Here is a 284,807-nt window from a genome sequence, read left to right as displayed (position 1 = left end):
CATTGTGAGCCTGGTGCTGGTGATCATCTACTTGTACCTCACCCCGTGCCGCTGCCTGGGCTGCTGCAGGAAGCCAGCCCCGCTGAGCCCCCCGCAGGAGTGCAGCGCCCAGTCCTCCATCCTCAGCACCACTCCCCCCGCCACCGACGGGCCAAACCGCAAGGCCAGCGCCAACAAGCACGTTGTGTTCCTCGAGCCCATCAGGGAGACACAGAACGGCAAGATCCGCCTGGCCCTCGGCGAGGACTTCCCTGACCCCAAGCACCCCAAGGTCCTGCAGCTCAAGTCAGACTCAGAGTCCATCAGCTCTGTCTTTTCTGATACCCCCATTGTGTCCTAGTGGGAGAGAGCTGAGAGCAGAGCTGGGGCCTCCCAAGAGCTGGTCGCCTCCATTGCTGCTAGAACAGGATTATTGGGCATCCTGAGTTCCTGGCTTGACCACGACCCACAGGAGTGATTGACGTCACCCTCAACTGCTTCAGCCATGGGCTCCTGGTGGGTTTTGGGCCACAGGCACACTGGTGCCCAGCAGGAGCACCGTGTATAGTCCACTGGCAATGGCCTTGTTAGCACAAGGGTAACGCTGATGAACCAAACCCAGCATGCTGGACAAACACCCCTTCATTTGGGCACCCACCCTCCCCAGTGTGACACCAGGCCTGGGCGTCTGCCATGTCCCCAGGCACGAGATGCCCAACCTGACATCACTGCCACAGACCTCCCAGGCCAAGGAATAGCTGTGACAAGTGGGACATTGTCCTGGCTCATGCCAGGAATGGCGATGCCACCGTCCTCTCCCAGCACATGCCAGTCGCCATCAGCATGTCATGGCTGGGAGCAGGGGACTGTGACCCTGTCACAAACAGGGGGTGCACACTCCTCCCCAGACGTGGCCGTGCAGGAGGGATGGAGCTCAGCGCCCGCGCAGCCAAGCAAACCTCGCAAGCTTCTGCTTCCCGAGCAGCTGTAAATCGTCATGGCAGGATGAGGTGACGAGACACAGCGCCCCAGCCTGCATTGCTCAGATGTCCCTGTGCCACCAAGGACACCGAGGTCCCCGATGCACCACGCACTCCTCGCTGCTTCTCCTTGAGCGGACACGCGCTGCTCCAGCACAGCTATTTAGGCAGTAACCTAATCAGCCTATCGATAAATGTGAGTAATCCTCCCCTCTCCTGGGTCGTAATTCTCTAGTTCCATTGGAATAAAAATGCCTATTTTTTTAAGCTCACGCTGGGCTGAGTGTCTCCTTGCCCTTGCAGCAGTGTGCAGCTCACGGGCACAGCGGTGGGAGGCTGAGGTCTGAGGGAGCCCCAAATTCCTGCAGGCCCAGCACATGGAGCCAGGCAATCTGCACTGGACTGGCAACCTCTGCTCCCATCAAATGGCCTTCAGGTGGCTTAGCAAGGGGGTTAAATGTGCTGGTGAAAGAGAAGCATTCAGTGGTTTGTCCTTGGGAGGGCAGGTCCCCAAAATGATGCCCGGGAGCTGGGGAAGGAGCAGCATTGAGCGATATAAGGGCACATCCAGACCCCAAAAGGAACGAGCAGGGTTTAGATGCAGGGGAAAGGCACCTCTAGGGATGGGATTGGCACTGCCTTTGGCTCAGTCCTGGTGCTCCCTGCAGACAGAGCCTCCCACTCATTACACCTGCGCTGCCTTCCCTGGCACCCACCCTTGCCTCTTCCTTAAACAGGGAGTGGTTCTGCCCCCTCATAATGCCTGTCTGATCCACAGAGATAAGGGTATCCTATCTGCCAGTCACCAGTATCCCATCCACAGCTGGAGCAGGAGCATGTGGACATCACATGCAGCACAGCGGAGGTCAGGCCACCATGGGGACCAGGATTCTTCAGAGACCTGCAGCCCTGTCCCAATGTTTGAGTGCCCTGGCCCCAAGAGCTGCTGGCAGCCCTGTGACTGGTGGGAGGGGAAGAGCCCTGTGCCATCAGGACCACACTAGCGCACATCTTTCTCTGGCCAGAAAACAGGCAGCTTTTTTTCCCAGCAAAATCTCAACTTTGTGCCCAAATAGCTTGTCAATACCATCCCCCTCCCCAACCCAAGGAGGGGTGATGTTTGGGAGAGCTCTCCTGCCACAGCCCAGCCTCCCAGTGCCACTCCTGACAGTGACCTTGTGCAGCTCTGCCGCCCGTGCCCGCGGCTGGCGGAGGTGACGGATGCACAGCGACAGCCCCCCTGGCTGTGCCCCTGCTGCCCCACACCCACCACTGCTGGCCCTGTCACCTCGTGTTAGCACAGTGTCCTGACGGGCCCAGGACACTGTGTCAGCCACACTGGGACTGCCAGGGGGTGATGAGGTGGGTTGTGTTGGATACAGACAGGAGTGGCACCTTGAGGTGCTGCCATCACCCCTGGCTTCACACCCAGGCAGGGATCCCATGACAAGGAAGGTTTGGATTTGACCTGGGAATGTCTGGGAAAGAGAAGAGACCCAGCTGACTGCACCCAGGTCCAAGACAAGGGCACTGACCCGAGCATGGCCGGCATCTGGTGAGACAGTGCCAAGCCCGTGCCAGAGCATGTGCCACATCTAAGCACATCTTCCTCCAGAAGCAAAGATGAAGTGCTGCTCTGGCCCCAGCTGCTGGAGTGGGTGTTACCCACCCATTATCACCATCCTTGTCTATCTCCCCAAAAATATTCCCCTTTCCCACTGCCAACACCAGCTTCCCAGGCATTAGTGTTCCTGCAAATCTGCATCCTCATCTGAGGATGGCTGAAGACTGGGGGAAGCTCAGAGTATAAGATAAGCTCCCAGGGGTCTTTCCAGGGACATACCAGCCTGAAAAAGCCCAGGAGAGCTCTCCTAGGCTGGTTGCAATTCTCCTATCCCTGCAGGAAAGCTGAGGCTTGCTCTCCAGGGACTTGCTCTGAGATTTGTATCCATGCTGCCCTCAAGGGATCCCTCTGCCTTTATCCAGGAAAGTCCTGCTGCTGCTTTTCACATGTTCCTGATGCTCAGAAAGGATCCCACACCACACTGCTGATCCAATGAGCACTGGGAGGCAGTTGGAGCTGTTGAAGCAGTTCATTAAGCAGCCTGAAAGGCAGAACATTTCAGCAAGGAAAAACAGCCAGGAGCACAGCCTCTGGCAGGCAGGAGCTGGGAAACCTAATGGATGTTCACCAAGGAATACACTGTCCTCTCCTGGCTGCCATCTCCACCATTACACCCCTGGCTCCCTGCCAAACCCCCCTCCTGCTCCTTGATTCTGCAGGGCAAAGCAATGGGTCAGCACAGAGCTCATGGTCCTGGCACACAGGGACCTGTGCCAGCCACCTGTGAGTGGGGTAAGGACTAGCTTTGGGGAGCAGTGTCCTACACTGACTCCTGTCTCCTCTGGTACTTCACACCTCAGCCAGGACAAAGGGGATCCTGTCCTGTCCTGTCACCAAGGATAGGCACAGTGGGGCCCCTTTCCTCATGATGCTCACGGTTTCCAGAGAGCTCCAAGCAGCACAGCCTGGTGCTGGCCAGCACAGGCCTGCTCCTGCCTGCCAGCATGTGCCTGACAGCCCCAAGGGGCTGGGAGAGCCCAGCCCTGGCAGTCCCATCACTCAGGATGCAGCACTTGGAGCTGGCAGCTTGTAAAAACACTGACCACACTCCTTTTTTAACCATGAAATCTTGGCCAGAGCTAATAATTCTGTGCTCTTGCTCAGGCTCACCCTGATGTTACACATTGCAGAATTGCAGTACCACCCATTTCATGAGTTTTTAGAGCAAGGTACCAAGGACTCCTTTAGACTGTGTGGTCCATGAAATGTCTACTCCTGCCCCTCCTTCCACCACAGCTTGCTCACCAACACTGTTGAGGGAGCATTAGTTTTTAAGGGATCAGTAATTACAAAGCCTTATGGGAACTGTGCAAAAAACTGCCATGTCCATGGGACCAGCCAAGCCCCCAGGGTGCCAGCAGCACATGAGCACACAGGTGGGTGGCCAGGCTGTTTAGGAACCTGCAGACTGGGATCTTCTGATCTTTCCAGTGGAGGTGATCCCAAAACCATTCAGTAGCTGAGCAGTCTTTTTAGCCTTCCTCTCCCACCCAGTCTTGTGCCTCCTTATCTTTCTGCTCACCAGTATGTTACTTCTGCCCCAAAAACTCAGCCCATCTCTCTGCACCCATCTGTAGTTTGCAAAGGAGAGGAGTGTGGAGACCCAGACAAATATCCTGACATCACATCAGTCCAGTCTACTGGTACCACCATGCTCCCAGTGAGCACAGTGCATTTCCTTCTTCTCCATCCTTCATGTGAAGTCCCTGGGAGATGCATCTTGAAGGCTCTTTAGGACTTATCCTGTACAGGCTGGTTTGCTGGCTCCTTGCATGTACCCCAACCCTCTCCTCACCCTGACAGCATCCCCTCCCTGCCTCAGAGGGGAAGGAGGGAGCATGGGGGAAGCCCAAGGAGCAGAGCAGTGGCCTTGCCCTGACACAACACAGCTCATCTCCACTCTGGGATGGCCACTCACTTCCCACAAAGCCAGTCCTAATTACAGCATGCCCTCACACACAGGGGACCACAGCCTCACCTCTGGGCCACACCCCTTCCCCTGCCACTTGCTCTTGCCAGCATCCTGACACTAGCTCTGGCCAACACTGCTCCATTAGCTCATTCTGAAAGAGGCTTAATAGAAAATCTGGTCAATTATTTAGCAAGCAGACAGAGGAGGGATGATACTGCCTGAAGACAGCCAGGGTCTGTGGTGTGGATTCAGCCCAGCTCCTGGCTCAGCCTGGCAGATCCTGCCTCTCCTCTCCTCCTCAGTCATTAAGGCTGGCAGAGGGAGCAAAGGGACATCCCTGCCCTGGCCCTGGCAGCCCCAGGGCTGCCCAACAGCTCTCACACCTGAGGGCTTGGGAGCAGGCACTCACCTCGAGCAGCACCAGCCCATCCTGCCTGACCCAGCTAGGAAATGCACCTCTGCTCTCTCAAAAGCACAGCCTGCTCCATCCAGGCACTGATGGATCAACTGTCTCACCACAGCCTGGCCTGGGCAATGCTCCCTTTCCTTGTGCCTAATGGCTCTGCTTGATGCCAGCAGTCCACAGCAAGAGAACTCAATGCCTGGATGAGCATCCTGTGCTGGGAAAGGAGCAGCTGAGGCATCTCATTGCAGCCTGATAACACAACTGGATGAGTTGGCAGGGCCCTGGCTCTTAATTACTTACTTACCTCCCCACTGCAATGTTCTCATCCCATAAATGGGACTTCATCCCTTCACCACCAGATGAGCCCATTCCCTATGTCCCAGATGTTTGCAGGACCTTCCAACCTAGTGCCTGGCACAATGTCTGCTTGCTGGCTTAGAAGCAACCAGAAAAAACACAGCCAAGCCAAGGAAGTCACCCAAGGTCCTGTCCCTGTCCTTATTCTCTGGGGCATAACCTCCTCACAGGGAACCAGTCAGGGCCACCCCGTCCCTGGTAATTCCCACAGGGACATTGCTAATGTGCATATGTGGGTTGAAAAATCTCTCTGTTAATGATTTCTGTCAATCTGGGAGTTACCAAATGGGACCTGGAAGAGATTTCTACCAGCTTTCAGCCCAGGCAGAGTTCTTCTGGGAAAGGACAAAAACCTGTCCTATTATCCTGCTTGCTGCATGGAGAGAAAGGAAAAAGGAAAGCTGTCTACAGATGAATTCACATAAAGGGCCTGCTCTGGAGAGCCTGGTTACATACAGGACCCTTTAAATCACTTCAGTCATGGCAATCATCTCCCATGAGAGTGTAAAGACCTGAGGAAGGTTTGAATTCTCCTGTTCCATTCCTCTTACTCCTGCACCTGGAGAAAGATGCTTCCCATTGCTGTGCTCTGGGCCAGCCATCATTGACATGCACCATGTCTCTGGGTTTTGGGTGATTGTTACCCCAGCTGCACCTCTCACCTGAGCCCTTGATGAATAGAAAGGCAGCAGAAAAACCTCAGGTTTTTTGTTTTCTTCATCCCATCTCTGTTTGCCATTTGCAATGTGGCTGCACAGAGCAGAACTGCTCTGTCAGTGGGGTGCAACACCCAGCCCTCTATTCAGAGTGCTGCCAAGAGCATGGGGGCTCAGTTCTCCCTTCCCCATGACACTCTGCCTTTGATCTCTGCCTGGTCTCTGCTTCCCCTCTGCTCAGGCAGCATAGAGGGTCTCCACGCTGCCTGTCTCACTTCTTTTGTCTTGATTGACCTCAGTGGCTCCTCTGCAACATCTGCTTGCCTTTTATAGATCACTGTTGTATCAAACCTCAGGTTTAGTGCATGGCTTTGCAAAATCACACAGAATTTTGCTTTATGGATACTTTTCCCTGGGCCTCCTCCTGTTCCACCTTCTGCTTCTCCTGCTCATTAGATCCACCTTAAGGACACGATGCTTTTCACGCATCATTCCACTATTTTGCATTTATTTCTCCTTTTCAGTGCTCAGGGAAGAGACTACAAAGTCCTTGAACATCAGAGACTTGCCAGTTCCCTCGAGCACAGTGTCCCTGGTTTGTGATGGTGCAGCCCAAGGCACGAAGGATGCTGTTGGCACACAGGGGACAGTGCCACTTGGTGATGGCACCAGCTGCCTGGAATTCACAAGCCCAAAGCACAACAGGGTTTTTGGGGAAAGGACAGAGTGTGGAAGCTTTCTGTCTCTCCAGGATTCGCTGCAGGCTAGGAAGGATGTGACTGATATCCCACTACCATCTTCCCAGTGCTCTTTGGAGTTTGATAAACTGGTGGACAACCCTTCTCCTTCCCCATTTTGACCTGACCTGGGAGAGATTTTCAATGGAGAGACAGTCAGGGAAGGACTTCTCATCCTGGCATGCAGGGAACTGTTTTATCACCTCCCCCTTCTCTTCAGGAAGAAGTGTCTATTTGCAGCATCACAATTCCAATTAGTGACATTTTCCCTTTCCATGGAGCAAGGTTCTGAGGGCAAGCAAAATGCACCTCTGTTTACAGCCCAGAAAGGCCACTGATCAATGACCCTGTGTCCAGGTTTTGGCACTGTCACACTTGGGGCTGTGTGACTGGTGCAGGAGCCATGGGAGGCAGGTTATAATTAGATAGATTTGTGTAGATCTTTGAGTCCTTGAGAGAAGCTGAAAGACTGGCTGCAGGGCTGAGCTGCTCGGCCAGATGGGACTCTGCTCTCTGCAAAGCCAGACACTATTGTGTTCTTCAAACATGAAAACAAGCAGGATGTACAGCACACACAGAGGAGCTCCATTTCCTACAGCAGCCTACAGCAAACAAGTGACAAGGCGAGACACCTGCAAATGACACTGGGAGACAGCAAAGGCAGGGCTGCAGAGTGTCTGTGCAAGTCTATTTGCAGGACTCAGTACAAGCAGACACAGACATAAATGATCAGGTCAGCTGTGGCTTTGCCCAGCCACAACACTCCCCTAGTGTTGCCTCTCTGAATAACTGGCCACTGTTAAAATCAGCATCACCCAAGTGCCTGGAGAAGACTTGTCTCACCTTTGTGGCACACATGGGCAGCCAGCCAGCCAGCTCTGCACACATTGTGATGCCCTTCTAAGAGGTGTCCAGAGTGAAGGAGCTCCAATGAGCTCCCTTCCAGCCATCACTGTGTGCTGCAGCACTTGGTTGTGTCACCACATCAGCACAGCTGCATCACACACAGCACCCCAACTTTCAGCAACAGTTGTCCCGTCACATTGCCAGACCCCATCCCAAAGAGGAAGATGCACATGTGCTGTCAGTACAGCATTTCACAGCCATCTCTTACAAGGGTTTTCCATCACAGCCACCTCTCACAAAGGTTTTCCACCACAACAGGAAGGGGCTTTGCACCCAGCAGTAGCACTGGGATGTAGCTGCTACAGGAATGTGGCTCTTTGGGTTCTGCCTGCTCCACACTCATTAGCTTCACCTCACTTTAGTCTCCACACCCCATGGTGCTCCTGCAACACCTCCCATGGCCCCACTGCAGCACCCAGAGCAGTGCCACACACAGAGACCCAGAGCACAGCTCTGGAAGGCAAAAGCCACTCACCCCTGAGCATCAGTGTCCACCAGCAGCCGGACCAGTATCCCTGTGACAGCCACAAGGATTGGGTAATGGTCCACGCTCTCCAGCCCTATGGAAGCAAAAAACAAAGGTAAGAGCTTCTGCCACTGTGTGACAGGCAGAGCAGAGCAGGTCTGAGGTCTGATCCCATCCAGTTCTGCACTGATGCTGAGTGCAGCCTCCCTCCCTTCCCAAGGGCATGCTCCCAGCATGTTTCCAAGGAGAGACAGTGGGCTCACCTGGCAGACGGAGGTTGACCACTCTGTCAAACAAGTTCCTTTCAGCTGTCACACGGTTCAGCACCTGGTTCAAGAGCTGTGTAGGGAAAAGCAGAGAGGGTTTGTATTTTCTGGATGGGCCTTCCTGTGAGCAGCATCTGAAGAGCTTTGGGGCAGCATGTCCTTATAGTTTGGACTCAGTGCCTGAGAGCTGGTGGATGCACAGAGGAAGCTCACAGCACACATCTAGCTTGGCCCTGGCATGGAAGGAGTGGTAACACATCACAGTGCTTGTACCACACCAAAACCTCCCAGGAAAGTGTCAGTCTGAGGTCAAGATACTTGAATGTCAGCACCTTCCATCTAAATCTGAATTCCCACATGCAGAAGCCAAGCTACTTCTGCAGATAAAAGCTCCTGGCAAGCAGAAGCTGTAGTCCACAGGACAGCCAGGGCCTGTAAAGAGTGAGCTGACAGCCATGGACAAAAGCAGTGTCAACAGGGTGAAGCACAGTCCAGGTCCTGCCCTACCTGGAGCTGGCAGCAGAATGGACCTACCAGCTCTGAAACATGGGATGAGTGCAGAGAGCAATCTGCAGAGATGGAATCAACTGTGATGACACTTAATTAGCCACCATTAGCTCTCACCCAAACCCCCAGTGGGAGGAGTAGGGACTGCTCCAGGCTTGACACAACTGCTGCAAGCTGAGCACCATCTCTCAAATGCAGAAGCCCTCTTCTGCTGCCCTAATGCACAACAGCAGAACACTGCACCCCTCTGTGGGCCTGGTCAGTGCTGGGGCACAGCTTCATAACAGCACTAGGGAGCAAGAAAGAACCTGCAGCACCTCTCTCTCTGCTGCACATGCCCCAGCTTGCCTAAGCCATGTGCTGAGGGCCCCTCACTTTCCTCCTCACTCAGCTGAGCACTGCCCTCATGATTATGGTACCAGACCCTACTACCTCTTGCTTTGTTTCATCTGCTCAGAGCCCTGAGTACCAACCTTTGGGGTACTGCTAAGGTACAACTGACTGCTCCCCACCAATCCAGCTTGTACAAGGGCAGTCTACCCTCAGTGCTTTCCAGGATTGCTCATGCTTTAGAAAAGAAACTAATTAACTGGAGCCTAATGGGTGTTGTGAGTTGGAATGGGGCTGTCTCACTCACTGTGGCAGAAAAGTGGAGACATTTGGTACCACATTCTAGGACTGAGGGATAAAGCACCAAGACACTTGCCCAAACACTGGAGTGTGTGCCGTGTGAAACCAGCTACACTCTCCACAGCTCCTTACCTAGAAATACCACACTTTCTCTCCAGATTTCATGACACTGCTTGTCACAGGAGAATTCAGCATTTACTGGCCCCTCATAAGGAAGATTTAAGCAGCTGTCATAATCCTAGGTAGAAATCAGCTGTGACCAGAGCAGTTGCAAAGGAGGGGAGCAGTTCATATGCAGAGATTATAGGGAACACCACTTGTTCTGCAGCAGCTCTAAGTACTCCAGCACTTGCAACAGGAGCCCCCAGTACACCACACATGTGTAAGAGGGCAGAGGGGTCCCCATGTCCCTGCAGATGCTGCTCCCTCACACAGGATGGTACCTGGGCAAGCCTCCGAAGCAGCAGCTCCGACGACGGGCGGTTCCAGTCGAGGAAGATCTCTGGTGCCAGGGTGACAGTCATTTCCAGCACCCTGAGCAGGCTCACTGACAGGTCAAAGCAGGTGGCACACACCTTCAGCTGGCGGCTGTCCACAAAGTTCCTTTCCAGGCGCTCTGCTGCCTGCTGGATCTGCCAAGCAATGCACACAGCTTAGAAAGGAGCCCCTTGCCAAAAGGAGGGCTGCGACCCCCCAGCCCAGTGAGTTGTGCCTTGAGCCTTTCTGTGTGCAGACACAGCACCCATCGAGTGCTGCATCCCACACACCACAGGGGGTGCACACTCACCTCCTGAATCATGCCAATGAACTCAGAGAATGCCCAGTTCAGCTGGTTCAGGACGCTGTTGAGGAAGCTGGGGGCCAGGTCACGGTCGCTGCGGAGCAGGTCTGCCATGTGCTGCTGCAGCAGGGTGGAGGGACAGGGCTCTGAAACCAGACAGGGACAGCTTCAGTCAGCTCCCAAGGCAGCCATGAGTGAGGGGCAAGGGCAGACTGAGACTGGGAAATGTTGCCTTGTGCCTTACAGTAAGCAGAGATGGCAGGATGCTGGGAGCTGGCACAAGCACTATTCTGAGCAGTGATTGTGCCTGTTGGGCCTCCCAGCACTTCCCAATGCCAGCCTGAATTAGCCAGGGAAGAGCCCTCTGTGCTCACTGCTGCCCAGATGCACAGGAGCACTGCCCTGCAGCTCAGCATCCCTCTTGCTCAGCTCTGCAGTGGTCCATGGTCAGCTCAGCATTAATTGCTCCTGATACCAGTGTGGCAGCAGCTGCCTGGAGCAAGCACAGCCACCCTGGCCTCACGTGGCTGTCCCAGTCTGCCTGTGGCTGGGGAGGAAGGTACCCAGTAAATCTCACTCCTGAGAGGCTTCTGTATGGAGCTGAGACTGGTTCTGTCCTTAGCAGGCTCAGGCAGAGCTTCCCACTCTCCCCATTGGTTTAGCCCAAGCACAGACACATCCCCTTGGTTTTGCAGCATCTCATCTCTGGACTTCCTTATTATCAAGAGCAGAGATGAGGTCAGGGCCAGCAGCTGGGAAGCACAGTCAGGGTTGTATGGGACACCAACCCTCATGGATGGGTAAGGAAAAGAAGGCACAAATGGGACAGATGCTTCCCACCAGCAGAAGGACCCACTGTCAGCAAGAGGCTCACAAAACATCCAGCACTACAAGGGAAGGGTATTGGAGTTCAGCCCAAACTTGAAAAGAGAAACCTGAGCAGATTTACCAGCTCTAGGGAAAAAACCCAATCTAACTACATTTTTCTCTACTAGAAGCTATTAGAAATAGCAGGTGAAAACCCTGGCAGCACCAGGACTGCCATGCCCAAAGGAACAAGCTGTGCTGTGACTGCAGAAGCTCTCCAGGGTTGCAGCCTACTTGAAGGGCCAGTGTGGGCAAAGCAAACACAGGACAACTTCCATCACATCCCTAGGGATCAAGAAGCAAGGCATAACTACAGGCAGATTGCTAGCTAGGATTAGCAAAGCCAGGGAGGGATGACAGGAGACCATCATCTGAAATGGAAACAGGACAAATTGTTCTGTGAATACCCACTAGCAAGTGTAATGAACTTCTGTTATTATGGAGGACACTCACTGAAACACACAGTGCATAATCACCTCAAGCAGGCCAGTGCCCTGGCTTTGATCCTGCCTAAAAGCTCATTTTTGAGAGGGATTTAATCACAACAAATGTCTTTGATGTCCTACTCCCACCCACATGTACTTTCCCAGCCTTTGGCTACATGTGGCTCAGGGACTGGCCAAGACAGATGTCCTTTTTACATATTTATTGGTCCTCTGGGGATTTCTTGCCCAGTGTCCTCTGAAACTGTGTAAGCCTTTAGCATTAAACATGTCCCAGAGCAACGTTCCACAGTTCAGCTGCGTGTAGCAGGAGGAATTCGGATTGGAGCTAGCTGTGATTCCAGCCCTTCATGACAACATTTTAAATGGGATCAGCTCCAGCCAGTGCAGTTTCTCACACTGAAACTGTCCCATCTTTGTCCCTTTTGCCACCCCTCCCTGAAGCCCAATGTCTCTCCCAGGTTTTCTTTGGAGTGGTGGAATCAGAAGCACACGCAGCATCCAAACCACGAGCGTGTGGCAGCTTTGCACAAAGGCATAATGTGGTTTTGCTTTTGTTCTGGTTTGCTTGCCTCGTAATTCCTGTTGTGTAATTTGTTCCTTGGACTGAACATCAAGCTGCTCTTCTCTGAAAGATTACAATAGGTTGGCAGTTCAAGGATAACCCTCAGGAACTGGTCCTGAGGCACAAGTGGGGAAGCCCAGGAGTCAGTGCTGGGGCACACCTTGCCTTCACTGTCAGTGATGGATGAAGGGGCACAGCACACTCTTACTCCACCACCCTACACTCGGTGATGCTGAATTCTACCCATGTTTCTCTCCCACTCATTCAGAGTTGAAAGGTCTTTTTGCAGGGTGAAGTTTTTAGTGCCTTCTTTTCCCCAGCCTTCCTTTTTGTTAAAACTGCTGATGTATTAGTCCCTTTCCAGTCCTCAAGTACCCAAGCAGTTTTAGGCAGAGATCACCACTCCTCAAGAAAGAACTCTGCATGTTGTACTCCTGGTCTGTTGCCAAAGCCTCTTTTACTAACACTGCAAGTCAGGACAGATAGGATAAACTGCCCAGCCAAAGTCTACCTTATTTGAAGGCAGCTTTGGATTTTTGAAGGATGCTCCTATGCTTGTAATAACTTGCTTTATCCTGATTTTTAGCCAATGACTATTTCCTCAGTCTTTATTCAATGGGTGGTGTGATTCTGCAACTCTGGGTTCTTAAATGCTTTCCCTGGTGCTGGCAGACTGTGCCAGACTATAAGAGCATTAAAAACTGGTGCCTTTTGTCAAACCTCTCCACAGGTAAGTAGGTTTATTGAAACTATTATTTCCTTGGATTTTGTTGATCCCAAAAGGATTCTGAATCTAAAGATGCTGAGATCACTGCTACTCTTTGAAAGCACCATAAGGAACAAGCCCTGGAATACAGCACAAACAGCTTCATTCCTTGCACAACTTCCCAGATGAGGTAATTATTATTGGTCCAAAACCCAGTCCCAGTGCTGTGTCCATCTTTATTTGCAATATGTTCGCCTTTGCTGGGACATTCCCACCCACTGCAGTCACCACTGCCCTCCTGGACAGTGTCACATCCCTTATGTGCCACCGCAGGCAGGGATGCCATTTCACAGGGAGCCTGTGGATACTCAGTGATGGGGAAACCTTCTTGACCCTGGCACCAGTAAGTGCTTCATCAATGCTTCCAAATTTGTATACCTCCCTAATACAAAAGCCACTCAATCTTGGCTTAGCCTTTGTTGTGACAGATAAACATCAGTCATTAGAACAGAAATTGGCAGTTTTTCAAGGCTAGAAATTTTGATGTCAATACATTTAATGCAGGCAACAGAGCATGGAACCAAGGGGTTATAGATACATCCAATGTTTTCACAACAGAAACTTCCCTGCAAAAATATAAACAAAAAATAGAGGAAAAGAAAATCTAGGCAGAGGAAATAGTGAATTAGAACAGAGTTCTTTAAGAAGATTATAAGGGAGCCAGAAAGCCCAGTGGTCCAGCAAGCACCTGGGTTAAAAGGGTCACTGGGAGCATGATGAAGCAAAGATATAAGTTAAAATATAAGAGGTAAAGTGAGTGTAATCAAACATAGGCAATGGTAGGCAAAAGCAATGAGAAAAAGGGTAATAGGTGGAGAAGACATAAAAAACATCCTTGACTGACCACGGTAATGCAAACTCTTTTCAACTACAGGAAAAAAATATAGCAGAATTATTTAATAGAAATAGTAATGGCAGAAAGCCTCACAGTAGCAGAAGCCCATTATTAGAGAGAGTTAAAAATTAATAAAGCAGGCAAAGTGGAAGCCTTCAATAAGTGCTCCTACTAGATAATGGTAAAGAAGCAGGGTCATGTACTTTCATCACAGGAAGGTAATTATGTACTTTTATAGTTTGCTAATGACCCAGCAAGATTTATAACAGGGCTAATTGTGAGACCTCTCAGTCAGCAGCCTGAGGGGGTCTCTGGACACAGCAGCATTTACAGCAGAGCTTGAGCACAGAAGGAGAAAGCCCCAAATGGACCAGATTCAGAAACAAAGCAGCTCCACCCAACAGTAATCTGAGTTTTTGAAAGGCTCCAGATGTATCTGTGAGTCCCTGTCAGTGTACCCATTGGAGATGTGTTTAGAGAGGACCAAAGGGAAGGCTGCAGGGTGAGGCAGAGGGAAAGCAGGCAGCACTTGGGGGATGAGATATCCATAAGGTTGAGTGTAAGGCATCAGGATGGCCCAGGGCTCCTGGGACCTGTGTGTGCCTCCAAAGCAAAGCCCTGGCAAACTGCCTAAGGTGAGTTTTGGCTCCATGACCAGCACATCAGGGAAGGTTCCCACCTGCACGACACCAAAACCTCTGGGGCTGCTAAAAACATGGCAAGGGTGAACACCCCATAGCACTCACAGAAAAGCAAAACCCCTTCCTGAATAAGACAGAGGCCACATGATTTTCACCACTGAAAAGGACCAAGAAATGAGTTTACCCTGGTACACAAGTGCTTCTGAAGAATAAAATGTTGTACAGCACAAAAAGGCAGGGTAGCAGCAGTGGAAGACAGAAGGTGAGGTTAGGTAGGGGAAATGGTTTCAAACTGAGAAAGAGCAGATTGAGATTAGGTATCAGGAAAAATTCTTTACTGTGAGGGTGGTGAGGCCCTGGCACAGGTTGACCAGAGAAGTTATGGGCATCCCATCCCTGGAAGTGTGCAAAGCCAGGCTGGACGGGGCTTGGAATAACCTGGTCTAGTGGAAGGTGTCCCTGCTCATGGCAAGGGGCTAGAACGAGAATGAGCTTTAAGGGTCCTTCCAATCCAAACCATTCTATGACTCCCATCAGGAACCATAAGCTATGGATTTATCTCTGACGGTGAGCAATCACTACCAGAAGGGCTTGGACAGTTCAACTAGTTGATGCTTCTGGTGTTGTCAGATCAAAGTGGGATCTCCTCCTGACAGTCCTCTTCAGCTTAGGCAATTTGCTGGACTTGGGAAGGGGATGTGGGTGGACTCTCTGGCCTGTGTTGCACAACATCTCAGCTCGATGATCTCATGGTTCCACCTACCTTCCCTCCAGCTGATGGGTGCGTGGGCAGAAGGCCTGGGGCAGAGCAGCCTGTAATACAACCTGAAGCCACCCTGCTCTTGCTTTTCCAAGCCAGGCTGGGCCCAGCTTGGCATGGAGGCACTGCTGCTGCTCCCACTGTGCATGCCAGGACAGCACCTGGCCTTGCCTACAAGTCATGGTAAAAGCAAAACAAATCCCTGCAGCAGCCACTGAGCACAACTACCCCAGCTCTGAACACAGCCTCATCTGCTCTCAGGAGCCAAACTGAGGCAGAGCTCTGCTCGCATGAGAGCTACTCAGGGCCAGTGGAGCTGAAGAATAAGTCTGGGAACAAGTAGGGACACAGATGGCCTTTCTGAGCCTCTGTCCCCTCTGGCTAAGCCAGGCAGCACCCACTGCTCACCTTTGGCAAAGAGTGAGCAAAAGGAGCACAGGCAAAGGGCAGTGAAGGAGACCAGGTAGTCTGTGCTCTGGGTGTTTCATGGATGTTGTGAGGCAGCATGAGCAAACCTTCCCCACCTCTGCAGACTTCCAAGGAAGCATCCCAAAAGCAGGACAAGGCTGGAGCACCAGAGAGGAGGCATTTACCCACACTCTCTTCAGACTGGTCTGCAGCAGCAGACTCAGACAAACAGGGATTTCCTTAGCTCAGCAGTTTGTCCCATTGACTATGCCAGTGCTCAAATTGCAACAAGGTGAAGACTGATAGGTGTGAAAGGGATGGGAGGTCATCTCCTCCTCCTTCCCTGGGCAGCATCTCAAGGACACCTCTGAGTCCCCTGTCCCTCTTCAATTAAATCAGCACTCATTATTGATTTGGTTGTGCCTTAAAATAGCTCTCCCAAGGGTAAGTCCCCAGTAGCCAGCATGGCCCACTCTGGACTCAGACTGTGTGGAGCCACACGATGTGTGGAGCAAGGCCTCGACAGCTGAGGAACTCTGCTGCTGCCTCAGAGCTCCCCAGGATGGGTTGAGCTCAGTTACCACCCCACAGGACTGGTGACAGCCACTTGGTGGCTTGGTTGTGCAGTAGGAGTGTGAGGGGACAGCTGTGAGATCCCTCCTGCATGTGTGCCAGGGCTTCTGCACTATCCTCCAAGGATGAGAGCCCTCAAGCAGGGCTCTGATCCCAGAGATAGGTAACCTTGGTAAAACAGGTGCAAGAGCAGGTCCATGAGGCAGCCTCAGAGATTGACACATGGGCACAGCCCCACTGGCTTCTCCCAAGGATGGAACTGGGAGAAAACAACCACTTGTGAAGCTCTCTGCCTACAAAGAAGAGGCTCTCTAGGCAGAAGAGGGGAAGCAAGGAGCTCTCTAAAGCTACTCCACCAGACAAGAGAAGGTCACACAGCAAACTTACTCTGGAAACTAGCAACAGAGAGATCTCCTGGGCACCATGGGCAGGAGAGAGAAAAGAGAACAAGAGTGCTGTTAGAACAGACAGGCAGCTCCCTGGACAGGGCTCAGCATACACCTCCATGTGCCACCTGTCCTTCTGTCCCCCAACCCTGTGTAGCTCTCCAGGAACAAAGTCTGGCACAAAGCCTTTTCCACAGCAGAGAGGGATCACACAAGCCCAGAACCTGTGAGAGTAAAGCTGGGGACATGCTCTTCACCTCAAGAAAGCAACTTCTTCCCAGTGACAGTGCTGAGGGCTAAACTGCAGGGCCAAAGGCAGGACAGGCTCTGCCAGGCTCTGCAAGATGCCAGGACAAAATACTCCATGACTGCAAACTTACACAGTGCCCCATCTCCTTGGGCACCTGCTCACTCTTACAGGGCACCTGCTGCTTGGCAAACAAGCTCTTCCCCACAGCAGCTGTGCACATCACAGAGCTTTATCCCAGGCTAAAACTCTGGCAAGGATGCAGTCCTGGACCTCTCTCCTCTCCTCTGGAGGGCAGAACCCTTACTTATGATGGATCTAACTCACTATTTGGCATGCCCGAATCACCAGTAGAGAGGCTGGGGATGGCCAGGCTGTAAAAACCAGGCCTGGATATTTGGCCAGGAACCCCCTACTTTGGCAGCTATCCCAACAGCTGGCCTGGCCCATAGAGACAGCTGCTAAGGGAGAGGCTGGTGCTCCCTGAGCACCCATCACAGCCCTGAGTGCCCACCCCTGCCCCACTCACTCTGCAGGCTGGGGAGGCTGGCATCCTCAGGCTTGGTTTTCAGCAGGTGTGGGAGCCGTGTGTATCTGTACCCAAAGCCACAGCCCTGGCAAAAGAGGTAAGGAAAGATCTTAGAAGCTGAAAAACAGTTTTGCTGCTACTGGAAAGTGAAATGTTCAGTGTCCCAGCAGTCCCAGGTGCTGAGAGGGACAGGGATGCAGGATGCTCACCCGCCACAGCCTGACGAGGATCCAGTTGGTCTGTGCCCAGGGTCGCTGTTCATAGGGAGCCAGGAGGTTCTTCATCATGGAGATCCGCCTGCCAGACAGAGATCTGGGTCAGCCCACAGGCTTTGGGAACAGGAGGCTGAACAGGACACACAGTAGAACCCATGGAGCTGGGGCAGAGCAAAGCCACTGGTAAAAGGGTGACAGAAGATTCCCAAATCAACTCCATCACCCTGCTGGCAACTTGTGGACCCTCAGTGGTGCTTGGCAGCCCTTCTGCTCACTCACCCAGCCCTGCCACCACCCCAACCCTGCCCATCTCCCCAGAAACAGGCAGGGCAGCACTTACTGCTCTTCTGGGATCCTCTCTACAGCACTCAGCGAGTGGGGGTAGCAGACGTAGCTGGCCAACGCCTGCATCAGGGAGTCCCGGATGTCTGAGGAGGAATGAGAAGGGACTAGGCCAGGCACCCAAGGACACACAGCACACCAGGGAGCCCCAGGGGCTGGGAGGGACTGGCCTTCATGTAGAGGCATATTGTCCCTGCTCACACAGACAGCATGCTTAGGCTCAAGTAGCTAAGAAATGAATGTGATTCCTGCTCTTAAAAGGGTATCCTAGGTCACGTACCTACCCTGCAATAAGCAGGATAAGGACAGTGCCCAGCCTCCTTTTGAATGTGGAGGCATAAGCACTCAGCAGATTCAGCAGACAGATCCCAGCAGAAGTCTGGTGAGCCACTGGCAGTGGCACTGGCCAGACCTGTGACATTACTGCCCCAAAAGCAGAGAATGCAGCCTTACCTGTGCCCACAATCCTCGAGTCAGCAAAATGCTTGGCCAGGATGGCAGCGAGGCGCATAAGGGTCTCTTCATAGCCTGCAAGAGAAGGAGGCAGCAGAGTCATGGCAACAGCCTGAGGGGCAGCCCTGTGGTCCCACTGCTCCCATGGACCTGGCACAGCCTATGGAATGAATTTCAGTTAGCTATAGCTAACTGCAGCTTAGTTGTGTGTCTAGTTGTCAAAACAGAGAGCTAGGAAAGCACATTCACCTCCAGGAGAGCTGCTCATCTCAGTCTGCAAAGTCTGAAACAGTTATTCAGGGAAAGACAAAACCATGAAATCGAGCTGGATGGCAAGGGAGAAGAGCCTGGTGCAGAAAAGGCTGAGCAACACGAAGAACACCCTAGGTCTGTGTAGAAAAGCTATGTCCAGCCTGCATGCCCTGTAGAAATCTGCTACTGCTCAAGTCTGCTCTTGCCCAAACAAGAGCCCTTCAGCTATATCCTGCTGGTGGGAATAGAAGCTTTTCTTACCTTCATAGACTCTGGAAAGCAGAGTCTAGAACTATTAGAACTACCTAACTACTTAGACTATTTAACTCTTACAGCTACAAGCTCATCAAGGTCATTCAGCCAGAAAAACACAGAATATGCACAGACAGAATCTACCTAAACACAGACTCTTGGCATGCAGTGGGTAGTCATCTCCAGAGAAACATCTTCAAATCCCTGGGAATTTCAAAAGCAGTTCCAATTTCTGCACTTGTGGCACATCCTTTCCCTGAAAAAGATGCCCAACTACTGCTTCACCATAAGGACATGGATTGCTTTAATTTTTATCAGGCCAGAATCAGGAAGCTTCCCCCATCTGCTCACCTGGAAGCTCCTCCATGCTGTTGACAGGGCTGAAGTAGTTCTTGAGTGCACTGTAGCTGTTCATAGCCACGTTGAGGTAGAATTCTGGCATGAAAGCGAAAAGCGAGCCCGTCCTGTCGCCGTGCTCGATGGTGCGGATGCACACGCGCAGCAGCCAGTAGATATCCAACATCTTCTCCTGCTCAGAAAGAACACAATTCCCAGTCAGCTGACAGCTTCTCTTGGGGAAAACAACCACCAGCATCACACTCAGACCTCAGAAACATCCCCATATTGGAGATCTTGCTCAGACATCTCACTGCTCTCAGTGCAGTAACCAGATCTGTGCCATTTGGTCTTTCCATAAAACCACACAAGTGGCAGCTGGAAGAAACAATCAGAGATCTCAACACCAACCTTAAGCTCAGAGTATGACTCTCACCAATGTGATGGTTTTGCTCAGCAAGCCTTGAGACCCTCCAAGCACCACTCCTTACCAAGACATATGCAACCATACAGGCTTGGCAAACAAGCATGTGAGTTTTGATTTTCCAAGGACACTGCTGAAGAAAAGCAGGCACTGGCATTTTTCAGAAAGCTGCTGGAAAGAAAGCTGGCCTACTGTAAGGATTAAATGAGAACAGGCTGAAAGCTCACACCAACTCAGATCTTTGCAACAGGCAGCCACAGCCCTTCAGTTTCTGTGCCAGCCATTCAACCAGATTTACTGTCTTGAGGAATATCAGCCTCCTGTCACTCTAAACAAAAATCAGAAGGTCCTAAATTAAAAACGGGAAACTTAAGGTCATCTATGTAACTTTAAGCTATAAAAATGGCGCCACCAAAGCCATAAAAAGAGGAAATATTATTTCATATCCTGCAATGCCAAGAAATAGCATAAGCAATAGCTACTTGCATAAAAATAGATGGAGAAGGGTTACACTTCTAATTTAGGAAAAAATTAAAATAAGAGATGCAGATAAGACATTTCATTCCCTTAATGGCTTTTCTAAATTATGTTGTTACCACCTTTGGGAGGTTTTCGTGGGTTTAATCTGTAAATTAAGCTGAACTAGTGCAAATCAAGTAAGCTGACTATTAGACATCTTTTTCTCAACACTGTCCCACATCTCAGCCAAATTGTTATTTCCAAGATAAAAAGCAACGGTGCAGAACAACATTAAGGTTTAAAAAGCTGCTTTGGCTTTATTAAGGTTGAAAAAGCTGCATTTGACTTTAAGACTTGAAAACCTCAAACATTATTTCAGGCACTGCCAAGCTAGAAGAAAGCCTACACCAAGAGGATACAAAGATGTGATTAGCCAGTGAGACAGATAAATACAGTGTTGTAATAAAATAAGCTGTAATTCCCACGAGGATATTTTGAATGCAGAATGATGTGCTTTAAAACTTCAAGTGTTTTCAAGCAGCACTCCTTTTTGTCTAATTTTGAATCCCCCAGAATAAACCAGTGGCTAATTCCCTCGAGGCAGGAGCAGCCTCTGCTGTGCTGTGACACCTCAGCACAGAACAGGACTTGGCCCCTAGACAGATCCAGGCTCTTTCTCTCAACAGCAGCAGCTGTGATCACCCAGATGAGATCCTCCAGTGCACTCAATTCCCAGAGCTGCTGGAGCAGGGACTTGATATGACTGAAATGGAGCCCTGAAGGCACAGGCTCCTCAGTGTAGCCACATTCTGAAGGCTCACTGGGCACCTGGGGCACATTCCTGCTCTTCCTGCAGGCCATGCAGGCCAGGACAGCAGCACAAGCCACAGACAGGGAAGGCTGTAACCTTCACTCCCAGATGCTGCAGATTCATCAGAAAAGGTGACACTGCAGTCCTGGTTTAATATGACAATGGATCATCTAGAGACATGAATAGTGTTCCTGCATGGGCCAGCAGAGTGATACCTGCAGTGCACCCTGGTGATGCCACTCAGCCTTTCCAGAAGAGTCTGGGAAGAAAGGATTATTTTCTGGCAAGCACAGGCTCTGCTAATGCAGCTGGAGAGCTTCTGCCTTGCAATACTGCTTGGGAGGGAAGGAGGGGATGAGCAAAGAGCTCAGAAGTCAGGATCAGCCACTGAAGCTCTGCCAGATATATTCATAAGGACTCTTCTTCCCTTCCCTGTTTACTCGCTGGGACACACAAAAACCACAAAGAGAGACAGGGCAAGGCAATGGCAGTCGGGAAAAAAATCAGTAAAACTGCTTGTGAGAAAACAGACCAGAGCTTTTGCCCTGGAAAATGGTCAATTTGGAAGAAAATGGACAATCTGTGCAAATACCCACTGCATTAGTAAATGTGGAATAGACTCTCTGCATGGGAACCAAGTGAAAAAGGGGAGAACAACTGAACAAGAATCCCTTGACTGGGATCCCACAGATTCCAGGAAGAGCTGCAGTAGTGAGATCCCCCTGTGACACAGCACAGCTCAGGGAAATGGCTCACAGCAGCCTCTATCCTCTCATATGTCTTGAGAGCTGAATCTCCCTTTGATCTGCACCCTTTTGTCTGCAGTGCCCTAAGGGAAAGCCTACAGCACCATGCACAGCTCAGATCAGACTGGGGCACTGGGGAAGAGGAGAGGGACCCAGCCTAGAAAGGAGTCTCTGATACACAACAAGGGAAAAAGCAGCCCCAGAGATCCTCAACACTGCTTCAACACCAGGAAAATGACACCTGATATATGGTATGTGAGCCAAGCAGGAGAGATACAGAGGCTCACTGGTCTCCTTTCAGCTGCTCATGTTCTGCTCCTGCCCACCTTTGAATAAATTGTGACATTTATCCAAGCGAGGCGCCGGCTCAGGTGGTTGAGCTTCTCAGAGAAGACCTTCTGGCTCTTCAGCAGCTCCTCATGGATGTCTCTCCTCTGAAAAGAGTGCAGAGATGTGAGAGCAGATGTCACTGCCATTTATAGCATTCTTTTTCAGTGCTGGACAAACATTGCAAAAGCATATACCACCTTGGGGCTAGCTAGGGAGCACTGGCATGGGGGAAAGGGGTCAGCAGCCTTTCTGTGGAGGGAGTGGGAATCAGTGCTATAAAAAGCACTTATCAGTCTCAGCTGAAGCCCACAAGGCCTGATGCAGACGCTGGCAGCAGCACTTCACCCTGCCAGATACTGAGGCTCTGCTAGAGAAGGAAGCTGGGAATCCAGAGACACTTACCTTCTTTGGGCAGCGGCTGATTTTTTCCTCCGTGTCTTTCAGTGCCATGGCATATTCATTCACATCATCTGACACACCAACCATCTGAAAAGCAGCAGATTACAACAATAAATAAGGATTTTATTCTCCTAAACATACAAGCATGCAGCCAGGACCCCAATGGGGGCTGGCAGAAGCACAGGGCACACACAGGCATTAAATAAGCAGAAAACAGAGTTGGTGTAGAAGCATGGATGTCAGGGGAATGGATTCCTGCACAGCCAGCATATACCACTTACCTTCCCAAGCTGCTGGTGGACACTGAGGTTGTACATCATCACTATCCCATCCAGGACTTCCAGGAGGGAGTTCTCAGTGATGGGCTGGTCTGGCTCTTCTGGGGGTCTGCCCAGTGAGAGACCCTCATTTCCATGGGTGCCTTCAACTGCAATGCATTCCCAAGACAGGAAAGAAATTCTTAGCAAGGTATTTTGGCACCTCAGCTTCTGCCTGCTCCCCTCTGAAGCCAAAGCCCTGCTGTGCCTCTGTAACATGGAGCTTTTTCCCAGCCCATGGGATTCACTAGATACCACCAGATACTACACTACCACACTGTTCTCATCTTGCTGCCTGCATCAGGCTGACCTGTCAGATCTGTTCAGACTGACCCAAGTCATGCAAATTCCACTTCCTCAAGCCCTGTACATGCTTCAGAGGCCTGCCTAGTCCAGCCAAACTGCAACAGTGCTGCTGCTGCTGGCTGGTCTGTCTTCAGAGCAAGTATGGCTATAGCTGCCTTTGAACTGCCTTCCTGCAAAGTCTCGCTGCATTTGAAGGAACCAAGGCAGCATCTCCTTACACACAGAGGGTGACAGCATCACTAGTGTCATGTTCAGGATTGCAAAGGGGTCTTTTGGGTGCCCTGGCATGCCCTGGGAACAGGAAGGAGCAATGCTGGCAGTAAGGAGATTGCATTCCTCTGGGGAGCTGGAAGATGCCATTCTGGCAGGGCCCAGCTGGGCCATGCCAGCACACAGCAGTACTCACTGTCCTCCCTGGTGCGCTGCTCCACGCGCAGTGTGAGCACTTTGATCTTCTCCAGGGCGCCCAGGGGCCGCCGCGGGTTCATCAGGCTCACGGCTGCCGTGCTCAGGAAGCGGTTGGCTCGGCCCAGGGTGGGGGAGCTGAGCCAGGCAGGCCTGGCAAGAGCTCCTCCAATGGCCAGGGCAGCAGAGGGCCGCTGGGACTAGAAGGAAAGGAAGGGAGAAACAGTTCCAGCTGTGTTTGGCTGCCTGCTGTTCCTTCCTTGTCCCTGCAAGGATGCTGGTACAGATGCACAGTGGCCACTGGAAGATGAGCAGGCAGGGTAGCAAGTGGGTAAGTCCTTCTTCCAAGGGCACATGCCAGGCACAAACAGCAGTCTTGCACAGCAAGAAGCTGCTGTCTACAGTTGCCTTGCACCTTTCCAAATGCAAGCACCAAGACCTGCCATGGAGGGGAGGCAGCACATTCAGATCAATGGGTAGTGAAAGCAGGGTGCAGAAAATTTTGCTGCTCAAACTTAGTGCACCCAGGACCTTGTTGATCCCTAGTGACTCTCATGCTGTGCATCTGTTTAGCTGGATGTCCATGGACAGGTTACAGTCCTGGTCCAACCATGCCTTGCTGTAAAGCAAAGCCTTTCTAGCCAGAGGCTGAACTTGCTGTCCCAGCACCAGGGCCCCCACAGGTGAATAACACAACTCACCTGTGCTGCAGATGTTGCTGATTCCTCATCTTCATCAAGATCATCCATAGTCACTGCCTGCAGTTCTGCAGGGTCTATCAGGACGTTGGCTTTTGCAGCCAGGTCATCTGCACAGAGTACACCAAAGCAGCCATGAATGCAGGAGTCACTCTTCACTTACCATAAGGAAGGCTTATCCTCTTTCCTGCTTCTCAGGAGTAGAGAAGCAGCCAGAAAAGTTGGATGCCCTATCAGAACAAGGTCACCTGTCCCAAGCCTCCTTACACAGAACAGATCTGCCCTTAGGAAAAGAACAGAGACCAAGCAGCAGCAGGTGCTGCCCTCCCAGGACCCATTTCTGCTCCTGGTCCTACCAGCTACAAATAGAATAACTGAGGAACCAGAAGACAACCACCAGGGCCAAACTGGACTAGTGCAGGAATGGCAACTCTCTGCCTGAGACCATCTTTTAAGCATCCAGCTCTTTAATGCTGTCCCATGAGGTGTCCCTAAGTCACTAGGACTAAGACTCACACCCAGAGGAAGGCTATGATGATGGCTACACTGTATAAAGCATGAATAATGTGTTCTTTAGTCCATAGCTCTGTCTTCAAAGCTGGCCGGGATACCTTAGTAAGAAACCAGAGGAGATTACATGGTTCTCAAGCTAAGTAATCTAATTTTGAACAGCCAGGGATTAACACAAGACAGAGAAAATGGTCCTCATCTTGCAAAAACAGTGGGGAAGGAGAAGAGACATCCAAGCCAAAGGCAAGAGTCATATTAGCCAGAAACCAGAGACAAACCAAGTCCAAGGAAATGGGAAGAGGTTTCTACCCCTTGGAGGTTAGAAGGCTTTGGAAGCCTAGTGCTGGAGGAGTGTGCTGCACACAAACACACAGCTGCAGTATATACACAGGGCTGCTCCTCCCTGCCCAGAGAGGTGCATCAAATAAATCCTGGACATCCTCCACACCCAGCAGAGCCCAGCTGATGGTCAGTGCTTTGACAGTTCCCAGTGCTTGGCTGTGGTCAGCAAAAGCACCACACCAGAGGATATTCCCAGACTAATCCTTTCCTTCCAGCTGCTACATACCCAACTCAGGGATACAAACAGTAAACTGTTTACTTAAAAGATACTCTACCTAAGAGATGTGGTGTCTTCTTCAGAATAATTTGAATCTCATTAAAATTCAAGTCTCCTCTCCCTGAATTTAATCAAAATTCATTACTCACAGCTCCCTCCCTGGAATGTCTTGCATGAATTCCATCCAAGACCTGGATTCAGGTATTGGCAATCAGAGCACTTACCTTTCAGAGTCTTCTTAAGATGAGACAAAAGACCTCCAAGTCGCTGAAGGTCAAAATAATCCACCTTTCCATTATAGAAGAGTTGAGGAGGGACATAGGCCTCTGAAACAGAGGAGGAGATTTGGGTTTTTCCACAAGTCCCATGCACAGGATCCACAAAGTCATGTAAGAGCTCCTAAAGCAGACCCCAGGACCCACATTTAGGACTAAGATTTAGGGTCAACTTTTGTTGTAATAAAAGCACAAGCCATTAAAGCACAGGTGATTTCCACAATGGAGCAACCAATGGCCATCAACAAGACTGCCAGCACTTCCTCCCTCCAGCCACAGTCTCTGGGGTAAACAGGATCTTCAGAAAAATTGGCAGCTCTCCACCTGGCTACTCCACCTCTGCCACTTAGTCCCACAGGGGACAGTAAGGCACTTACTGAGTCCAGAGAAAAGGTCAGCCTGAAGTAAGAAAAAGGAGTGCCAATGGAGTCTAATGGTGGGAAAGCAACTGGCACTGATTTAGTTTCCCCTTAATTCCACGGTTTGGGAACTCCAAAATCAGAAAAATATCTTCAATGAAACTATGACTAAGGGATCATTGAGCTGCCCTTCCACAGACCCACAGTCAATAGTGGACTCTGCTCCAGGGTAGACAGAGGAACAGCAAACAGTACAGGTGTCCTTTTGCAAGTCTCAGATCTGGAAGTGAACTGGAATAGATCTGCACGCAGATCTAGAACTTCCCAGGGTGATGGAAGGCTCAAGCACTCAGTAGAGACATAAAATTTCCAACATCCTGGAAAGCACTGCCAAGAGGCAAACCTTGTCCTAGCCACAGAGCAGCCTGCAAAGCCTCTCCCCCAGGCCTCACCTTCACTGCTCAGGGCAGCTGGGGTCTTTGTTTTGTGGCCATCCCAGAAGTAGCGCAGGGCAGCGATGAGCCGGTGCAGGAAGCACACCATGTACTCTGGTGGGCACAACACAGCCAAGTTCTAAGGCAAGAGTGAGAGTCCAGCATCAGGGCAGGTATGAAGGTGCATCTCAGTCCAAAGGACTACATGGAGCAGGCAGAAACTTTCGTGTTCTCAGCCTTGCTAGCATCTCTAGCTTACAGCTCGGCAGAGAGCCCAGACTGATGGTGGGCAGCAGTTTTCCCTCCAGGAAGTCTTGGGACACCTCTGTCAGTGGTCTGACAGAGAACGAGGGATAACACACACTCCATCATGAAAGATGGGGCTGATGATGAAGACAGAGATGCAGGTGAAGAAAGGGTTTCCAACAATAGCAGATGCCTGCCTCCCAATGCTTCAGGCCATCAGCCTGACCCAGGGCCAGAGGAAAAGTCCTCACCCAGGCAGTGAGGAGGATACCAAAGTCAGCAGCCCCACTCCACAGCCACACTCCCTTATGGGCAATAGGAGGATATTCAGCTCCCACCTAAGACTTCCCAAGGACCACCTTCCCATAAATCACTGCACAGGACTTATCTAACTTGCCTGGTTTCTAGCCTCAGATCTCCCCCTCCTCACTCCCTGTCGTATCTAGACTTCAGTGGATCAACTGCAGGAAGCAACCTGGCCAGAGGGGCAGAGCTCCCAGCCTGCAGGTGCAGAGAGCCCTCAGGGTCAGGCTTGCAGGAAGCTTGGCCCTCTGACTTACCCCTCTATTGCTGGCGTTTTCCTGAAGAAATTTGCGGAATTTGTTTAGGAAGATGTATCTGGAGGCTTCCCCCTAGCAGAAGGAAAACCATGTGGTAAATCTAGGATTTACAAAGCACATCACACAAAGATAATGTCACAAAACACCCACAGAGCACTTACCCCTCCTCTGTCCTTGTTATTCAGCAGCAGCTTCAGAATCTGAACCTGGAGACCTTCTACCACTAAAAGGGGGACACACATCTGCCATCACAAAACAAGCACTGGAGAGCAATTACCCCTCTTAATCCCAACTGCAGCACCCTGTCCTCAGGAGAAAGGCTACCTCCCCAGCACAGAGAGCCCAGGAAGAATTAGTGACAGCAGAAAGATAATCCCACCATTGATAACTTCCTTCTCCACCTAGCAAGAAATTAATCCATAGCTAAAAAACAATGCATAGGTTTGCTTCTGTCCCATCATGGGGGGCTGCAGGTCTGTGCAATGGGGTCCCAGCACCCCTAATATGGCATCAGAAAAGAGCATAGCTAGCCCCACCTTTGCACCACAGCCTGTCCTGGCAGGAACATAGCTGTACTTCAGGCAGTGAATGGGATTTAGAAACATCTCCTGGTGCACAAAAGGTGTGGGGTCCTGGCAACTTCCCTCCTTCCTCACAAACCTTCAATGCGTTTCTTGAGTCGCTGGCAGCCTCTTTCATAAGCTCGACGCCTCAATCTCTCCTCAGCACTCTCCTCCTTCACCTCCTTACTCTCCTTGCCCTGGTTGGGGGACAGACACTGATTAGTAGGAGACCACTACACAGGGTATATATCTTGCCAGAAACTCACTTAAACAATGTGAAATGGAGAGCAAAAACTCCCTGAAGCAAAATGCCAGCGTGTGACTGCAGCTGGCAGCACAGCTAAAGAGATCTCTTTCAGCCTTGTAATGAATAACAGCAGATCTTTTGAGGACACCCCAGTCAATCATTACATACTGTAGGTTCCCTTCCAAATCTGTTGCCAAAGAAAACTGTCCTCCCTTCCTTGTCTGAGCATCACTCCTTAAACATACTCTCTAAAAAAGATCATAGGGGAATGGAAAAGCTCCAGTTCTCACACTGTAGGACCCACCAGTGCTAACACAGCTGGAAATAGGGGCCATCCAACTTCCTCAGCCAGAAAAAGATGCAAATGGCAAGTGACAACATTTCCTCAGCCTCCTCGGTGGAAGTGCCTGTACTCACCTCCTTGGTGAAGCGGTTTGGCCACCACGTGGTGGGAATGAGCTCCTGCAAACCTGCCTCCTCCACACGCAGAGGGCTCTTGATGTAGAAGAACACAACAGAACGGAGCACGTCAAAGCTGTGCTGGAGTTAAAGCAAGCACAGAAGCTACAATGGGAAAAGGTCCGGGGCATGTCTCCAGAGCTGCAGTGAGAGGCTCCTTTCCAAACTGCAAGACCCAAAGGTGTCTTCTCCCTGGAGAAGCCCTGCACAGCTATCACAGCAGTTCCCCAATACAGCTGGACTGCTCCAAAAGTGGTTTTGCTCTAGGGATATTAGAGATCAGTCATGTAGAAATGAGCTCCTCTCTGTTACTAGGATGTGAACTATACAATACTGCTCCCTTCCCTCAAAGCATTTGTAGGGAATGCTGTCAAGCAGAGGAGACCTGAGAAATGACCTCTCTAGACAGGATGGCTTCTGCCTCCCTGGACCTACAGGTCCTTGAAGTGTCTTTGGCTGCGTTATTGAGGGAAGGGAAAACTGAGACATGAGGAGACACAAAGGATACAGAACATTGCTGAGTAGGTATTTCCTAGATTTCTCATGCTTCAAGACTGCAATGGTGAGCCGGAGGTAGTGGATCTAGGAAAAAAAGGAGAAGCAAAAATGACTCCATCTGCAGAACATACAACTCTCCAACAGCTACAGTGTGACAAAAGTGCCATCTTTGGATCAAACAGCTACAGAATTCAAAACATCATGTACCTTTGGACAAGGGGGCATAACAGAAGCTGCCTAGGGACAGATTCCTGGGGATTCAGAAGTGCAAACTCACTTGTAATCCCAGGTCTGGGATGATGGGGGAGAACCTGTAAGCCCGCAGCAGGGACATCAGCAGCTGCTTGAGGCACTCATGCACTTCATACTCCTGAGAAAATAAGAAACACATTGAAGAATAACAGCAAGGAGTCAGGAACAGCCACAGGTCCCAGAGAGAGATCTTGGAAGGAAGCATTCATTATGAACTGAAAAAGCAGTTGCTCTGAACCCACAGTGTCCCTCTGACTCCAGAGGAGAGAGTCCAAGCAGAAGTTGGTGCCAGTGCTTTGCTACAGGGAAACAAGTTTCTGCAGAAAGTCCAACTCAAAAGTCACCTAAAAAACCCCAATGTCCCAGACCCTGTTTGTTGGGCAGTCACCAGTCCTGTTATTCCCTGACTCTGCCCAAGACACAGTGTTGGCAGAACCAACTCAGAAGACAAAGAAGTAAGTCTTGGGTGAATGTGATGAGGGAAGATCTGTTTGAATCCAACTCATAGCCAACCAACAGGATAAGAGCCAACTGTTCCCCAAACTGGACCCTACCAGAGGGTCCAGTTTCACTGCTAAGATGATGGGCCTGAAGGAGTCACAACGTTCTTCCATTAAACTTCTCATGGCAGCTGGCTGGGCCAGCGCCCACATCTGTTAACTGTTACCATAAAGGGCAGACTTGCAGTCTCCAAGCAGATCCCTGGCTGTGTAACCACCCAAGCAGCAGCAGCTTCCCAGCTGCCTCAAACACATGTCCCAGGAAGGAGTAAGCTCATCCAGCATGGATAGGAAGGGAAGTTGGAGAAGGCTTTTCCCCAGCAGTGCTGTAGATGGTGAGAGTGCACTGCACACTTCTACCCCAGCCACACACACACTCTGAACAATCTCCTCAGCACACGGCAGCACTTAAGACCTCCACAGTCAAATACACAATAGTAACAACCAGAAGACTATTCTCATTAGTTCCTTTAGCAGTAGGAGAAACTTAGAAATGCTTGGTTAACTCATTGACAGTGTCTGTGTGTGCAGCAGCAAGAGCCAGATGAGCTAAGTGAGAGAGTAGTCTACCACAAAGAAAAAAGAAGAGAAAGACACTGAACATTACCAGCATTTTGTAGGGAAGGCTCTTGTCTCCCTGGGATCCCCAGGGAGGAACCAGCACCCTAGCAACTCACCTCCATAAGAAGCCACATGAGATCCAGCAGCTGTTGAATAAGGGGATGGGCCTCCACTGCCCCTCCTCGCTCAAGGATGCTCAACAGGAAGGTCATGAGCACATCTTCCACCAGGTACACCTTGCACTGCAAAACAGAAAGCCAGGTCAACATTCCTCCATGGCACAGTCACTTTCCAGCAAAAGCTGGGGATTACCTTGCCTTGCAAGAGCAGTGACAAGCACTTCAGAACCTGGCAATGGGCAGGCAAAACTCACCATAAGAGGGGAGAAATAATTGAAGATGTGAGCTAATGTAATCAGCACTGTGGGTTCTCCCTGCAGCTGCCACATGGATGTGTCCTTCTCCACTAGCTTCCCCTCCTGCAATGACAAACCCAGAAAAACACATGGCTTGGATCCAACCCAACACACCTGTACACCAACTGAATGAACCACATGCCTGGAGCAGCCACTGTTGCTGTCCCATGCCTGACTGCACTAAAAACCTTAAACATGGTAATTTGGAATGACAAAGAAGCCAGGCCTATTCCTCTGGAAATCTGTAGTGCAGGTCCAGATGTCACTATCAACCACATGCAGGCACCTTGAAAATGTTTTTCTAAAAAAAGGCTCAAGTTTACATGATAATTTGTAAATGGGAGCACCTACAGGTGGACAGCTAGCAAAGCAGGCCTCCTTTCAAGCCAAGACCATAGCATATGGCACTCCCTATGCTTTGGGCATAAACAGATCATCCCTCATCCTTGTGGAAAACAGTGTTTCCAGCAAACAGTGACACAGCCAAAACAATCCTCAAGGAAGACCTGCCAGAATTTCATGGCATTACTGAACAGGACATCAGTAAAAAGCTTAGGATATGAACAAACTGATTTCAAGAGTGCAAAATCAAATCCAGCAGTTGTGAACCTAACAAACATTACTTCTTGAATACTGGCAATGAAACTTCATAGGATTGAAAACAACACAGCCCAGTATGTCTTAAATTAAGTCTTGGAACTATCAGGAAGCCCATTTTACAAGCCACAGAGCTCCAGAGACAGGCATGCCTCATGCAAGCATTTACTCTTGGGTGTATGCAAACACCTGAGTTGGCAGCATGTGCCAGGGAGAGCAGAACCACATTTCCCAGCATGGTGCCCCTCAGATCCACCCAGTGGTGCCAGCCTACCGTCACATCTATTCCAATATGGATCACATTCTTCAAGTAGCCCAACAGCTTCCGAGCCTTCACCAGGTCTGCCACAGGAGGATCCTGCAAGGGCCGGTAACCCTCCACTGGATAAGTAGGGAAGTGTCAAGGGAAAATGCAATCTGATCCTTTTGGGATTTCTTTTGTCTGTGCAAGGAAAAAACTCTGTCTGCTTTACCTTGTACCCAGTCCCAGTTCAAACCACAGTACTTTCTATATGGATGATAAGCCATAAGCTCTTATCTCCACTTCCTCAATACTGCAAGCAGAATGTATTTCACTTCTGCTTGGTGTGAAATACTTTTTTCATCAGAAAGACCAGCTGGAGCTCCCACTACAGCCATCAACAGGCACAGCCAGGATAGTTCTGACAGGAGCTTCAGGTTTCAGCATTCACACAGCAACAGGCAACACTAGTACCATGTCAAAGGTCCCATATGGCTGGGAGGTAAAAGAGACGAGTGACCAAAAGGATCAGCAGCACAGCAGCACAGCAGCATTAGGGTTTCCAAAACTGCAGAGTGAGAATTTTGCAGTATTTGAGTGTCTGGGAGCAGGCATCCCCCATTTGACTCTGATATGAGAGCAACTTTCATTTCATAAACTTGTGTTTGTGTCCTGGAGGTCTGCTTCATCTAAGGAGCTTTTGGCTCTTCTGTCCCTGACTCAGCTCTGCATACAAGTGCTGACAGCAGAAAGTGAACTGCAGTCAGGTGTGTATCTTCTACAGCCTCCAAAGCTGGTCTCAGGACAGGCTCTTTTCCCTTCAGACCTCCTCTCCCCACACCTAAAGGATATCGGAGTGGACGGCTTCCAAAATTAAAAGCAACGGACTCTTTGAAGGAGAGGCTGATGGCAGGGAAATAAGCCATTCCAGCACCCCTCGTGATGTTATCAAAGGCAGTTCCCAGAGATATGCCATTCCTGAAAGGAAAACCCACAAGGTTTTAGTCACAGCAGGAGGGGCCTGAGGTCAGATATCAACTTGCCAACACGGACACGCCAGTCAGTCATGCCTCTTGTCATTCATAACCTGGCAAATGTCACAGCTCTGCTGAGTAACAGCCACGGGAAGCACAGGGGAACTCCCATTTTCATATGAGCATGGGAAGGCACTGGAGTCTACACAACCTGCAGAGCCCACTCAGTTTCAAGGGCAACCCAAACTGTGAGATAACTAAAGCAGCAGGACATTTTAAAGCATGTGATTTTTTTGCCCCATCTATTTGATGTTGGTGGCAATCAAGGATAATGCTTTCAATCTACTCCTCCATAAAAGATGACATGGACCATCTAACAATTCTTAATTGCAACTGACTGGTTGCAGGCCAGGGCCAGAGAACAATTCTCATTGTCCATGGGAGCTAGAAACCAGAGATTTATCACCCTTTCCACAGCTCCTTGTGAATTTAAGACAGGCAAGGTCTACACTGACCACAAAAGGAATCAATTAAAGCCAAATATGGCATTAAGCATCACAAGAGATGCCCTTTCCTCCAAAATACTGGCAAACTTTACAAAGACTTTGTACTTTGAACATTTTCCTGCTAAATGTTTTCAACTGAACTGAACTAAACTGAACTGGAGACCCAACAACCCATTCAGATGGTTTCTGAACACAACAAGTAAAACAAAGGCTGGAACTACCAAGGAACATAAAGGGGAGAGAGCAGAAATAGGGCTCAGCAACTTGCTGAGCAGTGAGGAAACCTTTCTGTACCACACAGACATAAACAAAGTAGGGAATGGGGCAAAGATGCTTACAAGCAGAAAGCAATGGTGCCCTCATCAAGGTCTATCAGACAGCTGACGATGTCTCCTGCTGCCCAGGACTGCAGGAAAGAGAGAGAAGAGGTTAAACATATATTTCCAGCGTGTTCCCACACCACAATAAAGACTGCAACCCAACCAATCCCTTGTGATTCAGTGTTAAAGAAGAGAGAGTTCCTTCTCCCGGCAGCTCACAGCATTTCCAGGCACTTCTGGAAGCTGAACATAAAGCCCCTAACTGGGATCTTTTTCCCCTCTGGCACTAGGAATGTATATTTATCCCAACAATGCACCATGCTCTGATGTGCTACAGAGAACCAGAGCCTTCCAGGCACCAACAGCAGCACAATGCTGGGAATCAGTCTGCTGGGCACAGCACCCAGACAGCACATCCAGCACCCCTAAAGTACAGACAAGTGACAGCACACAGACTGAAGCAGGGAGAAAGGCTTGAGGGCACTTCACAAGACCCAGCAGAATCCAGTGAGCAGAAGGAGTCACCTGCTTTCTCCTCCTTCCTCTCCATCCCACTCCTGGAGACAGCTACTCACTTTGCCATAGTTCGTAGTGGTCACGTTCCACTTGCGCACCCTGTTTCCATCATAGGCATAGGAATCTGGCGTGTCCCCAACGCCTTCCTGCACCAAAGCATGAAAGAGGAGACTCAGAGCAGACCAGGCATAGAGGATTCTCATTGCAAGAGAACCTTTAAGGGGGAGAGCAGCAGGCAGGGAGAGCAGCTGACAGCACACATGCTCTGTCTGGGAAAAGTCCTCACTCTAGGGATCAATCCAGTGACTTGTGATTTTTTTGTTCAGTGAAATACACCACTCCTGACTTACCTTTGGGTCAGAAGAAGTGTACTGGCATCCAACATGGCATTCCCATTTCTACCAAAGCAGTTCCCCAGGATGCCCATCACTTCCCCTCTCACACATTGCAGTGACAAGTCAGTAAAATTGCAGCTGACATCCCTTTCCAGCACCAAACACCCCACTCTCTCCTGAGCAAAAAAAAGCCCTGTAGCACCAGCTGCTGAGGCACAACCCAAGGGACACAGGCTGCCAGCACAGCAGACACACACAATTTTTGGGGATGATACCAGCTGGAAGTCAACACATAGCAGTTCTGTGTGCAGCAAGAGCACAGTAACACACTCAGCACAGGCTTTCACACTGTGCCCCATTCTGTGGACACAGACCAGAGAGTCTTGTAAAGACACTTAACACAGCAGGCCTGGCATTTCCAGTGTATGTGTGTGGGGCATTTCTGTGTGAATGACAGCAGGGAACAGCACCAATGCAATGCTCCACACTGACCTAAAAATCAGTGGAGGAGCATCCCCCAGAGTTGCTACACTACCTCCTGATTAAATCTGCAGTTGAGAGTACACCAGCCAATCTGCATGAGTCCCTGGGAGGAGATGAGCACCTCATAAATCCATTTCCCTGAAAGAAAAAGAGATGCCACACAGTGAATTCTTGTCCTATGGCTGTTAGAGAATCTAAACCTGACACTGCTCCCACAGAAATGCATGTGGCACGCAAAGGAGGTTCAGGGCATCCCCAGGATTCCTCTCCCACCCCTCAACTCCAGCATAACACAATCCCCCATCCTTCTCATTCTCTGGGAAAGTTCAGTGAATGAACTGGGAAGGATGATGCTCAAGATCTGGAACATATTCAAGATTTCCTGAGCTCTCCAGTTGTCTAACTCCCCATACGCTCCTCCCAAGGTCTTTTCTCAAAGCAGCACTGGTTTATCTCCTTACCTTTATACACACACGTTGTGGCCCTGATGGACCCAAAGTTACTGTGGCCAATCACCTGGATCAACAAACAAAAGATACTTCAGCGTCAGGCAAAAATAGAGGCTTGTTCAGTCCTTCCCATTCCCTCTGTCCTAGCACTCAAAACCAAAACAAGCACTCAAACAAGCACTCAAAACTCAAAACCAAAGCAAGATGAAGAGCTATTCAAAGGACATTATAGGGACAAGAAGAGATATCTTCCCCACCCCAGCAGTTGCACTTGGAGACAACTGGCCCCAGGGAGTCACTCAGGTCCCTCCCACAGCTCATCTGTACTTGATAAACCCCAGTGAAGCACCCAGCATGGCAGCACTACAAAGGCAACACGTTGACAGAAAAATTCCCAGTGAATTGGCACAAAAGTGTATACAAATGTGATTATGATCTGGGAAACAAACAGGAATGCTGGACAAGTTAGAACAAAACTATAGAATCAAGGTGTCCAGACTAAAGGCCAGGATTGGCAGGTAACATGCTGCCTAGAAACTGAACTGTGTGAAATCCTGACTCTTGCAATCTTGGGACAGACCATGAAGAGGAAATGAAAGTGGGAACAAGGAATTCACAGACAACCCAGTCCAATCCATTCTGTGGGTCAATTCTAGGTACAGCCAAAGTAAACTACAGCAGGTGCTTAAAGGGAAAGGGAAGACCAGGGCAGCCTGATTTGTTAGAAGCTAAAAAGCAGGCATAGATTTAGGAGGGAATCACCTCAAGCAGGGAATGTGCCTGCTCAATAAAGGGATGAAAGGAGTACAGAAATTACTGAAGTAGGAAAGGGTTAAATTCCAGGGGACTCTTTCAGCTGACTTTTTGCATAGGGAACATCAGCTAAGAAGCAAGCAGGTAATTAGTGGAAACAAAGGAGAAAGGAAAACCTCAGCTTCAGGCTCTTTCTAGCCTCTTGAGACCAGAAGGAAGGAAGAGGCAGTTTGCTGGAGGGAGGGACAGGAAAGCTGGCTGTTTAGCCAAGTGAGCCCCTGGGCCAGGGTAATCCTTTCACTTCCTCACAGCCCCACTCAGACCTTGCTGAGACTTAGTGGTCCTGCTAGAGTTTTTCCCAGGAGAGCTCATTTCCTCCAGGATCCTGCAGCTTTCAGGGTAGACTCCATTTACACACACTACAAAGCCACTGACAAGGATCTACTACAAAGAAGAAACCAAGAAGCCTCAAGTGCTTTTAGTCCCACAAAACCATTTTCTGCTGTGTCCAGCAACACACTCACCCCAAGTAAATCATCATCGACCAGCAGGAGCCCCTCAAAGCCACTCGTGTGGTCCAACACCACAGTGGAGGGACCGAGCCGGCCCTCGGCTACCTGATCTGAAACAAGAGGTATAGAAAACATGTTGGGGAGACTTGTGCAGGATTTAACAGTTCACCTGCTGGGTGCTTCCAGCCAGACTGTGACAGCACCTGGATTCTGCTACAGGGGAGGAAGATTAAAACACTGTTGCCTATGTTAGACCCTGAGAAACTCAGAAAAGGAGAGAGATTTAACAAAATGCCTTCACAGTGACTCAGCTATGCAGCACTCAGGACACATTAAGTTTTCCACATCCATTGAAAATTTTACTTCGACAAAATTCGAAGGCTAAACTCTGTGCCAAATGTTTGGCCAACATATCACACTTTGATTGCAGCCAGCAAGAAAAATTTGCCTTTCTAGGAGGGGAGCCAGGCTGTATCTTGCCACATCCTGATTCATTCAGAGAAATGATGCTAGTAAGAACACAGGGTACAGCATGAGGCCCAAAGTGAATACCCAAAGTGGAGACTAGCATGTGAAACTTGTCAACAAGCCTCTGCATCTCCCACTGATAGGACTGCACACTCCTGGTCAAAGCAATGGATCTGCATATCATTATCAGTAAAATAACACCAACATTTGCCCCCAAACTCATTTCCAGACATTTTAGCCTGGCAATGTGCCTTCATCTGCAAACAAACCTGCTGCAGGGCTGGCTGATGAGCCCCTCACAGGGGGCTTAAAAAAGCATAAAAGCATAAAAGGATTTAAAGCATAATAAATTAGAGCACAGGGAGGCAGAACAGCAGTCACTCAGGGAAATGCCTTTCATGATACAACTTGTCCTTCCCAATTAAGCAGCACAAGCAAGAAGCACAAATTGCACAGGCAGTATCTCCTACCTCTGCTCTCCTCAGAGCCATTCTCCTCTGCCAGCAATCGCTCAAGGTGCTCCTGCAGGTTCTGGAATGTCAGGTGTTTCCTAGGGAATAAACACACAGGAGCTCTTAAAAAAGTTTTGTCTCCAATTTTTCAAGAGCTGCAGCCCAGACACATGTCCTGTGCTGAGACATGAACCATGAAGTTCTGTTGAGCTGTTTCATGTCATGAATCTAAGGAATTTGCTGCCTATCCTGAATGAATGAATGAAGGAAGGACCAAACACAGCACGACCAAGCCAGGTAGTTAACAAAGAATCTTACAGTCTTCAGTCTGCTCAGGAGTGTTTTGTGGCAGTAAGAAAATTGTGGCACAAGCAGCAAGAAACCAGCTGGACAACTACCAATAACTATGGACACAACTTTGCTGCAGTCAGCATCATACAAACATCGCCTAAGTCAGGATTTGTTTTTTCCCCAAAGTATTTTGCAAAACAAAAGAAGACATAGAACCACAGCAGCAGCTACAGCAGTTCAGACAAAGATCAGGCTAGTCCAGCACCTTCTCTCTGTGAAAACAGCTAAAACCATTTCGTTTTCATACTGAAAATTCTCTCATGTGTCCCCTTTGGGCCACTCTTCTAGAGAACTTACTGTCCTTCCTTGGTTCTCTCCTTTTAAGGACAGTTTACTTAGCTGATCCTTGCACAAGAGCCTCCTTTTATTGTGAGAACCACTAGTTGTTCCTATCCCAGTTTTCCATTTCCAACGCCATCTGGGAAACAACTTCTCACTTCTCCAGGACTAGGGATTTCCCTAAGACTGGTGACAGACAGTGTGTAAGCCTGATGAAGTTGCACAGAAGTGAAATCAAAGAATCAGTTTTGGTTGGCATGAGAAGGGTGGCTTCAGCAAAGCTGCTTAATCAGCACTGGCATGGAGGAGGAGCTCTGGAAGGAGAGTAGAAGAGCATGATACAGGCAGCAGTGAGCTCCCCTATGAAGAATTCAGGCCTCTGAAGGCAAGATGTCATACCATAAAAGTTGCTCTCATATGGCAAATGCTATTTCCAAGACCTCTTTGACTGCTACTGGGCTTTCTACCAAGTAGCCATGTCCAGGGAAAAAGGGTGAAAGGCAGGAAAAAAGAGAGAGAGACCAGTCCAACAAACTATCAGTTTGTGCATTCAAGTCATTAATCAGAAATCAGAAATATTGAAAATCAAAATGCTCAGGCAGATGGACTGTTCCAAGGCTTGCTGGCAGGAGAGCTTGTGGTAAAGTAACATGACCCACTTTGCCTCCCCCGTACCATCACCCTGGCTCACCAAGAGCCAGAGGGCCAAGAACTATTTATAGCAGCTCTGAGCTCACATTGGAGCTGGCAGTCCTAAGTATAGCCCTTGGAATGTGACCCCAGCCACGCTGCAGCACTGCCAACCAGCAGGAGCCACAGGCCTGCCTCACTCTGCCACACTCCTACCTGCCCTGAACCTGTCTGACTTGCCTCTGGCAAAAGAGATGCAAGAGGAATTCTCATCCAACACTACAGGTTTCTGGGATAAAAGGTAAAGTAGAACTGAAAATAAATAGTAAAAAGCAGTCACTAAACAGGAATTTTGTGTTTCTCTTCTTTTGGTGACTCCTAATAAAAGTACCAACAGTTCCACAGCCTAAAAAATGTATGGTATTGCCTGGGTCAGTGACAGCCTTACCTTTAGGTTACAACCTATACTACCTATTTTTAACTCCTGCACCTGAAACCCATGCATTTTGCACTTCATTAGAAGCAAAGGGGGAACATGAACAATCAGGTAAATGCCTAGTTATTTCAAAAATATTGCTCAGTGATGCTGTAAATGGGATTTTTAATGCAAAAAAGAAACCTTCCTCACAAGCCCTGCAGTTTGAAAAAGCCATTAAAAGAGCAGACCTCAGAGTTGTTTCTGTAACATGGAGCTGCTGTGCTTTTAACAAAGATCACTGTGTGGCACTAAAAGATCTTTTCTTTCACACAGTGCTGTTCATCTGGAGGTGGCATTGCTTGCCACCTGGGCAGTGAGGAGTCTGATACCTGTAAGCAGCTGCAGGCTGGTTCCCATCAGCACTGGTAAAGACTCGATGCAGATAATCATTCAGCAGCCTGCTGTTCACAATCCCTTGGGAAAAACAGAAAGGAAATAAGCTTAGAGAGTCCAGGTTAAACTCAAACAGGAATTTCAGGTACAAGCAACAAACTGATAACTATGGGTAAATTATGTTCATGTTTGCTGATGAACACAGTGGAAAATGCAGCTTCAAACAGTCATTCATCACCCTACTGTCCTCACTAGCAGAATCAGAGTCCAGCATTATTGTGCTTTGGTGCTTCTCCCCAAAAAAGGTTCTTTCCAATTTGAGCTGCTCTGCCATAGCAACTGGGAGCCTATAAATCACTCCACACAGGTGGAAGTACATCCTCAGGAATCCTGCTGAGCTATTTCCTGATAAAGTAACTCTAAAAGCTGAAAGTAGGAATCAAATTTTATTAAAATCTTAACACTACTGCAATTCCTGATGTCCTATTCATATTCAGGATGTCTCTTAACCACATAAAATATGCTGAGATGGAAAGGCTGCATGTGCAGTTCACCTCATGTAACCCAGAACCCTCTTTAATGATGTGTGCCTCACCTTCACTAAACAACCCTTAGTGTCCCACTGATGCAGCATTCCTTGTTTCTGAGTGCAACAGTGCCCTCAAATGCCAGATTTGTGGTCTCATAAGCACACTTGTGCTGGATTGGTGACGCCAAGAAAAAAAATAACAGACTGCCTGGCAGGTAGCAGAATTTCCCAAGAAAGGATTAATTTGAGAATTTGACAAGCTTTTCATCCTGGAAGCGGAACTGCCTAAATCAGAGGAGTCTCAAATCAGATGGCAGGAAGGCAACAAAACATTCTCCAGCCTTACGAGGCACGGCTGTGTGAAGAAGAAAAGGCTCTGTGACATGAGTTTCTGGAGTCTTTAGTACTGCAGGAATGTCCCATCCAAAATTTCATCTCACTTTGAGGATTAATTCAGTTTCAGCCCCACTACTCCTCACACTACCAAGGTAATTACAACTGGAAGGCAGCTGATCCTTGGATCCACAGTGCTCCTGTTTTCACAAGGCATATACAGGCCCCTACCTGTGACCTTGGACTTCTCTGGCTCAGTGCTCAGCCTGTAATTCTTCCTTGAGAAAGCAGTCCCAGAACCTCTCGACGTCATTCTTCACAGGCACCACTTCCAGAGCAGACATAAGATGGGCAGATGCCTAGAACAAAACCTTCTGGGGAGGATGCTGCCTTTGGACTTCTCCCTTTCTTGGAAGTTCATTTACCTGAATTAAACCACAGGGATAAGCCAAAAAACAGTCAAAAAAATGTCCTAATGACATTACACAAGAGCCCCAAACCAGCTAATTGCCAACCCTGCTCTCAGTTCCTGTTGTCCAGCAGCTCAAAACCTTCCCAAAGCAGACGAGCCACACTCCAGACAGCCACAAACCCCACTCCAAACAAAGGCACAGGCACAACCAAGCCAGAAACACCCATACACCAAGCCTGGGCCAGAAGCACTGACCCAGCACAGGGCCACAGTCACCACCACTGCCAAACACCGCTGAAACTGGGAACCGTGCCGCACTGCTGCTCATGTCCTGATAAACACTTCTGCCTTTCCCTCTCACTCTGTACTCTTTAGGACAGCAATATGTGCCTGGTTAATCTTCTGTTTAGCAGGTGTTTAGATTATTCCACTACCCAAAACAGAGAGGAAGAAGGAACGAGACAAATGCAGGTGGACTGGACTACAGTAGAATATCACTGACTACAAAGCGAAAGACTCAGCTGTCAGTCACAGAGACAAAAGCAGACACAGGTAATATACAATAGTGTTTACAAGTGAAAATCTATCACGAGACTACAGATTCAGGAGCCTTCCTGGTATCACTAGAATGTTATCAGAGCTGACATGTGCCAGGACAAAAAGAATACATTAGAGTGGCTAGTTCCATCCAACTTCCAAATGTTAAGTTATACCCCTCTCCAGCTTCCAACTGCCCCAACAGCCCTCACTGGAAGACTCTCCCTGGGAGTCCATCTGTCAAAGCATTTTGTGACACACAGAGCAACAGGAAGATGCAACAGGAGCAAAGGCTGCAGGAATTAAATGTTTGTTGGCAATCTCATGCAGAGCAAAAACTAAAGCAAACCCAAGAAAAATTAGTGACTCCAGAAAAGGAGTGCCAAGTGATACAAGTACCACAGCAACTCCAAATCACCTGAGCTTCAGCTAGACTTGGGCAAGGGTTTCCTAAAGCCCCTTTCCTCAGGACCACCCTAGCAGCCAGAAGTGGAGCAACACTGCCCAGCCTCTCTCCTGCAGCACTGCTGAGCAAAACAGCAGGAACAAAGCAAAAACCAGCCTGGATCAAAGGCCCTGAATGATGCGTCAGGAGCACAAAACAAGAGATAAAACAATAAAAGAGAAACACATCGTTTACTACTGAAGCAGAGCAGACAGCACAATGTGTACTATCCTAAAAGTACACTGACACATGACATGATTTCACCTCTGTCAGGACAAGTTAAAAACACCCCAGGGCAGTCAGGAGTGCCCATGGCTCCCCTAAAAAGAAGCCACTCTGGTACCCAGCACTGCTGAAACAGCCTGAATGCCCAAAGCAGAGCACACAGCATCACCACACTGGCACCATATGAGATGAAGGGCTGGCACTGCTGCAGTGCCAGGGTGTTTGCTCAGCTGGAGCAGATGCTGCTTCAACAGGTCTGAGAAAGGGCAGAGCAGGGGGACACACATCTGCCCCATGTGCAATTCACAGAAGCAAAGATGCCCTGCTCCGAGCCTGGCCCCGGGCTGAACTCCCTTCTCTTGGCAGAAGCAAGCAGCTTCCAGTAGCAGGGCAGAACACACAACACAGGAGCAGCCAGATCTGAGGCGGAGGCGACTGGAAGCAGGCAAGGAGGCCGGGAAGCCAGGCCGGCCAACACAACTTTGTCTGGCAGCTGCCGGCCAAGCCCTGAGACTCGCAGCAGGCAAAAGGAAACAGCACAGCCCGACATGGGTCACAAAACTGCCCTGCCTTCATCCCACGCGGGGTCCCCGTGTCCCCTAGCCTGCCGGCAGCCCCAGCCCACAACCACCGGGCAGCACCGCCCTGCTCACCCCCGGAACCGGCCCCAGAGCCGGGCTCACCCCGCAGCCGAGGCGGGCAGCACGCCCCGAGCCCAGCGGCGCCCGTAACCCAGAGACACCCCCCAAACCGGGCGGCACTCCCTGCGGCCACAGACACCCCAAACCCGGAAGGACCCTCCATGCCCACAAACAGCCCAAACCCGAGAAGCCCCTACACCTGCCTACAACCCGTGAGGCGCGGCAGCCGCCCCCCGATCGGGCGCCTCCCGCATATCCGGACGGCACTCCCCGAGCTGGCCGCGCCCCGAGCCCCCCGCAGCCCCGGCGGAGCCCCCGCGCTGCCGGGACCGGGCCCCGCGGCCGCCGCACTCACCGCCGGCCCGGCCGCGCCGCCGCTACGGCGACCCGCGAGGGCCATGGCGGGCGGGCGGGACGCGTTGCCGGGAGACGGGCGGGACTCTCTCGGCGCTCGGGCAGGGCCGGGCCGCGGTGCCCTGCCCTGGAGAAGGACAGGGGGCAGAGACCCCGCGGTGCTTGTGTGAACTTCTCTCGAGGAAACCGAGCAGCGTCAGGGCCGCTCGGCCGTGGAGCAGGGCAAGTGGCCGAGGCCAGCCCGCACGAGGGAGGCCAGGGCGGGTGCTGCTGACCCCCAGGGAGAACAACCCTCTGGCACAGACCCCGAACGCTGCCCTTGGGGAGACAGGAGGAGGAGGAAGCCGGCACAGGAGTGTGGAGCCTCTCAGTGTGCTTTGTTGTGCCTGTGGAGTGGGATCAGGGCCCGTACTGTGGGACTGTCCACAGCAGGCGCTGTGGCAGTGTCTGGGCTGGCTGTGGGGATTCTGAGTACAACACTGCAAGTGGGAGCAGTCCTGGATCCACATGGGCCCGGCAAGCATGGACTGGAGCATCTGACACATTCAAGATAGAAACACAGAGTCATAGAATTATTTGGGCTCTAAGGAACCTGAAAAACAATCTAATTCCACCTCCCTGCCATGGGCAGGGACACCTCCCATGAGATCAGGTTGCTCCAAGCCCCATCCAGTCTGGCCTTGAACACTTCCAGGGTTGGAACAGCCACAACTTCTCTGGGCATCCTGTGCCAGGCCTCACCACCCCACAGCTTGCTGGCACCCAACTCCAGCATCCCCAGCACCACAGCCAGCTACCATCAGGGTCCTCTTGTGCCTCCCCTGATCCAGAAAATGTCAGATGCTCCAGCAGGATCCAAGACTGCTCCAGGCTGCAGCATTAGGCCCAGAATTCACACAACCAGTCCAGATGCTGCTGTAGGACCTACCATGCACTGTCCCCCAGTGCTGTCCCTGAGCCCATTTCACCAGCACACTAAAGGGCATGGGGAGGCTCTCTCAGGCCTGACAAAAGTCTCTGGCCATAGGACCATTACACTGGGTCACTGGGAACAAAATGTTCTAAGTCCTGAAGTTTGACTTTGTGTGACTTCTTCTTGCTATGGAAATCCATGCCTCTTACAGCAGACTCATTGAAACGTAAAGGTTTCTGCCTGAGAAACAACTTTGCAGTCTTTCACTCTCTTACAGTATGGGGAATTCACAAAACCACATAATTCAGTCACTCTTTCTATCTTAACATGAGACACTAGGGCACAGTGGAGCTCTAGATTCACTGAACAATTCACTTCTGGAAAGCAACAGAATTTCTCCATTTCTGTCTCTGTTTACTCGTCTGCAAATATGACAACAATCTACTTGATAACAGTTCTTCAGCTCACATACAGCCTTCAGGTCAGGTGTGGAAAACAATCCACAATTCGCATATGCATTTGGTTATAGGATTGGTGGAGCTCAAGAAATAGCCTTTTCCTAGAAACACCCTTGGGAAAGCTCTTGAAGTTGGGAGATCTTCCTTCTAGTCACAAGTCTGGACCTACCCAAGACTTTGATGTACACTGCACCTATTATCTAACACATGGTCAAGAAACTGCCCTGGCTCTCCAGCTGGAGCCAGACTGAAGAATTTATCTGAAATAAACAGGGGATCCTGTATGGAAGAGGCCTGCACCAGCCTCTGGATTGCTGACCATTTACGTCTGCCAATGCTCCCAAGTCATCTCCTGAGCTTCCTCTCCTGTGAGGGAGAGATTCTGCAATATGCTAGGAAGCAGGTAGGGTAGGGGAGACTGCAACCTCTCACTGAGACACATTCTGGAAGGTCTGAGAGGATGTGTTGTGAAGGAAAAAACAAACAAACAATCAGAGGGAAGTGTAGAGCAGAGGTAATTTACCCTCAGAAACTTACTGGGCAGCCAAGGGGCTGAATCCTGGCATTCTTTAGCACCGGTCTGCAGCACAGGTTTTGATCCAGAGGCAGGAGCAGTCCCCAGGGGAATGCAGACCAGGCTATGGGCTCAGGTGGAGTGCCCAGGCAGCAGGAATGTTTCCTCAACCATCATCAGAGTCCGCTAGTGAATCTGCATGGACGTCTACCACACAACATCTCAGGTACAACCAGAATAGGAAAAATCAATATGAAATCCAGCCTTGATGAATTCAGGTCCGAAATGTAATTCAGGACCAGGATAAAAACCTGAACTGCCCAGAAGTCCCACAATACTGGTGTGTGACACTGCTGGGAGTGACTGCTTCTTTCAGATTAGAAAGTCCTTTAGAGTGTCCTCAGCCATCCTCTCTTACCAGCCACTTTCCAAGCCAAACTCTGGTGCTTGGGATTTTCTCACCAACCTTTCTGTATTTTGATTGGCTTTCCAAGGCCAGGCATAAATAACTCCATTAGCTAGATGCTGACAGAAATTATTCACTCAGGGAATAAGCACCTTGGCAACCTTGGATGCCATGGTCTGGTTGACATAGTGGTGATCAGTCACAGGCTGGACTCGGAGATCTTCAGAGGTCTGTTCCAACCTAAGTGATTCTGTGATATTGCGATGAGGTGTCCCTCAGGGAGAAAGAAGCCTTCAGTTGGTACTGCAGCAACCGCCCTGGGGAACGGGAGCCGGAGTCGCAGCTGCAGAACGAGGAACAGCAATCGGAGAATGGGGAACTGAGACTGGGGGTCCGGACCGCCTCAGCGCTCTGCCGTGCCGGGGCCGCCCCGCCCCGTCCCGCCCGCTGCTTCAGCCGCTTCCCGCGGGCCGCCCTTCCCTGTGCTCCCCTGGGCGCGGCCGCCCTCATGGCGCTGTGTCGAGGCGTGCTGGGCGTCTGTCTCCTCTGCCTGCCCCTGCTGCCGGCGGCCGGTGAGCGCGGGGAGGGGGGAAGGTGCGGGAGCGGCCAGCGGGGGGGCTCCGGCGTCGCTTTCGGAGGCGGCGATCGCATTCCCGGGGAGGCCCGGCCGAAGCCCCCGGTGGGGGCTCAGCTCCCTCAGTTCGGTCGCCCGTGCCGGGGCTGGGGCTGAGGAACACTTGGTTTTGGGGCTGTGGAACCGGGATGTTTGGGCCTAGGAACGCGTGATTTTGGGGGTTGTGGGACTGGGGTGTTGGGGTGGAGAGCGAGTGATTTTGGGGGTTATGGAACTGGGGTGTTAGGGCTGAGAAACGCGTGGTTTTGAGGGCTGTGGAACCGTGGTGTTGGGGTTGTGGAACGGGTTGTTTTGGGAGTTGTGGAGCCGGGGTGTTGGGGTGAGGGACGCGTGATTTTGGGGGCTGTGGGACCGGGGTGTTGGGGTGAGGGACGCGTGATTTTTGGGGCTATGGAGCCAGGGTGTTGGGGTGAGGGACGCGTGATTTTGGGGACACCTGGTCCCGGCGCGGGAGGTGCCCACACTCAAGCAGTGGTTTTGGCGCGGAATTCCCTCGTTTCGCCGAGGGAAAAGCGCTGCCGAAGTGTGCTGTGTTTGTGTTGAGCCGGGGTGCCGGCCAGCAGTGGCTGCGGGACCCCGCCTGATACGGGCTGCTGGTAAGTAAGGTAAGGCAATGATGTGCTAAAGTGGCTGCCGGTTATTCTTGAAGCATCCCATTGAGAACCTTCACCTTTTCACCCCCAACACAGTAAATTCTACCCTTTTACTGGAAGGTAATAGAAACACTGATATGTTAAGTGATGATATCACATAAACAGCACTACTTACGTAAGCTTGTTTGATGATTGAATTCACAGATCAAATGCTGTTATTGATAATTGGGTTTTTTTTTTTTCACCAGCCCAATCTGTTGCTATTTTGTTATTGTGCTTAGAGGATGGACCTTGTGTTCTTCCCCGACATCGTCGCATGGTTAGAAAGAGTGGATGTGATGACAGAACTTAGCTGGTGAGGTCTCAGAGAAGGAGAAGCGCTCTTTATATTTTATATGTCAGTGGTGTCACTTGATTAGAGAATTCAAATTCTGCACAAACCTATGCAGGAAAGTTGCTTGTGACATACAAGAAGACATTTGACTTGGTCACAGTAATCCAGGATCACAGTTTTCACAGTTTGGGGGCTGAGCTGAAATTCGTGTGGCTGAAACGGTCAGAGTTTTATCTGTAAGTACTTCAAGGTATGAGGACCAGAAAAAGGGTTCTTCAGGCTGATTCACCATGTAGGTGCTATAGCTGTAACTGTACTTACTGCTGTGGTTGGGGACTGGGTGGGAAGAGTTTGGCAGCTGTTAAAGGTTTTGTGTGGTACTGATGGTGTGAAATTATCAGGCTAATGCCCTGCAGGATAGGAGGAACCCCCCAGTAACTGGATTGTGTTGGGTTGGGTGTGGACTGTACCTGTTCTCAGGTGATTTAAATAATTATCCCACCAGAAGACCAGCTGGGTAAAAAAGTGCCATCAGTTGATGAACTGGAGAATTCAGTCAGTTTAGGAAGTCTTATGGACGGCACAGTTGATAGGGAAAGAGAGGAACAAAGTAGAGGCATCACATTCTTCTCCTTTGGTGTGCTCAGCTCAGCCATCTGAGAATTAGCATAGGCCTTTGGTTTTCCTTGTTATTGTGCTGCAGTAGTACAATTGTGAGATGAAGGTGGGAATTTTGTTGGTTGCCTTGCTATGTAATTTCACAAGGTATTTTGGAATTGGTTTAGCTACCTGTCATTTCCTTGCTAAGGATAGAGGAAGGAGGGAAGAGTCAGGTGGCATTAGGTGTCCGCAGAGGAAAGATTTGATCGACCATGTGTAAACATATGGAAAGCTCTAAAAAGTACTATGTTATGGGTACAGAATTCCCTTTGTTTCCAATGAATGAACCTTCATGTTTAAACCCCTAGAAGATTTGTTTTTCTTTTTGTCGTTGGGTGTGATGCCTAATTTTTTTCGTTTTTTGTATATTTTTCATGTATTTGTAATTTTATAGACTGTAAATACGAAGTTATAACTTCTAGTACTTTTCCTGTCCTCTCCCATAGTTTACTAAACCCTTACTAATACATTCTTGAAATTCTGTTTAGTCTTGCCTTTAGTCTAGCAAGGACATTTTGTTTTGCACTTTACATTTGACACAGTAAAATGTAGGACTAAGAAAGACTGAGGGAGGGCTCCAGGGCAGAACCCGAGGGAGAAATTACCTAACCAACTGTTCTTCTTACTGGACAATTTTTCATAGATATACTAATCAACCTTATAAGAATTGTAGAAATACTGTATCATGTATGCATATCACCATATTGTGCACCATTAAGGCTTTCAATTAAAGACTTGCATTTTATATTATCATTCTAACACTGGAAAGGTTTTGTGTTTTGTTCCAAGCAATAGATGAAATATTCAGGTATTTCTTGATGCCAGAGAGTGAACACTGAATTTTCAAATGTTAAAGTCAGTTTAAATACTGTCTTTGCCTCTTCCTATTTGCTTTATCTGAACAATTTACCTGAAGGAATTTGAGTTTTTTGGATGGAGTGTGGTTTAGGAGAATGTCTTATTAATGTGATATGTGATAGGAAGGAAAATGATGAATAGAAACCAGCTGACTGCAGCATTTGTCACTGAAAAATGAAGTGATACCCTTCTTGGGAAATACTTCTTGCTTAAACTTTGAGAAGTATTTTTATGCAACAGTTAAAAGCTTTTAATGTGCCATTCTTATGGTGCAGTTATTCAGGCTTGGAAGGGCAAAGGCAGAGAAAACAGCCAGTCTCTTAAGGTGTGTGTCAACCAATGCAATTCTGAAGAGTGGGGTGTTCCCTAGGGGAGCCATCCTGGTCCATGAACATCCCCATTGTATTACACTGTAGTTGCACCAGGTGATTCTGCAGTGGGAATGCTACTAGACTGATTTTGCTCCTAAGAATCTGTTATATGACATCTCTGTTTTCTGCAATGGATTATCAGAATTAGGATTTTCTATGAAGTAAACAAAGCAACAGGTAGAAACAATCAAGTCATGTGGAAATACAAACCTTCAGTGAATGCAGTGGTGTTGCATCTTTTCCATCAAGTCAAATCTCTAGGAAAATTTAACATTTTCTTCGAACTGATCTTAGGGCTTTTTTGGTATTTTTAACCTTTTTGGCAACTCATGTTGCTCTTTGAGTCTTTACAGTAATTTGGTAGCTACCCTCAGATATAGTGAAGAGGGTATCACCAACATCTTGTATTTTCATGCAGTTTAGTGCTTATGTCTGTATGAACATTTGGATAGAGGTGCTTGATGAAGGTGTGTGTGAGGAGTAGTTGTTTGCCTTTGCTATACACTAAAGGAAATTCTTGGTTTGTAAGACCTGACCCAAGTACTTTCAGCTTATTTCAATGTTAACCGATCTGGTCAGTATGAGAAAAGGACTTTGTATGATTTTCTTTAACTACTAACTATTGGTTTGTGACTCTTTTGCAGTTTTGGGTGAGGATTGTCCAGCATATACTGGTTATTTTGGCAAAGTACAACTTGCACAACCCTGTCCTGATTTCTGCTGTGGAACTTGTCTGAATCGATACTGCTGCTCTAATGTATTACTAAAATTTGATGAACAAAAACTCCAGTGCAATCAGCTTAATGAAAGGTATGAAGCAAACTGAATGTATACAACACATAAATCTGTCATCAAATGACAAAGACACACTGTTTAATGGGTAAATCTTCCTAAAGGACCTTTCTCCTTTATATCTCTAGCAGGCTCTATCAGGAATCAACATTAGTGCTTGTTACTTACTTGTGAAATGGGAAGAATAAGCTGGGTAAATTAATGCATGAGCTGATGTGTGTCTTCTTGATAGTTTTCTAATGCTTACACTCCATTTAATGTTTCTGAGGTTGTCTGACATAGAAGACCCTGCGAAAACTTTAATGAAGATCAGAGAGAAATTGAGGCATGTCCGTGAATCACAGTCCGACAGCTGGTTGGGATGAAGTTTTTTAATACGCTTTTTTCTACCTTGGTGGGAGGGCTTAAAGGCCTGATACTATATGCATTGATGCTTGTTAAAATTATTGTCACTGTCAGTATTACTATGTCATATGGAAAGTCCTTGTTATTGAAAGCTTAGCACTTTAGAATGCTGCAGGACACCAGATAGGCACCTGCTCCAGATGGAGAATGTTACCAAGTGAAAGGCATCCCAAAGGAGCAGAGAGGACACACTCTAAAAACATCTGTTGCTAAGTTTTAATCATAGCACAGAGCAGATAATGTGGAAAATTGCCAGGCTTGCTGTGAAGAATCAATGAGGCTGGTTGAGCAGAAACCTGAGCTGAGCCACTTGCTTATCTTGCACCTGGCACAGGCAGGGCTTAACCACTGAAGGATGTCTGTGGTGGAACACTGGCCTGAGCTCAGTGCTGTCTCTGTGCAGCACAGAAGAGCACCCACATCTCTGCAGGGAAGGCAAAAGGCAAACATCTCTCCTCTTTACCCAGGCATAAGAGGCCTTGTTCAAAGTACAGATGGGGTCCTTGGAGGCCATGGTGATGTGCAGTGGTAGTGTGGGAGCAAAGACTGTCAGATATCCTTTAGCCAGGTGGAATGTCACACTTCTGTTCTGCCTTTGGTTCAGTTTGACCAAAAGTAACAGAAACTCTCATAAAATTGGTGTTTGATTTTCTTCATGTAGAGGATGAGAATATGATCCCACTTTGTGGACAAATTGCTGTGCTTGCTCCTCTCTCCTCTTCACAGCAGGGATGCCTGTGTCAGCATACCTGGGTGAAACTAAGCTTAATTAATGGTGAAGGTGAGCTTAGTAAAAAGCTAAATTTATTTTTGTTGTTAATCACTGACTAACTTTAGTTACTTAGGGCTAATGCAGTAAATGCATTTATCCACAGCTGCTCCAAATCTATGTATGGTCTATTTGATTTTGGATTTTGCAAAACTTCTTGGAACAGTGCATCTGGCAAATGTCAATTACATACTTTTAGCACCACAGGCAGCAAAAATAATCTTTTTAGTGTACATTACCTTTCATAAGCACTTGAAACTTAGCTAGGTAACTTGAATAAGTCATAAATTCAATTTTTTGAGATGAATTGTCTTGTTACAGGATGCCTGACTCACAGATTTTTCAGGATCCTGATGATTTCTTTGATTCTCCTGGCCCCAGGTAAGCCATGCAAACTTTTAAAATGGGATTTGTATAGAGGTTCTTCATTGTGTAATTGGTTCATGTGGACTTGGCAGTGCTGGGGTAACAGTTGGACTCAGTGGTCTTAAAGGTCTTTTCCAACCTTAATTCCATGATTCTGTGGTGCTAGAATACAAAAATAGAAAAACTACTTTGTATATTAAGAGTGTGGAGCATTCAAAATCTGTGTACGTGTTGGAAGAAGGAGAGACATGAGGAAGAGGCTGGATGATGCTATTTAGACCGTAACAGGCTCAGTATATAATAATGTGTATCCTCCCTGCTGAACTGGACATTGAAGCATTAGCACAGAATGACAAACATTTGGGGTTGGAAGGGCTCTCTGGAGATCATCCCAATCCCCCTGCCAAGACAATTCCCCTGGAGCAGGTGACACAGGAATGTGTCCAGGTGTGACTTGAATGCCTCCAGGAAGGAGACTCCCCACACTCCCTGGGCAGCCTCTTTCAGTACTCTGCCATTCTTATCATAAAGAAGTTTTTCCTCATGATGAGGTGGAACATCCTCTGTTTTAGTTTATGGCTTTTACTCTGTGCTTTGTAGTCTTAGAAAATCCATAGTGGCACTGGAAGACTTTTTTTTTTTAAGTATCTCCTTGGTGTTCTAATCACAGAATGTTGCAGGGTTGCAGTGGATGTTAAGGATTATCTATTCCCAGCCTTCCTCTGCCACGGCCAGGGACATATGTCCCACTTACTGAAGGGCCATCCAGCCTGGCCTTGAACACGCCAGGAGCATCCACAGCTTCCATTGGCAACCTGTTTTAGGGTATCACCACTGTCACAGTAAAAACGTTCTTCCTAATATCCAACCTAAATTTCCTTTCTTTGAATTTGTACCCACCGCTCCCTGTCCTGTCACTCCAGTTCCTGACAAAGAGCCCCTCTGCAGTTCCCTGTAGCCCTTCAGGCACTGGGAGGTGCTGTGAGATGCCCACACAGCCTTCTCTTCTCCAGGCTGAGCAGCCCCAGCTCTCCCAGCCTGTCTCCTTTAGGGGAGGTGCCCCAGCCCCCTTATCACCACGCTGGCTTCCCCTGGCCTCCCTCCAGCGCTATCTGCCCTTAGGCTGGTGCCGCCCGAGCTGCAGTGCGCTGGCCGATGGTGTCTCGGCGCAGGTTCGGCCGCTCGGATGGCGGCGGCGCTGGGCTCCCCCTTAAGGGGCGGTGCGGGCGCCGTGACGTGCGCGGGGCCGGGCGGCGGGAGCGGGGCGAGCGGCGGCGGCGGCGAGCATGGAGTGAGCGCGGGGCTCGGGCTGCGGGACGGGACTGACAGCTGCGGGGGGAGCCCGCCCGCTGCCTGCGGGGCTGCGGAGGGCTCGGCATCGGCCAGCGGGGGCGGCGGGCGAGGGTCGGGGCCGTGCGCCCGCCGCGGCACAGCTGGGAGGAGCCCCTGCGCCGTGCGAGGCCAGGCACATCTTTTCCTGCGGGGGAGGAAGGAGCCGCGGTAAAGGCAGTAGGCACTGCCGTGCTGGTGTGAAGGGGGTACATGCATGTCTTGGAGTCTTGCTCTCTTCCACAAGGAGCAGGGTTTGATGTAACAAATAGCTTGGAGGAGGGATGCCCTTCTCAGCTACGCTGATCTTCTGTCTTCAGACATGTGGTTCCAGTATAGCAGATGTGAGCCTTATCTTGAAGTTAGGGCTTGGTCTTTGTAAATGACAGAAAAAAACATGTAGGAAAGAGCAGTTAAATTGTTTTAATTACCTTTGTTTTCAGCTATGGAATGTGTAAAAAGAGAACTGTGGATGTCTCAGCTCGAGAAGATGGGTGGCTTCCCTTTTCCTTTTCAGTGGCTTTGCATCTTTGAAAAATTGGTGCTGTGCAAAGGCCTAGACTTGACATCAAACTTACCTTCTTGTTAGAATTGTTTTTTTATTAGAAAGGTGGTAATTGCTCACAGGAATACTGTCCTTGAAAAGCTACCTGGATATGACTCTGGAGGAAACCCACATCTCAGAACTTTCCAAAATGACTTGTGACTGAGCTGTCCCATGTAGAGTGTTTCAGTACCGGGAATTGCAGTGAGTGGAACGGTGACTGTAGCCACCGGGACACCAAGTAGGTTTTTGTTTAGTTACAGGCAGTGCCCGGAGATTTTGTGTTGTATGCTGGGGTTTCTGTGTTTTCTTAAGCAGTAAGCTGTGTTCCTTCTGCAAGAGTTGTCCTGCTGCCTTGCCTGCAAGGTGTATTCCACCCTCTCTCTCCATGCCAATTGCTTTTAAAAGGCAGGTTTTGCCTTGTTTCTTGATGACTATGTTTGTTTTAATTCTTCACTGTGTAGAGAGAAGGGATGGTGTCAGTTGGAATATTTCTTTGTATCTCCAACAAGAGGCACATTCTCTTTGAACAGTCTGTAACATGACAGGAGGCAGCAAAGGGCAACTTCCTTTAGTGCCCTGTTCTTTCTAAGAAGTTGCAAATATTACCTTTGACACTGTCCTTGAGAGGAGGTGATGTTTCCTGGCATTATGGGTCAGAAAGTGTTTAGTTCCCCATTCTTGCATCAGGCTGATTTCTAGATCAGGTTACCACCCTGGCGCAGTGCTCACAAATCCTTTCTTTTGAAAAGAGCTTGTCCTTTCTGAGGGCTAGTTAAAAACTACCTGTGGACTTGCCACTGGACTCTGTGGTCTGGGTATTTCTTCTCCCTGCTTGGAATCCTGCCACAATTACACCCTAATTCTAAGGACAGAGTTAGGGTAGGGCCACTGGTGGAATGTTTGTTCTTTGTTGTCTTGCCTGGCTGAGCAATTTCTAGTTTGCTTGTCCTTTTGCTTTTTTGCTGTGTTTATTCTGAGGTCTTTTGCAGAAGTGCAAGCAAAGCAGCAGTTTTCAGTAAGTTTCTTTTTAGTATCATCTTCCAGTATTAATGTCTTTCAGTGTTTATATTGAGTAGAAGGTGCTGTTGAGGCAGGCATCCCTTTGGGACAATCCTTTTAAGTTTATCTCACATTGCAAGCAGTCCATACCCTGTAATCTTTGGACATTTTAAAGACAATAAATTGCACTCCATTGGGGTGTTTTAATAATGCACTTCTAAGTACTTGAAAGCTTTTTGCTTCCCAGAATGCTGCATTTGGAAGCAAATGTAAGCATTCTAGGAAAAGTATACAAGTCAGGGTTAGCTCAGATTCAAATATTTTACTTAGTTGATTCGTCCTTAAAGATCATGTGGAGCTCTTAGATCAGGGTGTAGGCATAGTTTTCATACTGCTGAACTTGATAAATTTGTCACAAATTTTCCTTGATCATAAGTGATTTCTCCAATTTCTGCTGCTAGTGAATGTGTTGTGGCAAGGGTTTACTACTGGAAGGTGTTTCAGGATTTTTTTACCCCCATTTTAAGTGGATTACTAAGCTTTTTCCTGCTGTACTCTAGTTTCAAAGATGGATTGTGAGCAGTAAGGTTAATTTAGTTGCTTTCCCCTTTTCATTCTGCCATACATAGTATTCTCATTTTAAAGAACTGTACAAAGAGAAGAGCACTGATTCACTGGGACAGAACTTGTTATTATTTTCATTGGTAATGTGATTACTTAGCCTTGGTATGCCAATTTTCCAGTAGTGACCCTTAGTGGAAAAGGAAATTAGATGACTCATATCCACAATTCAACTAATTGTGAAGTATTTGAGTGTTTAAGGAGGTGGAGCAATGCAGAACATCTGTATCAGAGTTACAGAAGAAAATAATGTAGTTGGGGCAGCTGATACCAGACTAATTGGAAACAAAACCTCACATTGTATGTGTACACAGTTAATTTGGCTCTGTTTCTGAATGAATTTCTGCCTGTACGTTACAGCAGATTGTGTAACAGGTACAGTAATGATTGAGGCAAGACTGTTCCTCCTTATGAGAAGGGAGAGGCAGAATGTCCATCTTCCTGGAAAGCTTTGGCCAGCAGAGACAGACAGACCAGGCTTGTTGGATAGGGATGTGCTCATTTGGGGTTTGGGCCATGTGTTGTCTTGTGGCTTCCTTGTCCTTTTGTGATATGGAGAAAATCCATGTTATTCTGCCTGCCTTTGTCTGAAATGTGGCATCTGCAATGGGCTGCTACAGGCTAACCTGGCAAAACCAGCCTATTTCTAACAGTGAAATATATGATTATCCTGATTTGCTTTGTCTGGTTTAGGTATTTTCAAGCCCATATTTTCCTCTACAAACAAGGTCAAAAATACTGTGATATTGAACTATGCCCCATTTCTCCTCCACTGCTCTCACTATCAGGGACTCCACTTTATTCCTCCTGGTGTATTTGGATACTCCAGGATCTGTAATAGGTTTTAGTGGTAAGAAAGTAAATAATGAAGATAATCACAGAATTGTTAGGATTTGAAGAAACCTCTGGAGATCATCTAGTCCAATCCACTTCCAAGGCAAGGTCACCTGCAGCAGGTTACACAGGAATGTGTCCAGATGAGTGTGAAATGTTTCTAGAGGGAAGACTCCATGAAAATTGGAAAAAAGCTTATAGAAATGTTAGCAGTCTCTGTTTAATGAGCAGAGGATTTCCTTTCCAGTGCTGGCCCTTGATGTTTTCTGTAAGGAATGAGTTAAACTGCATACAGCCTGTTCTGTGAGGCTGGTGTTCAGGCACAGGCTAATTCCTCCAAGGAATGTAAGCTGCTTGCCTGGAAACAACTGAGACTTGATTTGAAGCTACTTAAAAAAGTATTCTGTGCTTTTTACTAGCCTGAAAAGTAAACATCAGCTTGCTCAATTAGCAGTGATAACTTGCATTGCAGAGCATTTGGTTTTGTGTTCACAGTGTTTTTCAAGAAGCTTCTTGAAGGTGGCAGAGTTAAGAGTTGTGGTGTGTGCTGCTGTAGGCACTTGGGTTTCATTTCCTCTGAAACCAAGCAGGAAGGGGTAGAAAAAAGCTGCCCTGGTGCAAGAGGCAGATGTGCATGGCTGGGTTAGCGTGCTCTGCCAACCACAGAGGGCTGGTGTCAGCAGCAAACAAGACAATTTGGCCTGAGCCAACAAAGACACAGCAAGATTGATCACTTGGGTTTTGTTCAGGGGTTAATTTTCCTGTGGCTGTGTACTTCATTGACTGTAGGTACCTACCAGGGTAGTGTGTTCCCTCTAGCTGTGGGTTTTGCTGTGCCTCTGTGTAACTCTGAAAACAGAAATTTTTTACCATACAGGTTTGACTCTGGGGAGAGCTTGTGGAAGTGGTTGCAGGAAGGGTAACACTTCGAGAAGGATCTTATAGCCCAAGAAACAAAGATCCTTTAAAACTTCTTTAAAAGACCACAATGGCTATTTATTAGGATGTGTAAAAGTTTGAGCTTGTGAGTTCCAACTCTGCTTTTTCATATACTGCCATAAAAAAGCCATGGCCTGAGGTGTAGTTGGATATATTTGCCACAGATTGTGTTGGTAGATGTGTTATGGGAGGAGGAGAATACCCTAAATTGCCCAGCCTTTTCAAACTGCAGCTGTAGGGTCCTCTGTGAAGTGAACAAATTAGTTTAATTTCAGGAAGTTACCAGTTGGGTAGGGGATTAGCCTTTTTTGAATACAAAATCTTTGTTCCAAAACGTTTTATACCAATTCATTTTTGATGTGATACACCACTGTGCGTGATCTCTGGCTCTCAATTCCACTGATTAAAAAAAAAAAAAAAAAAAAAAAAAGTTTTTAAAATTTATTTAAGGTTGTGAAGGGAACTAGTCATCAAAGTTGCTTTTGTGACTCTTTTGGTGAAGCTCTTAATAAACAATGCCATTTAAAAGAAGTAGTGATTGGTCAGTGACCTCTGCTGCAGTGGTCTGTTCTCATTTGTACAGTGTTAGATTTTCCTTGATGATCCCTGTTGTGCTGGATGAGTAATATTCCAGAAGAGAAGGGGAATGTGGAGCAGGATGTCAGTTCATAGTAGTACAGGATAATTCATTTACGTAATTTAAACTTTGCTCCTGCCTGAACACAGTGCTTGGAAATTTTATATGTGTGATGATCTATGAGTAATGTGGGTAAAAAAAAGGTGTGTGTCCTATAAAAGCTGGGATTATAAGGCAGGTAAAACAGGTGGGTGTAATCTAGTCCAAACTTCCTTTTACTGCAGTTCCAGTGTGTTTGGCAAGACATACACCAGGTTTCAATTTGCCAGGGAAAAAATCCTTTATCTCTTTGGCCAAGTTAGTTTCAATTAGTTGTTAAATCTGCTTTCTAGAAATAGTATGGTATTGGCAGTAGCAAATTCATAATATTGCAGTTTTTGTGGGGAAATTTTTTGTGGCACTTAGTTGTTTTGGGTTTGTTTGGGTTTTTTTGTTTTTTTCATTTAAATTTATTCTGTTAATTCAGTTAACCATCTAAGAAAAATCTTTCCCATTGCCAAATTTGGATGTGGGGGTAACATCCTGTATCCTTGAAGTGGGTGGTGGGAAGGGAACTGACTCATGCTGTTTGCCTTAAATATCTGCAATCAATCTACATTCTTCTTTTGCCACTAAAGAAACATTTAAAATTTATTTACCACCTGCAGAAGCAAATGCCATTAATTGTGTTTAAGGACAGTTTATATGCTAGGGGTCCTATAAACTGAAAATTATCTGGGGGCCTGCATGAAGCTGGCAGTGTTAATTCTTGCACTGCTCATAAAAGACTTCAGTCCCTCTGGATGCAGCCTTGACTTTTCCTCTTGTTATGTGCATATTTTAATGCACCAGTTACTTATAGCAATTACTCAGTTGTCTACAAAGTGTACAATAATAGATTTCCTGGCAAACTTCACCGGAAAATTGTAATTTTAGTATGTATTTTGAAAGGATTTGTATAAATAGACTTAGTTAGTACAAGTGCACTCTTTATGTTCCAAGAAGAGATGCATGTATACATACTTCATAATAACCTGTTGGATCAGGGTGTCAGATGCCCGAGTAAAACCACGAACTGCAGGAAGTTCCCTCCCTGCCACTTTCTCATAAAGCTGTTTAAAAACATGTTGTGCTCAACATGTTATTTTAAAAATGGAGAACTAAAAAAAATAATGTAAATATATTATTAAAAGAAATGGTTAGCTTTATTTCCAGTAGGTCTTTGTATAAAATTAAAGTTTATTATTTTGGGCTTGAAGTAATCCACATCAGATTCCTATTTGAGCAAACACCTAAAGGCTCCATTCAGTACATATTTAGCAAACTTCTTCCCAAAGGATTCTTGCCTTCTCTTTTTCTGTAGCATTCTGACAGTTGCAGTATTTCTTGCTTCCCATGGCATTATTGTTGTTGTTTTAGGTTGTTTCTCATGTCAGACTTGGGTCCCTGGGCTGTGCTCAGCTGTGGGCTCTGGGGATGTAGTTCAGGGCTGTGCTTACTGCAGGTGAACAGAGGGGTTGTTTTGCTGGGGCTCCTGTTCCAAGCTCTCCTTTTGGGAGTACCCAGAAAGATTTATGGCAGGTAGTGCTGAGTTTTAGGGGTTTTCATTTAATCTGTGTCCCTGGCTGGAGCAGTTTGGAGGTAGTGATGGCTTGAGCTGGTGCTGTTCTGAGGGGTTAGTCAAAATAAAGTGAAACCCTTTCCATGACATTAAGGGACTGTATGTGGGCAGAACTCCTGGAGAGACACTCTGAAGTGCTAATTGAGTTAACATTTGTCTGAAGCACCAGACATCACAGTTCCAATCCACACTTCACTGCATTGCAGAGCATTTAAAGTGACTTTGCAGTTATTCAAACCTGCCAGTTTGATGAAACAACCAAGATTTTGTAAAACTGAAATCATGCTGCTCAGTGTGGGTTTCAGGCAGCCTGTTGCCTACCACAAGAATCATTTGGAAACTTCCTGGTTGTGTAGAGATCCTGTTTTGGAGAGGTGGCTAAGGCTGCACCAGCAATTACTGTGATTGCACCTGGTCTAGGAGGCTTAGCTGTGGTGTATATTTTGATTGTCTGCTTGTGCTCAAGCTCCTGGCTGTGCTAAAATAGGCTGGTCACTCTAGCAAGTGTTAAAATCAGGCTAATGTTTTCCTGTGAGTTTGCTTTCTAAGTAAAAATAAATAATTTTTGTTTCATCTTTAGGAAAGCGATTCTTACGTTTTGAATATTTATGCTAAAACATTAAACTGAGGAAGTGTGTTGTTAGTAAAGTTGTAAAACTAATCCCTTCTGAAAGGCTCTTGGGAATTCATATTGCTTTAAAAAAAAATTTTATTATTTTCCTACTAAATTTTAGAGGCAGTACGTGGCACTGTATGGCTGTGACTAAAATGTTAGTTAAGTATCTCTTTCTGTGGACTTGTTTGGTCATGTCCTACACCTGAGTCAGGGCAAACGTGGATATTTACCAATTTCTGGGAACTGGATCCTTTTCTGGAGAAGTAAGGAATGACGTGCATATGCTCAATTTTTTATTTTACTTTTAGGAATGGTCTAAATTATCTTTAAAGTCTTTCCAAACCATCCTGTATTGCAGCCATAACTCATTATTTGTAAATGTTTGTTTTTCAAAAGCAGCAGTGCTTTTCAAAAGAACCTCACCAGTGTGTTTCTCAAAGCATGGAACAAATCTCAGAATAGATTAAAAACTTGCACAATAAAAAGGCTGCTTAAACTAATTTTTCAAAACTAGGTGGCCTCATTGTTCATTTGGATATTTTTTGTTTTAAGACAAAATTTTTAGTGTGTCCTACTCAAAGGCATAGATGTGTGAAAACTTGTTTTGATTCAGCTTACAAACTGTCACTGACTTACAAGAAGTCAGTGAACTATAAGAACTATTAAGAAAAGTTAAAAATACATTCCTGAAATCAAAACTTTGATATTTGAAAATGCTTTAAATAAACTCTACATTTTTTTCCACTTGACTGTTCAAGATTGAGATCTCCAACATGAACAACTGCCTTGAGAATTAACTTCTACAAGTAGTATTATTTAGATCCTGGGCTTGGTTCTCACATTTTAATATATCCATTGCATTTTATTCAGTCGTGAAAGGGGTAAAATAGGCAAATAACTCCCTTTATCTGAGGTGATAGATATTTTGAATAATTAGACAGCTTTAAAGGTGAGTCTGTGAGACATTTTCATTACACATACACTGCAGTGCCTTCCAGAGGTGAGAAGATAAGGGCAGGAGAGAGGTGGTGGTAGGAAAGGGCAGGGTGTTATCTCTCCATTTTTACTGAATGGAGTAAATCTCTCCATGTTTGCTTTTCCCTATGTTTTATAAGAAGCTGCAGTTTGTCATTGCTGCAGTAAAACTGCAGTTAGGTTTGATTTTGGTTTTTATTAAATTGTTGGCAAAAGTTCATTTTTCTGTGAAGAGAAAGAAGCAGGAAATGTCAGTGAATGAGCTCAAGCTGTTTATAAATGTGTGCTTTATTTAGACTATGGTATATATAATGTGGGAGTCTGGGAACCTGAATTGTGACTGATGCCAGTAGAGCACTCTGAGCTGCTGCTGTGGCTGATTTCTGCATTCTGACGTTTGTTTGCAGAATGCAGGGGTCAGGTGTGCTTTCAGTTTTGGTTGGCTTTTGTTTTCTTGTGGTTAACCATTCAGGGGAAGAATCTGTAAGCAGCAATCCCTCACATTTATTCTTTTTTATTTATGTACAGTGCTAACAGTAATTAAATTGTCGTTTAATGTGAATATGATTTTTTTTCCCCAATATTTTAGAGCCCTTTAGTCAGATTCATCAGGTGGAAGCAAATAAATGAAGCAATTTTTGTGTAAGAAGGGAGTTAGCACACTGCAAGGGAGTCTTCATACAGTACCTGGAATGTCTTGTCTCCTGAAGGCTAAAAGGTTCACTGAGTAAAGTATGTTGAGCATCATTCTGACTTCACTTGACTATCATCTGTTAGTGGCAGCCTTCCTGCAGCTTTCCAAGTAGAGGGATATCACTTAAATGATCAAGAAGTGCTCAGGCCAGTACTCCTTGGACAGTAAAAAGACATTGTTACAGTAAGGTAGTGACTGGCCATGCAGAAATTCTGAAAGAGTATTGCTAGTTTTGATTGTCAATAAAAATAGTTTTAAATAAAAATCTTTAAGAACTCCAGTGTTGAAAGAGAATGTTGATGACATGAATTACAAGTTCACAGCATTTACTGTTTTTTCTGTAAATGTCTCCCTACTTAGTGCTGTTCCAAAACATCAGCCTGCATGAGCCCAAGCACTGGCAGGAAAATTATCTGCTGTGAAGTGGGTGATAAAAATGTCTGCCAGTAATCAGCTGTTACACTCCTTAAAGAACTGTGAGAAGAGCTGACTCTTCTCTGTAATTTTACTTGCTGGGTTGTCTCTGAAAGCTTATAATTTTGGTCTGCAGCAATCAGACAGTGTTTCAGTGGGTAGGACTGGATCACAGTGTTTGCATACAAACACAGAACTGCAGTGTGTACATCTGACACACCTGCACTTCAAACATGTGTCTCCATATTAACTCTCAAAAGATGGGTGCAAAATGTCCCTGTAGTGGTTGTGTCGATTTTTGCCAACGACAAATAGTGATCCAAATGCACAGGTGTGTCTAAAACTAGGTGAAAGTGAGGACGTGGTGTGTTGGTTTTTTTAGCTTTGCTTTTGTTGTGTTCCTTATTAGAGATGAGATAATCTGCTTCATTGAGCAGGAAACTTTATTAAAAATAACAAATGGAGCCCATGGTCATTGTTTTTATCTGTTGATGGCAACTTGGCTGCAGATGGGCTTGTGCCTGCCATCTCTCCTCATATCAGAAATTAATTCAGTCTGAAGGATAAGGGGGGCTGTACCAGTTTCCTTGCTGTACTCAGTCATTTACGATGAGTAAATATTTCCTCCGCTTTATCTCAAATTTTCTGGTATCTTCGATCCTGCCTTTGCTAAAGTTCTAAGAAGTTCATTGTCTGTACAAGTGAAGAATTTTAGTTGTCTTTGTTAGCCCTAATCTCTTTCCTTGACACAAGAATTTCCTTCTTACATAGTTCACTAGAAAAAAAATGGGTTTTTCCTTTACTGGGGAAAAAGCCTGAGGAAGAACCTAGAAGACTTTTATTTTGTCTCTGCTACTGTTGCTGGAGAATAACTGTGTATTATGGATGTGATGTTAACTTTCCTAGTGAGAGAGCTAATGCTTATGAAGATGAGAGAGCACTTAAAAGCTGGGTGCTTAGTAGTGCGTGCTTAGGGCAGCATCTCAAAAATCTTTTGTGCAAATAAATGGGGCAAAACACGCATGTGTTTCTCAACACATTATTTTCATCTTTACATCCTGTGGTTTTGGTGCAGTAATCCATTTATTTTCCTGGCAGTGTTTATGACATGGTTCCTGTGACTTCAGGAGGCTGCAGCAGTTCCTGCTTCCTGTTTTAGATGTAAATGCTCAGTTGCAGTGTGTATGGGCAATCCACAGTATCCCATTCAGTACTTGATGGTTGTATCCACAGTGTGCTGCATTTAGTCAGTGCTCAAGTCAAATACAGTTACAATTTCATAAAATCACTGTTTTGGAAGAGATTTGACTCAAACTTTTTCTTCTGGTTTTTGTCTAAACAGAGTAAAATTGATGCAGCCTCTCTTAAGGGGAAAGGATGCATTTTAAGTTGAGCCTTTTTTATTTGTCAGTGCTTGTGTTCAGTCAACGCTCAGTTTACTAAGGGTTAAATTGCTCTAGAAGACACTGAGGTAAGGTCTTTTAAATTTGGGCTAGGGCTAAAGCATTTTGCAATTATTTTTGTCACTGATTCTCAAATGTATTTTTCACATTTGGTGGGTGTTTGGTAGCCAAGTGAAAATTGCTGGATTCTATGGTGATGTGTAATTTTGTTTAAAGCTGTTAATAAGAAACTGAGCAGGGAAAAAAACAAAGAGAGCTCTGTAGCCAAAATCTCTGCCAACAGGCAAAAACAGGATAGATGCAAAAGCTGCTCTCCGGTCGTTATTTTAGAGCTGGTTGTTCGTTAGCAGTGACTTCCTGCAATTGTTCCCAAAACTGATGCATGGTGTATTTTTTAAAAAATAAGAGTGCTGGAGACTTAGGCTACTATGGAAGATGGGCTTTATTGATTTCAGACAGTAGGAAACAGAATTTCATTTAGCACTTTAAAGGCAATTGTCACTGGCTTTGCTGTGATACCTTTTCTCCCCTGTGTGGTAAACAGAACTTGTAAAGCTTCCACAGGTAACTTGTTTTGTCTGCCTCCATTATTTTGTGTTCATCACAGAAGTCAAAGCTGTTGTAATCTCTGGTCTTCCCATAATAAATTTGGGAGTTTCAGGCAGTGTTTCTATATCCCATAATGTAGCCTGGCATACTTGATGTTGCAGTAAAGTCAGAATTTCAGTTCTTCCTGGCTGTGTGAAACATGGATTCTAAAATACCTATTTACAGGTGCCAAGGAGCCTGCCAAGAATCTGTTCAGTGCTGAGATTGTCTTGAGTTTGGGACTGGGAGGTCTTGGGGAATGTGGGAAGAACTTGCTGTCACCCTGAAAACTGGGATGCTTCAATGTGGGCATGCTCTGAACCTGTGTGTTCACTAAAACAGCAACAATCACAGTCAGACTAAAATTAGAGGGACCAAAGACTCTGTCAGGGGTGGTTCAGCTTCCCCTGGCTTATCAGACCTGACCTCCTGCAGCACTGCTTTGCACAGTTATTTCTTAATCCAATGATTACTGAGAGACTGGAGGTGGAACAATGTGTTTGTGCAGGTTTGGTTAAGGAGTGACCCTTAGCAGTTCTGTTGGTTTCTCTCTTGCAGTTTTGGAGGCTTTATTGCCATTGGAGTTACTGTTTTTGCAGTGATTGTCATTAGTATTATTCTGTGCCTCACCTGTTCCTGTTGCTGTCTGTATAAAGCATGTCGAAGACCACGGCGTAAGTAGCTCTAGATTTATTTTCTTTTTTATGTCTTTGAAGAGGGTTTTTTTTTAATCCCTCCTGGTTAATTGTGTTTCTGTAAGAGGTGAAAATATTCTGCTCGGAAGTGGCAATACCTAAATATTAAAAATCAGCATTTAAGCCATTTCAGAATGTGAAGTTGCAGAGAGATGCTTTGGAATATTTTCTGAACATTTAGAAGTTCCCTTCCCTCCCACCATGTGAGGGGCTCTGGGAGTTGTCTGGGATTTTTGTTTAGGGACCACCAGCACTAACCATGTTCCTTTTCCTTGCCTGTAGCTGTGGTGACCACCACTGCCACCACGACAGTGGTTCACTCTGCCTATCCCCAGCAGCCAGCAGTGCCACCCAACTACCCAGCAGCTCCATATCAAGGCTACCAGCCCGTGGCTGTCCAGCCCCAGCCAGGGATGCCAGTGGCTCCATACCCTGCACAGTACCCTCCCCCTTACCCCATGCAGCCAGCAGGACCCCCAGCTTACCATGAAACTGTGGCAGGTAAGACAGCACCAAGTGCTTCTAAACAGCTAAAGGGACACTTGCTCTGGAGAAAATCTTGTGTTATTTACAGTTATTATTTTCTATGGCTGTGTTAATATAAATGTAAACAAATTATGTAAAACTCAGGTTATGGTGGGTGCTGTTATTCACCCTGGTGGAAATTTCCTTATCACTGTTTCTGTCTTAAGCTCTACCAGAGGAGGTGTGAGCTTGAGCTGTACTGGCAAAGTTTGGCAATGTGTGGGACTGTCAGCAAATCCTGTAGAACATTTTACTAATTCAGCTGACATTTAATATTAAAATCAAAGCCAATTAACATATATATGTATACATGAGTTGAATGTTTCCACATTCCCTTTCTAATCTAGTATTTGCTAGCTCTGTTCTGTAAGAGCATGTAGTGACAGGACAAGGGGGAATGGATTCAAATTTCAAACTAAAAGACAGCAAGCTTACATAATTAGGAAAAGTTATTAGGGAAAAATAATGTTTTCTGTGAGGTTTGTGAGGCTCTGGCACAAGCTGGTCAGAGAAGCTATTGACACATCTCTAGAAGTGACCAAGGCCAGTTTGGATGGAGCTCTGAACAACCTGGTCTCATGGAAGATGTCCCTGCTCATGACAAAGGGATTGGAAGGAGAAGTCTATTGACAAATTGCAGTTAGAATTATCAGGACCTTTTTTCTTCAGCTGTCCTTTTTTCACAGCATTGTTTTCATGCAGCCTTATTGTTGCAATGACTAATTCCCACTTCTGGTGGTAATGTTCTCTGAACAATTGGCTACAGACTGCTCAGAGGGGCCAAAACTAGACTGTTACTTGTAGGATCTTCAAGCCCTCTTACAAACCTCACTCTTCATCCTTTTAAGTAACAAAGCATAGTCCTGACTAGTAGATAAATGCCCTTAGAAAGTAACTTCCAGGACAACTCAAATATAAAATAGCTTTTCATGGTGTGAAAGATTTGCAAACTGTTAGAAATTTTACAAATGTGCAAACCAGCCCCACATGTGAAAACACTGACTTGGCAGGACTATTGACTCTATTTTTCTGTTATAAATGCCAAAGAAGCTGTGGGTTTTACAGGATTATGCCAAAGTGCTTTGGCTCCATCTTTTTCGTATGAGGAAGCCAATAAATTAGTCATTTCACTTCTCTCTGGCCTCTCAGGCTGTTGCTGGTTTGTTAGTTTTTAAAACAGTTGTTCTGTTTTTTTTTCTGGGAACATACCAAAGCACTTTCCATGTTGGCAGCTGAAAATACCTCACAGTGAGAGTTCTTTTCTTCATTTCTCCTTCCTGTTAAGCAAGGAGCAGGATGTTAATTAGGTCACATGCCAGGGGAGAATACCTACTCTGCCACACAGGAGCCAAACCCACTCACTTTACAAGATCAGCAGAAGATAACCACACTTGCACTTTCCAGGGATCTGATCAGGTGCTACTTGAACAAACTTGTGCTGTTTGACAGAGGTGAAAATGAAGATGCCACTTGAAAACAGCTTTTCTCAGAATAGTAGAAAATGAAGATCTCTTCCAAGGGATACACATCTGGTATATAAGTCAGACTCTTTCAGGTCCTCAGTAGTGGTGGGATATTTTTTCCCTTTTATTTTAATTTCTTAATTAATTTTTTGACACTTAGCAAGAAGGCATTTTCCCTGAGGGAATCCTAAGATGACTTCTCCAATCTTTTTTTTATTTTGGCCAGTGTTTTTTTCTCAGCACACTATCAGGTATATCCACTTGTATGTGCACTCCCAACTTCCACTGGCTCTTTTGAGCCAAATCTGTTCCTTTTTTTTTTTTTTTAGACTAGGTTCTCCCCTGAAGGCTACTTATGTACACTCGCATCAAGAAGCCCCAAAGCCAACAAGAACAAAGGTTTTTGTAATCTTACTTCTGAAGTGCAGATGTTTTATGAGTGAGCAAAGCTGTTTTCAAGTCCAGTTAAGATACTGGCTAAGTTGAACCCCTTAACTGTGTGCTCAAAACAGAAATTGCCATTTTATATGTAGAATTCAGAATGTACATTTTACAAATCTGTTTTTTTCTTGTGTTTTTCCTTTGCAGCTGGTGCTGGAGCCCCTTACCCCACCCAGCCCCCTTACAACCCTGCTTACATGGATCCTCAGAAGCCCACCTATTGAAAAGCTCTTCTACCATGCTTCTGCATACAAAAATTGTCAAAACATAACTTGTTCTGTTTACACCATGCACCTGTACTATATTTTTCTGGAAGACATCAATCTTTTGTCTGAGAGTGAAAAATCAATTCAGTAATTTTTTTTAATGCTCCAAGGATGGAGTATTTTTTTGCAGAAGTTAATTTATACCTCAAGCAAATACAGAAAGAGGTTTTGCTCTAGATACAGTTGGAGAAGCGTGAAGGAGTATTTCAGAAGTACAGAACCACAATACCATTTGCTGTGCAATAATTTTGAGAGGAATGGTCTAATATGAGCATTGTCAAATACCCAAAGCTGTAGCAGTCTTTTGCACAGTATTAAAATGTAAAATCTTAACCTCTAAGAAACTACCTGATACATGTTATGTAAGTTCTGCCTGTTCTGAAGCTTATATTGCTAGGTAAGCTATCATTTGATACATTTCATTTACCATTTAAAAGGGAATTTTCCTTTCTTGCATCACATTTACTTTTGGTAAGGGGTAGTAAACCATGTTTAATTGCCTTTGAGCTAGTTCTAAGTAGCATGAGTTGGTTATTTTCTTGTTTTCTGTCCCAATTTTAAGTTTTATAAACTGTGCCTCCACTGGGTGTTATAGCTAGAAATTAGCTTTCTGCCACTTAATGGACCAAATAGATCAAAAGCTGAAACCATGAAAATTCTTCATAAAAATTATTGGATGATTATTTCTTGTTCAGATAGTATTAGACAAGCTTAATTCAGCCATCTGTTGTTGATGAGTTTGTAATTAAAATCAGCCCCTTAATCACACGTTAAGCAGAGGTACCTTGGCAGCATTCAGTCCTGCCTCATCACAGAGAAGAAATTTATTTTACAGGAGAGATGGAATATCAGCAGAACATTGGGATTTTCAAATGCTCAGGGTTTTTCCACGGTCTTGAGTGGGAACTGTAGATGTCAGGAGTCTAAGAATTACAGACCTTTATAAATCCAGGCTGTATTGGAGTAAAAGTTTGCTGGGTGAGGGGCCACAGTGGGCATTAAACTTCCCTTGTGTCTTCAACATTCCCATAAAGCTGAGCAGAGAATGAGAAGTCAGGGTAAGGAAGGATTTGGTCACAACCAGGCAGTATATTTTTAAGAAGGTAATGCTGTCAGTCAGAAACATTTTGAGATATCCTTATGACTATTAACACTGCTGGGGCTTTAGGCTCTATGAGTCTCTCAAACAAATAAGGTGTTGTTTTTTTTTTTCCACTGTCCTCAACAGTTCTGTCTTTTCTGACATTGAAATGCAATTTGTTGTTAATCCTCACAGAACAATATATAGTTATTTGCATGTATCACTGTGACATAATCAGTGAAATAATTTTAACATATCTTTTACACTGATTTTATTTTTTTAGAGAGGCTATTGAGCCATTTGTCCTGTGATTCTACATTTGGGGTATATTGTTTAGTGGCATTGTTTTATGACACAGTGGATGGAAATTGCTGCTGTCAAAGGCAGTCTTGTTCCTCTTCCTGACTTTGAGTCTATTTCTGCATTATTCTGATTCTTTTTTAAAGGAAGTTTTCAGGGCATTTCAGAAGGAACTTGTTGAAAGCTTTTACATTGGAGTTCATGACCACCTGTGCCCTCTGTTACACCTCTTAGTGTGGAAGTTAATAGCATGAAAAGGTGCCAAGAGGCACTTACAGAGCAGGTGTTCATATATCCTATGTCTGTGTGTTCCTCCTCTTTCCTGCCTTGTCAACTGAGAAATTGGGCAAAATTTCATTATACTGTCAGGTGTTACATAGGCTGAACCAAAAAAGCATGGTGTCTGCTGTATGGAGGAGGAAGTGTTGCATTATAAATCAGAATGTTTCTGTGGGAGGGCACTGAGTTAACTGTAGAAATAAATCCCTTGCTACAGATCCTAACTATTCACGGAGAGGACAGAGACTGTTCCAGCACTTTTGTTAGCCTGGGTAGAGCCAGGCCAGGGAGAGCACAGCTACAGCATCCAGTGTGAGGCTTCCTGAGGTTATTACTGTGCCCTGCTCTTCCTGTCCCCCACCTGGTGTGACAAAGGGAGCAGCTTAGGGCAGTCACTGTGTCATCTTTGGGTTATGAGAGAGAAATCTGAAGTTTCATGGCAGGATGGCTCAGTCCTCATCCCTGAAGAGATGGGAAGGAAGTAAGGTGCCAGCAGGAACAGACATTCCCAGGTATCAAGTTTTGAGGTGGAAGTTGTACAGACCAAGCGGATGGTCCTGAATTGTCACTGCTGTGTGTGGTGGTTGGAGATAAAGGGTAGGGTTAGGGAGCCTGAAAATGGACACCTTTCCTTCAGTGGGCATTTCCAAATTACAGCTATGTACTAGTGAAGAGATCAGTCACTATTACTAATTCAGCTACAAAACTTACTGAAAGAAGGTGAAAGAAGGTCCAGTTTACAGTTAATCAGATTGTAATTAATTTAACGTTAGTGCATTAATCATCATTAACAGTGAGATGTAGGACCAAATTTTATTTGGTTCTTGCCCTGCAGCCTTGTTGAAGCTTGTTTTCAAATACTGAAGAGAATGGGATGGTTGCAGAAAAGATGGAGATGATCTTTAAGTTTTCAGTTTAAGCACTGCTGATGTGTCAGTCCCAGTATCTGTTGCCTTCATGTCACACTTGTTCTCCACAGTGATGTAGGGAGGGAGCTAAGACTTTAAATGTTGATATCTTATTTTTTTTAATTCTGTAAGTGCCTTTGTTTCAGAAATGTTTTGTGAAATTAAAGACAGTAGAATATTGAATTTACTAGATAATCATTGTTGCTTTTGTTACATACTGTAACCTCGCTTTGTATGTTGTTTGTAGGTTAAACATAAGTATTCAAACCAAATAGCATAAAGTCTATGCACCTTTGTAATAAATGCAGTGTTTGAAGTACATTCTTTCAACTTGATTTTCTTACCCTCATTTTGAGTTTTATTTAGGGGTGTATCTGCAAACCTGTATTTTCCTTCATGTGTTTGACAGCTTGTGTTACTGAGTGTACTTCAGGTCACCTTGTGTCACGAATATCACTTTTGGTGGTGGAGTCTGAAGCCTAACCAAAATTAAAGGTCACACAATAAAGCAAGGACAATACAATGTAAACTCCTGAATGATCCTCTGATAGGCTGCTCCCAAGCAAGTCCAAAAGAATTTGATTCTAAGAAAGTCTGTAATTTCATTAAAAATATCTTCTCAACCTGTTTAGACGTGTGTGTTGAGTATTGTGCTTCATTCATCAACTTGACCAATTCAGTATGAGGTAAGTGATAGTTTCTACTGTCTGAAAATGTTTTGGTGAAATGTTTGTGTATTTTATAGTTTTGATAAAAATGCTTTAGGAAGGTTGTATTCACATCCATGACTCATGAGTCTTTCACTTAAAAATATTTTCTTTGAGCAGGTCAGGAATACTCTATATGACACCACACAGCAATGAATTGGTGTTTAATGTTATCAGCATTGTCACCTTGAATTGCCAGCTATGTTCTAATGTAGCATTTAAAAGAAAAAGGGAGAAACAAGGAAATTAAAACCACTAGCACCCAATCAAAACCTCCTAATAATTGGGTAGTTTTGTAGTGTTGCTTCTTGAATTTGTTGGAGTCTCAGCTGCAAGCTGATGTGTTGGAGGTGCAATATAAGTCACTTCCACTTTAATTTCACATTTTCTCTTATTTGACTGGGGGCAGCAGAGAAAATGCATGCTCCTAAAAACCTAAATCTAGAAAATATGTAATTAATGTTTGGGCTAGAAATGACACCAGGAATTTGCAGTTCTTCGTGATGATTTTGTTGGCACTGCTTTTTAGTTCATCTGTTTCTCTTTTCCCATGACTTCTAGCAGGTGCACCTGTGCAGTATGGCTGAGTTTGAGAAGTGACAGTGGAAAGCTCTTTGCCTTCCCCTATCTGCATACAGGGCTAAGGAGCAGAACCTGGGTTTTGATTAAAACCTGCAGATTCCCTTAAGAAGCACATAGGGTTTCAAAGGTACCTTCAACCTTTATTGCATTAAATGATCATAATAGTAGAGCAAACTGCAGAAGTGAGAAGTTGAGAGCCCAGTGTTGGGTGAGGAATATTGCTGGTTATGTTTCCATCATGTTTAATCAGCAGGTGTCTATGGTAGTGTGAATTTTTCCAGAACAAAACTCAGCATGCATTTAAAACTCACGGCGGGGTTGTGTGGGAATAGCTGGACACACAGGAGGGAAAAACTTCAGCAATTATTTCCAAACAAGCAATTCTTGCCTGTTTTACTTTTTCCAAGAATGAAAACTCAGTATTATATCTCAGCACATGTAATAACTTGCCAGATTTTGCTTTAGCTAGTGGTTTGGGCCTGTTTTTTTTCACTCTGGTTATCTCACCTAGTTGTTTTTGCAGCCTGAAACACAGGAACCTGGTCAGATTTACAGCTTTTCAGTGAGCCATATAGGAGGGAAAAAACATGTTTGGGTTAAACATCTTCAAGGTGAGAGAAAGGTGAAGAAATTGTTACTTTATACTTTCAAGAGCTCAGGCTTCTGCACTGATGGAGTTGTGTCCTCTGCAAAAGCAGCCCCTTCTCAGGGCCAGTTACCCATTATAAAACAACCTCTGATATCCCATTTCCCTTACTGCAGTCAAAATAACTTTCAAATCAGCTGCTTCAGCCTTTTCATTCTAACACTTCTTGCTCCTGCAAGAAGGGATTTGTGGTTCACTCTGATAGTACCTTGCCCCTGGAATCAGGTAGTATGTAATTTACAGACTGCTGGACAGGGGTTGTAGCTCAGCTGTGCTGTAAAGAAGGTTCAATAGCAAAACAAATTGTTCATTCTCAGAACACCAGTCTACAACATGATTATTCCATAGATTAAAACATTGCTGTTTGTGTTGTCTCTGTTAGGACACTACAGGCATTGGTTATTACGTTCTGATCATATATAAAAATCAAGTGGCTATTTCCTCTGGATACTTCCAAAAGCAGGTTAGCCTTTGAACAGTTATTGCACTGACAAGCTTTAGGACTGAGTTTTCAAATTAGTCCATGCTCAGTGCTGGCCATCACACTTCAGGCTGTGAAGGTGTTGGTCCTTGCTCTTGGAAGCACTTTGATAAACTTCAGCCATAGTGGGTTTGCAGATCTTTGTAGAGATTACAGATCACCTTATCAGTCTGCTCAATTACAATCCACAATGTACATTTTGTAACAATTTACACTGGAAGTTTGCATTTGCTGTTACATTCACAGGAGATAACAGAGTCCCTTGGGGCATTTGACCCTAATTGTGTAACCATTTGGTCACCATAGCCTTAAATAATAATGCAGACTATAATAAAGACATCCAGTGATTAGGATGACTTTGTTCTAGTTGTTTGGCACAGGCTTTTAAGCAGTAGCTCACTCGTGGGATTAATAGGAACAAAACCAACTCAGTTCAGGGATGTTGTATGCTACAGAATGAGGTATTAAGTATTTGCTATCTTCACCTTTGTCAGCTTAGTTTAAAAATATAGGATTTTGAGGCCTGACATGACACAAAGCAGTTGTTTAGCTTCTCTGTGGGAGTTTCAGTTGGGGGCAGGATGAGCTCCCAACCTCACCAAGTCAGTGATTCTGCAAGGTGTAGAATTGAGTAAGGTTTCATTGAGCAGGAAAAAGCAGCTCTGGTGAGCTCAGCTTTCAGCCAAGGGGAAACCCTGGTTGCCATCCCCACAGGCAAGGAAGCAGATGGGTGGCTGCTGCTGAGGAATGTCAGAATCGTGTAGAACACGCCTAGTGGCTTTCCTTTGTTCAGTACTTCATTGTTCAATCTTGTGCCTGTGCTTGATGCCAGAGTAAATTGCTTTTCTCAATTAATATGGAGGTATATCTTATCTGTAGCATGGTGGGGAAATGCAAACTGGGTGTGGTAAAGCTGCTATGGTGGGAATTCTTCAGGGATTCCTACATGATTGGATCTTTTTAATCCTGAGAAAAGTTCCAGGAGAAAGTAAAAAGGGAAGAACTGCTGAAGGTCAACACAATTTTAAAATGATCCTGACAAGGTTGGTCACTGTAAATGTCTTAAATAATTATGGTGGTTCTGTAAGTATATTTCTTTCTGCCTTTTCTCTTTAGGAGTACACCCTCATTTTTCCTTAGGAATATGAGCAGACAGTGCCTTCAATTCTAAAAGTTGTGGTTTAATTTCACAATAACATGATGTTATTGTGATTCCTGCCAGCCAAACTGTAGGGGTTTGGATCTGTGTGGAGCCTGGGCTGTACTAAAGTCCAGAGTTGGGAGAAAACTCAATGAGAATGTAAATGTACATGTTTGGGTGTTGTCTATTAGAGGGGGTGGATGGGGAGGGATGAAGAGCCAGGAGGGAACAGTTAGTTTTCCTACCAGTTTTTTCCAGATAACTCTTCTGTTTATATAAAGTTTAGCAATAATCTGCTTCTCCCTTTTTCCAAGTTGCCATGCTCACACCCTTTAGATGAAGCCAGGAGTTTTGTTTTTTTAAAACAACTCTTAACAGTTTGGCCTGTTCACTCAAATGGGTTAAATGTCTCTTTTCTCTCTCTAAACTCAAATTGTTTAGAGAAATTAAATGGTGAGAACAGTTGAAAAGTGATAGCAGATCACTGCTTTTTGGGATATCTGAGGTACTGTGACTCATATCTTTGCTAGGACAGCTCTAAGCTTGCCCCTCACAGCAGGCTCACAGCCAGATACTGCTTTACCACAGCTCCTGCTCACTGGGCTGCTCCTAAGGAATTATCTTAATGTTTATTTTAGTTTTGAGGAAGGAAAGAGATTTTACATGCACTTTCCAGCTCTTCTGTCTAATCCTAAAGACCAGGAAATGTTGTTTGGTGGTTGCTTTTGTTTTTGTTTTTTTAGGGTTGCTTTGTTTATTTGCATATTTATTTATTTTACATGGACAAGTCACATGTTTTTTGTCACATCAACATCTGCAGCTTGTCTTGTCTGGGACCTGGTGACAGTCCAGGGTTGTGACCATGCAAGCACACACAGACTTAGAAGGCTTTGCTGCTTTGTGCCTGTGCATCCTTCCTTGGTGCATTTCAACAGGAACATGGCAGTTTTCCAGATACTACAAGGGACTTGAAACCTGTTACTGAGAAGAGCAGTTGGCAGCTTGTGTTTCACTGAAATGACCTGGCCCTGCCTGGTGCAGCTGCTGCTCAGAGAGGAGGAGGCTGAGCCCAGGCTGGGGGGAGGAAGGAGCTTTGGCCCTTGGGAGATGCTGGATTATTATCCCAGTTCTTCCTGCATAGGCATTTCTAGGAAAGTTCTCTTCCAAAGCAAGAGCCAAGCCAGGAGCTTGCTGAGCACACTGGAGTGGGCTCTGCTGCAGGGCAGGTCCCAGCCTTTTTGGGCATGCCCAGAGGACAGAATGTCTCCCAATTTTTCAAAGGCTTCCTTCTCACTCTCGTGCAGTCTCTTGTCCTCCTGGTTCCTGGATCCAGGCTCGTTCTTTACCAAGTCCCTGTTGAGAATGGAAAAGAGCTCTCCCATCTAAAAGCACACACCTGTGAGCTCACTTTAATAACACACTTCACTTTTTAGAGTCTAAGGCTCAGTTGATGACCTGCAGCCCAGTGTGACAGTGCACACTTCAAAGGGTGAGGCAGCAGCTCTTTGGTGCTGAATCCTAGGAATGAGATGCTCCTTCATCTTCACTATGACCAAGATTCCAGTCATTCTGCATACATTTAAATATCCTTCTACTGCCTAGGATGCACTCCTCAACTGTACCATCTTACTCTTTTAAGGGGAATTATAAGATGTAAGTTCTAGTAGTTTTTTTGTTTTGGCATCTCAGTAATGACATTTTCAGCAGATTCATGACCAATCATCAGCAAGAAATTCAAAGCCCTTTAGTGAACTGCCACCTCTTAAGTTACTTTTAGAAGGGTTTTTAAAATCACCATAAACTGTTTACTAATATCAACAGTATGAAAATTCTGGAAGACAAGGAAGTAGTACAGTACAAAAGAAACAAGTGTGTTCAGAAAGCTTTCATATGAATGCAGTGATGCCAAACACCTCAGCACGTTCAGCATCATAAATTCAGCTGCAGTCAGGAAAATGAAGAATAGAGAGAAATTCCCATTCCATTCACAGCAGTTTCATACAGGATGAAATCCATAACCAGAACCATTCATAAGCCATTGAGTGGGTTTGCACTATCACACTCATCAAAATTGCTTTTAGCTACATTTAGATAGCACTGAAATAATTACAACAAAGAAACCTTAGTTGTGCTGTAAGTGCAACTCAAGATTATCACTGAAAAGGATGATTCAAAGTTCACATTTACATTGGCAATGATGATTCAGTTGAGAAAGGACAGGTATCTTTGCTGTTGGCTAGCTGGAGTCTGTTCCTTGGTCTTCTGGCTCAGGAGGATACAATTCATCCAAAATCAGCTCTGCAACAAAAAATATTTTCAGAGAATGATTTTTTTTTTTCCCCAGCTTCATACAGTATAATTACAGCTGGTATCTGCACTTTAGAACACATTGATGGTAGAGGACTACAGCAAATACAATTTTTGAAGGTTGCAAACAGTTCTCTAGGTTTGTGTTTTGTCACACAAATTTCTCCCCCTCTTTTCTTTAATGCCTTTTTTAGGGACACCTTCCACTATCCCAGGTTGTTCCAAGCCCTCATCCAGCCTGGGCTTGGACACTTCCAGGGATCCAGGGGCAGCCACAGCTTCTCTGGGCACCCTGTGCCAGGGCCTCACCACCCTCATAGGGAAGAATTTCTTCCTAATATCTAATCTAAACTGCTTCCAGAGGTCTGAGCAACAACTTGCTCTGGTACTTGTTAAAAGAGAAAAGTGATAAAAGTGAAATTTTTGTTTCTGCAACATGGAAAAAAGCCAGCATTTGACTGATTTTTTTTACCTTCAGAGGCACTCAGTTTTTCAGTCTTTTTGAGAATGGCTCTTACACCTGGCATGGCTTGGTCATATTGATGGAGAACTTCCAAACAGTGTTCATGGAAGAGTTTATCTTTCTGAGACAGGCTGTGCAAGAGTAAAACAACATCCCGTAAAAACTGAATAACTTGTTCCTTATGTGCACACAAGCTGGTCTCACATCTAATCTTCATCCACTGTCTGTGCAACATCACAATTAATGCCTTAACCACCTGCAAGAGGAAAAATAGTGCCTCAATGCACAAAGCAAAAATACAGGAGCAGAAAATTTATTTCAATATGAACTTTACTGCTTAATCTCTTCAAACTTTCAAATTTCAGGATAGTTTCTAGCAAGCCAAAGCATGCTTCCTATAGAAGGTGGTATCCTCTAAAGTACAGGACACTTCTGTTTCTCTACAGCAAAAAAATAAAAGAAGCAAAAAGCAATTTCAGCATTGAGTACTAGGAATTTCTCAGCAGGTTAAACTGGGGGAGTGTGGTGAACATACCTCGAGGTTGCACTGACAGTCTGTGCCAGGAAATAAAACTGCTGGTCTGGAGCACCACATGCAGCGTGTCAGGAGCCTGACTGTCTGTTAAAACACAGCCTGTGTTAGAGTGAGGGCTAAGTTATGATAATTCAGTTTCAAATACTCTTGGGGTATTTTTTCTCTTAACAGCTGGAGTCTTTTACCCTCAAAGTTGTACATGTTATTTTTTTTTCCCCCTGTAACACAGAATTTGCCTTGCATAGAAACCTTCTCAACTTTCTGATGAACGAGGCTGACAAGGTCAGTGGCCTTTAATTCACTGCATACAAATAATGTGTTTACACTTAATGTAACAGTGCAGGTGGGGGTAATGGGAAGGGTTCTAAATTTTTCAGAATGAGGAAAGTAGACCTTAAGTCACTTCTGTCTGTACAAACAACACAAGTTAGGTTTAAAAGCTATTCTTTCTATACATAACCATGACTTAAACAGCAAGTTAGCATTTTCATTGAATACAAGGAATATAAATCCTAAATCACTACAGAATGCCTTTTAAATGTAATAAACACAATCCAAATGAAGCACAAATCTTGCTTCTTTTTACTCTTCTATTGCTCTAAAGCAAAATAAAGCTTAGTGCTGAACATCTGCAACCATCCTAGGATCTTCCTTGTTTTTTTCAGTGATTTAAAAGACTGTTATGACCAATGCTCTCTTCAAGGATAGTTACTGATTCATTTTGAAGCAGGTCATTTCAAAATTCATTGTAATCCTTTACTGCAAGCCCATACTTGCAGTTTTGTATACCAGCTAGAGAAAGAACTTGTTTCCAGACAATCTATGCACTGTCCTGCTCCTCCCACTCCCCCAGCTGGAAGGAAAAGGAAAGAGCACATAGACACTCAGCCGTGGTTACCTCTTGCTCCAGCTGAAGCCAAAGCATTTCAGATGCTGATTTATCTGGTCTGGATGTTATGTACATGTAGAGTGCAAGCAGAAGGCAGGTGTCTGGAACAGAGAGAACTTTGTTCTTTTTCTAACCAGCCACTTGTTCATGAAAAAAATTAATTCTATTCTAGGACTCATGGTACAAACTCAGTTCTTGTTTTACTTCCCACATCTTCAGCAGTGCTGAGGAAATTGGTATCCCTAAATTTTATATTTGCCTTTGTGGTAATCCTGCCTTTGTTCATTCATAAGGAACTGAACAGAGATCATTTGTTATGCAGAGTACTGGAATCTCTAAACAGTGCCATGAGTGCAGGTAAATTTATCTTCAGAACTCCTCAAAAGCCCATTTTTCCTCATCAACCTTAAATACACAATCTAGAAAGTGATTTGAAAATGGCTATCAAAAGCACTGCTTGTAGACAGATACCACAAGACCAATACTCTCCAAATCACAAGTAGAAAACAAGTTTTCAGGTAACATAGCAGGCTTTTTGCCTTCTGGGGTTTCAGCACCTTGGAGCATGGCCTATTTGCATTACTTTTAGTCATGGTAACAGTCCTCTGTGTCCTTGAGTCTCTTACCTGAATGAGAACAGAGCTGAGCAACCAACAGGTGGTGCTGAGCAAGAGCACACAGGAGTCTCACAGTCAGCAGCACAGCAGGCAGAGGAGTCTCAGGGTGCAGACAGCGCTGCAGTACCTGGCTGCTCACTAAGTGCTGGAAACTTCAAAACAAAACTTAGTTAGAAAAGGGAAATGAAATTACAAGTTGAAAATACACTATTTTTTGTAGATAGCATCATAATTTGTGCCTTTCTAGCTATTCAGAACATACCCAATCTCAAATTACCTGTCATAAATACAAAGTATGCTAAAAAAACATTGTTACTTTGGCTACTCTGTAGTTCACACTGGCAGTTTTACCTGCCAGAATGAGACCTTGTGCTTTCCTTCCTTATGCACTTCCCAGAAATCACAAAAACCCCAAAATGAATGTTACAAAGCTTCTTCACTTTCAATGAGGCAAGACCATCTGCTTAGTATGAACATCACCAGCAAACCTTGTTATTGTTCAGGGATGACTATTACACTCATTAACAGAAAAGGCAGTAGAAAGATCCTCAGCTGCTTCTCACATATGATCTGAGAAGTGATTTCTCTCATACATAGCACAACTTCTACTGGAAGCTGCCCAGATGAGCTTCAACAGAGAATGAAAACAGCTAAACAGCAGACTCTGAGATCATTTTAAAGCTGTTACTGACTTACTTTATTAACAAGTCCATAGTTGAATTTTCAGCTAATTTCACCAAAACCTTCAGGCTTTGGCTCAGGATATTGTCAGTCTGGGAGCCCCTTGCAGCAGAAAAAGCTAAAATCTGAAGCAGCTTTTTAAACAAAGAATTCTGAACTCCATCAGTATTGGGAGGATCCTGTGGAGCAAGCAGCCCTCCTTGTGTTCTGCTCTCTTCTTTACTGTCACACTGATTGTCACACAACCCATTCTTGTCCATCTTGGAAACCTGTTCATCTCCAGCAGCAGAACTTTTGTCCATTTCAGCAGACAGCAATGTGTGGACAACATCCCAGCTGTAGAATACCAAATAATAAAGGATCCCCAGTGATACAAGAGTAGTTTCTTCAAGGGATGACCTGAAGTCCTCCTTGCTTGACACTGTGTTTGTGCTGGCTCTGGAGGCAGCAGCTGGGTGTGTCCCACAGGTTCCATTCCCTGGCGTATCCCTGAGCTGCTCTGCTTGGCAGAAGGCCCCAATGTGGTGTTCCACCAAGGGCAGGAGATGGACAGCACCTTGGATCCTGCTCTGTGTGAGGGGCAGGAGCCTTCCCTGGCCAGCTGGGCTTCCCTCAGATAATCCTTCATCTAGAGCAATCAAGTTCAGTCCTGTTATTGCCAGTTTTTGAGCTTCTTGCAGGGATACAAGAGGAGCAATTCCTTCTTGAGTTGTCCTGCTGTTGGGGAGTTGTGAAGGCTTCCTGTCCAAATAAAAGGGAAATGCTTCACAAGAAAAGGCAGAGAACAAAGTTGAAATCTGAGTTATCCATATTATGAATTGAGTAATAGAAAGGCCAGAGTACTAACAGATGTCTTGTTTCCAAAACAGGAAAAAAGGGGGGGGGAAAAATATGCTAGCTTTTGATGCCTGCATGGAAGAGCAATTTCAAAGTTTTCTAGATTTTATCAATAATAAAATAACCTATCTGTAAAGGAAAAGTATTTCAGAGCCTAGAATCTAATTTTGTAAAGTGAAAAACTATTATAATTCATATCCAATCTTCATATTTAAAATGCTTTATCAGGAAATATATATTGGAAATGTTCAAATTGTACATTACAAATTGAACACAGATTTATTTTGAGGATACAAGACCAACTTTAAATCACATCTTCAGCATTTTCTTCTCCCCTTAAGTCATGATCATGTTTCTGTGCTTCCCCCACTGCAATGCAAGCTGCTAAACTCCCAGGTCTAATTCTGTGCCTTCTCCTAACAGATAATTAACCGAATTTATTTTTTTAGTGATGTTCCAGTGTTTAGTATCTGTGATAATCACAGATACAGAATGATCCAAATTTTGCACTAAATGGCCTAAACAGAGCATGATTTACCACAGGGAATCAGCTGTCTTGCATGACCAAGTGTTTCTTAGTACAGAGAATGCCACTCTGCTGAGCATGGAAGATACAGTTTAACCAAGAAAATAAGACTCACGTATCAGAGTTGGGTGGCAACACAGCTCCAGGTAGAGCCTCAGAGTTGCTGCTAAGAAGGTGGCACAGTCCTAGAAATGCCCCGGGGACAATGGGCTGCTTCATCAGTGCATTCAGCAAGATAGAACCTGGAAGGATGCAGAATTTTCTTTGGAGGAGATTTGCCATCATCAACAAAAAATCAGTATTTCAGAAGATTAACCTTATTTAGAGGGCTCACAACCTCAGAATGGAAGATTATGAATCTTCTTTCTTAACAGGAGGATGATTTTCAGAAAAATAAATTTAAGATATTTAAATACAAACCAAGTTATATTTAGAGGTATTTTAATTATGATCCCATATTAGCAAAATAGCTTGAGCCATGTGATCACATATCCCAGCTGTTCTGGTGACTTGCCCTCCATTTTCTACTCCAGACATTGAAATTATATGATGCAATTCCACTGCCAACTCTGACTAAGATAGTTACCCTAAAGAATTTTTGGAGCTGGCTGTTTTAAAATGCTTTAGAGTGTTGTTGTGTTATTTTTAAAGGTACATTTTCCCTGGTTTTATTTCTGCATTACCAGAATAATATTACCTTGTGTATTTCGTTTGGGAACAGAGTTATAGGAACTGTTTTTTCCTGTTGCTTTGTGCTGCTTCAGGGATGAGACTTCAGGATGAGTTATCTTCCTATCTGAAACAAACAGGGACTGGGAGAACACAGATCTGCACCCATCCTGTGCACACAGCCACAGTGTAAGAAAGTCTTTTAATTATCTCTGTATGTCACAATTACCAAGCAAACTAAGGCCAAAAGCCTTGCAGAGTTCAGAAAAAAGAGTAAACAAAAGTGCTTTTTTCAAACAAACAGACATACTGAGTGTTGTTACCATAACAAACAATAGCAATACCAATGCTTTCAGGCTACTGCATTTTTGTATTTGCTGGACATCCCACTGCTCATATTTTTAAAATAACAGTGTAATTGACAGCAACACTTCAGACTTTTCATGACTCTTCAAGTAAGGATTAGTTGGTGATATCCACATTTCTTCCATTTATATTTCCCATTGCTATAAAAAAAAGCACTAATTTTGTTTCATATTATAGCAAACTTCAATTATATAGAGATTTTAACTTCCTAAACTCTATTCAGTGAATTTCAGTATACAAATTTGTGAGAATTACTACATATAAAAGAGGAAATGAGTACATTGTTTCAGTTGCTTCTTTCAATATGTCTAAATATGTACCCTCTAAAATCCAATCCCTACAAAACATGCATTAGCTGACTAGCAGGCCAAGAAATAGGCAAATTATTTCCTATTCTTTATGCAGTGAGAAAAGTCAGATGAACAATTTGGATGTTTTAGTTCATCACACAATAAAGTTTTTTATTGCAGCTGCTGGCCACTTCATCATTGACACCTTGGCATCCGGTACTAAAGTAGGAATTAAAATTATCTTCATGCAAATTTCAGTCATGGCTTTTTAACTCCAGTTGGTATAAAGTGGAAAAAAAATTAAGCAAAACCAAAATAAATAACTGTGAGCTGACCATTTTTTGTGACTGTTCAGTCACAAAATGCTTCTCTAATGTAGAATGTTCACATGCAGCTAAAAATGCTGCAAGCTGTACATGGGTTTACCTTCTTTGATTGAAACAGTCAGGGCCATCAAATTTCCTGAAGAACTTGATGGCCTTGTGGACATTTCAGCATTGAAGGATTCCTTTGTAGGAAAAGATCTTCTTCCTGGCTGTGGAGAACATCCTTCTGATTTCACTTGTACCACAAGATTCTTTTTAGGGCTAAGATAAAAAGATAAATCAGTATTTATTTTGTAATTATTGTATTAAACAACAATCTGTTTTCTTTGCACTGATGTTTTAAAGGTACTTCACTATAAACTCTGAGCTTCTGTCACAGGTACAAGGAAGGCCCTATTTTTAGCAAATTCCATAAATCTCATCAGACTTTACTGCTGTATTTTTTTAAAGATGACAGAGATAAGAGTAACATGAAAAAAGAAAACCTCTTCAATAGTTCAAACACATGTACAGCAAAAATGAACAGAGATTCCTTTTCCAACCCTCCTACCTTGTTGTTGGAACTGCCTGAGAAAGGTGTTTATTTCTTTCACAGTTCTGAAGTCGTGTTCTTAATTCATTCATTTCTGCATCCTTGAAGTGCAGCTCAGAGTGCAAGGACTGCAACTGAAAGAGGAGTTCAGGACAGTTTTACTGTTACCATTTAGAAGTGGTGCAACTGCAGAGCAACTGAGTTACCTTGAGAGCTCCATCTACTTATTGGGAACTCCAAGATCTCAATTTTTAGGAAGCTTAGTGCAATTAACACTATCTGAGAACCAAGTGCCAGGAGTTCAGGCAAGAAGCTTTTGTGAATGGCTAAGATAGAGCAAGTGCCATGCAGAGCATGGCTCCAGTGAGGCTGCAACTGCACAGCCAGCTGGACAAAAACAGCCACTGTCCTCTTCAGGGCTTGCAGAAATGACTGCAACAGGAATTGCAATCTGATCAGAGCCACAAAGCATGTTCTGGCACATTCTCCCACTCTAAAATACATTTCAATAGCAATGTTCTTGGGATGGCTTCAAAAAAGCAATAAATCAATGAAAACCTCTACCACCTGAATTTCACTCCTTTATTTTGGCAGAGAAAACACTCAAGTTCTTAAAAATGTTTTCTTCTAGGTAAGAATATAAAAGCAAGCATTGTGGAAATCTCACACAAATTTCACATAAATGTTCCTCCTTTGATTAAGTGGTCTGTGACATCATTAAATCATAAATCAGTTTCTGCATGTGATCTGCAGGTAACTGACACATTTACAAACCTTTTTGGAGAACTCTTTTTCTTTCTCACTTAAAATCTGAATTTTCTGCTGTTCCAGTAGCAGGTATGACTTTTTCTGTTCCTCCATAGCACACTCCATCTGCTGCATTGAGTCACGCAGAATTTTAATTTCTCCATTTTTGGTGAGAATTTCATCCTGCATTTCTTTCAGCTGCAAACAGAAGAATTCCATTAAAGGATAGATATAGCCAAAAATATGTATTTGCATCAGTATATGGTTGAAAATTAGATGTATTTGTAATTTCAAGGGAAAAAAATGCTCCTGGTAACCCAGCTCAGAAATTCTACATATGTTGCCTCTAATCTTCCTCTGATTAAATCAGGCTCAGCTACTGTTTTCGTTAGCATAATTAAAAATGACAAGACCATCCATCTCTTTCCCCTTCTCTGCAATGTTTTGGGGTTTGTTTTTGGTTTTTTTTTTTAATTGTTCTAGTCACACACATCAATAATTTACTCATTGTTTGGATGATAACAGTGGTAATTTAATTATACTATTCCATCTATCAGGACAACCAACAAGCACTCTAAGAGAAAGCACCACCCCCAGACATTATCTTCATGACATTGAATCTCTAATACTTTCTGAGCAGCCACCACCACTCAGAGACAAGACTTTGGAAGGATAATGAAGTTACTCAGAAGAGCAAGAAGAGAAGATCAGAAAGACACTTCTCTACAACTGTAAAATTCTGATTTAATATGGTATTTAATATGGAGATTCCCTGCTAAAGATATAATAGAGCTGGGAAAGATACAGAGAAGGCAGAAAGGGAAACAGAGTATCTTTCCATAAATGATCACCAGAAGGCAGAGTAACAAAGTCACTTAAATGTCAGGTCACTTTCTCAAATATTTAAAGTTGAACAAAACATATCTGGTTGACAGGGCAGAGAAACTGTTTGATAGGGAATAAATAAAACTGAAAAATTAGCATTTGCTAATCTGAAATGACCAAGAAATAAAATATTGCTCTCAGTCTTTAGTATTACCAGAGCTGTTTCTAGTATAATGATTTTAACATAGCCCTGGATTACAAAGATTATTGATCCCCTTGATTAGAATTAAATGCTTGGGACTGGATTTATCCTACCTTTCAGTTATTCCTATCAAAAATGTGATATTTAGAGGAGAGAGAAGGATATTTCCAACCTTCTGTTTGACTTCTTCATGCTGTGCCTGCAGCACTTCAAACTGGAATGCATCTCTCATCAGACCATCTTCTGTTCTGCTTCCTGCTGAAGGGAAAAGCCAAAATCTGAAGCACAGATGATGATTGCACATCACTGGTGACTCAACACCAAGGTTTTGTTATTTGTCATCGCACACATCTTAATATCTTAGTATTTTACTGTCATTACAAACAGGTAAACTGCCTCATCCAACCACCTCAGGAACTTTGCTAGTGCTTGTGCATCAATTCTTACAACAGAAGGACCCCTGCCCCTTCAAATTTCTAATCACAGAATGGTTTGGGTTGAAAGGAGCCTTAAAGATCATCTCATATCTTAAACCAGCTAGATGACCCACAGCAAAAGCAAGCATTTCTTCTGAGATAACTTTAGTTAATGCACAAACAAGGGTTCACTGAAAACTTGTTCACCTGGTGAAATGACTGATATCAGGGTTGCTTTTGCTTCCTTCAAAGTAAACCTGGAAGTCAGCTGTTAATACAAGGCATGCTATGCATTTATTAGTAGAAATTAAGAGGGGAAAAAACATCTGAAAGCCAACATGCTACCAGAATACGATACCTAAAGCACGTTGAAAGTTAACACTCTAGGTTTTTTTTTAATTTGGCAGGTTTAACATGCAGCACCCTTGTCCCAGGCTGGCATTACCCCAAACACACACCAGGCACGGGCTCCTGGTGGAGATCAACGCAATGCAATACTGGGAATGTTTCTCTTGTTATTCCTCTGAATCCCAACCATCCCTCTGACACCAGGACTCGTGGGGTGATGGTGGCCAGGGGAACAGGCAGCAGCGATTCCCTGAAGGGAACTTATGAGAAAGATGGAGCAAGTCTATTTACAAGAGCCTGTAGTGACAGGACAAGAGGGAGCGGCTTCAGGCTGACGGAGATTTAGGTTAGATACCAGGAAGGAATTCTTCCCTGTGAGGGAGGTGAGGCCCTGACACAGAGTGCCCAGAGAAGCTGTGGCTGCCCCTGGATCCCTGGCAGTATCCAAAGCCAGGCTGGGTGGAGCTTGAAGAAATCTGGGATAGTGAAGGTGTCCCTGCCCATGGCAGAGGGTGGCAATCAATGGGCTGGATTTAAGGTCCCTCGCAATCCAGGCCATTCTGTAATTCCTAAAGGGACACCAAACGCTTTCGCAGCAGCGGGGCAGTGAGGGACAGCCGCCGGGACACCGACCTTGCCGCCCGGGCCGGGGCAGCTCCGGAGCTCCCCACGCGTGTCCCGCGGGCGGATCCTGCGACAGCGCCTGCGAGGCCAGGATGTCGATCTGCTCCAAGTCGTCCGCCGTGAACTCATCACTATCCCCGAAGGAGTCCACGATCCCGGTCACGGCGCTCTTGGGGCGCTTGTGCGGGGGAAGGCCGCTCCGCAGCGCGGGCGGGGCGGCCGCAGCCGCGCTGCCCCCGCAGAGCGCGGGGCCGCTCCGCTTGCGCGGCACGGGCAGCGCCGCCATGCCGCACCGGGACCCGCGGGGCCCACACGCCGCGGGGCCGCCCCGGCCGCGTCCCCCCGCGCCCGCCGCCCGCCCGCCAATCAGCGCCGGGCAGCGCTCCCCGTACAGCCAATGGAGTGAGGGCGGCTTCAGGGCCGGCTGTAAGCGCCCTCGCCATTGGCCGCGCACAGGCGGCACGCAAGCGCCTCGCTGATTGGGTGGGAGGGAGGCGGGAAGCCTCGTCCCCTCAGCGGTGTGAGAGAAAGGGGGAGACGTCAGGTTTCGAGCGATGACGTCAGATTTCGAGCGGTGACGTCACTGTGAGGGTTGTCCCGCTGATGTCACACCTGGCTTCTTCCCGGGCACGATGGCGTCACACCGCAGCTGGAGGGCGGCTGTGATCCTTCCTGTGCGGCCGTGGCACTGCTGGCCACAGGCCCTTGATAAACTGGGACCTCTAAAAGGGTCAGGGAAGTGCAGCATTTGCAAAAAAGTCCTGATGCTAAACCCCTACTGCTAAATTACTGGCATTAATTTGCTTTTGTAATCATATTTTCCCTGTTTTTAATAGCGGACTGAAAAAAAAGTTTCCAGTTCTGTATAACTCAGGTGGGTGTGAGATCACAGCTATGTTTATAAACCTTTTAAGAGGACACTAGCCCATAGTCTGGCAGCACATTTTTAAAACAGGGTTACTAATTATTTTTATGTCTATCAATCAATTTACAAATCCCTTGATGGTCTTTTAAGTGAAAACCACCGTGTTCGTGTGACATATTTCCAATCCTGTCAGAGAATTCTGATTTCTCTTGTTCATTTGGCTATTACATGCAGGAAAATCAGATTATCAGTAGGGGGTCACTTTCTTTATCCACACACTGCATGAGCTGCCTGTGACTAGCTAGAGAGACCCCAAAAAAGCCATGGGGTCACTGTTCCCTGCTGTGCTCAGGTGACAGCAGGTGATCCCAATGGAAGCAGCAGCTGGGAACAGCTCAGGTGCACACAAAAGGGGCAGCCTCAAAGGAAAGCTGCACTTGTATCACTTCAGTTTTGAGGTGCTGCTTGAAGGTTTTGGGTTTGTTTCTCCGAGAAGTTTGTTTTATCAGTTATGTACCAAACTGGGGAAGTTGTGGATGTTTGATGCTCGAAATGCTAAATGTACCATTATTTGTGCTTGGAATTATTGCTTTTCTCCCTCTAGTGGAAAAGGTAACATAATATTTGTCTTTGTAGTCCAGCCATAAAGAAAATTTCCTTCTTGTTTTTAACAATGGTTTTATTTCTTCGTATTTAGAGAGAGATGCTTTGAGGAGATGGAGTAAAACCGAAATTGCTTGTTTAGTTTAAAACCTCTCCTGGCAATTTTTAGTGCCCAATTTCCACTGCTTATGTTTGTAGACACATCTATTGAGAGCTTAATTTGGGTAATTTAAAGGGATCTTGATCCAGACATTACTTGTTCTTAATTCTGGATTTTTGGTTTTTGTTGGTTTTATTTTTTGTTTGTTTGTGTCTTTGGGGGGGGGGGGTTGCCTAATAAATTAATAGTATTGTGCTAGTATTACTATTTTTTATTATTGCTGCCTTTAAATTTCACTGACTGATATACATTCAGTTTTACTTTCTCCTCTTCTAGCTGAAGTTGAGGAAAAATAGAATGGTGGAACACCTGTACATACTTTATTTTAAACAAGATAAACCAAGATACTGACTCTGTTTTCCTCTATTCCAGGTGTTCCTGCTAAAGAGAAAATGACTTGAAGAGGATCAGAATATCAACAAAGTAAGTCTGAGATGTAGAATTAGCTTTAAATACAGCTGCCTTTTGGGCAGGGGGATGAAAGTCAAACAGTTACATATCTATTTCTCATCTTTCTGTGTCTTGCTTACATTGAGTCTTAAATCTGAAACTCCCTGAGGAGAATACAAGAAACCAAAGCATGACTTTAAGCCCTACCTGACAACTGTGATATCTTCAGATTGTTATAGCCAGAATTTCTTGTTTCATTTGAATATTCCACTTAGGACTAATAGATCCAGGTGTCAGCCCTCAGTCCAAGTGAGCAGTTTTAGCATTACCATTTGGCTCTTGCAATACTTTTAGCTATCTTTCATTTGCTTTCTACTCTTACCATTGCTTTAGTTTCTCACATGCAAGTTAAAACCAGGGCCCTTAATGTCTCTCTTGGCTGTGTCAGTATCTTGTCTTACTGACTTAAGAGTAAAATCACTGGGATAACTGGGAATTTCTGCATTTATTCATTTGGGTGCACACATTGTGGAAGGGGAAGCTCTTTAACATAATTAAGCATTAACTTTAATAACTTCTGTGTGGATTTGGACAGTTCTTAGTGCTGCTAATGGTATGTTTATTCTAAAAGCTAGCAAGAATTCCATAACTCCAATGTAAGTGTTGTTTCTTTGTCCCTTATTTCAATGAAGTTGGGCATGAATGTGTTTTGTGTTCTGATTCTCAAAACACTAAGTAAATCAAAACTGAAGGGGATGACTGAATCAGTCCAGCTATCAGCAGAAATTATTTTTTTTTTAGCTTGATTCCTAAAGTGTGAGGTACTGAAATACAAAACGAACTTCAGTGAAAATTTGTTCTAACAAAATAGCATCTTGATCCAGACCTGAGAGTTGGTTAGGAGATGAATTATCTGGGTGTTGGGCACACGTCAAGGGTTTCGTCATTTGCCGGTAGAGGGAAAGGAAATCCCGGACTACCTCGGAGCTGTATGTCTGAGATGGAGAGGGGCTTTTAGTGTGTGCTGGTCCTGAGAAAGGAGAGGAAAAAGGGAACGAGGAGGATAGCGGCGATGTCCGCCTGGAATGCCGCTGGCGGTGGGATGAGCGGAGCCGGGCTGGGCTGGGCTTGAGGCGGGGGCAGAGCCCGGCGGGGAGCGCGGCCGCGCGTTTCACCCGTTATTTCCGTTGGGTCAATGAGCGCCGGGGCGGCGGGGCCGCGGCCGCCCGGGGGCCCGGAGCGCTGCCCGGCGGGGCGGGCCGTTCGTGCGGACCCGCCCCTCCGCCAGCACAACAAACCCGCCCCGTCCCGCCCGTGCCGTGCGGCCGCCGCGGGGGCCGGGCCGGGCCGGGCGGCGCTGGCAGCGGGGCCGGGGCGGACATGAGGACCGAGATCTCCACGGCGGCCGCCTTCGTGACCCGCCTCCTGCGGGCCGCCGGCGGGGTCGGCGAGGAGCAGCTGCGGTGCTTCCGCGAGTGCCTGCAGGAGGCGATGCGCGGTGAGTGCCGGGGGGCATCCCTTCCCTCCATCCCTCCCCTCCATCCCCTCCATCCCTCCCGCATCCCGCGGGGTCCGGCGGAGCGCACCCCGACGCAGAAGCTTCTCTTTGTTCCCTTCCGCAGAGCACTACAAGCACCACTGGTTCCCCCTGGTGCCCTCCAAGGGCTCCGGCTACCGCTGCATCAGGATCAACCATAAGATGGACCCCTTGATAGGAAAGGCTGCGGGGATGATCGGACTGAGCCACGAGAGGCTCTTCCAGCTCTTACCCAGCGAATTAACGCTGTGGGTCGACCCCTTCGAAGTGTCCTATCGCATAGGTGAGGATGGGTCTATCTGTGTGCTGTACGAAAGCCCCCAGCCTGGGGGAAAGGCGGCCAAACAGCTGGAGAGCAGGACCAGCTGCAAGGAGGAGTGGAGAATTGGCAGATCCAGCCCTTCCAAGAGTTACAACATGATGACGGTTTCCAGTTAAAAACAACTCTTCCCTGTACGATGTTGTATGTATCCCAACCTCATGGCGAAGTTAGATGTAACTGAGCTCTTTTGTTTTTTAGTTATTTTCTTCACCCTTTAGTCATTAAAGTCGTGGTGGTACTGCCAAGTTCTTTGTGGCCAAGGGCTAAATGTATAAAGCAGTTCTTTACACTGCATGTTCCTTTCTGGGTTGTGTCCTGTAAATGCACTGTACAGCCGGTGGATTGTTTTACACATTTATATTTTCGAAAAAAACTTGCCTATTTGTAATAAAAAGCAATATTGTAGCACTCTTTATGATGGGTTTTAGTCAAAATTAGTACTTGCTAAAAAAAAAAAAAAAAAAAATCTGCAGTTTGCAGAGCAATAACACAAAGGGGGGAGGGGGTAGGAAACAGATCTGAAAAACTGAACATAAATCTTTCCAGTGATTTGTCTGCACAGATTTCTCTCAGGGTCATTCAAGTTTGACTGTGAGGCACAAATCACAGAAAAAACACTTTATTTTTCCTTTTTCAAAGCATGCTTTTTTTTTTTTTGTTTGTTTGTTTTTGAGGATTGGGTTCTACCACACCCCAATATTTTAGCAAAAAGAAGTGGGGAATTAGTTGTCTTGTTATTTCTAGTCATGGGAGTAGAAAAATAAATACTTGCTTAAAATGTTTCTGACTTGTTTTGGTTTTTGGTTTTGTTCCCCCCCCAGGCTTTTAGCATTGCTCCCAAAGCTTATTCTCTCAATTTGTAATAATTGCAGAAAGCTTTGTAGTTAAAGAGGTGTATCAGTGAATATCAATCTTTATTTCACATCACAACAAAACACTCATTTTTTTCGAAGCTTGCTGTCTGCCTGTCTTCAGCTCAATAATCTCTGTAGAGCTAGGTGGGTTTTTTGGTACTGAATGGAAGCAAAGGTACTATTCCAATACTTGATCCACTGGGAAAAAAAAAAGGTTTGAGGTTATAAGGAAATGGACTTTGGGTTTAAAACTGCAACTTTATACCATGTAGAAAGCTTGAGTGAAAATGATCATCAATAGTGTTAACTACCTTGGCTTTTCTGGAAGGTAAATCCTTCTGTTTCTAGCTTTGAGTTTCTTATTTTTGTCAGGGTCTCTAATACCAGGTGGGTACAAGTTTTAGTGAAGGTATCAAATACAGTAGATTTGATGTAATAACAAAACTTTGTGTTGCTGCTTTCTGTGGATAGCAGAAAAGGACTTAATTTGCAGATATTGTGATTCCTATTTTAAGAAGCACTGGTTTCTAAGTCAGCCATAGAAGGCTGCCTGGCATTGCTGATTTCTGTAGCTGGTGTTGGAGCACTTGATGAAAGGGAGCTTTGTCTGGTGTGAGTATGTCAGCAAAAAAACCCTCCTTGTGCTATGTCAATAACATGGTAGAACATACAGTGAGGGAAGGGGCAAGTCTGGGCAAACTGGAAAGGGCAGAACTCCAGCTCACAAAGAGGTTTTTTTCTTTGTTTGCCTTAGAAAAAGCTGTGGCTTGCATCTTGCTGTTTGCTTATTATCTTGGAGGCAGGCTTTTCTAGTGGTATTTGTTTAATCTGGAAGAAATGCATAGTGCAATTTTCTTAGTAATTAAAACTCTGTAAAAATTGATTGTGTGTTTCTAGTCTATCACTCCAGTAATTTCCTGGGTTACTTTAACAAATGGGTGTTAAAGGTCTGGGGGCAAATTGCCTTTTTATTAGATAAGATTGGAAATCGGTCCTCATGACATTGTTTTATCCTCTTGAGGAGGCAGTAATTCTTTCCTTTTCCTCTCTGATGAATATTCAGCATGAGTAATCCTATTTCCTTGGGACTTCTAAGGGATGTATTTGACACATATGTCAGTAATTTTACAGAATAACTTTAAATCTGCTAAGGGTGAGGTGCCTTCCTTGATTAAACTTCATTTAAAAGGTAATTGGCCTTGCTGCACATATTAACAACCCACTGGAAAAGATAGGTGTGAAGTCTTCAGCTTAACAGGTTTTCCATAGCAGGAAACACTTGAAGTGGAATTGAGGATGGCTTGGGTGACAGGATATGATTTCCAGTGCTGGGTGTGGTTTGATGTGGAGGAGGGTGCAGCAGGTTCTTCAGATGTTCTGTTCTTGCCTGGTGTCTGTCCATGTCAGAGCAGAGAAGAGCCTGGGTTAATCCAGCCATGATGGATTCTGCTGCTTTTATTAATCCTCTCCTAAGCAATGGAATAGTTGTTATATAGCACCACATCTCCAGTATCCTATGCTCTCTGTAGGTTTGATGTCTATCATTGAATGGGCAATTTAATGCAAGTTAAGCTTCATATATTTAAGCTATTGGCATAGAGTTGAAGTCAGTCTGCAGACAAACAGGTGAGGGTCACCAGGGAGTTGAACAAAACCCAGTGAAGCAAAGAAAACACTTGAGCTGCAAGTAAATACTCTGTGATATCTGTGCCATCTAGAACTGCATTCCATTGCTTTAAAAAATATCAAAGATGTACTGGCAGCACAAAAGCCCTTCTGAGGGAATAGAGTACTTTAGCAAGCCAGGGAGGCAGTTATTTGGAAGAGGTAGAGAAAATCAACTTTGTGTTTTCCCTGGAAGGGGATAAAGTTTTGTGTTCTGCTGTTGCAACAAATAAGGCAAAATCTTAACATCTTTAAAATGACGTACTTGTTACACAAGACTGACCACATCTCCCCAGTCATGACTTAGAACAGAGTGGTTTGGATTCTGCAGGAAGGATTATTGTATGCTGGCCTCCTTGAAGGGGTAAAAACACCTAGAGAAGAGTCAGTACATGCTTGTTTGGATGAGGATGAGTTAACTGTTGGATAACTAAAGCTAAAATAGAGGGGGAAAAAACATACATTTGCCTGTTTCTCCAAAATATTGCCTTGCTCCCAAATTAATTACATAACATTTGTCTGAGTGGCAAAATCCACCTGAGACAGAAGGTTATGCCAGTTAATGTAGCCTGACCACTTTTGTACTGCAACTATTGTATCACCCTACTGTACTTGTTAGTTGGACCTAAGAGCACAGAAATGAATGGTTTTGCTATGAGCACTTCAAGAGATAAGGGGATTGTCTGTACTTGTTTCAGATTCTATTAGCTTTAGAGCTAGGTAAATTAAAATATGAAATTTGGGATGTTTAGTTTCTAACCATTGGTGTCCTTATTTCCTTATCCTCAAGATGAAAGGCTTTTCAGTGTGTAGCACTTTATATTGCCATCAAATTAAGCCTGTTTTTCGTATTTAAAGGATTAAAAAGATTAAGCTTTTAAAGTTTGAGCATAAATAATTTTCTTTTAACTGGGATTTACATACATGCTTTCTGCCAATACTTGTTCTGTTTTTAATATGTGCCTGAGAATGTGCTCTCAGGGAATGAGTGCAGTGAACCAACTGATCAGGATCTCTCTGTTCCCACCATGATTTGCTGTTCACCAGCACTGACAGTTCTGTGAGCTTCACTTAACTGAGAACAATGCAGAAGTTCTGACAGAATTGCTAAAAACATGAGGTCCTTTACTTAACTCATTTTTAATTCCTGTAACATGTTCTTCACTGTTATTTTGTCTAGAATACAATGTGCTTTAGGTGAAGTACCTAGTGAAAATCCTAAATAATGAGTTTGTGATTGCTCACACAAAGGACAAATCCCAGGTTTGTTTAGTAGCTTTCTGTTCAGCATTAATGATATGGTTCTCCTTTGAATTTTACTCTGATTATGAAGTGAATTAATACCTGATAAATTAACCTCCTTTTTACATTTAATCCATGATTAAAAGTCTTCTAAGCCTCCTGCAATTATTAGTTATTTTTTTTACATTGGGAACTCTCTAGAGAAATTTTCTATTTGTTCCCACATGCACTGTAAATAGATATTGGGGTCCCATTGATATCCTAAGGCAGATGTCTTGGGCATTTTCTAAACTTTTTGGTTATATTTTTCCTTATGAAATCTTAAAATTTATTATTTTTATATTATCTGATCTAGTATATTTCCATTATTTCACTATCCTCATGCTCCATAAAGTTGTCTGCATTACCAAATACAGGTAGGCAATGTTTACTGAGCACTTCCAGCTTTTTGCTGATCCCTTCAGTAATTTTATCATCTTCCTCTTTTCAGAACTCAAATTCATTTAAGTGCTGATGTATCTAAAAAGGTCTTTACCTTTGTATAACTGGTTTTCTTAGCTATTGCAACCATGGATTTCCCTCTCATGTTTTTAGCTTCCTTCATAATTGTTTTTTAAACTTCACAATAATCTGTGTATGTTGTCTTTTTTCCTGTTTTGCTTTGGTTTTCTTTATTTATGTCTCAGAATTTGGATCTAATCTTAATTTCAGCCTCACATTGTCTCAGTGTAGCAGCATCCAGCCATCACTTTGGCTGTGTGTGATTCTCCAGGCTGATCCACGTTGCCATGGCAGAGTAGGAAGATTTGTTTTCTTGAGTAATAGAGGTGTGCTGGTTCCTGACTAATAAGGCTGATACTCTTTATAATTTATTTTTCTCATGGTTCCAGAGTCACTCTTAGTAATATATATGCTATAGGACTAATAGACATATTTATTTTCATGGTTTTCTTGCTGTGGAGTGAATTTATTCCAGTAATAACAGGTCATACTTTGCTTTCTATTAGAAGGTTATGTACAATTTTCACTGAGAAGTAAACTGCTGATTTTAGCTTGTAATTTCGGTAACTTTGGTGGGCAATGTATTTTGAGGTGGAATTGCATGGAAGGATCTTTCATCTGTTTGAGAGATTCAGTTGTCCCCCCATTTGCAATCAGCAGGACTATCAAAATCTAGAAAGTGTCAGGAGGCAATGTGAGGGCAAATTAAATTGTGATTTGTGACCACCTTGGTGTTGTCATTGCTTTAAACTACTGGGCTCGGGATTATTGATGGTTATATTTGCATAGCCTCGTTAGCTGTTATGTAATGTATGTTTTTTTCCACAGCAGTTCTTAAAAATCCAAAGAAATAAAAGCTGCAAAAGACTAGAAGTGTCTGTTCAGTTAAACTGAACAGCAAATTGGTCTTAAGTCACTGAAAGACAAAGCTGCAAATATCTCTCTTGATAAAAGAGCTTCAAAACAGACTAGGGAGAAGAAATATTAAATCACCAAAATGTTTGATAATATTTTAAGCAAACCTCTAGTGCTAAATAAATACCCATCTTAAAGAAATAAGTTTGTAATCCTAGACATATACTAAGTATGAAAGTTCATCTCTGGAATAAAACACATTTTTAAAAGAAAAATGCATGTATAAAAGTAAATTCAGTCTTTGTAGATGCTATGATGCAGGACATTTCAATATTAACTTTTTAGAGGATAAATCCTTATCAACTTTTATTTGTAGTTGAGTAGTAATGAGTACAGTGAACTTGATAAAGCTGTTTTTAGTGTAGAGCTGTTGTGCCTGCAGGATATTTGGGATGAGGCAACAGCCCAGTGGTGCAAACTGGGCTTAAATTGATCATTTCAATGATCAGTTAGTGACTTTGGCCTCAGATGACTGATATTACTTGTGTAACTCCCAGAATTTTCTGCTACATGCATGGAAAACTGAACAAACCCACAAGAAACTGAGGAAAAAGGCAGGTTCTACCAGAAAATACTTCATGATCTGTCTGGGCCCTGGTTCCTGCAGCACTTCTGGGTAGTCAGAAGGGAATCTTGCATAAAAGCAAGATTGTTGTATCCTCAAACTACTACACTTATTTCATTTCACACTGAGTGCTACCATGGAACTTGTTTTTCTCCACTGGGACTCAGAGGGGGAGGAAGGAACTTGCCTTTATTTATAAATATTTACGAATACTTATATATTACATTACCTACAAGACCTAAACTTTATTTTGCATGCTGCATATAAGTGATTACAATACTAATGAGAATTCCTAGTGTTCTGCATTTTTCTATGAAGTTCTACTTTAATAACTGTACATATCTATGATATGAATGTGCAGTTGACACTTTGCACTAGTCCCCTACGTATTATTTATACAGCATCATTAACATCAAAACAACCTTCTATGAATGTTTCTGTTGCAAATGGGCAACCTGAGGGTTAAATTTGCATAAAGACACATGTAGGAGTGATGGAAAAGAACATAAATTACTACAGTGCTTTGGCTTTTATATATTCTTGGAATGGATCACTACAAATGCTGACCTCTTAGACATGTCTTCTCTCACTGTGAATTTGAATTATCAAGAATAAATGGGAACAGAATTCTAATGTGTATGATGAGGTAATGTTTTATTTAGGGCTCAAAATAATGTATTACTCATATAAATCCTTTCTTCTGGGAAGTGTGCTGGGCTTTACTGTATATAGCAGAGGTCACATCTCTCCTGACTACATGTTAAGGGATAGTGGAAGAGTTTTGGAAATCAATTTTTCCTGTGGATAGGAAAAAGATCTACAAATGTGTTGGGAGAAGGTTGTTGTCTTCCTCTTGACTCACAGTGTGATAGACTGATACTGAAACCATTGGCTATTTTAATGTGGCTTGTGAGCTAATTTTTGAAGTGGTTGACGTGCATGCTAAGTCATCAATTAAGAGTAATTAAATATGTGCTTGAATTTAGTGAAAGTGCTGAACCTTTGATGTGGAATTAGGTATTTTCATGGACAGAGGTTTTGCTGAACAACATTAATTTATGCAACACTTGATTTTGTCATTAGTCTTTTCACTGATGTTTAGCTAATGTCTCTGACAGGCCTTTTTCAATGACTCAGTGCTATGCTTTTTAAGTTGTTGCTTTTGTAGGAGTCAGTGGAATTCCTCCAGTGTTTAGCATTAAAAGCCTTTTGGCTCAGGCTGGATGAACACTTGAGGCACTTGCACTGTTTAATTGAGCCGTGTTAGATCATGGAGCTGCTTCCAATTGCTGAAGGATCAAATGAAGGTTTAATTGTAGCTGGAACCTGAGCTCTTCTGTGAGTCACTTCAGCAGAAAGGAAAATAATTTGTCTGTTTTGTGTCACAACTGTATGTGTGCACCATATGGCTTGATGGTGTATTCAGGGAAGCCGTGTGTGTGTAAATTCTGAAATATTTCCTTTTCTTTCCACAAACCTTTAATATTGTTTCTTTTTTTCCCTAAATGTATTCTAAAACACTGAACATCCCCAAAGGGCTTCATTTTAGCTGTGAGTCTCAGTTTGTGACTAGAAATCAGCAGAAAAGCACACACCAGTGCTTGTTGTCCTTTCCCCTTCCCTGCTTCCCTTTCAGAAATCTGTCTTTCACATAATCTTCTCTCATTAAATTTGTTAAACGTTTGCATCAACATGAAATGAAGTTAATGTTTGTTTATTGGCAGACAGCACATCATGACAATGAATTGGGACAATAACCAGCACTGGATAAATAGGGAAGGTGAATCCAGGGCTTTCATGAGGCGTTTTTTCCATCCTTATTACAGCTCCTGTTTTTGTACCAGACTGGCCAGCGTAAGATGATATTGCAATGAGCCTTTTGTAGTCTGTTCTAACTGGCAGCAGTACTTTAAATGGCCTGGAAGCTCCTTTTGCTAAGAGAATTATCTGTCCCACTATCACTTCACAGGGAACTGTGGTTGGGAATACTGAGATCTGGCATCAGTTTGTTAACTATGTATTATTAACAATTATTAATTATGCATAATTAACAATTATGCTTTTTTAAAAACTTACCTGTAACATATTCAGCGTATCAGACGAGATCTTAAATGCTATTAATGTCTTTTCTTTTTCATATACCTTCTGCTAATCAGTTTTAGAATACCTGCAATTTTACATCAGGTTTTTTGCTTTGGTGGTTACTTCAATATTTCTGAAGATTGGATTTTTTCAGGGATGACAGTACTGGCTTATTGTTCTTTTTTTAACCTCTCTCCCGGTGTGGGTAACTGCTTCTAAACTAAATATTTAACATGTTGCTGTGATGAATTATTTCCACTGCTTCAGGCACATAATTAAACAAATTAAAGGTGGAGTTCCATTTTCAGCATCTCAGCTTTATGCCTGCTTATATCTAGTTCTATTCTTGTTTACAACTGCCAATGAAGTAGCAGCCCTAAAACATATTGTTAAACCGTGACACCAGTAAATATTCTTCATTTATACTGTTGTCTTCTGTTTCATGCCTAATCTGCAATTTTTAACCCTTTTTCCCTGAGTATATGCTGATGTCTCTAATTGTCATTTGTTTATTTTTGTTTGAAAATCCCTGAGTGTTGTTTATCCTTCCTTCTGTTCCCCCTAAATTTGTAAGCACTGTTTTCACAATGGAATTCATGTGGATGCAGCCAGTCTGCTCTCTAGTTTTTTCCAATATCCTTATTTTCTACATGTGCCACATCACTGATGCCTCTCACTCATTTCACCAGTGTTTTTCAGTAGCTGTGGAGAGTTTTCCATTTTTCAGAGGAATGGGACACCTGTGACCCAAGAGACACCATGAAAGGCAGGTTACCATTTACAGGCTGTAGTCCTGTGTTCTGACAAACATTTCAATGTGCTGCAGAAAAACAGAGGAACTGAAAACCTTGCATGCAAAATCTAAAGGTAGTTGCCCTCTTTATGAAAAGCCTGAGCTTCTTAATGAGTAAGAGTCTTGGGGAATTTTTATTTCTACCTTCATGGTTTATTTATGGTCCTGCTATTTGCATCTTTGTTTGTAGTTTTTGGAAAATAGACTATTTTTCAATATTTTTATGTCTACTTGGTGCCTTTGTGGCCATCTCCAAGAAAACCCAAATAAAGCAGTAGGTCAGTGCTCTTTCCCTCATGTATTATATAAACTCCCCATTCATATTGAAGGGTTTCTGTGCATTTGTTTCCAATTGAAATTACTTATCAGCAACATTCCTTTACTTTAGGCATCTTGTTTGGAATGGTTGCTTTAGGAAATTGGTAGCAGAGGAGTGGTTATTTTGGTAAAGGTAAATATTTGTTAGAACCAAATATTCTAGTTTGTTTCTGCAAGAGTTAAAAACCAAAATATATGTGAAATCAAATGGGTATTTTAAGTTGGCAGTAATGTGAAAGAGTGAGCCTGAAACTTTGGTAGCAGGAAAGGACAATTCACTTTATATTATGCACCATGGTTCAAAAGGACAGTATGATGCTTGTGAAAGTTTGCTTTCATTTCACTTTATTCCTAACATGTACATGTGTGTGCCTATTTTAGAGACCTTGTGAATATCATCAAGATCTTGTAAAGCTTATTTATGTACAGAGATAATCAAAAGCCTCTAAGCTACAACTGTCCTGAGAGAGCATGGTAGAGCAAGAATGCTCCAGCAGAAAGGAAATTATGGCTCATAAAGTGCAGCACCTATGGTTGTGAAATAAAGCCTCACTTCCCAAATCCACTGCTAGTTAAGGGAAACTCCTCATATATCAAATTCTTTAGGTGTGGGTTTTTTTTCCTGTGAGGTCTTTGCTCTCTCCCAGTGTTCCAATGATCTCTTGTCTCACTAAAGAGAAAATGCACAAGCAGGATTATTTGGCATTCCACCAAAACATCCTGCAAAATATCCCCTCTGGGAAGAGCCCACAGTGCTGAAATGATGCCTATAGGCACATGAGGGGAGTTGAGGCATGAGATGGACATGATGGGAAATAAAAGGGAAATTCAGGCTTTTCTCAAAATTCAGAAGGGCCCTTGGGAAATGTTCACAGAGTGGAAGAAAATGCATTTGAGGGAAGGCTAAAAGCTTAGAGAATAAAATCTCTGTGTCTGTTCCTTAGTCTGAATGGTCATAGAGTGATCCTTGTACAAGGATCTTATAATAAATGTTTTTTTCCACCTCTCAGGGAAATGGAGTTGTCCAGGAAGGTTAATATATGTACAACTGCACAGAAAACAGGTACGTTCTGGTTAGGCTGCTTATTTTTTCAAGTAATTTTTGTGAACAATTCCTGGTGAACCAGATTTTGGCAGATAACATGGGTTATTCTGAAATGGTATTTTCTCCCTTTGAGTCTATGTGCATCTAATCTCCTCTAAAGCATCTTTATGCAATTTTGATTTAGTGCTGTGTCCCTGATAAATAATAGTTATGGTATGATTTTCAAATCATGATAAATTATGTTCTAGGACTAAACTCTGAAATGCAATTTGCTTAAAAAAAATAACAGTTCAGGCTTAGGGCCTTTGATATTCTGCACCTTTCTTGTATTTTTTGCTTCTGTGTTCCTTCTACTTTTTGACTTCATCTTCACAGCTGCCATCTGTAATCCTCACTCCTATTTTAAGCTTTTTCTTTTGTTAATTTCCATTGACTTTGAACCTCTTCTGGTGCATTGAGACTAAAAAGACAGGGAAAAAAAAAAAAAGCCATCCTTAAGCTCAGGGTGACCTGTCATCCCATACTGTTTCCCACTAATTTCTTCATTATTGTTTCAATGCTAAAGCTTTTTTAATAAAAGTTTAATAAGATAAATCAGCATATTTTTCAATAATTTAATTTCAAAAGTTTTTTTTTGTTTTTGTTTTTTAATTAACTTTTTTAACAAACAAAACCAGCAAAAATGTCCATCAAACATTTCTATTTGAAACAGTGCCATGGAATAGCTTATTTAGGAATACTGAGAAACTTCAGTAAAATTACAAGAAACTTTAATAATGGAAGCTTTTGAGCAATCTCTTTAGATGTGTCTGTCTGTATTAACAGGAGCTAGAAAGGAGATTCAGAGCTGCTCCTTTCACTGAATCATCTGGGATCCCCCAATCATATGAGGAGAGAGTGCAAATGGCTTTGCTACTGGAAAACAAACAAACAACCCCAAATTTCAATTCTATAGATTTTATTCTATGAGATCCAGGAGATGTACATGGAGAGGGAAAAAAAATCTAATGTACCTGATAATGTCTCCTTAAACCAGCAGATGAGGCTGTTTCCTATTTTATCTGTTTTGCAACACTGTAAACCCCTGGAAACCCATAACTGCAATTAAATTCCTGTCTTCAGGTATGATTTGGTAAATGTAAATACCTCCCCTGCTTTTTTTTTTTTTTTTCTCCTCTGTAACACAGTATCACAGATTCTTAGATTCAGAACCAACTATCTGGTAGATCATCAAGATATAACTTTTTTAAGCTATGAATTGATGCCAGACGGATTTGTACCTTCCAAGGTGCCAAACTTTGGGTGAGAAGGGGCTTCACTACTTTTTGGCGTGATTCTGTTTTAATAAGTGTAGAATTTAATATAGAATTTATACTCAATCAAATTTAATTCATTGCTAGAAACCTTGAGAGATCTGTGTGTGTGTATATTTGTTCCAGTATATTTATCTTTCTGTCATTGTTAGGAATAGTTCTTTTCCAAGCAACTTTTTTTTTTTTTTTTTTTCCCGGAAATGTACTGGAAAGGTGTGACGTGGAACAAAAACGTAATATGAGTACACAAGTGAGACACCATCATAAAGTTTTTTATTGTGATGGATATTGCACTTGGTTTTGGCAGAAGATCAGTCAGAGAGATCTCGTAATCACTTGTTAAGTATCCACCTTAATCAGGAGAGTTGTAGATAGTCACCTTTGAAACAGCTGTTTTAAGTCAATAAAGTTTAGTGGAATGTGTCATCACCGAGCCTCTGATGGCGCAGTTCCCTTCGATTCTCTTTCATAATCCGGGTAGATGGAGCAGTAAGGGCATGGGAGATCTCAAATACATGTGTGTTTTTTCTGGGGGAGAAAGGAAAAACCAACCCAACCCCTCTGTCAGTAACAGCTCCTGCACTGCCGAACGAGTCATCATTCTCTCTCCCAAAACATTTCCTCACTGTTGTGCTTTCTGCTGCTTTTTCAGAGCACACCCAGAGATATCTGTTCCTTCTGTGTGTTTTCTCCTTTCCTTGGAAAGGCCCTGTGTGCTCGCCCTGCCAGGAGGTTCTGCAGCAGCTCAAAGTGCAGTTTCATAATCAGCTTAATGTGGTCTGAGAGTGAGCTGGCAGCAGAATGGCAAATGCTGCGCTCCCGGGCGCTTTGGGATGTGTTCCCATTCCTCCTCCAGTGAGGCTGGAGCACTTGCGTGGCTGTGCCGTGTGTCACGCTGCTCTGCTGACTCAACTCAACAATTTTTTGGGGAAAAAAATTCCCACCAGAGAAAACTAGACCATTCATTTGATAAATAATCTGCTCTGAGGTGACTCATGGGTGCCCATGTGCTAAGGGCGACGTGAGAGAGATACAGGAATATATGGCCAGGTTTGGAACGGAGAACAAGATCCCCTTTTTGAGATTCCATAACATATTGTTCTCAGTAAGAACAATAGAAGCTGATGCCCCATGTGTCTATACCACTCTATATATTGTTTTTTGGTGTTTCCCATCTATTACAGTTTGGCATTTCTGGGTATAAACTGAAATGTTAACATGTGACCAATTTACACCAAATAGTAATTTATCTTCAGGAGACCTTGTACTCAGTGAACTAAAAGTTCTAACAGGGAAGGTTTCAAGGTTTCCTATAGAAGTGTTGCCAAATGATGGTGGTTTAGCTGAAAACCAGGTTAATCTACATGTCCTCATCCCTGCAGGTTCACTTGAGTGCAAAAGAAGTTGAACGCTGTCCTTTAACCATTAACAGATAAAAGGGCTGGGCACAAGGCTGGGGTACATTTGTGATAGGACACAAAGTGTTTTCCCAGGAGCAGTTGCAAAAGGTGAGCAAACAGTGTAATTTAACAGCAAGTACCTGCACTGAGGAGTGCTGGCCTGGCCTGAAACCACCACAAGTCCTGTGACTACCTGAGTTCTGCCCAGGCTACAGAACTGCTCTGCTTTCACCTCTTTATGGAATAAGTATTTTGGTTATTAATTGCTGGTATGTCCTTTAATACAAGGCAAGACCTAAAAGCTGTTTATCCCTTCATCTCCTTCCTCTTGGCAGATTAGAGGCTCTAAGAACAGTCTTTAAGGAGGTGCTTAGATGGGGTTGGTCTCATTCCTTTCTGCTTTAATACCATGTCAAAGCTGCTAAGATTTCTCACAGTCTTTTGCTTTAATGGCCTCTTACAGTTTATCTTCTTTTCCATCTATTTTTCTCTTACCAGTAAAAAAAATCACCACAACACTGTTTGTAATTTGTTTATGTTTTGGGTCAAGTCCTACTGGTAAATTGTTGTTTTTCATTTCAATAAATGTACAGGCCTCCTGTGCATAGGGAATGTTTTAAAATTGTCTTGACTGTGTGTAAAACATATTGTCTGTGCTGGAACTTCTTTGGAGCTAGAGGTACAGAACAGAGTTCTTCTTTCTGCTGTGGCTATAACTTTTTAATTCCTTCAGACTGCATGCAGCAATTAAAATTCTTGGTATTATAATATTGTTTATCTGTATCTGTGGTAAGTTTGTGCAAGCTCTTATCTGCTAACAATATAAATGTGGCTTTATTCACATAAAGTCACCTTTCTTGTTACTTACAGCCTTGTTCCTGAAGCCATGACTTCCTTAATTTCTACTGTATTTTACTGTGGTTCAAAGCATTACATATGCTTTCTAAAAAAGCCACTGAATGACACACTCCAGTCCTATTCTAATATTTTTTTTGTAGGCTCAGTTATTCTCAGTGTGAGATAGTGAAATGACAGTTTGGAGCATAAAATTTCCTGCACTTATAGTATGTGTGTGAAATTATGTAGAAAAACACAGGGATTCAAGAAATAACATTGGCATGGTGGTGTCCTGATATGAGAAAAAAAAAAAAATAAAGCTTGAAAATTTGAATGATGTGAGCTACATAAGTATATTCAATTTCTGCTGGTCTGAGTATAAAAAAAGTATGAAATGCAATCCTATTTAAGCATAATTCTGTCTTTTTAAAACTGGAAATGGTGTAGTAGTTTAAAACAAATAATAATAGTATTTTGTAGCACAATATCATTGTAGTATTATTAAATCCATTTAATATTTTAGGACTGACTGCCTTGAATTTGTGATTTTTAAACCTGGTTTCTCCAGGCAGATGTTTCTAGGTCACAGGATAGGATCTTTTGTGTCATGATTAGTCTTTTCATAAAGAACAAAATATTCCTTTCTTTTATATAGAAGCCTTTCATTCTAGGAACCAGGAGAACTAAGATGTACCTATTATAGCAAAAATCCTTCTCATGAGCTTACAAGGCCTTTGTATTATTGGCACTCAGTTTTATCACAAGTCTCTCAGGTAATGCTATTTTTTCCCCTCAGATGTGGATTTAATGAGCTTTTTATAGCAAAGAATGTTAACATTAAATACTTGCCTGATACTTTTTTTCTTTCCTCAAAATGAATAAGTGAACTGTGGACTGTTGTTACAGTTTCATTCGCATTCCCTGGTGAACATCCAAATTGCAAAAGATGGCAAATGAGAGAGACCAGGGTCGATGGCTTTCTAATACCAAAGTACCCCAAGAAACAGGGACTGTGCCATAAAGCACAATGCAGTTTCAGCACTCTGAGGAAAAGAGATTTCAGGCCGGTGGTGCTCTCCTGACTCCTTCATGTGACATCAAAAAAAGAACTGCTGAGGGGATGAAGTGGGGGCTGGAGAGCTGAAGGTACTATTACATTATGCATTCCTGCTGCAGTTTAAACTCAGTTATTTACATACTGAAATACCACAGGATACCTGGCCATCTGCTGAGATCCCCAGGTGGGTTTTGCAGGTCACTGAGCTCTGTGCTTGCAGACCTCAAGGCAGCTAATTAAAACCCATCCAGGTATGTCCACACCAGCTGTACTTACACCACCTGACAGGGGAATTCCAGTTAAGCAATACCTGGATATCATTAATAGCACCAAGGCTTCTGATACTTCAGTCCGAGCACGTTGTAGATAACACCTGAAATGAGTCATGAGACCTGATAACTCTGGGAGAAATAACATATGTTAAATAGGCTTTTGTCCCTCCAGGTTTAAGTTTCACCAGTGTATTTTCAGAGCACCGCCTCAAATTGCCCAAATGGTAATTCTGTACCTTGGAATGCTGAGGAAAAGGTGGAGAGGGAAATGTCCTGCTAGAGAGTGGTGTGTTAAAATTTGGTGTCGTCAGTGTTGTTTACCCGTGCACTCAAAGCTCCACTTCATTTTTAATTCTGTAGATGTGCATTTTTCAGGACTATGAAAGAACGTGCTATGCTAGAGTTCCTTTTAAAATTGAGACAAATTAGTTTTGCCATTGCAAGACAATACATTGCTATTATTTCCATTATTTCTCGGTGTAAGCCTAATAAGTGTTCAAATACTATTTCCCTGAAGTAGTTATTTTTTAATGAATGTATAATAAATTCCACAATCTTACAGTCCTGTGAAAAACTTCATTATAATGCTCTCAAAAGTCAGAATAGTATGGTTAATTCTTGTATTTTAGATAAGCATTTCTAGTAACACAACATAAAGAAACTTTGCAAACGCAAATGACAGCAACCTACTTTAAAGGAATCATTATTTTCATCTTTATCAAATGGCCAAAGGAGCAAGAATTCCTTTTTCATGTAGGCATGTATAGTGTGCTAAAAAAGGAACAATGATCATCAGTTAGTATTTTAGCACATATTTTGTTTAAGCCTCGTTTTTTTTAAGTTTAGTGAAATTGGATGATGCGTTTAAGTTATACCACACACATTAAAAAAAAAAAGATCAATGAGTCATTGCAGATTTATGCAAGTTTTATTTTCAGCCTTCTAGGTGCATCATCTCTCTCTGTAAAAAGGCACAGTTTACTTTGCTTTGACTTTCTTTTGAAAAGCTCCAATAGAGTCAAGTTTGGGTCCCATCCAAATTATACAAATGTTTATTATACAGAGGAAAGCTTCTGAGTGTTAATTACCTCCTTTTCTGTCAGCCTGGCCCCTGTCATGAAGAGCCTTGTGAAGAAGCAGGAAAGAAAAGGGGGAATTTCAGAAAGCCCTTAGGGATTGTTTTAAAATGGTCATTGAAGGGTAAGTTTCACTGCTTGTGTTCAAAACTCAGTCATAAAAATTACTAGATTTAGGGTTCTAGAGTTTAATCCTGTATTTGTGATAGGGAATTTGGATATTTAGATTGTTTTCTATTTATCGTAAATCATGTATATTCATACTTGGGAAAACAGCTTAATGTTTAATTTTTAGAGAATGTTGCACAGATGTTCATCTTTCTGTTTGTAACATCGGGTATTTGAATGACCTGGTGTATTGCAGCACAAGGCTAATTAAACAGACACTTGACTGCAAGAGAAAACATCTGTAAAATTCAAACCAGAGTAGCTGGGAACTGTAGCTGAAAAGACTTTGGGAGTGTCCAGGTGGATGGTGGAGTCACTGGAGGTGTTTAAGGAAAGACTGGGTGCTGCACTTAGTGTTGGGTTTACAAGGTGGTGACTGGTTGTAAATTGGACTTGATGATCTTGGAGGTCTTTCCCAGCCTAACTGATTCAGTGACTCTGAAATTTAATCCCAAAGGGGTAAAAACATGCCCTGTTTTGGGTGTTGGACCATGCGCGGAGCCTCCACTGCGAGCCCATCTTCCACACAGTGAGCACGTTCTATGGGCGCCCCGTAACACAGGACACACTGCGTTGGAAGGGACCCATCGGGACCCCAAATCCCACCCTGTCCCTGAGAGCATTGTCCAAACTCTCCCTGGGCTCTGTGGGCCTTGGGGCTGTGGCCGAAACGAGCCGGTTCAGTGCCCCATTCTACTCTGCGTGGGTTCCTGACAAAGATGAGGGCTCCCCCGGTCTCCTTTTCTCCAGCCTGAACAAACCAAGTGCCCTCAGCTGCTCCTCATAAGCCTTTCCCTGCCGGTCTTTCTGCATCCTTATGGCCTCATTTGGATGCTAATAGCTTAATCCCTTTCTTTATAGTGTGGTGCCCAAAACTGCATACAAGACTCGAGGTGAGGCCGTTGGCGAGCAGAGCGGTACCATCCCCTCCTGTGCGCGGCCACCCCCGGAGGCAGGAGCTGCTCTGGCCCCGCCGGTCCCGCCCGGGCGCCGCCTGAGGGGCCCCGCTGCCCGGCCCCCCTGCCCGGCCCCGCCATGGCGGCGGCGGCGGCGGCGCCCGGCTCCAAGATGGCGCCCGCGGCGGGTGGGACTTCCCGCGGCTGAGGGCGGGCGGCGCAGCCGCGATGGTGGCGGCGTGAGGCGGCGGGGCCGGCGGCTGCTCCTGCCCTCCGCGCGGCCCGGGCCGGGCATGGAAGTGGAGAAGATGGATGAGAATGAATGGAAGTACCACGGGGAAGGCAACCAGAGCCTCGTCGTCTCACACTGCCAGGTACGGGAGAGCCCCAGCCCGGGCCCGCGTGAGGGGGGCGGCCCGGCGGGAGCGGCCGCTCGGCCCCGCCGCCCGCGCGAGCTGCTTTCTTCCCCGGAGGAGTTTTCTATGCCGGGGAATCGGGCTCATCCCGTGGGGGAGATGAGCGGGCGTTTCCCCGGATCCTCCGTCCCGGCCAGTAAGAATGCGAGGGAGAGCAGCCGATGGCCGGGCAGCTGCCGCCTGGAGATGGGAGCTGTGGGGAAAAGTGTTAAAATTCACCTTTTCTATCATCATTCCCGGGTGCGGGTGATGTGACAGGAGAAGGCGAGCTGGTGAAGGCGTGTTTTTCCCTTTGTCACCGACTCTGGCTCTGTGAGGAGTTTGAGCACTCGCTGCAGTGCTGGGCCGGGCTCCCAACTCTAATTGAGGTTTTTGGCTTTGCCTCAGAGCTGGTGTGATGTGACCCCGGCGGTCACTTCATCCCCATTCTCCCGTCTACCTGTTGGTCTTGTTTTTTGTTTTGTTGATTCGTTTTTTTCCTTTTTGTCTGGGGCTTTTTGGGGTGAGGGAGGCGCGGGGCGATAGAGATGTATTTTATTAAAAAATTTCAGTAGAATGGCTTCAGCACTTGAAGCAGCAATTATTAAATGAAGCTGAATCAAAACAAGCAGACTCTAACAAGCTGATAGTGTATTCGTGCCCCCCTTGCATACACATTATTTACTTAATACATTGTGATACGTGCCCCTTGAAGGAGTGTATTCCTTTTCTAAATAGTGCCTGTGGCTGTTTTTGTGCTTTACAGACGTATTTGTTTTTTAGTTTAAAATCTTGTATGGATTTGCCACAGAATGTTCTTGATGATTCATAGATCAAAACTCAGCAAAGCCAGAAGGATGAAATGTAGGATTTTTGTAGAAAATTATCTATAATAGAAATTTTTGGTGCAAGAAGAACGTATATGATTTTGTTTCCTGTCACATTTTAACTTTGAAAAGGCAGTGTAGAAACTACTCAGTCACTGGATGATGGGAATCGGCATAAATAATGGATTATTTGTGATGTAATTGTGATTATCTTTAAAGATGTGGAAAGTGAGGAAGTCAGACAGTGACTCAGAATAGCTGCTGATTGTGCCAGTTCTCTTTTTAACAAGATGCTAAACTTTTGAGATAAATTGTATCTATTTCACTTTCACTCTTTCCTTTATGGACAACTTTGAAACACTAAAGCTTACACTTTGGATAATTGTGTCTACTGATGACAAAGTCTGTCAAGTGTGAAGCCTGTAAATGCTATTCATTGTAACTTTGTACCTCTTACAACAGGACATGCTTGCAGCATTAATCATCATCCTCGTGATCTGCTGTTAAGTTTGTTCTCAGGTTTGTGTGATCGAGTCAGTAGCACAGCTAAGATACTTTGACTGTTCTCGCTTCATTCTGTAGCTTCCTAGTTCATGTTTTTTGTGTGTCAGTGTCAGAGTAACGGATAGAGATTTGGTGGTGGTGGGAGAGACATGAATGGATGCTCAGAAACAAGTGAGAGGCCAGATTGGAACAGTGCATGTGCTCCTTGTTTCCATGTTCTGATGGTGTTTTGAAATGTGGAGAGAAAGCTGGTCTCTACCTCTCTAAGTCTAAGCCCCTCTTCCTTGCTTTTGGAAAATTTGAGAAGTTTTGTTTTTTGAACTTAGGAAGTTAATTCCTATCCTTTCAGAGAAGAAGGCATGAGCTGCTTTGCCTCTCACGAAAAGAGATCTGGGGTGTTGTGTTTGAACTCCTGCTCTCTGCAGAGCTCCTGGGAGTGCTGATAACAGCCCTGTGCAAGGTCAGGGTGTGTGGGCTGGGGTGGGCAGCCTGGCTGGACGCTCCAGTTCCTGCTGTGAGGGCTGTGGCTGGCTGGGGATGGACAGGAAGGGCTGTAAGGCCCATGTCATCACAGGGTGCTCTCCTGTTTAAGGCTCTGCTTATTCCCTGGGCTTGCTCTGCTCCCTCTAGTTGCCCTTTAAGACATGAATGTAACGCATTGTTACTCCAGTACAGTTCCAAATTAAAAAGTTGGTCATGGAAAAGTCACATGCCCAACAAACAGCTCTGCTGGCAGTGAGCTGATAAGCCCTGGACGCAGGCGACACGCAGCCGCTTTTCCAGTGCGTCCACACAAAGCTTTGTCTGGCACTGGGATGCTGGCATCCTATGGAACGTGCTCTGTTGTTTCCATGAAAGTGCTGTCAGTGCTTGCTGTGCTTTTTCCACTTGCTGGCTATTAATCCTGCAGGATGTAACAGTGACAGGAGTCTTGCTGTGTGCTGAAATCACTGCAAGTGCATCTCTGTTCCTTTTCCCTCCAGCGCAGGATAAGGATCCTGAGGCACGGCATGGGCTGCTCAACACTTCTCTTCTTACAGTGGTAGTCTTACAGAGTTACTTTAATTAGTTTGGCAGCAGTTACACAGTGATCCGGTGCATAAAGATGGAATGCCTGCTGAGCATTTCCAGTTCTCATTGTTATCACTGGAGCTCTGTGCTTGCTTGCTTGATGAGCACTCAAACTTCTGCTTTTGTGAATTTTTAAAGTTTCAGTTCTGGAGAATCTGAAGTTCCAGAAGATGGACGGAGCTATGGTTCAAATTTCTGTGGTGATCAAGCTTTTCCTTTTTTTTTTTATTGAAGCTGTGAATGAATTAATACAAATTGAAACTGAATTGTGGTTAAAAGGCCTTTGTGTTGTCTTGCAGCCTGCTGAAGTGTTAGAATGATCAGACAACTTTCCTACCTCACGATTCTGGTGTGAAATACAGCTGGTAACTCTGAGGTGTTGGTGAGACATTTGTGCTGCAGACAGATACAGATAGTGCTCCACAAACCCCCAGCCAAGCACCATCACGGCCAACCAGGTGGTTTAGAAAGGAGGTTTATTTTTCCCAGAGTTTTTAGTGAGGAGTCACTCCTTCTGCTTCAATTTGGCTTCAGATTTAAAACGAGAGCTAAGCAGTGCTTTCCCTCCTCCTCTCTACTCATCAGCATAGAGAAGGTTCAGAGGAACTGGTGCAGAACAGTTATCTCTTGTCAGCTGTTATGTCTTTCTGCAGCGCAGATCCTTAATTTTTCTGAAGTGAGCTGCAAATCTTCCTTTGGAGTTTTGCATTTAATCTGTTGTTTGCTCTTGTGGGACACTTAACACTTCATTTCAAAAGGCTTCAGTAGATGTTTGTGGAAAGTAGTGTAAGCAACTCTAGGAATAATAACTTGGATATCCTCCTGCTGTTGAAATGTGTGCTTGTAGTCTGTAGTAGTTGCTTTATGACATGAAGTAGGAAGGTTCCTCCTGGCCTCTGTTTTACTTCTTATGTGTTGGGATATTGTGGTAACCAAAAGTGTAATTTTGAAATACATTTGAACATTAAACTTGTGTTTCAGGATGAGTATGGGGAAGTCAGAAATAGGGAGGGTTTTTTTGCTTTTTATTCAGTGAGATGGTCTAAAACAACCTTGGCATGTGCTTGCAAAAGGTTGTGCTTTATGGCTTTGGATGCCTTAATTATTAGTATCCATCTAATTAATGTCTTGGAATGTTTGCAGCTCCAGTTGATATCTTTGGTTTTTGGTACAGGACTTGATTAGTGAATGCATAAACCATCTCCAGAGCAAGCATCTGTGAGCTTACAAGTAGGAAAAGGGAAAGGAGGGGAGAGGGAGAAGATAAATGAGGTGTAGCTAAGGAGTCTGGGTGAGGGAGTCAAGCTTGCAGAGGGTTCTCAAAATTGGTGCCTACGAATAATATGTCTCTTCTCTGTGATATTTATTTTCTCTTCAAGCTTTAGAAGCTTCCTTACCAATCCTTGTGCTGACTACACAGGGGACTGTGAGCAGAGGTGCAGGGAGAGGAGGGCAGTCTTGTGTTTTAGCAGCAGTCTCTGTTTTCACTGCATCTGTAGCTGCTTCTGCTGGCACCTGCATTGTGGTGGCTGCAAAGCATGTGCAGGAGATCACTTTCTGCACAGAGGGAAAAGGGATTTGGTTTGGGATTTTGAAATAACTCTATGAGAAGGGGCTTTGTGTCAAATCAGGGTAGATAATTATTTCTCATAGTGCCTTTGCATTATGAAATAGTTTTCCTGTGGCTGATTGGTTGTTTATGAGAATAATGACAAGTACAGTTCTGTTGCAATAAACTTACTTGAGGAGGATGGGATTGTGTCTTTAGACAGAAGGGCTGATGCTGATCATTAACTGCTGTCTCGTTGAGAGAATCTTCTTTAGGTGCTGTTGCTGATTATGTCATTTTGTAAAAATTCCAAAACTTGTGTGGCCTGTTTCTTCTGTTGTTTTTCCATGTGGATTTGCCCGAATCTGTTTTGTGCTGTTGAAGTTTGTGTAAGTACTTTCTCCTCCAAAACTTCTATGTTGTTCCTGAGAAATTCCAGATCCCTGACTATAAAGGAATTTTTTTTTTCAGTTGTGTTCTGTTTTCTGTTCAGTTGTGTTCTGATTGGGTTTTCTTCCCATTAATATCTATGAATGTCTTGATTTCATGGAAATATAGAGCGGGCTGTTGATTCCTGTATTAAAGAATCTTCAATTAGGGAAATTTTGCTGTTCTTGTAGTTATAAATACAGTAGTTTATTAATAATGGCCTTCTCTGAATATTGCCCTATCTTGATTCTTTTACTGAAATATGTTACCAGAAAAAGGTAAAATGCAACTTGTGTTTGTTGAATTTTAATTTGACCAACGGGAAAGGCACAGTTTTGGTAAGACTTGAACTTAAACATGTCTCATTGATGAGATTCTTGTATTTACATTCCAAACCTGTGCTAATTCCTGCTTCTGATGGTTTTGTCAATCGTAATGTAGGGAGGAGTTCTGCATCTGATTCTGTATTTTCTGCCTCTTCTGTTTGTGTGTGTCTGGCTTTTTAACTTTTTTTTTCATGTTTTAATTTTTATTTTTAATTTCATAGGGCATTTCTTAGACCTGGCTTCTCCAGCATTGGTTTTTTTGGGTGTGTGCATATCTCAGCAGTGTCTGACTCTAAACCTTGTTTAACAAAACCCCCACACCTGCACACCTTTTGCCTACTTAGACAAAAGGACAAGAAGACAGCTTGATGATAAAGGTAACACTCCTCCTTTCTTAGTTGTCATTGCTTTTGATTTTTAGAAGTTTTATTTACTTACTGTAAACAAGTAGAGGAGTTTCTGCCCAAATTGACTGAAGCAACTATGAAAACCAGTTGAAAAAGCCAAGTATGTGATCAGGGTGTGTCATCAGTGAAAACAGAAAGGAAGAGATGCCTGTCTTGCTGTGAACAATGAAGGTTTTTTGGGAACAGAGGGCAATAACTAGTTTGAGTTGGAATTTGGGAACCTTTGTGACACCTGTATTAAACTGTAGAATTCCTTGCATTGACCTTGGCTAGTTGATATTTAGATACACATCTATGGTCAGTAGATGAAAAAAAAGACCATTTTGTATTTGTTTATATTTAGTTCTTTGGCTAAGCAGGTTCTAGTGTGACTGTTGATGCCATAATTAATTGAACCTACTCTACTGCAGTACAATCTACAAAGGTTTTACTATAAACAAAGAATTAAAAGTTGGAAGTACTTCCAGTCCTGTGAATTAGCTGTGAAGCTTTTTATTGACACACACTTCTCCTAAGTTATTAGGTTGAGTCAACGTCAAGGAATTTTAGTTCTGTATTGGGATTTCAATTCCATATTGTACCAGTGGTTAAATTTAAAATTTTCTTGTGTTACAGTTTACTGAAGGGATGCTCAGTGTAGAGCAGTGTATGTCTTCCATGAAGTGAAAGGGAAGGTGGCATCCAGCAGGGCTGAATGTAGAGAGGAGAGAAAGAGCAATGAAAACTCTCCTCCCTGCAGAATGCTTGTTTCAGAGATGCTGTCTTTTACTAATCATGAGTGTTGGAGCAGACTTGTCTTTTGGTGACCTTCTTTGGAAATTAAAACTCTGCTTTGGGTCTACTTTTTTTATTTTTTACCCAACTTTTGAGAATGTTGAAGACTATACCCAATGAAAATGTAAAACAAATCCCAGTTTTGCAGTGAAGCTCAGGAGGTCACTAGCCTTGATTAAAAATGATCTTTTTTTTTTTTTTTTTTTTTTCCCCCTGGTTAGGTTCAGGGCTAACTCAAATGTTTTCCTTTTGCAGTTGAGATCAAGTTGTTATCTTTAAAAGATTTCTCCTGTGTGTTACAAGTGCCTGTAGTGCAGTGATGGAGTTTCTGTGCCTTGTCTGTGCTGCTCCTGTTTCTGCCCTCAGCTGACAGGGGCCGTGGGTTGGTTGTTTTGGATAGAGCAGCCTGGCTGACCCAAAGCTGTGTAGGAGTGCTTGTTCTAAGAGCCTGCTTTATTCACTCTTTTGGTTCTTCCTCCCTCCCTCCCAGCTTTTCAGTGGCTCTTCCTTTTGCCTCAGTGGATTTCTCTGTGACACAAAATAAAGTGTCAAGGAGGTGTTCTGACCTCCTTGAACTGTCCTGCCTGACCTGCTTTTACTTGGGAAGAACCAGAGTCACTGGGCTCTACATGAGCACAAGGCTTGCTTAGGTGCCTTCTGACTGAGTTGTTCTGTATGCTGAGAATTATTGTCTTGTTCTAACTATTCATTTAATTATTTAACTTCATTCTAATCCCTTGTACTGTTTTGACTCTTTATTTCCTCCCCCCATTAATAATTTCCTGGAATGCATCAGATGACTTGGCAGCTTAATGCTGGGAGGTGTGTGCTGCTGATGGAGGGGGCTTTAGGGCAGCTTAAAGGGAGGAAGCTTAGGACATGTTTTTATGTTCTGATTGGTACAACTCACCTGACAGATGCACGAGGTATTTAATGTGCTTTTAAATGTTAAGGACCATTTTTCCCTTGTATTTCACAGCAAGGATATCAGGGCCTGTGCTGTACTAACCAGACAGTGCTAATGCACACTGAAGGCCAGACATCAATGGGTTTATTCATCCTGTTCTCTCCCTGGTATGTGTTTCCACCTCGTTCCAGTGGGTATATCACTTGATATCATTTCAGGTACTCTGATTAGCTGCTTTGGCTGAAGGGCAGACATTTCCTCCTCACTCTTGCAGAGTGCAATCATTAAATTCTCTTGGAATTGGTACCGTCTGTGTATTGTGAAGCTATAGAAGCTTAGCTATAAAGTGAAACCTGAAGTAGTGCTTAACTCTCATGGGGATCAAGATCATAACCAAGCAGGAAAAAAAAAAAAAATTGGAATGAGCACCTGAAGTGTGATGCAAGCTGTAAGCTTTGTGCTAAAGAAAACAGATATAATGGGGGTTTACTTTCAAATAATAGTTTGCCATATTGAATGGTGTCAAGCCAGATGCCATGCCAGAAATCCTTTATTCATGTTAAGAAATAAAACCATTGTTCTTCAAGGCCTCCTGTGCTTAATAAAAGAGTATTGTTCCGATTTCTGAATGCTTCTTTGCACTATTTGTGAGCAATTGCTAAACTTCCTCCATACTGGCAGGAAATGTAGCTTTCCTCACTTTGTTTTGTGTGATTTTATCCACCTTATGGAGAACAAAACTGAGTTAGAAAACAATTGTGTATGATATTATCAGTGTATTTCGTTCAAAAGCTGCAAATTTTTCTAGCACTTTGTTTTCATCTCTCATAACCCTTCACATTGCACAGCACACTGACCCTGGATGAGGAGACCTTTAAAAATGTCTTGTGTTGAGTATCATGAAGATAAGCTTTGGCTGAAGTGTCTGTGCAGTGTGGTGGGCATGTTTTCACAGAGTTCTGTGATTTTTCAGAAGGAAGAACTCTCCCTGTCACTGTCTTTTCTGAGATGTGAAGATAACACTTCTTTGTCCATTTTTCTCCTTCCCAGAAACTGCACTTTCTGAATACCATTGTTTTCTGTTCAAATCCCTCGAACTAGAATTGGAATTGAAGGGGTTGTGGGATGTAGATTTGGAATAAAAAAAGTCAGAATAATTTAGTTGACAAATACTGCACACAGGTTCTGTGTGGTACTGCAGAAATAGCTTGATATCAGCTAAATAATTCCATAGTTCATATTGAGTACCCTTGGAACTGTCAGTAATCAGTATTAGCATATCACTGTGTTCAGTTTATCTCCCTCCTTTGGACTGAAAATTACGATGCACTTTCCATAGGTGTCATTGGTGTAGGTTGTTGTAAACCCACAATGATTAGATAGCACTGAATAACCACAGTGGTAGCTCTGGCATCCTTAGAGCTGTGTTTGATAAGTTCTTGGTAGCTCTTCAGGGTCAGCAAAACAGTGAGTTATATAATCAGTTGTAAAGAAGATCAGAGCCTTCACAGACACGGTTTTCTCTAAAAGTATTTGACTTTGTCTCTTCATCTCCTTTGGCTGTGGTTGGTGGTGGTGTATGAAATTGGTTGCAAAAAATAGCAGAGTAAAAAATTGTATAGATTTGTTACCAGTCTTTGAAAGTGTTTCACCCCATATTTATAATTGGAAACTTGTGACTTTTACATGCACAACTTTAAAAGGAAGATGGGCTTTCTTACTCTGTTTCTGTATTGTGTGCCTTTTAAAGCAACAAGGTAGGTAACTTTGTAATGTAAAATTGCAGTTAGTGCCTGCAAAAATACTGGTGAGTTTTTAGAATTTATGAGGTGGTGTGGAGTGAGGGAGATGATGGGTGTGGGAAGGGAGTGGAGTTCCTTTTGGGACTTAAAAAGTTGCTTCCCAGAGTCTTGTTCTCTCGTCGATCCTGCGCATGTGAGCACAGGTTGGGAATCCACGAGATGAGAATCTTTTCCAGTTGCAGAAGGAGATGGCAGAGCAGTGCTTTGCCTCCAGACAAAAGCAGTTCATGTGTGCTGCTGAGAATAATAATAGAGTAATAACAAATGACGTGAACCTGCTTATTTGGAAAAGGACAAGCTGATGTTTCCCAGGCTTTGTGTTTGGACAGGCTAATTCTTTGTATTTTTATACAGAAACTTATTTTAAACCCGTCTGAGCAGAGGTGTTTAGGAGCAGAGGGAAAATACACATCTTGCTGTATATCTAAGCAATTTTACCAGCAGTTGAGCTAATTTTAATTTTTCCTATTTCTTTCACTGCCACTAATTCTTATCTGTTTTTTTGTTACTGATGTAGAAAGAGACCTGAAAAAAAATCTCCATGATGCAAACGAGGTTGCTCCCTGAAGGGGAATATCAAGATTATAGATTTGCCCCAGTTGTGTTTAACTTCTAAAAGCTCTCCAGTTCAGGAGCCCTGCAATTTATGACAGTGAGGTCATAGAATAAGGTCAATATCAAGCATCAAGCTGTAAAGAAGCAAATGTAAGCTTTTATCCTGGTTTCATAATGCCACTGCCTAATCCAAAATACCTGGATTGATGCCAGTCATATTTTGGCCAAGCTACCAAGGATTGCTTTATTTTTTGGATTTTATTGAGTAAGATTAATGTAATAGCTGTAGTAACTGCTCCGGAGAATAAAAATTCTTTCAGGTAAGCTTTTGGGGACCAAGCCAAGGACGCGGTTTTTTCCCAGGACACACGAGGACAAAAGCTGTGGGTGTGCACATCCTGCTGGTTCTCTGATGTCACCGGTTTTGAATATTTTCACAGCTCCTCCCACAGCTCCTTCTCTATTGGCAATCCTTAACTTTGTTCTGCTCTAACCCAAACAATTGTTTGGTGATGGGGTGCTAAAGAAGTGTTTGCTTTTCTCGGTGGGGCTGTAAGCTCTGGCTTGGGATCGAGTTCCTCCGGAGCACTGCTGGTTACAACTCTTGCCGATGTGTTTTCAGAGACGCGAGTTTTGCTATCCTTGTTGCTGGTGTTTGTTTTCAGTTTTCCATAACAATTGGAAATGGATGCTGTAGCCCTAGTATGGTCCTGGAGGCGCTAAGATCATTGTTATCTGCCATCAAGCTGCTCTGCTCCCTGTGAGAGTTGTCCTTAAATTCCATATTTGAGAGTAAGAGCAGTGTGTGTGTGATGCTCTGATGGGTTGGTTATTTTTAGTCTTTTGTCACTAAATGGAGTCCAAACATATGCAGGAATAAAAATAAAAGAAGTGTAGAGAAATCTTTAAATTCCTTATTTTTCTAACTTATCTTACATCAAAAGATATGAAGCCTTTTAATGTTTTATTGTGTTACATTTGCCTACATCCACGCACTGTTTCTTTTTTTCCCTTCTGCTTGCAGCCTGCTTTTTTCATCTTTTTATCTCTCTGGGACTGTTACCCAGCCAACTAAATACTGATGGTGACAGTGCCTTGATGGAAGTGGTGCTAGGCACCTCTGTAAACCCTTCCACTGGTGTGGAGAAGGAGATTTAGGGAGCATTAGGATCTAGTTGATCTGATTCTCAAAGATCTAAGAACTAGTGACAACCTCTTCAGAGATCTGTTCCCTTTGGGATTTGGGCCATTCTCGTGCGTGCAGATAAGTATGGCACATATTTGGTGTTCAATCTGTAAATATAAAACAAAAAAAATTGAAGACATTTTAAGATAACTGACAAAAAAACCTCATGGCAACAGCCACCCACAATATTTCCAAGTAAAGAATCAGCCAAGTGAATCAGAAATAAAATAGCATGAGAAATGTGGGCCAATATTTTTGGTGGTGATACTTCTGAAGCAGTTGGCATCTGTGACATCTGATGGGTTAACCTTGGTGCTGTGGAACTGGTGTTGAAATGCTCAAAGACATGGATCCAGTTTCTAGCTGGAAATCTGCCTCAAAATAGGAAAGAAGTGTTTTGAGGTTTTGGGGGTTTTTTAGGTTTGGTTTTGGGATGGGTTTTTGTTTGTTTGGTTTTTTTTTTTTTATTTCCTCTAATCATCTAATAATCTTACTAAAATGTAGTGTGGGCTGGCTGGTTTAAGTGCATCTGGAAAGTTTAGTTTGAACAGTGTTATGTTTTGTTTTGACATCTTTAGACCAGCAACACGTTCTTCTTTTGCTATATGTAACTTTGGTCATTTTGCCCAATCAGAATTGACTTGGTAATGAGCAAATACTGTCCTGAGTCCTGTGAGAGCAAATTGGGTTTTCCAGAGCACTGGTTGGAATCTTGGCAGGGAGCTGATTAAAAGACAGATATCTACACTAGTCTTGAAAGATTACAGAATCATGTTTCTTAATGGATTAGAAGTGATAATCAGATCACCCCATCACTGATCCACTTACTTATGAATAATTAAAGCAGGAGATCCAAGTGGTTGAAACACTGTAAGAATAACACAGAGCTACAGGTTCATCAGGACTGAGCTGTATCACCCATCTGTGGGGCATGAGAGAGGGAGTGTCACCAGGAATCCTGTCAAATCCAGGAGGCTGTAATTACCACTCTGCTAGTGTCTCCTTTTCTGTTGGGACACTCATCTTGCAGGACAAATCAAATTAACAGCAAAAGTATCCTTTTATGTGAGAGTGTTTCCCATATGTGGGTGGACAATGAGATTTATGGTGGTGTGAAACTTTTTACATCTGGAAGGGGCCTTGTCTGAGTTTCAGTGGCAATGTCTGAACCTGGACCTAGCTTTGTTATTGTTTTGGATGGCACATTGTCATGAGTTTTTCTTGTTGTCTCTTGCTCTCCATGTTAGTAATTAAAGATATCTGCATCTCTCTCCCCCATCCAAGCAGAAATTGATTTTGTCTCTGAAATGCAGAATAGAACTGGTGCTGTCACGCTGTGTGAAGTTTTTTAATGGCAAATAATTTGGAAGGGAAAAAGCTTAGATTCCATAAACCTGAAGTGCAACTGGGACGTTTTGTCTGCATTGTCTTTGTCAGAGAATCTGAGTGTACTTCTGTGGTGGTGCTTTAAATGGAATGTAATCCTTTTTGGTGTGTTTTGGAAAGACCCAAATGGAGGCAGACTGGCTAAGAGAGCTCTAGAAAACAGCTGTTTGTCTCTACCTTCCGTGGTGCCCAGGTGTTGATATCCCCATTGTACCTGAATGGGCTAAACTACAGCAGTGGAAGTAAATATCTCTGGGATCAGATATTTAGGCAGACCAGGGTGTGTTGCCTTTTAAGGCTGCAGGCTCCTTAACACCATGTCAGACTTTGATTTTAATATGCAAAGTCTCAAGCTTTTTGAATTGTTACAAAACTGATAAAAATAATAAAAATGACAAAATTAGAGATTCTTAAAATAAGTTTTTAAGGTAAAATGTTTGGAAAGCTGCTATATTTGTTCCTGTGTTATGTATTTACTCTGCAGAAGTTTATAACTAGCAGGGTTTACTTTAAAGTTCAGCTGTGTAGCTGCTGCAGGTAACTGGTAAATGTCTCCTTAATAATTTGTAATGCTGTGCTGATGTTGTAAGTGGAGTGGGCCTCGTGTCTCTTTTGGGGAGCTTTGGTGCACAGATGCCAGGGTGGGGGTGTTTGTGGTTCCATATGAGCTTTCCCAGATTTCCAGAGCAGTGCTGTAAGCTAAGGGAGCATTTCCCTGGGGCATTTGGTGACTGGAATAGCTGCCTCGTTAAACTGATGGCAGAGCTGGCAGCAGACATTGCTGTGTTTGATTTCAGCTGGTGGATTTGATTTCAAGTTGAGTGAAATAACCACCTAAAATGTGCTGTTTAGGTTTGTTTGGTTTTTTGTTTTCTTTTCCCTTATTTCTCAGAGAGGTAGATGGGGAATCAGATAATTGTGCTGTTGATAAATGCTAATGAAACCCTGTTCTTTCATGTTTTCCTCCAGCGCTGTGTGGTGCTGCGGTTTCTGAAGTCCCCTCCCAACCAGAATAAGGTAAGATTTAAACATGTCCTGTTGCTGAATGCCCTCGGGTAAACTAATAGCCAGTGTGAGGAGAAACAAGAAACCTGTGAAAGAGCTGTGACTGGCAGGAGTAAGAACAAATGGATGTTTTGAAATGTGCCAGTGTTTCAGGTGGTTTTGCAACAGGAGGAAATCTGAGGTTGTCTTATGTAACTGGGATGATGTGAGTGCTGATACCAGGAGCTCTGTGTGGGGCAGGGTGAGAGGCTGCCATGTGTCAGAGGGCAGAGCTTTCTGTGAGGGCAGCCGTGGCACAGTGTCAATGTCCCAGAGCCACCTGTGGGAGCACAGGGATGCTGAGGAGGAAAGGAGTTTTCTGGCTGTAGCCAGGTGGGACAGAACAGGAGCTGCACAGAACTGGTGTCATGTTCAAGGTCTGCTGTTGAGCACCTGGAAAAAGCCATGGAATCTGAACAAACATATGAAATGTTCACAGAATGCCCTTTGTCAGTGAGTGATTTTAGTATCCTGTCTGTTAAAAAAGAATGTAGCAGGACACCATCTCCCAGTTTCTTTGATGGTACAGTAAGGTTTTCCTGCTCGAGAAGGAGCTGTAGTGAGTTACTTTAGTTTCAAGGGGATAAAAAATTGATCAAAAGCCAAAGGTGGAGCATAAACACAGTGTTCCAGGGAAGAAAAATAAGAAAAGACAGCACAAGGTTCAAATTTTTATTTCCTCAACCTTGAGAGGAGTCTTTGGGGTGTATTAGCTGAGAGATACAGGGCATGGCTTGAGTTACAGCAGCTCCTGAACCATGGCTTTGTGAGGCACAGTGACACAGTGACAGATTGTTCTGATAGGGGAAATACAAAAAGCACTGAGGCTCTGCTGAGAACTGGTGTGTGTGCTTAATTTTAAGAAAAAAGAAACAAGGTTGAATATAAAGTAAACATCTAGAAAGGGCATTTTATTATTTTAAATCCCAAAGATGAATGTGAAAAGCATTTAGTTTAACAAGGGAGAAGTTGCTAAAGTAGAGGAAGGCAGAATTAATGAACACAGCATATGTGTGAGTTATTTGATGGCCCTTCTGCTGCTATTGAACTTTGACAAAAAGTCTGGTAAAACCAAAATATGATTCAAGTTGATTTTTGAGCTGCTTATATTGGCAGGATTTCAAAAATGTATCTTGTGCTTCTGTAGTAGCCCAAGATAATAATGTTTAGTGTTAACAAGAACAGTGATGAGTCCAGTGCATCACCAGAAAGGAAACAGTGCTTATCTCAATTTTTAGTATAGCAGGAGAGGACTAGACCACACTTTACAAAAAACGTCAGTCTGTTGCAGTTTATTTAAGAAAACAGAACACTGAGTACCTGTCCCTTTTCCTTTTTAATTTTTATTTATTTTAAGTTCAAAGACATTGTCAGTTTTTAAAAGCAATTACTATGCAACAAAGTATGAGAAATTCCCAAAGGAAGGCAGGAAGTGACTTTTCAGTTACCCACCACAGCAGTGAGGCTGGGCATGCAGTGTTGCATTTTAGGAGAGCTGGCTCCAGTGTTTTCCATTTGCCTTGCATTGGGAGTGTGTGGACTTTGTGATGCACAATCCCTCTAAATAGAAGGTTTTGTAATTTGAATGTATTTACTTATTCTGGTGATTGATTTTTTTTTTTTTTTTTTTTTTTTTAAGGACCGTTTTTTCTTGGAGCAGAGCAGAATAAATATTTTATCATCAGAATTGGTTTTGAGATGAGCTTGAACATAGCAACAACGACAGGGAAAATTTTTTTTTTTTTTTTTTTTTTTTTTTTAGGAGTAATCTGTATTTCTAGCTTAAACAAAATGAGTTAGTCTGAGGTGTTCTGTGTCTGCAAATGGCATCACAGGTCATCCAAGCTAAACAATGCTGAAGGAATCCGTTAAAGCAAAATATTTTCTAGTAATAAACATATTGAAATTCAGATGTGAACAAATAGGTCTCAGTTCCTTCTGCTCGACTCCTTTTGAAAGTTAAAGAAGTCTGGATGCTGCTTTGTGTTTTTAATTATCTGTTTGATTATGAATTTGGGATTAGATAATCCAATAGTTGAACAAGGTGATATTATTTTGAGTTGTAACCTTCTTGTTATGATTGAAAAACACTCAATAATGTAACTGCAGGGCTGCATTGCTTGAATAGAAAGTCAAGTGTCAGGCCTCATGGAGTGCTTTTAATTGCATGTTGCTATTGTAGTGTATGATCTTCATGAAAGAATTAAAAATATATATATTGTATAAAGCCTGTTTGAGTTTTGATGAATGAGCTGGCAGTCCTTCAAACGCTTTTCATCTTAGTGGTTTTTGATGTTAAAAGATGATGCTCAAGTAACCTGTTTTTTTTTTTTTTTTGTTTTGTTTAGATATATCAAATATACTTGCTCTTAAAAGATGTTTCAAGCTTGATTTATAATTTTATGGCTGTATTGATCTTTTTAGCTGGTGAATTTTTCCATGTAGTAAAAGTAGAAGCAGTAAATTTTTATGAAATGCTTATTTGTCAGTCAGTGAGTCTGTGTATTGATGTTACAAACCCCAACCAAACAAAACACAAACCTGTGGGTGCTGTGTACGTCAGCAAACCAGGTCAGAACCATCTGTAAATGGGAATTAGCTGAGATTTCTGTTACTGATGAGATGATGTCAAGTTCCTTCTCACCTTTCAGGATTTGTATAAGTTAAGGAAGGGGCTGTGTTGTCATTTGTGATTAGTGCTGGATTTGGTCTTTTTCTCCTTTCTCTAGGCTATGCCAGTGTCTGGGTGTTGTCCTCTAGCATTTATTTCCACTCACTCTGCTCATATTTTTTTCTCTGGCTCTTGTTTTTCCTCTTTGATTGCTAACAAGTACACAAGTGTTGCACTTTCTTGTCTTCCACTTAATTGTATTGTGAGGTTTTAAGAGGGATTTTGTGTGTGTGTGTTGGGGTTTTAACAGGGATTTTGTGTGTGTTACAGAGGGACAGAGTAGTTTTGGGGTTATGTATTGGAACAGTAAAATACCTTGCAGAGAAGCAGAGTGTGCTGGGGTGCTGGGAATGGGATAATGTTGCTGTAAAGCTCCTTTGCTCCCTCCCCAAGGAGCAGGAATCTGTCCAAGTCTGGCTGTGCAGTCGTTCCTGTCCTGCTTCCAGTGCTCATGGAGCTTCCTTTCTAGCTGTTGGCATTTTCTCTTCTTGCAGACCTTGGTGTTTCTTTATGAAATTACAGAATATCACATTACAGTAAGATTTTTCACTATTGGGGGCAGGACTTGGGACAGATTGCAAGTTCTGTACCTGTTCATGCTGAGGTTTGGAATATGACTCAGTCTTTGCAGCCATTCTCTTCCCAATCTCCATGTTGTACTTTGTAACACTCCAAGCCTCTCCTGCACTGCAGCTGTTGTGCACCTCTTACCACTGCTGGAGTTCTCTGAGCAGTTTTAAGAATAATGGTCAGAGTGGGTCTTGAGCAATCTCCCCTTCTCCCACCTTTGTCACTTTCTCTCTCCTTTTTCCTCTGAAACCAAAGAAGAATTTTCTTTTGACCATTCTTCTGTTTGCCTCAGCTCCTGAGGTGGCAGTAGGGAAAGGTAGCACTTTTGAAGTGTTCTGTTTGACTTTAGTGTGCACTGACCTGCCAAGCTCAGCAATTAAAGTTATTTGTTAAATCACTGACCAGGATGTGTGTGCGTTCTGGAGTGTTAACCTTATTTTTGAGTTTAATTGCTACATTTCTGTCTTCCAGACTCCAGAGGAAATCCTACACCATCTGCAAAACATTGTAGACTTTGGAAAACATGTGATGAAGCAGTTCTTTGGGGAGAACTATGTTCACCATGGGGTAAATTATTTGTTTTTAAAATAAATTGTAGGCATTAGGCATTGATAAACACTGAAATGTTTGGGGGAACACTGAGCACCAGTGAAAGGAACTAACAGGGTTTGCAAGATACACACAAGAGGCGTTTGGATGCAGATGGGGATCCTGCTCTGTGCTGATGAGATGGTTGGGTTGTACTCAGTGATTTGGATATTTCAAGCTACTGATGAAAAGTGTGGTCATTTCTTTGCTCTGCCTAAGGCAAGGGGAATGTGTGTGAGAGATTTTTTCAACTAACTGCACAACAAGGGGAGAAACCTGGTTCATATAAATTGTGGAGGTTTCTGTGCAGTCAGAGGTCACCTTTTCCCTTGCTCTGTTCTTCAGGGCAGCCAGATCTTGTTCACTTATCTGATGTGATAAGTGAACAAATTAACTGAAAAAGTTACAGCTTCACCTGGAATGTGAGTTACACAGTTCTGCCTTGGAAGGGTGGGATGTGAGACATGGGACTTTTTCATTTGTGGAAAGGACAAAATGACACAGGTTCCTTTAAACACACATTAAACTTGTGCTGAAAATGCTCTTTGTGATGCATTTATTTAAATTAGTCCTTGGTTTTTATAGAGGAACAGGTGTTGCCTGTGATTGCAGGTACAGGTGTTCAGAGACAGTGAATCAGAAGGAGAAGCTGCTGGCTGCATACTTCTGTGTACTTTGTGTAACCCACTGAACTTTGCTCTTCCATTTCAAGACTCCCAAACTGGGTATTAATTTTTGCATTAAAATGTTTTCTTTATTTTTTTCTCCCATAGGAAATTATTCAACTGCCATTAGACTTTGTAAGACAGCTCTGTTTGAAAATTCAGCCAGAGAGGCCAGGTAAGTGCCATGGATTGGATTAGAAAGGGGCTTCCTCAAGCTTTAAAGCATTCTCCTCTGTTCTAAAGTAAAAAAAGGAAAAAAAAAAAAAAACAAAACATCACACTACAGAATATAAGGAAACTTTTTTTTTAATATTTAGACAATGATAAGTTGAAAATTTATTGTGGAAAAAAATGGACAGATTGTGTTCTGGAATTAAAAGCAGTATGTGATAGCTCTAAAAAAGGCAAAGAGATTGACCCTCATGGTGCCTTATGTTCCCAAATGTTCCTGAGAATGGCCAGAAACTCCTGCTTTAGCAAAACTCCTTGAAGATAAATGCAGTGATAAATCCAAGGACTGTAATCAAGTGCTTTGATGCTTTTGATGCAGGAAAAAAAAAAAAATTATTTTACATATAGTGAGCACAGGACACTCTGTTGATTTCTCCTCACCTGTTTGAGAAGCAGTTCCACAGTGCCAAGATCCAGTGAATAGGAAAGTTAATAGTATCTAATAAAAGTTAGAAAATCAATGTTACTCTGGTGAAAGTAAATGATAGGATTTGGCTTAATTTCTCAATATTAAGCTTTGTGTGTCCACAGCTACTGGAGATTGAAATGTGGCTGTGGGGAAGTGCCCAGGTGCTTCACAACAGTGAATCTCACTGTCCATTTTTAACAGGAATTTTTTTTAAACCTCAGATTTTTTTTCACTGTTACTCTTCACATAAGCCTGTGTAACATGCAAAGGAGCTTCTCTAATACTTCAGATTTCTGTGCCTTTCTGATTTAGCAAGTGGCTTTCAGCTGTGAAGGTGTGAAGGATGTACTTTTGCTTAAATTTAGAAAAAGAAAACAAACCTCAACATTTTGTTGGAGACAGAAGGCTTCTTGCTCATCCTGGCGAAGCAGTATGGCATGACAAGCTGCTGCCTGAAGCTTTGGTTTCTCAGATTTTTTTTATTGCACTGTATTTTTCAGAGTGGGCATTTTTCTCAGCAGTGGAAACTGTTACAGAAACGTGTGTCCTCTGTGTCTGTTTAGTAACAGGTGCTTGAAAATCTGGGGGTGTGTGCTTTTGTTAGTTTTGAACTACAATTTCACAGACCTGTGTCCCAAAGGATGCAAGTGGAGAGAGGTTATTCAAAGGATTTTTATGCAGAATGGCTCCTAAGTTTATGATCTTCCTGCCAGTTTTCAGATCCTTTTGACTCAGCTGAGGGATGATAGGTCATGCATAGTAAGCAAAGGGGAGATCACATCTTTGAATAAATACACTGAGTCACTTTACCTGTTGTTGGCCAATCTGTTTCCTTGCTGTTTCAGGCCTCACCTTTCTGGGGATGAGCTGGCCCTCAACAGCAGCTCTTGGGATACTCCTGTGCCTGGGACAGTTTTGAGGAAACTGAAACCAGGCGTTAATAATGGGGAGGGCAACTCTGTGCAAGTGCGTAATTGGCTAAAGCTGATAAACCTCGTGTCCTGACCTTCCACGCTCGTTCCCACGCCCCACCTGGTGAATGAGACGGCTCCAGAGTGAGCAAACACCCCCGAGCTAATTTCCCTGTCGGTGCTGTTTGTCCCCTGCTGTCGCAGAGTGTCGCTGTGACAAGGACATGGACACGCTGAGCGGTTACGCGATGTGCCTTCCCAACCTGACGCGGCTGCAGACCTTCCGCTTCGCCGAGCACCGGCCCATCCTCTGCATCGAGATCAAGGTGTGCGGGGACACGGCCCCGGGGATTTCTGTGCGTGCTTTAACTAGCGCTGCCCCAGCACTTTCCGAGGAATGCAGCTCTGGGGAACGCGGAGCTCGCTGCTTTCACTGGGACCCATAGGAGGAAACAGCCCCCTCCCTCTTCCAATTCCCAATCTTTTGAAACTTGGGAAACTCCCAGGTCTTACTATGTGGCTTTTCTCTAGGTCACATGTGTCTTACTCTCAATTATTTTAAAGGATAAATTCAGCTTTTAAGTGCTGATTTCTTTTTTTTTTTTTAATAATCTTTAACAACTTTCCTTTAACTGGAAAGATTTGGATATTGTGTGCATTTGTATTTTGACAGAGAGACATTTGCATTTATGATCTTCTTTGTTTGTTTGTTTTAGCCAAAGTGTGGCTTCATTCCCTTTTCCAGCCATGTTTCACAGGAGATAAAGCACAAGGTGTGTCGTTACTGTATGCATCAGCATCTAAAGGTAATAATTAAGTCACCCTGCTTTCCTTTGGCTGTACTGTGCTTTATTTACTGTTCCTGTTGAAACTTGCTCAAATCTCTGATATGACTAAAGCTGGTAGGAGGGTACACAACTGAGTTGCTGGGTGTGAATTTGTTTAGCCAGAGATGGAACAAGTTCTGTGGGAAGCTGAAAGCAAACTAATACAATATCAGCCTTTGGGGACTATGAATGTTGTGATAGGGTCAATGTGATGTGGAACTTCCTTCCCAGATCAGCCCACCAAGTGCATTCTGTGACTTAGAGCAAACAGCATGTAACAGGCACTGAGTTCATGGACTCGTGTCTGCTGTGACTCTGCAGTGGTGTGACTGTGACTCCCTGGGATTTAATGTGACCTTTCTCCTTTGTGAAGGCAGTTTGAGTGACTTGAGTTAAAAATGACTGGGAACACCCACGGTGGTCATGAATTTTGTGTTCAAAGTGGTTTAAAGGTCCTGACCTCTGGGGGCAGGATGTCAGAGCCACAGACCTGGCTGTTAAAATGGGACAGCAGCTGTTCCATTGGAGTGGGTAACAGCAGTGCTCTGGGTTGTCCACAGGTAGCCAACGGAAAATGGAAGCGACCGAGTAAATATTGCCCGTTGGATCTCTTCTCAGGGTAAGCATTCTGTGGTTTTACCCACCCCTCTCTCCCCAAAAAAAATCTGCATTACAGATTTCTTGCTTGGATTACTTTGCCTTTCACTGAGGTATTATGGATGATCACTGCTGGACCTTTACAGTGATGATACCTGGCTCTATCTCCCCCTTCACACCTATGTCAGCAGTCAGAGCTGCCTTTTGCAGCATGAAATTGCATCCAAGAGCTATTTAGTGTACTCAGAGCTGAAGTTCATTTTGCCTTTGCAGTGACCTCAGTGTGAGTAACATGCTCAGTGCATGTGCTCATACCAGGTATGAACATCCAAAGGCTTTGATTAAACATTCTTGGCTTTATTTTGTTTTCCCCAGAAATAAACAAAGAATGCACTTTGCTTTGAAGAGCTTATTACAGGAGGCACAGAACAACTTGAAAATATTTAAGGTAAAGTTTAATCTCTTCTTGCTTTTTTTTTTGCCTTGGATTTTAAACAATTTGACTTGAGCATCTAAACAGTCACAATCATCTGTCAAACCCACCTAATCAGACCATCACTGTGGGACCCCATCAAGAGAAGGAAATGGCAGAGTTCTTAGTTAGATTTCTTAGGTGAGGACAGAGAAATCATAATTTCCCAGAATGCACAGACTCAATATCCTGAGTTAGAAGGACCCATGGGGATCATCAAAGTCCTGGCCCTGCACAGGCACCCCAACAATCCCATTTTGTGGCTGAGAGAATTTTCCAAAGGCTCCTGAAGTTCTGGCAGCCTTGGGGCTGTGACCATTCCCTAGGGAATGAATTAGTGGGAGAGAATCACTGAGGAACAATTAATAGAAAACATAAAGTGACCGAAGTTTTAAAACTTTGTGCTGCTTCAGGAAGAAGAAAATAGAGAACTTGGCACGTTGCTGCAAATACTTTATTTTGGATTCCTGTTAAAGCACTGACACAGGCCCAAGGCACAGCAAGCCTCACTAAGGAAGGAAAACGTGGAATTCCAGGACACTCATGTAGGAAAAATATGAAGCAGTAACTGATGATTTGTGGAGATTTTCAGATTAATTGTAGGAAACAAGATTCTTTCAATTTATTTCCAATATTAGATCAACTATTTGAATTACTTAAACTTCTATGAGGTGCCCTCTTCCTGTACTAGTGCAGGTAGTTAGCACACCTTTTCTGTTCCCTTTCACAGCCTTCCCTTTGCCAGTCTGGGCTGAAAGAAGGGTGCTTCACACTGTGCTTTTTCACTCCTGACATTATTCAGAAAGAAGCAATAGGAAAATGTGCCAAGTATCACTCACCTGTATTGTTCTGGTTCCTTACAGGCCATTAAGTTGGGAAAGTAGCACTTGATTTAAACACTGGTTTTGGTTTTCATTCAGAAGTTGTTACCTGCAGGTTCTGATTAGACTTAAGAGGAACAAATCTTTAAGAGATTGGGAATGTTGTGTGTCTGTATCAGATTGTTAAGGTAATAACACTTTTCTATGCTTAAAATATTAAACCTGATGCTCTGAGCAGCTCAGTATGAATAAATTGATTTCCTGATATGCCTGAAGGTTTCTTTTTCTCCTTGTTGCAGAATGGGGAACTAATTTATGGCTGTAAGGATGACCAGGACTGTGTCTGTGACTGGAACGAACTTGCTCGTCACTTAAAGCCTTTCTTTTTCCCTTCCAACGGGCTGGTCAGTGGCCCCCACTGCACAAGGACAGTTGTTAAGGAATTGATCCAGGTGATAACCATGGCGCTACTGAGTAGCACCGACACCTGCAGGGCAGGCCACATGAAGACAGTTCCCATTTCACAAGGGAGAAGCTACTGTGAAGCAAGTGCTTTTAATAAGGAGCTAGTAAGAAATGGTAAGGGATAATATTGTAAAAACTGTCATAATTTACTGTTTGTGGAGTCCCAGAATAGTGTGGGTTGGAAGGGATCCTTACAGGCCACCTAGTCCAGCCCCCTGCCATGGGCAGGAACACTTTCCACCAGAGCAGGTTTCTCAGAGCCTTGTCTGATGCAACAATTCAGATCTGTGTCTCTTGGTTCTAAATACTGGTATGAGAATGGAGATGGGAATTCTGGTGGCATTTAAAAAGAGAGTTCTGAGCTGTGCAGCTGCCAGGTAATTGTTGTTAATATGATGTGACATTGTAGTGGGCGCTTACGGCACTGTATCTAATGATGGGTAAAAATAAATTCAGGAGGTCATAGAGGAAAAAAAGGAACAAAATAGCAGTTTTAGCTGATAACAATCATAGGTATCCCAAATGAGTGGGGCATTTTTATGTTGCGTGTGATGAAGTTGGGCTGCTTTGGTTGGTTTATTGCAGTACCTGTACTTTGCCTTTCCCTGCTCCTCCTATCAGACCTCACCAGGGCACAGCTTATTTTCTTCAGCTGCTCTGCTCTTGATAAAGAGAGGTCTGAATACCAGAGGGAAAAGGAATAGGAAGTGAGAGTTGAAAAACTGTAAATGATGTTAGTTCCTCAGTGCATAAGTTCTGTAAAGCTCTAATTATTCAAGATGCTGCCAGTTATCCTAATTACACAAACAGCACATTTCTTACTCTGCTTTTGAGGAAGACCTTTTTCACTGCCCATGGTTTGTTGTGCTGGAGAAAGAGCTGTCTTAGAGAAATTATAGCAAATACAATGCCTGACACTGTATAAAAAAGACACCAGAGATGAAATGCTAAATTATTTTCTGTAAGTGGTTAATACTGTTCAAGGTGAATTTATGGTGGCTTCAAGCTTGGATGAGAAATTTCTCTTGTGGACTCCAAATGAGTAGATTGCATTGGATGTTTTGGTGGTGGATGCAGTGGGTGTGTTTTGGTGCTTGTTTTTTTAGGTAATTTTTAAAGTTGAGTATCAGGTGTTTAAATATGCAGATCAGTAGCTGCATCTCCCACTTCTGCTTGGAAACTGAAGTGTTTTGAGGTTTCTCCCTACCTGTGACTGGACTAAAAGTATTTGGATTTATAAACAAGCACATGTAATGGCAAATTGAAGCTAAGACTTGTGTCTGCCTTATTTTAAAATGCATTTTCTTCTAGGTAAACATAAATTGGAAAGCTCTGGTTTACCGAGGGGTTGTCTCCTTTATAAAACCCTTCAGGCTCAGATGCTCGACATGCTGGATATTGAAGGACTCTATCCTTTGTACAGTAGAGTTGAACAGTACTTGGAGGAATTTCCTGAAGAGAGGTAAGACTTGGTGGTTTTCTTTCCAGTCCTGAGTAACCAGGACTGCAGGCAGGATTGGCTCTGTGCACACACTCTGTTATGTTGTACAACCTTCCTTCATGGCACTGCATATTCTGAATTTCTAACTGAACTTCCAGCTGATATTGGTCACTTTGGCTTGGATTTTTAAGTAATGATTATGGAAAGTTCACAACAGGCTAAGAGAGGAAAATACTCTTAGTACTGGTGGTTGTGTATTTGCAGAAAGGTACAGTGAAATGGGTGGTTTTCCTGTCCCCAATACTTGCAGAGCTGGGAATGTCTGCAGGGATAATGATGTTCTGCAATAACAAATGCAAGCTGCTGTGTTTTTTTCCTCAAATAAGGCTCATTAATATAATAATAATTTCTCCAAGCAGCCTCCACTGGGGTGCTGTTTCTCTCTTGTGCTCACACGAGGGCACTCTGGCTTCACTCAGCAGCTGCTGCTGCTTGTGCAGTTACACAGGAAACAGAGCACTGGAAAATGTGTTCTTTGATCTGGGGAGTTTGTGTGGTACAAACCCCACTGGGAGGGTTCAGCTTCTCAGCAGGGGCTCAGCTGTTCAAAGGGGGAAGGAAGGAACCCAGGACACGCCCATCAGCACATGGAGTTGGATCAGGGCCCTGTCAGATATACCTTTGCCCCCAGTTTGTGCTTTAATGTACAAAATTATATAATATACGTATAAAAATAGATACCAAGATATTATTATATATTTCTTATATATGTATTTTCAGGAAGGCTTCTGGTGGTTCTGCAGATTACTACAAATTTTGGTACTTACCAATTTTTTGCAAAAACCCCATAATTTTGTAGTGATACACAGATAGCAGAGGATTAAGAATGATGCATGTTTACAAAAGCCCACACAACTCGGATCCTAAGAAGCAGCAAATCTTGAGTGGCTGGAGAATAACAGGGACTGTTGGGATGTTGGTTGGCAGTGGGTTAATACTTGGACATGTTCATCAGTGTTGTTGTTGGGTTGTTCTAATCTGAGTGTCTGGGCTGCTGAGGAAAGATCACTCTGAGAACCAGCACATCATTCTGGCTGTCTGTAAATGTTCTTTTTGCATTCATTAGGAGCACATTACAGATAGATGGACCTTACAATGAGGCGTTTTACGAGAAGCTGCTGGACCTTTCCCTGGAAGATGATGGGACAGTGGCGTTTGCATTAACAAAGGTACTGCCCAGCTCTGGGGGCTGCTTGGTCTGCCAGTGCTAACTAACCTGTGTCACTGAAAGGGCTGCAGAAAGGATGGAGGCAGCACTGCTGGCTTCCTGGGGTCTGCACAGTTAAAGTTCTTCATTGTGTCAGGGTGCATCTTTATAGCAGAAGCAGTTAAAAACAAGCTTGTTGCACCAGTTCCTGAGAAAAATATAACTGTTTATTTGCTTTCTAGACTGAGGAAGCATTTGCAGGAACTGATGTTGTTTGGCCTTCAGGAATGTGATCTGTAGGAAATAAACATGATTCTTATACAGGATGCTGCAAAAGCACCAGCTCCTGCCAACCTTCTGTTACAGAGAGAATTTCCAGCTCTTAAAATGCCAGCATACCAATACAGGGAGTGCAGTGCTACTTTTTTGTAAGGAACGGGATCTTTTACTCAGGTAAACACCAGTCTAAGAGAAAATGTGTGTTATTTTCTGTTGTCTAGGTGCAGCAGTACAGAATAGCAATGACTGCTAAAGACTGCTCCATCATGATTGCCCTTTCCCCCTGCCTGCAAGATGAATGGTAAGAGCTGCCTGTACCTGCTTTGAAATGGCTCCAGTTGTTTGGAAATTGGGATGTTTGTACTGTTCAGGCAATTAAATCACTTTTAAAAAGTGTGGGATGTGTGGGGGGTGGTGTCTAAATATTTGGCTGTGAGCATTTTAGTATAGTTCTGTTTTTAAGTCATTTATGACCAATGTCTCTTCCTGAAGAGTTTTAAGTTGACCAAAATCATCAAAGTTTTATATTTATTCTCTTCTTAAACTTTGAATTGACTGTTCATAGTAGCTCTGGATAGTTTTAACTAGGTACAATTTTTCTGCCTTGGTGTTCTCATAGGAGAGATTATTCAAGCTGAGTTGCCTTTAATGGCCTAGTTAGAATAAAACCAAAGCAATAATCAAGAGGTGACAGCTCTGGCTGTCAGGCAGGAGGCTTTGCCACAATATTATCCCTTTTGGCTTGTGTCAGCAGTGCTAATCTCTTCTTCTGCAGGGGACATTGCTTCACCAGAGCCCTTTTATTTTTAGAGAATGCTGTTCTCTGCATTTGTCCTGCAGCCCTCCAGTGAAGTGTTAGTGATGGACATGACTTGTGCAATGGCTGATTTCAGAACTCCTCCATCCCTCAGCATACTTGGACAGCATACTAAATGTTTTATTACCTTGAACCTAAATAGGAGTTGCAGTCCCTTTTCTACTCTTGCTGGTTAATGAGGCTGTTGCTTTGTATGCACCGCCTAGAAACAGCTTAGATTTACTAAATACAGTAAGTGAGAGTGATGTTTGACTTCAGCTGTGTGGAAGCTGAAAGGAAAATGACTGGAAGAGGTGCCAGCAAGGTCCCATCAGGACTGGTAAAGCTGGAGCTATAGTTTCCTAAGTGCTACATTAGCTGCAGTTTATTTTCTTGGGCTCCCACAAAAGTTCTAAGATAAATACTTCTGTAAAGGGACATATAAATTAAAAATATTGGTTTCAGTGACTCAGATGTGCAATGTGGTTTTATTTTCCAGCTCTGAGGAAAGACCTGTGGTACTGACATCCAAATCCAGATTCACCTTCTCTGTTTCTGTGCTGGACCTGGACCTGAAGCCCTATGAAAGCATCCCCCACCAGTACAAACTTGATGGTGAAATAGTCAACTATTACCTGAAGAATGTACAGGCCAAAGAGGACCCAGTTATGTCCAACCTCTTCAAGGAGAATGAAGACTGCACATTAGTTCTCCATAAAGTGTAACCATTCCCTTAAGGTTATTTTTATTCAAACACATGAGAAAGTGAAAGATTATTGGAATACAGTTATGGTGATTTTTTTTTTTCCTATTGTGTTCAGTGCATTTTTCAGCTGTGAATGTTTTTTGCTTTATGAAATGATTTCTGATGGGTAATGCCTTCTCAGAGACCTGGGATAGCACTAAGCCACATGTTTGCTAGATAACCTTAATGAATGTATTTAATGTGACAGAACAGGTAACGTGCCATACCTTGGAACTAGAGGACAGATCAAATTAATATGAAAAGTCTACTTCCTTAGAATTGAAAGAGCACAGAATTAAAGGTTTCCTGATGTATTGCACTAACATAGAAAACCTAATTACTAACAAGAGAATTGCCTTGGAGCCTGTGCTAGTCTCCCTCATCCCTACTCAAGGAGGGAATGCTCTGGCAAAACCTATACAACACTTTAGCATTAATCCACTGAAAATGCAACCATGCAGTGGCTGATCTGTGCAACTGCCCTGACACTGCAGAACATTTAAGTACTAAATGCATGGACTAGGAACACCAGGCTGCCTCCAGAAGTTGTGTGATCACCTTGTATCTACCTAAAGCTTCTGAAACAAAGTGCAAAGGGTTAAGGTAAGCAACTGGAGTTTTACATGATAGTTGGGCTTACTTAACTCACCTGCCATGCTGGTTTTTACTGTCTCTGTACCTTATATGCTGCTATTGGAGGTGAAACCACAGCTTGCTCTTGTCTAGTTTAAATTGAGCTATAAGAAGAATATGTTCTGATTTTTACAGATAATTTAAGGTCTTTCAGATAGTGTCAAACATTGGCACTATTACACTGATGCCCCACCACACTGTGTAGCATGAGCAGCTGCTTTAAATGAGACAAGAAAAAGGTGACATAATCCCCTTTTCTTCCCTGCAGCTGCAGTGGGTCAGTCTCATGCCAGGTGAGCTTGTGTCAGTGCTGCATATGAGCAGTGCTGTGTGCAGCTGGAGGCTGGCAGCTGCTGCAGTGAAGCCATCCTGGGGGAAGATGCTGAGCTGGAACTGAAGGGTGTCCAAACCTGAGGGTACAATGCCAGAAGCTGCAGCTCCTTTTCCCTCAAGGATTGGTGCAGAGATGCTGCTCCAGCCCCAGTGAACAGCTCTTACCTGGACACAGCCTGTGCTTACCAGTAACAGTGTTCAAGGTCATGGAGCTTAATTCCTAAAAACAGTTTATACTGGGACCTTGGTGTAACCTTTGAATTGTTCCACTTTACCTGGAATTGAAAAATAAGAGCCTCTGTACCTTGGCACAACTCAAGGAAGAAATGTGAAACACAGAACCATGACTGCCCCTGTGCCAGAGACCTGAGCTGGCTGGCAGTGCTGGCATCCAGTGCCAGGAGCCCTTCTGGGGCAGGGCCTGGATATGAGACTACAACAGGGCAATGAACTGGCAGATGACAGCAGAAATAGCCCCCTCTTCCCAGAGAAAAGCTGGAGGGAGAGAGCTCCTTATAAATCCAGAAACCCTCCAGGCCTTAGAGGAGGAAGGAAGGACCCTGCACAGCTGGTTTCCAGGTTTTTATGCTGTAACTTCACACACATTTCATATGCAAACAGCAGTGTCTGTGCTGAGCAAACAGTTTTGTTTTCAGGCAAGGAGGAGAGAGCTAAAGATGAACTAAAGGTTGCACAAAACCAGCTCTGCCAGTTCCATGGCAGTGGAGAGGTAGGAATGACTTCTGCCTGTGTACTGGATTCCAAACTTGAAATGAGCCTGCCTTATCAAACAAGATAGTTGCCATTCATCACAACCCACTCTCTGGTGTTGCTCAGCTGTCCAATCTGACAGAAACCAGGCCCTGCTCTGTCAGTTTTTCCCAACCTACCGGAACAGTGGGAGACCATTCCAGTGATCAAAGAGTGGATTATTACATTTATGGAATTAGAAACAGATGGTTGCTTTAGTTCAGATTTCTCCACCTCTTTCCCCATTGCTGCAGGGAGTGAGGGCTCCAGCAGCTCTGGCCCTGGAAAGGAGGGCTCTTCCTGTCACAGGAGAGCCCAGAGCTGGTGGCCTTGAGAACTATCTGATTCCAGTCACATCAGTTTGGTTGGGGTGCAGTGCTAGTGCAGAGCAGGAACTCCTGGAAACACTCAGAGTTCCCAGATGGGCTCATGGCACATCTGAGAGAAGTGAAGGGAGAGGCAAGCCATTGGTCTGATCTGTTTTGTTTCTTCAGGGATGAATGTGTAAAAGGTGATGCTTTGGTAGTGTGTACCAGAATTTCCTCCTGAAAGTCAGAAATGCAAAGGAAGTGCTGCAGTGGGCAGGATTGACTTGCTTACCTGTTCCCAGGGGTGCCATGGGCCTCTCTGGGTTAGATTAATGCTGTCTCAACACTCACATTGTGGAACAAAGTTACTTCATACAGTTACCCTTGGGTTTTTTTAGCATTGTATGTCTTTGAAATCTTCAAATTGTCTTCTTCCACCCTAATTTAATGAGAAAGCTGTTTAACTCTTTGTTCTAGGAGTCTCTTACTGTTCTCTTGTCGTTTTAAAATCACTGTACTTTTACAGAGCTGTGAAATGAATTGGATTTTTATGGACTTGATTTTGACAGTGCATGATCTTTTAACAATTTCCAGGTATCTAGAAATGTTAAGAAGATAAACCACTCTGGTACATTGATGATTCAGAAAGATAAATTTATAATGAAATCACTCTGTACATGTAACTATTTTATTTGGCATTTTTGTATTTAAATGGCTGTATTTATTTTCATGTCATGACAATTTATATATAACGTGCCATAATTGTACAGATAGCATGTTTTATGAGTATGGTTTCTAAATGGAAAATAACTTAATGTTTATATTCAATAAAATTACAGACTGTGTAACACAATATCTTAATTAAAACTACTTTTGAAATTGCTACCTGGTGTAAGTGATTCATTTTTCTGAGCCCAGCACTTTGATCAGGTTCTCGATGGCCGCCTCGATCCCGAAGAGCCGCAGGGCGCTGCGGAAGCTGCCAGGGATGCTCTGCACACTGCTCACCCTCTTCTCCAGCACTGCAGGGCAAACAGAGCACTGCAGGTTATTTCCAACAGCTGCAGCAGTGCTGACTGCAGGTGGGGAAGCAGGATGCCTGCAGGCAGACAGGGTTGGTGAGTCCTTGGGGATTACACAGGAGCTGAGGTGCAGCTGCTGCTGCATTGGGTGGGACTGTCTGGTTGGGCTCTGGCAGCTGGAGGTGCATGGCCAAAATCAGGCTCTGGCAGCTCAGGAACAGCCCCTGAAGTGACTGAGCTTACCTTGCTCTGGTACTTTGGGCAGCAGGTCCAGGACAGGTGTAGTGATCCCTTCTTCATCGAGATGGATCTTCCAGACAATCATCAATTCAAACCTGCAGCAGGTGCACAGCAAAGGCAGTTCAGGTTAACCAGGTGCTGTCTTGGAGGTTCCTTCAAAGCAGAAAGTGCAGCAGTCACGAGGCTCAACCTCATGCTCTGCAACAAAATTCACCTCATGTAATACAACAAACCATCTCTGGATTCAGGAACCAGGAACACATCAATCCAGTGACAAGGAAAGGTTCTGGCTACATCCAGATTTGCACAGTGCAGTCAAAGTGAGAGGAAAGCAAAGGAGACCACTGAGTGTCCCCACCCCTCATGTAATATCTACTCATGATCAGGTGCTGAGAATGGGAAACTTGTTTCAGAAGTGTTTGCATAAATGGTGATGTGCTGGGTTTGGAATAAGGGCTACTCTGCCATTCATGGCCTTTTTAGACTAATGGCAGGTAGACATCTGTCCAAGGCCTACATTCCTGCAGTTCTTTCTCTTAATTAGAAATAAAGCTTAACAACATTGTTATTTCTTCAGGAATAGTGGCGGTGGCTGTGCAAGGCCAGTCATGACTCCCAGCTTTGACAGTGGCATAAGATCACTGCCCCATCCCCAGGGAACAGTGAGGCAGGAGCTGAGTCCAGAATAACAGCAGAGCTGCTGCTTTACAGCTCCCTTTGTTCCCTCCATCCCTCACACCCCTTACTGGAGGTAAGGCTTCCCTAAGCCAAAGCTGGTCTGCACAGTGAGTCACTGTGAGGAGGAAGGTCCTTTTCTCAGTGGTGTTCAACCCATCATGACTCTTAAGAGTTTCCTTTCAATGTGATTTGTCAGCCTTTTGTCACTTCATTTTTACAAAGCCTTTGGGAATTTGTGCACAGCTTGTTCTAGGATTTTGCAAACAAATTTCTATGCCAGTCTGTTTTCTACCAAGCCACTGAAATGACTTTTATAGTCCTGTGTTGCATGTGGGTGAGAGGGAATGAGGATAATGGAATTGGCACCTGGCACTAGAGGAGAAAGTGTAAAATAAAGCAATTTCTTCCTTATCTGGGATAGTCTAAGAACAATTCATTCCTGCCCCCCTGAATTAAAGGACTTAGTTTTAAAGGGCAAGTTTGGCTGAATGAAGTGGCATCATCTATTAGGGTTTGTTTCCTAGCTCTACACACAAACATAATGAAGGGAGCTGTGCCTTATTTCCATCTAAATTAAAGCATGTTAAAGCAAGGTGCAACAGGAGAAGGGAACTTCCAGTCACATCATAGTTACTTTTCATTGCCCTTACAGAATTCCTGTGATAGTTACACCACCTTATATTTAAATGTAAGTATTTTTTTCCCCTGCTGAAAATTAAAATCTAAAACATCTCTCATGGGAAGGCCAAACAAATCCCATGTGTCTGGTAGGTAATAATTCCTTCATCTAACTGATTTCCATCTAAAACAATGATAAAGTACAGCCACAGTTGCTTTGTTTCCATTGCACAGTAAATGCCCTTTTCTTTCTGTTTTTTAATGGCAAGGCACCAAGGAACTGGCTTTGCTGGGATGGGACTGGGATCCCTGCACCTCCTGCCACAGAAGGAGCCCAGAGCTGCAGCACAAAGCTGCTGCCCTGCCTGTGCCATCCCTCACCTGTGCAAATACACAAATGCATTTCATTAGCTTACCCAGAAACTTTGGGGCTCCTTAGAATGATAAAATCTCCCCAAAGTCCTTCTGGAAGGGTCACAATGTCAGGATACTTGGCCTGTGAACAAAAAGGTTTAATTGGTTCATAAAAATCACAGCACAGAAGGTGGTTCCTACCCAGTGCTCCCCAGCCACAGGGGATTGCACAAAGTCAAGAGTAACAATACTCCCTGAAATTCTGACCTGTTGTTTTCTTTTTTTAGAGATCCTGACATAAAACCCAGGAAAGCTGAAAGAATATTAACTAAGTTTGTTAACTGGATTTAATAACACCTTACAGTACATCACCATGTGGCTCCCCTGCCTCTGTGACAGAGACACGTCACTGCTACACGCTGGTTTGGACACCAAGCTCCACATAAAGTTTTGAAACAATAATTAAAGCAATGAGATACCAAACATAATTAATGTCAGCATAATATGGGACAACAGCAACACGATCAAACATAAAAATACTGGCTCCTATTAAAATTCCATGTTTCTGGAACTTATTTTCAGTTACTACAATGTGCAAATGTTGATAGTTGTTGCTCCATTACTTTGTTAGTCCATCTGATGTGTCTCCTGAAAACCTCAGAACTTTAGAGCAATTTTAAAAGCATGGAAAAGAACTCATAGCTCTGTATGGATCCTGCAGGTTCCAGGTTATCCACCCAGAGAATGAGGGGATGCACAGACACCCAGCACCAAGGAACAGCATCCTGCAGGGATTGCTGCTGGAAAAGGAAACAGATATGGAGCCACAGACTCCAGGGCTGTGCTCTGCTCGTCCTGCCTTGTATGCTGGACACAAAGCTGTGTTCCAAACCTTGCAGTTTATAAAGTGTGAAAAGTCTCCCAGCCTGAATCATTCCACAGATCTCCCAGTACAAGCAGCAGGTTTTATGGAAAAGGAGCAGGAGAGCTCAGCTTCGAGCAGCATGGAGAAAATGAGTTTGGTTTTATGGGATTACGCCTCATCTGGCAGAGCAAAATTGCTACCAGATGTGACCTTGCTCTGGTTTAGGAATTTCTGACAAACTGAAGGGGGGCTGTGCAGGATGCCAAATGATATAAAACACATGGAATTTGCTCATTTTAATTTCTACCCAGCATCCAGTACTGTATTTACTGTGAGGATAACAACCATGTTCTATCCTGGGAACACAGACACAGAAGGGAGGACACTGAGCAGGGCAGTGCTGGAAGTGTGGCTGATCAAAGGTCACTCATCTGGCAGAGCAGGGATCCTCTTCCAGCTTGACTCCCTGTGGAATTATGTCCTTCTGATAACAAAACAAGTTCCTCCTCAATAAGCCATGCCTGATTTCCACTGTGATCCTCTCCTGCCAGATGCCTGGGAGGATCGAGCCATCCTTTAGCTCCAGGCTGTAGGTACTGGAAATGCAGGATTTGCTTCTGCCTGGAACTCAGCTTGTGCATTCCTCATTTCCAAGGGATCCCCAGCATCCCACAGATAAACACCAAGTCACACTTCATCCACCACTACCCAGACATTTGGGAATCACCAGAGAAAATAGATCAGAGGAACCAGATAAGAGTTACAATTGCCAAAACACTGAAATGCTCCCAGGGCTGTCTCAGGAGTTCCTGTGCAGCTGCTGTGACGTGTTTCCCCCAAGCTGGGGGGTATTTATACTCTATGGAAGCCAGAGGCAACTCAAGGAAATCCCAGTGTAGGATTTTGTGTGGAAAAGCTTCCTTGCACCTGGGAGAGGGAGCCCTGGTGACTTCTGCACACAGTTCTGCACAGTTCTGTGCCCTCTCTCAGTGCTGGGGCTCTGGCAACCAACCCAAACTGCTGTGAGAAGCCAATCCTGTGTGAAATTCACAGGATTTGGGATAAAATCCATCTTTTCTGCGGGAAAGCTCATATTTTAGCTATCCACAAAACACACAAAAAGCCAAACCACAAATACCTCCATCTCTGCTTGCTGTAAGCCAAGCCCTGGCAGGGGCCCGGCCAGATCCGTGCGAGGATCCCGGCTGCCATTCCCACCTTCCCCCAACACCCAGGGGCAGAGGAAGCACAGCTGCCACACCCAGCATCAGACAGCAGCCTTGAACACTGACGGCTCCAGGAACGAGCTCTGGGAAATGCAGACACAATCTGCCTCTTACATTCCACACAGAAAACACAGGTTCTGAATCCCAGGCACAGGGCGAGCATGGACAGAGCCCCAATTCCAAACACTCTGTGGGTACCACGTTACCACCCCATCTTCTCTGCTGAGCAACTTCCCAGGTTTTCCTTGAGGGAAAGAAAAACTGAGCAATAAAACTGGAGCAACAGAATGAGCTGAGCCACTGAGAGGTCTCTTGGGAAGTCAGGAACTCCTGAAGGATCTTGTAAACCAGACCCAAGGCAAGGGAAAGAGATCCCATCAAGGACGTGACAGCAGATGGGAAGGATCAGCTACAGCTGCATTAAGCAAAACCTGACTTTAATCAAGAAATAGCTTTCCTCAGATGACTTTTAAATGTCAGCTTATGATCAAAACCAAAAGTCCAAGCTATTATTACTCCTAGATGGAAATTGCTTTTCCAGCTCCTTCAGGAGTCCAGGCAGAGAATCTTATGGGAACTTTTGTCTCAAAGAGGAATAGTCTCAAACCACAAAGGGACCGTGGTGATGGAATGCACAGCTTTCCCCTGCTCCCATGACAGATTTTACACACACAAAGAGCCATCATCCCAGGGAATAGACTTGTAGCAACTATTTCTCAACAAAATACATTATTCTGCAGCTGTTTAAAGCTGCACTGCAATTTTCTGCACACAAAATCTCTGCTAAGGAAAATACTATAAATATGTTCATCTTAAGAGCTGTAGTTACAAATGAAAGCAAAATTGGCAAGGTAGGTGCCAGATAAAAGCAGGTAAATTTGTTTCTGTCCCACTTAGCAAGAAGACACATGACTGCTCCCAGCTGGAACAACAGCTCCCTTTGACTGCCAATTCTGAACTTGCTGTTCTGGAAGAAGGATGTATACAAAGAGTTATAGTACCACCAGCTCCTCTATAGGGAGAAGCAATTTCTAAATCTGCCAGGAGGCTCCATTTGAGCTCTGATTTGGGTGATTTCTCTGTATGGTTTGCTCAGCTAAGGCCAAGTAATCACCCACTGAAATCACACACGGTTGGGAGCACCAAGACTTTAAATCCCAACACTGACATAACACCAGTAATTTTTTAAATGAATTGCACTAAAGCAATAAAGGCACGTTTAGAAAGTGGAAGTTTCTCATTTTGTGCAACTAAAGGAGCTGTAAGCAAGAACAGATAATAATGCACTTTCACCCTTCAACTAAATTACACCCCAGAGAAACACTGCATTTTCAGAATGGGTTTATGAAGCCTCACCACTCGTAATTAAGTTTCAGAATAAATGCAGTTGCCATCTTTCCATCTTGAGGGAAAGCTCCTCAAGCAAACCAGTCCTGCTGGTGATCCTGTGATGCCAATCACCCAAACCCGGCGCCGGCGGCACCACGGACAACAGGAGCACAAGGACAAAGTGGCTCTGCCTAAAATGATCAAGTGGCTTTGTCTAAAATGATCAAGTGGCTCTGCCTAAAATGATCAAGTGGCTCTGTCTAAAATGATCAAGTGGCTTTGTCTAAAATGATCAAGTGGCTTTGTCTCCGTGGCAGTCCCAGCCCACTCCCCATGCTCAATCCCCTGCTTTTAAAATTAAAATCACAAGTGACACAACCAGGACTCAAGTCTCACTTTTTAGAAGAGGAAAGGAGAATTTTGGGAGCAGATTTCAGAACCTGTAAGAAAGTCTGACAATGGAAAGTAGTGACAGGAGAACAGTGATAGGGAATATCCCACCAGGGATAGATGGGATATTGGGATGGAATTTCTCCCTGTGAGGAAGGGCAGGCCCTGGCACAGGGTGCCCAGAGAAGCTGTAGCTGCCCCTGGATCCCTGAAAGTGTCCAAAGCCAGCCTGGATGGGGCTGGGAGCAGCCTGGAATAGTGGGATGAGATGATCTCTAAAGGTCCCTTCCAACCCCAGCCAGCCTGGAATTCTAGAAATAACAGTTTGAATGCAAACATTTCCCAGAATCTCTCCCAGTTCAGGACACAGCTGGTTCCCTCCTGCAGCACAGGCACAGCTGGTTGTTACTTGGATAAAAAGTGCTCTGCACCCACCTGGTTTCAGACCTGCCCTTTTAATCAGCCCACATCTGTCACTTGAGTCCTTGCTAAGATTCAGTCTTGCAGCTACCTCTTGGAGATCAGTCACTGCCCTGCACAAGTACCTGAAACCACTGACCACCAGCCCAAATCCAGTAGCCTTTGCTCACTGCCAGGGAAATCCCTCTGCTTTGTTCTGTTCTTTCCTCTTCCCTTGATTACAGCTTCTCTTTTTTGGCCCCTGCTCTATTTCCATTGACACTTATTTTCCTCCTTCCATATTTCCATAACATTATTATTTTTCGTGCTTGACTCAACCATGAGCCTACATGATTCAGTTTCTCACTATGTTCACAATGTGAACAATAATTTTCCATAATTTTTGAATTTTCCTAATTGGATCTAGGCTGTAGGTCTACAGAAGAGCCAACCCAGCATAACCAAGACTCGAGTACACAAAATTCTGTCTCTCATTTCCTTTCAATATCACTTTGTCATATGGCAACCATGTGTTTATCTGCAACTTAATTACAGCAGACTGGGAATAAATTAAAATACATACTAGAGGTTTATTTTTGTGAGGAAAAACAGAATTAAATGAACATGAAACCTCAGGAAGAACAGGAAGGGGTAGATCATAAACAGGGAACAGAGAGGCTGCAGATGCTTTTTCTTCACTTCTTCCTTGCTGGGCAAGAGACAAATCTTTCCAGTATCTCTCTTTAAAATTGTCAAGGTAAAAGATCTCCACTAGTTTATGAAGCCCCACATTTTTCTAGCTTAAAATTCTTGGGCTTGTTTGGCATTTTATTCAACTTTAAAAACAGTGTCTTAACTGAGCTGGCTGTGGAGACACCCCCTGGCACAGGGATGGGCCCAGCCCCAGGGCCAGGGCACAGGAACTCCTTGGGATGTTGTGGGAGAGCACTGACACTGCCCCATGACATTTACTGTGGTAGAAATACCCAGAAAACCAGCAGAGCTCAGCACTTCTGTTCTTCCTCCACAGCTTTACTGACAAATCAGTTTTCATTCTGTTGTATTTTGAGTCCCCTGCCCTCCCTCTGCAGCAAAGTATAATTAAATATTTCTTAATTATAAACTTTACATATGGCACCCTGTGGAAATCAGCAGAGATGTCTAATTTAGCAAGAGATAATGAGCAGCCAAGGACAATACAGAGATGAAAAATTATGGAAGGAAAAAAGATGTCATATTGCAGAGCAGCATGAAGTATCAACAACTCGAGAAGAGAGAACTGTGAGCCAAATTTTCAATAATCTGAAGGAAGCAGACTGCAGGAAAAGCATTTTTAGGAGAGAAATTCAGCCAAGTTTGTGTTTTCTTCCATTACAATCAAAGCAAGATACATCACAGATCTGTATTTTTCTTCTGTATAAAAGTTGCTGCAAGATTCTCTCTAAGCCTTTTTGATGTCTTCATAAAAGGATCTGGAATTGCAGAAAGCAACTTGGATTTGTAATACCATAGAAAAGTTGATTATCAAATGTGGCCCAACTTGCTTTTGTACAGTTTACATTACCAAGCTCATCCAGACAGCACAATTTAAATACCATCTAAATAAAAGCATCTGAATTTAGTTAATGACTTGGCTCTAATGCTGTGTTAGTTTTTTCCCAAGTAGGCAGATTAATTTAAAAAATAAACTGTAGGACACAATGAAGAACATCTAGTTCATCTAAATCAGCTCAAGATTAGACATTTACTTTTTAAAAAGTGTGATTAAAAAGTTTCTAAGACAAGGTACTCAGCTCATGTTCATCATTTACTGCTGTGGTTTTTCAATTTTTCTTGAAAGTCTGAAGAATTATTTGCTTCAATGTGGGCAAATATATCTCACCTGGTAAAGGCAGGTATGTCCATAAACCCACCTGGTATACCCAAAACACCATTTTCACTTCTCACCATGAGATCTAAATTGTTTGAGAGGTCAATCTATCACTTAGAGCAAACAGTCCCACAGCAGAGGGGACTTTTGGCCAAGATCTGTCCCACGTGCCTGTGCTGTCCTGTTGGTGCCCCACGGAGCAGCTGTGCCCTGCCCTCCACTGCACACAAGGGAGGAACCTGGGCTGGCACAAACAACCAAAATACCCCAAAAACCTCCTGTGGGACTTGTACTCAAATAAAGCTGGGCTCCAGTTTTAGCTCCAGCCAGATTTGAGATCAGTGATGAATGGCAATGTTTCAGCACAATTTCTGAACTGTACAATAATCACTCACCCAGCCTCCAGAAGAATCAGATTTTTCCTTAAACACACACAGCTATGTCCATGTGCATCCTCCTCTCACAAATACCTCTGCAGGATTTCTGTTATTCTTCCTGAGCTTTACAAAAAGTTTTAACACCTGCATTAGGTAAAAAGTAAAGCTTTACCTATAGATCTATATTTTCTATAGAACATATACTGTAGATACACTGAAACCTTTCCCACAATACATCCATCCTCTTTTAATGGTTCTACAAAGCACTACATTTGGACAGACTCCACAGAAATTTCCCACCCAGTAGCTTTAATTTGTCTGGTTATTTACAATTATCAACTGTTTATGTGAAAATAAATATTAACATGCAGTGCTGAAGTGCCTGTTGCTATCAACAAGAGCAGGAATGGGTCCAGCTGAAAAGCCTTGAAAGCTCTAAACCCATTGAATTCTTTTCATGTCATAGCCAAATATGGTCCTTTAGATCTGGCTGTCAACAACACGACATTGCAGATTTCCAAACACATCCTCAGCACAGACAAGAGGGACACAGGAAATATTCTTGAGAAGTCACAAACATCTGCAAGAAGAGATTCACCAATTTATAATTACTGTATGTGTGAGAGGGTTAAGTTGTCAATCCACTGGTACATAACAGGCTTGCAAAATTGGCCAGCTATCCTCAAACTCTAATCTACTTTCATCTCCCACAAGAAAGCTACAAAACCTCCCCAAAAAACCAAAACAGCAGCAAAAATGAGGAACACTGAAAACCTGTAGCACTGTATGTGTGCAAACTGCACTACACTTTTGAACCAATCTCTCACAACAAATCAGATTTTGACTCAAATATCTGTGTACTGGGGAGTAGAAAAGAATTTAGGGCAGCAAGGAGAATTCTTTAGTGTGTCCAGAAGGGGAAATCATAGGCAGCTGCCAGGCAAAAATATCTCCTTATGCTCCACTTTATTTGGTTTATAGAGGCCAAAGTTGCACTGCCCAGGAATGTTGTGTGATGCGTGTGGATAAATATTTATTTCATTGCTTAGGTACTGCAGCAACACAAAGAGCACTGATAATACCAACAGCAGCTGCCAGTGCATTTCATTCAGTTTCAATGCAAACTTGAGACATTTCATAATTTGAATTTCAATTGCTGGCCTTGCAGAAACATTTCAAAACTGTTGGTAACAATATGTTGTGTTCTGGTAGAAGTCCAGTTGAAAGGAAAGTAGTCAGTGCTAGAACTTTCTCTTTTTCCTTCATCAGTTTCCCAAGCAATACTTTAGATTGCTTGTGTTTTTAGAGCTCAAAGGAAGTAAATTGACCCAAACATTCCTGTGTGCAAATGTGGTGAATGGTTAAAGTTTTCCTTAGGTACTAAGCAGGAGATTTGTCCTAAAAGCTGTGGAATAATGCCCTCTCCAGCCTGGATCCAGGAGCACCAACCATTCCCAGCCTTTCACACAGATGGATCTGAGGAAGAAGCCCTCAACCCTTCTCGAGTAAAAATAATTCCAGAAAAAAGAAATTAAGCAACAGACAAAAGGAAGTTTTCCATTCCCAGAATTTATACATGGAGTTACCCCCAACTCATATAAAAAAAATGAGGCTGTAACACTCAGGCTCCATTCCCTAACCCAGACTTGGAACAGCAGGAACTTTAAGGGATACACAGACAACCCCATGGAAAAACTCAAGAAGAAAGGCAAGCACCATCATGTTATTTAAAATGGAGTTCTGCATTACTTCAATATTCATTTTTCCACTGCAGAAAGACCTCTGGATGACTCTGCCCAAACCAGCACATCCTTCACCTTTGGCTTTTCCTATTTTCTCCCCTTCCCTGTTTTGGACTCAGCTCCTGCATTAGCATTTCTTGCAGCTGCCCCTGCCAGTGCAGAGTAGCACTGTCTAGACTATGCACATATTTGTGCCTCCTAAAACCTCTTAAAAGAATTCCAATTGTAGCTGCAGAGCTCCTAGATCTCCAAAATCACATTTCTGATCTCTAGCATATCCCTATGAATTCAGAATTATTGCCTAACAATTCAATCCTTATTAACTCACAGGATGTCTCCTGCTAATAAAAACAAAAATACCACACTCAGTTACCAAAGTTCTTGCTATGAATGGACCTTATCAAATATCCCAACTTGCTGAAACAAAATCAGTTCATTCCACCTTGGACAACTCACATTGTGTAATAGAAGTAAAGGCCATGAAATACAGAAAAAGTAGCAAATAAATCATAGAAAAATACAATTTCCAGAGTTGGAAGGGACCCACAGGGATCACTGATATCAAAGCCTGTGCAAGCATTTCCACAGGGGCAGTCCAAGGGGGAAGCTGGGATTGTCCAGCACGTGGGATGTGTTGACACAACAGGAATTACAAGGGAACTCATCTCTGTCCCCAGCCCCAAACTTCTCCTCATCTTGTGTCATGAAAACAAAACTCAGTGTTTCAGAAATAATTCTTCTTGTTCTCCAGTCATTTGATGATTCTTCCAGTTCCCAATGGAAAGGGAACACATAGCATTTAATGAGAAGAACAGAGAGAAATCATCATAAAAATGTGAATTGGCAAAGTCTGATGCTGGGAAAAACCCAAACCACGCCAATGTTCTCCTTCAACAAGACATGTTTATAAACCATACACAGAGCCATCCACAAGAGCATAACCCATCCAGAGATCTTTTTTTTTTTTTGGTTTTTAACATTTCCCTCCTGGAAGATGACACTATGCTGGAGTATCAGGAGATACACAACTCCTGTTTGTTTGGAGTTGCCAAAGTCTGGCCACAAATGCCAGTCAGATCATAAAGCAAACATAACTAATCACTTCATGGGTGTTTTCACCTTGTAGTCAATTCTGAATTTTGTGCACTGTGGAATTATAAATCTCTAGAAAGGTGATAATCAAAAATACCACTATAGTATTAATAGTTAAATTTAGAAATTAGATATCTGTACATACACACACACATCTGTCCTGCCATTTTGCCCCTTCACCTCTCACTGGTAGCTGTACAAATAATCTTTGCCATTGTCCACTAATTCACCCAAAGAAACCATTTGATGCTACTGTTTGTAATGGGAAAAACATGAATCAACAGACAAAGACAACTAATTTTTAAATCTAAAAGGAAACCACAAACAAACTTTGTTATTGTCCTCAAAGTGTCTTCTTGTCCCAGTTCCCAACAAATCCTTCGTTTCGACTAAAATGCTTCCAAATATTTGTGTCCTCAGTTTACATCTCCTTCCTGAGACAGTCTCTCAGTGGAGAGGCATCCTGTTACTAATTCCTGCTTAAATTTAAAACCAAGGGGAAAACATGTGAGGACCCAAACAGGGATATCAGCAGCAAGTCACAGGAACCCAACCCCATCTCCCTGCTGACATCTCAAACCACCAGTTTTATCTGCAAGATCAAGTTGAATTTTCACATGTCAGTTCTGATGATGCAGTCTGAGATGGCAACAGTGCATAAGAGAAGCTTAAAAAAAGATGCCTTCACTCTTTAGAGAAGTACATGGAAATGGAAAGTGCAACCAAGCACGACCAAGAAAATGGAAACCAGATGAAAAGGGCAACAAATAGAGAAAAAACATTAAAATAATTACATACTCCTTTTTTTTCCCTATAATTAATATATTTAAAATGCAGACTTTTCTATATTTTTTCAGTATTTCCTATATATAAATTATATCTTTCCAGCTATAGTTATTTAAAACACAGAATTTTCTATCTGTTCATTAAAGCCCAAGCTTTATTTAAGAGAAATGTCCCTTTGCTCTGGTGGGATGTAGCTGCTTTTTGAATAAATGGAACTGGGTATGAGAAGCAATGACATCAATGAAAACCTACAGGAGGCTCATGGTTCATGCTAGAAACTGAACAACTGTTGCAAAACACAACTATTTTAGGAAAAAAAATTGGAAACCTCCAAGTTCTATTGATGAGTAACAATGCTCAATACTGGCACAGGAGAGAAACCAAGTTCCAAGCCGAGCTCTATGAGCTGTTCCTGACACAGTTGAGAATTTTGGAAAAACATGACTCAGCAAATAGCTGAAATAGAAGCGCCCAAAACACAGGGAAGTGTCACCATCTGAACCCCAAAAAAGAAGTGATATTATTTGATAGAAAGGCAGGAGGAGAGGGAAACTCCTCCACATTTCCTTAGAATGGCCAGAGGTTTAAAGCTGTATTTATTCAAGGTAGGTGGGCACCTTGTTTTGAACCACCACAGGGAACAGCTCTAGGTAATGATCTAATAAAGATTCCACTGAATTTCTTCACTGATGAATATAGAGGCAATATGTGAAAGTTTAAATTTCAGGCAGCTCTGAAGAAAGGCTTTGCAAATTACTCAGTCTGGTCACTGCCATTTTAGATATAATGTGAGAAAACCATACCACAAATTAAAACTGATGTTGTGGGATCAAACAGAAACCTAACCAAGAGGCAATGAGTTGTGGCAGTAATTAGTGTCCTCAGAAAGTGATAGTAATGAATATTAATATTCTATTCACTGCAGCAAACTGGAATTGGGATGCAATTACAATTGAAAATGAAGATTTTTAAAATGTAAGACCCTAGCCACACACATTTCATATTGCAGTTTTAGGTTTATTCCCACATAACGACGTACCCCATGCTTTTTGCAATGTATTGTAATATTTTCAAATATGTAAGGAAAATCTGTGTTTAATATCTCAAGGTTTCCCAGCAATATTTTGTCTTTTCCTGTATTTTTTTCCATAAGGATATCTGTGACCACTGATGACAGAAGGAATGCAATAACTGGTACAGGTTTCAAAAAATGAAGTGTACTGCCAATCCCAAATTCCCCATCTCGTGTTTTGTGCTGACTTTAACAGTTATAAATTTTTTCCCCATTGCTACCTTTTTTCCAACTATAAACTTGTGTGTTTGATTTTAAAAAAAGCAAACCACATGAGTAATTGCAAAGTTTAGGATTCCATCTTTGATCAAAACCAGCCATCAACTGCATGGATTCATCATAACAACTAAGAGTAAAGCAATATCAAAAAGTAATTCTGTTCCTGTATTTCACTGGAAGGTTAAAAAACCACTGCTGTAATTTTCAGTATTGTCTCTTTTCATTCCAATTCTTGAATAAAGCAGAAATAACCTTGCATTCCTGAATGTGGATGTGTTTTTTGACTCACGGAAATAATATTTTGATCAGTGTTTTAATTAAATAGCAGATCCAACTTCAACACAGCCCTTCTGTAAGCAAGCCAGGAAGCATAAGTAAAATATTTATTAATGATATAGTGATGATATGATGTGAGAGCAGGAAAATAAGGATGACTGTGGAACATTTAAAGTATGTACTCTTGGTGCCAGGTGAGACATGGTTACAGGTACAAAGGTTTGTGATTTCCCCCATTACCCACAAGGAAATGGATATTTTGCAAGCATGTAAGATTATCAAAAGTCTGCATGTGGCTGTTGCTCACCTGTGGCACCATGAGGGAGATATCACAAAGGGTTTCAGGACAGAGATAAGCAAAGTAAAATCCTGTATATGCAGGTGGCCACTGCCCTGTGGGGCCCTTAACCAGGCTGTAACATGCAAAGGCAGAATATTGCAGAGTTAAAATGGGAAGATGGGGAGTATCAGTTTTCCTTTGATGCTCAAGGATGCTCAGATTGTAATTATTAAATAAAGGTATAAAGTGTGCAAAACAGAGTCAGCAGGGAAGCTGGAAACCTTGGCAGGCTGCATATTTTGAAATGGCTGAGAAAAGAACTTGTGAGGGTGAAAGGGGAGGAAAGGGCATAAAGGAACAGAAGGTAAAGCAAATCAGGAGATCTGGGCAGCCAAGGGAAGTTGCTCTGTCCTTGCTGCCTTCCAAAACCAGCAGGACAAAGCCCTGCTCTGCCTCAGCCTTGCCCTGCTCCCAGTAGCAGGTTGGACTCCTGAGTGCACCCACACCAAAGGTCAGGAGGCAATTCCAGCAATGCAGGAAATGATCAGTGTCTGGCTCAAGTGAACACTTCAGGGGTCACCTTGATTTCCTCTGCTCAGCCAAGCCAAGTCACACCTGCCAGCCAGTGGCTCAGTGAAGCTATTCCTGCTCTTGTCCTGCTCGCTCTGCCCCTTGCAGATAAAAGATCCATTTCTAAAAGGCATGGTAAGAACTGAGTTTCATGGTCTCTGTATGCTGTGACCATCAACAGCTATTCCAACTCTTCTTTCTATACCCTGTACTCTTTATACTTTCAATATTTTTTAAGTTGGCTTAATGATTGTTATTTTCAAGACATCCTCCTATTCCTTCAGCCTGCTGGCTTTCTTTCATGACAAATATATTACACTGCAAGCACCTTGAAGGCTTTTAACAAACAGAAGTTATTCCTCCTGTTTCAACATCCTCTATGTATTTAACTGGCCCTTCAGACAGAAGATGAAAACCTATAAGCCCTTCTCAGCATCACAGATTCTGCCATGCTAACTTATACATTAATTTGACCTCCTCTGAGGTTTAGAACAGGGGCACAGTAGTGAATGTTTTTCCTCCTTCCATTAGCTCCTACAGAAAGAAGTAAAATTCATAAAAAGGAAAACAATAACAGTATTATTGTGCACTGACTAACAGTTCTTGTGAGAGGAAGAGAAGAATCCATGCCAGAGGCTCCAGCCTTCCACAGCCATTTCTCACCTCCTATGGCTCAAACTGTGGCAGTTTGTCCCAAGATATAAAATAATAAAAAGTTATTCTGAGTATTAGTCACTGCTGCTTAGTTTGCCTCTCCTCTCCTCAAAGGACACAATTCCACTCTGAGGCATCTTAACAGACCAAAACATTCCCATTGCACAACTCATCCCAACAACTGGCCATGGGATGGACAGGCAGAACACGACTTGCAGATGAAGCAGAGATTGGCAGCTTGCTCTGTGCTCTTGGATGAGCTATTCCCATAAAAACAGTCAATATTAGACTCCTGAGGACACAGCAGTGTTTGCACTCACACAGAAACTACCTGAACTGTCTATGTCTGAGATAATTTGTTATCCTAGTCTGAACTTCTAGCAGAATATACAGTATTTTTTCTTTAGTTATTATGACAAGCAAGTTTATGTGGAAAATTCAAAAGTAAATAACAGTATTGAAGCCAATCTAATTATTAATATTACAGATTTAAATCTTATTGGAAGGCAGCAGATAATGCCCATTCTCAGGCACATTTTTTTCCAATTAAAAATCCTAAACTTCTTGGTACCAGGCAGCCACAGATCACTTTTTAGCAGCTCCTACAACTTTCAAGTGTTACTGCTAATTGCAGGAAGGTGCAATGCCATTTTCATGTAGAGGGACCTGTGTCTTTGCAGACCCCTCAGGCTATCTTTACTTCTTCCCTAATAAAAGTGGAGAAGATAATCAGGACCTCAGAGACATCAGTGAGAATCCTGAATCCTCTAAGCTGAGTGAAGGATCCCTTAAGGTGTGTCTGAATGTGCAGCTCACTAACAAAGGCAGGATGAGAGACTTGGGGCTGTTCAGCCTGGAGAAGAGAAGGCTTTGGGGACACCTCAGAGCCCTTTCCAGCCCTAAAGGAGCTCCTGGAGAGCTGGAGAGGGACTGGGGACAAGGGATGGAGGGAGAGGACAAGAGAGAAAGGCCTTAAGCTGAGGGAAGGCAGGGATAGATGGGATGTTGGGATGGAATTGTTTCCTGGGAGGGTGGGCAGGCCCTGGCACAGGGTGCCCAGAGCAGCTGTGGCTGTCCCTGGATCCCTGGAAGTGTCCCAGGCCAGGCTGGACAGGGCTTGGAGCAGCCTGGGACAGTGAAAGACATCCCTGCCCAGAGCAGAGGAGTGGAATGGGATAAACTTTAAGGTTCCTTCCATCCAAATTTTCACTCCATTTGATAAGTGATTGTCTCCATTCCTTTCAAAAAGCTCCAGGTAAATTACCAAAGTTTAATATTTCTTCTTTTGCCTTTGCAAAACAGAGCACAGTAGGAACTGAATGCCTGTTTTAAGGGACAATGTATCTTTGCACCACACACCAGTTAACAATTATGGTTAATTCAATGGTTACACCATTCCATGACTATCTGTCTAAATATTCCTCAGAGTGAGCTCAAGCAAAGGACAGATTGTTAATGTCAGCAGAACTCAGACAGCTCGGTGCTCCAGGTGAATTTGTCATTCTGAAGCTCAGCAGACCCATCCCATCACCCACCTGGATCTGGGGATGCAGGAAAAGGCTCTGCTGGCACACACAGGACTTGTGGTAATGTACCCTTAATTCCCTCCCTTCTCCCCTCTGGAACACCAACTTCCCTACAGCTTCTGCAGAGCTGAGCTTCAGGATCATGTTTCAGGATGTAATTAGCCTTACAAAGAGAAAAAATGAAGGGAAAGTGCTTTGTTCGTTTTCTTTTCCATGCATAAGATACAATTTGCAGTGAAATCATTGCTGTAAATGGACAAAAAAAAAAACTTTCCATGCTAAAACTTCAACAAAAAGGTTTGCTGCTTATAGATGACATGCTTTAAATGCAGGAGGAGATTAGGAAAACATGAATTAAAAAAAAAAAAAAAAGTCCTTATTTTAATAAATGTTTTTATGTTAAGGCTACATCTGCCAAATTGCATTAGATCTTATTATTTTAAATAAATCAACATGAAAGTCTTGGAAACGAAACTTCAAAATACATAAACCAGCACTGAATAAAATACACAATTTTTTGTTTCTTTTGAAAACACTCCATTTCCTTGTTCCTTATGTGGCTGTAAGCACTGGAGAAGGATTTCCAGCTGTGCCTTGTCAGCCTCGGGACCGAAGGCATTGTGCTGCTCCTCATTTGCCCGGGCGAGGTTCAGAGCTCCAAGCACAGCTGAGCTCTGCACACAGAACTCAGCCCCTGGGGAAGAAGCTATTTCAGACTTAACTAAGGAATCATCTCACATGTTTCAACAATCCCTACAGTTTCTCTGTTTGTTTTAAAGATATCACTGAGATTTTGTTTCATTTGCAACGGGAGACTAAATGACAGCAAGCAGAATCTGCTGTTAGGTTAGATTACAAGGTAAAATGTTTTACATTTTAAATTACTGCTTAAAGCATGGTGTTGAATGGCTTAAACTTCATGTTAACTTTGCAAATATGTAATATTTGAAATGAAATAATGTGGGCTATATTTAGCTTTTATTGAGCTGCTTTCTATTCTGTCTGAATGTTTGCCACGTACATCCAACTTAAACTAAAGCAAAGTGCAACTGCTCTGGCTGCTGTGGATAAATGTAACTCATTTCTGTGCTATGCTTTTAAAAAAGAGCAAGTGAAAAATCTTGGTAAAGCACTTTAACCCCTGTGTGCCATGAGAAATCACACAGACATCTTAGAAATGTGTTTGAATTTTGACTGAATTGATAAAGATTGATTATTTAATAAATTCTGATACTCTGGTATTTCTAAAGGTTTTCTACTTTAAAAATTAACTATTTCCATTACCATAATAGCAAACTGAGAGGTACTGAAGATAAAAATAAATTGCTGAACACATTACAAAGTAAAAGTAAAGGTTATAATGATACTTTCACTTGTGCCTGATCTAAATATTTATGGGTAAAATGGAAAAAAACAATGCAGCCACATTGAGACTATTTGGCATCACAAACAGTTAATATTTTCATTACACTGGAGATCTATAATTTTATTTTACTATGCAATGATTCATTATCAAAGTAATTAATTGCATAGGCTGAATTTTCCCCAAATTAAAAGTTGGCTGGCCCTATACAAAATGCAACCTCCTGAGAGATAATCTTAGAATCCCAGACATGGGCAGGAAAGGCCCAAAGCACCCAAGGCCTTTCAGTTTGGGCCTTTAAATGTGAGGCAGCACTTGTAACTCAGCCAAGGAAAGGAACTCAGTAGCCCAGTGTTTGCATGCAAAGAAAGCCATTTGGTTGAAAGTAGCAATATTAAACTTTCAAGTGTTGAAGAGTTAAAAAAACAGCATATAAACTCACATATGTGAACAGGATTAGTTTATAGAGACATTTTTGGGAGGTGTGGGGTGTTTTCTGTTGTTTTGTTTCTGATTTTTAAAAATTTGTATTTGTGAATTGTTTTATGAAACCAATTTTCACTTTAAAAATAATTTGACTTACTATAGAATTTTACTCTTTAAGTTCCTAGCAAAACATACTTTGTACACTTAATGTAATATAATGCACCCTATATTATTCCTGACTTTTAAAACAGATGGAGAATGGAAAAGTATTTCAGTCATGCCAATATGTGCCTCTCTCACAGGATGAAATGGTTAAATGTTCAAAAATCCCAAGTGCAATGTAGCAGCATTGTAACTGCACAGCTATGGTGTTATTATAGAGTACCCAGAACAACGGGGCCATAATTAAGATGTCAGAAAGTTACAGAATAAACACACATGGCCAAGCCTCTCTTTGCACATGCAGTTTCCCCCCAGGACTCTCGGTGTGTTTGAGCCCAGCTGGTGGAACACAAGTTTCCTGTGTCATTTTACAGCCACTCATTACAAGGCAGACACCAAAGCCTTTGGCTCACTTGTCCCAAGGCACTCAGAAATGAGCACTTTCTCAGCAAGAAAAGGCATTTGCAGTGCAGAGGGCAACTTCTGCATCTATCTGAGATGTTAAATAACTGCAATTGCTGTAAATAAAAACCTATAGTTCATACAGCATTTTGGAATAAGTGATTTCTGAGGGGCAGAAAGCAGCAAGCTAAAGTTTGGATTCATTTCAAAACCTGCCATTCCAGGAGATGCTGTGAGGATTTGTGTGAGACACTCCTCAAATTCCCTTCATATAAAAATAAAAACATTAACTTCAAATTCTGCAAATCAATGTCTAAATTTGCAATAATATTTTAAAATTAAAATAGCGAACACAAAAATGACAATATTCAAAAGAAGTAAAATGCATACTCAAGCTTATTCACAATTTCCCATTTTAAAACATGAGAATAAAAAATATATGAGAATTATGATGTAGAAAGCATGAAAAACATGCAGCCAATAACATGCCTTATGTTAAAGAATAGTTAGGCAACTTGTACCAAAAACTCGACCTGTTCTATAAATCAGAAAATACCAAGATGAACAAGCTTTTTAACAAAATCTAATTCAGCAAAAGCACAGTTCAAGTTCCTGAAATAATACTGTCCAATATTTACACAATATAATCATAATAAGATTAACTCCAAAGTGAAAGATGACATGTAAAGCCAGACTGATGAACATTAAGAAAAAGTATTTTTTAATCCCCTCAGAACTTCCTCAGATTAAAACCAGGGTCATGCTCTAAGCCTTGTCTTGGCTACAAAGCCCAAGAGCCCCAAGTCCTTCACTAATTCTCACTCTCCCAAGAACACAAATGTGTCCTGTCTCTGCTATTTCAGTTAAAATAGGCCAAGGGACAGCAGCATTTCCTTTTTGAAAGAATTATGCAACAGAGCTCTGACAAATCATTAATGACCTTGGACATGCAGGGTCTTATTTGCACACTGGTGCAGCAATCCACTGCTGGACACCCCTCCTGTGCATGCTCCTGAATCCTGACTGCTCTGTTTTGGAATGCCACCTATTGGTGACAGTCAGTGTAATTTTTCTGCCACAAGCATAAGAAGGCTCGATTATTTTTAATTTTTTTTAATAAGTAAATGCAGAACACAACTCATTCTAGATTGACTTTACTAGAGCCAACACTTAATAAAAGCTTCCACTGGAAAAGCAGCTGTGGGATGTCACAAATAGCACAAACTTCCCTCTGCAGAACCAAGCAGATCCTGTTAGAGAAGAGGATGGCCAGGGATGGATGGAAAAGCAACACCTCTTCATTTAGAGTGAAAAAACACTTTACACAGAAACGCCAACTCAAAAGCAATTAGAGCAGCACATCACAAATGAATTGGAATTGGGCTTTTTTCTGTTACTTTTCGATTCCCACACTCAGAAGTTACCATACACTGTAAGAAATACTAGAAATCAAAAGAAAAAAAACCAAAAAACAACCAACAATAAAAAAAAGGAAAAAAAAGAAAAGGAAAAAAAAAGAAAAAGAAAGAAAGACACACCACACTTTATAGAACTCTCAAGAAGTCCCTTGCTGGAAGCACCAACAATTACTGCACTGCAAATCGAAACCATCTCTTCAAATGCAACCCCAACCACAAACCAGCACCTGTTTGACTGTTGGGAATCACTAAATCAAAGTGGTGACTGTAGCTCTCAGAGGGCAGTTTCTCTCCAAGAGTGCCCCAGCAGGTACAGTAAGTGTGAGTGCCATGCTCTGGAAGCTGTGCAGGGAGCTGATGTGTCTCTGTGCCCTTGCAGGACGCTCGGAGGGGCCATGCAGGCTCCGTCCTTGCTGTGGCTGCTGCTGCTGCTGTCGCTGGGTGCCGAGCTGTGCCCAGCTGCAGGCACAGCTGGCAGGAGGCTCAGGAGGAGGATGCGGCACGGGAGCCCCCGCGCAGCCAGGATGGAGCCCCTCATTAGCATCCCCCTCATTAACATCGATGACAGCGTGATGGGCGTGTTTAACTCCCTGGTGGGGCTGGGGGAACACGAGAGCACCTACAGTGTCCTACCAGGTGAGAACAGAGCCCCTCTGCTCCTTGGGGGGCTGACTTCTCATTTCACACATAGAAACTCAAAACTTTATTTCAGCTCTACTTCCACATGTACCTTTATCCTTCTGCAGTCATTTTCTGGGTGGCATTATGAGGCTTTTTGATTGAAACCTGCTTTGCCACGTAACAGCAATATTTCCTGCAATTATTTCTGATCTTAACTAACAAAAAATTTGTTGGGGCATTTTCATAACTTCTGATATGTAGCAAGTTTGAAGGCTATTTTGAAAAATGTATTGCTCAATACATCTCTTCAGTCAATTAACATTTCACCGAGGCCTCAACACCAGTAACAGCAGTGTTAATTAAAATAGATTCAAGTTTTTATTTTTACTTTATGGGTTGCATTTTTGAAAAGCAAACTACACATGAAACTTTCAGGAATAATTCTTGATTTTGTAAATAACTTAAAAACACTTGGTAGTAGCTGCAATATAGAAGTTACATTATAATCAAGACCCTTATGATGGAAAACTGAGTTGAAAGAGAAAAAAATCCTACTTATGCAACACAAGACCACTCTTATGCTCCACCTATATTGAGAACCCAGATTTATTTAATAGAAGTTCAACAGTATGATTTATAGAAAACTTGCCTTTTTGGTAATCCAGAGGTTTTTACATTGCTGTAGTAATGTATTTTATGGATACAGATATTCCCATTCCTCCATCAAGAGATCACACACTAAGTAAAAACTTCATATGCAGCTTAATCAGTTTAATGGAAAAAAAGAGAATGCCCTTATCACCATATTCTATATAAAATGATAATAATCTATTATTATAAGCAAGAATTTAAGTCTTTCATTGTGTCACACAACAGAGGTGACCACTTGGTTAAGAGACCTCAGTGGCCAAACACAAATCAGCCACTCTTTCTCCACAATTACTGTTTGTTGTGAACCCTTACTTTAGAAAGGCTGAACCATTTCAAATCAAATATTTTAAACTAAGGGGTTTGAATAGGAAAACTAGCAAAACTCTGGATTATGGCATTTTCAGTGTGTATTACAGTATTATACACATTAGTAATGTCAAACCTTTAATTTAAAAATATTTTTAAAATTAAACAGAGGAAAATACCATGTAAGCAGTGTACACTTCATGTCAGATATTCCAGAGTTTCTGTCAGGACCATCAGTCATGCTGAAATAATGCACAGCTCTTCCTCCTCCCCACCCCGCTTGTTTCTTTCTATCTGGACTTGCATCCAAAAGCTGAGCTAAAACCACTGAACTCATTTTATTTGGAACTCCATGCTGAATTTACACCATATTTCCAAAGGTTAAAAGTCCTATGCTCATCTGCCAAAGACTGGAACCACAAGGTATTTTTTAGTCTAGCTTTTAAAGTTCAAAATTTTTTCAAGTTAATGTCAGATTTGGAAAAAACAGAGCCTATTAAATAATAGAACACTATTATTAATCATGCTTCAGAATAGAAGAAAATGCAATCCAAACATTAATTTCCATTCTCTTAGCTACTTGTTTTGCTCTTAGTAGACTTAAAAAAAAAACCCAAAACCTGCCCATATTTACAAATATATGCAGGATGAAAACTAACAGCTGAATGGAGATTTAACAGTAACCAGACATAGATTAGAATAATGTGAACATTTAAATTAAATCAAACAGTTGGCACAACATGAGATGATTTGCAGTTGTCCATTAGGTAGGGCAGAGTAGGATGTTCACTGCTGCACTGCTTCTGATCTCTGCTCACACCACCAAGCTGAAGTGACTCAGTGGTCAGGAAATTTGAGGAGCACATCCTTTTTGTGTCTCACAGGGGTTCTGGGAATCCCAGCAATGCCAGACAGCAGCTCTGCAATGCACCAAAAGGGTAATAAAACCTTGGTTTTTGAGCACTCACTGCTCCTGCCCTTTATGCAGCTCTCATGTACACAGAAAAAAAAATAAAAATCATTTATTAAAGAAGCCTGCAGAGGCCAAGCCTGATAACTCATATCTTTATGCTTATTCAGACAACATTTGCACCCACTTCTGATACACTCTAGTAGCTAAAACAAAAGAAAAAATTTTAGGAAGCACACAAGAATTTGCTTCTCAGGCCAGAATATGCTCCTCTGGAGCAGCTGATGTTTTATTGTTTAACACGAGAAAGTGCAGGATTCTTTTTGTGTTTCTTTTGGAGATTATTTAAAAGAAATATTGTGGTGTACTGGCAAGCACATAAACCCCAAAACTGGGATCCAGCAAACAGCTGGATTGCAGATACCTGGGTGGAACGACAAGGAATTTAAAGCCAACTAACACTTGGCCTGGGCCAATTCCTCTCCTCCTCCAGTTGACATGGTTGGAGATGCTTAGAGCACAGTTTTATGCAGCTGAAATGATGCAGAAATGTCCCAGACCTTCGAAAAACCAAGATGCAACTACTCAGAACTTTAATTTCTTCCCTTTTCTGTCCTAAGAGCGATTTAAATCAAAGCACTTTTTAAAATATGTGGAATATAGAGGATCAACCAAACTGGATTATTCTGATAATTAATTTTTATTGTAGAAAACAGATTTATATCCAGTGGTCTTGAAGTAGAAGAACAAAGGAAGAATCTTTGTTATGAATTGGGACTACCTTGAAAGACTTTGTAAAACGCTTCATTTTGAGACAAATATTAATTCCAGACATTTCAAACCAAATATTTGCAATAGTCTACCAGGTTATTTAGAGGCTATCCTGAATACTCTTATTAAAACTAAACATGGAGCAGAGTTGAGTGTGAGAAAACAAACCCTGCAAAGAACCCCTCCAAGGCCAATTTGTGCACCACAAGTGAAAGTCTCTTGGCATGCAGATTCAGGTGAGATAAGATTTTCCCACCACATTCATTTTCATCTGAAGGGGGAAGTCAAATTGAATAGGAAAAGAAGAAATTTATTTTTCTTTATATGAAGGCAAGTAAAAAGTTAACCTGGAAATGGATTTTCATCTCAAAACAACACTTCAGCAATGCATTCTTAGGTTGTTAGAAAGAGGAAAAGGGAGGTGTGAGGGAGTTCAGCTTCTCAACAAGACTTAGAGGTACATGCAAAAATAGGAATATTTGCACAGGATGAAGAAATCTCAACCTTGGTTTTCCTTTTCTCAAAAGAAGAAAAATATAAAAAAACATTGTGCTAAAGTGCAATGTTTATGCTGGAGTCTGGGTGAAAACTGCCCAGGGAATATTCTGCTTCCACCACTGGAAGCAAAGGGAGACTGGGATTAGTTTCCTTCCCAAGTCTCTGTGCTCTGCAAATCACTTACCTACTGAATATCTGACTAGATCTTAAAAAATTACATTTCTTTCTGAAAATTTCAACTGGTACCCTGGGGACATCTCAATCTTTTGTAGATACATGTCCAGAAATTTGAGAGACAGAGTATTTCGTAGCACAAGTTTTTCTAGATTGCTATTTTTCTAGCAAAGAGGTGTTTGATTTGGGTTTTTTTGGCTTGGTTTTTTGGTTTTTTTTTTTCAGATAAAGAAAGTTACAGGGAAGTGGAAATTTTTTTCCATCTCATCATTTGTCCCAGAATGGACTTTACTTCCACCAAGATGTCACTATAAACTGAATATTGTTATCCTTCCAGGTTTGCAGGGCCTCAATGAAATTTCCTTATTTACTGTACAAGATATTAGAAAAGATCTCTAGTGCACAAGAGAGGAACAGAAGAAAGTCTTGAAAAAATACTCAAGTTTTGCATAACTGGAGATTAGTAATAAGCTGAATACAGCTATGGAAAGTAGGGAATAATGATAAGATCGTTTGAATAGGGTGTATTTTACATATTTTCAAAATGAGAACAAATAGCAGTGCTTCTTTCCAAAGTTTTAAATGAACACTGGTTGGATTACTTTAAGCTTTTTAACTGCAGTTTCCCATTTTCTGTTCCTAGGGAAGAAGGGGCAGTGCACAGCTAACGGGATGATCATGTTTGACAAAGCTGTGTGGTCTCCCAAGCCCTGTGTCACCTGCCTGTGCTCCAAGGGAGAGGTGATCTGTGACACAGCCATGTGTCACCCTCTGGAATGTCCCCAGACCATCATTCCTGCAGGAGAATGCTGCCCAGTGTGTTCTGAGACTGGTATGGGACATCACAGGTTTACTGTTTTGAAACTGCTTCATTTAAAACCCTACATGAACACTGCATTTCATGAGAGTTACAAGGTATAGATTATCCTGAATTCCATGATAAAAGCAGCTCTTCAGAGTTTTTACTCAAATTGACCCCGGTTTCTGCCAGTACTGTCAGATGAGTTTGACACATTTAAAGAAGTTAAGATAATTGTATTTCGTTTTTACTTCCCCCCTTTACACTTTGTAATGAACTTTGGAAATGTATGAAGAAATAACATCTTATATTTTCTATCTCATTTCCATTTACAAAGGATCAATTAATAACTACTGGCCATTACTGATGTATCAGACATACAGAGTGGTAAATATATGTCAGGAGTGCAAAAACATGCAGCATTTTGGTGCAAATCAAGAGAAGAAAGTAAATTCACGAGAGAAGCCGCAAAACTACAATCTTGGTTTTTCACAATAATTTAAATAAAAACGGTACCTCTAAAAAGAAAAAGAATGGAGGAGATAAATATGAGATGTAATTTCCTTCCTTTCCTTCCCACACTCCCAATATTTTATATCTGCAAAGTACTGAATTCAATCTCCTCCTGCTGTAAAAAATATTTATCCTCATGTGTATGTGCATGTGACACTCTGAGCTGAGACATCACAGGAATTCACTGTAAAAGTCATGTTGACTGAGACATTTAAACTCCTTTTATTAGAATTGTCCTATTATGGAAGTAAAAACTGCATTTTGGTAATGGAGTTAATGCATTTCCCTGGTGAGATCCCCACCTGCAGCCAACTCCTCCCCTGACAATCCCTTCTGGAGGAGAACAAGTCTTGACCTTTGTGAATTTTTTCCAAATTAGCTCCCACTCCCAGACACATTATTTTTCCTCTTTAGACGCTTCCATCAACACAAAAAACATAATTAATAATAAGTCAAAAAGGAGGATAATGAAAGCTATATTAACTTTTCCACCTTTTTGTCTGGAGTTGTCAGGAATCATAGCTGTGTAAACTGCTCTGTATGGTTGCCTCAATCATTTCTCAGTCAAGTGTGTCTTTTCTCAAGCAGCAATTTAAGACCACATTTTTATTCTTCAAATTGTATTCTAAGAGGAATAATATTCTATAGTCATAATTTTTTACTGTATGTGCTTACATACATACATACAGTTTACAGTGCTTACTAATATTTTAGTTTCATCAGACTCTTTTGTGTTGTTTTGGGATTTTTTTCCCTCATTAGCCTCTTCGTTGGATTTCAATACAACTTCACTGGATGACATCAGTGAGCTGTCTGGTGATTCCCCAGACCCCAAGGACCTTGACACCACCAATGTTCTGCCATCAGCACGAGCTCAAGGGGAGAAAGATGAGCTGTTTCCAACAGAAGTGATAGAGACTAGAGACAAGGAGGGTCACAAAAAAGGGGAAAAGAAAAGAAAAAGGAAAGGCAGGAAGAATCGCCAGAGGCACAAAGGGCGTCGCAGAGGGAGGCTGCCTGTCCCCAGAACGGGAGCTGCAGATGTGCACTATGAAAGTGATGAAGATGATGGTGCTTTCAGAAATCCATCTCATTTCCCAATTCCTGTTCCACCCATAGAAGCTCCTCCTTTGCCATCTGGATGTTCCACCTCAGACACCACAGTAAGCTGCATTAATGCCAAACTTACACAAATACCTCCCATCTCAGATCCAGACCTAACAAGTTTAGACCTTACAGGTAATTAATGCCTCTGCTTTGATGACTTTTGAAACATCATCCACCCTCAAATGCAGTCAACAGCACTATTAATGCTTTGTCATTCCTTAACATGGAGAAGTTTTAGAACTAATTTTACAGCTAAGCCTTTAAAACAAGACAAGAGAAACATCAGATTTGCATGCCAGTGTTTAAATACTAAGATGAAGATATCTACACTAAATTACTGTCCATAATGCTATTTTGTAAAATATTTTCTAGGTGCAATATTCCACACCTCAAGTGCAGACTATTTCATAACTCAAACCTTTTTCTTACCTTATGTCCCAGGAAATAGCATCACTACTATCTCAGATGAAGCATTCAATGGGATACCTAATTTGGAATGGATTGATCTGAGTAAAAATAACATTACCTCTCCTGGCATAGGTCCCAAAGCATTCAAAGTAAGAAGGCCTAACTATTCTGCTACCCTCTCAATAATTACTACTTAAAAGAATGTTTTTTGCTTTTCAGTTTAGGGATCTAAACCACTTTGCGCCTTGTATAAGTAAGCATTGTATAAATTCAACTGCTAATGTGAGAAATCTCTCACTATAATCAGTAATTAAAATTAAGGTATGGTAATTTTTCATACCAATTTTTAAAGCTGGTTTAAGCATAAAAAGCCTCAGTTACTGAAAGATGCTGTCCTTCTGCCTGAGTAAATTTGCTGATCTACAGAAAATCATCAGTTTGCTCAGAAATTAAGAGGATAAGCACAGAATTTCTAAATGCACGTACTTTGAAGCCCGAAATAGTGCACAGTGTAGTGAGGCAATACTTCCATGATTTAAGAGAGCAGCAGGAATGCAAATAATGATCCTGGGGAACTGCAGCAGGGCTGTGGGGAAGCTCTTCCAATTACATGTGACATTAATTGGCACTTCTGTTAATATTTAGTAGAAAGCAACCTATTAACTAGACTGACAGCAAAAAAAAAACCCCAACTTTCGAATTCAAAATACTGCACTGCTGCTAAACCTTACAAAGTGTGTGCTTAAGAAAATCTTAACTGTGTATTTAACTGTGTATTTTGCACCTTGATAATAATCTAAGTGCTCTTCATCCCTGTGATAAGATCCTGAAAAAGCTGAAACGTTTGTATTTGGATGGAAATATGCTGGTACTTATTCCCTCTGAATTACCATCAACTTTGGAAGAAATAAAAATAAATGACAACCAACTTCATGCCATTGATGAAGATGGCTTAAAAGGTAAAAGACTAATATTATTCATATGAAAAGCTAAAAATAAGTTTGAAAAGCTGAATGGTGAACCAAATGTGCCTGGTTTGATATAGAAAAATAATTACTAGCTTTAAAGTGCCATGTTTTCAAAAGGTAACAAAAGCTGAAAGATTTGCTTGACAAAGTGTTTTAAAATTATATTTTCCCTTATGCAACTACTCCTCTCCCAATGCAGTTTATATTTAAGGTCACTAAGAGGAGGTGAATTTGAAGCATGTTGAAGACATCTACTATCCCCACCTTTAACCTGATGGCTTTATGTGTGGTGAAACCATTTTAGTTATTTTTAAATTGCATGGAAGTGAACAGAGTTTGATGTCCATGAAAAATAAGAGAGAATATAATTGGAGTTAACCAATTTAAACACAGGCTAATAGAAAAAAAGAGAAAGAAAAAAAAAGGGTACCATCCATGTCAGAATTTGATGGACTTTTTTGCTTCCTATCCTTTCCTGCCAAAAGGGTCCCATCTAAACTGGATCAGCTGCTGCTCTTTCCATTTGGACTGGGAGAGGAAAATGTAAATAAAGCTGTGGTCAATCTCTAAAGCTCTACAAACTTATAAACAATATAATTCCATGATGATGAGATAATAACTTCATTTTATTTTTTCTAGGTAACTTTAAGACTATTAAATTATGAATGTGTATTTTAAGAAGATATAAGATGGCATTAATAAACTGAAATTAAACTTTTTCCCCTTAGATTTAAAGAACTTGGTCACTCTGGAATTAGAAGGAAATAAACTTAGTGAAGCAAATGTCAGTCCTTTGGCCTTTTATCCTTTGAAAAGTCTTTCTTATTTGCGACTGGGAAGAAATAAATTTAGAATTATCCCACAAGGTCTTCCTGCGACTCTTGAGGTAAAAAGAAAACAAACCAACCAAAATAAATACTAACAACAACCACCCCCCAAACACCCAAAAAGATGTAATTCCTTCTCTTTGCCTTTTCAAAGCAATCTGTATTCTCACAAATGAGAAAACAAATCAGTTGCTTTGAAAAATTGTATTTCTGAAGGTCCCACTCCAGCTACAAACTGACTCTGGTTCAGATTCAGAATTAACAGATAGACCAGGTAATACTGGGGACAGGTGATTGCTCCATTTGGAATTTGCAATGGGTAATCCCAGCCTATCCTGATCTCACAAATTTTCTTCCCAAATGCACTTACAGGAGTTATATCTTGAACATAATCAAATTGAAGAAGTGTCAGAAATTTGCTTTAACCACACCAGAAACATCAACATCATTGGGCTGAAACATAACAAATTAGAAGAGCACAGAATAGCACCTTTGGCTTGGATAAACCAAGAGTAAGTACCAGACATTTAAAATATATTTATTTTAATTTTCTTTGTTTTTAGTGAGTCAGATAATCAAATAAATATTTGCACTTCATTGCTTTTAACTTAGAGTTGTAATATGTTGTGATTTGTTTTCCTTCACTAATTTTTCTAAATTTCCTTTGCTTAATTGTATAATCTAGAAGACAGTCAGCTGTCAAGTAGAAAGATATTTTATCTCAAATTTATACTATATTAACATAAAAGTCAATGTTTTTCTGACCACCCATTCAAAAATGAACATTAATTATAAATAGAACTGTATACAATTAAATGGCAATTTTGTATTATCTCACAGGTAATTTAAAAATAATTTAATACTGTCCTAGTCTTATTTCCCATTGGATTAAAAATTATAAAAGTAAATAAGATGAAGGGAAGACTGTGCAGCTGCATTGTCTAAGAGTAGAATACAAGCAGAGTGAGCAATGAGAATGTGAGCAGTAAAAGATGAGATGGTTTTTATATTCCTGCTAAATAATTTGCAAAGCTGAGTAAGGTACCTGGCCACCACTGGCAGCTGCAGCCCTACCCTTGATTCCTGAATTTATCAATTTCTTAAGATGAAAACAACCACTGTTACTACTGACAGCATCCCTCATCCCTGGAAATGAAGCACATGGAACTGATCCATTCACACAATTCCATTTCAGATGGGCTTCAGAACAAGGGCTAAAACTCCCTGTTAATGAGATAATGACTGAAATCCCAAAGTTGTTCCAGTTCTTCAGTGTAACTCTTTATTGCAGCAATCCCAAATTAGTCCCTTGGGATTCCCCTGTTCAGCCCTACCCCCTTCTCCCCTCATTACTGAACATCTCTTCCCATCAACAAAATCATTGTGCTTGATTGGTAATTCATGACTTAATTCTTTCTATTCCCAGAGTAATTATGCATGACCATGTTCCACAAAACGCATTCTGCTCCATTAAGAGAAGCAAATTTCCCTTGGAAATTTCATTCTCTGGTAATGCCATGAAGCAGGGCCTTGTACAGAACACAGCACTGCCAGCACAGCAGCTCAGAGGGGTTTCAGCTTTTTTTTTCTTTTCTCCTTTAATGCAGGAATTTGGAGTCAATTGACCTCTCTTACAATAAGTTATATCATGTTCCCTCCTACCTGCCAAAATCTTTACTCCATCTGGTGCTTATAGGAAATCAGATTGAAAGGATTCCAGGCTATGTGTTTGGCCACATGAGGCCAGGGCTGGAGTATCTCTACCTGTCCTTTAACAAACTCACTGATGATGGCATCGACTCTGTGTCATTTTTTGGAGCTTACCACTCCCTGAGGGAGCTGTTTTTGGATCACAATGAATTGAGGGCTGTACCCTTTGGGATTGATGAAATGAGAAAACTACGTTTCCTAAGACTGAACAATAATAAAATAAGGTAATTTCCAGGCTCTTTGTTACATCAATGACATTAAAAAAAATACATGCTTTGCTTTTGTAATTTGTTATTTTTAAGTAAATATTTGTTTAAAAAATCTGAAGGAGGAGCTGAATCCTGAGTTTTCTTCTGCAGTATTTCTTAATATGATAAAAGTGAGATTTCACCCTTCCTCACAGTTACTGAAAATGCTCATCACCAGCTTTTCTGCTCTTGGAGCAGGGCCCAAAGTCATAACAAAATAAAGGGAGGAGTCAGCAGCCGGAGTCACCTGGTGCAGGTTCCAGCAGCCCCAGCTGTGGAGCCACATGCCTGATCCAGGCCCTCTGCTGTTTTGTAAGGCAAAGGAATGACCAAGAGAGAATTCCCATGTGTCAGACACAGTTTTCATTCAGAAACACGTGGCAATACTTTCCTCAGGAAAACTCAGTATATTATAAATGAGAAAATAATGCAAGGGAGAATGTTTAAAAGAATAGCTTTTGAAAGTCCTCAGTAAATATGTAACTGATAACATTTAATACACTGAATAAGTGAACATTTTCAAATATCTAAACAGACAGCAGCTATAAAGCAGATGATGAGTTAAGAGTTATGTGGAATGACTATGACCTGATTGCTCCCGTGTCACAGGACGGTGCCCCCAGAACGGATCTGCAGGAGCCACAGCAGCCACGAGCACAGTGAGGAGGAGAGTGAAGATTCCCACCTGGAACACGTTCACCTCGAAAACAACTACATCAACACCAGGCAGCTCTCCCCACATTCATTTTCATGCATAAGATCCTATTGCAGTGTTGTTCTTAAACCACAGAAGAAGACCAAATAAACCCCCCAGCTCTGTATTGCAGCCCCCATCTCTAGGAATGCAGCTTTATTTATTCTCTCTACTCACTGGTCTGCTTATTTCTGATTTAAACCCTTCCTACTACCATAACTATGATACTGTATATTATATACTGAAGTAAGGTACCAGTGTGTTTCTTCATATTGTTTCATTATAAACCATTAAATGTAAAAATTGAAGCTTAAGATTATGATATCTATTTTTATTTCTACTGACCTTATTCTACTTAAACATAACAGGTCACACTGTGCCTTCAGGCACACCCTCTATAAGATCAGATTTTAGGATTTAAAAATACAACTGAACCCTCAGCTTGGTCCTGTCTGATTTGATTAACTGAATGTAAAACATTTAAACTGTAAAAATTGTACATGAAAGATAAAAATCCTCGAGCTAGGAACATTATAGCAATGCAGGAATCAAATTTCTTAAAACACACACAGGACTGGATTTTCTACCAAACATTTTGCAGTGTTAAGCTCTCTTCCAAGTGAAATTTTAAGAAAAAAAGTTTAATTGCTTGTTTGTTTTAGATGACCCTAAAAACTTCCTATCTTCAAACACAGATTCTGACGGCCTAGAGGAATGAACAATTAATTTCTATCTGGATGTTTTTTTCTTTTAAACAAAGCGTATTTTAGTTTTTTAAAATTATTTTAAAGTCACAATAATAGGCTCCATTCATTTGTACAATAGTTAGTTTGTTAGATTTTTATACTGTATAGGATGTGCAGTCTTATAATAAATTTAAGCACAACACCACATATTGCTACAAGTATGTTCATTCAAGAAGAATTCTTCTCTTATCAAACATTCAGACTCATAAGACCCACAAGAAATTTTCCACTGGATTTGCAGGGGATAACACCGTTAAAATATAGATGAATCAAGATGTATTGTGACCATTAATATATTTTTTCTCCAAGATGTACTTTTTCACTATTAAGATACCATAAAAGTGAATTTTATGCAAGGGGTTTAATACACTGAGTATCAAGCTTGCCTGACATTAGGCTGTAGAAGCTGTTCCTGTGAGAATCCCTCAGCAAGGGAAGGTGACCTAAAGTAGTTACATCACCAGTGAAATGTCCCAGTAGTGAGACAGACTGAAGAGAAAATGCTTTTGAAATGGAACAGAGCAGAAAGAAGCCAAGGGAATGTGTTTGTTGTTGTATGCAACAAGTGGGTTCTTGCTCACTTCAGAAATCCACGGCAATTAAACCTGCACAACATTTCCATATGTCAGATGGAAGCAGCTTAAATCTACTCTTCAAAATAACCAGTAACACTGGAACTGGAATGGGCTTTCTTATAAAACTCAACACAAAACCACTATAGTTACTTTATTCTGGAAAATATATTTGGGTAAATAATTATTTTTTGCAGGCGTACATTGGAAACTAATATACTTTGAGAAAGCATTTGGATTGAGAATGGAATAATACTTCTGCTAAGTGTTATCAGACTCAGAAGTCTTATCAAATAGTATATTTGTGTGTGTATGCACATATATATACATATACATATATATCTGTATAAATACTGGGAGAGCCTTCATGGCAAGTCCCTGGTGAGAATTCCTTTGAGGGAGATCGTGCTAAGCCAATCTAGTAACAATTCTGTCAGGCAATCAGATCTGGGAGATGCACAGCAGCATTCTCACTTCTGTTCTTCACACACAGATGTAGCTGACTACTATTCACAGATAAATACAAGAGTGAACCAGCTGCAAGTTTTTAAGACTGCAGAGATGTCCCATCAGAATTTTTTAATCATTTCAGAGAGGAAACTACTTACATTACAGCAAAACCCTGATTACGATGCTTTCAGTAACCCAGCCAGAGACAAATGCAAGGTAAACAGATCTGAACACAAGGTGTGAATGTTGAAAGTAAAAGAGGGAAAGATGTTTTATATTTATATTTTACAGTCAGTAAGAGACCAGAATAGGAGAGGTTAGGATTCAATAGGCCTAGCAATTCCAGAACTACAATGCTCTGTGGTGCAAGAGGATTTTTAGGAGTTTAGAATCTCTCTTAGATTGCTAAATTCTGACTTGGATTGTGGGCTCAAGTATCCCACATCAGAATTTTGACAAGATTTGCTAAATCTCATTATAAATTGTAGCATAGCAGAAGACATCCTGCTTATTAATTAATACAAGAGGCATAAAAGACACTGTTATTTTTACTGAGTAAATGATGACTTTGAGGTTCTGCCTGAGCCAGGGACTGGCACTTCTGATAAGATAAAAACTGCAAAGGTCTCCAACAAAATAATGTTGTTTCAATGGACACTTGGGTAGCTTTCTGAATTTGAAGGAACAATTAGAGGTATTGTTTTCTGTAAGCAAGGTAAAAGAACTTTCCTAGGGAAAAAAACACATCAAAAAAAAACCCACACAAAAACATCAGAAAAATATAGGCACCAAATACCTCCCAAAATGAGATTTGCATTATTAATGCCCTTGTGTTGAGGCTATTAGAATCTCTGAGACCTCAAAAATGTTGAGTTCACACTATCTACACTACTCCATTTTCCATTTCAATTTAATAAATAGAGATCCCTCCACGCCAAAGCTACAAATCACTCATGTCTGAATTTTCTAGTTGCCCATGACAGAGTGAATTTCACTCAGTTTATTCATTTTTACAGTAACACTACAGAGAATGGTTGATACAATTTCTGATTTTCGATTCTGAAATATCCACCATGCTTGCACTTACTGCAAAGCCCTCTTAGCATGCTAAAAGAAAAAAACTATCAGAACTAGGAAATAGAATGTTAACATTTCCCTACCAAAAATTTGTGCTTTTACTGAAAGAAATCAATGAACTTTTAAGATCTCTCAAGTCACAGCTTTATAAACAGTTACATCACAGCAAGAAAATAAACAGTTTATGATTTGTGCTGTGTGGTAATACCAGAGTTAACTGGTGGAAACTCTGCTGAGAAAACATTTTCTAATTTAAGTACTATATTTATATTCCAATGTATGTTTTTATTCCAACTTTCAGACAAGTCTACAGACAGAAAAATAGTAAAATTACAAGTAAATAAATAATTACACGACAACCCTGATAACTTCCTGCATGAAGCAGTTTGCAGAGAACAAGTCTGCTGCCTGTGGGCTTGCAGACCAGTACAATTTCTGGTGTTCTGGAAGATTCCCCAGGAAGCTTCAAAATCTCTCCTTGGTTGGAATTGTAACTCCAGGGACCTACTTTGGATTTACAGCCTCAACCAAGTCTCAAAACAACAAAGAACTTGAGGTACCAACATCTGTTACAACTTCACCACCTCTGCTCGCTGAAGTCACACACAGATCAGGTTTTGGAAGACCAAACCAGGTAAAATCAGTGTTCTAAGGGCTCAGAACCACACCATGACCACCTTGTAGAACATCCCAACCACAGAGGTAAAGCCAAACTTTGGAAACAGTGAATGTTTTTAAAGAGATTTCCTTTAAAGCTGGTTTTGGCGGCAGAAGCATTCAGAGGTTTAGTGAACCATGTAACCAACCCTCATTTGGAAGGAAGCCTATGTAACAGTCTCACTGTCTTCTTGTAAAATGAAAAAGGTACAAACATCCATGCAAAAGGATTTATAATAATATGTTGGACTTGCTCAGCAGACACATTTCTGTTTCCTAATGAACAAAAGAGATCCCTGTTTTTATTGCATCTTTAGTAACATGACCCCTCTCTTACAGTTAGTTACTACTGAATCCCAAACTCTATTTCAAGGCTTTAATTTTACTCTCTTGGCACATTGAAGACAATTTAAAATGGGGAAAAAACAGCAGACATGTGAAATAAGAGCTCTGATTTAAAGATGTCAACAACTTCTGTTCAGTCTCAAGGCCCCAAAGTATTGTGGAAAAATGTTGGAACACTTTTTCCATCTAAAAGTAGCGAAGACGTCACTTAAAAACCTCTAAAATGTATTAAACAGATCTCCTTTTCCACATTAAGAAATAATCATATGATCAAAATGAATCTAGCTTTTTATTTTCCCAATAAATTAACATCCCACTCCTAAGTTTTATACCAATTCAGGTACCAAGCAGCTATACTCAAATGCCTACAAGCATAATTTGAACAATTTTGTCACAAGTGCTATAATAAAATTAAATGGAAATAGAGTGTTTAATGTTCCCAATAACCAGGTTATGAAGTCTCATTACAGATGCAATGTTCCTTGATAAAGACACCCTGTTCTACATTAAAATTCCATCAGGAGAGACCCATAAAGACACAGCACTGTTCTTTCCTTTTCACTTTAAATGGAGAATATCAAGCAGAACTCTTCATAAAAATCTTCCATTCTACATGATGCAAGAGTTACTGGGTCACTAAATTACCTTTAAGAACACATTCTGCACCATTGTGCATCTCTGAAAGAACTTACAGAGTTGAGTACTGCATAGAATATTTTGCCCACACCATAAACCAATTAATGATGAATTATCATCCCTTTTGTAATACTGAAATACTGAATACTGAAAGTTAGTAAAGCAAAAGTAAACCAACTGTGGTGTCAACTTTTTCACACAGTAAAATGTTCTTCTCTCAACTGGATAATGTTTGATCAGTCTTAAAAGGATCACAGAATATTCTGAGTTGGAAGGGATCCATGGGGATCATTGATCACAGACACCCCAACAATCCCACTCTATGCATCCTTGGGAATGTTGATCAAACATTCCTGGAGCTCTGGCAGCCCTGGGGTTGTGACCATTCCCTGAGCAGTGCCCCACCACCCACCTTCCTGAAATCCAACCTAAACCTCCCCTGACACAGCTCCAGCCATTCCCTTGGGAATGGCAGAAAAAAGCCAAACTATCTCAGGGTGACTCTCAAAACTAAATGAAACATCTGGCCCAAAACCATAGCTTTACTTTACTTCAAGGAAAGTGGAAACAAAGGAAGAAACAACAATGACCTTTCTCCATAGAAAAGTCACTGTCAGAGCAGGGGACTGGCCTAGCTGGGCTCTGACCTGGTCCAGGACAGTTCTGCTTATGCATTCCCCATAGAGCCTGGCCTCATCCTTCCTCACCCTGCCTAACTGCTGGACAGTGTCCTCCACATTTCCTTAAGTATTCACTGACTTTATCAGCCTCTGAACAGTTCATAAAGTTTCCCAACACACAATGTGGTCATTGCTCTGGAGTTCCTTGGAGCAGCACACAACTGCCTCAGCTCTGCAGTAATCTGGTAAAAATTCTCACAGTGAAGTATTGAAGGGTAATACAGGACAATAAAGGGGAATAATAATAATAATACAGGATACAAAGGGAAATCTCATTTGAGCAGAGAGATAGATGGGCTGGAGGCTGAGGGCAGCTTCACCTCTTGCCATGGCCCAGTAGCTGAACACTGTTGTATGAGCCCACGCAGCTCACACGAACCATCCCATTTCAGTCCCTCACTAAAACCAGCAGTTTGATCTGTTTTTCCTACAGGTCTGTCCTGCATTGGTGCCTCTCTGTGGGAATCCAGAGAGTTATCCCCAAAATCAACTGTCCAGATGACTAAAGTCACCAATTTTTACTTATTTTTACTTGGGAGTTCTCTGGGTAATAAGGTTTATCTGGGGCATTCAAAGCTCTGCATTCAGAAACTGCAATTTTTTCAGCTTGGGAAATGTGCTTTACAACTAGTTTGAAGATCATATTAATGTCAAGAAAAAGGAACAAAGTTTCTTCGTCCGACTGCAGCTTCCTTCATAAACATTACTTTTCTAGAGGATCATAAATCATGCAAAACTATTCTGGTTATTAGGAGCAAGGCAGTTGGGGGAAATGCCTGATTATTTATGATAAGGTCCAGCAACTGTTAGGCTGGATTAAAAAAAAATCACCTGGTGTTTGGGAGGTACAGAGGCTGTGCTATTCACTTTCCCCATAAAGGCCAGCAATGCTCCTGCCAAGGCTTCATAACCATTTCCATGGCTTTGCCAGCCACAGTGGACACAAACATTCTCTGCAGTCTCTACTGAACAAATACTCAAGAGTTGAGAGAATCCCCCCAGACAATATTCTTCCAGTCTGCTTGAGCCATCCTGGCTCCATTCAATAAATAGCCTTTTTTCCCCCAAGGATTTAGGGATTAAAGTTAATTAAAGCATTCAGGGTTGGATTATTTAAAAGGTTCATCTTAAAAACCATTTACCTTATAATTTCTTCTCTAATAGCCTGTTATGTAAGGAACTTCCTACATCCACTGAGTAAACAATCACTGTAGTTTGGTAGAATTTCCCTTTGTTTGGTGTTTAATTCTTTGTACAGGATGCAGATTTCCACACAGTTATTGAATGCAAACTTCTGATTCATAATTTCTGTTTTAGACTGCTATTTACATTAATGTGTCTTTGATAAAGTGAGTTATTCAGACCAGCTCATAACATACTGTTTCCTCCAAAGCACTTTGAAGCAGTTCTATTAATACAGTGGAAAGAACTTCCATTCCAAGTGTGCAGTATTATGAACATATACACAGAAATTTGTGGGATTTCCATGCAATAATACTGAAACAAATCTATGTTTCTCTGTGAGAATTTTTCATATGATAGTAATGCATAAAAGCTGACTTATTTTTTCCACAAGACAGATACTTTTCTCAAAGGAGTAATACTGAACACAGCTGTGGAAATATTAGATCCTCAACAACACTATCAACAAAGACAAGAATCTTCTCTAAGTGAGTTATGTAATGGTATTTTTAAAGGATTAAAATTAGGAGAAAGGATTAAAATGTACTTGTTTTTTTTCACAGCAATTACTCCAAAGCCCTGAAAATTGGCTATGCTGTTACCCTTCATCCTCTGGCCTCACAAATTCTGCTCCCTAAAATCTGACAGGGAATGAGAGCCCTTGGGAATACTTTGTGGTTCTCAACCCCTTTTCACTGACAGTTCTATATAAACATCTATGGCTTCCCTCTAACACAGGATGGTTCTGGACTTACTCAGGTTTTTCACTGCAAATCTTCCAGGAAAAACTCTTTCTCCCTTTTTTTCCAGCTCACTTTGGCTCTCATTACAAAGAATTCAGGAAGCAAGACTTTTCCTCTTTCAATTAGACCAATTACTTCTTGGGTCTATATGAAATATTAAAATTCACTTCACTTTCTTGCACATTTCTACAGCTGAACTATAAATGTTTCATGAAGTATTTCCTTCTGTTTTGAACCTGCCACCCACTGATTTCTTTAGTGTTGGTCTAGTTTTAGCCTTGAAAACATCAAAATAATTATTCTCTTTCTTGACAACATATGGGTTCAAATTAATCTGCATTGCCTGTATTCTGTGTTTATTTTGCAGGCTATTTTGGGAGCCTCTGGTAAAACCTTAAATGACAGAAACAGTGATTAATTTCCATTTTAGCTGAATTTAATTTCTTTCCAACCTGAGCAAAGAACATCCTCTGGTTTTATGTGAGGAGATGTACATTTTATCCATTAAGTGGAAAAAAAAAGAAATTCTAATAACCATGAAGCAGAAGTATAGTCACATATGAATTAAATGCTCAGAAATGCCCATGGCAGGGGGTTGGAACTGGGTGATTTTTAAGATCCTTTCAAGCCCAAACCATTCTGTGATTATATGACATTAAGATATAATTTGCTTATTAAACAAAATAAAAGTTATTCATTGGTAAGCTACTTTCTCAAGTCAAGGCTCCTTTGTTCTGCTGTGGTAAAGCCAAATGGAAATCATCCTTTGTAGAACACAAGTGTTCAAGAAGAAAATAATACCCTCTACTTTACAAATTGCTCTACAAAAAAGATCTCCTTTTCCATACCACAAGTTAATATGCAGTTATGACATAAGTTTTCTTTCAATTTACATAAATATTTCCACTGAGTGGTAAAAGGAGCTTCTGTCATCCAGTGGATTTCTGTCTCTGACAAAAAGCAGTGCAAACCCACCCATGGTACCAAGCTTCTTAACTAACATACTCCTGTATTTACAAACAAATACCTTTGGGAATAGTGTATCAGGACATCTGCCTGACAACCCTTCTCTTCTAGTTTCTGCCTGGTCTTATAACTTCATTTAGGAGTCGTTATCTTCCTACTTTTTTCATTGTTAATTAAAAAAGATAGTGATAGGATTTATTTGTGATTTTTCGCTACAGCTGAAAGGGGAAAAAATGAATGCTAAAAATCAACAAAACACTTTATGGTACAGAAGTGACTAAAGCAAATTGAATTGCCTTTTTAAAAATGTCCACTAGAACATCATATACAATTTAAAAGTAGAATAATTATGAGGAAGTAATACTAAAACTGTAGCAGAAGTCATTTAGCTAAAAGTAAATCAGACTTTTTCAGAAGGCTCCCAATTTCTTGGGAGTATTTAGAACTAGACCCAACCCTGCATGACAGATTTACTGCTTTTGTGTTGATGAGAAACAAATGAAGCCCTCCCAGAAAATTCCCACAGATAAAAACACACATCTGAACACAGGCTGAGTTAATTAACATGACAGGGAAATAACTTCTTGAATCAGAGTACACCCTCCTTATTATTAGTATTATTAGTAATGATTAGCAATGATTAGTAATGATAGAAATGCTTTCATTTCTACTATTCCAAAGTAAAAAAATGTGTTTCAAAACCTGCAAACAAATTGAGTTTGGAGATCTTCCTTGTTACTTTTTCCACCTACAAAACAGATGTGCTCAAAGTACATGCAAACATTTACAGACCCAGGTTCTTCATTAGACAAAGAAGTGCAAATTGTAGTTAATTACTATCTCAGGAATGTGATATTCACTGTTTCCACTTCTAATACTCAATCACAAACCTCTTTTGGGCCTTCGGATTTTTAATTAATATAAATTACTTTGTTGATAAGTAAAGATAATAGGAACTAATTCCAAATTAAATTATACTATCTTTTTGCCTTAAAATGCCTTCCCTCCTGCTCCCCCCCCCCCCCCCCCCCACTAGATGGCTACATTTCTTTTTTCTTAAAACTACCAACTCACTGGAACTTGATGACAGTCACCACTTTTAAGCACTGCCTTTATGTTCTGAACAATAGGAATCTACCCAAAGGCTGTCTAAGAACATGAACTCATTTACATTTCACATTATTCATCCTCTTTGATATAACAAGAGGGAAAATGGGGGAAATTCAGCATTTGCAGGTGATCAAGAATTGGGGTTTTTTAGGGCATTGTTGAATTTTGGCAGAGTAAATGCTTGATACTGTGAGGAAATGTTGTTCTCAGTTCAGCTTGTATTCCAGAACAGAAAATTTTCCTTTAGAACTTATTGTTGGAGTGATTCAGTAGTTTGGCACTGGTTGCAGAGTTTTTGATTTTAACTACTGTTTGATTTTCCGTGAAAGAATGTCTGGTGTTTCCAATGTCTCTAAGGCAGATAAATACCCATACTTCATAAAAATGCCATGCCACATTATTCAAACCTGTGAGCAGCATCACAAGCACGACTGACAACTGACATGCACAGACACCAGCACTGATTTCAAGACCTTCAATGATCAGGAAAAGCAGTTTCCTGGTCCAGTTTGGTGAACAAACCTTTCCACTGGACCAAGGAGAACAGGATCAAGGTGGGAATAAATCAGGTGGGAGCTTCTGAAATTGGCATTCCCATACTGAGGAATTTGTATGAATCTGTAGCCTGAGATAGAACAAAGTTAAGTGATGCTCCAGAGGCATGAGAAACTGTCTGCAAGGCTGAAAAACCCTTCAGGTGATGTTTTGCCTCTCCAGTCATTCCAGGTCACCACATCCTTGCATCCATAAAAGCCACGATGAGCCTGACAATCCCATGGATGTTTGGATATGTACACTTGACTTTATGGCTCTTTTTGTACACAGGCTTTCAATATTCAAAGTTGTGACCCACCCTGCAATATTGCTGTGTTGCTAACAAACATCAGGGACTCAGGACTTTGACTGCAAAGGAAACTGTATTTTGATGCAGTTTTTAAGTTTGCTGCCAAAAACATGCTAAAAACTATTAACGAGCAAAAGATGATTCATGCATAATGATAAAAATATTTTAATATATTTATATATAGATACTGAAGAATCAAAGTGAACTACAAGAAGCTGAAGGGCAGATTTTGTATATTCAGCTGGTTAAATGGTGTAGTCCAGCCTGAGAGGAGCCAAAATTTAGCTAAAACCAAAATATGTGACCACACCGCACATGGACGGGTTGTGAGCACGAAAGGAATATGTCATGTTATTAAAATGTGATGGGCAGGCTCCAAGGCAGCTTTGTGCAGTTGATGTTAGATTCATCACATTATGTAAACCACATTTATAAACAGTGCTAGAAAATGAAAAAGCACTTAGTTTGTTTTAGAATAACAAATGTATACAAGACTGGCTTAAAACAGAGATTGCAATGGAAGCATTAGCCACATATGGCAGCATATGTTTGCTCTCTCAGACATATCAAGTAATACAAAATACAGTAATTTTCAAGAAAGAAATCAAAGGTAGCATTTTATATCACTGAAGAGATAATTTCAAATATAAAACACCATCCAAATTCTTTTTCATCTGCATATTTCACCATGGTGAGACAGTATTCTGAACTACTTATGTGTTGGATACACATCTATCCTTTGCTCAAAAAAATCAACTGCCATTACTCATAAACATTACATAAGTATTTTAAGACAAGACAGAATTCTAATTTTCAACCAATTGTCTCATTGGTGGAAACAGATCACTGAAAAGTTCTGAACAAACAGTCTGACCTTATATAATGTATTAGGTATTTAAACACATAATCTTTCTTTGGAAAATACACCAACACTTGCTTGCAAAGAAAATACCCTCAGACTACTATTTAAGAGTATCTCTCTTCATCAAGCCCCCAACATCATGCATTAAAATCCTGAGACATTGAACATGTGCTGCAAATGTTGAAAAGGACAGGGCCATAAAGTGAATTGAGAACCACTTGATAAGTTTGAAGTACTGCTGTCAAGAGTAAAGCTTAGAACTAAATAGTCAAGAGACCTGAGAAGGTGAATTCTGGGTGTTTTATCCTAGATTGCAATCATATTCACATCAAAATACTGGATCCATACCCTGAGATATTAAACAGTTGCATACAAGAACAGCATGTGATCTATATTTATTTCTGCCCTATTGATACTATATAATGGACAAAATTGATGGATAATCCACTTTAAACTCAGATTGTCACATTTTTTCCAGATACTACCACTTTGTGTGTCACCCTCATTATGTAGTTGGCTATGACAAACTTTATACACATAGGAATTTGTTCCTACCATGAGAATCAACTACAAAGAGAAAATAATAACAAAACCCCTGAGTATTCATCCAAAATTGAGATGTTACTAAACCTCAAGAATAGTCTGCTGCAAAACCAGAGTGAGCTGAAGCTGCTGATTCAACATTTTGCCACTGAACAAAGTGAAAAAAGAAACCAGTACATTTATATCACAACCCTCAGGCCCTGCTCTCTTCTATTAAACAGCCAAGAAATTGTTGGAGGGTTTTTTAAAACAGCAATTTAATACTAATTTCCTCAAGTAAGCCTATCCAAACCAAGCTATTCAAAACACAGGGGAGTGTTTGCTTAGGAAGCTTTGGTTTCTACAAGCAGGCAAGAGAAAGCAGATATATGCAATTTGAGATTTCAAAAAAGCTTCAGATCATCCTTCAGATTTTTCTGTGGGAATGTGATTGCTTTTGAAACTGTAATTTTATTCCTTGGGAAAAGTGATAGGGAGACTCCTTATCATCATCCATCTGTGCTACTGGAACTGGAACACATCAAAAGCAATGCTGCAGGTAACACAAGTCTTGTCTTGGTTGATATCACAGCACTAAAGTTTAAATTTTTGGCACAGAATCCTTTTCTTCCTTAAGAAAGTAACAGTAGACAAAATATCTATTATGCAACTCGTAGAGACATTTTGCAAACAGCACATTGCATTTATAATTAAAAAAAAAAAAAAACCCAACAAAATTCAAGTAACATTTCCAGGCTTTTTTTTCCCAAGCCCAGACTTTTAACATAGAAAGGAGCTAATTAAAGAAACAGATGAAGTCAGATGTGCACGGAACTGGGTATAATGTATTGTAAATTTAAAGACACAAAGCACTTCCCTGACTATGAAACTTGCTTTAGGTAAACTCCATTAATTAAACATTTTTGAAGTTTACATAAACAGAGGCCTACAAAAGGTAAACAAAGAATAACCCAGTTTCTAAATATTGTGATGTACTCGTCAGTACAAACTTGTAACAGGGCACATTCTCAAAGACCCGGTTTTAAACCCACAACTTCAATCACAGAATACTGCAAATACTGTCTCTGTTTTAATTAATAGATATGCTTTATTTCCCACACACACAAGACAGAAATTAGCTATATTGATTAAAAATCTGATCTACTGTTTACATTCTTGAACCATTGTCCCCAGCCAGATTGCTGCCTCCTGAAAGCAGAGCTACAATTTACACATAGCTACACAATAAAGTCCTAATTTTCTAACTTTAGAAAGTTTTGGCAGCCTGCAGGTCACTGCAGGCTACTGGTTTAGTCTGCCACTGGCTGAAGTTTTATAGTTCTATTCAAGTCACACATTTAAAAGAATAATGGCTAGTGAAATCATAAATAAGTGGGATTCCACAGCAAGAATGACCTGAAATGGACCTCACTGTACTTCCAATGGCCTGATGTCAACTATTATTGAACTACAGGTTTTATAAAGCCTTCCACTAGACGTCTAGAGTTAAGCCAGAAGTTTTGGCTCTAATACAGGCAGTGATGAAAAACATATGAGTGGTAACAAGTCGCCTTAATATCATTCTTCAGTACTAAGATGGGCTAATCTGAAGCAGCACTTTACTCTGGTATCACCCACGGTGCCAGAAGGATCAAGAGCTTGGAAGTGAACTTTTTCTTTATATATACTTTTCATTTCATACAACTCACTCTAACTACCTTTTTCACTAATTTTTTGTAATATGAAATAACTGGACATAAGGACCATAGGTGGATTATCCCAGTGCTTCCAGAAGAACTTCCAAACCTGCAAGGTATGTCCAATTTGAATACCTATTCTATATAAATAGCAGTAAAGAGTTGAGTTTGTCAGTCACTATGTGCAGCTTAATAATATCAGATAATTTAGAATTAGAAATGCCACTTTTTAAATGGAACATTTGAAAATTTACTTGTATCTGAAATACTTCTGTATTTACTACATGTGAGCTGAAAAACAAATAGAGCTATGGTGAATTATTTAACTAAGATTTGTCAGAAAAATGTTACAATTGACCATAACACTTTTTCTCAGTTATAACCATATATTAAAATCTACTCTATAATAACAGCATCTGTTGCAGTAACAACTCAGTGTTAGCCTTCTGTAATTTGGTATTCAAATTGTTGAGATTTTTTAAGTACATATGAGCAAAGTAATTAAAAATGACCCAGGAAAGAATGAACTGAAGATGAACTACAACCTATAAATGCTCATAGATGATTCAGTAACAAGAGTCAAGCAGCTCTGCATAAAAAGTAAATACTCTGTAAACACAACTTATTTTGTAAACATCCTCTTAATTATTAGTGCTCAACTTTAATATTGGACTATTTCTGACAAAAAACATTTTCTACAGTAACTTTACTAACAAAGAACCTTCCTCCTATTTTTCTTCAGCAATTTAAGTAAATCAATAAAGCATATAAAGAGTTAAACATAAACTCCTTTTAGTTCTGGAATGGGACAATGACTAATAGAACCAGAACTATTTTTAAATATAGATTTCAAAACAGTTAAGGTCTTGCCTTTCTTTGGACAAAATCTTTGCACAGAGCAATGACTTGTGTTATTAATGAACACAGGACTTCTCTTTGCCTCTGCAAAGACCACCACTGGGTCATTTAAACATTTCCTTATCAGAGACAATGGGAAATTTGTCTCTGTACACCAGTAACAGAAGTGATTTCTAAATACAATTTAGAGTATTTTTAAGACTTAAAAACTTTATGTATTAACTCTTTCAGTACCATAACTGATAAGACAACAAAGTCCACATTGCTGAACTGGCTTGCAACTGCCAAGCAATTCAGAGTTATTTGTTGTTGTGTCTTTTTATGCACTCATTCCACAGTAGCAACACAACTTTTATTCTCACTGTTCTTCCTATAACTCATGTTTAGAATTTTCACATCACAAAAAATATGGGAATTTTCTGTATAAAGTCTTAAGGGTTTTAATCACATTATACTGTGACATCACCTGTATTTAATGATTTATAAATTATAATTAATAGCATAAAAAGTGCCTGTGATCCATGTGTTGTTTGGCAATATGAGTTTGGGTACAGATGCCCAAATTAGTGAAGATAAGTGTGTCCCAAATAGCCAGTGCAGTGATTTTTGGACAGTTGCACATCTCAGGAAAGCACCTTAGATATCTCTCCATGTGAAGTGCACTCTCCACATTCAGTCACCTCACCTCGGGGTGGCCCATGTTCCAGAGAGAAGGTGCTACTCAAAAGCTTTTTGTGCTGAAGGATAAGAAGGACTGACACAAAGAAGGTACAATGGAGCTTGAATTCACCACACTCTTTGTCAAACTCATTCTCAATGTTCTGGTCTGTTAAAACAAGAATGGACAAAGCCAGGCTTTGTCCAAGTGACAACCAGCTGCTCAGGGGATTATTTCACAGAGCACTTCAGCCTGACTAACAGCTTGACTATGTCAGGAATGCTCCCATTGCTCCTCCTTCCTCCTCTTTCCATTTAATGTTCCAACCAGGCTGCTCCCATCCATTCTGTTGTGATGGTTCTGGTACTCCAAACTGTCTCAGTTTCTTATTTGTAAATAATACAATGGGATTTTTTGTTGTTCACATTAGTTTTGTGTTGGTGTTGTGAGTTCAACCAGCTCAGTGAATGCCTGAGAGAAAGAGCTGGTACCAGAGAGCTGGCAGGGAGCACAGTCAGGCTCAAGTGGCAGCAAGGGACCATTAGCACAGCTGTACCTATACCTTCTGAAACAGTATTTCATAAAATCTTCACGAAAGTAATTCCAGAAACATCACTAGGATCTTCGATTTTAGGCTTCCTTTTAATTCTCTTATTCTCGACGTTTAAGCATGAAGAAAATTTGTGTAAGCTCTTTGAGAAAAGCATTTTTACAGAGTCATATCAGAATCTATTTACTGGGAAACTCAAAACCTCAGGCATCCCCTCACCTTCATAAAACTCAGTTCTTTAGGATCCATTCTTTGGCATTTCTTTGGCCAATGCAAATCTGGAGTCAAGCTTGATGATCATTCCTAACTACAAAGCCAATAATGATTTCCTAAGGGCAAAATAGGAAGATGAAGCAAGGGCTTTTTTCTTTAAAACTGAAAAATCACAACTCGGGTTTCCTTACATAAAGGGACTTGTTTTCAAGAGATTTAATTCACAGAACCAAGATATGCCACCAGTGACACATGTCAACACTACTTTTCTAGAACTTTGTGAGCAACACGTTTTTCCAGAGTTCAAATTGGCCACTACTACAATCACAGCCTTCATCTTTTAATACTTTGAAACCCTAAATTTTGGCTATGTGAAAGAAAACATGCAATTCATTTGCTACAGATGCAAGTGTGGGAACAGATTTTTGAGTTGTTTCATAAGATAACTTCATAGCACCAGATCAAAAAAATATTTTAGGAACATACATCCAAGTTTAACTTTCAGATCCAGCACAACTACACAGTCAGTGCCTCTCTCAAATTAAAGTCAGCAGGGACTTGTGAAGTCCATGTCCTAAGACATAATCACACTTGATATCCTACATATGGAAATGGTGTCTCATCACTGGATAAGCCAGGGGGCATTTTGTCACTTAGGACCCAAACTGCCAGGGAAGAACAGAGAGACTGAGAGCCCATGTGTGACAGCCCAGCCATTAAACCACTTGTCCAAGAACAAGGAGAACTTGGAAGTCTGAAAGACTTCCAATCCTCATCTCCTAATTGATGGTGTGACTAAAGTAGTGAAGATTTTGGCCTTTTTCTGAAGCTGAAATAGAAGACTGAAAAGACCAAATATTCCAAAGGTGCACAGCCAGAGACTACAATTCTCTCCAAAAAAACAGAGGTTCCACACCTTCTTCCCAGCACTGTTTATACACAAAGAGTCTTTCAAGGACAGACATTGTAAGGGATTGCAAGAACAACCACAAAATTCTTTCTAGGAGCATTGCAAGAAAACACTATTTTGAACACAAAGGAAAATACATGGGAAAAATACACATGAAGATTCTTTCAAGATATTGCTGCATCAGTAAAAGTACATGCCCTTCCCAAATGGGCATGCAATTGAAATATTATGGGAAATATTAAATTTAGCTATATGTTGTTAATCTACAAGATACAATGTAATCTGTGATTCTGATTTCAGGCATGTATTTGGGGGAAAGAAGTCACTGCATTCTTTTTATGTTATCTGAACTCTGTTAGCTTTTTTCTTTTTATACTCCCTGAAACAGACTTAGATTCAGGAGCAGCAAGGTATGCAGGATATTTGCATTTAATGCTGTTATGAACTCCCTCCAATAAACATCAAAATGACTTTGCAAGAAAAAAGTAGTACAAACAAAATCTCATTTTGAATAAGCCAAATCAAACCCCAGTACAAGCCAGAGCACTCCTTTTCCTGCAGTGGAGGACCAATGACAAAATGCCTACATAAAGGCATTTTTCATCTCCAAACAGATCAGCAAACATTTAATTAGGTGATTAAACAAGAATTGACACCAATTTAATGTTTCCTTAAAGAGGCCTATGATAGTCTAAACAGAAACATTTTTATAAACAGGACATACACAATAAAATTTTCTGCAGCCCCTCTTGGTTTGTGGAGCACATTTTTGGTTCCAAATGACTTCTGGAACTGGGCTTGGAGGGAAACAACCTTGAGCTGAGTGCTGAATCTACAGCATTTTCTCAGAGTTTGTTGCACCCTGTGGCAATTCTTACTATCTCTATTCTCCTCTGCACCTAGTTTTGTAGGAGCAAGGAAAAAAAACCCCACCAAACAGAAAAGCCCAAACCTATGTTTATTGAAAATTTCACAGACAAAGCAACCAGATTCCAGCTTTTCTTCTGTATGTAATTTAAGTCACTGATTTCCACTTACATGGACTTCTAACATGCAAGTCCTCAGAGAAAAGAGCCCTCCTTAAACAGAAGTCAAGAGAGTATTTGGTTTGTTCAGTCTGGAAAAACAAGAAGTTTTGGAGTGACCAAATTGTGGCCTTCCAGTGCCTGAAGGAGCCAACAAGAAAGACAGAGAGGGACTTTTTACAAAATCCTGGAGTGACAGGACAGGGGGAATAGCTTCACACTGGCAGGGAATAGGGTTAGATGGGATTTTGGGATGGAATTGCTCCCTTTGAGGTGGGCAGGCCCTGGCACAGGTGCCCAGAGCAGCTGTGGCTGCCCCTGGATCCCTGGCAGTGCCCAAGGCCAGGCTGGATGGGTTTGGAGCAGCCTGGGACAGTGGAGGTGTCCCTGCCATGGCAGGGAGACGAGAAATGATTTTTTAAGGTCCCTTCCAACCCAGAATGTTCTGGGATTCTACAATTGTGTGAAATATGTCTGCCTGCAGAGGTGAACTTCTATAAATGACAATAATAAACAAATGACTGGAACATGGGAAAAACTTGGTCAGGACTGAAACCTTCAGATTAGACTAGGAAGAGTTTAATTAAAGTGCTTAGGGAGTGGAATACCAAGTGTTTAGGAAATATCCTGCTGAGTGCATTTTATGCACTGCTAGTCAAGCACTTCCCAATTGTATAAGCAATTCACATATGCCAGCGTATCCCACTAAAATATTTTTTCATTAAGAACAAATAAAATAAATTTTATTTCAAGTTCTGGTAAAGTTTACTACAAAAATTCTACTTCAAAACTTGAAGAAATTATGATATTATTTGTAAATTATTATTTGTAAACTAAACTAAAATACTTTGATATTACATCAATGCCTAATGAATTTAAGTTAATATTATGAGCAGTTTTATAGTATTAATTTATATTTAAAATATTTTTTTTATATTCTTCATCCTTCATATACTAATTAAACCTCAATATTCACAGCAGACTATTTTTCAGGAACTGATGGTATGGCAGTGAGTGAAGTAGACAGTTCAATAGCTTCATTTGCTGTTCCCTGTTCACTGATTCTGGTGTTTGTTCTTTTGTTCACTTTCCAAGATTGGTTGTCCTGATTAAGAAGATATGAAAGAATACACACTTCTCCTCTTCTTGGCTTTGTGCTCTGCCAAATCTCTCACTGGTCCTTCATTTTTTACACTAAAGAATATGATGCTCCAAGATATGGAAGATGACGACGATGATGACGATGACGACAATTCTCTATTTCCAACCACTGAACCCATTCTGCCACTAATTCCTTTTGATCTGTTCCCAACATGTCCCTTTGGATGCCAGTGCTATGTGAGAGTTGTCCATTGCTCTGACCTAGGTAAGAATGAATTTGTGTGTCTGTTCTCCACTGGATTCCCCTTTGGAGGATTTGTCTATCGAAGGATGAAATAATGATGCAAAGTATTCCCTCAGCTTAACCTCCACCAAAGTGAGCATCCCTGGTAACAGTTTAGCCAAAGACAAATGTGTTCCTGTCAGTGCTGCAGGTACATCCCAGTCCCTGGAAGTGAATTCATTAATTGTGCCAATTTGAATTAATACTCACTGAAGCTTTCCTACAATTCAAGAGTGTGCTCCCAGCACTAGCACAGTGATAATTACATTTGTTCTCACCACAGCCCTGCCACCTTCCTAAACTTCATCCTGGACTCCTCATGTCTCAGAAACATTGACCATACATCAGTTGATGGGGTTTTAAAATGCGTTGTTATTATTAAGGAATCAAAAACTTTTGCTGACAGCAGCAAACTGTGGTTAATATATCTGGTCTACAGATTTCAAAACCACTTTACATGAGTTCACACATAGAAAAATCCCACAGACTTCATCTTTGGATAACTGAAATCTATTAATTACAGAATAATTGTTAATAAATTGGACAGCATTTAGCATTTCATGCATCAGCATTTCCACTCAAAAGAAAGTTACTGTCCCTGTTGAATCTTTTCTGCTGATTCAGGATCTCAAATGGCCTGAACTGCAGCAGATTTGTAGCTGAACAGCAAACTGGGTGGGGGATTAATGCTACTAGTACTGATTTATGTTAATGATCTATGGTGTTGGTAATGAGTTATGTTAAAGACTTGTGGTACTGATTTATGCTAATGATTCCTGGTGCTGAAGTGCTGGCAGTAGGACCCTCCTTTGCTCACACCAAGGTTTCTCAGCCCCACCATGACTTGAATGAACTCTCAGCAGCTGCCCCAGTGCCATGGACAGAGCAGAGCAGAGGCAGCAAGGAGCACTGAGCAGAGACTCCTGAATCCACAGTTCTGCTCCTCAACAGGGAACCACCATCCTGGATTCCTGAGGGATCCTTTCTCCAGGACTAAACACTTGTCCTGTAGGACAACCTGTGCTCTGAGGATTATTTCACAGATGCAAAGAGTCCACAATGAGCAGCCCTCACTAAGTTTTCATGGTCAGGAGCAGAAGTAATTCCTCCCAAATCCATGCACACATTTGTGGTACACTCTTAAATCATTAGTTTTTCCCACTATCAAAAATTCCCTTAAACCCTTTGCTTTATGGCTGTTCATATTTTCTTCCCCACCATATTCATCAACAACTTTATTGTGTTTTGATGTTTGGCAGTTAATTTCTTTGGACTTATATACAGCACATAACATTTCTGTTTATGTCTCACAAAACAGGTTTGACATCAATTCCTCGCAACATCCCACCAGACACTCGTATGATTGACCTTCAAAACAACAAAATCAAAGAGGTCAAGGAAAATGATCTCCGAGGACTCACATCACTTTATGTAAGCTTGCTATTTCCCAAGTTTGAAATCTTAGTTCGCAATCTGAAATATTTAGATACTCTAAAAATACAAATGGTATTTCCTTCTCCAATAATAAGGATAAAAATAGTCTAATGCCTGCATATTTGAGTGCTCCCACATAGTAAGCAGCAAATACCTTTGAGTTGTAAGAACTACTTTCTACAATGTCCAGCAATTGTACCATATGCATCCAACAAAAAAGATTCTCAAGATTTTTCAGTTCTCTTAGCACGCACAGAAACATTCCCCACATTTTAAAGGCTGCAAGGCAAGTGCTCTTTTTTATCTGCTTAGCTGGAAAACAGCAGAAAGAATTTAATCTCACAGGAGAACTGCAATGATATTTTCTGAGGGTATTTTCCAAAGAACAGAACATACAGCTGACACATGCAGCACTGAAACCAATGCCACAAATCCAACTGACCTGAATAGAAAACAAAAACCCTGAATTACTGGAAAAGTTAAGGGCTTTACTCCTAATTTGTTACCATGCTCAATTATGCATGTAGAGACAGTCTTTCAAACAAATATCACTGTCAACTGATAAATGTAGATGTTTACAGTACACAGTAATCCCTTTTTATGATGAAAGGAAATGAGAGTCTCAAAGAACTGGGAAGTAGATTAAATAGTAGAATATTTGTTTCTATTGGATGTCACCCTAGATCCAGTATCCAGATCTAGTTCCACTAACAAATACTGACCATTTTAAAATTTTCTGTCTAAAACCCAAATCTGTTCCATAACTTACAGCAAATTAATTGCATTCTATTCTCCATCAAAAAGATATGGGACACGGAATAAAGTAACATAAGGATCATTCCTAACACATTAGGAAGAAACTCTTCCCTGTGAGTGTGGGCAGGCCCTGGCACAGGGTGCCCAGAGAAGCTGTGGCTGCCCCTGGATCCCTGGATGTGTCCAAGGCCAGGCTGGACAGGGCTTGGACCACCCTGGGATAGTGGAAGGTGTCCCTGCCTATGGCAGGGGTGGCACTGGATGGGCTTTAAGGACCCTGCCAACCCAAAAATCATTCTGTGATTCTATAAAACAAACCCTTTCAGTCATATTTGGCTTCTTAGCAAGATCTGAAAATTTACCTGATCTAAGTGTTTATGAATGAGCTTGTTAATTATTATGGCCTAACACAGGACAGAAAAAACAGGAACTATATAAATTCAGAGTTGGCAACAAAGCATTTCCTATTCTTTTGTCTTCTGTCTGGGTGCAGAAGGGTCTCAGCAATGAGCAAAGGGCAAATGCACAAACTGTGGTTTATATTCTGTATAAAAGATCTAAGAGTCTCTTATCTCCAATGACTGAGAAAGTCACTGGAATCCATCAGCAATCACCACATTACAGACCAGAGTCACCACTTAATTATGTGATTGCTGAGGATACTGAGCTTTTACTCCTCAGTTCATTTGTGGCAAGTCTGAACAACATTTTCACTGAGCAAAGTTTACTTTGTACAACTTGCCTCAGTCCTGGCGTCTGCTTAGCAAAGGCACAGATGGCAACTTGGATTAGGAAGGAGCATTTCCTGTTTATTTCCTTGAGCTAACCTCATTTTTTTTCTGGGAAAAAAAAATTCTTGTTTGCTCTACTTTTTTCCCCGCACAATTCCTGAGAGGAGATGACTCCAAGAAATAAAAAAGGAACAGACATGAATAGTTTAAGTATGGAAATACAGAGATGTGATTTGACATGCAAAATCATTTCAGATAGTGTGTATTTTGTTGTCTGTAGTAACTCATTACAAATTCTGTGATAAAACATAGCAGGGAGGAAAAAGCTGCCCCAAAAGACTCGTGTACTGTACTCAGAGAGACTAAAATTCACAGGAGTGGGAAATGACAAATAAAACAAATTCATGTATCATATACAGATACTAACAGCTAAGAAACTCGGATTGAAAATTTTACAGCAGTGTTTTGCAGCATTATGTTGAAATAAAATATGATATTCTGAGTTTTGAGAATTTGCCTGCATTAAGGAACAATAGCAACGAAGTATATAACCCTCATACAATCCCACAAAATATCTGAATACAAATATATTGTTTTGCCAGTTCTCATGATCCATTGGCACGTTGTCAGCTCTACCTTCTAGTTAATGCTCCAGCTTTCAGATTCTTTGTTTTTTTTAGAATCAGCTGGAATGCCCAAAGCATCTACAAAGTGCTGAAGTTTAGTAGGATGGAAAAAGGAAAATATTTTAAATACTTAATTGCTGAATTACACATCAAATCCATGACTTCAAATTCATAGTCATAACAGTTCTGGATAAGAAAGCTCTCTACTGCTCTTTTCATCTCTCACAGGCACTGGCTTTGAACAACAATAAAATACACAAGATCCATCCCAAAGCCTTTGAACCAACAAAGAGGCTACGACGACTGTATTTGTCCCACAACCAACTGACAGAGATTCCAACAAACCTACCCAGAACTCTGGCAGAACTCAGAATTCATGCTAATAAGGTTAAGAAAATCCCCAAGGATGTATTTAAAGGAATGAAGTCTCTACATGTTTTAGGTAAGCCTAATTAAGTAGAACAGAAATTGTCTTTATCAAAAATGGAACATATTATACATAATTTCCATTGAAACATTTCCCCAAAGCCCAATTTCCTCTCAAAGAGATTCCATGCTGTGGGAATATCCTCCACAATTCAGTTTCTATGTGAAATGGCTACAAAGGTCAAGTTTTGGGTGATCCTGCAAGCCAAATAACACAGCTTTAATTCACTGAGAGGTGTGACACCCCTCAGAACAATCAAAGCTAAACATTAATGAGTGCTTGGAATATCAGAAATCATGCATAAATTTATCACAGCTCTTTGTAACAGTCTAAATCTACACAAAATTCCTGTGTCATAAATGCTTTTCTTTTTCCCCCTTGGGCAGAAATGAGTGCAAATCCTCTTAACAATGATGGAATAGAGCCAGGGGCTTTTGAAGGGGTAAATATCTACCACATACGAATTGCAGAGGCAAAGTTAACTTCAATTCCTAAAGGTAGGTATGCTTCCCTTTCCTAATTTACTTATTCCAGAATACTCCTTAATAAAATCTTTAACATCTGAAGGATTATTACATTCATAAATTGTTTTTATTCTCATTACTACCAAACCACCTCCTACCTTTTCTTTTTGAACTTAGTATCCAATTCCCCATCCCAGAAGAGTACCTGCACAAACTGCACACAGGCTCCCTCTCCCAGCTTTTCCCTGCCAGAACAGCCACTCCTCTCAGAGACCCTTGTCTCAGGAGGAACAATACAAAGAAACTCATAATATGAAGTCACTTCACATCTTTCATACATCAGCCTCTCAAAAATCCTCATGGAGAAAGGGTCAACTCTCCAATATTTGATCAAGATCATAAGGGATGCAGAATTCCCACTTCTTTTATGGATTTAAAATGTAACTCCAAAATTTCTAAATTTAATTTTTAATATTTCGAGTCACATTGCACCTCCAATATGATGTTCAATATAGTTTTGCTAAATAAAACTTAATTTTAATATTTCATTACATTTACCATAACATACTACAAAATCAAATCACTTTTTCATATTAAAAAAACCCAACCTTGTAATCTGGAGGTAAAAATAAGTTAAAAAGCTAATGTGAGAAATCCCTGACCTCCACATACACAAATGCAGCATAAAAGGTTCAGTACAACAGTCCACCTGCTTTTTCTGCAGGTCAGTGTGGTATCAAACTCAATTCTCATGATTTTCAACCCCACAAAACTACTAGCTAAGAGAAAAAGGAAGGAAACAAAGCAAAACACTGTGTTCTGTGCTTTAACTCACAGGGAATCTAAATGTTGGCCCCTGTATTTCTGATCATTCAGATAAACAACTAGTTTCTTATTAATCTCTTTCTGTATGCATATATGTGTATATACAGAAATACAGAATGATCCCTGTAGAAGAGAGCAGTAAAAAAAAACTACCAACAATAATCCAAACCAACTCACCCCAATTGTTCAGATAACTTTAAGATCAGAAAGCCTCTGTCTGCCTATGGCAATATTTCCTAACACAAAAAAAAAAAAAAAAAAAAAACCCCAACCCCCAAAACAATCTAGTATCAGCTCCTGCCACTTAGTACAAAAAAAACCCCAACATAAAATGATTCAAATAGAGAAATCTCCTGCAAAGACACGGCATGAGGTCTAAAATGTGGTGTCAGATACATAAACAAACCAAAACAAACAGGATTTTATGGTGAACTCATTCACCACAAAGACAAATAGAGTTTGTAGATGCTTCTTTCTGCAAATGCTTCAATAGCACAAAGGTTTAAAAAATGTAGCTTATAAAAGGTACTAAATTGTGCAGTGGACAGGTGGGTGGCCCTCCCTATCCCTGTGGATACTGTCACTGAGGCACCCGGAACTGCGAGCTGGAATGCAAACTGGAACAAAGCCCAAACAAACAAACTGAATTCCAAGTGGAATAAAGGCAGGCTGGGAAGCAGCCACATCCCTTCAAGCCCAGGGCAGCAGGAGCAGTGCTCTCCCAGCCCCAGAGAGCAGCAGCAATCACTTGGTCTCGGGTGCCATCTAGACAGAGAGCCCAGCATCAGCAAATTCAGGCTGGGACAGCTTTCCTTGCCCTTACCAAGAGGATGTTGTGGAAAGATTCGTCACCTCCTGGTCCATTCATGCAGGCTGGATTTGGAATTTTTGGAAATGCAAGAGAAAACATTCTGGCATGGGAAGGAGTTATCAAATAGCACAATTCTGCTTAGAGTACTCCAAAAGCTTTCCTCCCAGTCACATCCTAGCAGCTGTGACAGCACAACTGCTACATCATGTAGAAAAAAATTACAGCTCTTCAGAAAACTGCCCCTGGTTCCACAGGCTTTGACTACAGACTGAGATAAATGCACAAAACACAGGATTAATATATTTGACAAAGTAGCCATGACAGTTGTTATAAAGGAAGCCAGAAAAATTACCAAATTTTGGAACTCTTATTTCTCTTAATTAGCATATGTTCTTCCACAGCTTAAGTTTCTTTTTAAAGTTATTATTTTAAACCAAATTATATTGGAGATTTTCTTCATTAACATACTTGTATCTAATACCAATTTCTTTGATGCAGACAATCTCCCCAAGATTCTTCACCCAACTCTAAACATAAGAAAAGAAGATTTTTTGGAACATAATAATTGGTTTTTTTACACTGTGCATTTTTTTTTCATCAGATTTGCCCTCCAGTCTTCTGGAGCTTCACTTAGATGACAACAAGATCACAGGAATTGAACTTGAGGATTTTAACCGTTACAAAGACCTTCAAAGGTAAATTTCCCAGGCAGAATCCCTTTATTTATTAGAATGTCATGCTCAGCAAGATCTTTGATACTTCTCTTTTTAACAGGAGAAAAGAAAATAAAAATTTTAGGTTAATTAGTAAGAATTGCTCTAAATAAGACCAAACTTAAAAACCCAAACACACCCCCAAATCCCCACATTAGTCTTGTTTTTACGTGTTTTGCCAACAGTCTGCAACAGAAAAGTAGGCTAAGAACAAAATACAACCACCTAATTCTTATCAATTTATTGGCATAAATACAGCAGCTGGTAAAGGAAACAACTTGGTAAGTGCTTTCAAATGCAATGAGGTTTAAAAAAAAATGTGTTTCTGAGGAATGTATCACTGAAATAAGAGGGAAGGAAGTTTCCTCTGGAAGGCTCAGTTAAGAACTCTGAATGGCTGAGCAGCACTGAATTTGGTAACAGAAATTACTGAGCTGCCTTTAGGTACCAAATTCAGTTTCTGAAGAAATCAGGAAAGAATGGAGAAAAAAAGGGGATGGCAGGATGGACAGAAAGAGCAATTCTGAATGACCTATGGCTCCAGCTTCTGAATCACCTTCTGAGCAAAGCAGGCTGAAGCCTTATAGCAAAAAATGTAAGGAAAATCTGGAAACAGGAAAGAAGGTAGTCCTGCTTAGTAAAAAAACCTTATATTTTAGAAATAAGTTATAGATTAAAAACACCTTCCTAGACAAGATTTGCTATTTGGCTGTTTATTAGAACTTACTACAGTGACTACACTTTGCAGCTACTTGGTAAATTTTTATGATTTATTTCACAAGCAGCTTGATGTTTATAATTTAAACACTTGCCACTATAATTACAAAAAATGCATGCAAAACTGAACAATTGCTTACATTAGATAACTGATAAAAAGCTGTGAGCCAATCTTCTTTAAGTGGAGTTTAAATCATGTTAGGTCAATGGTGATTTATTCCTATCAAAGGTAAGATTTCATCATCTTTCCTTAGTTTTCTCCCCATGTGTTTACTCCTGAGAATGTCAATCTTAAAAAGAAAAAAAAAAAGACTCCTCAATGCTGTTGTGAATCTCAATTAGTCTTTAATTGAATGTTCCTTGTGCTATTTCTAGGTTAGGCCTTGGCAATAATAAAATCAAAGAAGTGGAAAATGGAAGTTTTGCCAACATCCCAAGTATACGTGAAATCCACCTGGAAAAAAACAAGCTGAAGAAGGTTCCTCCTGGATTACCTGAGCTCAGATACCTGCAGGTCATACACTGAACATATCAGACAGCTCTGGGACTTCTGAGTGGTTTGACTTTCCCACTGTCTCACTGATTAGGTCACAACCAAAAAGCATAATTGACTGACATATATTTTGCCATGACCCACCTACTAGGAGAGTCTGAAATCATAAAAGCTTAATAAAGAAATTAACAAAATCAAACTGCAGGAACACTTCTTAGGAAATTAAAAAAAGGACAACAAAATGCTACACTCAAAAAATGTTTCCAGAAAATGTGAATATAATACTGCATCATTGTAATTCTTACTACAAGAGAATATAAGATTGCATTTTAGAATCAAGTCCCCTAAGAACAGAGTCCAATTACTCTAAAAACACATGGACAAAATGCCATATGACTTTTCCTTGTGGGAGAGAATGGGGCAGGAGGAAAATATTTTTAAAGATTTAACACAAATTTCAAACTCTTGTCACTCTCAATATCTGCATGGAACTGATGTTGTAGCAAACCTCAGTCACCTACATTCTAAGGAGTACTTTTCCCATTTCGATTCCAGCTCTTGTATTTCCTGTTCCTATTGCTGCAGGTGGTGTTCCTGCATTCCAACCATATTGCCAAGCTGGGAGTGAACGATTTCTGCCCGACAGGACGGAGGAAGAAGAAAGCTCTGTACAGCGGCATCAGCCTCTTCAACAACCCTGTCAAGTACTGGGAGGTGCAGCCTTCAACCTTTCGCTGCATTTTAGCCAGGAACAGCGTTCAGCTTGGCAATTTCCTCAAGTGAGGCCCAAGTTGGTCGTTTCAAAAAGCAACTTGTCTAAATCAGTTTTACAATACTTGAAATTTGCAGAAAAATGCTGATTTTACGCTATTTAACCGTTTACGAAGTATTTGCTATTTCAGAGGTAATTAATTAGAAACAATATGTTAAGTAGGATCCATTGTATTATTTGACAATGTTCAACCTACATTTGAATAATTTAAACGAAAGTCTTTATGTCTCTTAGAAGTGGAACTGGAAACTGCATTTGATGTTTCCTATTCTAGATGTTAAATGCCTTCCTTAAATCACATAGTTTGGAGATTTTCTTTCTTTCAAATAAATCCTAAAAATCATGTGGAAATGACTTTATCCACAGTTAGGAAAAAGTGACCTAGCTTCTCTCCCAGAACATGTTGAGGGAAAAGCTGCAAAACCAAAAATTACCAGGATTCAAGGGCAATTCTTTGCGCCATTTTTTATAATGAGCAAAGATGCAATAAAAAGCTGCAATATTGTCAGATAGTCGTCTCTAAGCTACAATATATTCTTACAATCTTTTAAGTGAGATAAAGGCAAGAATCAATCAAGAATAGACAAAAAGTCTTTAGAAGTTGTTGGTAATTTTTCCTTGCAACTTTAAGAGGAAAATGTCCTTCAGTGTTTTGCTATTGACAGAATTGGATGCAGTCTGAACATTAAAAGTAGGATTCAAGATTTATCATATGCTTCAAGCTTAATAGGAATGACTATTAAACTCCCTTTAGGCCAGCACAAACATTTTTCTTTTACCTATAACAACTGTAATCATGTTTTTCACTTTATTCTTTTCCTCCTTATATTTTGACATCACACGGGTTAAGGATGCCTCCTTAATGCAATTACCTTACAATTGCCAAAAAAAAGCAGCTGGAACTTGCCTGCCCTGCCCTTCCTGTGCAGGGCAGCACACAGAACTCTCAATACTGACAGTACTGTATAAAATGGATATTTTTAGATATCTATTTAGTGTATATTTGCTATTGGGTTTCAAAATAAATTAAATAAACGTACAGAATACCTGCATGTGTATACTTTATTATATGATAGCTAGCAACAAAATGTTCTGACATCATAACCAAGCACCTTTGTGAATCTTCCCTAGACACTTCCTCCAGTGCTCCTTTTTCCAAATCCACAGAGCTTACAGGTCATTTATCACTGCTGGTTTGCACAAAGCCAAGAATCCAAGACTTTGGGAAATGGCACAGGCTCGAAGAAAATAGCACACAGAACTCAATCAACTCCCAGTCTCTCAGCCTTCCTAAGTACACTGTGCAATAAGCATCAAGTCTAATGCCTGGGTTCTTTTCATCTGCTTGATCTCCTGGCAGTTATTATTTTGTTAGCACCACTCTGCTATGGAGACACAAAACTATGTGAGGAGGCAGAGCAGACCAGAGGAGGCTTTTACTGAAGAATAGTATTTGCAAATAGAAATTCTGTAACACATTTCAAAGCAGAATAAAAACAAAAGACTAAACAGAACACAAAACCTGAAATCTGTTGATGACCAAGCATCTTTCTATTCTTGGCTTCTGGAGATGTTTCTTAGGAGTACATTTCCTAGCAAATACCAGCACTCCCTTAAGGACAGACTCCCCTGCCTTACAGTACCATAAACAATCCATAACCTCATCCAATGTTAGTAAATACAATAGATAACAGAAAAATCATTACGTTTCTATGAATCACTGGTTTACATGCATTCATAAACACTACTGCTGTACTAGTTACATCATTTCAGAAATGTCAACATCAGGAGAAAAGCTGATTCCAATTCTGTAACATAACTGAAAGCTTAACTCACAATGTTGTATAGCACATTATACTACAATAATTCACTGGTAAGGTTTAAAAGGAAACACAACAAAGAATGCAAACAATTCCTTGGGGGAATTTAAACAAAATCTAATTGGGGTTAATGTAATGGACATCAGGAACTGCAATCCTTGTGCTCTCTAAACCTATGAATTCTTTACAGGTACTTGTCTTTCACCAAATTTTAAGTCTGCTATTCCCACTAAAATGGGAAAGCTTTGTAAAAAATATAAAAAGTCCTAAGAGGTAGGAGACCATATAGTCTTGATCTTATTCTTCCAGAGCCTTAAAAACTCTCTTGCCTTCTCACTCTTTCCTCTGGCCATGCACCCAGACTGAGAAACTCTTTCTCCAGTTAGCACCCATGGATGCATAGAATATTCACAGAAGAAACTGCATCACTACTTTTAAAGAAACTACCTCTACCCTCACACTTAATACATAATCTCCAAATGATTTTATCAACTGCTTAGGTTTGCAGTATCCTCAGGGCAAATTCAAGCAGCTTAGAACTTTAAAAAAACCTTCATCTGTGACTTTAAATACACTCACAATTTTGCATTATAGGAGGGAAGTATTAAATGGTTTAACTGCTTCCTATAGATTTTATTTTTAGAGAAAAGCAGTAATTTCCTAGATCACCTCAAACTGATAGGATGTCTGTCACTTAAGGGAAAAAAAAAAAAATCACACACAAAGAATCACAAGGTTAGAAGAGACCTCCAAGATCAAGCCCAACACAGCCCAACACCTGAACTGGACACCACAGCACCAAGTGCCACATCCAGTGTTTTTTTGAACACATCCAGAGATAATGACTCCATCACCTCCTCAGGCAGACTATTCCAATACTTTATCACCCTTTCAGTAATAAACTTTTTCCTAATATCCAACCTGCATTTCCCTTGGCACAGGTCAGACTGTGTCCTCTGGTTCTGTCAGTCCTGCCTGGAGAAAGGGAACAATCCTCCCTGAGCACAGCCACCTTTCAGGGAGCTGTACAGAGTGATCAGGTCACCCCTGAGTCTCCTTTTCTCCAGGCTGAACAGCCCCAGCTCCCTCAGCTGTTCCTCACAGGGTTTGTGTTCCAGCCCCTCCCCAGCCTCGTTGCCTCCTCTGGACACACTCAGTGTCTCAATGTCCTCCCTGAACTGAGGGGACAGAACTGGACACAGCACTCAAGGTGTGACCTCACCAGTGCTGAATGCAGGGAAGAATGACCTCCCTGCTCCTGCTGGCCACACCATTCCTGACACAGGCCAGGGGCCATTGGCCCTCTTGGCCACCAGGGCACACACTGGCTCGTGTCCAGCCAGCCACTGAGCAGTAACCCCCAGCTCCCACAGGCAGGCTTCTTCTGCAGCACCCCTGAAACCAGTGCTGAACTCAAACACTGCACAGGAATGGGTCTGCACAGACACAGCCTTTTTGGACAGTCGACTTGGCTACATTCACTTTTACTAACTGCAGTTTTTAACCATGTGAAAACCATTACTAACAAAAACACAGAACCCAACCAATCAAGAGAGACAACAGACAAAGAACCGTACCAGCAGGAAGAAAGCTGCAGCCCTGCCTGCTGACCCTGCCTGTGTGAATTGCTGTGCCATGGCCCCAGAGCCACCCCACGCCCGTTTGCCCGCTGGGGTCACTGCACTCCCCAGAGCCCTCTTGCAATCACCTGCCCTCTGCCTGCCTGGCTGAGGAGAACACAATGATCCTCCATGTTTTCAGGCATCATTCTACAGCTGGCTTTTGTGGTAATAATAACTCATTTTCCACACCTTGCATCTTTGGCATGCTTTCACACAGACCCAGGTGGATGTGTCAATGGCACACAAACATTACAATATAAAATACAACTTATGCGGTTTCAGCAATGGTTTCTGAACATGGACAGTAATGCAATTAACAGAATAGTAATTAACTGATGATAACATTGGTGTTCAGTGATATTCCCACAGAAAAAGGCATTTCAGTATCAAGAGATGGGAAGAAAATCTGTCAAGAAATCAATCCACCTTTACATTCTCTACAAATGTTACAAGAAAAGGAAAGAAGAAAAAAGAGAAACTTGATATGCTTTGAAGTGAGCGTCTTCTCATTATTCCTTGTACAAGTATCTACATTTGTCTAATAAAAAATTAATATTTATTCCAACTAAGATTTTCAAACTTTAAAGGGTTTCTCTCTTCTGAAAATCTGCCAGGTCCCTACACAACAGTTAACAAATTGCACCAGAGGGTGGCAGCCTGTTGCAACAAATAAAAGGAAAAGTAATTCTAAAGAATAAATGACAAAAAACTGTTAGAGAACAGGAAGAGCCCAGTAAAAGTCACAAACACTGATTAAGCATGATTAAGAGGGGCATGTTTGAGTACTAAAGTACTGTTTGAGTGCTGCTAAACTCTGAATTCTATATCCTGTTCTACACCATTAAATTACCGAAGGATGGAATAGTCTCATTTTTTCCAAGTCCTCTCCCCACCTCTTTTCCCAATATCAACTTACTTAATGCAGTACTTCAAACACATCAATACAAAGAATATTGTAGCATTAGTAGACAAAGAGCAGCAAACTTAATAATATACAAGAAGTCCAAAGAATATAAGATGCTACTAAATCATTAACTTCCACCATCAGTTGTGGCAAACATACACAATGTAAATCAACACATTCCTTCAATAAAACACATTTTCTTTCATATGATCTAGGTGCTTTGTCCTGCTGCTAGACTGAGTTAAAGAAGGTGAAGAAATGTTTATTTTATTTCCTTTTTCCAGTATTAATAGTGTCTTCCTGCTCTGCCCAGGATGAAACCTGCATTCTGTGTATCAGGAATTCTGTGTATCAGGAATTCTGTGTATCAGGCAAACTGGCTAGAGGTGTCAGGAAGTACAGATGGATAGAGAAAGAGCACAGATATTTGGATCCCACTGCCTGATCTTAAGAACAGAGAGTTGCAGATTCCTAAAAACACAATGAAGATTGGGCTGGATGAGCAGACAGTGAGGAGGACTGAAAATGGGCTGGAAGACAGTGAGCACAAAGAGGCCATGGGGTGAACTCTAGCTGGAGGTCAGGAACTGCCAGTGCACCCCAGGGATCAGTGCTGGCTCCAGCTGTTCCCAACTCCATTATTGATCTGGATGACAGGCAGATCACCCTCACAAGTTCACTGCTGACTGATACGTGGCTCTCTGGGGTTATGCTGCTCCAGAAATGGCCAACAGGAGCTCATGCAGTTCAGCCAAGGGAATCCCAAAGTCTTGTACCTAGTGAGGGATAGCCCCATGCACTGGTGGCTGATGGCTGACTGGAAAGCAGACTTGCAGGAAAGGATCTGTGGGTCCTGGTGGACAAACTGAACATGAGGCAGCAATGTGCCCTTGTGGAAGGATGGCTCAGAGTATCCTGTGCTGCTTTAAAGAGATAAGGACAGTTTTTCATTCCCAGTATTGCTGTCACTAAGTTATTCCAAGAGCTAAGGAGCTCCAGAGTTGTGCAAGCCTCAGGTCCTTCCAGCTCTCTCTTCCTCACACCACAGCACCTCCGTGCTGCCAAAGCCAGAGCCAGCCATGTGCCAAGGGCTCACTCACAGCTCTGTCCTTCCAGCTGCTCCTAAGCAGGATTTGGAACTGTCCCTTCCCCAGCTGAAGGACCTCTCTGGAGCATTTTCCTCTGCACAGCTGCTATTTTTCACAAGTTAATAACAAATATTTCTCTCTATCCTGTATCAAAATTGGTTATAATTGGTAATAAAGATTAAAATATACCGAGTGAAATAAGTGACAAAAATTAAAGGATCTTTTCTTTATAAACTTCAAGAAGGGAAAGTTTGGCTATTATAAACATAATGGAAATTTCCAAAATGTTTCATGAGAATCCCAGTAGGAATTCCTGCACCTGCATTTCCCAAAAGTGAGTGAAATGACTCAGACCAAAACAGCTGAAAAATATAAACTAAGATGTGCAAATTTTTAACCCTTCATATCTGTTTACTAAAGCAGCAAAATTCTCAGTTACCTAAACCAGACTGTGCAGAGAAAATCTTATATAAGTTCACTGTTAAGCAATTTTAGAATAATGTAATGAAATTTCAAAAGGCATTTACTCGTCCTAAAAAGCAATTGCTGTTATCTCTTGAAGATACTAATTCCATATTCTTTCAATTGCCAGTTAAAATATTGCATTATTTATCCAGAAAAACTATGGTACACTGCAACTGACAAAATAAACATTAATATTTTCATTTCATTTTGATACAAATTTAACAGCAGCATGATAATAAAAGCAGTACTAAACTAAAAAGAATGAAATTGTGTTCTGAAGGCTATTTTTTCCCCTCATTCTCTATGCTTAGAATTTAACATTGCTTCTCAGGCTTGTGTTGGAACTTTTTCCCCTCCTTTCTGGGGAGACTAGAGATTTGAGAACAAAGCTGTTAATAGGAAACATATGGAAAAGTTCTGGAGTAAATGAAAATCTGACTTGAATTCCAAATGCCACGTATCACATACCATGGTCTAAATGATCTGCTAAGATAAATGCAAGATTTACCCTCTATACTCAATGAACCACATGAGATGGAAAGCAATGTTTTGTATGAAATAAACAAAAACAAAGACTTGCACGATATTTAAGAGATTTCCAAAACTAATCAATATTTTGAAGCAAAATTGGGATGTTTTTTAAAGCCCTTGTGAGCCAGTAAAGGATTGGCTGCTGACAGACAGCCTTGCTGCAGTTTCTCATATAAAATATGAACATTCCTACCCAAGGGAACAGCCAGGCTCTGGATTTAACCACTGTGCTGCTGTGGTTGCAGTGGGAACCCCACACAGCCAGGTTTTCCTATGCACCAACACTTTCCTGTCTCGAATCCCTGCCCAGGGGAAATGTGATGACAATGAGATTTCTGGCACAGCAGCACTGAGGAGTCAGTTTTGATGAGAATCTCACACATTTCCACAAGCAGCCAAGCCTTGCCATAAACTCCCTGTGCACAGCAGGGAATTTAAGAAGCCTGGATGCACAGAGAGCCCCCTGAGAAGTGATTCACACACCAGTTCATCCCACGTGTGCTACCCATCACCTGCACAAGGTTCCTATGAGAATCAGGCAGCACACTGAAATGAAGTTTCCCTTCACAATTGCATTTGCAGGAACTATTACGGAGTTACAGCCTCTGCTAAGAATGGAAAAAATCTCGAGCTGACAGGCTGCCAGAGGATGGAAAATTTCCAGAGGGACAGAGAGGGAGCAAGTCACAGACACAAGTATGGACTTGCCTCTTATTTCTTCAGCCAGTGTAATTTCCAAAAGCTGTTTTGACATAAAGAACAATGAAAATATTTTTCTTTCAGGAACACTCTTCACAGAACACCTTAACTCATTTGTGGAAAAGAAAACTGGCCTGCCATTCTAAAAGATACTATTTGGCCAAAATTTTTATCTTATTTAGGCCACCAAGAACATCCAGACACCATTATTATCCTTCTGTCAAGCCCTATCTTCTTTATCTTCTTTCTATTCTCCAGGGTGAAAAAAAGGAATGAGGAAAACAAGGAATGAGGGAGTCAAGTTAGTAAAAAGGGCCTAATTTTTAGCATGAAGAAGCCACTTTTGTATTAACCTAGTGAGAAGATGCCCAGATTCAGGAAGTGACAGAATAGGCTAGTATTCTGCACGAATAATAAAAACAACACTCTATACTAATTTCTCCAGCAGCTTAATTATTACTTGCCTAAGAAAAATTTAGTGATTAATACCTAAAAATTAATAACTTCAGGAAAGCTTACGTGGCTTCTTGGAATGCATATTTTTCATTTATATTTTAAGCTAATACATTCAATTTCTTTTTAGATGTTACTCTCCTGTAAATAAATATTACTGCTATCTTATATTTCTTCAGACACTAGGATTTACAAGGAAAAAGACTTTTGATTTAACTCCATTTAAAAAATGACTAACATAGAGAAAGAAAGCCAGATAATTTTCAGGAATATAGCAAAACTAAATGTCAGTACAAAAGCAGAGTATTTTACCCCCATATTCCCTGATTGCACAATGCCTTCTTTTAACATGAACCAGCAGAAGCATCATGTCATAGGATGAATTTTGAGATGAAAGAATCAGGATATTTTTAGAAGCCGTTTTCCATGCAATCACCTACCTAACCTGGGCAGTTAATGATCACTCTGACAAACTATGCTCCTGTACAGTGGCCTGTAAATTTGAGGTATTTGAAATGAAGATAAAATCTGTCACGATGCCATAAGGAACAAACACTTCAAATCTCATACTACCATTATCACACCCAGACCCCAAAAGCATTTTCTTAACCAACATGACAAGAGATCCCTTGTTTTTCCTGTCAGCACCACAGTTAACAATTATAACTTACAAACCCACAATCTTTTATTTCAGAAAAGTAGAAACTAAGTCTGATCTAAACCCAATCTTCAACATCCTGCTCAATGCTTCCCTCTAACAGATGAAAGAAAAAAAGCAGTTACCCTTTAAAAAAGCCCTGTGTCATTATTTATGATAAAGCCACAAACAAAGTGAATATTTTAAAAATATAAAATATTTCTTACCATAAACTAACTACAACTCTTGGTGCTGTTTTCCTTGAGCGCGTTCCATTGGAGCACACATGTGTAAGGCAATATTTCATTACTCCTGTTTCAGGAATGCTTTGCCTTAGCAACACTGTGTTTTATGGATTCATACTGCTTCTAGTGCCTTGGGCTTAGGACAGAAAGGGTAATGTATGCTTCCCACTTGAAAAGTTCCCTCCCAAAATCAGAATGCACAGGAACCTGAGAAGAGAAGAAAATGTGAGCATGGAAAACACATCTGTCAGATGTGCAACTGCTTTGTAAAGCCACTGTTCCATCTTTCTAAAAAGTACCTTTCCATTCAAACATTTCACCACAGCTAAACACAATATCTAATTCAGTCATTAGCAGCTCGAGACAACTACCCCAGTCCCCATTCTGGGGCTGCTTTCACAACACACAGACTTCTTTCAAAGTTTCAGCATTAAGCCAAGTGTTTGGCAAAGACGTGGAGGGAGATCTGGACAGCTGTCTTGCATTAAAACTGACATTTTTAAAGGGAGCTACTGCTATCAGCTCAGTTCTATTAAAGTTTAATCTCTCAAAGCACCAATTTCATGCCATCCCCTTACTAAGATCCTGTTAATGTATTTGTAAAAATTTATATTTTAAGAACAAAAACATTATGGATGTTTATATTTTGGCTAACAACAGTTTAAGGCATTTAGTCCATTCATTAAAAAGCAACAGAACAAGGCAAGAAAAGGGATCAGTAGCAAGACAGAACAGGGACACACTTGTCAGATTACCATGGGAGATCTGTAATGTCCAGATCACCTTTTCCTCTTAATGAAATGGAAAGAGAAGCTGTGGCTGCCCCATCCCTGGCAGTGTCCAACATCAGGGCGGACAAGGCTTGAAGCAACCTGGGATAGTGGAAGGTGTCTCTGCCCATGCAGGGGGTGAAACTCTATGAACTTCCATCATTCTGTGATTCTCTGAGTGCTGGTTTAAATGTGAGCCTTGCTCAAGTCTTCACAGCAAGGCCTTTCAAGAATCCCAGAACAGGTAACAGAAGAAACAACTTCCAGCCAGAGTGACTGGATCCAAGTAAGACTTGCCCCCAAGCTCTGCCAAGGAGGAGCTGTGACTCTCAAATTATTCAAACCACAGAGAAACCCTTTTGATTTGATTAACTCCCATAAATCAAAAGATACATTTATTTTATATGTCAAGCATGAACATCACTTCCAAAGGAGCATTAATATTAAATAAAGTCCTAACAGAATAGAGATAAAAATGGAGAGTAACCAAAGGAAATAATGGGTAGAGAAACCATATTTTTCCTTATAAGACAATATGCCAGGGTACAGAATGATGTGTAATAGCACCTGGTGTTTCTGTGAAAGCTTCCAAGTCACAGATTCTGGCTGCATAAGAACTGCACTGCAGGCCATAAAGGCAATGTGGTGCCAGCATTACAAGATTTGTGTTAAAGAGAAGATTTATTCTCTTTAAGAAAGAAGAGATCATAAAAATTCAGAACCATTTTGAGGCTGATGTTCAGTCTCCAGACTATAGGAGAGAGATGGGAGGCTGCCTTGCAAAATCCTCGGCACCACCAAGCTGGACAGTTGTATTTGTTTGAATATTTCTAGAGCAATAGGTATTTAGGAAAACACATTCTGTAGTTATTGTAAAATCAGACCATCACTCTTAAAAGAGTAAATAGGAAGTACTTTCCATCACATACAAGGGGAAAATTTCTGCTAATGCAAAACATTTTCCTATGCACGACCATTCAGGAATGCTTTGGCAAATAACTTACACAACTACTCTATCCTCTCCTGGAAGTGCCCAAAAAAGCTTATAAACATATGATTTTCAGATTGGATACAAACCTGAGAACAATCTGAAGTTGCAAGCACATTTTCTAATTCTTTAATCAAAATTACAGGAAGTCCTTGGCTATAAATGAATGAAACAAGCTAATGAATAAGATATTAACATAAATTATTATGGTAGAATTCACATAATCTCTTTTAGATATCTACCAGGTTTAGGGCACTGAAGTCAGCAGCATTGCTTTAAAAAAAAAAAAAAAAAGTGCCTGCTTTGGAATAGACACTCAGCTCCATACCTTGCTCACCTTCCTCCCTTCCAAAACACTGTGTTCTTTTATTTACAGTGTTCATGAGTGAGTGCAAGACACCTGTCATATACTGTGATCATTTATGTAATTTTACATAAGACACAAATCAGGCAAACTGAAGACTCTGTTAAAGTTTGAGGTCCAACTGCAAATGCTGCCTCAAGAAAATGAATATACCTGTACCAGTAAACAGTGGTTGCAAAACCAGACAACTATTCCCAGAACTCCACATGGGAGGAAAACACAGCCCAAAGGTTGTTCTCTCTTGGAACAACCAAAGCAGGCTGTATAAAAATACAGAGTGTAATGCAAAGCATATTTATTAAACAAGCTATTCAATTACTAAAAACACAAGTGTCAGCTGACCAACAGTGACTCTCCTCAGCAGAGATTTATAACTTCATACAGTTCAGGATATTTTAGAGTAACCAGACACTATTTGTTACAGATAATACTGCTTACATCAATTGTCAACTTGTTTTATTATTTCAGTGTAAATTGTTTATGACTACTTGTTACTGTGTTAGTAGGAACACTACATGATGAGGACTATTTAGATGCCTCTACTGTAGAAAGCAAAATCCATCTATTTCAGAAAAATGCAACCTCTTCCAATATAGTATTAAATCCTTCTAAAATTTCTAACACAACAATATATTCAGAAAAATATTGCATCCCTCCTCTTCTGTCAGTCCTTTAAAGTCAATTATCTACTACCATAAATTGATATTGCTATACAAAAAACCTCACATATTATAAATCTGAACATGCCAGGAAATTTGATACTTTGCTTTTGCAGTACCATTTGCTCCTTGCACATGTTCATGCACAAGAGTAACCAATCATCTTATGAAATCAGAGATTCCTAATGTATTGCTTCTAGATGCATAGATGTTTCTAGTGAATTCAGCCCTAAAAATTCAGTGTATTACTGTTCATTAGCAGAAGCTCCTCAGTAATTTCCTATGAGATTATATTAATTCCCATGCTACAAGGTCAATAAGCTCGACTGTTTTCAGTTGCTCAACATGTTCTTCCCGGGAGTTCTTAGCAAAACAAAGCAAAACATTGAAAACAGGCTGCACAAAATGTGGATTGCCAGAGTTCTGATCTTGTAATCCACCTACTAAATGGCAAATAAATAGGGACCACACAACAAGGTTCAGGTCAGAGGCAACAGAAAGCCCCACACAGGCAGGGTACAGCTCTGTCCTCCTTGGCTTTTTAAAACAGATCAGGCCTTGTCTCAGCTCTGTTGATATGATTTGATGGCCCCTTTTCCATAACCTTTAAAAACACATGTTCTCACAGGATGATTTCCATTCCACTAAGAGCAGAACACCACCAAAGTCTGAGAGGGCTCGGGCTGGGCTGGAGGCTCTGCAAGAACAAAACCTTCAGCATGTCCATGCTGAGCTCTACACTGCAGTCAGTGCATTTCCAGAGTTCTGGCACAGGATAAATAAATCCAGCAGCCACTACAGACCCAATATCCAGTCAGCTCTGTCAATGGCAAGCACAGATAAGGAGCACCTGTGCAGATCAAACATGGAATTCACAGGTGGCTGCTGCCAGCACTGCTGAGCTGCCAGTTAAGACCTGAAAATTGGGATGCCAAGAGCTTCTGTGCCTACAGTGGGACTTTGAAGTGCAGCCCAGCCTCGATGACATTGCCTACAGCTGCTTCCTAACCACAGGCTCTATGAGGAACCAAATTACAACCTTCAGTTCCTTATTATATTTGACTGTGCACTCCCTTTTTTGCTGTGCCCTCACCATAGGAACAAACAAATTCTTATCTAAAACACAGAATTCCTTCAAAGTTGTCAACTGAGATTTTAATATCTTGAGGCCCTTTTTCAGACACCTGAGAGCAGGGCCAGACCTTCACCCAAGACCTTTGCAATTCTATTGAGATCATGCTTCCAACACAACCCTCAGGTTCTAACTTCCCTTGCTTAACTTTGAGTGCCCTAAACCCTCTATAAACAAAATGCACTTTTGGTTTTTTTTCCTTTATACTTCATATGGACCATTATAAATTTTTGAGGGAAAAGCAAAAAGAACTCATCAAGAAAAACACACTAAACACAAAGAAACCCAAGAATCTTTTATAGTAAGACTGTGAATATAAGGAAAAGGCCAAGTAACCTAAAACTTCTTATTATCAGGGCCAGTCCCATTCACCTCAAGGCCACTGATGATATTTTCTACTTTATCCCAAGAATATTTTGACTAAAATTTGGAATTTAAAAATGTGTTTAGTAGACCATACTCAACTAGATAAAAAGCCCTAAATTCATAAAATAATAGAATAGCCTTTCTTGTGTCTTCATCTCAGAAATAAAATTGAAAAACCTGACAAGTCTCATAAGTTGAATGCAGATAATGGAGATGGTGGAATTCCAAATATTTTAATTGATGGATCCATCCAAGTTTACCTAAAGAAAATAAATCAGCTTGAAGCCAACTCAGACTTCTAGCTTGACATACATCGACTTTGTATCAAAACTGCATAAATAAAATGGCCAAAAAAATATTACAAATCCACATTAAAAATAAAAATACTTCCTTTCAAAGCATTCTTAAAACTGAACAAAACATGCTGAAAATTCAATAAATTTTCACAGCCTTTGAAACAAGAAGTCTTACACAAAGGATGCTAAATTTAATCCCCTCATTATCTGCCTTGTAAGGAAATTGTTGCCACACCACAAATGAAAATGAAGATCCAACCACAAAATTTGACCAAGATCACAAAGTATAGACTTGTCTCCAAAACAGCTCCTGCAATAAAACAGGAACTGAGTCTTAATATATTCCATGGCTAGAGCTGCATCAGCCTCTGCAGCTCAATGTGCTTCAAATCAAGAGCTTTACCACAATTTTTCAAAGGACAGACTCTTCTGTCCTGCCACCATGGATTTTTAAATTTTAGATTTAGAGATTTTAGATCTGCTAAGTGCTTAAGAGACTTTGGGACAAAATCAGTAGTAGAAAACAATAGAAAAATATCAGGTATGAAATTGGAACTTTAATTTTTATCTTTGGTTCAAATAGTTTTACGTATGTTTTACTTACAACTATTACTAGAACAAAGCTTCTAAAAACATGTGCCATGTTCTTTGTTTTGTGCTTAAAAAATAATCATACTTTGTGGCAGCCAGTAACATTTTACTAACTGGTCATAAACTTGGTGGGCTTTTTTCATCTCTCACTGTGTATGTATTCTATTCATTATTTTTAAAAAATTACTGGTTTAGTGGCACAATGTAGCTGTTCAACTATTTGCAGTATCATTAATCAAGGACCATGGAGTTTTAATTTCTCTCTTTCAACCTCTCCCCTGTATTCTGCATGCCCTACATAAATATATGACTGCTTTAATTTATTTCCAGTATTACCAACTCCTACAGTATCACTTTGGTCATGACTTCTGGTGCTTTTCTTTATACCCCAAATGTTAGAATTATGTATTATTTATCTTCTTAAACATATTCCTGTCCTCAATATTAGAGAAGAAACTTGAAAAGGTGAGTAAATCATCAGCTTCACGAAGCTCAAAGACAAAAAAAGTTAACTTATTGCTGCATTTTAAAAAAATTGATACTTCTAAGGCACTTTTTAAGAAGAATTTTTAAGAACTCAATTCTTCCCTGTGAACAGATTTTGAAATAAACTACTTATTTTACCAAGTCAAAAGCATAATTAAATGCTTTGGATAAATAATGCACTTAAACCACTTCACCAAAAAAAAAAAAAATTGTCCATTTTTTCAATTTTGTGCATATATCACAGGTATAATGCAGCTAAGGCAGATAACTGTACCTTCTTTCTTTAATTCCTCTTAAAACCAAAAGTAAGAATTTTCTCGAGTAAAATGGTTTATATTTCATGCCATACTTACCCTTTTCACCAGATTTATGCTCTTCCTCTACAACTTTGCAAAAATGATGCTGGAAAGTTACTGTGAATGCTAAACTTTAACACCACCTCACCAACAGCACAGTATAGAACAAATCCTTCACAGGAAGGAGCCAGGACACAAACATTGTGGGGGGAAAAATAAGGAAGATGTTTATACGACCTTATTTGTATTTATAAGAGCTTATTTATAGCACATGCTTCCCCTTGATTTTGGCAAGGTTAATTTTTTTACTGTTTTAAACTTCATCCTGGGAGTACAAACCCTTTGCAGAACTGAATCGCTGCAGCTGAACCCACATTATGAACTAATAACCTCTGCAATCATTTTTGAAGGTTTTTTTTTTTTTGTAAATGGGAGTTGGTAATGGAAAGAATCCTGCCAATTGTATTGAAGCGATTTGAACAAAAGGAGAAATTTCTTCACAGCCCTATGACACAGCATCTACAGCAAGTGATGATGTGGCACAAAGCAGTTTTTTTAATTTTACTGGCAAATCAGAAGAGGGACCAAGGCTATTATTTTGTGTTGCCTTCCCACAAGGCTCCTCACCACAAAATATGGCTTAGACAGACCTTTTGTTCCTCCAGCTGGGGTAGGCTATGTCTCAGATGATTTCACCAGCACAAGAACTTGCTGCCCTCTACAACTTGAGCTTCTCAGACTTCCAAAGAACAAGTTTTCTTGGTAAGCAGGAATAAAATGAACTGATTGTGTTATTTTTCAGTGAAGAGTGATTCATGCATGTTATATAATATATAGCTTTCAGCAAATTAACTGCTTACAAGTATGGTTACTAAACTCTGACTTTATTACAGATGGTAGAGAATCAAGCTTTTAAGATTTTCCTATTGTATTTCAACTTTGTGTTTTACCATATTGTGTGCACTGACCTGCATTTCCTGTTATCAAGTTTCACCTGACATGAGCAGTGTTTCAAAGCTAGTTAAATTCTTAGAGATATTTCATGAAGACATGCCAGTGTCTCAGTGCTTTAAGGCAACCTGCAGCCTGCAGGACAGTAACTATTCTACTGGGAAGATACTCAGCTACAGCCAAAGTATCAAAATGTCTCCCAAAAATCAGCTCCTCTCTCTCCATAAACCTGTGGGAGATTTTGATATATATTACTTCTTATTTATCACTTCATCTGACATGATGGGAATTCTCTTCACATTGTCCACATGGCAAGCAAGTCAATCCCATAAAGGCCTTAGGCCAAAGAGAGAAGACTTTCCTGAGTTGTCCCTCCTGATTTCTAAGGACAATTGTGGCACTGAGAACAAAAATTATTAATTGGAAATTTTGTGACATGGAGTAGAAGTGCTGAGAGAACAGAACCAGAAGGTGAAGCTCAAGCCCTGGACTGCTAGTGAAGAGGGAGGAATCAAAAGGAAACAACATGAAATAGGCAAGGGGGACAGACTAGGATCTGTTCCACAAAACCAGAAGGCAGTCACGGGTGTCAGGAACAGATTTTAGACAGACACCAACAGGAGTGATTAGAAGATATTCTGCTATACACTGTCTGAAATGTGAAGCCAGTGAGTTCCTCCTGAAGCACAGAATCGTTTCTTAGCCCAGCACAGTGCATTTACACAGCACTGCAGTGCAAGGCAGCTCTGTGTCTCTGCTAATTGGTTCATTAGCCCAGACATCCCACAGTGCTGCAGGGATATGGAGTCCCTGCCTTTGCTAAGGACCTGCCTGGAGTGGAATTCCTGACTCCAGTCAAACCTGGTTTGAAAGTTTACATCGATTATGAAACTTGACTGCATTCAAATGTGAAGTGAGATATGCAGAGTAGGCAGTGCCACATGGTGACACCCATCCCCTGACACACACAGCTCTGTGTCACACTGCACGATTGCAAGCATGCATCAAATTCTCTCTTTGCTGTTCAAATTCATAGAATACATCAAGTATTAGGTAATTGCCACTAGGAATCATCAGAAATGACCACTTGTCTCATCTCCTTTGTTACAGATAGTGTTCAGTAAACAAATATTCACAAAGAGTCCCTTGGGTACCAAACATATATGAAAAAAATGAAATAATTGCTTTTCTCTCTCTGCTTCAGGATTCTTGTACTATACTGAGCAAATTCTCTTAAATTTTTCCATTACTTCTGTGGTTTGACCTGCAATGTAGGATTTCCACTCATGGCTGCTTAATTTGAACATGATTCCCTTGACATGATTCACAGCTCTCATTCTGACAAATAACAAGGTTCCTTTGACTGCATAAAGTACTCTAAAATGTGAGAGTGGCTTTGAGCATCAGAAATTTGACCTGCAAAATTATTTGCCTTTTGCAGCATCAGGATTTCACCTCAGAAGGGTACTTGGAAGGTAAATTAGTACACATCTATAAATAACATATGGTTACAAAGCAGAAGACTACAAAGAAAAGTTACCACTAAAGATTTTATGCCATGTGCAGTGCACGATGGTTAAATTGTACTGGCTTTAAACAAATGATGGGAGCAGAAAAATCACATTATATCATCATTAACACAGTACTAAGTGTGTTATGTTTTGTGGAAAATAGAAAAAATAAAATGCCACAGAACATACAATTTGCAAAGCCACATAAATTTCTATTTTACATAATATACAATATTTCCAAGCAATTTATTTTAATGTTCTCCTTATAGAAACAATCTTGTTGTGGTACCCTTCAGTATCAAGCACAGCAGAACTTGAAAGCTGTTCCTTGTCTGAAGTCAGACCAGAAAACCTCTGTTCACACACAGTAAACAAAAGGACAGTAAATTTATTTGTTTTTTACATGGAAGGTACAGATCAAAACTTGGGTTTCCCAGTAATGTCACAGACAGTGTTGCCAAAAAAAGGCACTATTATACTTACTTCATTATATACTGCTGCTTCTTAAAACTTTTTTAGTATTTACTTTATAATTAGCTAAAATTAATGTTTCTTCTTATCAACAGGTCACAACGTATAAATTTAAATATGGGGATTCTGAGCCACTCATCAATTTTCCTCCTCCTCCTCTGGGCTGCTTTGGTCTTTTGTCAGTATGAAGACTATGATTTTGAGGATGAATATGGTGGGGAGCCAGATCATCAACTTCCATATTATTTTAACCCAAACAGCCAAGCTGAAGTTCCTCGTTTTCCTTTCCCAGTTGAGTGTGCCAAAGAATGCTTTTGCCCACCAGCTTTCCCCTTATCCATGTACTGTGACCACCGGAAACTCAAGACAATTCCAAACATCCCCAGTCACGTCCAACAACTTTATCTGCAAAACAACAACATTGAAGCTGTGCCTGCAGGACCATTCACCAATGTTACTTTCGTAAGAGAAATTAACCTCAGCTACAACAAGATTAAATTCCATATGATTGACCATGGTGTTTTTGCCAAGCTTTCAAACTTAGTGCAACTTCATCTACAACATAATGAATTAGAAGAATTTCCATTCCCTCTGCCCAGCTCTCTGGAGAGGCTCCTCCTTGGTTTTAATAAGATTTCCCGCTTACCTGGAAATGCATTGGAAGGATTGCCCAACATGACCATGCTTGACCTTTGCAATAACTTACTTGATGACTCAGTATTGAAAGGAAAACCCTTTTCAAACATGAAAAATTTAATGCAGCTCAACTTGTGCAACAACAAATTACAGACAATGCCTCCTGACTTGCCACCATCACTTCGGCATCTTTCTCTTGAAAATAACTCAATTTCTCATATTCCAGAAAACTATTTCAACAGGCTTCCCCACATCATTGCTCTAAGAATGTCCCACAACAACCTGCAGAATATTCCACACAACACCTTTAATCTACCCAACCTTCTAGAACTTAATCTGGGACATAACAAACTGAAGCAAGTGTTCTATATTCCAAGAAGTTTGCAGCATTTGTACATTGAAAACAATGAAATTGAAAGTAGGTTGATGGTTAAACTTCATAAAAAGCAATACTTAGTGGGTTTTGGCATTGGAGGAGTGTGGGGAGAATATCACGCTATATTCTTTGGGATGCAATATAAACACATCCTCAGTCATTTCAGACCAATTTGAAATTAGAGAGGATTTAATTTTTGAAGCTTTCCTCTAATTCACAATTCTTTGTAAAAGTTAATACCAGCTTTTCATGTAATAGCTAAAATATTTTTGAAAATTGCTTCTGATTTGGCAACTGATAAAAACATACAGAGAAAAGGAAGTATGAAAGCATTTCATTCACATAAAACAGTAATTACAAATTCTTTACCTTACAACCTTCTATTTTGCAAGTCCCCAAACTGGTACTATTGTCATTCACAAAACTGATTCAAAACATAGAGAAGGGTTATATTACTATGCACCACAAGAACATTTGCCATATTAAATACCAAAATGTAAGTTTTACTTTTGCAATAGTCTTAACCATAACCACTTTCTGCATTTGAATGAATACTTTTCCCTCTCTTCCAGACATCAATGTTACTGTGATGTGCCCAACCCTGGACCCACTGAACATCAAGCAGTTAACCTACATCCGGGTGGACCAGAACAAGCTCACGAGCCCCATCAGCACCTACGCCTTCTTCTGCTTCCCCCTCATCAGAACCATTTATTATGGAGAGCAAAATGTCACAGTCAGCAGGCCAAGCGGGCTCAGAACACCGGTGTTCCGGCGGTTTCTAACACCAGAGGAATTCCAGGAAGCAGAGGACAACCAAGAAACGCTCAATCAAGAAACTGAAGAAGATCATGAAGCAGAAGACAGCTATTTCCATCCTTACTATCACTGAAGTAATCATTGTTAATAAGTATACATGGAAATTTGTCATTAGTCTGGGTTATTTGTATTGATCCTAGAACAACAGGGCAGTTTGGGATATTCAAGATGCATCTATAGAGTGGAGATGGGAGTTTAAAGTAGGTAAATATCTTATTATTGATATAGTAAAAAACAATACTAGGAACAAAGAGCATTCACCTGAGCATTAGATAAAGGTCTGACACATAACCTGGGTTGATAATGGGCTCACCTTTGGATGAGCAGCTGAAGTGAAAGAAAATTGACCTGAAAAACTTCTGTGTCCTTAAGTGACCCAATTGCAAAATTACTAAAATACAAATCAGTGTCATAATTCAATTGGAACAAGTGATTAAGACCAAAAATCCACCCAGCTCTACATCCTTCTGCTGACAGCAGAAGCAAAGAGACACACTAGGACAAGTGACTGAGATTACAAAATACTTCTACAAGGTTCCTCTGCATCTCCCAGAAATACAGATCTTCCAATTTCTAATTGGATGAGGACATCACAAATATGGAACTTCAAACCTTCCCCATATTATGTTTCAAGAGTCCTGACAAGCTGTATTATAATATTCACTTTTTTGGCTGTTCTTAAACTACCACAATCTTTCAAAGGAAATTTCAGCTTCTTACTAACACAACAATCTTTCACCAAGCTGCTGGGATCTAGGGAAAAGCAGAAGCATTAACACAACCAAACCATTAGCTTTTATATTTTCCTTATGCTTCAGCCCATGTTATTTCAGAAGACACAGAGAAATGCAATGTAGTCTTTGCATTTAGAATTATTCATCAAGTAGAATAGGAAGAATACAATTGCAGCTTTTTAAAACTATTAATTTAGATTATCCCTCTGGACAGCTAATACCAATGAGCTGCATTCTGCTTCAAAGTGAATCAACATTGCTTTAAGTAACCTGAACAAAGCTTAGAGCTATGCAAATTTTTGTTATATCTTATACCTAGAAACAGATCCAGGTAACTACAGGGGAAGATAACACTATAGAGCACTTTATTGCCTTTTAAAAATAATTTCCTTATTATTCAGCACTTTTTCCCTGATAGAGCTTTACTAGCTGTGAGGAAAAAAAACTGTTTTCAACAGCAAAATGAAATGTCTGCAAGTGATAGATCCATACATCATACTACCAACTTTGCATAATTTTATATAGTCTTTTTAGTCATCCTGCACTTTAAGTACAATGTAATCAGATTTCTATTAGAATTTGAGAAGTTAGGCAGGTTTCATGTTTTCTCTTAGAATTTCAGTTATTTTTTAGGCCCATTTTCATATTTATGTTTTCTGATGTATCAACTGAATTATTAAGAAAATGAAAATACTTAATGACTTCTTTTTAAGAGAAAGATTTATTGTAAAGTTATGAATGTAAACTTTAAGAATATATGTAGTCTTTAAGGACAATTGGTTTTAAGAATTTGTGGGTACAAAATTTTTTCTATTGTTATTAATTTGTGGATCTTTAGCCAACTAATTTGAGAAATCTGCTTCTCTCTCCTTTTTCTTATCTGCATTCTGAATAGACTCAGTATCCATAGCAAACTATTTTATGGTCATCCCACAAATTCACATCAGCACAGAATTTTTCTGCATTAAAAAAAAAAAAAACATGTATTAACATTATCACCTACAAGCACCTCTGGGTTTCTGAATAAGGAACACATGCACATATTCATTCCTTCATTTAAGTACTCAATATCATTATGTACAGTATATACAAGAATTTAGATATATCTATAACTTTATTGCTTTATTAATATATACATGTAGTATATTAACCTTCAAGAGCCTTTCAGCTATTTCAAATTTTAAGTGTCTGGTGCACAAAATACAAACCTAAAATAAGAGGCTTTGTTAAAAGGCTTGCTCAGCTTTAAAAATAAAAGAACATTATCCTGCCATAGTATGAATATTACATATTTTATCACAAACTTTCTGCTTTTTAAAGACATTTATGAAACAAAGCTTAGCTTTAGTTTTAATACATAAGTAAAAATATTGATGCTATATGCATTTTTCAAAGCCAAACTGGAAATTTATGAAAACTTCAGAGCTGTCTTACTACACTTGATTCATTCAGGTGGAACATGAAATTTGTATTACAAGCAGAACCATTATAATTTACTTTTATTTCAGTTAATATTATCATGTAATCAGTAGCACACAGGACACTTATTCCAGAAAGGCTTTTACAGTGGACAGGGAAGTAAAAACTTGGTAGCCTTAGAGAAATGAGAATTTATAATAAAGTACTGGATTAATGAGTATCTAGCTGAGTGCAATTTGCTCTGAACATAGGGGATGCCTTCTGTAAAAGTAATTAGTTTTGCCTTGTGAATATGTTCTCTGAAGGAATCATGAAGGTTGTGGAAAATGGAGATCCTGATGCAAACAGCCTAAATGTTCTTAGGGAAATTAAGTTGCCACAGATTAAAAGGCAACATCATGAACAAAAATCAAATAAAATATGAGAAAGAGCCTAAGAATATATGGTCAATTCTTACTGGGAGGGGATCCCACTGGTGGGAACTTTGCAAAGGGCCTGGGCTGGAATTGATTCCATTAAAAATGCTAGCAAGAGATAGACAAACCAGGCTGAGAAGTGAGATGCCAACAATGACTGCTAAGTGTTGCTCAAGAATGGCTGCAAAAGTCCTCAGAATGCTCACCAGCCAATGGAGCTCATCACTGTTAAATGAGAAGTGATGTCCATGGAAATGATGATCTTAGTTCCACATTAAAACTAACGAAGGATGACCTCACCAACATCACTCAGAGCAAGACTCAGGAGTAGCAGCTTCAGTAGCAATAGGTGCTCAGTGAAAACACTGGCTCAGAGCCCAGGAGTCATAAAAAGGAAACTCAAATGTAGAGAGTAACTAGAGACAAATGGAAAACAAGAGACATCAAGACACTGCCATAAATCTATGGCTCACCCAGGCATTAACTGCAGTATTGATTTCCAAAGCCTCAGGTAGCTGGTGCAGTTACATAGGGCATGACTGGAAAAGGATTAGAGAAAGGTCACCAAAGGTTAGGATTGGCTGCTATAAAAACAATGTGGAATGCACCAGGGCTCAGCAAAGTGTGGATGAGGGGGGATGCAGAGATATCCACAACAGGATGAGTTGCATTGACAGCAAGACTGGGGGGTCCACTGCTCCAGTACAATCCATCAAATGAAGAACATGTGTCCCATGTACCTGAGGACACAGTGGATGCAGCAGCAATTTTAGACACTGTGTTGAGAAAAGACTGGGACAGTAATTGAGTTCCTTGGAAGAGCTCCATTAAAGGCTGCTAAACGAAACCCAGTAGGTACAAAAGTGCTGAAAATGGTTGGAGAATGGAAGAACATTTGAAGACAGGCTAGAGACAAGGATCATACATGATTGTTCTATTCTCTGTCTTCCCAAAGCACCTTTTATGGGCATTGCTGGACACAGGATGTTGTACACTAACCTTTATTATTAATTCCACTAAGAGTTCACTATCCTGCCCCATGGTAATGTGCTGGTACTTCTCCTCACTTCTACTGCCTTCATGCAGTGTAAAACATATTCCCTTCATGTTTGCTCTGGTACTTATTTCAGATTATACAATGTTTTTAAAGGAGGAAATAGGTTCATAAACTAACAACTAAACATGCTATTGATTTCATCAGTAACAGTAAAACAATCAAATAGCTTAATGAGTTTGTTTACAGCACAATCAGAAAATATAGAAACAAAGCCTGATCTAGGTTTTAACTCTGAGCAATTCAGGTCAAGCACCAGCCACAAGATGTTTTTATAAAGTCAAAAGAAAGAGAAATAATAGTAGTTCAGTCCAACAGTCTGTATTTCTTCCTTTAGCCCAAAAAAGTGGGAATATATTTTGTTTTTTCCAATAAATATTTTTTTAAACTTTGTTTCAGTACTCTGATAATAAAAGTTATGTGGATGAGGACAGAAGGTCCTATATAGAAAACAGATGTTTTACAGTACACGTTTTCTGACTTAGTTTAACATATTCCCATTCCACTTTTACAATACAAATCCATTTCCTCCTTTGTTGCCCAACCTGATCATTGTGAGTTATAAGCATAGGCATTTCCTACCTGAGAAGCAGCAAAGGGGAACATACTATATTTTTAAAAAAACAATACACATTGAAGAGATTTCACAATTATTTTCCAGTACTGCTGCCAGAGTATGAACTATTCAGCTATAAGCCAATTTGTGTATACACTACTGAAATTTATGGAATTCCACAAACACAAACATTTTAAACGTTTTTAACTATTTTGTCCAAAATTCATATTTCTAACAAGCTAATGAATTCAAAAGGAAAATAAATAGAAACAATCTTGTAATTCATTTCATTAATTAATCATCTATAGAGAAGGAGAGGAAAAAAAAAAAATTAATCAACCCTTCCCTATCCTAAAAGTACAACACAAGGAAAACAGATAAATGTGAAGATGAGCCATTAACACAGAGAGCAAAGCAGATGCTATGAAGAACACAAGGAACAGATATCTGGAACACTGAAGTAAAATATGAATAAGGCCAATGATTCTTGGAGCCCTGACTCAAATGTGCCTGTGGACATAGTAACAGCTCTCAACAAATGATGGTATTGTCATAAGGAAGTAATGCCAATTTTGGAAGGAATTCTAAGAAATTATAATAAGTTGCAGTAGGTTGGCTTTTGTTTCAGGATATAACTGATGTCACACAGCAAAGTTCAAGAGAACATGTGCTTGACAGAGAGGTCTGGGTAAATAGACAGCACTGTTAGTCTGGTTACAATTTGCAGTTGTTAACCATAGTCTGATTTCTGTTTAATATTGTGCATGATATTTGCAATGTGCTTAATTAATTTATAACATAGTAACTGATAAAAGGAGTTTTTCTTTTCCAGAAATACAAGAAATAAAGGTAATGTCTTCAGCCTTAAAAAATTCTGATTATAAGTCAGAAACATATGGAAGGATGTTCATACAATCACTAGGTCATTTTTCAGCTGTCTCCATTTTGCAGCTGGTGGCCCTGACAGTGACCTAAATTAATTTAATTCACTGAGCCTTGGAAATAGTTGCAACTTTTCATAAAAATCTGGAGGTGTTTATGCATAACTACTTCTTCAGTGATTCTTAATCTTGAAGAATGTTCTAAGTTTTCTCTCTAGGACATGATGACATTTATTTTACATTTAATACTACCTCTGAACCCTCTTTTATCCCTCAAGGATGCTGAGCTGAACTTCACTTTGCTTTACAAATCGACTCTTCCATAGCACCACCTTCAGTTCTTGAACCAGGAGACTGCTCCCTCCTCCCTCTGCCATACTTTTAGTTCCCAGAATGAATGCAACCCCATCATCATTACTGGCATTAAACTGTCTGAAAACTATTTCTATACCCTCTGTCAGGAGGGTATAGAAAAGCAACAAAACAAAAAGCAGAAGGGAATGAAGGAGACTGAGAAGTTTCATACCACACACATTATCAGGCTAGTGCAATAACCGTGTTTTCCTCTAGAAAACCTTTTTTATCATGACTCCAATCCAGAGCAGCTGATCAACACTGTGAGGTGTTTCAGTCACACTCTACACAAGAGTTATGTCAAGGAACCTCCAAAATGTTACCTTCCACATGAAGCAGAAATATCATACACAGAAGAAAATCCAGCATTGTGTCCACGTTTATAAATGCCCAGGAATCTTTAAAAGCTTTCCTAATTTGTCCTCATCTCATTCTGTCCTACACAGATGTCTGGCCATAAGAAGAAAACACTGACTTGGAGTATTCCATATAAGTGATTCCCAGCACCCACCATCAGCACAGGTCAGCTAAGCAATAATCCATGGTACTTTTTTCCAAGAATACTTATAAACAGTAAAACTCAGAAATGACAAGTTTCCAATATCATCCTCTAGAGACTATGACACAAGATGAGAGCCAAGGTCTTTAAGCAGCTGCAAAATTCACTTTGTCTAAATATAGAACAAACCTGAGTGATTAAAAAGAACCTCAGCTTTGGTTTATTTAATAAGGAATATCTTGATAGCAACTTCATGGGACTCTCCCTAGTGCTGCCTCATAGTGCATTTACCCTTGCACCCAGATGTAAGGCCCTATGTTTTTTCCTCCCCATTTTTCCTTTTCCAGTGTTTTGCCACCTGTTGCACAGCCACAAGTTTTTACATAGGCAGTGCCAGCCCCTACCCCCATCTGATTCCTGTAGGCACCTTGGAGAAGTCATTTCCATCCTGACTTGCACAGAGGAAAGTCTACTCCCCTCTGTATTGACAAATAAACTAAATACTAGATTCTTGCCCAGATGCTGAAGATTTAGTCATATAGTTTGGATAATTACCATAATTTCTATCTTGCTATCATGTTTTTCCTACCTCTGCTATCTAGACCCATTCAAGCTTCTCACTTCATCTCTCCTGAAAGCTCTTTAGTCTTCATTTCTAACATGACAGAAAACAACCTAAGGCAAATTTTATGCCTACTTTTATACCTACTAAGGGTATGCAACCCTTCTCACCCAAAGCTAAGTTTTTCTGACAGCAGAATGCAGAGACCAAAATCCAATCCCATTAATCTGCCTTGGGTTCTATCCACTACAAGAAAACGAATCTTGTGATTCCTTTGCACCTTCAGCTACATTTATAGCCTTTCAAAATTACAGGAAAATTATTACTGTTCAAATTTAAGCCATGTCAAGAAAATTAGGAAAAATAACCTTTTCAAAATCCTAACAGTCCAGCTGAAAGTACTTTGTGGGGAAATCACTCAGTGCAAATGAGATATCATGTGGAAATCAAAAAACACACCTTGAACATATTATAAAGGCTCTCTTCAAAAACTGGAGCTCAAAGGGTTAACAACACAGCAGGTTTATGTTTCCAGAAGAGAAACCACCTACCAAGTACATGGATCCATGTAACCAGAGTCCAAGCCACAGACACTTATACATCCAATTTCCAAGCACTGACAGAGCCTAGAAAACACTCCTTGCTTGCCAGGGTATTTCCTGTGAGCTCCCCTACTGCCCATGCATATGAACCACATATTTCATCTCACATCACCTGGATATTGTGGTTATTTCCAGTCACTCTGAGCAGGAACAAAGCAGTTGAAGGAAGCAGTTCTCCCCTTCCTTGTTTGCAGCCACTCATCTAATCCCCATCCTTGTGCTTATCTGAGCATCTGCTACATGTTCAGGTAAAAACTGCTTTTATCTGACATTATTTGCTGATATATTTTCTTCTTTCGTGACAATGCAGACAAACTATGGGACAAGGTTACCACTTAATTTGGCACCATAAGCTACTCCTTGATGTTATCACACCAAATGTGCTACTTAACATCTCTCTGAATGCATTTGTAAGGAAGCATTCATGAGCTTCTGAGAGGGGCCCCTATTGCAATGAGTACACACACAACAACCTTTTTGTAATAAGCACACAACCAAAATCTTGTGATCCTGATGAACACAGACTTTTCACATTTTGTGCAGAAGCTGTTCCTGAAGTTGTCTAAAAATTCAGAGCCTCTTCTCCTTTTGCAGACACAAACAAGTGTTTCCATGAATGAGGACTTCCTACATTTTCAAGGCCTCATTTATCAAGTAGTTTTCCCTCATTTATTAAGGTTGTCATATGTAAGGAAAAGATAAAGCTATTCCTAAGACATTCTACATAGCTGTGAAATCTAGGATTTCAGTACTTACCAAACAGATTATAATAAGAATATAGCAAATATATTTAATATTTTATATCTTGCTTTAAGCTTCAATACTTAGTAGTTTTTTTTCCCTTAGAATAGTCATCCTTTGATTACACTCAACTTTGATTACACATGGAAACATCTGGATGCCCCAGAGACAGAGGAAATCCTAATGTGGATGTTTGGCAGAGGGATGGCAGCTGGAAAGGGTTAGTACAAAGCAGAGCTGTGTCATTACTTCCCAGACATGCACAAAGGCATGAGGGATGCTAAGATGGGACTGACACTGAATTTAACCACTCCCAGACTCCTGGTGTCCTTATTGTTCCAGCAGAGTAACATCCAATGAGATTCAGGCTCCAGTTTCCATTTTTATTGAGCCTCTTCCCTTCATATCTCCATTTTATCATCACAGCATTATCCTAAAGCAAGCTTCAAGTCCAAAACATCACATTATTAAATTTGTTAATGAACCAAGCTACAAATATTTTTGTAAAATTCAACTACTTCAGAAACTGGTAGTATTATAAGCTCAAAAATATTTTAGACAGCAACTGGCAGTAGTCACTCTGCAGATTTCCTACAGACATTTCACTGCTAAACAAGACAGCATTTGAAAGAAAAACTGTGGACCTTTTGCTTAAGTTATCACCAGTATTAGTCTAGGTAAAAAAAAAAAAAAAAAAAAAGGTATGACAATAAAAGAGAAATGTAAATCTGGATATATTCCCACTAGATTTTATTGCTACATACTTTTTAAAGACTTGAGAAAGCTACTCTATAAACTTTCAAAGTTGGTCATCTGTCTCCCATTTGAGCTGACTGCCAAAAATTCATAATGAGGAAAAGGATGGGGGAGCAAGAAACGCATTACAAATCCAGAAAACTGCTGCTCATAGTTCAGCTGGAAATTTTACACCTGGATGGCATTCACTGAGTTATCTATAGAACTGAAACAGAACTTTACTCAAAGCAAGTATTTTTTGTGAAACCCATTTTTTTGATAAACTCTGATAAGTCAATTAATGAGGCATTTAGACATTGATTGTCTAAAAATCTCAACACAAACACAAGAAATTCCAAAGAACATTTTTCCAGAACTTTTCAGACTGAAAAGTTTCCTTTTCATAGGTAGGTAAAACGTCTCTAAACATGTAAAACTTGTAATAGAACATTTCACTATTCACAAAATGTGACTAATAGAACAGACGTGTGTTTTGGCTCTACCTCTGTCTCAGAAAGCAGCTGCTTTGTCTCAAGGCTGAAGCATTTCACAAAATGGATAACACATGCTTTATTAGAGACCTCCAGTTTGCACAATTAATATTTGATTTACAGAAAAAGCCTTTTTTACCACAAAGCAGGATGCTGCCATTTTAACAAGAACACCAAAAGTAGGATGAGCTACACAGGCTCAGCATTTGCAAATGTTATGCAAAGTACAACCCCCTGCTCCGGATATTACCTCTCACCCTGGAGAGAATGCTGGCAAAGTGTTTTTACCCCATGGAAAGCACTCTTCAGACTGTCAGACTTTGAGAGAGTATTCATTTCAACAATTTGGATGTAATGCATATGTTGAACCTAAAGTACATTGACAAAAGAGTAACTATAGATAAGGACATCTGGTTTTTCAGTGAAGAGCTTGGAAACTGCTAAAAAGGTAGGTGGATTTTTTTTCCTAAAAGTAGATTAACTCAGACCTTAAATTAAACTACAGTAAAGAGGAGAAAAAATGCTAGTGCAAAGATTTTTTTTAAATATTGCATGCATATTTGTTATGTTTCAGAGATCATGTTTGCAGGCCCCTTTCCCCTTTCCTGCCTGAAAAGTGCCCAAAACTGTGAAATATTCTGAGGGTATTATCTTCTCTTGTTAGTCTCAAATGTAAAGTAGAAGACAATGAGAAGATACAGGTAGAGAGCACTTGGTATGAAAACTCTTATTCTGACAATAAGAGAAAATGCATTTCAACCTCACATATTTTAATTAGTTCATTTACATATATGCCAATATTAGCATTAACAAAATTGTCTTGCTTTTAACAAAAATAAACTGGGAAACAAGCAAATGCAATTTAGAGAATATGTTCCTTATTAGCTGAAAAAATGTTTTATTATTCCCAGTTTCTTCTCATGTTAAGAATAGGTTTTATAAAGTTAGAGTCTAATTAAAGGATATCAAGAGTTAAAAGTTGTTCCATGTTCCTTATGTGTTAGAAACCACTGCCAACAAGTCCTCTAGGCTTTAAATATTGTTTTGATGGATTGCATTTCATTTCCAGTCCCAAGAAAAGGGTTCTCCAGGAGTCCAGGCACAAGCAGATCTTCACCAGCTCACTGAAAGCCACATACATTGTTCTGGGCAGGAATGGAGACTTTGCAGGCTACTTTTTTTTGTTTGGTTTGTTCTTGGGTAAATCCAGCACCACCTCTACAGCAAGAAGACACTACAGTTGTATGAGTATGATTACGATTTTCCATGGAAAGCCTGACCCAACACGATTATGAAATGCAGCCCAACGATATAAGAAAGGTATTTATTTATATTTCTTTTTTAATATTTAAACTAAGTATTATATGAAAAAGGGTGTACATGCATGCATGTGAGTTTTATGGAAAAGTCCTAAAATAACAGGGAAACACACAATGGGTTCAGACAAAGGGGGAAAGCCACTCAAACTAAAACCACAAAAACATTACCCTTACTAGAGTCTGAGTAGCCACAGAAGGCAGGCTTGCACAAATAAGGCTAAAGCATCATTACAACCTGCTGTTATTATGTGCCTGCAATCATAATGTTTCAGAACAGGATATTAATTACTAGCTTAACAATTTGAACTATGTTAACTCAGTGAGTTTGCTTAAAAACAAGAAAGGTTTTTGGTTGGTTGGTTCTTTTTACTATTAAAGTAATAATTGGAACCCCCCTTTTTATTGAACATAATCTGCCAGTATAAACCACAGTTCCTCTTTTGACTTGCCAAACTATCAAGTTTCTTGCCTCAGTTTTTTAGGGGTGGGTGGTTTGGATTTTTTACAGCTCAACAGTTTAGCAGTCCCAAACTTCTACAGAATATCCAGTGCTGGAAGAGTCACTTGCACATTAATACTTTGAGGGCCTTAATAAAGAAAATATCCCCAACATCTCAGTGCACTCACCAACATCTCCAAACAGAATATTTGTGTTGGGTGCTCCACATTTCTGCCTCTGAATTTCAATACAGAAGTAGAAGACACAAAGCTATTGGAGAATTATGTGAAGTGCCAGGGACAGTTACACATCTCACCCCCCATTCAGACCTAACCACAACAATAGAGGAGATACAACACTGATCAGGGAGAACAACCAGCAGCAATTGTCCCAGGAGTAGTTGCCAAGGAAAATACCACAAATCCAAACCAAGTGGTAACAGCCCAGTATGAAAAGCTCAAGGAGGGTTTCATTAATATTAACTTAGACTGATAAGCAAGAAAAATAAAACAGCAAAAGATAAGTAAAAACCCGCAGTCCAAATATAGAAAAATCACTGTCATACACCTTTTTAATATTTCCCAGTTCTACTTATATTACAGCTTTCCACTGTTGGCTAAAACAATCAGCTACATATTTATAGCAAAAAAACGGCTAAAGTATTTTTAAATCTGACATCTGCCACAGTGATGAAGTAACATGTTTTCATAAACCCAGGAAAAAGGGACTATATAAATGACTCCTAACTAACTGGTAACTATCTACTCAGAAGTAAGCTTTTTAAAATTACTAAACCTGCTAACTTTAACCTGCTAGGCACAGCATCAGATGACACTCATTACTAAATGCTTGCAGAAGATTGCTGCTGCTTCAGCAAAGGAAAAAAGGAGTATACCTACATGGAAATGGTAGATGTGCCACAGACAAATCAAATTCCTCCTGGCAGTGCTATAAGCTGGAGGTCTTCTGAAGGCCAACAGTTCTGCTTAGGATAATTCTAGGAATGTAGTCAGTCATTATTTCCATCAGGTCAGCTCTCCATTGACATGTTTTCATTGCAAAATAATAAACGAGTTCCTTATGTGCAACTACATCGACACAAGTGCTAGTGTTTAAATCATGGGGTGCACAAACAGATCTTCTATTCATTTATTGCACCAGTTTTACTCCCCAAAATATTCCAAGTGTTAACTGGAACTGAATGCATGCCATAATGTTTCCTCAGCATGCCCAGTCAGAAATCTATCTTGCATACAAGTTTAACTCCTTACTGTATGCTTGAACACACAGTTAGACAAAAAAGACTTTTACCACAAACATCAGAAGAAATTTATTACTAGATTATTTGAACCAACGGACACACTAGTCTTGAATAAAAAAATTGAGAAATTTAAAACACAAAATCTTAAGTTCCACAAGAGAACAGAACCCTCAATTACATGCTGTCTCACATCTGGACTAATTTCATGACTATAAACTACCAGACCTTTGTGTTATAAGATTAATAAATTATTTTGCAGAAACTTGAAGATGGTTGGAGCATTTAGATGTAAAGTGTTAATGTATCTGTGCAGTAAAGTGTAAAAGTCAGGTGGAATTTAAGTATGTGAGTAGGCCAATATTCCTTCCATGCATTCCTTACATATGCAAGTAATAAACTTGTGGTTACAATCCAAACAATCTTCTGCACTGATACTCCACAGTTAGGAATTTTCATGACTGATCAGCAAATACTTTCTTAATTTTAGGAATTTAATGGCATTCTGCAAATTACCAATTTTAATTTTTGTGACATTTCCCACTGACTGAAATTAGCAATACATTGCATTCTGCTAAGAAATCCCATCAAGGACTACTTTGATGGCCAAAGTAAGAGACTGTGAAAGAAAACTTCACCTGGGACAGATAAGCTGTGCCAGCAAATGTTATTAAATGTCCCTCAGGAGCCAAACCAGCTGCAGCCATACAAGTCCATTTGTTCCATGAGCAGTCCATGCACTCAGAAGTCTCCACTGGCACAGATACCTCAAGGTCCACATCTTCATGTGTCTAATTAATCTATCTTTGTGAGCTAACTCCTGCTGAAAGCTTCTGTGAGACAGAGTGTAGCTGCTGAGCTGACACCCTCAGCTTCCCTCCACCCAGCACGGCCAAACTGCTGCCAGAATCCTACTGGGAACCTAAAACTTCACTGGGACAAACCAAGCTAGCCCAAACCAGAGCCAGAAGCTGGAGAGGCAGACACAGGAAAGAGCCAAGGGACAGATGATTCACAGGCTAAAAAGGGGTCAAAATGACAGGAGGCTGGCCAAGATACTCATTTCTCAGGCTTTATGTCAAGCCTGAGGGGTTTGTTTTGCAGAATACAAAAATTCCCACAGTAAAGTATACACAAGCAACTAAATACCAGCTAGAACAAAATATCAGAATGAGCTTGAGAGCTCTCACTTGCACACTACACTTGCAGATGAACCACCTGTGTGCCTGAAGGAGGGGAGAGTGGGAGGATTAAGAAAACTAAAAGGGGTGCATTTGTCAGCACTCCCAATGTGCAAGCAGCTCTCCAACAGAGCACTTGTTCCTGCCAGGCCTATCCTTAAGCAGGTTTAAAGCAAAACATCTTCCTGTTCTTTTCTTCATGTGTTTCCAATAGCCACACACACAAAAAAAAAATACATTGACTTATTCTGTCCTACAAATATTCCCCATTAAAAAAAAAATAAATCCAATTTAAAACAAAAAAACACTTCCACAGTCAAACTGAAATCCCTAACTTTAATGCTGCAAATCACAATAATCCACTGTAACCATACTGTAAATACAGTAATAACAGGTAAATCTCTAAAACTCCTCCAGTATCCAATGAAAACCTGACTACTGCTCTCTGCATCACAAAAGGCCCTTTCTGTTAGCAGCCCACACTTAAAACAACTTACATGCAGATCATGGAAGCCAATTACTCAATTTCAACCAATACCTGCAAGGAATGTGTTTATAAACTCAGTTGCCCTGCAGTTGAAAAGATGTGATGGCTGTCTCCAGGAGGAAGTTGGAATAGCTTTAAATGGATGGGCATCTCAGTCATTTTATGAAGATTATTTAGGTAAAACAACAACAAAATATAACTTATACTCACAAGCACTCTATTAAATTTTGGATTATATGCAAAATCTTGATCTTAGAAACTCTGGAAATACCCACCACTTACATATTTTTTCCCACGACACAGACTATATTTTCTATTTAGTGTCTACTGTCTTTCCCTGAAGAGCTTGAGTTCTCTAAAGAGCACTGGCAGCACCTTCCCTTCTTGTCTTTTGAAGTGAATAGTTCACATGTAAAAGTGACAATACATCACATTAGTCATCCAATCTAGAAAAGCATTTTAAAAATTAAGTGCCCTAAGGAAGTGCCTTGTAGGAAGTTCACTTTAAAAGATGTTATTACTGATCCTGGTAATGCTTTGTGGCTTTTTGTCTGTGGCTTGTGCTTTAAAATAACAATTACTCTCTCACAAAGGATGGAACAAATGTTTCTCTTGACACTTCCCTAATGCTGCAAAGTGACGACAGCCAACTCGATGTCCCAGCAACAAAGGACACAAGTAAGTTAACTGATATGAATATTGTGATGTCAAAGATATCCAAGAGAATATATTTTAATGTACAAATGTAATGTGCAAAGGATATAAAAGGCTACAGAATTAATCTTTTCATTTATGAATGTCTTTCATATCTTCTGTGGAAAACCTTCTAACTTCTGATGGAACAGGTTGAAAACTTTAAAGGATCCTCAGGTAAACTGAATACACAAAGCACAGTTTGTAAGCCTCTCCACAGACTTGCCCAGTCATATTTGCCATTGAGATGTACCCAAGTTAAATAAGTTAGGCAAGACAACAAAATACATCCCCCAGTAAGTACCACAGTTTAACCAAGTGATGATGAAATACAATGTATTTCATTAATTAATTCAATGGATTTATTTGAACAATTGGCTGTTCTCAAATTTACATCTGATGATCAGGGAGATCAATGTTTAAAATAAATCAGGAACATTCTTCATTTGCCAAAGCTTTCTACTGGCTCTGGGTACATTGTCCAGATTTCTCCTAATGCTCTCTACACATGAAACGGACAAAGTTCCTCTGCCAAACAGAGCAGTGAGAAAAAGAGACACTTATTTTGTGTGCCTGTGATCTAAACTTCCAAAAATAACTAATGATTCAGTAAGACCAGTGGACTGTCAATCTCCACCAAAGTGCTAACTCAAGGTTAATTATTGCCAAACAGCCCCTGTCAACAAGCCCCCATCAAATGATGAGCAAGCCTCCAAGAATATCAAAGCTTCTAGACATACAAGCATAAAAACTATTGCCTTTTTAACAGCAACAACACTGTTTGACTTTTTCCATTTCCTACACAAACATATGAAAACAAGCCATTAAATTAAAAAAAAAAAACCAAAAACCCCAACAGACCAAACCACCAAATAGGGCAGAACTCTGCAGCCTAAAAATCATGATATTCACAAAGCTAAACCTCAAGATCTTAATTCTGTTCTCTGCATTGCTGCTGTAAAAAAAAGAATTCCTGTTACATGTACTGGGTTGGCTCCCCACTATTGACCAGCTGCTTTTGTAAATCCTCACTAGTTGTAAAAGGCCCTGTTTTGCTGTGTAGTGACAACTACCTCATGGAATGACCATGGCTGTCTGCACTGCATTCACTCCAGGGTGGAAGCCAACCAAAACTCCCAAAATATAGGAAACACAGCATGAGACACAGCAGTGGTGCTGAAACTGGATTCAAAGCCATGATCATTATATGTATTTCAGTATTGCTGGCAGAAAAGATTAGAGCAAATCAGAAGTTACTGATATTTTACTACTGTCCATAAGGAACAGGACAAGCCACAAAGGTCTCAAACTACATTACAAAAAGTTTATATCTGCTTAAAACAACAGCTGTAAAAGTCTCAAGCATAAAACTGACAGAGATTGTCCACAAGGCTCTGAGCAACCTAGTCTATTGGAAGGTGTCCCTGTCTGTAGCAGGGGGCTGGAATAAGATGATCTCTAATGTCTCTTCCAACCTAAACCATATATAATATATTAATGTAATTGCTGGAGTTTTTATCAAAAGGTTTAGACAAAACAGTAGATAGGAACAACATGCTCCAATTCATTTACAGTACCAAAAGCATGCACTGCCAGGTGTTTCTCCTTGTGGGTTTGGTTCCAAATGTGGTATTTAACATGGTCACAAACTTGCAGTTGTCACATTCACCATACTCTTAGCCAGCTAAGGATTTAAGCTGAATTCAGGCCAATTAATAGCATTCACACGCTCTCAGGTAAGAACAGAGATTATACACAAGGAAAGCACACACAATAAACTGCAGAGCAGTTGAGACCATTAAATCTTCTCAGAACTTGATGCAAATGGAATTTTTTTATAAATTTAACAACGGGGACTCTCAGTATTTTGAGTAAGCAAGCTGAAGCGAGTTGAATAAGCTGCAGCTGTGTCTCAACCCCTGCTGGCAGACCTGCCCACGTGTCTGCTGTGCGTGTGCCTGAGCGGCTCCGTGTACTGCGAGGAGATCGACATCGAGGCCGTGCCGCCCCTGCCCAAGGAAACCGCCTACCTGTACGCTCGCTTCAACAAGATCAAAAGGATCGCAGCCTCGGACTTCGCCGACATCAGTGAGTCACACCCCGATTTCCATCTCTGTTCTACAATACTAAATGGAAAGGCAAAATGGAAATGCATTTTGCACCCTGTAAACATCTTAATACTCCCCAACAGTCAGGCAAAGAGGAGATTGCTGAAAGTAAAAATTCAGCTCTGCATCCCAGCCAGTCTGAAGTGACCAGGCATTATTTTTCCTTCAAATGCTCCAGGGACAGCTCTGCCAGCTATCTCACTCCACAGCAAGACAAAGTCTATTAATATCTGAGATCATGTTATGTCTAAGACAAAAATAAGGATCCAGTGGATTTCCCTTTTTTATTTTTTTTCCAAGTTAAGACCAGGAAAAAAACCCAGATGTCAATTTTACCCCTATTTTAATAGTATTTGCATTTGCGGATAACAATCTAGATACTGCAGCCAACAGTATAACATTCAGCATATACAGCCATACACATTTCACATGCCATGTAACTATAAAAATCAATATTTAGATTTAAATTTCTTTTTGTAAAGCTACCTTGAGAAGAATTGATTTTAGTGGAAACAGAATAGAAGAAATAGAAGATGGAGCCTTTTCAAAGCTTCTGCTGTTGGAAGAACTTTCTCTTGCTGAAAATCGACTTGTAAAACTTCCCGTTCTACCTCCCAAACTAACAACATTTAATGCAAACCAAAACAGAATCAAGAGCAGAGGAATCAAAGCAAATGCTTTCAAGGTAAGGAAAAACCCAATAATTTAGGTAACCAAAGTAAACAAAATTAGGAACCAGACTATTCAGTCTGCCACCAAATTATTGTTCTGTATTTTTTGTAATCTAAGAAGCAAACTACGATGAAGCAGCTTTCCAGCTTTTGCTTTGCTTTTAAGGCACTCTGGAATATGAGTAATTGGTGCACACACTCATGTTCTCCATGTAGAAAATAATTTTCTATGAAATATCTCACCTGCTTGCTTTCTCTCTAACATGTAAAGAAAAAATGTTCAAAAATTGACGGGTCAAGTAGAGTTCTGAGGATCACAGAAGTAATAATAAGCAATATATAGATAGCACTTTATAGTGGTCTCAACTTTTATAACTGACATGTTGACACAAATTGCCCAAACACAAGTTTTATGAATTTCTTGATATAATAGAATACAACATTCACAGCAAAAGAATGGCTTTTGTTACATTAGTTTACATGTCATGTGATCAGAAAAAAATCACTGCTGTCTTGTAAACAGGTATGAGTTACTTAACCTGAGTAATCCAGCATCAGTAACCTCTCTTTCTGTTTAACAGAAGCTCACTAATTTGGCCTACCTCTACTTAGGACACAACGCACTGGAATCTGTTCCCCTGAACTTACCGGAGAGTCTGCGCATTCTTCACCTTCAGGTATTGCCAAAGGATTTCTTTAACATTGTCTTAGGTAACATCTCAGGAGTTACAGACTTAAATCAAACTTGTTCTGTTTTAAAACAGTTCCCACTACAGTTTTCCACTCCACCTCTGAATAAAACAATTTACTGTACCAATGTACTGTACAGCCACAAGCACCCGGAAGTTCAGAAACTGCCAATTCCCATGCAAGGATTTATTATTGGTTTCTGTACATCAGGGATGGGAAATGGCAAAAAAGAAGCTATAATCTTTTATCTACAACGCAGGTATGCATTTACTTATGAAACCATTTTGGTTTGCAGTACAACAACATCACCACCATCACGGACGACACGTTCTGCAAGTCCAACAACACGCGCTACATCCGCACGCGCATGGATGAGATCCGCATGGAGGGCAACCCCATCGTGCTGGCCAAGCACGTCAACGCCTTCTCCTGCCTGAGGATGCTGCCCGTGGGGACCTACTACTAGCACTGCTCCTGCCACTGCACTGCCAGGCCCAGGCGTGCAGCAAGGGCCATCTCTCCCTCTGTTTACAACTCATATCCTCTCCCTTACTAATGCTCTTCCCCTGCATTCCCAGGACCTTCTGCTGTGTTGCACCGTTCTCCTCTCATGTAAGCATTTCAAACCAGTCACTCTAGTAGTTACTATATCCCTCATGCTTTCAGAATCTTTTCTGTTAATGGAAGTGTAAAAATATATGTATATGCACACACATCATCTCTGCTTTTATTTCACCCCTTACTCTCTATGTAAAAGTAACACAAAACTGCTTGCTCTCATTCTTTACCAGCACTCATAATAGCACCATATTTTACTTTCAGAAAAATGCAAAATTTTCTTTGAGCAAGTTAAAGGAAAGATACTTCTAAATTCTAATCCGACTCTTCTAATCCAAAATTAAATCTTTCCAGTTGACCTTCAAAGATGTATTGCATGAAGATGCATATGACAGAAAGTTACATTTAGAAACAGAAGTACTCAAAGCTTTAATGAATTAAAGTTTCATTAAGACCTTGATTTGTGGTAAATGAGAAAAACTCCTATTTAGGTTCAATACACCAAGCAACATAGCAACTGGATGTTTTAGATTTCCTTCTACTATTTTGCTTTGAAAATAACATGTGTTTTATTTTTACACAATGTATTTTTAAGTGAAATATATATGTTTTGCTGAGCTGTTCTCACAAGAGCTGTTTTTGCAACACCAGCTTCCTATTTCAAAATGGTCTAAGTACAGCATAATCGTCTCAAATATTTTAGTCACTAATGATGTAGACCAAGCTTTGGTTCCATACCTTCTCCTGACAGGAAATGTGACAATATAGTTAAGTGCAAAGCTGAATTCATGTGTTTACCTGTAAGTGACTAAGATTTCATCTACATGTCAGAGCAATGTCTGATCATTAAGGAAAAATCAAATCAGACTTTGAAATTAAAAAGTTGATTCCATCATTAATCTGAATTCAGAAGTAACTTCAAGCATTTCACTCAACTACTTGAATCTATGCAGTGCATTAAAGACAGAAATTGACATGTGCAGGCCTTGACACTCAGTTCATCTAAAATTTGCCATCACTGATAAAGGGCACAATGTTTTCAATTCCACAACAGCACATTTCTGACATCCAGTTTCTCCTCTCAAATACCCACCACAGGTGTAAAGCCTCCAGACGAATGAATGCCAAAGGTGTGCTAGTTACTATTACTTTGTACTAATTTTGAAGCTAATATAGATACCTAATTTGTAGAAATACTAAAACATCAAATGCATGATGATGTATCACTACATCTAGAATACTGATTTTACAAGATATTTTGTATTAGTTTTATTTATCTTATTTAGCTAAGTCTTGATTTGTTAGCGCTTGTGCTTCGGGGAATTGATGCCCACTTCATTCTGAACAGATATTTTTGTCCTGAACCCATTACCCAAGAAAAGCAGCAATCCTCAGTATTTTCCATTTTAAGTTATTCAGTGTAACAAGAAGGACATTCCATTGTCTTAATTCAGAACAAAACCAAGCCCGGCAGCAATACGTGGTTTTCATTCTTCCACATAAATCATAAGACTTTGATGTTCCCAGGTTTTTAGCAAAACATAAAAAGCAATTTCAAAGCATGTAAAAATACATTCCAATGTTAAGCCAAATTTCTATTTGGAAAAAATTAAACCCATCAATTCTCTCATGTCTATTGTGATAAATGCCTAAGATAGAAAAAACACAGCTGTAAGTGTAATAATATTACATAAGCAGCAGCTTCTGATCTTATTCTCATCACAAATCATTGCTACTGAAACTCTTTCAGTACTAACAGGATCAGTATATATCAGCAAAAGTGTGTCTATGCAAATAAATGCATATTTTTGTAATATATACACATATATAAACATTCTAACACCTACTCACTACCACACAATTAATTTCACACTTAAATATTGTATATATTTTTGAAACACATTAATTATCATCAGTAATTAACGCTCCTAACACTCTGTGAGGAAACTAAAGTAGACGAGTGGTACTTTCTGAATGCCTCATGCAGGCACCAAGTTCTCTGATGTGTTTTTATTTCACTTTCCCCATTCATAGCAAACTAATCAAAACATGAAGTAAAAAAGGCTTCAGTAGGGAGGACTTCCAACCTCCTATTTGTGCGACCAGTACTAACATCAAGTTGAATGTAAACCAATCTATTTGTTTCCTGTCACTCATTTCTCTTCTGTATTTCCAATAAAACTTGAATTTTTGTTCTTGTTTATCAGTATCAGCTTCAACAACCTGCTTTTCTAGCCTTGCCAATATGTATCAGTTGTTCAGCCTCGCAGCAGACTAAGGTTAGAAGATTATTTGCAGATGTAAATCCATTTTACAGACATATTTATTGTGACAAAGCAAGACCTGCCCTACAGAATACTTGAGAAACACTTCATTTGCTCCTTCAAAACCTATTTAGAATTGCCATTAATCTCAACGCACTCAATATTACTTGAAGTACTCACCCACTTCTACATTACTCCTTTCTTCTCAAGTACCAAAACAGGAAAGAAAAGAAACTGCCTTTGGTGTTTTTACACTACATTCTGAAGAAAGTATCAGAAACTTTTGTTTCTACATAGAAAGCTTGGCAATTTTCTTTTAAAAATAAACAGATTGATATAAAAGCTAAACCCAATATTCACCCCCCCCCAACAGTTTTATCTCCAAAACAGGGGAGTCTAGAGAGCAGGTAGGAGGAAAAAAAATACTAAGATTACAAACTCATTTTTAATGTTGTGTAAGTGTGAATATTAACAGGATAGACTCTTGGGTTGGTTTTATGCATATAATAATAACATATGTCTAATTGCATTGCCACAAATTACTAAAACCATTAAATTACAAATACACATTCTCCTTGGCAATCTAGTTATTTGAATTGTCAGATTTGATCTTTGAACCTTTTTATTGATTCTCTTACCAGAGAAAGTCTTCTGTTTCAAAATGGAACAATTAGCAATTGTAACAAAAATAAGAATGCCTAAAGTACTCTTCATAAACATATAGTCATATTTGGTATAAATATTCTCCCAAACTGTTTGCCTTTCACCTTCACCCTTGTCTTTGACCATAGTAATAAAACTACCTTTAGAATAACATCTGTAGTACTGACAAACTTGTAATGTCTTCAGTGAATTACCTTCACACATCTTTTAGCAATTAGTAGATAACTCATTGTTTATACTCAACATCTGAACAAATACTTTTTAAAACTGCTTATATAACAATTTGAAAATTGTCTCCAAACCTTTTTCCATTTTTTCTATTATATTTTAAAATTATAAATATTTACAGCAGTTCACCAAGTCACTGTCCCAGAAACCACAGTCACAGTTGATCTAAGGATCAGAAAGCATCAAGGGAAGCTGCAAATAACAATCACAGAGCCTTAAATCTCTTGGTGCTCTACCTTTTCTGTGGAGGGTTTAGAGAAAAGCTCTTACACAAAAGCCAGCAGGATTAGGCAATGCCAGTTTATTGCTCAGCTGACAATAATTTTTTTTTAGTATTATCAGAAAATATAAATCTTTTTTCTATTCTGATTGATTGGATACTAGAAATTTATTAATTTGGCACAGAACTCAAAGGCCAAAAAGACTGAAAAAACAGAAAATTATGCAGTTCCCACTTGATATTACAGCTGAAAAGTAAAGATGGTGTCAAGTCCAATGACAGTAAATTCTTGAGGTACATAAAACTCAGCCAGGAAATCACAAACAATTAAGCAGCTAAACATCCTTCTCTTGACCATAAAGCATCATGTAAGATACTTTGTGTCTGTAAGACTGTAGTATTTTTACTCCAATAATTAGTTGTTTATCCTAAAACCAGCAAAGGCAAAACAAATAAGCCAAATACCAATAACTTAAAACTAAGCTCAAGAACTATGTTCCAGTTAGGAGAAAGGAAGAATTTATTCCCCATACAAGTGAAACACTCCAGAACTGAAAGTGCTGTCACCCAAACACATGCTGACACATCTTCAAGAAAAACAGATGTAATCCTTCAAAACCAACATTCACATGCCAAAGACTACAAGTGTTATTTTCTTTTAATTTCTTCTTTTTCCTGTTTTTAAATATCAAAATAAAATATGGTACCAAAGCAAACTGTCTTACTCCTTCACAGAAAGGCACAGCCTTATTTTCCTCCACCCATAAGGAGTAGAGCAATTGCTGCTCAATTGCCCCTTGAACACAGCATTGATTTTTAGCTCATATTCTCTTCACCACCACATATAAGATTAAATCCCATATTCTGCTAAAGGCAGCCAGTTTCACCCCCAGTGCTCTGTTTTAATAAGCTTCTCAAAGCAGTAAGTATTGTACTAATAAAGGCTTGACAGACACTACCTTGAAATGCAGGAAGGTGCATCTACGATGCTCGTACCACTCAGCATAGGTTGAAAGGCTTCTGAAAAATGTTAGAAGATCTCCACGTTCTTCAGTACTATAAAACAAAAATATATTATTTAATCCAGTCCTATTCAGATGTATCAATTCTGTAGCCTAAAATTTACACTTTAAAAAGCTGATTAGTATTGTTTGAAGATGAAGTAGAAATCACCTAAAATAAGAATGATAAAGCTGAATAAAAGCTGTAGTGTAATAATTGAAGAAGAGGTTGAAGAACACATTCCTAGAAGTGTTTCTAGTGTTAGTCTTACAAGTAAAATGTTGGAACAAAGGAGTCACCTACAAGATCTTAGTTTGATTTTATTGCTGTTCAACACATTTTCTAAATAAATCCTAAGATGCTGCATAGTAAAACCTGAACCTGCAAAATGGTAAGATTTCCCAAATTGCATCACTAACCTTCAAATATGCCCCAAATCTTTGTCCTGACCAACTAACTGTACATGACATGTTACCTGCCTCTGTCCACATGACATTCAGCTTTTCAAGATTAACCTTGCAGCTTTAGTAGGAAAGAAGGCCTGATCACACAGGGCATCTAAACCAAAACTTTTGTTAGACAGTTAAATCTTGATGGGATCTTCTCTCCAGAGCAGAGGGGCTCCAGCCCTCTGAACATTTTCCTCACTCTCCTCTGGACCTGCTCCAACAGGTCCTTCTTATGCTAGGGGGAGAGTGGAAGGGAAAGATAGATATAAACATTTATTTTTCAGATTTCTAGTAAGGATCAGGATGGAGAAAGACAAAAGAAGGTGACAAACCGGCAGCCAACTACACATCCAGAGTTGCTGGGGAAAGGAGGGAAAAAAAGCTCATAAAGGGTATGAAGTTTTCACTAAACAAATGCAGCCAGAATGCAAAGGATGCAAAACTCCACAAAAACCACATGTCAGAATACATGAATATGATAATTTAACCAAAAGGGTGAAAAGCTTCATGTCATTGTTGATATGAAGCCACAAACTGTTAGCCATCATTAAACACACCTGGCAAGCACTCTTTTAGAAGCAAATATTATGGTTACTAATACAAAACTTTACTGAGGAAGATAGCTGACTGACATTTGGGAATATTTCAGGAAGTGAGAATATTTAAATTCCAACATAAATTTGACTTTTAACATCCTTTCTGTTTCAGATTAACTATTCTTTTTGGATTTTCAGAACAGCTGAGAGCAGAGACTTGATGCATTCACAGAATGGCTGCAACAGTGGATTATCAAGTTAGTTCAGCCTTCCCAAGGAGACCTGTGCCTCCAATTTAGTTCTATTTAATATACAGGAACAGCAAACCTTAACATGTAACACAAAGAAACTGGAAAAAAATACATTAAGATCATTCAGATATTGAAAATGTGAAAGAAAAGCCAAAAAAATTTTATCCTAGCCTGGAAAGAACAGCATCATTAAAGGAAGTTACCACAGTAGTCACAGCTGCCAACAAATTCAGGCCAAGATGACAAAAATGCTGGCAGCACTTGGAAAAGTGAGTCCTTGGAAGGACACAGACACACTGATTTACAATAGCTCATTAGCACTGCTCTGGGAGCTGGTTTTAACCACAGCTCTGAATTGTATATGTCAAAGTCTACACATCCTATAGGAACTGTGGAGCCTTGGTAACAACTACTCACATCCCCATGGCTGGAGGACAGATTCCACACAAACTGCACTGGGCTTTTTCAATTTCCACTTGTGGAACAGGGCAACACAAAGCTTTGTTACAAAACTACACACTTGAAATTATTTTGAAGAACTTGGCATTTTTAATAAATATCCATGTTTATGCTGTTTAAAATTGTCTCACACACATTGTGACCTTCTAGCATTGTTTTTAGTTTATTTCTCTTTTTGCCTCAAAACCATTTTTAGGTGATGCAGCAGATGAAAATTTTCAAGACTAGATGATCAACACAAAGGAAAAGTTTTGGGTAGAAGTTCAAAGAACCAGTTTTAAATGTGTAAGTTAGTCACCCAATATATCTGAGGATGTGCTTTTCTCACATAGTATTGGCTAAATTCAAGATAGAAAACTCAACTCAGTGTTTAGAAAGGGGGAATCTGTTGGCAAGAACAGCTGTATGTAAATCTATACTGGCAAAGGAGTAACTGCACAAGAGCAATGCAAGAATTCAGTAAATACAGCATCAAATCTACCCATAAAAACTACTTCCTAATTAGCCCAAATTAGCCTAATTCCTCCTGCTGAAGTGAACTACACTAAATGCTAAAATACCAAGAAAACTTGGTATAAAATAACAAGAGTAAGAGTGGATGGCAAAATTCCAGTTTGCTTTTTCTTTTATTTTGAAGGAATTTAGGATTACAAGAATCCAGTTGGAGCAGAAAATGCCTGTTTCCAATGCCAATGTCCATGTTACAGTGAAGTCATCCAAAACCAGCTAAAAGCATATATAGGCAGAGAGTAACTGTCAGGTTAAAATCATGGGCTTTTCATCCAAACACCCTTTCACTTTCACAAAATATCAACAAAACATCAAGTATATAAGAAATTCAGCTGTTGTAAAAGTACCTAAGCCTCCTTTAATTTGTTCCTTTATCTATTTTAAAGGACAAAATGTGCTTTAAGTCACTGCAGAATGCAAGACTTCCTACATTAGCATAGAAAACCAAAGCATGACTCAGAGCTGGGGTAGAATTCCTGCTTCCCTTCATTTGCAAGGGACATTGCCCATGCAATATTTAATATAATGTATATTTCCTAAATCCTGAACTGTGACTTATAAATTCTAACTAGTTAGTAAGAAGTAAAGCAATTTTCATCCTGTTTAAAATCTCTATTTGTCTAAGTAACTCATGAAAAGGTTAACTCCCCAAACAATTAATGGAGTGTCAAGTCAAAAAAATGGAAAAAGAATTAACAAGAATATTTTTAGATGCTGTTGTTCTCAACACTAGTAAAATCTAACATAAGTGATAACTGAAGCAAAGGGGACACAAGTGAAACCCTACTAAATATTGTTATTTCATTTGCATACATCTGTTACTACTACAAAATATGTAATAAATTATATAAAAAATACATGCACATTTTAAAAATGTACAATTCTTTTATAGAGATGTACCATTTATATATTGCAGCAGTACCTGCAGACTGCTGAATTTCACTTAATTTAAAAAGATTTTGCTCAGGTGTTCTGGCATTCTCCTATTTTCTTCCAAAGTAGGAACTTAATGCCAAGTTTTTAACTCTGCTGCTCTTAAAGTCTATTTTCTGACACATATTATAAAAAAAAAAAAAAAAGTAAAAAAAATAAGAAAAACTGAGGAGATTAAAAATCCCAGCCAGGAGAGAAAACAGAACAGAAGTAGACAATAGATTTGGCAAGACTGGGCCAAGGAAGCAAAAGAAGAGAACAAATTGGTAGGCAGGCTGAAAAAGAACAAAATAGCAGGAGACCAGATTCAGCTGGTCAGGAATGGAGGGAAAAGGAAGAAAGAGGGAGGAATTTTAGAAGCAGGCTAAAGAACAAGAGGTTAGTTGGGAAAATGTCTGAAACTGGATATGAGAGGATTAGAATTTGGAAAAAGAAATGAGGAGTAGCCAACAAGGGGATTGAGAAAACAGGTCCTGAAGGGAGATGACAGACTCAGGAACGGGAAAATGAAATCTGATGGTGTTGTGGTGGAAAAGTTTGGGCTGTACCCCATCCCCAAAAGTATTTCTCAACCTCCTGACCCCCATGGCTGCAAGGACTTCTACAGACACAAGGCCAACAGGTGGCCCATGCAAAAGGAGGCTCAGGAGAAAGCACCACTTGTTTTGTTTTTGACATCTTCTATCATTCATGAAAACTTGTGTTTATGACTACTGGCACAAGGTGAAAAAGGAGAAGAGACAGGGACAAGACAGCAGTGCCCCAGCCAGGATGAAATAAAGTCTGCCACTACTTCAACACATTTCTTTCCACTGTGACTATTAAGTTCCAATACACTTTTGCTGCCATAAAATAGTCATGAATAAAACAGGGCAATTTCCTCCTCTAAATCCCACTTCTTGAGAACAGTCAACTGTTCTTCCCAGTTACAGCACAAATTTTGGAATATTTATATGGAATTCTCAAAGCCTTTAAGTAAAAAAAAAAAAAAAAAATCAGTTTTCAGTAGAGACTACTGAACCCTGGGATAACTCAGTAGACCTCTCTCTCTTCACCCATCTGTTGGGCCTTCCCTCCCCAAACCCAAATATAATAGAAAACAAAAGAAACAACTATAAAAATAATTAAATTAACTACTCAGTGATAATGGATTTGTTCTCAGAACAGCTTGCTAGCAGAATTCAGTGGAATACTGCAAACAAATAAATTAATCATTTACTCATCATACTACCACAAGAAGTTGTAATAAAAAAAATAATAAAAAACAGCATTCATTCATACATTTAAGTTTTAATACATTAATTGTCTTACACCAATACACTATTCCATGTTTTTAAATTATAGTTTTTAAAGATACCAGTGAAATAAATCCTGATGCCAATAAGAGAAATGGAATTGGAAGCTGAGAATGAGAAACAGGCAAATATTGGAGAGGGGTTCTGGATGTGCACTTTAGGCATTTTCCACACTGCACATCTGCAGCTCACATACACATCTGAGGAACAACTCTATTAACTAAAATGCAATAGCTGAGATTACCATGTTACATTTCTCTTCAAACAGCTAAAACACACTGTAATCCAAAACCTGGCTCTGTTTAACATGACTTTGAAATGGTCCTTCCAGATATTAAAAATCACATCTTCCATCTTCTCTCCAGGATACAGATAAGGAATGGGATGTGCTTAGGTTGGACTAAGGACACATCACATAAAGACACTTGCTGCCAGCAATGTACATGAAAACTCAGTACTGCATTTAGTATCCCACATCCCACACAATACCGTGCCTTGAGCAAAAAATTCCATCTTACCTTGACACAAACTTGCTCACATTTGAATCTTCTCTGGATTCCATTATAATGCTGAGATCACTAACAACAGCAGATACCTTCTCATTGTCCTAGATTGGAGAAGTAACAATTAGATATTTTAGAAATTCCTCTGGCAAGGAGAAACGTGTCTATTTGCATATTAAAAAATAGAAAAAAGTAGATATAAATGCTGCTAAGTACTATAATCCTCAAAATAGCATTTTTTAAACTATAGTTTGTTATGTGTGAGCAGTTTCCTTCATTTCACGAGTAGGACTATTATCCACACAAGGCTTTTGGAATAATGCCAGTTTGCCAGTATAGAGAATATATATGTATAAAGGAAGGTTTATTACCTCCTTTCATATCAATCCCACTTCTTTAAGATTCTTCTCATTTTACAGCACAACCTTTAGCTGCCATATATACCAGAAAATTCACATATAATGTTTTATCTGTTAGTTTTGGGCTGTTCATTTAATTTTAAACCCTATAGTTTTGTCTCAAAGCATTGTACCTTTTTTGCAATCACTGTTTCTCAGAAATAAGTGGAGGATAATAAAATTATTCTAAATTAACTAATAAGCTGCTAAAGAACAAAAAAATGTGGTCAGAGTAGAAATGAAACAACAAAAAAGTTAATTCTCTTTTCTGTGCATTCTTGAACACACCAAAGTAATGGATTAGGTAACAATGAATGAAGAAGCTTCAAATCATGGTTTGAAGACCATAGAAAACGCCTCGCCTTGAACTTCTTATAGCAACTCACTAGAAGCAAATGGGAATGCACACACATCACAGCAGTCCCTGCACTGCTTGGACAGAGCCCTGCTAACACTGCCATCCCTCAAGATGGAAAAAACAAAGCAAGGCATTAGAGATTAGTGGATGCACTAAGTAACAGCAGGAAAAATCATTTTAGGTTTAGAGCACAAGGTTCAACAGGGGGATGGAGTTGTGGAGAAGCTGCCAGCAGTCACAAGCTAACGTGCACCTTCTGAAGGGACTGGATTGCCAATGGGGGGATTACTAACATGCCAAAATGTCATTGTGGGGCCTAATAAAAAGATTTAAAAGGAAAACTCCGGGCAAGAAAGAAACTATTTTTAAATGATTGCTTTCCCAAAAGGCTTGGACTTGTTTTAGCTGGTTTTCAAGCTCAGGTCCTCTCCTAATACCTAATGCTACGGAGCTGAGTTAACTCTATTGTGACTTCACTACTAGAATAAATAGCTACAAGTTAACAGTGTGAAAAAACGATTCCTGATCTTCTGCTGAATGCCAACAGACCTGTTACTTGCTGGGCACTTCCCAAAACCCACTGTCACCTGTTACTCCTAAAGACAGGTGAAGCTGGTTATAACTGCACTACCTAGTCCATGCTAATGTCAGCACGGGTTATTTTGAATACAATGTACTTCTAGCAAACAAACAAACAAAAAATCATGCAAAAATTAGCTCCAACTTATAGTTTTACAGCTGAAGTGAGTGTTTTTAAGTATCTACACACCTGGTATTCCCCATCTCAGCAGCATTCAAAGTAGCCCAGATTTGAGGCGTTAGGCAGCCAAGTGCTGCCGCTCAGTGGTGCAATGGATTTAAGCACCAGTACCATGGGCAGCAAATTTAACAGCCACTAACCCCTCTGAGCCCCACTCACACCAACAGATGTCATCATGCTGCAGGAGATACAGCTGAGAGAGAAACAGTCTAAGTGCAGTTTTATACAAGCAGATGAAGACCACAAGTTTCAAGTCACAAATGGACTTCAGGGATTGCTCATTGCTGGAAAAGGAAGCACTGACATTTATCCATCTGACTTTTATTTAGTAGTTGTTTTTCTGTTTTTTTCCTTTAAGCATAGATTAACCTTTACCTGCATTTCAAGAAGCTGGAATTCCACTTGAAAAGGCAGGGAGTGACACTTCCCTGATAATCTGTGCTTCTGCAGCGTCCTGTTTCTAGCTGTTATAAAATCAAGTTAGCAAAATAATCAATTACACTTCTATTCAATGACTACTGCATTTCTTCCCTTAGTCATATTTAAAGTACCAACTGTTGCCATTTCTCATGTAAAAAAGTTTAATATGTTAAACTCCAGCAACTAACTCCACTTTCCCCCTATGCAAATCATGATAGTAATTTGTCACTTTCCCATTAAGGAAAATGACAATATTTACTCAGAAATTATTTCATCAATGAACCAAATCTTACTGTATTTCAAAGTAATTGTCTTTCTGCTAACAGTGAATTAGAACAGAGGTTTGCAGATGAACTGCAACCAGTATGCTCAGTAAAAGGCACAAAACTACTTACTTTTTTCCAGTGTTTTCTTGGAATGACTTGTGAAATGAAACCCAGTAAATTTCATTAAAAATGAGAGATCTGTTTCTAGACTTTCAAGCTCAGCTTTCAGTTCTGATGGAGATGCCTCTCCTTTGGTTTCTTCCCAAGTTTCTCTTTGGAATGATTTACTAGAACAGAAAAAAAAATAAAATCAAAAGGGCAAAATATCCAGATACAACATGTCAGTACAGCATTATCATTATATAAAAGGCTTTGGTAATGGGATCTGCAAATCAGTTTCCAAGAAGTCAAGTTTCAGTTGGATCACATTGCTGGAAACAGTAAACTATTCTAACTTACACAAACTCTTTCCATTCACTACCAGGTAGACACAGCTTTTATTCCAAATCTAGAGGTACAACTGCCCATTTTGAGAAATGTGCAAAAACATGAAAGAAAAAGGAGCTAAGATGCCTTTACTCATTTAAGTGACTTATTTTATCCACAGAATTTACATTTACTGACATAAGGAAACTCCAAACATAGAGGCAAAAGCTTATCCCAAACAATTTTGACAAAGAAATTATTTAAATCTAACAAATTTAAAAAAAGGCATACATTGCCTTCAGTATCTCCTCATCAGAAAAGAAGGTGGATTCTTGTCGGATATCTTCATACTTTTCTGTCAACAGCCGAATTTCTTCTTCCAGTGCCTGGATTTCATCTTCATAAGGCTGAAAAATGTTCTTGTCCATTTCTCAGAATTACTGTTATTGCATAAAATAAAATAAGGATGTTTTAAAAAACACAAATATAGCATTAGGCAGTTATTTTAAAACACAGGGCACTGCACAGCCTCCAGGGGCAGAAGTTAAATCAGGGATTTAATGGAGTCAAATGCTTTAAGAGCCTTTTAAATTAGTCCTTATTTGATCCAGGAGTGCACTCAGCTGTTTTACATTTGCTGTAATAGAACAACAAGCTGCTCCACAGGTGAAAACCAACTACAATCAAGATACAAAAACCGAACTAACTTTGACCAATTGACCTTAGGACTCACCTGGGCAGAGGAGGCACAGCTGCTCCTAACACTGTTCCTAACACAATGTGCCTTCACATATAAGAAAACGACATCAAAAGCATGTCTTGCATTAAAAATGTGCTTAGTGAAGAAAGGAAATATATGCAATTAAATAATCATCCAGTCATCAGATGTTTTTAAACTGGATATGGTGAAGAAAAGTCATGGTCATAATAAAGAGTATGGTGTGAAAAAGAAAAACATCACAATAGCCAGAATGTTACTCCAGGTAAGCTGATGCCTCTTTTAACAGCAGTAACAGAAGACAAACTCCTCACAGCAACTTAAACTCAAGGATTTCACTAAGCTGCAGAACACTAATTACGACTTTAAAGATTTTATATCTAGAAAAATGTAGCTCCTCTTTAGTCCAGCAAAATAAAACTTTGACAGACACTTCTGCTCTTAAGGGCACTGAGCGCTCGGAGCCGGGCTGAGGGTGCTGAGGGGCGCAGTGAGCGCTCGGAGCCGGGCTGAAGGGGGGCAGTGAGCGCTCGGAGCCGGGCTGAGGGCGCTGAAGGGGGCACTGAGCGCTCGGAGCCGGGCTGAGGGCGCTGAAGGGGGCACTGAGCGCTCGGAGCTGGGGCTGAGGGCGCTGAAGGGGGCAGTTGAGCGCTCGGAGCCGGCGCTGAAGGGGGCAGTGAGCGCTCGGAGCCGGGCTGAGGGTGCTGAGGGGCGCAGTGAGCGCTCGGAGCCGGGGCTGAGGGCGCTGAAAGGGAGCAGTGAGCGCTCGGAGCCGGGGCTGAAGGGGGCAGTGAGCGCTCGGAGCCGGGCTGAGGGTGCTGAGGGGCGCAGTGAGCGCTCGGAGCTGGGGCTGAGGGCGCTGAAAGGGAGCAGTGAGCGCTCGGAGCCGGGGCTGAAGGGGGCAGTGAGCGCTCGGAGCCGGGCTGAGGGCGCTGAAGGGAGCAGTGAGCGCTCGGAGCCGGGCTGAGGGCGCTGAAAGGGGCAGTTGAGCGCTCGGAGCCGGCGCGCGCGCCCCGCGCTTTTCGAACCGCGCGCCAGCCCACGCGCCTGGGCGCTACCACAGCTGCTGCCCGAGTGGGGGGCGCCGACCGCGCCTTCCTTCCCGCTCCTGTCGAACAACAGAGCTGCTGGGGGATGTTTCCCTAGTTCTTTCCTATAAATGAAAAGAAAAATACTTGCTTTGTCGGCTGTTCCCTTGTTTACTTTAATTTCTGTTCGCGTCTTCCGGAAAACACCGCTGCTTCTCTTCCTGGTTAGTCACTTTCAAAGCGTCCGCTGCCACAGCGCCCAGCTCTCGTGTTCCCACCACTTGTGACCGGCCGGAAACAGGAACCCTGGCAGAGGCGAGCAGCCGATCAGAACCCAGCGGCACCAGGGGGCGGAACCCTTTTTTTCGAGTGAGAGCTGGGAAGAGTTGCGAGGGGGAAGGGGAGGTGGTGCGCTGCGAGGCTCGCACATGGCGGCGGTGAGGCCGGGCCGGGGCTCCTCAGGGCGGAGAGGGTTTGGCTGCGGGCGGCTCGCGTTACAGTTATATGGTTCAGGGTTTTTAAAAAAAAGCCCAACGCCTGAACCCTGGTTTGCTGCAGCAGCGCGGGGTTTGCTGTCGCTGCTCTGAACAGCGTGTTACTGCAAATCAAAGCAGAGCTCTGTTCCTAAGGTTCTTCTGTTAATGCGCTGATTTGTCCCTACTTCGTTATTCCAGTCACATTCATTTCCGTGAGTGTCACTGAACTGTTTGGTCTCCCTGCAGAGGAACAGAGTGTGTACTCTGGGTGTGGCGCCTTGACTTCACAGCATGGAGAAGGAGCAGGTTTCCAAACGTTTGTATGTGGGAGGGCTTGGCCATACGGTTTCCAAGGCTGAGCTGGAAGAAAGATTTGGCAAGTTTGGGCGTGTTTTGGAGACAGAGATTATTACCAGAAAAGATGATCAAGGTAACAGTTTTCTTTATCTTTTAAAAGTTGCTTGCTTTTGTGTTTGGAGCATGAAATGGAATTTTTTGCTTTAGAAACACTTCAGTTTTAAATGAAATGATGAAACTACCTAGAATGTAACTTACTGTTTGTCATTGATCAGGAAATCCTACGAAAACTTTTGCTTACATCAGTGTCAACATTTCTGATGCAGATCTGAGAAAGTGTAAGTACTTTTTTCTTTGCTTAGTTATGTTTTTGAGCCAAGTTACATTGCTGATAACCCATGTCACATTCAGTTGTGGTCGTGGTAGAGCCTCTTCCATTCTCTTGTCAGGATGATTTTATTTTCTTTAACCTGCAGTTTTATGCAAGCTACTTTGCTGAAGTTTTCAGAAATTGCTGTAAGCAGATTGAAAAGATTCCCTGTGACTGAAATAGGTGATTTGTGAGTTTCAGAGACTCATTGAATGGTCTGGCTTTGAAGGGGCCTTAATGGTCATGTCATTGCACCCCCTGCCATGGCAGAGGCTCCTTCCACTATCCCAGGCTGCTCCAAACCCTGTCCAGCCTGGCCTGGGACATTTCCAGGGATCCAAGGGCAGCCACAGCTTCTCTGGGCACCCTGTTTGTTTGTTCTAAGCCTCTTATGAAAGGAAGTGTGCTTCAAATGCTTTCATCAGGTCTATAATCACTGAAATTTAATTATGTGAGAGGCAACCCAGGAGAAGAGCTGATATAAAGCTTCTTTTGCAATGTGCCCCTGGATCTGGGGAATGCTGCCATTAGGCATTTTTTAAATGAGAGCTTCAGTTTTGGATGTAAACCTTCTGGTTTAAGATTTGGATTGGTCCTTTCAGACACAGTCCTAACCCAAGTGAGCAGTCAGGTATAAGGTCATGCTGAGGGAACCTCAGGCTGTCATAGAAGGAACCTAGTGAAGTCTGTGATGTGCTTTTGTTAAATGTAGAAAATATTAATTTCCCATCTCTTTGTTTTGCAGGCATGTCAATTTTAAATAAAACTAAATGGAAAGGAGGGACACTGCAAATTGAGTTGGCCAAAGAAAGCTTTTTGCACAGGTAGAAATCAATCTTTTCAAATGTATGTTGTTGCTAAAATTACCTTTTTTCTGCTTATGTGACAATATTATGGCTGTACTTTCATCTTGTATGCTCTTGTTGTTTCAGTTTTTGTAGATTTTGTGGGCTGTTGATTTCTCTTTGATGCTGTAACATGTTTTGCATCATTATTCCCTCAAAGGTGATGGGTGTTAATTCCCTGAGTAGTGAGTGGTTGCTGTTCTGTGGGAACAATTCTGCACCTGTGCCCACCTTTTTCCATGTGTGATGTGCTTTCTGGTACAGGCTGGCCACAGAGAGGGAGGAAGCAAAGCTGCAGAAAGAGAAACCACAGAGAAATGACCAAATGTGTCTGTTGGAATCACTGAAAAAGACAGGAGTTGTGGATTTCCACATGAGAGCAGTGCCAGGTACAGAGGTGCCAGATCATAAGGTATGGTGGGGTAGATGTATAAGAGAAATAAAACAACAAAAAGCAAGCTCATTGCATCTAAATTTATGCTTTATATAAAGAAAATGATTAAGGGTGACAGTCTAAGCTGTGAAAAGTACTCTGAGGAAATCCCTCATGTGTAGACATGGAGAAAGCTCCTGTCATTCTTTGCAGTGACTGAAAAATATCATGATCATACAGTCCACTCTTGCCACGTGAAATGAGGAAGTGCTTTGTTCCTCATTTATATTTGGAATATGGTTGTATCACCCTTAAAAGCTTGTAAAGGGAAAGTGTAACTTATGTCCATGCACCACATAACTTTTGGGGGCTGGGCTGGGCTTTAGCACAGGATGAGGTTCTGCACACACTTAAAAAAGTAAAAATAAAGTCACTCAACATGTGAATTTAGGCAACAAAATTTATATTTACTACAAAGTTTTCAAAACTGTTTGCTAAGTACAGAATGGTTTTGGAGGGATTTAATTTTTTTTTTTGTGAGAAGGGGGAAAAGAGCAAAATAATAGTGATCCTGTCTTTGTACCTGGGTACCACTGTTGATTCATAACCCAGAAACCCTGTATTAAAAACAGCACTTGTAAAGAAATTTAGTTCTTTATTATCACTCTTTATTTGTAGGTTGTTGAAATTTAGTTTTTGGCTTTGGTTTGTTTCATTTTTGAGAAGGAAGCTGACCAAGTTGCATGGTAGGGCTCACTAGAGAGAATAAAGCAAAAAGAATAAGTCACACATGGTTCTTAATTAGTGTTTTTGTTACTCAAGAATAAACATTTGGTTTTTTCCAGAGTTACTTCCACTCTGTTTTGTTGGTTTTTTTTAATGCTGTTTATTTTTCTTTTCTTTTAGAAATGGGTTGTTGGAAAATTTGGAAGAGTCTTGCCTATCCTGCACCTCAGGAATCAACAAAAAAATAAAATATCCTTTGCTGATTGTTTGGCTTTGAACATAATTCCCTTCCTTCTTTTGTCACATGGAAAAACAGTTGCTTGATAGTCCTAATTTTTATTCCTCTATCAGGCTTAATTGACTGAATCCCCCAAGTAAATCCTGCAGTAAGATTGTGTGATTTGAATAGTTGTCTTACACTGCACTCAGTTGCTTAAAGGCTTGTGGTGATGACATGAAAAATGATTTTTGCTGTCCTTTCCTGCAGAATTCAGCCTGTTCATAAAGCCCTGAGTCTGCTGAAAGAATTGGGGTTGTTCAAATCCTTAACTCAGTCTAACGTGGTGAAATATGACCCCTCAAAGTATTGCCACAACCTGAGGAAGCTGGAGGCAGACCTGGCTCATGCAGCTCCTGTGTCCCAGCTCACCTGGCAGCTGGAAGGGGGAGATGACAGCATGAGCAGGAAGCGGCGGGGGGAATTCCCTGGGATGAGGAAACCACCGGAGAAACGGAGGCAGCTGGGCAGCAAAGCCCTGAATGGAGCAGCTCTGTCCTCTGGGTGCCCATCACAGCCAGAACACACAGACTCACCAGAGCTCAGCCAAAGATCAAAGCCCAAACCTAGTGAGGGGTTGGAATTGCCTCCAGCAAGGAGACTGGATGGGAAAATATCAGGGAGAGGTTTATTATCGGATCAAAGCAGCGCTAATGGAGTTACAGCCAAAAATAACACCAGTGTTTATGACAGTGACATTGATTCTGAAGAGGAGATCAGAGCAATGGTAAAGAAAGAGACAGAAAGAGAGAAATCTGTAAATGTTGAGACTGAAACTGAGCAGTTGGAAATTGTTGGGGATAATTTTGAATTAAAATACAGTAGCCACTGGTCCTTAAGCAATTCGGATGCTGTGAAGAAAGCTATCAAAGGAAGGAACAAAGAGACAGAGACTATGGAGTGTGATAATGGTTATGATTCAGCAGATACAGATGAAATTATTGCTGAAAGTAAACCTCCAGAAGACTCTAAACAGGAGAAGGTGAAAAATAAAGAAGTATTAGCTAAAAAAAAGAGTGGTTTGGTAAATGGCTCCTCACTGAAAACTCATAGTTTAAAAGAAGAACACATTAAAAGAAAAGAGAAAATTAAAAAATCCAGAATTGCTGCCTTGCAGAGTACAGCAGCCAACAGTACAACAGAGACACGTGATAGTGACAGCTCTTGTTCAGAGTCTGAGAAAGGGGAGTCTGAAATCAGCTCTGATTATGAGTCTATGATGCAGAACTGTTACCGCTTAGACCTCACCTTGGATGACTTAAAAGCACTGGCTGCAGAAAACACTGGGACACCTGCAGAGGGGTCAGGCAGTGAACAGAGTCCTTGTCAGTCCAGCCTTGAAGATAATCCCAAGGATAATACTGTAAATAAACCAAAACTTTCTAAATTTCACCCTGCGGTTAAAAAAAACCCCATCTGTCCTGAAGATGTTCTGGCTGATATTTTAGCAGGGGAGGAGGATGCTGTTGAGGAAAGCTCCAAGGGACAAAGTAATTCACATTTGAAATATCAGCCCTTCAGAGGAATGGGGTCCCTTTGTGTAAAAGAGTTAAGTAAGGACAGCACTGGGTTAAAGAAGAAGTCTGTAGAAAGTTTGGGACTTGAAGCTTGTACATCTTATTGTGGGGAGGAGTCATCTAAAACTCAGCCAAAGAACCATCCCTTGAGTCCACTTGAAGTCAGTAGCAGAAAGAGACACAAAGTGCCTTGTGAACAGCATGATGAACTGTCAGCTGCTCTCTCCTCAGCAGATCAGAGACTTCAGCCTGGTTCTGGGCCTGATTTGCATGGGAAGAAAAAAGGTGTAAGTTGTCTGCAAGACCAAAATTCAGAGCACAGAGCTGCTGCCAGTACTGATCAGGGTGATGGGAGCAGTCACATGGACAGTGATGCTGCAGGGGCCCAAGAACATGTTAAACAGCAGCAGAAGAGCCCAAAACCTCTTTCTAAAACATTAAAGAGGAATACAAGCAAAAAAAATCCAGACTGTGAAGATAATGAAGATGGGAATGAGAACACAAGCCTTCTGGAAGATAAGGAGGTTTGTCTTTGTGCTGCTGCCTCAAAGGAGCCCAGTACAATACAGAAGCAGCTCCAGGACAACCAGAGGAGGCTGGCAGCTCTGGAAGAGAGACACAGAGAGAGGGAGTTACAGAAGAAACTCATTCAAGGAGCTCTTTTAAATCTGGTAATTACAACTTCTACCTGAATAATCCACAGTACAAGGAAGAGGGTAATTAATACATGTGGAGTAAGATGTTTTAAAATCACAGTCTGAAATTTCTTATGACTTTGCCAGTTTTCTTTTGAGAGTATACAAAATGCTGCATACTTCCTGGAATACCTGTAGAGTTGCAAAAGGAATAGCAGATTCTTTTTTTTGTCATGGAGATGTCTTTGAGATAGTCATGTCTGAGTGCCTATCATGTCTGATAGTCAGGTATTTGATGTGTTTGACTTGACAATTGACTCTTTCCTAGGATAGGCAGCCAGCAGGAAAGCACAAGCACATCATATTCGATTCTGATGTGGAAGACGAAGCTGAAGTGAATGAGATGTTGATAAAAGATGCAAGTTTGGGAAATACGCATGGAGAAGTAAGTGCTGCTGGGAAAAAATCAGTATGACATAATCAGAAAATTGAATTTTTATACAGAACTATCTCATATTGTATCATCTGAGTTTCCCTTTGCATGGGTATTTTGCCTGTGGTAAAACTGAACAGTCATAACTGTAAAGCAGAATTGTACAAGGTCTGTGGACAAGGTAAGATTTGAAGCACATGGATCAGGAAGGGAGCTGGTTGTACAAGAAACCTACTTTTTTAGCTGAACTGAAGAGCACATGAACAAAGTTGGTACTGATGTACATTCTCAAACTTACATGAATGGCTGGTTTTCTCTTCTTTTCTGTTTGTGTAAAAAAGGATAAGTCAGCTCCCAAACCTTCAGGCAGACTGTTTGACAGCAGTGAGGATGAGCAAGAGGACACGGACGATGAGCGATTCAAAATTAAGCCCCAGTTTGAAGGCAAAGCTGGTGAAAAAGTGAGTGAAGCCATTACTGCAATTTAGTTTTCTTCTAGGTCTCCATAACACCATTTCAGAAGAACATAACCTGTATCTTTTCATTATTGCTGAATATGATTTTTATGAACTTAAAATAGAAATCCTTTAAAGGAAGGACATAATGGGTGATGGGGAGTGGGAGTAGTTTCTCTGACATTGTCATCTTTGTATACAAAGAAATTACTGGAAAAGGCATCTAAAGGTAAAGAGTATGTTGCCATTGTTATAGTAAAAAAAAAAAAAAAAAAAAAAAAAAAGGTACTGTCTGATGATATTCTTCTCCAGTGCTTAATAGCCTGTGTTTGATTTGTTCAGCTCCTGCAGCTGCAGTCCCGCTTCGGCACCGATGAAAGGTTCCGCATGGATGCTCGATTCCTTGAGAGCGACAGTGAGGAAGAAGGTAAAGTGGTCACATTTCCTGGTTACTGGTAGAGCCTTTCAGCAGCCTTTCTTGCTTTACTGGGATCTTGTGTAGAGCATCTGTCAGTGGCAGGGGAGTTGCACAGTTGTGTGATGTAAGCAGGGGAACGGGTTAAATACATGTTCTGACTTTGCCATGAAATAGATGCCTGTGACATTTCTAATGAAAGGTTTTCCACAGTGCAAGGCAGAAAACCTTGAAGTAGCTTCAAGATAGCAGCTACTATAGATGTGAGCTCTTCTAGTACTGTAGTGAATACAGGCTTAGCAGAGAAAACATAATGTGTTTATTTTTCCCTTGGCAGAGACAAACAGCCTGAAGGCAGATGAAGAAGAGGAGCTTGCTGCAGAGAAAAAGAAAAATCTGCAAATACTGGGAAGCCTCCTGAATATCAATCTGGAGCAGCCCAAGCCAAACAAAACAGCTATGAATATGAAGAAATTCAAGTATGAATAATCCACTGTCAGTAAAGGAGGTGGTTCAGGAAGGCTAAGGTGTTTTAGGAAGGAAGCTGAAAAACCCTTTGCATTTTGGAAGATGGGCATAAAGGATTCTTGTGTGCTGTTTTGGGTTTTTTTGCTCCTTTGGACTATTGGAATTTATGCAGTGTTTGTTACTAGAAGAAATATTTCTACATGTACATGGATAGCTGTATTTATGTAGCTCCTCAAGAGATTATCAGGTGCAGGTATGAAGTCATTGCATAACACACAAATGAGGGCTGTATTTTATCTGAAACATCACAGTTTGATTTAATCCATTTCTGCTTGTATGTTTCCTGACCCAGACACTGACTAGAGGGTGCTGTCTAACTGCCACTTAAATTTTGGAGTGATTTGGAGCTTTTTTGGTAAAGAAACCAATGTGAATTCCAGTCTGACTCTGAGAGTATGAGGTAGCTTTCAATTTGATACTGCTAATTTAAATGGTGTTTCTTTTTCCTCTCTATTTGTATAGAGATATTAATGCCCTCCGTTATGATCCAACAAGAGAGGACCATGCAGTTTTTGAAAGGAAACCAAGTGCTACAGAAAAGGAGAGGTAATATTACAGCTTGGTACCTACAATTATGGTGTTTCTCCCTATGGAAAGATGGTTATAGCAACAGACTAGGGTTTGAAACTATGCAGATTGCAATGATTTCAATTTAGATCTCTCCATCGTTGCTAAAATTAAGATACACTATGAATTGTGACCACTAAAACCGGCATGTAGTGTCATTTTTACTTTCTAGTCCATCTGTTTTCTGCATGCCATTTTCTGTCCTTACTAGCAGTGTGAAAGGTCAGTTGAGGGACTTTGAGATTTGCAGGTCTATGGGAAAAGAATAAGAAGTCTGTGCTAAATACCTTGATTTTGATGTTACCGTGTATAAGTAGAAAGTAAGTAAGGATGTGGCTGATTAAAAAGGACACTGGTTCTTGCCCTTAGACTCCAAGCTCAGCTGTTTCCCCACTGCTTACCCTTGAAAGTGAACCACTCCTTAAATGGGTTTGGATGTGTTTAGGGAGACATGAAGAGCAAGGGGGATTTTGGGGAAGCTGTCTTGCTATCCTTGAGCAATCTCATTTCAGTAAAGTCAAAAGGAAGAAACAAGAGACGGAGACTCTGCCTCAAGTGTCTGAAAAAATCTATTATGATATTGCTGCTGATTTAAAAGACTTGTTTGGATCTTCAAAGAACAAGCCAGAAAATACTGAGGAAATACCCTGGGACAAAGAGGATGTGCAGGACTCTGCCCCAGATGACCATTTGGGGCCTGAGAACAACGTAGCTCAGGAACCAACTACTTTCAAGTTTTCCTTCTTTGGAGACACAGAAGAGTTGGGCGTCAAAAAAGGTAAAAGCAGAATACATAGGAGATCCCTAGAACAAAGTGTAAAATACAGGAACAGAAGTATAGCTCAGAGAATCTAGGACAACATTTTGTCCTTCTTAAATTTGTCTTCTCCAATTTCACTTGAGTTAAGAAGTTTTACTGGCAACTAGAGGAATAATCTGGTTTTGGCTTTTTCTTCTTTCTTGGTCCTCTTATTGCAGAGCCTTACGTACTTGGAACAATAAAACCAGGGAAAGTCACATGGCAAGAGGATCCACGTTTCCAAGACAGCAGTTCTGAGGGTGATGATGAGCCTGAGACATCAGAAACTGAAAAGGACCAAGAAATGCAAGTTCCATTTGTATTTGTTGTCTACTTGCTTGTAGTAGTTGGATGCTGTGGGAATATTGACAGCAGCACTCAGAGAATAACAAAGTGGCACTGCACACCTCTGTGCAATGAAAGTCATCCTGGAAAACCATTCGTGCTGCACAGGGTCAAACCTCCCAGCAGCCCATGTGGTGTCATGTTGAATATGGAAAGAGAGAAGTTGAGCACAAGAAATTAACTGGGTCCTTTTGGTTTGAGCAACCCCAAAATGAGTTTGGCCAAAAGGCAAAGACACAGTCAGTTTTCTTCTATAAAGGGTGGGGTTTTTTTAATAGAAGGCTCTATTTGGTTCCTATCTGAAGCCCTACAGCTTTAACTCGTGTTCATGGAATTTGACTGTACTTTGAAGATGCTCAAATCTCTTTATACTTGTCTAGGTTTCTTTCATTACCACACACAGAAAATCCTAGATTTTTCTTCTTCTCCAAAGACGATGAGCGCCTAAGAGGTACGACAGAACTTCTTTACCATAGTTTGTATTTTTTTGCTTTTAAACTCTTACTGGAATTCAGTGAGGAGGAAAAAATGCTGCCTGGTTATTAATGTTTTGGAGTCCAAATTTGACATCCTTCCTTGTAGTGGAATCATGTGAGAAGAAAGTCCTGGTAAAAGAAAGACTCAGCAGCTTTCTGGCTTTCTTTCATTTCAGGAAATTGCTTAATAGATACCGGGACTGGTAGAGCTTAGCAAAAAAATAGTCATTTGACAGGTTACCTAGACATAAAATCTTAGTATACTGCAATCTTCTAGCCTATCTGCTTTAGAGGGTGAATTAAAATGGAGATCTCAGTCCTTAGTAGGCATCAGCTCTGGGGGAAGATTTGGGATCCTGGTGCTGAGCTTTTAATGAAACAGCTGATATTTCACTACAATTTGGATTTCAGCACGTTCAGAAAAACTGCTGCTGCCTTTCATTTTTCTTAGTACACCAGGCTGCAGTACAGAACATTGCTCTTGGAGCCAATGCCTGCTGGGGGGCAAGAGAATAGGAAGGATGTGAAGAAAATGTCTGATTTTATTGCTGTTTTTTTTGTTTGTACAGGTTTGTTGGAAGCAGCAGCACAATCAGAAGTGTTTAACCTTATTCACTGGTTCTTTGTTTTGTGCAGAGGGCCCAAAGTTATTTTGTAGATCCGTGGAGCTCAGTGAAGAAAAAGAGAGTTGGGAAGAGAGACGTGGATTATTGCTTGAGGTGAGTAGGTGAGGTCAGTTCCCTGGTAACTGTGGCTGAAAGCTGAGCATGGGAAGGGAACACGGCTATGAATGTGCATGAGAACAAATTCAGGTCTGTGAGATAAGCCTGAAATTTTGTAATTGCCTGGGCAATTAGTAGTAGTTCTTTAGTATACTGGTGTGTATGAAATCATGACGTGATGTCCAGCTAGGTAAAACACTAAAATCTCTGTATGTTACAGGAGTAGCTACTTAACTATGTAAATAAAATGTTTGAAACAAACAGTGAATTCAGAAATTCCTCCTAATACTATGCCTGATTTTCAGGAATGTCGGAAGAAGCACAAGGATGCCAAAAGAAAAGTGAGAGCAAAACAATAAATTTTCTTTTAGAGATCAAAACTTTTTCCGGTTGTTCCTTGAAGAAATTGCCAAACAATGTTACTTTTGAAATAGTTTGAGAGATCTAATATGATAAAGTATTGGCTAAAAGTCTTAAGCCTGTCTTTCTAAATAGGAACATGTTTCTTGTGTCAATTAGATTGTGTACTGAAGAGAAAATTTTAGTGTGTCCTGCTCTCCAGTGCTGAAGAGGCTTGAGAAGGAGCAGGTAGCTCTGTGTCTATGTGTAACTCACGGGGGCAGAACTGGAGCAGTGCCCAGGGTCTGGAGTTGCACACGGGTTCCTGGTGCTGAGGACAGTGTCCATAGCTCGGGATTGTCTGACCAAGCTCTTCTGGCTCCTTCTGCTTTGAGCCCTTGTGGCGACACGGGTTCCCTGCAGACCCCTGGGTGCAGCTCCCCAACTTCCCCCTCTGCCTCCTCCCTGTCTCCTGGGTAAACACACTCCCTGGCATTCCACCCTCCTAGTTCAGTGAAGGCATCGTTTTCCACTCAAGGTGGCTCTCCCATGGAGACAGAAAACTGGATGAGATCCTGCTGATCTGGCATCAGGCAGGTGCAGGGTCTCCTTGCTTGCCAGCCCTAGCCCTGTTCCCCACAGATCCTGCTGATTCTTTTAGAAGTCTTTGATCTGGACTTCCAGGAACATGTTTCCAAAGACATGAATGAGAAAAATCTACAAAAAAACTTAGTGCTTCTCTTCTGATTTTTTTCCAATGTATTTGCTAGTAGGAAAACATGGACCAAACAGGCAATGATCCCTTAATGTGGAAAAAGCATCCTGCTGCTGCATCTGATTTCTGAGTGGAGGGCTGTTGCAAAATAGAGACAGAAAACTCCCATTGAATTCTCTGGGATTCCATTGAGACAGTGTAAAAGATGGCGTTTATCGGGAGCTTGAAAATAGTTTTTCCAATTAATATGAAATGCTAAATTTCTAAGTTCATAGGTAGACATGAAAATTGAGGTTGGGATACTGTGGTGGTGGTCTCCAACTTTATCTCCTCTTGGCAGCAGTTATCAGCAGCTCCATCAAGTCAGATACATCTTAGATTACTCCAGGCAAGTAGTAAAGAAAATGTCAGTACACCTAGAGCAGGTTTTGAATGTCTCGAGTGCAAGAGACTCCACATATGCTCTCTGGGCAACGCACTGCCAGGGACAGGAGCAGAGCGATTTCCCTGAACTGGGGCTGGAGCCCTGGAGTGGCGCTGCCTCAACAGCCCCTTTCTGCCTCCAGGGCCACCCTCGATGGCTGCCCCGGGCTCTGCCATCTCACCCTGCTCTTGCTGCAGGGCTCCCTGCCCTGGTTCCCCACTGCCCAAAGGCCCGGACCCCTCTCGGCAGCTCGGCTCCCAGGGGGGCGCCTCCAGTGGCTGCTGGGGCGCTGAGCCCTGCCTGCCCCAACTGTGGGTGCACGATGCTGATGTCAGCGCGGCCATTGTGACCTGTGCCACCAAGGGCACAAAAGGGAGCGCTGGGCTCAGGCCCTGTGTCAGTGCGAGCTGACAACGGCCGGAGAAGGCAGGGCAGGGACGCGGCTGCCCAGGGACCCGAGGGATCCAGAGGAGACAGCAGCGTTCCTCAACGCGCCGACGGGAGCAGAAGGCGGACAGGAGCAGGGCTCACCAGGGCTGACCAGGGTTGTTGTGCCCTCGTGGCTCTGGGCCTGTTTGCCATCTCCCCACACCCTTCTTTCTCCACCAGAGAGAGGACAAGCGCCTGAAAGAGACAGTGGCATTCCTGCACAGGGCCACACTGCTGACCAGAACCATGAGTGACAGGAAACAAGAGGGCCCTGATGCCAGGGATCCAGGTGAGGGCAAAGCAGCCCTCCCACAGCCTGGCCCAGGGGCTCTTGGGGCCCCAGCGTGGGGCCAGAGCAGAGGCAGGGGGAGGCAGGAGCTGCTCAGCCCTGCTGGGGCTGGACTCTCCTTACTCCCCAAGTGGGGCCCAGCTGGGCCAGGGGGCAGCTGCTGGGACAGCCATGCCCGCAATGGCCCCGGCTCTCCAAGGCCTGCAGCCCTGCCCATCAGGCAGGCAGGGACAGAGCAGCCCTGGGGCCGATGCTGCAGGCTCAGAGCCCCGCAGAGGAGCTCATGCCCGCTGCCATTGGCTCTGTCCCCTGCAGCCTGCATGCTGTGCCACCGCGCTGAGGCTGACTCGGACACCTGCGGTGACAAACTGCAGAAGTTTGGGCTCTGTGCCCACGTGTTCTGTCTGGTGAGTGCCTCCAGGCTCTCTCTCCAGCATTGCAATGGGCACTCCATGCCACTCTCTCCTCATCCGACTCTCCCCTTTTCTGCAGTATTTTGCAACTTTCCATATTCAACATGACACCACATGGGCTGCTGGGAGGTTTGACCCTGTGCAGCACGAATGGTTTTCCAGGATGACTTTCATTGCTCAGAGGTGTGCAGTGCCACTTTGTTATTCTCTGAGTGCTGCTGTCAATATTCCCACAGCATCCAACTACTACAGGCAAGCAGATAACAAATGGAACTTGCATTTCGTGGTCCTTTTCAATTTCTGATGTCTCAGGCTCATCATCAATTTTAGAACTGCGGTCTTAGAAACATGGATCCTCCTGCCGTGTGGCTTATCCCTGTTTTACTGTTCCAAGTACATAAGGCTCTGCAATAGCAGCACCAAAACCAAAAGACAGCTAAAACCAGATGGTCTGTCTTGCCAGGAAAGCTTCCTTCTTTCAAGTGACATACTTGCACTGGAGAAGACAGACACAGGAAGGACAGAATGTTTTCCTTCCACATTCTCTGAGCTATATCTCTGCTCCTGTATTTTACCCTTTGTTCTAGGGGTCTCTTATGTATTCTCAAACATTTATCATTGCATTCAGAAGATACTGAATACCTTCTGAATTCAGCACAAGTGTGGGGGCCTTGTTGCTTTGGGTGGATGCATTGAGGTTTTTTAATAGTTTGCATACCTTCACACAATTTCTTCTCTTTCTTACATGACTGTGACTTGATTTAATATTCTTTCCTCTTCATTGCATAAAGCCTCATTTTATGTGAGGTTAGGACATGCCAATGATCATGTGTCATTCTGTTTCCATTCTCTCAAGGTCCAAGAATAGAATTCAGTAACCATTAGAATGCTCATGGATCTTGGGGTCAACTCCAGGATGTGGCTCATCACTCTACATTAAGATGCGTTTTCTTTACAATCTTGATGAATTCTAGGAAGCTTGATATGACTGGTGTGTCACCTTTTTCCCTGTTTGAGAAATTGAGGGGATGACAAGAAGCTTTCCACCAGTCTGCACTAAACCCAATGCCTTCTCAAAGCATGCTTTTCAAAAGTCCTGAGACGCAAGCATGAGTTACCTCTCATTAATCTACCCCGGCCTTGGCAGGTAGAAATGAAGATCAAAATTCTTCTGCCTATTTACTGACTTAGGCTGCTGAAAGTCCCCAGGATCCTGACCTTCTTTACACCATACTGCTCTACAGTGCCTGCCAGAAGCTCTTCCTTAGAATGGCACTGTTAGAAGGGTTCTGCAGTTACCTTCTTTGATGCCCAACTCCTCTGTTTCTCCAAAGAAGGAAAACATGAAAGCATTTGGCTCCTGAGCTACGTTGTTCTCAGGCAAAGGTCCCGAACGGTCATCTGGGGCAGAGTCCTGCACGCACTCTTTGTCCCAGGGTATTTCCACAGTCTTTTCATGGTTTGTTCCTTGAAGGTCCAAGCAAGTCTCTAAAATCAGCAGCAATGTCATCATCGATTTCTTCAGACACTTGAGGCAGTGCCTCACTCTCTTTCTTCTTCCTTTTGGATTTACTGAAAATGAGATTGTTCAAGGATAGCAACGCAGCACACGTCCTTTCCAAAGAGTTTCCCTAAGAGCATCCTTGCTCTTCATGTCTCCCTAAACACATCCAAGCCCATGAAGGAGTGATTAACTTTCAAGGGGAAGCAGTGGGGAAACTTGTGAGGTTGGAGTCGCAAGGCAGAAAGCAGTGTTATTTTTAATCTGTCACATTCTTAAGTAACTTTTCACTTCATACATGGTAATGTAGAAGTCAAGGTATTTAGCATAGACTTCTTTTGTGCTGATAGAAACATCAAGAACTAATACAGATTTCTCACAGCCCTGCAAATCTCAAATCCCTGAGTTGATGATTCTCACCTTCACTTATGGCAGCAACCAGAGGGACTAGAAGGAAAAGAAGGCACTAAGTGCTGCTGTCTCCGGTCCAAGTTGAGGCCCCACGTCGCTGGGGGCTGCGGTTGCTCCTGCGAGACGTCCCCGACACTGTCCCCCTGCGCCTGGGCCTGTCAGCCCTTGCTGCTGTGCTGCTGCTCCTGTCCTGGCGACTCCTGCACCGGACAGGTCGATTGGAGGCCCGACGCTGCAGGGGGGAGCGGCTGCGTCTGGGGGACGGCCCTGATGGTGTCTCTGTTCGTCGGGGCCTTTCGGCCCTTGAAGTTGTGCTGTGGCTCCTGTCATGGCTACTCCTTGACTGGAGAACTGGACTCTGGGCCCGACGCTGCAGGGGGGAGCGGCTGCGTCTGGAGCATGTCTGCGAGCATGTCTCCCTTCGCCTGGGCCCTTCAGTTGCTGAAGTTGTGCTGTGGCTCCTGTCACGTCGACTCCTTGTCTGAGCAGCGGGACTCTGGGCCCGAGGCTGCCGGCAGGAGCGGCTGCGTCTGGGCAATTCCCGTGATGGTGTCTCCCTTTGCCTGCGCCTCTGAGCCCTTGGTTTTGCCCTGCTGCTCCTGTCACGGTGACTCCTTGACTGGGTGGGTGGATTTGGGGCCTGACCTTGCTGGCGAGAGCGGTTTTGCCTGCGGTCTGGCCTGTCACACCTGGAATGGACCCTTTTCTCAGGGTCTATGGAGCTGCTGTGTGTTGACCCTGATGTGCTGGAGCTGCTGGTGTCCAGTGCAGAAGGTGGCAGCGACGTCTGTGCTGCTGCACGTGGGTGGCTGCTGCGCCTGCTGGTCTCTGGAGACTGGGGAGCTAGAGCTGATGGCAGCAGGCTGCGGGAGCTGGGGCTGATGGCCTCTGATTGTGGGGAGCCATGAGAAGGCTCCAGTCCTGACTGACTGGTCAGGCTGGGGCCATGGAGCTCCGGGCCACCCCTGGAGGCTGTAAGGGCATGCAGCAATGTCAAAGTGTAATAAATAAATTTGGGCCAAAGCCTTTTTTGATAAACAGCTCTTTTATTTATCAAGGCTGTGGGAGAAGGCCGCTGCCTGCTGCCGCTGTCTGCTGCCAGGATCCAAGGTCGGGTCCTAGGGTGCCCAGCCTCGTGTGCAAGCACAGATCCTCACCCATGGCTCGTTCTGTCCAGGGGTGTCTCTTTTGCTCACTACTTCTTCGGTTGTAGTGAATTTAAAAAAAGGTCTTTCTCTGATGGCTAGGGGAATCCTTAATGGCTGGCAATCTGTAGCTTTCTAATTCAATGTTGTATTTCTTCAGTTTCTTGAGGTTTTATACAGGCCGGGACTTCCGCTTCTTGCAGGGTCCACTTGGGAAGGCTGGTTGTTTGCATATTGGGCGGAGCGGTTTGAATGACAGGACGTGGCAGCAGGCGGCCGGAAGTGGGGTCAGAGTAAGGGCGGAAAGGGAAGGGAAACCAACGGAAGTGGGGAGGGAGAAGGGCGGAAGTAAGATGGTACAACATTGTGGAGGAATACAAAGGTATATTTCTAAACAGTAAGTAACTTTTAAATAACTTTTCTCACCAGTTTGCAATGTTAACTGAACATCTTCTACCATTTCTCATTTCATTTAACATCCTGAACAGTAAATAACTAAAACAATCCCATACAACTTTATATCACCATTTCTATCCACCACAAAAAGGCCCCAAGGCCCAAGGCAGGCCAGGCTGGGCTAGAGCTGTGCCCCCAGCCCTCCAGGAGCAGACAGGCTCTGCCAAGCCCAGCCTGGACACCATTCCCAGCCCTGGGCCACCCAGGTGCTTTGCCTCATACCTGTGCCGAGACCAGCACAGCTGTCACACTCCCAGCTTTCTACGAAGTTTCTCAGGCCAGAGCAGCGCCTGTGGGTGCCCTCAGCAGCACAGGAGGAGCACAGGAGAAGTTCCCAGGGCCTAGGGAAGCAAATACGTTCACGGCTCTGAAGACAAAATGTCCACAGCACGGGATTGTCTGGCCAAGCTCTTCTGGCTCTTTCTGCGTAGAGCCCTTGCTGACACACTCTGCTGGTTCTCTGCGGCGCCCCGGGTGGAGCTTCTCAACTTACCCCTCTTCCTCTGCCTGTTCCCTGCCTCCTGGGTAAAGGCATTCCCTGGCATTGCACTGGCTGTGCCTCTCTGCTAGATGCGCAAATGCATTGTTGTCCTCCCATGTTGGTTCTCTGATGCAGAAAGGAAAAGATGATGAGTTTCTGCTGTCCTGCCCTCACGATGGTGCAGGGTGTCCCTGCTCTTCCTCCAGTGCTTTTTCAAGTCATCTGTAAAGCTGAAGCCCAACTCCTGGCACAGGCCAGGGCCAGGACTGCTGGGGCAGGGCCTGGCACAGCACAGCGCTGGCAGCCTCCTGTCTTGTGCGCCAGGCAGAAGGACACCAACCTGAAGGGGATTCGGATCCCCATGATGAACATTTGGGTTAGAAATTCTCTAATGTTTCTGCAGATGGGGCACTGGAGGCATAGCACACCAGTGCGCATGGCCTGTCCCTGCAGGGCAAACAGAAGCAGTGTGAGCGGGGCCCTGGTGCTGCTGAGCACCTGCTGTGCCCAGGGCTGAGGCCATGGCTCCTACCTGGATGCAGTCCCTGTGGAACCAGGCCCTTTTGCACGCTGGGCACGCCATTGTTCTATAGGACATCCTGTCCTCCACAGGCTCCATGCAGATGGGGCATTCTGTGCCTGGCTCTGGAGTCACCTGCACGTCCAGCTCTGGACAGTGCTCATGGCAGTAGAATCTGGGGGAAGAGGGATGGGCAAAATGAGAAATGCTGGATCCCTCCCTGAGGGCTGCCAGAAGTGAGGGGGAGGTACCTGTAATTAGGAATATACTGATTGACACAGCCGCCCTCCTTGGCACAGGGCAGGTGGAACCATCTGCCGCAGTTTTCCTCGCAGCACAGGATGGTGGCCCCGCTCTGGCCGCAGACACAGCAGTGCTGCAAGAGCCAAGCAGCCCCGTCAGCGGCGGCCTCGGGGCCTCCCCAGGCAGCCCCGCGGCTGCGGGCAGGGCACAGCCTGTGGCCGCTGCTGGGACTCAGCCCCAGAGCTGCCTGCTGGAGGGGGCTCCTGTGCCAGAGCCTCCGTGCAGCTGCTGGCAGCCAGGCTTTGTCCCACAGCCGGCTGCAGGGGCCGGCCTTTCTCTCCCGGGGTCTGGGCTGAGCTCAGGCAAAGCTCGCCTGGCACAAATCTCCCTGCTCGTTTGTCAGGCTCTCACCTTCTGTGCCGCCCGCCTGACTGCAAGCTGGATATCTCGTGGGAGAAAGCTCATGAGTCCAACACGTTCATTATCTTGTCTGGGAACTAGAGTGGCAAAATACTGCAGAAAAGGGGAGAGTCGGATGAGGAGAGAGTGGCATGGAGTGCCCATTGCAATGCTGGAGAGAGAGCCTGGAGGCACTCACCAGACAGAACACGTGGGCACAGAGCCCAAACTTCTGCAGTTTGTCACCGCAGGTGTCCGGGTCAGCCTCAGCGCGGTGGCACAGCATGCAGGCTGCAGGGGACAGAGCCAATGGCAGCGGGCATGAGCTCCTCTGCGGGGCTCTGAGCCTGCAGCATCGGCCCCAGGGCTGCTCTGTCCCTGCCTGCCTGATGGGCAGGGCTGCAGGCCTTGGAGAGCCGGGGCCATTGCGGGCATGGCTGTCCCAGCAGCTGCCCCCTGGCCCAGCTGGGCCCCACTTGGGGAGGAAGGAGAGTCCAGCCCCAGCAGGGCTGAGCAGCTCCTGCCTCCCCCTGCCTCTGCTCTGGTCCCACGCTGGGGCCCCAAGAGCCCCTGGGCCAGGCTGTGGGAGGGCTGCTTTGCCCTCACCTGGATCCCTGGCATCAGGGCCCTCTTGTTTCCTGTCACTCATGGTTCTGGTCAGCAGTGTGGCCCTGTGCAGGAATGCCACTGTCTCTTTCAGGCGCTTGTCCTCTGTCTGGTGGAGAAAGAAGGGTGTGGGGAGATGGCAAACAGGCCCAGAGCCACGAGGGCACAACAACCCTGGTCAGCCCTGGTGAGCCCTGCTCCTGTCCGCCTTCTGCTCCCGTCGGCGCGTTGAGGAACGCTGCTGTCTCCTCTGGATCCCTCGGGTCCCTGGGCAGCCGCGTCCCTGCCCTGCCTTCTCCGGCCGTTGTCAGCTCGCACTGACACAGGGCCTGAGCCCAGCGCTCCCTTTTGTGCCCTTGGTGGCACAGGTCACAATGGCCGCGCTGACATCAGCATCGTGCACCCACAGTTGGGGCAGGCAGGGCTCAGCGCCCCAGCAGCCACTGGAGGCGCCCCCCTGGGAGCCCCGGGTCAGCCATCGAGGGTGGCCCTGGAGGCAGAAAGGGGCTGTTGAGGCAGCGCCACTCCAGGCTGCCCAGAACCCGAGACCATCAGCCCCAGCTGGGAAACGCTGCCTAACTGGCTTTCCCAATAGGTTTTCCTGTTAGATCCTTGGAAGGATTTTGAAACTAACTTTGTTTGGCAACTTCTTGAAGGAATAACCATGAGACGCTTCTAATCAATAAAAGGTTTATTGCTTTGCTTTCACTTTCCTTTTGGCATCCTTACGCTTCCTTCAGCGTTGCAGTAAATAATAAAAATCAAACATATTCTTAGGAGAAGTTTCCGAATCCTCTACTAGTAGAAGTCTCTAAATTCACTGTTCCTCTTAAACACTTTCTTTACATCTAGTTAAGTAGCTGCTCCTGTAACATACAGAGATTTTAGTGGCTTAACTGAATGATCTACAGACCAGTATACTAAAGAATTTTGTGCTCAGGCAATTACAAATTTCAGGCTCGTCTGACAGACGAGCACATTCTCATGCACATTTATAGCCGTGTTCCCTCCCCATGCTCAGCTTTCAGTCACAGTTACCAGGGAACTGACCTCACCTACTCACCTTAAACAAAAATCCATGTCTCTCTTCCCAACCCACTATTTCTTCACCGAACTCTATAGATCTACAAAATAAGTTTGGGCCCTCTGCACAAAACAAAGAACAATGAATAAGGATAAACACTTCTGATTGTGCTGCTGCTTCCAACAAATATATATGGAAAAAACCCAACCCAGCAATAAAATCAGACATTTTCTTCACATCCTTCCTATCTTGCCCCCCAGCAGGCATTGGCTCCAAGAGCAATGTTCTGTACTGCAGCCTGGTGTACTAAGAAAAATGAAAGGCAGCAGCAGTTTTTCTGAACGTGCTGAAATCCAAATTGCAGTGAAATATCAGCTGTTTCATTAAAAGCTCAGCACCAGGATCCCACATCTTCCCCCAGAGCTGATGCCTGCTAAGGACTGAGATCTCCATTTTAATTCACTCTGGAAATCAGATAGACTGGAAGAGTGCAGGGCAGTAACTGTATGAACACAGTAACATTTCATCAGAATTATCTAATAAGTCTCAAGACAAGAACAGCATTTCAGCCTGTCTGAAGAGCATACTCTACGAAATGTAGCAAGCAAGTGTTTTGGTGGCCTATGAAATTTTTTGGGACCGTGCATGTCTCCTCTTGTTGTTGTTCACTTGTTTTTTAAATAAAAAATTCTGTAGATTCAGAAGAGAAAACCCCAGATTCATTAGGATGAAAAACCACACAGACCCAAGGGGCTGACAAGAAGATTCAACATTCCTAATGGTAAGACCAGAAAGACAAGAAAAAGTTAAAGGTGATACACATACCTGAAAGGATCCCAAATGTCTAGGTAACCTATCAAGTGACTATTTTTTTGCTAAGCTCTACCAGTCCCGATATCTATTAGGCAATTTCCTGAAATGAAAGAAAGCCAGAAAGCTGCTGAGTCTTTCTTTTACCAGCACTTTCTCACAGGATTCCACTACAAAGAAGGATGCCAAATTTGGACTCCAAAACATTAATAACCAGGCAGCATTTTTTCCTCCTCACTGAATTCTAGTAAGATTTTTAAAGCAAAAAACATACAAACTACGGTAAAGAAGTTCTGTCGTACCTCTTAGGCGTTTATCCTCTTTGGAGGAGAATAAAAATCTAGGATTCTCTGTGTGTGGTAAAGAAAGAAACTTAGACAAATACAAACAGATTTGAGCATCTTAAAAGGTACAGTCAAATTCCATGAACACGAGTTAAAGCTGTAGGGCTTCAGGGAAATGGGATGCATTGAAAAGCTTTATCCCATAGGAACCAAATAGAGCCTTCTATTAAAAAAAAAAAAACCACCACCCTTTATAGAAGAAAACTGACTGTGTCTTTGCCTTTTGGCCAAACTCACTTTGGGGTTGCTCAAGCCAAAAGGACCCAGTTAATTTCTTGTGCTCAACTTCTCTTTCCATATTCAACATGACACCACATGGGCTGCTGGGAGGTTTGACCCTGTGCAGCACCAATGGTTTTCCAGGATGACTTTCATTGCTCAGAGGTGTGCAGTGCCACTTTGTTATTCTCTGAGTGCTGCTGTCAATATTCCCACAGCATCCAACTACTACAGGCAAGCAGATAACAAATGGAACTTGCATTTCTTGGTCCTTTTCAATTTCTGATGTCTCAGGCTCATCATCAATTTTAGAACTGCGGTCTTAGAAACATGGATCCTCCTGCCGTGTGACTTATCCCTGTTTTACTGTTCCAAGTACATAAGGCTCTGGAATAGCAGCACCAAAACCAAAACACAGCTAAAATCAGATGGTCTGTCTTGCCAGGAAAGCTTCCTTCTTTCAAGTGACATACTTGCACTGGAGAAGACAGACACAGGAAGGACAGAATGTTTTCCTTCCACATTCTCTGAGCTATATCTCTGCTCCTGTATTTTACCCTTTGTTCTAGGGGTCTCTTATGTATTCTCAAACATTTGTCATTGCATTCAGAAGATACTGAATACCTTCTGAATTCAGCACAAGTGTGGGGGCCTTGTTGCTTTGGGTGGATGCATTGAGGTTTTTTAATAGTTTGCATACCTTCACACAATTTCTTTTCTTTCTTACATGACTGTGACTTGATTTAATATTCTTTCCTCTTCATTGCATAAAGCCTCATTTTATGTGAGGTTAGGACACGCCAATGATCATGTGTCATTCTGTTTCCATTCTCTCAAGGTCCAAGAATAGAATTCAGTAACCATTAGAAAGCTCATGGATCTTGGGGTCAACTCCAGGATGTGGCTCATCACTCTACATTAAGATGCGTTTTCTTTACAATCTTGATGAATTCTAGGAAGCTTGATATGACTGGTGTGTCACCTTTTTCCCTGTTTGAGAAATTGAGGGGATGACAAGAAGCTTTCCACCAGTCTGCACTAAACCCAATGCCTTCTCAAAGCATGCTTTTCAAAAGTCCTGAGATGCAAGCATGAGTTACCTCTCATTAATCTACCCCGGCCTTGGCAGGTAGAAATGAAGATCAAAATTCTTCTGCCTATTTACTGACTTAGGCTGCTGAAAGTCCCCAGGATCCTGACCTTCTTTACACCATACTGCTCTACAGTGCCTGCCAGAAGCTCTTCCTTAGAAATGCACTGTTAGAAGGGTTCTGCAGTTACCTTCTTTGACGCCCAACTCCTCTGTTTCTCCAAAGAAGGAAAACATGAAAGCATTTGGCTCCTGAGCTACGTTGTTCTCAGGCAAAGGTCCCGAACGGTCATCTGGGGCAGAGTCCTGCACGCACTCTTTGTCCCAGGGTATTTCCACAGTCTTTTCATGGTTTGTTCCTTGAAGGTCCAAGCAAGTCTCTAAAATCAGCAGCAATGTCGTCATCAATTTCTTCAGACACTTGAGGCAGTGCCTCACTCTCTTTCTTCTTCCTTTTGGATTTACTGAAAATGAGATTGTTCAAGGATAGCAACGCAGCACACGTCCTTTCCAAAGAGTTTCCCTAAGAGCATCCTTGCTCTTCATGTCTCCCTAAACACATCCAAGCCCATGAAGGAGTGATTAACTTTCAAAAGGAAGCAGTGGGGAAACTTGTGAGGTTGGAGTCGCAAGGCAGAAAGCAGTGTTATTTTTAATTTGTCACATTCTTAAGTAACTTTTCACTTCATACATGGTAATGTAGAAGTCAAGGTATTTAGCAGAGACTTCTTTTGTGCTGATAGAAACATCAAGAACTAATACAGATTTCTCACAGCCCTGCAAATCTCAAATCCCTGAGTTGATGATTCTCACCTTCACTTATGGCAGCAACCAGAGGGACTAGAAGGAAAAGAAGGCACTAAGTGCTGCTGTCTCCGGTCCAAGTTGAGGCCCCACGTCGCTGGGGGCTGCGGTTGCTCCTGCGAGACGTCCCCGACACTGTCCCCCTGCGCCTGGGCCTGTCAGCCCTTGCTGCTGTGCTGCTGCTCCTGTCCTGGCGACTCCTGCACCGGACAGGTCGATTGGAGGCCCGACGCTGCAGGGGGGAGCGGCTGCGTCTGGGGGACGGCCCTGATGGTGTCTCTGTTTGTTGGGGTCTTTCGGCCATTGAAGTTGTGCTGTGTCTCCTGTCACGCCGACTCCTTGTCTGAGCAGCGGGACTCTGGGCCCGACGCTGCAGGGGGGAGCGGCTGCGTCTGGGGGACGGCCCTGATGGTGTCTCTGTTCGTCGGGGCCTTTCGGCCCTTGAAGTTGTGCTGTGGCTCCTGTCACGGCTACTCCTTGACTGGAGAACTGGACTCTGGGCCCGACGCTGCAGGGGGGAGCGGCTGCGTCTGGAGCATGTCTGCGAGCATGTCTCCCTTCGCCTGGGCCCTTCAGTTGCTGAAGTTGTGCTGTGGCTCCTGTCACGTCGACTCCTTGTCTGAGCAGCGGGACTCTGGGCCCGAGGCTGCCGGCAGGAGCGGCTGCGTCTGGGCAATTCCCGTGATGGTGTCTCCCTTTGCCTGCGCCTCTGAGCCCTTGGTTTTGCCCTGCTGCTCCTGTCACGGTGACTCCTTGACTGGGTGGGTGGATTTGGGGCCTGACCTTGCTGGCGAGAGCAGTTTTTCCTGCGGTCTGGCCTGTCACACCTGGAATGGACCCTTTTCTCAGGGTCTATGGAGCTGCTGTGTGTTGACCCTGATGTGCTGGAGCTGCTGGTGTCCAGTGCAGAAGGTGGCAGCGACGTCTGTGCTGCTGCACGTGGGTGGCTGCTGCGCCTGCTGGTCTCTGGAGACTGGGGAGCTAGAGCTGATGGCAGCAGGCTGTGGGAGCTGGGGCTGATGGCCTCTGATTGTGGGGAGCCATGAGAAGGCTCCAGTCCTGACTGACTGGTCAGGCTGGGGCCATGGAGCTCCGGGCCACCCCTGGAGGCTGTAAGGGCATGCAGCAATGTCAAAAGGCCCCAAGGCCCAAGGCAGGCCAGGCTGGGCTAGAGCTGTGCCCCCAGCCCTCCAGGAGCAGACAGGCTCTGCCAAGCCCAGCCTGGACACCATTCCCAGCCCTGGGCCACCCAGGTGCTTTGCCTCATACCTGTGCCGAGACCAGCACAGCTGTCACACTCCCAGCTTTCTACGAAGTTTCTCAGGCCAGAGCAGCGCCTGTGGGTGCCCTCAGCAGCACAGGAGGAGCACAGGAGAAGTTCCCAGGGCCTAGGGAAGCAAATACGTTCACGGCTCTGAAGACAAAATGTCCACAGCACGGGATTGTCTGGCCAAGCTCTTCTGGCTCTTTCTGCGTAGAGCCCTTGCTGACACACTCTGCTGGTTCTCTGCGGTGCCCCGGGTGGAGCTTCTCAACTTACCCCTCTTCCTCTGCCTGTTCCCTGCCTCCTGGGTAAAGGCATTCCCTGGCATTGCACTGGCTGTGCCTCTCTGCTAGATGCGCAAATGCATTGTTGTCCTCCCATGTTGGTTCTCTGATGCAGAAAGGAAAAGATGATGAGTTTCTGCTGTCCTGCCCTCACGATGGTGCAGGGTGTCCCTGCTCTTCCTCCAGTGCTTTTCCAAGTCATCTGTAAAGCTGAAGCCCAACTCCTGGCACAGGCCAGGGCCAGGACTGCTGGGGCAGGGCCTGGCACAGCACAGCGCTGGCAGCCTCCTGTCTTGTGCGCCAGGCAGAAGGACACCAACCTGAAGGGGATTCGGATCCCCATGATGAACATTTGGGTTAGAAATTCTCTAATGTTTCTGCAGATGGGGCACTGGAGGCATAGCACACCAGTGCGCATGGCCTGTCCCTGCAGGGCAAACAGAAGCAGTGTGAGCGGGGCCCTGGTGCTGCTGAGCACCTGCTGTGCCCAGGGCTGAGGCCATGGCTCCTACTTGGATGCAGTCCCTGTGGAACCAGGCCCTTTTGCACGCTGGGCACGCCATTGTTCTATAGGACATCCTGTCCTCCACAGGCTCCATGCAGATGGGGCATTCTGTGCCTGGCTCTGGAGTCACCTGCACGTCCAGCTCTGGACAGTGCTCATGGCAGTAGGATCTGGGGGAAGAGGGATGGGCAAAATGAGAAATGCTGGATCCCTCCCTGAGGGCTGCCAGAAGTGAGGGGGAGGTACCTGTAATTAGGAATATACTGATTGACACAGCCGCCCTCCTTGGCACAGGGCAGGTGGAACCATCTGCCGCAGTTTTCCTCGCAGCACAGGATGGTGGCCCCGCTCTGGCCGCAGACACAGCAGTGCTGCAAGAGCCAAGCAGCCCCGTCAGCGGCGGCCTCGGGGCCTCCCCAGGCAGCCCCGTGGCTGCGGGCAGGGCACAGCCTGTGGCCGCTGCTGGGACTCAGCCCCAGAGCTGCCTGCTGGAGGGGGCTCCTGTGCCAGAGCCTCCGTGCAGCTGCTGGCAGCCAGGCTTTGTCCCACAGCCGGCTGCAGGGGCCGGCCTTTCTCTCCCGGGGTCTGGGCTGAGCTCAGGCAAAGCTCGCCTGGCACAAATCTCCCTGCTCGTTTGTCAGGCTCTCACCTTCTGTGCCGCCCGCCTGACTGCAAGCTGGATATCTCGTGGGACAAAGCCCATGAGTCCAACACGTTCATTATCTTGTCTGGGAACTAGAGTGGCAAAATACTGCAGAAAAGGGGAGAGTCGGATGAGGAGAGAGTGGCATGGAGTGCCCATTGCAATGCTGGAGAGAGAGCCTGGAGGCACTCACCAGACAGAACACGTGGGCACAGAGCCCAAACTTCTGCAGTTTGTCACCGCAGGTGTCCGGGTCAGCCTCAGCGCGGTGGCACAGCATGCAGGCTGCAGGGGACAGAGCCAATGGCAGCGGGCATGAGCTCCTCTGCGGGGCTCTGAGCCTGCAGCATCGGCCCCAGGGCTGCTCTGTCCCTGCCTGCCTGATGGGCAGGGCTGCAGGCCTTGGAGAGCCGGGGCCATTGCGGGCATGGCTGTCCCAGCAGCTGCCCCCTGGCCCAGCTGGGCCCCACTTGGGGAGGAAGGAGAGTCCAGCCCCAGCAGGGCTGAGCAGCTCCTGCCTCCCCCTGCCTCTGCTCTGGCCCCACGCTGGGGCCCCAAGAGCCCCTGGGCCAGGCTGTGGGAGGGCTGCTTTGCCCTCACCTGGATCCCTGGCATCAGGGCCCTCTTGTTTCCTGTCACTCATGTTTCTGGTCAGCAGTGTGGCCCTGTGCAGGAATGCCACTGTCTCTTTCAGGCGCTTGTCCTCTCTCTGGTGGAGAAAGAAGGGTGTGGGGAGATGGCAAACAGGCCCAGAGCCACGAGGGCACAACAACCCTGGTCAGCCCTGGTGAGCCCTGCTCCTGTCCGCCTTCTGCTCCCGTCGGCGCGTTGAGGAACGCTGCTGTCTCCTCTGGATCCCTCGGGTCCCTGGGCAGCCGCGTCCCTGCCCTGCCTTCTCCGGCCGTTGTCAGCTCGCACTGACACAGGGCCTGAGCCCAGCGCTCCCTTTTGTGCCCTTGGTGGCACAGGTCACAATGGCCGCGCTGACATCAGCATCGTGCACCCACAGTTGGGGCAGGCAGGGCTCAGCGCCCCAGCAGCCACTGGAGGCGCCCCCCTGGGAGCCCCGGGTCAGCCATCGAGGGTGGCCCTGGAGGCAGAAAGGGGCTGTTGAGGCAGCGCCACTCCAGGCTGCCCAGAACCCGAGACCATCAGCCCCAGCTGGGAAACGCTGCCTAACTGGCTTTCCCAATAGGTTTTCCTGTTAGATCCTTGGAAGGATTTTGAAACTAACTTTGTTTGGCAACTTCTTGAAGGAATAACCATGAGACGCTTCTAATCAATAAAAGGTTTATTGCTTTGCTTTCACTTTCCTTTTGGCATCCTTACGCTTCCTTCAGCGTTGCAGTAAATAATAAAAATCAAACATATTCTTAGGAGAAGTTTCCGAATCCTCTACTAGTAGAAGTCTCTAAATTCACTGTTCCTCTTAAACACTTTCTTTACATCTAGTTAAGTAGCTGCTCCTGTAACATACAGAGATTTTAGTGGCTTAACTGAATGATCTACAGACCAGTATACTAAAGAATTTTGTGCTCAGGCAATTACAAATTTCAGGCTCGTCTGACAGACGAGCACATTCTCATGCACATTTATAGCCGTGTTCCCTCCCCATGCTCAGCTTTCAGTCACAGTTACCAGGGAACTGACCTCACCTACTCACCTTAAACAAAAATCCATGTCTCTCTTCCCAACCCACTATTTCTTCACCAAACTCTATAGATCTACAAAATAAGTTTGGGCCCTCTGCACAAAACAAAGAACAATGAATAAGGATAAACACTTCTGATTGTGCTGCTGCTTCCAACAAATATATATGAAAAAAACCCAACCCAGCAATAAAATCAGACATTTTCTTCACATCCTTCCTATCTTGCCCCCCAGCAGGCATTGGCTCCAAGAGCAATGTTCTGTACTGCAGCCTGGTGTACTAAGAAAAATGAAAGGCAGCAGCAGTTTTTCTGAACGTGCTGAAATCCAAATTGCAGTGAAATATCAGCTGTTTCATTAAAAGCTCAGCACCAGGATCCCACATCTTCCCCCAGAGCTGATGCCTGCTAAGGACTGAGATCTCCATTTTAATTCACTCTGGAAATCAGATAGACTGGAAGAGTGCAGGGCAGTAACTGTATGAACACAGTAACATTTCATCAGAATTATCTAATAAGTCTCAAGACAAGAACAGCATTTCAGCCTGTCTGAAGAGCATACTCTACGAAATGTAGCAAGCAAGTGTTTTGGTGGCCTATGAAATTTTTTGGGACCGTGCATGTCTCCTCTTGTTGTTGTTCACTTGTTTTTTAAATAAAAAATTCTGTAGATTCAGAAGAGAAAACCCCAGATTCATTAGGATGAAAAACCACACAGACCCAAGGGGCTGACAAGAAGATTCAACATTCCTAATGGTAAGACCAGAAAGACAAGAAAAAGTTAAAGGTGATACACATACCTGAAAGGATCCCAAATGTCTAGGTAACCTATCAAGTGACTATTTTTTTGCTAAGCTCTACCAGTCCCGATATCTATTAGGCAATTTCCTGAAATGAAAGAAAGCCAGAAAGCTGCTGAGTCTTTCTTTTACCAGCACTTTCTCACAGGATTCCACTACAAAGAAGGATGCCAAATTTGGACTCCAAAACATTAATAACCAGGCAGCATTTTTTCCTCCTCACTGAATTCTAGTAAGATTTTTAAAGCAAAAAACATACAAACTACGGTAAAGAAGTTCTGTCGTACCTCTTAGGCGTTTATCCTCTTTGGAGGAGAATAAAAATCTAGGATTCTCTGTGTGTGGTAAAGAAAGAAACTTAGACAAATACAAACAGATTTGAGCATCTTAAAAGGTACAGTCAAATTCCATGAACACGAGTTAAAGCTGTAGGGCTTCAGGGAAATGGGATGCATTGAAAAGCTTTATCCCATAGGAACCAAATAGAGCCTTCTATTAAAAAAAAAAAAACCACCACCCTTTATAGAAGAAAACTGACTGTGTCTTTGCCTTTTGGCCAAACTCACTTTGGGGTTGCTCAAGCCAAAAGGACCCAGTTAATTTCTTGTGCTCAACTTCTCTTTCCATATTCAACATGACACCACATGGGCTGCTGGGAGGTTTGACCCTGTGCAGCACCAATGGTTTTCCAGGATGACTTTCATTGCTCAGAGGTGTGCAGTGCCACTTTGTTATTCTCTGAGTGCTGCTGTCAATATTCCCACAGCATCCAACTACTACAGGCAAGCAGATAACAAATGGAACTTGCATTTCTTGGTCCTTTTCAATTTCTGATGTCTCAGGCTCATCATCAATTTTAGAACTGCGGTCTTAGAAACATGGATCCTCCTGCCGTGTGGACTTATCCCTGTTTTACTGTTCCAAGTACATAAGGCTCTGGAATAGCAGCACCAAAACCAAAACACAGCTAAAATCAGATGGTCTGTCTTGCCAGGAAAGCTTCCTTCTTTCAAGTGACATACTTGCACTGGAGAAGACAGACACAGGAAGGACAGAATGTTTTCCTTCCACATTCTCTGAGCTATCTCTGCTCCTGTATTTTACCCTTTGTTCTAGGGGTCTCTTATGTATTCTCAAACATTTGTCATTGCATTCAGAAGATACTGAATACCTTCTGAATTCAGCACAAGTGTGGGGGCCTTGTTGCTTTGGGTGGATGCATTGAGGTTTTTTAATAGTTTGCATACCTTCACACAATTTCTTCTCTTTCTTACATGACTGTGACTTGATTTAATATTCTTTCCTCTTCATTGCATAAAGCCTCATTTTATGTGAGGTTAGGACATGCCAATGATCATGTGTCATTCTGTTTCCATTCTCTCAAGGTCCAAGAATAGAATTCAGTAACCATTAGAATGCTCATGGATCTTGGGGTCAACTCCAGGATGTGGCTCATCACTCTACATTAAGATGCGTTTTCTTTACAATCTTGATGAATTCTAGGAAGCTTGATATGACTGGTGTGTCACCTTTTTCCCTGTTTGAGAAATTGAGGGGATGACAAGAAGCTTTCCACCAGTCTGCACTAAACCCAATGCCTTCTCAAAGCATGCCTTTCAAAAGTCCTGAGACGCAAGCATGAGTTACCTCTCATTAATCTACCCCGGCCTTGGCAGGTAGAAATGAAGATCAAAATTCTTCTGCCTATTTACTGACTTAGGCTGCTGAAAGTCCCCAGGATCCTGACCTTCTTTACACCATACTGCTCTACAGTGCCTGCCAGAAGCTCTTCCTTAGAAATGCACTGTTAGAAGGGTTCTGCAGTTACCTTCTTTGACTGCCCAACTCCTCTGTTTCTCCAAAGAAGGAAAACATGAAAGCATTTGGCTCCTGAGCTACGTTGTTCTCAGGCAAAGGTCCCGAACGGTCATCTGGGGCAGAGTCCTGCACGCACTCTTTGTCCCAGGGTATTTCCACAGTCTTTTCATGGTTTGTTCCTTGAAGGTCCAAGCAAGTCTCTAAAATCAGCAGCAATGTCGTCATCGATTTCTTCAGACACTTGAGGCAGTGCCTCACTCTCTTTCTTCTTCCTTTTGGATTTACTGAAAATGAGATTGTTCAAGGATAGCAACGCAGCACACGTCCTTTCCAAAGAGTTTCCCTAAGAGCATCCTTGCTCTTCATGTCTCCCTAAACACATCCAAGCCCATGAAGGAGTGATTAACTTTCAAAGGGAAGCAGTGGGGAAACTTGTGAGGTTGGAGTCGCAAGGCAGAAAGCAGTGTTATTTTTAATTTGTCACATTCTTAAGTAACTTTTCACTTCATACATGGTAATGTAGAAGTCAAGGTATTTAGCAGAGACTTCTTTTGTGCTGATAGAAACATCAAGAACTAATACAGATTTCTCACAGCCCTGCAAATCTCAAATCCCTGAGTTGATGATTCTCACCTTCACTTATGGCAGCAACCAGAGGGACTAGAAGGAAAAGAAGGCACTAAGTGCTGCTGTCTCCGGTCCAAGTTGAGGCCCCACGTCGCTGGGGGCTGCGGTTGCTCCTGCGAGACGTCCCCGACACTGTCCCCCTGCGCCTGGGCCTGTCAGCCCTTGCTGCTGTGCTGCTGCTCCTGTCCTGGCGACTCCTGCACCGGACAGGTCGATTGGAGGCCCGACGCTGCAGGGGGGAGCGGCTGCGTCTGGGGGACGGCCCTGATGGTGTCTCTGTTCGTCGGGGCCTTTCGGCCCTTGAAGTTGTGCTGTGGCTCCTGTCATGGCTACTCCTTGACTGGAGAACTGGACTCTGGGCCCGACGCTACAGGGGGGAGCGGCTGCGTCTGGAGCATGTCTGCGAGCATGTCTCCCTTCGCCTGGGCCCTTCAGTTGCTGAAGTTGTGCTGTGGCTCCTGTCACGTCGACTCCTTGTCTGAGCAGCGGGACTCTGGGCCCGAGGCTGCCGGCAGGAGCGGCTGCGTCTGGGCAATTCCCGTGATGGTGTCTCCCTTTGCCTGCGCCTCTGAGCCCTTGGTTTTGCCCTGCTGCTCCTGTCACGGTGACTCCTTGACTGGGTGGGTGGATTTGGGGCCTGACCTTGCTGGCGAGAGCAGTTTTTCCTGCGGTCTGGCCTGTCACACCTGGAATGGACCCTTTTCTCAGGGTCTATGGAGCTGCTGTGTGTTGACCCTGATGTGCTGGAGCTGCTGGTGTCCAGTGCAGAAGGTGGCAGCGACGTCTGTGCTGCTGCACGTGGGTGGCTGCTGCGCCTGCTGGTCTCTGGAGACTGGGGAGCTAGAGCTGATGGCAGCAGGCTGCGGGAGCTGGGGCTGATGGCCTCTGATTGTGGGGAGCCATGAGAAGGCTCCAGTCCTGACTGACTGGTCAGGCTGGGGCCATGGAGCTCCGGGCCACCCCTGGAGGCTGTAAGGGCATGCAGCAATGTCAAAAGGCCCCAAGGCCCAAGGCAGGCCAGGCTGGGCTAGAGCTGTGCCCCCAGCCCTCCAGGAGCAGACAGGCTCTGCCAAGCCCAGCCTGGACACCATTCCCAGCCCTGGGCCACCCAGGTGCTTTGCCTCATACCTGTGCCGAGACCAGCACAGCTGTCACACTCCCAGCTTTCTACGAAGTTTCTCAGGCCAGAGCAGCGCCTGTGGGTGCCCTCAGCAGCACAGGAGGAGCACAGGAGAAGTTCCCAGGGCCTAGGGAAGCAAATACGTTCACGGCTCTGAAGACAAAATGTCCACAGCACGGGATTGTCTGGCCAAGCTCTTCTGGCTCTTTCTGCGTAGAGCCCTTGCTGACACACTCTGCTGGTTCTCTGCGGTGCCCCGGGTGGAGCTTCTCAACTTACCCCTCTTCCTCTGCCTGTTCCCTGCCTCCTGGGTAAAGGCATTCCCTGGCATTGCACTGGCTGTGCCTCTCTGCTAGATGCGCAAATGCATTGTTGTCCTCCCATGTTGGTTCTCTGATGCAGAAAGGAAAAGATGATGAGTTTCTGCTGTCCTGCCCTCACGATGGTGCAGGGTGTCCCTGCTCTTCCTCCAGTGCTTTTCCAAGTCATCTGTAAAGCTGAAGCCCAACTCCTGGCACAGGCCAGGGCCAGGACTGCTGGGGCAGGGCCTGGCACAGCACAGCGCTGGCAGCCTCCTGTCTTGTGCGCCAGGCAGAAGGACACCAACCTGAAGGGGATTCGGATCCCCATGATGAACATTTGGGTTAGAAATTCTCTAATGTTTCTGCAGATGGGGCACTGGAGGCATAGCACACCAGTGCGCATGGCCTGTCCCTGCAGGGCAAACAGAAGCAGTGTGAGCGGGGCCCTGGTGCTGCTGAGCACCTGCTGTGCCCAGGGCTGAGGCCATGGCTCCTACTTGGATGCAGTCCCTGTGGAACCAGGCCCTTTTGCACGCTGGGCACGCCATTGTTCTATAGGACATCCTGTCCTCCACAGGCTCCATGCAGATGGGGCATTCTGTGCCTGGCTCTGGAGTCACCTGCACGTCCAGCTCTGGACAGTGCTCATGGCAGTAGGATCTGGGGGAAGAGGGATGGGCAAAATGAGAAATGCTGGATCCCTCCCTGAGGGCTGCCAGAAGTGAGGGGGAGGTACCTGTAATTAGGAATATACTGATTGACACAGCCGCCCTCCTTGGCACAGGGCAGGTGGAACCATCTGCCGCAGTTTTCCTCGCAGCACAGGATGGTGGCCCCGCTCTGGCCGCAGACACAGCAGTGCTGCAAGAGCCAAGCAGCCCCGTCAGCGGCGGCCTCGGGGCCTCCCCAGGCAGCCCCGCGGCTGCGGGCAGGGCACAGCCTGTGGCCGCTGCTGGGACTCAGCCCCAGAGCTGCCTGCTGGAGGGGGCTCCTGTGCCAGAGCCTCCGTGCAGCTGCTGGCAGCCAGGCTTTGTCCCACAGCCGGCTGCAGGGGCCGGCCTTTCTCTCCCGGGGTCTGGGCTGAGCTCAGGCAAAGCTCGCCTGGCACAAATCTCCCTGCTCGTTTGTCAGGCTCTCACCTTCTGTGCCGCCCGCCTGACTGCAAGCTGGATATCTCGTGGGACAAAGCCCATGAGTCCAACACGTTCATTATCTTGTCTGGGAACTAGAGTGGCAAAATACTGCAGAAAAGGGGAGAGTCGGATGAGGAGAGAGTGGCATGGAGTGCCCATTGCAATGCTGGAGAGAGAGCCTGGAGGCACTCACCAGACAGAACACGTGGGCACAGAGCCCAAACTTCTGCAGTTTGTCACCGCAGGTGTCCGGGTCAGCCTCAGCGCGGTGGCACAGCATGCAGGCTGCAGGGGACAGAGCCAATGGCAGCGGGCATGAGCTCCTCTGCGGGGCTCTGAGCCTGCAGCATCGGCCCCAGGGCTGCTCTGTCCCTGCCTGCCTGATGGGCAGGGCTGCAGGCCTTGGAGAGCCGGGGCCATTGCGGGCATGGCTGTCCCAGCAGCTGCCCCCTGGCCCAGCTGGGCCCCACTTGGGGAGGAAGGAGAGTCCAGCCCCAGCAGGGCTGAGCAGCTCCTGCCTCCCCCTGCCTCTGCTCTGGTCCCACGCTGGGGCCCCAAGAGCCCCTGGGCCAGGCTGTGGGAGGGCTGCTTTGCCCTCACCTGGATCCCTGGCATCAGGGCCCTCTTGTTTCCTGTCACTCATGTTTCTGGTCAGCAGTGTGGCCCTGTGCAGGAATGCCACTGTCTCTTTCAGGCGCTTGTCCTCTCTCTGGTGGAGAAAGAAGGGTGTGGGGAGATGGCAAACAGGCCCAGAGCCACGAGGGCACAACAACCCTGGTCAGCCCTGGTGAGCCCTGCTCCTGTCCGCCTTCTGCTCCCGTCGGCGCGTTGAGGAACGCTGCTGTCTCCTCTGGATCCCTCGGGTCCCTGGGCAGCCGCGTCCCTGCCCTGCCTTCTCCGGCCGTTGTCAGCTCGCACTGACACAGGGCCTGAGCCCAGCGCTCCCTTTTGTGCCCTTGGTGGCACAGGTCACAATGGCCGCGCTGACATCAGCATCGTGCACCCACAGTTGGGGCAGGCAGGGCTCAGCGCCCCAGCAGCCACTGGAGGCGCCCCCCTGGGAGCCCCGGGTCAGCCATCGAGGGTGGCCCTGGAGGCAGAAAGGGGCTGTTGAGGCAGCGCCACTCCAGGCTGCCCAGAACCCGAGACCATCAGCCCCAGCTGGGAAACGCTGCCTAACTGGCTTTCCCAATAGGTTTTCCTGTTAGATCCTTGGAAGGATTTTGAAACTAACTTTGTTTGGCAACTTCTTGAAGGAATAACCATGAGACGCTTCTAATCAATAAAAGGTTTATTGCTTTGCTTTCACTTTCCTTTTGGCATCCTTACGCTTCCTTCAGCGTTGCAGTAAATAATAAAAATCAAACATATTCTTAGGAGAAGTTTCCGAATCCTCTACTAGTAGAAGTCTCTAAATTCACTGTTCCTCTTAAACACTTTCTTTACATCTAGTTAAGTAGCTGCTCCTGTAACATACAGAGATTTTAGTGGCTTAACTGAATGATCTACAGACCAGTATACTAAAGAATTTTGTGCTCAGGCAATTACAAATTTCAGGCTCGTCTGACAGACGAGCACATTCTCATGCACATTTATAGCCGTGTTCCCTCCCCATGCTCAGCTTTCAGTCACAGTTACCAGGGAACTGACCTCACCTACTCACCTTAAACAAAAATCCATGTCTCTCTTCCCAACCCACTATTTCTTCACCGAACTCTATAGATCTACAAAATAAGTTTGGGCCCTCTGCACAAAACAAAGAACAATGAATAAGGATAAACACTTCTGATTGTGCTGCTGCTTCCAACAAATATATATGAAAAAAACCCAACCCAGCAATAAAATCAGACATTTTCTTCACATCCTTCCTATCTTGCCCCCCAGCAGGCATTGGCTCCAAGAGCAATGTTCTGTACTGCAGCCTGGTGTACTAAGAAAAATGAAAGGCAGCAGCAGTTTTTCTGAACGTGCTGAAATCCAAATTGCAGTGAAATATCAGCTGTTTCATTAAAAGCTCAGCACCAGGATCCCACATCTTCCCCCAGAGCTGATGCCTGCTAAGGACTGAGATCTCCATTTTAATTCACTCTGGAAATCAGATAGACTGGAAGAGTGCAGGGCAGTAACTGTATGAACACAGTAACATTTCATCAGAATTATCTAATAAGTCTCAAGACAAGAACAGCATTTCAGCCTGTCTGAAGAGCATACTCTACGAAATGTAGCAAGCAAGTGTTTTGGTGGCCTATGAAATTTTTTGGGACCGTGCATGTCTCCTCTTGTTGTTGTTCACTTGTTTTTTAAATAAAAAATTCTGTAGATTCAGAAGAGAAAACCCCAGATTCATTAGGATGAAAAACCACACAGACCCAAGGGGCTGACAAGAAGATTCAACATTCCTAATGGTAAGACCAGAAAGACAAGAAAAAGTTAAAGGTGATACACATACCTGAAAGGATCCCAAATGTCTAGGTAACCTATCAAGTGACTATTTTTTTGCTAAGCTCTACCAGTCCCGATATCTATTAGGCAATTTCCTGAAATGAAAGAAAGCCAGAAAGCTGCTGAGTCTTTCTTTTACCAGCACTTTCTCACAGGATTCCACTACAAAGAAGGATGCCAAATTTGGACTCCAAAACATTAATAACCAGGCAGCATTTTTTCCTCCTCACTGAATTCTAGTAAGATTTTTAAAGCAAAAAACATACAAACTACGGTAAAGAAGTTCTGTCGTACCTCTTAGGCGTTTATCCTCTTTGGAGGAGAATAAAAATCTAGGATTCTCTGTGTGTGGTAAAGAAAGAAACTTAGACAAATACAAACAGATTTGAGCATCTTAAAAGGTACAGTCAAATTCCATGAACACGAGTTAAAGCTGTAGGGCTTCAGGGAAATGGGATGCATTGAAAAGCTTTATCCCATAGGAACCAAATAGAGCCTTCTATTAAAAAAAAAAAAACCACCACCCTTTATAGAAGAAAACTGACTGTGTCTTTGCCTTTTGGCCAAACTCACTTTGGGGTTGCTCAAGCCAAAAGGACCCAGTTAATTTCTTGTGCTCAACTTCTCTTTCCATATTCAACATGACACCACATGGGCTGCTGGGAGGTTTGACCCTGTGCAGCACCAATGGTTTTCCAGGATGACTTTCATTGCTCAGAGGTGTGCAGTGCCACTTTGTTATTCTCTGAGTGCTGCTGTCAATATTCCCACAGCATCCAACTACTACAGGCAAGCAGATAACAAATGGAACTTGCATTTCTTGGTCCTTTTCAATTTCTGATGTCTCAGGCTCATCATCAATTTTAGAACTGCGGTCTTAGAAACATGGATCCTCCTGCCGTGTGACTTATCCCTGTTTTACTGTTCCAAGTACATAAGGCTCTGGAATAGCAGCACCAAAACCAAAACACAGCTAAAATCAGATGGTCTGTCTTGCCAGGAAAGCTTCCTTCTTTCAAGTGACATACTTGCACTGGAGAAGACAGACACAGGAAGGACAGAATGTTTTCCTTCCACATTCTCTGAGCTATATCTCTGCTCCTGTATTTTACCCTTTGTTCTAGGGGTCTCTTATGTATTCTCAAACATTTGTCATTGCATTCAGAAGATACTGAATACCTTCTGAATTCAGCACAAGTGTGGGGGCCTTGTTGCTTTGGGTGGATGCATTGAGGTTTTTTAATAGTTTGCATACCTTCACACAATTTCTTTTCTTTCTTACATGACTGTGACTTGATTTAATATTCTTTCCTCTTCATTGCATAAAGCCTCATTTTATGTGAGGTTAGGACACGCCAATGATCATGTGTCATTCTGTTTCCATTCTCTCAAGGTCCAAGAATAGAATTCAGTAACCATTAGAATGCTCATGGATCTTGGGGTCAACTCCAGGATGTGGCTCATCACTCTACATTAAGATGCGTTTTCTTTACAATCTTGATGAATTCTAGGAAGCTTGATATGACTGGTGTGTCACCTTTTTCCCTGTTTGAGAAATTGAGGGGATGACAAGAAGCTTTCCACCAGTCTGCACTAAACCCAATGCCTTCTCAAAGCATGCCTTTCAAAAGTCCTGAGACGCAAGCATGAGTTACCTCTCATTAATCTACCCCGGCCTTGGCAGGTAGAAATGAAGATCAAAATTCTTCTGCCTATTTACTGACTTAGGCTGCTGAAAGTCCCCAGGATCCTGACCTTCTTTACACCATACTGCTCTACAGTGCCTGCCAGAAGCTCTTCCTTAGAAATGCACTGTTAGAAGGGTTCTGCAGTTACCTTCTTTGACGCCCAACTCCTCTGTTTCTCCAAAGAAGGAAAACATGAAAGCATTTGGCTCCTGAGCTACGTTGTTCTCAGGCAAAGGTCCCGAACGGTCATCTGGGGCAGAGTCCTGCACGCACTCTTTGTCCCAGGGTATTTCCACAGTCTTTTCATGGTTTGTTCCTTGAAGGTCCAAGCAAGTCTCTAAAATCAGCAGCAATGTCGTCATCGATTTCTTCAGACACTTGAGGCAGTGCCTCACTCTCTTTCTTCTTCCTTTTGGATTTACTGAAAATGAGATTGTTCAAGGATAGCAACGCAGCACACGTCCTTTCCAAAGAGTTTCCCTAAGAGCATCCTTGCTCTTCATGTCTCCCTAAACACATCCAAGCCCATGAAGGAGTGATTAACTTTCAAAAGGAAGCAGTGGGGAAACTTGTGAGGTTGGAGTCGCAAGGCAGAAAGCAGTGTTATTTTTAATTTGTCACATTCTTAAGTAACTTTTCACTTCATACATGGTAATGTAGAAGTCAAGGTATTTAGCAGAGACTTCTTTTGTGCTGATAGAAACATCAAGAACTAATACAGATTTCTCACAGCCCTGCAAATCTCAAATCCCTGAGTTGATGATTCTCACCTTCACTTATGGCAGCAACCAGAGGGACTAGAAGGAAAAGAAGGCACTAAGTGCTGCTGTCTCCGGTCCAAGTTGAGGCCCCACGTCGCTGGGGGCTGCGGTTGCTCCTGCGAGACGTCCCCGACACTGTCCCCCTGCGCCTGGGCCTGTCAGCCCTTGCTGCTGTGCTGCTGCTCCTGTCCTGGCGACTCCTGCACCGGACAGGTCGATTGGAGGCCCGACGCTGCAGGGGGGAGCGGCTGCGTCTGGGGGACGGCCCTGATGGTGTCTCTGTTTGTTGGGGTCTTTCGGCCATTGAAGTTGTGCTGTGTCTCCTGTCACGCCGACTCCTTGTCTGAGCAGCGGGACTCTGGGCCCGACGCTGCAGGGGGGAGCGGCTGCGTCTGGGGGACGGCCCTGATGGTGTCTGTGTTTGCCTGGGCCTGTCAGCCCGTGATGCTGTGCTGTGTCTCCTGTCACGCCGACTCCTTGTCTGAGCAGCGGGACTCTGGGCCCGATGCTGCAGGGGGGAGCGGCTGCGTCTGGGGGACGGCCCTGATGGTGTCTCTGTTCGTCGGGGCCTTTCGGCCCTTGAAGTTGTGCTGTGGCTCCTGTCATGGCTACTCCTTGACTGGAGAACTGGACTCTGGGCCCGACGCTGCAGGGGGGAGCGGCTGCGTCTGGAGCATGTCTGCGAGCATGTCTCCCTTCGCCTGGGCCCTTCAGTTGCTGAAGTTGTGCTGTGACTCCTGTCACGTCGACTCCTTGTCTGAGCAGCGGGACTCTGGGCCCGAGGCTGCCGGCAGGAGCGGCTGCGTCTGGGCAATTCCCGTGATGGTGTCTCCCTTTGCCTGCGCCTCTGAGCCCTTGGTTTTGCCCTGCTGCTCCTGTCACGGTGACTCCTTGACTGGGTGGGTGGATTTGGGGCCTGACCTTGCTGGCGAGAGCAGTTTTTCCTGCGGTCTGGCCTGTCACACCTGGAATGGACCCTTTTCTCAGGGTCTATGGAGCTGCTGTGTGTTGACCCTGATGTGCTGGAGCTGCTGGTGTCCAGTGCAGAAGGTGGCAGCGACGTCTGTGCTGCTGCACGTGGGTGGCTGCTGCGCCTGCTGGTCTCTGGAGACTGGGGAGCTAGAGCTGATGGCAGCAGGCTGCGGGAGCTGGGGCTGATGGCCTCTGATTGTGGGGAGCCATGAGAAGGCTCCAGTCCTGACTGACTGGTCAGGCTGGGGC

The 284,807-nt window shown here is 42.5% G+C and overlaps 12 protein-coding genes and 3 long non-coding RNA genes across 22 annotated transcripts in view; 9 read left to right on the top strand and 6 right to left on the bottom strand.

The window, feature by feature from the left end:
• The window catches only part of AMIGO3 (adhesion molecule with Ig like domain 3), a 4,154-nt gene extending 2,923 nt beyond the window's left edge, over positions 1 to 1,231 (top strand). The window contains exon 1 of the mRNA XM_079317018.1: positions 1 to 1,231. This exon is cut by the window's left edge and continues 2,923 nt beyond it. Within this exon, the coding sequence (XP_079173144.1) occupies positions 1 to 340 (340 nt within the window). The 3' untranslated portion in view covers positions 341 to 1,231.
• RNF123 (ring finger protein 123) overlaps positions 1 to 42,715 on the bottom strand; it is a 46,931-nt gene extending 4,216 nt beyond the window's left edge. Inside the window, exons 1-35 of one of the 2 annotated variants that reach the window (XM_079317003.1) lie at positions 42,565 to 42,715; positions 40,181 to 40,374; positions 39,084 to 39,168; positions 37,035 to 37,114; positions 36,109 to 36,206; positions 34,844 to 34,898; positions 34,435 to 34,520; positions 33,624 to 33,710; positions 33,067 to 33,134; positions 32,088 to 32,226; positions 31,282 to 31,383; positions 30,369 to 30,473; positions 30,112 to 30,237; positions 28,960 to 29,052; positions 28,693 to 28,766; positions 28,143 to 28,260; positions 27,576 to 27,675; positions 27,077 to 27,138; positions 26,916 to 26,987; positions 26,128 to 26,248; positions 25,266 to 25,367; positions 23,976 to 24,082; positions 23,276 to 23,474; positions 22,528 to 22,673; positions 22,250 to 22,333; positions 21,844 to 21,951; positions 19,093 to 19,270; positions 18,238 to 18,312; positions 17,783 to 17,870; positions 17,437 to 17,524; positions 17,228 to 17,312; positions 10,214 to 10,353; positions 9,870 to 10,058; positions 8,287 to 8,362; positions 8,033 to 8,117 (exon numbers count right to left, since the gene is read on the bottom strand). In XM_079317003.1, coding sequence (XP_079173129.1) covers positions 8,033 to 8,117; positions 8,287 to 8,362; positions 9,870 to 10,058; positions 10,214 to 10,353; positions 17,228 to 17,312; positions 17,437 to 17,524; positions 17,783 to 17,870; positions 18,238 to 18,312; positions 19,093 to 19,270; positions 21,844 to 21,951; positions 22,250 to 22,333; positions 22,528 to 22,673; positions 23,276 to 23,474; positions 23,976 to 24,082; positions 25,266 to 25,367; positions 26,128 to 26,248; positions 26,916 to 26,987; positions 27,077 to 27,138; positions 27,576 to 27,675; positions 28,143 to 28,260; positions 28,693 to 28,766; positions 28,960 to 29,052; positions 30,112 to 30,237; positions 30,369 to 30,473; positions 31,282 to 31,383; positions 32,088 to 32,226; positions 33,067 to 33,134; positions 33,624 to 33,710; positions 34,435 to 34,520; positions 34,844 to 34,898; positions 36,109 to 36,206; positions 37,035 to 37,114; positions 39,084 to 39,168; positions 40,181 to 40,262 — 3,503 coding nt within the window. In that variant the 5' untranslated portion in view covers positions 40,263 to 40,374; positions 42,565 to 42,715. Of the gene's footprint in view, positions 1 to 8,032; positions 8,118 to 8,286; positions 8,363 to 9,869; positions 10,059 to 10,213; positions 10,354 to 17,227; positions 17,313 to 17,436; positions 17,525 to 17,782; positions 17,871 to 18,237; positions 18,313 to 19,092; positions 19,271 to 21,843; positions 21,952 to 22,249; positions 22,334 to 22,527; positions 22,674 to 23,275; positions 23,475 to 23,975; positions 24,083 to 25,265; positions 25,368 to 26,127; positions 26,249 to 26,915; positions 26,988 to 27,076; positions 27,139 to 27,575; positions 27,676 to 28,142; positions 28,261 to 28,692; positions 28,767 to 28,959; positions 29,053 to 30,111; positions 30,238 to 30,368; positions 30,474 to 31,281; positions 31,384 to 32,087; positions 32,227 to 33,066; positions 33,135 to 33,623; positions 33,711 to 34,434; positions 34,521 to 34,843; positions 34,899 to 36,108; positions 36,207 to 37,034; positions 37,115 to 39,083; positions 39,169 to 40,180; positions 40,375 to 42,408; positions 42,529 to 42,564 lie in introns of those variants that run through there. The other variant, XM_079317004.1, reaches the window with a different exon arrangement.
• Positions 42,716 to 44,985: 2,270 nt separating this feature from the next.
• Positions 44,986 to 69,109, top strand: SHISA5 (shisa family member 5). 5 transcript variants are annotated; one of them, XM_079316578.1, is made up of 7 exons: positions 44,986 to 45,426; positions 48,949 to 49,114; positions 49,365 to 49,451; positions 50,592 to 50,651; positions 63,391 to 63,506; positions 63,810 to 64,028; positions 66,104 to 69,109. In XM_079316578.1, the coding sequence occupies exons 1-7, from the start codon at positions 45,363 to 45,365 to the stop codon at positions 66,178 to 66,180; spliced, it is 789 nt and encodes a 262-aa protein (XP_079172704.1). In that variant the 5' UTR covers positions 44,986 to 45,362; the 3' UTR covers positions 66,181 to 69,109. The 5 variants fall into 5 exon arrangements, with proteins under 5 accessions (XP_079172704.1, XP_079172705.1, XP_079172706.1 ...); XM_079316579.1 differs by lacking the exon at positions 66,104 to 69,109 and adding an exon at positions 65,348 to 65,578 and having other exon boundaries at positions 45,268 to 45,426; positions 63,810 to 64,043; XM_079316580.1 differs by lacking the exon at positions 44,986 to 45,426 and adding an exon at positions 45,991 to 46,093.
• A 4,960-nt stretch (positions 69,110 to 74,069) lies between these two features.
• Positions 74,070 to 84,895, bottom strand: ATRIP (ATR interacting protein). Of its 2 annotated transcripts, none has more exons than XM_079317211.1 (13): positions 84,557 to 84,895; positions 83,332 to 83,417; positions 82,160 to 82,330; positions 81,404 to 81,519; positions 80,954 to 81,114; positions 79,900 to 79,998; positions 79,318 to 79,444; positions 77,855 to 78,580; positions 77,168 to 77,310; positions 76,551 to 76,642; positions 75,653 to 75,736; positions 75,127 to 75,373; positions 74,070 to 74,645 (listed from the first exon to the last, which is right to left on the bottom strand). In XM_079317211.1, exons 1-13 carry the CDS (start codon positions 84,831 to 84,833, stop codon positions 74,584 to 74,586), a joined length of 2,391 nt encoding a protein of 796 aa, XP_079173337.1. In that variant the 5' UTR covers positions 84,834 to 84,895; the 3' UTR covers positions 74,070 to 74,583. The 2 variants fall into 2 exon arrangements, with proteins under 2 accessions (XP_079173337.1, XP_079173338.1); XM_079317212.1 differs by having other exon boundaries at positions 83,332 to 83,414.
• A 2,935-nt stretch (positions 84,896 to 87,830) lies between these two features.
• On the top strand, positions 87,831 to 89,204 carry LOC306807525 (protein BTG1-like). Its single transcript, XM_079317179.1, has 2 exons — positions 87,831 to 88,063; positions 88,188 to 89,204. The coding sequence occupies exons 1-2, from the start codon at positions 87,946 to 87,948 to the stop codon at positions 88,538 to 88,540; spliced, it is 471 nt and encodes a 156-aa protein (XP_079173305.1). The 5' UTR covers positions 87,831 to 87,945; the 3' UTR covers positions 88,541 to 89,204.
• A 16,405-nt stretch (positions 89,205 to 105,609) lies between these two features.
• IPPK (inositol-pentakisphosphate 2-kinase) lies at positions 105,610 to 132,341 on the top strand. Of its 2 annotated transcripts, none has more exons than XM_079317170.1 (13): positions 105,610 to 105,797; positions 118,511 to 118,558; positions 122,298 to 122,393; positions 123,188 to 123,254; positions 124,835 to 124,956; positions 125,347 to 125,436; positions 126,018 to 126,076; positions 126,430 to 126,502; positions 127,647 to 127,926; positions 129,124 to 129,274; positions 130,380 to 130,482; positions 130,961 to 131,040; positions 132,035 to 132,341. In XM_079317170.1, exons 1-13 carry the CDS (start codon positions 105,717 to 105,719, stop codon positions 132,258 to 132,260), a joined length of 1,476 nt encoding a protein of 491 aa, XP_079173296.1. In that variant the 5' UTR covers positions 105,610 to 105,716; the 3' UTR covers positions 132,261 to 132,341. The 2 variants fall into 2 exon arrangements, with proteins under 2 accessions (XP_079173296.1, XP_079173295.1); XM_079317169.1 differs by lacking the exon at positions 105,610 to 105,797 and adding an exon at positions 105,891 to 106,034.
• A 2,637-nt stretch (positions 132,342 to 134,978) lies between these two features.
• Positions 134,979 to 244,314, bottom strand: CENPP (centromere protein P; the record flags this gene model as incomplete). The annotated part of the gene is made up of 8 exons (XM_079317174.1): positions 134,979 to 135,326; positions 135,570 to 135,661; positions 137,279 to 137,358; positions 236,280 to 236,376; positions 241,274 to 241,362; positions 243,150 to 243,238; positions 243,590 to 243,747; positions 244,178 to 244,314. The coding sequence occupies 8 exons, from the start codon at positions 244,312 to 244,314 to the stop codon at positions 135,205 to 135,207; spliced, it is 864 nt and encodes a 287-aa protein (XP_079173300.1). The 3' UTR covers positions 134,979 to 135,204.
• Positions 152,480 to 167,179, top strand: ECM2 (extracellular matrix protein 2). Its single transcript, XM_079317168.1, has 10 exons — positions 152,480 to 152,748; positions 156,040 to 156,296; positions 160,235 to 160,423; positions 161,666 to 162,142; positions 162,452 to 162,567; positions 163,242 to 163,377; positions 164,115 to 164,272; positions 164,586 to 164,725; positions 165,821 to 166,147; positions 166,781 to 167,179. The coding sequence occupies exons 2-10, from the start codon at positions 156,056 to 156,058 to the stop codon at positions 166,974 to 166,976; spliced, it is 1,980 nt and encodes a 659-aa protein (XP_079173294.1). The 5' UTR covers positions 152,480 to 152,748; positions 156,040 to 156,055; the 3' UTR covers positions 166,977 to 167,179.
• ASPN (asporin) lies at positions 179,766 to 195,365 on the top strand. The gene is made up of 8 exons (XM_079317171.1): positions 179,766 to 180,070; positions 185,264 to 185,534; positions 186,871 to 186,983; positions 189,328 to 189,541; positions 189,913 to 190,023; positions 192,228 to 192,321; positions 193,432 to 193,570; positions 194,135 to 195,365. The coding sequence occupies exons 2-8, from the start codon at positions 185,288 to 185,290 to the stop codon at positions 194,330 to 194,332; spliced, it is 1,116 nt and encodes a 371-aa protein (XP_079173297.1). The 5' UTR covers positions 179,766 to 180,070; positions 185,264 to 185,287; the 3' UTR covers positions 194,333 to 195,365.
• OMD (osteomodulin) lies at positions 209,329 to 215,585 on the top strand. The gene is made up of 3 exons (XM_079317173.1): positions 209,329 to 209,495; positions 211,762 to 212,720; positions 213,251 to 215,585. Exons 2-3 carry the CDS (start codon positions 211,784 to 211,786, stop codon positions 213,568 to 213,570), a joined length of 1,257 nt encoding a protein of 418 aa, XP_079173299.1. The 5' UTR covers positions 209,329 to 209,495; positions 211,762 to 211,783; the 3' UTR covers positions 213,571 to 215,585.
• On the top strand, positions 223,619 to 233,592 carry OGN (osteoglycin). The gene is given in 8 exon segments (XM_079317172.1): positions 223,619 to 223,771; positions 223,773 to 223,800; positions 223,803 to 223,861; positions 227,819 to 227,903; positions 229,848 to 230,006; positions 230,509 to 230,711; positions 231,279 to 231,374; positions 231,683 to 233,592. Coding segments are annotated over 8 exon segments (876 nt in total). The 5' UTR covers positions 223,619 to 223,696; the 3' UTR covers positions 231,854 to 233,592.
• Positions 244,315 to 246,010: 1,696 nt separating the features above from the next.
• On the top strand, positions 246,011 to 256,320 carry NOL8 (nucleolar protein 8). Its single transcript, XM_079316679.1, has 17 exons — positions 246,011 to 246,069; positions 246,355 to 246,538; positions 246,681 to 246,743; positions 247,521 to 247,599; positions 247,885 to 248,032; positions 248,900 to 248,968; positions 249,280 to 251,184; positions 251,477 to 251,593; positions 251,923 to 252,042; positions 252,379 to 252,463; positions 252,789 to 252,930; positions 253,442 to 253,525; positions 254,059 to 254,324; positions 254,525 to 254,651; positions 255,071 to 255,141; positions 255,803 to 255,885; positions 256,194 to 256,320. The coding sequence occupies exons 2-17, from the start codon at positions 246,400 to 246,402 to the stop codon at positions 256,245 to 256,247; spliced, it is 3,552 nt and encodes a 1,183-aa protein (XP_079172805.1). The 5' UTR covers positions 246,011 to 246,069; positions 246,355 to 246,399; the 3' UTR covers positions 256,248 to 256,320.
• A 13,208-nt stretch (positions 256,321 to 269,528) lies between these two features.
• Positions 269,529 to 270,510, bottom strand: LOC306807672. The gene is made up of 4 exons (XR_013775776.1): positions 270,419 to 270,510; positions 270,091 to 270,204; positions 269,820 to 269,938; positions 269,529 to 269,660 (listed from the first exon to the last, which is right to left on the bottom strand). It is a non-coding gene; the product is annotated as an uncharacterized lncRNA (long non-coding RNA).
• Positions 270,511 to 276,877: 6,367 nt separating this feature from the next.
• On the bottom strand, positions 276,878 to 277,959 carry LOC306807256. Its single transcript, XR_013775678.1, has 4 exons — positions 277,868 to 277,959; positions 277,540 to 277,653; positions 277,269 to 277,387; positions 276,878 to 277,109 (listed from the first exon to the last, which is right to left on the bottom strand). It is a non-coding gene; the product is annotated as an uncharacterized lncRNA (long non-coding RNA).
• A 6,643-nt stretch (positions 277,960 to 284,602) lies between these two features.
• The window catches only part of LOC306807632, a 1,082-nt gene continuing 877 nt past the window's right edge, over positions 284,603 to 284,807 (bottom strand). The window contains exon 4 of the long non-coding RNA XR_013775762.1: positions 284,603 to 284,807. This exon is cut by the window's right edge and continues 27 nt beyond it. This is a non-coding gene — a long non-coding RNA (uncharacterized lncRNA).

Source organism: Erithacus rubecula (assembly GCF_903797595.1).
Source record: "Erithacus rubecula genome assembly, chromosome: 13".
Taxonomy (NCBI): Eukaryota; Metazoa; Chordata; class Aves; order Passeriformes; family Muscicapidae; genus Erithacus; species Erithacus rubecula.
The sequence above is the reverse complement of the archived record's forward strand: the minus strand, read 5'-3'. Positions and strand labels throughout refer to the sequence as shown.

Coding starts and splice junctions, on each gene's coding strand:
- NOL8 (XM_079316679.1), top strand. CDS start 246,400: ATGGAGAAGGAGCAGGTTTCCAAACGTTTGTATGTGGGAGGGCTTGGC. Junction 252,043..252,378: donor AAGGCAAAGCTGGTGAAAAA/GTGAGTGAAGCC, acceptor TGATTTGTTCAG/CTCCTGCAGCTGCAGTCCCG. Junction 252,464..252,788: donor GAGCGACAGTGAGGAAGAAG/GTAAAGTGGTCA, acceptor TTCCCTTGGCAG/AGACAAACAGCCTGAAGGCA.
- OMD (XM_079317173.1), top strand. CDS start 211,784: ATGGGGATTCTGAGCCACTCATCAATTTTCCTCCTCCTCCTCTGGGCT. Junction 212,721..213,250: donor TGAAAACAATGAAATTGAAA/GTAGGTTGATGG, acceptor CCTCTCTTCCAG/ACATCAATGTTACTGTGATG.
- LOC306807525 (XM_079317179.1), top strand. CDS start 87,946: ATGAGGACCGAGATCTCCACGGCGGCCGCCTTCGTGACCCGCCTCCTG. Junction 88,064..88,187: donor CCTGCAGGAGGCGATGCGCG/GTGAGTGCCGGG, acceptor TCCCTTCCGCAG/AGCACTACAAGCACCACTGG.
- SHISA5 (XM_079316578.1), top strand. CDS start 45,363: ATGGCGCTGTGTCGAGGCGTGCTGGGCGTCTGTCTCCTCTGCCTGCCC. Junction 45,427..48,948: donor GCCCCTGCTGCCGGCGGCCG/GTGAGCGCGGGG, acceptor ACTCTTTTGCAG/TTTTGGGTGAGGATTGTCCA. Junction 63,507..63,809: donor AGCATGTCGAAGACCACGGC/GTAAGTAGCTCT, acceptor CCTTGCCTGTAG/CTGTGGTGACCACCACTGCC.
- ATRIP (XM_079317211.1), bottom strand. CDS start 84,833: ATGGCGGCGCTGCCCGTGCCGCGCAAGCGGAGCGGCCCCGCGCTCTGC. Junction 79,999..80,953: donor GACTGTTTCAATCAAAGAAG/GTAAACCCATGT, acceptor TGTTTGTTTCAG/ATAGGAAGATAACTCATCCT. Junction 76,643..77,167: donor TCAGCTCTGTTCTCATTCAG/GTAAGAGACTCA, acceptor TCTCTGTTCCAG/ACACCTGCCTTCTGCTTGCA.
- ASPN (XM_079317171.1), top strand. CDS start 185,288: ATGAAAGAATACACACTTCTCCTCTTCTTGGCTTTGTGCTCTGCCAAA. Junction 186,984..189,327: donor GAGGACTCACATCACTTTAT/GTAAGCTTGCTA, acceptor CATCTCTCACAG/GCACTGGCTTTGAACAACAA. Junction 193,571..194,134: donor CTGAGCTCAGATACCTGCAG/GTCATACACTGA, acceptor CTATTGCTGCAG/GTGGTGTTCCTGCATTCCAA.
- ECM2 (XM_079317168.1), top strand. CDS start 156,056: ATGCAGGCTCCGTCCTTGCTGTGGCTGCTGCTGCTGCTGTCGCTGGGT. Junction 162,568..163,241: donor TAGGTCCCAAAGCATTCAAA/GTAAGAAGGCCT, acceptor CCCTGTGATAAG/ATCCTGAAAAAGCTGAAACG. Junction 164,273..164,585: donor GTCTTCCTGCGACTCTTGAG/GTAAAAAGAAAA, acceptor ATGCACTTACAG/GAGTTATATCTTGAACATAA.
- IPPK (XM_079317169.1), top strand. CDS start 105,906: ATGCCGGGGAATCGGGCTCATCCCGTGGGGGAGATGAGCGGGCGTTTC. Junction 122,394..123,187: donor AGAACTATGTTCACCATGGG/GTAAATTATTTG, acceptor TTTCTCCCATAG/GAAATTATTCAACTGCCATT. Junction 124,957..125,346: donor TCCTCTGCATCGAGATCAAG/GTGTGCGGGGAC, acceptor TGTTTGTTTTAG/CCAAAGTGTGGCTTCATTCC.